At 41.4% G+C, this 288,358-nt stretch overlaps 4 protein-coding genes and 1 non-coding gene across 5 annotated transcripts; 1 reads left to right on the forward strand and 4 right to left on the reverse strand.

The window, feature by feature from the left end:
• Nucleotides 1–3,966: 3,966 nt before the first annotated feature.
• Nucleotides 3,967–90,188, reverse strand: TDP1 (tyrosyl-DNA phosphodiesterase 1). Its single transcript, XM_044918093.1, has 16 exons — nt 90,143–90,188; nt 86,989–87,551; nt 83,509–83,552; nt 82,314–82,369; nt 79,823–79,919; nt 75,847–75,881; nt 70,957–71,049; nt 67,375–67,542; nt 66,855–66,933; nt 64,609–64,788; nt 63,751–63,799; nt 61,662–61,728; nt 59,950–60,057; nt 25,658–25,760; nt 13,153–13,261; nt 3,967–4,182 (listed from the first exon to the last, which is right to left on the reverse strand). Exons 1-16 carry the CDS (start codon nt 90,163–90,165, stop codon nt 4,109–4,111), a joined length of 1,848 nt encoding a protein of 615 aa, XP_044774028.1. The 5' UTR covers nt 90,166–90,188; the 3' UTR covers nt 3,967–4,108.
• On the reverse strand, nt 9,895–9,998 carry LOC123325956. The gene has a single exon (XR_006540789.1). It is a non-coding gene; the product is annotated as a small nucleolar RNA U13 (small nucleolar RNA).
• A 2,821-nt stretch (nt 90,189–93,009) lies between the features above and the next one.
• On the forward strand, nt 93,010–240,450 carry EFCAB11 (EF-hand calcium binding domain 11). Its single transcript, XM_044918141.1, has 6 exons — nt 93,010–93,157; nt 93,686–93,781; nt 97,557–97,602; nt 112,384–112,485; nt 113,310–113,400; nt 240,354–240,450. The coding sequence occupies exons 1-6, from the start codon at nt 93,083–93,085 to the stop codon at nt 240,433–240,435; spliced, it is 492 nt and encodes a 163-aa protein (XP_044774076.1). The 5' UTR covers nt 93,010–93,082; the 3' UTR covers nt 240,436–240,450.
• Nucleotides 240,451–284,846: 44,396 nt separating this feature from the next.
• LOC123325691 (eukaryotic translation initiation factor 3 subunit E-like) lies at nt 284,847–285,573 on the reverse strand. Its single transcript, XM_044917997.1, has one exon. It carries the CDS (start codon nt 285,571–285,573, stop codon nt 284,905–284,907), a length of 669 nt encoding a protein of 222 aa, XP_044773932.1. The 3' UTR covers nt 284,847–284,904.
• On the reverse strand, nt 284,847–286,107 carry LOC110571506 (eukaryotic translation initiation factor 3 subunit E-like). Its single transcript, XM_044917998.1, has one exon. It carries the CDS (start codon nt 286,105–286,107, stop codon nt 285,712–285,714), a length of 396 nt encoding a protein of 131 aa, XP_044773933.1. The 3' UTR covers nt 284,847–285,711.
• Between the last annotated feature and the right edge of the window lie 2,251 nt (nt 286,108–288,358).

A 288,358-nucleotide genomic window follows, 5' to 3' on the forward strand; every position in this document is an offset into this window, starting at 1 on the left:
TTTCAGCATACCAAATCTGATACAGAAACCATATGTGTTGGAAGTCACATATGTAACTTCTATTAAGGAGAACTATTTAACTTCTACATAAGAATCCAGGAAAACAAAGCTGGGCTCCACCGTGGAACCTTATGGATATTATTTCACGGAAGGCTAATGTGAGGCTTCAATGTAAAGCATGTAAGCACAGGAGTCAAGACATAGAAAGAGCTCAGGAAACATTGGCTATTACAATATGTGGAAAAATACAGCCTCCCAAATCAGTGAATTTTAAGGACAATTTGTACCAACTATAGTTAAAACCAGGCAGCCTTTCTCAGGAATGTGATAAAAAATAATTTAGGGGTGCCTGGGTGGCGCAGTGGGTTAAGTGCCCAACTCTTGGTCTCAGCTCAGGTTGTGATCTCAGGCTTGTGAGACCAAGCCCCGCGCCGGGCTCTGAGCTCAGGGCAGATTCTGCTTGTTTCTCTCTCCCTCTCGCTCTCTAAAGTAAATGAATCTTAAAAAATTTTTTTTAAAAACCTCTCCCTCCTTCACCCCACAAAAGCAGCTGGTGGAAGACCCATTCCTCTCTTCATAAGAGTATGTGGGAGGTGGAGGGGACACGGAATCCTCCTGCCAAAACGGCAAGTGACTTAAGTTGCTACATGTAGGGACTGACAATTTTCTGCCTTAAAATGTTTTAGGACTCTTAAACTCTCATTCAGAATATTCTGCTGAAATTCATCTAGTATGAAGATCTCGTTCAGACTTTTGGCTACATGTCCATCTCTGTAAAAGAATGTTAGGTAAGCTTTCCAAAGATCAAGAGAAAACTCCCCAAAACGGCAGCAGTTCCTTTTGTCCGCATGCTGAGACGCTCCTTAATCAGCTAGTAAGTCTCCTATAATAGACCTTTATGAAGCGGCAGGAAGTTGAATTGTGATGTGGATGTTTACCCTCAGCATGTACACAGTCACTGGCTGGTGTTTCCAGATCTGAAGCAGGAAGAGGTGGTGGGGGAAAGAAGGATAAAAGGCAGCAGTGGGGTAGCTGGGTGATGGACACTGGGGAGGGTATGTGCTATGGTGAGCGCTGTGAATTGTGTAAGACTGATGAATCACAGACCTGTACCTCTGAAACAAATAATACATTATATGTTTAAAAAAAAAAGTAGGAAGGGAAAAATGAAGGGGGGGGAACTCGGAGGGGGAGACGAACCATGACAGACTGTGGACTCTGAGAAACAAACTGAGGGTTCTAGAGGGGAGGGGGTGGGGGGATGGTTTAGCCTGGTGATGGGTATTAAAGAGGGTATGTACTGAATGGAGCACTGAGTGTTATACACAATCATGGAACGCTACATAAAAAATAAATAAATAAAAAGATGGCAGGCAGCTACCTGCAGACACAAGGGTGAGGTGAGCGCTCGAGTCAGGGAGAAATAATTGTTAAACCCCAACCCAGAATAATGGAAGTAATTTCCTCAAGCATTAGCAGGCACGTTTGATGATGCTTTCTGTAGCACTCTGGGTAATTCAGTTCCATTTTAAAAAGGACCAGATGGGGCAGAACTGCTTGCTTTTTGGGTTCCCATGTTGATTATTCTTGGGGCGTTGTTTTCCATGTGTGCGATCAGCTATGCCCAGAAAGCTCATGTTATGACCCTATGCTGGCCTGCCTTCCCCCAGCCCATGCTGACCAGGGTAAGGGGCACAGAAGGCTGCTGTTAGCAGTTGGGCCTGGACACCCAGAGTGCATAACCCTTGGTCATGGGCTTCCCCTAATGTTACCTTGATGTACCTAGCCACCCATTCTACAGAACTTGTCTGTTTCCAGATGGGCCCCTTTGGGTCCCCACTGGGTGTAGAGGAATGTTACTTGGAAGTATGGCCCATGGACCAGAACTGGTCTGTGAGGAGTACAGAAAATAAGCATTTAGAAACTTCCATTGTAATCTGACGGTGCTGTAACATCCAAGCACCTGATTCTGTATTCTATAAAAGTGTCCATAATACACCAGAGGAGTAAAAACTGTCTCTCTGTCACATACCATGCTGCCTGGGAGCTTGGGCCACCTGGCAGAAAACAAACCGTGGATGCTGCCAGACCTGGGTTCAAATACTGGTGAGAGCACTTTCTGGAAGTATGACCTTGCATAATCACTTCACCTTTTTGAGTCCCGATTTCCTTATCAGGAAAATGAGGATAATCCTAATGGGTCAACTGTAGCAACAGCAAGCACAATCACTGGACGGTTCTCATGCTGTGCAGGCTTGGAGTATCTTCACGCATTCACTCACCACTCTCCATCATCCTCTGTGAGGAGTATTACCACCACCACCCACATTTTACAGTTGAGGGGACCAACACACAGAGAAGATAAATAACCTGGTCTAGTCACACAGCCGTTAAGTGGCAGAGCTGGGATTCAAACTTTGGCAGTCTGACTTCAGCTCTGAGCTCCAACCCACTCTGCAGTGATGTGGATCAGATGAACAACGTACCTCTGTGACCTACTCTGCCCAGGGACTGCTGTCGATCTGCCGCTGTCCTCTCGAGTGGCTGAACCCACCCTGCAGAGCCCAGGCTGAGTCCTGTTGCAGAGCAGGAAGACTGCTCACCGTCGTGGTGACACTGGTGAGACACTGCCTTGGTGCTGCCCCACCCCCACCCAGGATGGGACCACCATGCTGGGGAGAATCTCGGGTCCCCTGCCAGGCCTTTGGACACACAGACTGCCGGGCACGCACTCTGGGCCAGCCCCGGACGCCTTCCCACTGCCTTCCCAGCTCATGTGATAGAGGGTTTGCATGTTCTGGGAAGTAGAAGGCAGGGTCATGAAAGATCTAAGCCTTAGTTTAACCAGCTCACTACACAGGTAAGATGAATAATTCAGTGGCTTTTCAACTTTTAAAGCAGCGTGAGCATGCATACACACACACATAATCCCAGACAATACCCTTTATAGAATCCCAAAATATAGAATAGGTAAAGCGGAGTTTGTGACAGAAGGGTGGAGGGTCTGCAGCTGTCTTCCCAGACTTTTTTTTTACAACAGCACCCCCGCTCTGCCCTGCCAGGTCCTAAGGTGAAAATTGTAGGCCTGAAGAATAGTCCAAAAAGCTATCTTCAGAAATCTTTCAAAATTAGTATTCAACACTCTTCAAAGTTGTAAGATAAAGAGGCTGGAGACAAACTGGAAATCAGCCTCATGTAGAAAAGGAGGTCTAAATCCTCATAGGAGAACGTGATTCCTAAGTATGAAGGACATATGTACATAAAGCGAAGACATTCACAACTTTGACCCAAACCAGCTGTGATGTGGGGGACATCCTAAACCTTTCTGGGTCTCCGTTCCCTTGCTTGTGAACTGAAGGCACCAAATAAGGTTACCTTTTAGGGTTCCTTGCAAGTAAGATACTTGTGATTTTATATGGTTCTGTGAGCAGTCTTTTCTGGAAACTTGGGGGCAGGGGGATGAAAGACACCCATCTGTTCCAGGGAATGGGTGAGGAAATGGCAGGACACATCTGTAAGCAGAGGCAGCCAGCATGGCGCCAGGATGAAAAGCCTCGTGAAGCTGTAGGACGATGAGAGGCAGTAGGACTCGGTGCATCTGAAGGGTAGTCACACCGACCTCTGTGACAGAGGCCAGGAACATCTGCAGACTCAGGGCCAGCAACCCCAAGACAACACTCAGAAAGTGGAGGGCTGGGTGATAATCAAATGATCACATTCTTCCCCTGACAAGTTTTATTGAATGAAGAGCACCTTTCAGGATGGAAGGAATACAACACACATAGTCAATCTTCACTTCGGAAGCGCGAACACCATCATGAAATTCCATATATCACTTTGAGGATGACTTTGTCTATACTCAACATTGTCGAGTTTGATAGCTTTCATTCCAAAGCTTAAAAAAGTGAATTAAGAAAATAGATTTTTTAGTGACACTGTTAATGACCATTGAAAGTATAACCAGCATACATGTTCACAAGAGTGAGCTATGCAGAGTTTTGTTAGGGGTGTAGATAAAACTTTAAGGGTGAACATCCGGTACAAATTAGAACATCTATTATTTGGGGCTTGAGGTCTTAAACCTAAATTTCAGAGTGCTTTAAGATTCTCAGGAGGGAACCCACATATTCCCATGTGTATCTGGTGCTTTGGTATAAGGAATGTTCCAAATCCATGGCCGATCTGGGGAAAAAACAAACAAACCACATTATATATGTATAATACTTATTTGAACAGGATTACAAAAAATTCACTTACCTGATAGGATAAAACCACCCATGTGTTTACCCGATAGGATAAAACCACCACGTTTACACATTGTTAAGAACCCCTCTCCTCTTTTTAAAGATTTATGAGAGTGAGTGCCCGTGAGCACACATGGGGGTGGAGGGCAGAGGGAGAATGAATTTCAAGCTGACTCCGTGCTGAGCCCAGAGCCCAATGCGGGGCTCAATCTCCCGACCCTGAGATCACAACCCGAGCCAAAACCAAGAGTCAGACGCTTAACCAACTGCACCACTCAGCCACCCCCTTAAGAACCCTTTCTGAACCAACCCCAGACAACAGCCCATTTCAGACAGTGGCTACTGGCAAAAGTTCATGCTAAGAAACAGGCAAGTGAACATGGAAGCAGGCCAGCAGAAACCAGGGTGTACATCCTGGCTTGCTGCTTATATTGACCAGTCACTTCGCCTCTGTCAGCCTCAGTGTCCTTCTGTGTACCTGACTGTGGTGCGGTCAGGAGGGGAAGTGAGATAAACGCATGTAGTGTCCGAGAGCATCCCGCAGAGAGAGAACCTCACAAAGGGCAGCTATTATCTTTTACAATGCTGGAGAAACCAACAGTAACAGATGGCACACTGCTCTCAGCGGGTCATGGTCACATATAATCGAGAGGCCTGGGGCCACCTCCACGAAATGGTTCTGTTCTGTTCCTTAAGGCTAATAATTGATGAGGCATGAAGGTCTCTGTATAATGACTGTAGACCGATGGTGAAGCAAGCAACATGCCTTGGTAGGACACAAGGGAGAGAACACTAAAGACCTAGGTTCAGGTCCTGCCCTCATCCTTCTCTGCAAACTCGGGAAAACACTGAGATCTTGGCCTCGGGTTCCTCAGCTGTGAAATGGGAATTAGCTACATAAGCAACCTCTCAGGAGGACTGTGAAACATAACTGAGAAAACACCTGTGGAAGTTCCTGGCATGTTGCAGGTGCTCAATAACTATGAACTTTCCCCCCTTTTAACTGGGGTTTCAGAAATTGACAAAAATCAGAACAAATCACTTTTACCATGCATCACTACTGCTAGAATCAAACCAATTCTAAAGAACCATAATAGTAGGGGTAGGGTGTAAATAGGTTGCTAGGGTTAAGAATCAATCTCCACATAACTGGCCCAAAGAGGAGGAGAGCTACAACTCTGAAGGGGTGAATGCTTACAGTAAGGCGGCCACGCGGCACCATCGGCAGAAACAGCCGCCCAGCACCGCCAATGCGCTCTCGGGGAAGCTTTCTCCTCTTCCTGAATAGAGGCAGAGCGCAGCTCGGAGGACAGCCTGGCAAACAAAGGGAGGCTCTCCTCACACCTCATGGTGCTGAATAATGCCTGCACCAGCATGCAAACAGCAGGACCCAGCAGATGTGTGGGGAAAGAAGGCCGAAGATGGCAACAAGTCATCAGAACCCTGTTCTCTTGTCTTCGGCGTTGAGATGGTGTGAGAGCCTGAAGCAAGCTTGTTAAGCCTGAGAGAGAGCCATAATCCAGGGCCTGTGTGACACACTTCATCAAAGGCTGAAGGTTTGGCAGTGCTGGAGACCCCCCACAGCTCCCCACTGGCCTGAGCAAACCACTGGCTCTCTTCCACGGGGGACATGGTCTTCTGTGGCTGGACTTCTCCCATCTTTTCTTGCAGACTGCTCCATTGGGTAACATCAGCTCTACTTCATCCCCAAGGCAGAGGACACCCCGATCTTTGCTATGGCAGTAGCTATTAGACTCTTCACTGAGGCAGCATCTTCAAGACCACCACTGCATTTATTCCTCTCCCTCACAATTAGCCAACAATGACCAAGTAAGGTGATTATCCGCTGGCAAATCCCTGGACACACTGCTCCATAAATGAGCAAATGTCTCTGCCTGCGGGCTGACCATTTGCCATGCCGGCTGAAAGGTTCACCACTACCTGGGGAGAGAGACGCAAAAAGGCTAACAGGAAGGTAAGAGGTGGTTGTGACTCTGTTGTCTTTTGACCATTACCGAAGTCAGCATTCACACTTACTGGCTTAGATGAAAGCCTATTTCAAGCAATCCTCCTAAATTGTCCCATTAAAGAAAAACTTGCCTCATGAAATAGTCCTGCATATATCTGAAATATCTGTCGAGTGCTGGTTAGGTGCCAGGTACTCTGCTAGACAAAGCGGGGGTCCTCTCAGTTTATAGTCCAGGGGGACAGACAGACAAGCAAGCAGGCCGTGGTGCCAGAATTCTGAACTTGACCGCCGTCAGCGCAGTGGTTCCCGAACCTGGCTGATGTGAGAATTGCCGGAGCATTTCCCCAGAGCTCACCTCAAGGGAGTTTGTTTCCATCCATCTGGGCTGGGGCCTGGCATTACCCATTCTTACCAAGTTCTAAAGGTGATCTTAACACAATCAGAGTTTGAGATCAGAGGCTAAATGGGATGAGCTTTTTCCTGTGATATAATGGAAGGATTTAAAACAGGAGTGTGACAAGATGAGAGGTGCGTGGCAGCAGGGGAGAAGATGATGTCCACTGGGAGGGGACCAACACCAGGGAGATGAATAGGCAGTGCAGTCTAGGTGAGACACAGTGAGGTCAACATTAGGGCCATGGCAGGAAGGCTGGGGATGAGGGGACAACCAAGGGGTTTTCTCTCTATTCCATCTGTCCCTGTGGTCGGTCAGTTGAGGACTGCGTGCACCTGACATCTCTAACTCCAGAACTCAGCTCTCTGTGGGGAGGTGGCACAGTGCGACGGTAAAGGGGTCATGGACATGGCAGACATGGGGCCCTGACCAAGTTGACCCAAGTGCTTAGGTTCCTTGTCTATAAAGTAGGGGTTATATTAGTAGTGGTATCATGGGGGTAGTGAGGATTCAATAAACTCAGGTCAAGTGCTCATAGCAGTTCCTGGCACATAATAAGTACTTGATGAGTGCTAGCTGCTATAATATTATAATGACCACTACTCTCAACTCACAGTGGGTGAGGATTGTCATTATTCCATATGCTGTGTAGGTCCACCAGGTTTTTTAACAGCCAGACAAACCCAAGTACAATACCCCATTCTACTTATCCAGGAAATAAGCTCTTTGCTCTAATCCTCTAAGAAATGGCCCTTGTGTTAAACAGGCCTCGACCCCCATGTCCAAACACCCATACACACATTTCCCACTGTCTTCAGGGGAACTTGAATCCTACCTATAGAAACCACTGTCTGTCACCTGAGCAATCACCTTTAATTCTTTCCTTGTATCAGGCACAGACTGTTTGTATATGGCCTGTGTGTGATCCCAAAGAGAAGAACTAATGAGAAGATTTCTGATGCCACTTTACCTTAGCCTACTCTGAAATCAACGAAGGGATAAAGACTTGCCAGCTTGCAATACAAAGGAAAGCTCCGAAATATTTTACACTGGGTTACTGACCTAGTAGAGATGCAATCTTTGGTAATTGTGATTACAGTGTTATCTGAAACCCATTAACTCTCTTTTCTGTGACGATCTCCCATATTAATCCGTGACTAAAAAAAGCACAAGAGAACAATCTATCCAGTGGGAGGAAGTATAATTCAAATTGCTAAAAACCAAATACTGATTCCAATACCATCTGATAAAATTACTTTTTACTTTGATAATTTCAGATTTCCTTAACGTTTCTGTTTACAAAGTAATTTTAAAAGCTAAGCTGGAAGTTTGTGTCAGGCTTCTGTTTGTACTATGAAACAGAAAGATTTTATTAAAGGAGATGATCAAAATCATGTCTAAAAACCTTTCCTGGTTCTCTCATTAAAAAAAAAAATCCTCATTTCTAAAGATCTTTCAAAAACAGGTCCTTGAAAATTAAGCATATCAACAACGATTTTAAGTGACTTACTTATTTTGCATTTTCTTTGGATTAGAAAGTTAAATCAGCTTCGTTTCCCTTACATAAATACTTTATGAATCAGTCTCTACTATTTAGCAATAATTATGAGAGGTCTAGACTGAAGTTGTTTATTCCTGTACTATCTAAATTCAAGGAATTATTTCAAATGAATCAAGCAGTAGGGGGAATGGTTACATTATCTGGGAACCAATGGTTTAAAGCACTTTAGAGGATTATATACACTACATATATGCTAAATCTAGATCAGGTGTATCTCATGTGCCAAGTAGGTTTTAATGACCTCTCCTACTGAGCAATTACATATACAGCTAATTAGCTTAGTTCTAGACATTTAAAACTTAAATTCTAAAATATACTAAACCTGCAAAAGATACAACTTGGCAGATACCACCTGAACCAATTGATCAATACTGACTTCATCAGTAATCAGGCAGATTGTTATCATGTGACTCCTTCTATGATATGATGCACTAAGAAAAACAACATCTCTTCTGTGGTGTTCTTGGCAAAAGTGCACACTCTGGACCTACTTACAAAAAAACAATGGACAAACCAAACATACAATGTCCCTCACCTTCTATAAAATAACTGGCCTGTGCTCAGCAAAGTGTCAGTATCATGAAATGCACAAAAATCTTGTGGCACTATTCCAAATTAATGGAGACTAAAGAGAGTGATGAACAAATGTGACATGTAACCTGAAACTTCCCTTTTGCTATAAAGGACATTACTGGGGCAACAGATGAAATCTGAATAAATTCTATAGATGATAGTATTCAATCAGTGTTAATTCCTGATTTTGGTAACTGTACTGTGGCTATGTAAGATAATGTTTTTAAGAAATATATATTGAAGTATTTAAAAATTGCAAACATCATGTTTACAACTTTCAAATGGATCAGAAAAAAGTTAACATGAGAAAGAAGGATTATGTAAATATAAAATATTCACATTTGGAGAACCTGGGTGAAGAGAATATGGGAATTCTTTGTACTTAGAACTTTTTTCTAAATCTGAAATTATGACAAAAAATAAAAAAAATACTACAGTTGACTCTTGAACAACGTGAGTTTAACTGCACAGGTCCACTCACACGTGGGCTTTTTTCCCAATAAATATACATACATTACTTAAGTGTATTTTCTCTTCCTTATAATTTTCATTTTCTTTTCTCTAGCTTACTTTATTGTGGGAATACAGTGTAAAATACATATAACATACAAAATATGTGTTGACTGTTTATGTTATCAGTAAGGCTTCTGGTCAACAGTAGGCTATTAGTAGTTAAGTTTTTGGGGAGTCAAAGGTTATATGCAGATTTTCAACTGCACTGGGGGGTCAGTGTCTCTACTCCCGGCATTGTGCAAGGGCCAACTGTATACATATTACCATGTGTATTTAAAAAAAAGGAGACAAAAAACACCAAAAAACAACCCAGATCATTTAACATAACTGAAGTCTCTGAAGCTCTGTATGTTCAATTACTCTTAAATTTGACATGTAATTTATTCTTTAAGTCCAAATAAGATAGGCTTTACTTAACCTTACCTTGTTTACCCGCTTTATAGTGTATCAGAGAATACAAAGAATGTAAGCTAAAAAGGGAGTACGAAGCAGATGCCTCTGGCATATAATAGCTCAGGAGAGATCACATACTGGTCTATTTTATTCTTTTCCGGCTCAGGGTCACACAGCAAGTGGGACATATGGAAATAAGATTTAAAATGTTGGTGATTTTGCTTTATAAAAGATTTTTTTTCCTCAACGTCAGACGGGTAATGTGCCGAGGTCGTAACAAGGTTTGAGGGAGGCGCGTGTCACACACTGGCGTGAACACCCAATCATCACACTTATGAACTACAAAAGGACCTAAAGATTTCCTTTAAAACTACAACTCCTATTAGTCAAATGAGTTTGGTTAGGTATAACTTTTCAGGTGAAGAGTAATTTCAGCTCCGTAAGGCCAGGGATTTGTGTCTGTCTTGTTCACAGACATATTCCAAGTACCTAGACAGTGTCTGCATGCAGCAGGTTCTTAGTAATACATCTGTGGAGAGAACAGATAAGCAGCAAGTACTGTGTAAAGCAAGGTGTACCTGCAGCTCTGTCTGTTTTGCTTTATTATTTGATCAATTTCTTGGTTTCAGGGATGTCTGCTGGTATCTTTCAATAAACTAATTTGTTCATAGCAATGTATTTCTTTGCTAAGCTTTCTGTATAGTCCTCAGATTTTAAAAAATAACGAACAAGATCTTATACATGTTACAGTGATATGAAAACCATTTTCAAACAAAGTGCTTTTGAAATGTTCTTAATCACTCACTTTTCCAAATCTTAGACTTCTTTCTTCTAGTCCGTAGGATTCCCTTGAATGCCGGCTACATATGAACTGGTGATATCTGAGTGACTGGCATTATTCTGCATGTTACTGAAGCAGTGTGGAAGGTAAAACTCTTCTAATAAAAAATAAAATGCTCCAGTCTCTCTTGTATCTATCTTTCAAAGGAAATGTATAAACTCAGAAAACTTCGCTAAACAATGGAAAACATTCTGCTTACTGGCCAAAGATTCATTGTTACAGAGTCTAAGATACTACCCAGTTGGAAACTTTTAAATTCTTGAGAATGCTTTTTCTATCAAAACTGAAGGGACCTCAGGATATTTTTAAGGCTCCTCTCTCTCTTTCATTCTTGCTTTCAAAGTCCTTTGGAGATTAGGATAAGTGGAGGAGGTGGAATTCCAGCCAAGGTTCTGGGCTGGGGGTGGAAAGTACAGAGCCCAAGGCCAGACCACAGGAAGTCAAACTCAGTCAGTCCATGGTCCTCCGTCCCCACTTCTACTAAGCTTATTCAGAACTCAGGTTTAAGGAGGAAAGAAAAAAAGAAAAAGAAAGGAATACGAACAGACAGTAGGAGAAAAAACAAAGGTACAGCATAAAGCTGGAAGGTGGAAGGAGAGGTTTTCACCGTCAGGTCCTGTGACGCTGGGTGGGTTTAGGGACTGTCCTACATGGGCCTTAGGCTCTTTTCATCCTCCGCTCAGCAAGGGGAAGGGGAGAAAATGAACACTGGTCCATTATTACACGCCAGGAACTGAACTGGATATTCTAAGTAACAGAAACAACAGCTAATGTTTAGTGACTGCTAACTCTGCACTAGAGACTGTGTTAGGTACTTTACAGATAACATCTTGGTTACTTTTTTCAACAAACTCTATGAAGTAGGCACTCTTATTTTCCCACTTTACAAATAGAGACACTAAGGCCTAGAGAAAGCAAATAACTGCCCAAGGTCACTTAGGTTGCAAGGTTGGCACAAACACAGCCTAGTTCTAAAGCACTATTTTTCACTTGTGTGTGTGTGGGGGGGGGGGGGGGGGGGGGGGGGTTGGGAGGAGAGAGATTCCCTGAAATTCTGATAAAACTGATATAATCTTGCTAGTGAAAAATGAAGATGCATAAATATACAACAAATTTAGAGGACTCAATATACATAAATTGGAAAGAAGGAAAAAAAGAACACCTTCTGAAACTTGCTATCAATATGACTGATTATAGCTCTAGAAAGTCACCTACCAGAGGCAGCTGCACCCTAGACAGCATGAGACTATATGGACACATCTGACAAAGTTAACACCATCAAAGAAACAGGTCCACTGGAAGGGGAAGATCTGGTTTACCACCAAAACCAGAAAGGACAAGTGAGGGTGAGGAAGTACCTAGAACCCATCTAACACTGTCCAGGGAAGAAAGGGACCCAGTGGGCAGGGCTGACTCTGTTAGGGAATCAGAGATTTTAGAATATTAATGGAGTGATGTCATTAAAACTTCCCAAACAAAAACCAAATTTTCCCTGTTCAGATTCAGAATTTACTCAAAAATCATTGACTATAATCTGGCTATCTGTGTAGGCATCTACCTTCCAGGGGAAAATAATGCTGGTTGTAATAGGACCTTTTGCCATTTTAAATTAATAAGCATGTCCTGATTATACATCTGCTCCTGTGTGAGTCTGGTAAGTGTGAACTTGCTTTAAAGACAGATATTCTAGGGCTAAGACAAGTGCAGCCTGTGGGGCTGGGTCAGACCTGGGATGGAGCTGGTCCCACTCATGCTGGCCAGCTTTCTTCCAAAAACATGAACCTGAACCAATGTTCCAACGACTTTCTATTATGAAAAATACTTGGTCACTGCCTTTAAGAAAGTCATAGTCTAGGGCAGCCTGGTGATCTCCCCTTTAAGAGGATGGGAGGTATCTGTGAAGTCAAAATTATTTTCATCAAGATATTAAGCCATTATTTGTCATCTTCACTTCTTGCGAGTGTACAGAGGCTTTGTGACAGGATATTACAACAGAGCAGCTATGATAATTCAGCAGTCTTTTTTTTTTTTTTTAAAGATTTTATTTATTTTTTTTGACAGAGAGAGACATAGCGAGAGCAGGAACACAAGCAGGGGGAGTGGGAGAGGAGAAGCAGACTTCCCGCGGAGCAGGGAGCCCGATGCGGGGCTCGATCCCAGGACTCTGGGATCATGACCTGAGCCGAAGGCAGACGCTTAACGACTGAGCCACCCAGGCGCCCCCAGCAGTCTTTCATTAACCCAGATAGTAAAGAGGCCTGCCTGCAAAAATTGTAAATAACGCCACCTTCCTCACCTTTTTCTGGAAATAGTTAAAAAAAAAAAAAAATTATATATATATAATAGGTTTATTATTTTTAAAAACTAATATAAAAAATTCTTGGTTTTGAGTTCTAATATAGTACTCTCAACAGATATAAAAACCCATGTAAGTAAAAGCTCCTTGTGGTCCTTAATGATAAGAGTACAGAGGGTTTCCTGAACCAACCAGTTTGAGAACGATAGCTGTAGTGGCCCCAGACAGGGCAGCGAAGGGGCCTCTGCAAACCTGCATTTCCAAAGTATTCCCTGAGCCAATCTCCCACTGAGAGACTGACGCCTTCTTCTGGGCACTGTTTCTGTTTCATACATAACACCCATGATCTCCCTCCATGTGTGCCCTACCTTTACTTCCATACAGTTCTGGAGGCAGGTCGAATGGTACAGGAAAGGCGGCCGCTGGCTCCTTGCTCCCTGAGAAGAATTTCTGTTTTACTTTGAAGCTGTCCAGGCCCTGCAAACACAAAGAGGGCATCTATGATTGCACCCCATTTTCTGAAAAAGATCTCAAGAAGCAATTATATCTGTATGGTACTCAGAGCAAAACCGAAGTTATTTCAGAGCTATTTTCAATGTTTGATAGATCAGATATATTTACAACTCCCCTAATCTTTCCTAAAAATAAGAGGTTCAAATTTTAAAAATTATAACAAAGTTCACAGACGTTTAATAAAGGAAATAAGAGAGAAAACAATTTTGGATATCACAGCCCATTTCTCCTAACCGCTATGTACAGTTTGCAAGGAGTGTGTAGAAGACACTGTATATAAATAATTTCAATATTGCTATAGTAACAGGCTGCTCACTCTGGTGTAAGAATAAAAGCTGCCTTCATGTATAATGAAAGTGTTCCAATATAATGTGATAGGAATATAAAAACAAAAACTCTTCCAGACTCACCAAAGTGGAAGGTTTATTCCAAGAACTCCAGAATAGGGTATTATTTTTAGATCTTAACCAGGGTACAAGTTAAAGTTGTGTATCTCAGCTGATGTAGAGAACCACTACCGCCTTCTAGGACCTTTACATCAGTGCAGGTGCTTAATACGCAAGCCTCATTCTCCCCATGCCTCCACACATTGATCCCCCTCCTCTGATCTCCCTTGGTGGATCACCCCAGCACCTTGTTTGCAAGTCAGTCTGTCTCTTATCCCTTCTGTCCACCTATCTAAACACATACCCATCCTCCATATCCTAAATACCCACATATCAAACAGTGATAATGTCCTTGGAACCCATACAAAGAACTAGAACTATAGTTCTTAGTCTTGATGATCACATAACTGAGTAGGAAGGTTGCTTGTGGGCACACTGTAGGACATGGTAAGAGCCGGAGTTACGCTGATCTGGGCTCCAGGCCATCTGGTTCTAACACTGCTCTGGCATTCGCTGAGCTGTGAGAATGGCTGACACTTGCATTTGTTCCTTCAACACATTATTTCTTGAGTGCCTCTTTGGTGTCAGGCACTGACTGCTGAAGAGTTAAAGATGTCATCGTCCCTGTCCTCATGGGGTACACAGTCTAGTGGGGAGATAATGCATTTATAAAAGTGAAATAATTACATAATTGTGACGACCACTATGAAGAAAAACAGAAGTACTGGGAGAGAGAATAGCAGACCTATTTTAGATGGGGGGGGGTGGTGGTGGAATGGGGGGGGGATGGTCAATAGGAGCCTCCCTAAAATAAGTGACATTTTAAAGAGGAATAGGGTTAGGAGAGGCGAAAGTGGAAAGAATATTCCAGGCAGAAGGTGCAGAGGTAGCAAAGAGCATGCATGTTCCAGTAGCTAAAAACAATGGTTAGTGGGACACCTGGCCACTTATTTACTAGGCCTCAATTTCCTCATTTGTAAAATCAGAATAAAGCATCTGGATGTCACCACCTTAAAATGTCTTTCATGTCAACACCTAGCCTTGGTGCTCAGCTGGTGTTCAAGCAATGCTGAGCTGCAAAAATAGGATAAAGGCATCTTGCCTGCTTACTCTACAGGCTTTTCCATTAGATAATCAATGTGCAAATTCTCTGTGCACATGAAGACTTATAGAAAGGTATGGGCGATGAAGAAAGGGCCAGCACTGATGAAGATGGGGATGAGAAACAGTGAAAGGTAGTAAGTAATAACCGGCTGAATGCTATACAGAAAAGAAATAGCTTTTACCAATTTTGGGATAAGGAAAAGCTTTGTAGGAAACATTACAGCTAGGCCTTGAGAAACTGGGATAATTCTGATAAATAGAGATGGCAGGAAAGAACATCAAGGGAGACCAGCATAAGCCAAGGCAGAGTTGTTAAAGCATAGAGCAGGTAACATCAGGCAGATGGGAAGTGAATGACCTACACACAGGAGGAGGGCTGAGAACACTGGAGAGAACCAGATGGAGGAGGTTTGAACAGGAAGCAGTATGGGTATCTGTGGCTTGTACCTATTTAACTGGGCCCAATCCCAGGCCATAGTGACTCGGGATGAGCAGGTCGGCCACGTCAGAGGCGTCAGGGAAGAGACCATCTTTCTGCTCAGGAGTTCATTCGGTAAGATGTGAGCCCTGAGCTGCTGGGGGCTCTCACATACTTCAAAATGAACTCTGAAAATACACCCAAACCCATGGATTCAGCTCTGCCTGAAGCAAGGGACTCACCCTCCATGTCTGCCATATTTCTTACTTGTTTGAGTTGGTTATGTGTCACAACCCACAGCACCACAAGACCCCAGTTATTAAAGTGTGTGGCCCTTACTTTTATATACAGCGAGGAGTTGCAGGTTTTTGAACCAAGAAGTTCCACTATAAAGGCTGACTGGCACAGATGAAAATCGATCCAACAGGGAATTGTTAGAGCCAGAAGACCGAGAGCTACTACCACACCAATGGGAGATGGATGAGCGACTGGTAATGGGGAAACAAATATCAGCATCATAACAAAAGCTGAGATACAAACAGGTGAGTTCAGAGGAGAGTGGGGTCAGTGGAAAGGGAAGGAAATGGATTTGAAAGAAACTGATGGAAAAATTAAAAATCAGGGATATGTGAGGGCAGAGGAGGAAGGGGGTAGGGAGACCAAGGGCACTTGAAGGGGGACACTATAGCCTGCCCCGTCACCCCCACTTCCTCCTACCCTGGGGAGGGCTGCTGGGCCATCTCCAGAACAGTCAATACTGGTGCTCCTCCTCACAGCTCACCAAGTTCTGGATCGGAGGATAATCTTATGCTCTTCCTTGTGCATATCACTTACTTGCTGTGTGACTCGAGGTGAATTACCTAACTTTTCTCGGCCTGAATTTCCTCGTCTATTAAATGGTATGCTGACAGTAAGTTATTTAGAACAATGACTCGCACATGGATGTAAATTAGTACATCCAGGATGTTCTTGTGATGAAATTACTCCTATTTTACAAGGGAGGAAATAAAATGGAGGTTAAATAGTTGCCCAAGGCCATATGGCTATTAAGCGGTAAGGCTGGAAATCAAACCCAGCCTCTCTGATTCTTAATCTTCTGTTCCTTCAACTAAATGAAGAAATAGTCTCACATTCACCCACCAGGAGCCACAACAAAGGAAGAATTCCTTGAAAATTTAAGAGGTAATATTAAAGCAGACCAAATTAGGAGGAGCCAAATTCTGGAAACCGTGGTTCTTAACATTTGTGACAAGAGGCCAGAGGTTAGGAAGTGATGTCATTTAATGACTATTAAATACTTTATGTGGCATTTCAGATAAGAACAACTTCCCTCTTCTTTGGCTCCTAGTCCATTTCTGTTATTTTCGAACAAATCATCACAAAGGATGGAGAGTCTTTATGGCCTGGCCGAGATCTGATGCCCCAACATGCTTTGGCACATGGCTATTCTGTGGTGTCTTACTTGACATATAAGAAGCTCTGAGCCATCCACGTCTGACAGGAAGCAATACACTTTCCTGAATGCCATTTCTGATCTAAATTCTAGAGTATTATATGGAAAAAAAAAAAAAAAGTACCACTTTTCCCTTCAATCTGGATGTCAAGTAATTTGAAGCTGTCATCTAATTATCATTATTTATACATCACAGTGGTATCACTTGGCATTCTGTAAAACAGAGGAAGGCACCCTTACAGGCACAGATACTTAAAAAGACAGTTAAGACAATATATTTATAAAATACCAGGTGAGAGGGTGGACATCTATCACACTTGAGAAATTACTGGCTTCTCCCTTTATCAGCTCTGGGAGGAAAAGAGCTGTTATCACCATGACGGATTAAGTTTAGCGACTTAGCTCCATCATAGAGAACAAGAAACATGTCCAAATCTCAGAGATACTGTTTATTTTTTTAGTTGCATCCGATTAGCATCCTCAAGCAGTAAAGCCCTATACAAGGCATCAAGTTTTCCTGGATAAAATGGTAATGACAGTGAGCGTTCTAGAAGGAGCACACTTAATCAAAGATGGACTGACAAGGAAGTGAAGTACAGGGAGGTGGCTGTCTTGTCCTTCCTATAAGGCGCCCATATGATCAACTGTGTTTCCGGGTGGCGGCTTAGGAAAAGCTTCATGGAGGACAGTAAGCCCAAGAGGCCCAAGAAGGGTGGGTTTCTTATAAGCAAAGGGCTGTGTCAGTGGGGTGGAGTGCACTTCAGGAGAAAAAGGAATAGCATCCCATCACCATGGGTGTGAGGTCAAGATTTTGACCTCTGCCTTCCACCTTCTGTTGAACTGCTTGATCTACGAGTTGGTGCTGCTACTGTTCACTGCTCAGTACCTGCCAAGTGCTAGGCACTGTTTCAACCATTTATAGGCAAGAACTCTCAATTCTCAAGTGATGCCACAAAGTTATTAGTTACTGCACTGTCCCCACTTCACACTGGGATAAAGGAAGCCTATGGAAGTAACAGGTCCAAAGCTTAACAGCTTATAAGCAGGACCCCAACTCCATTGTCATTTTGGCTCCTCTAGCGCTGTGTGCTCCCAGAGAGTTCCTTTGCTTGGTCCCTGGTATCTCTCCAACACGTTCTTCTACGTTCTCTTTCCACATGATTTCACTTTCTAATGGAGGTGAAGGATCACACAACTAGTAAGTGGCAGTTGTGCCCCTGGTGCCCCAGCCCACCTCCCCCACCTGCTAACAAGCACTCACAGGTGACTGGAGCCCTGGCTGTGCAGGGGATGTGGGGGGAGGGGTGGGAACAGAGGCTGGGGGGCATGCTGGTCCAGGTTACGGCGGGCCCTGCTGTGTCACTCACAGGATTCTGGATATCATCTCATGGGCCAAGAGGAGATACTGCAGGTTCAAACTCAGGGGAATGCAGACCCTGGCAGACGGGCAAAAAGCGCTCCAGAAGTGTAGCAGTAGCCAAGATGGGGAGCGAGGGAGAGATGGAATCAGTTAGCCAGGCGAGGAGAAGACAATGACCTACAGCAGCAGGCAGCAAAACTCTTGCTAGGGCAGAGGACAGGATGTGGCAGCTGGATGTGGACAGGGAAGAGGAAGGAGTAGAATGCCAGACTGGGGCTGAGCGGGAGAACATGAAAGCTTAGAAGAAAACTCCATGTCAAACAGTACTGACCAGATGTAGCCCCGTGGGAAACCCTGAGTACCTTCAACAGATGGCCGGTGGTCAGAAGTGGTGTGGGGAGGGGAGGGAGGGTCAAGGCAGTGGCTCCTGTGAATTTTATTAGTTCTTCCAGCCACAGCCAGTCATGATGAGAGCAAACACTTATGGTATATATCAATTTTGGCAACAAAAGACAATAAAACTTTTTTTTTAAAGATTTTATTTATTTATTTGAGTGAGAGAGAATGAGAGATAGCACAAGGGGGAAGAGGGTCAGAGGGAGAAGCAGACTCCCTGCTGAGGAGGGAGCCCGATGTGGGACTCAATCCCAGGACTCCAGGATCATGACCTGAGCCAAAGGCAGTCGCTTAACCAACTGAGCCACCCAGGAGCCCGACAATAAAAGAATTTAATCAGAACAGAGAAAAGAGACTTTTTGAAGACAAAGTTCTTTTGGAGTTGATTGAAGCATTTTTGATTCTAATGACAGAAAAGAGAAGCTGCCATCTTAGGGGCAAACACACTAGGGCTCAAAAGGAGCTGAGGTGCCCCTCAACCCTAAGGCAAGCGCAGGAAAGCTCAGGCTACCCTTGTCTGGAGGAAACCATTTTGGACATTGACCTAGGATTCTCAGATGGTCATGCACATTAATTCCCAGAGGCAGGAGTAGCTGTAGCCCACAAAGTACTAGGCAGGCTCAAGTCCAGGACTAAGTCAGCACCTGACAAAGTATGTGCTCCATAAACACCAAAATGCATGAAGTTCAAATAGAAAACTTGCCTCTCCCTGATATACTCACAGATGCCTGAAGATTTGGAATGCAACTACCAATCTTTGAAATTGTTGGATCTTTCCTATATTCAAATTTTTCTGAACCTAAATGAATTAGAATCTAATCCAAAAGTTAAATACAGGGGCGCCTGGGTGGCTCAGTTGTTAAGCATCTGCCTTCAGCTCAGGCCATGGTCTCAGGGTCCTGGGATCGAGCCCCGCATCGGGCTCCCTTGCTTGACGGGAAGCCTGCTTCTCCCTCTCCTACTCCCTCTGCTCATGTTCCCTCTCTCACTGTGTCTCTCTCTGTCAAATAAATAAAATCTTTAAAAGAAAAAATAAAAGTTAAATACACTTAAAGGGACAAACCCAACAAAAACTATATACTTGATAAATTGATAATAGACCTCAAAAGAATAGTCTTTAAGGACCTGTGTAACAATAATAGCTAAGTGCTACATACACATTAATCCCCAAAGCTCCCGAAAGTGTTCCCAAAGGGAAAGCTATTGACTGCATGGCTCTAACAACAGCAAGTTAGATTCACCTTGAGATGGTATGTTTACTGATTCACTCATGTAAAAGCAGAAAAAAAAGTGAACAAATCAATGTTTGGTTACCAGAGACTTTGCTTCCAGACCAAGCCCAGAGGTTTCAAATGGCATCTTTATTATGAATGAAACGTGGTGGCTCCCCATCCACTATTTTCAGGCCATGGAGAATGTCCTTTCATGCAACCACAGGTTCCTGAGTGACAGGCCCTTATTATGGCTGTGGGAAAGTGCAGGAGCTGTGGGGCCTTCTAGGTGACTGCCTCAGCAGTGTCTGAGACTCTTCATTCTGGGCACAAAGCTCAACTGTTTGCAAATGCTAACCTCAAGTCAGTGTTCCGGAACACCAAGGATCAGGATGGCCTACTGGGGAAGGACAAAAGTGGCAACTCCAGTTGCTGATCACTCAGAAATGTGGGTGTTTTGGACATGGAGCTCTGCTAAGAAGTACAAAGGTGGGCTGATCTCAAGACACCGGATTCTGGATGATGTCCAGTTAGAGAAATGATTACAGAACTGGGTATTAAGTAAGTTGATTTGGCAAACTTGTAACCGAAAACATTAAAAGGCATGTCTTACTAGTACTGAAGAGGGAAACACAAGGCCTCATTTTATAACAGACCACGTTCTCATTAGTAACCTTTCTGAAATTAACAGATACAGAAATTTTAAGAACATCTACTAAACACACAGGGGTTGGCATTTCCAAGTATCGCCAAGAGACTAAGTGTATGCACATGTGCTTTAATTTCAACAAGACAGGTGAGCAATTCTATATTGCAATTGCTTACGAACATATTTGAACACCTACTACAAACAACATCCACTGGGCTAAATCCATGTGGTATCCACAAGCCACTGTTCTCCACGTTTGCTCTCCTCACAGAAAGGACAGTGTGGACTCTAGGAACTGAAAGGAAGCAACATCAACTAAGAGATGTGCCAAGCCCTAGGAGAAAGCAGCTCACAGTCAAGGAGACAGACAAGTAAATGATAATACAAGGGATATGTGATGAGCCTACGTTCTAGAAAGCAGTGGGATGCAGAGGAGGGGCACCTGGACTGGAGACAGGGGAGGCAGGTTGGCTTAGGGGCGTAGGGGTGCTGTTCCTGAGACAGATTAAGGCTGATGAATGAGGGCATGATGGTTATTAGGTACCCACTTCACTGGGCCATCAGTTACCAGATGACCGGTTAAACGTCACTCACTCTGGGGGGTCTCTGAGGGTGTTTCTGGATGAGATTAGCATTTGAGTCGGTGGACTGAACAGAGCAAACTGCCTCTGACCCTGCAATGTAGGTGGGCATCATCCAATCTGTTGAGGGCCTGACTAGAACTAAAGAGCCGAGGAAGGGTAAATTTGTTCTCTATTGGCTGGGACATGCTCCCAAACTTAGATCGGGATTGAAAACATCAACTCTCCTGATCCTCAGACCTTTAGACTCTACAACTGGTGAAACTACACCACCAGCTCTCCTGGGTCCCTTGCTGACAGAGGCTGGGACTTCCTAGTCCCCCAAAATCATGTGAGCCAATTCCTCACAAAAATCTCTCTCTGTATCTATATATCCTATTGGTTCTGTTTCTCTGGAGAACACAGATGGGCTTGACTCATAATAGGAACCAGTTCTGTATGGCTGAACAAAAAGGCCAGGAAAGAGAGAGAAGTGGTCAGGCCGAGGAGTCAGGAGTCAGGGCATGAAGAGAAAAGAAGGCCACGCTAAGGAGTCTGGCTTCTATCTTACAAGATTTGAAGGTGGGTGACGTGACCTGACATATAGTCTACAAAGACACTCTGGCAGCCGGGTGCAGGCTGCCTTGGGAAGCATGGTGGGAGGATACTATAGCAGGAGTTGATGTGCCCTGGACAGTGGCACCAGGAATGGCCATAAGTGACTATCAAGCAGCATTAGGCAGCAAAATTTGGGTGTAAAAGAGTCGCCAGAGATGACTTTGTACACTTCGAGCTAGGATGGTGGGGTGCTAGTAATAGTAATCATTAATCAAATTTTTATAATAGTATGGCTTAAGTGATGAAGATGATTTTGGTGAGATTTACAAGGCCCTCATCCTCAGGTACCTTCTGAATAATATAACTTAAATTATACTCATAATTGGAGAAGTCTCTTATAAGCTTCAAATTATTTGAAAATTGGCCCGATGACATCACTAATCCTGTTTAAAAAACTGATGGCTTTCTACTGTCCACATGGGACAAAGTACAATTCCAGTGGGTCCTGCTTGCCAGTCTCCTTCAGAACAGGAGTCCAACCTCAGAGCCTATGGCCTACATCCCAGCCCCTTCCCAGGCACATGGAATGGCCTGCTGTTCCTCAAATAGAACATGCACTGTTCTCTCTGGCTGGAAACCTCATCTCCCTTGATGGGGGGGGTTAAGCTCATAACTCATTTTTCAAGACCCAGGTCAAATGTCATCTCCTCATAGAACCCTTCCCAGGGCCCCCAGGCAGATTACATGCTCCTTTTCTAAGAGTCCTTATATTGTGAACCCCTTACACCACAATTCTCATCACATACTATAACCCGTTTCCTGAACTTATCCATGAGCTTCATGAGAATGAAGACTCCATCTCGTTCTTCCTCCTATTCCCAGGGCTACTGAACTAGAGGCATGGGGATCTGGTGGAGCTGAAGAGATTGACTGCGAGGTCATTCCAGGCAGGTTGGAATGTTCAGTGACAAGTCTGCGAGACATTCTGAGGAGGGAGCTGTGGAGTTGTGCTGGACAGTCTCTCCTTCATAAGCTAAGGGTCTCATTCTGTGTTCGAAATTACCTCAGCAAAATGACAAATCACCTCACGGCAAAGATCTTTGGGTTGCCCTCAGCATCAAAACTATAAATGTTAAGTCTATGAAGACCAAGCAAAGCTCTACTGGTTTTCCAGAAGCTTTACATACCAGTAAGTGACACAGTAGCTTAAGGACAAAGTCTCCTCTGTTGCAAATTTTCTTGACATGGTATTATGCAGACTGATAAAACACACATCAACTCACTTATGGGTGATACCCTCAGGCATGGCTTCCTAGCGCCCAACAATCTGCCCTTCTCTGGGAAACACACCATTACAGGACAGGGTCAGGGCAGTACAGAGGTGTGAAAAGCAGACATGAACTTGAGCAGTCCTTAAATGCACAATGGCTGGCAAATGAGGGGACAAGCCACTGCGGAGGTGTCACCAGTGACAGCCACCCAGACAGGCGGTGCGCTGAAGGCCCCAGGGCTGGCCCAGCTCCACCCCTCCCAAGTCTCTACTGTGCCACTGATTCCATGACATGCCTTCAGCAGCTCTTCAAAAAACTACCCCTTCTGCGGGCTTATATAAGCTTAAGTTAGTTTCTGTCAAGAGCAATGAAAAGGACCCGAATACCCACTTTCGGACCTTTGGGTTCTGCCCACTCAGGCCATTTACTTCTCTCCCAGGTCTTGGCACCTGGACATCTCTGAATGAAAGTGCCTTTTTAAAATGACTTTCTTGCTCAACGTGACTAGTAGGCTCCTTTGGGAGGGCGAGGTCAAACACTTTAAGATTTGAGAGGGGGGTGGGTGAGGAGGGGCAGAGGGAGAGGAAGAGAGAGAATCCCAAGCAGACACCCTGCGGAATGTGGAGCTCGACAGAAGGCTTGATCCCACGACCCTGAGATTATGACCGGAGCCCAAACCAAGAGTCAGACGCTCAACCGACTGAGCCTCCCAGGCGCCCCAGGTAAAACACTTCTATGTCTTGTCCACATGCCTCATTTTGGCACTGTGCTCAAATAACTTATGGTTCAGTGAAGGACACAGACAATCCACCCAGAAAAGAGAATGTCTGACAAGATAGTGACGGTTTTGGGTCCTGACTAGTGTTATGGAGGAAGCCTGCTTTAAAGCACTGTTGTAGGATTTGTATCTTAAGACATGCCAAGGAACCTGGATTGCTCGATAAAATGCTGTCTTTTTAGTCACTATGTTAATTACATGGTCACTGTGCTTGGAGCCTCACTCTTGAATCTATCAGCATAGCATAGGAGGGGGGAATCCATTTTTAATATTCTTGCCTGACAGTCTTTATAAATAACTGAATCTCTTATCTAGAATGTACTATAGTGGGGGCTCTTTCTTATTCTAACAGTATAGAAGAGTCTAATTTGGGGATTCTAAATGATTATGCCTATTTTTTCCTCTATTAGCTGCCTCTAAAGTACAGTCAGAAATAGAATCAGAAGTGAAAATTAGCAGGGTCTAGAGGACCTGAAGCACAATATACGTCTTTCCTATTACCATTTTCATGACAAGGAACTGAGTCAGAACAGTTAGAAAGGTCTAGAATTTTGCAAACATGGACAACAAAAGCCAAACAAGAGGGACATGGAATTTATTCCTTAGGTTACTATTGGGAAATAATCCTGGCCTTAGTTCAAAGCTACTGTCACTACAGTCACACCAAATTACTATTATTACCCTAGTGTTAGGAGTTTACTATTTCTCTGTGATAAAGCTGAAAGATCAAAGGAGGGATCAGTCAGAGATGGTGGCTTGAGGGCTGGAGCCCACTCAGCTGTGGAACCCTAGGGAAGTCACATCCTTGTCTATAGCAAAGGGGGAACCATCTGTCTCCAAGGAAATGGAGGGGGAAGAAGCTGTAAGCAGCATTAGGATCTGCTCTGACTCTGTAGGAAAGAAACAAAAAGTGCTAGAATTTCACAATTATTAACCTTAGGAGAAACTTATTTGACAGTTCTGTAGCAAAACCCTGAGTTGGAGAAGAAAAGGATGGATAAAGATTGATGAAGGGAGGAGAGAGAGGGAGGGAGAAAAGGACTTTTCACCAGACTGTGGAGGGGAGAGCTAGTGAGGAAGACCATCAGGCTTGGGAAGGGGGGGGGGGGGGGGGGGGGGGGGTCTGGCCCCTTTGGGGGGGGGGGGGGGGGGGGGGGGGGAGGTGCTCTCTGGCACCTTTCAGACTATGCCTACATGTCACATGGGTCTGGACTGAGGCCTGAGGACAAGTACACAGCACTCCCTTAAATATTCTGGTCTAGTCCAAGTGGTTTACAATGGAGCTGCATCATGTGTGTGTTTATCATATGTTCAACTATAGCAGGTGGCAAAAAAAAAAGAGAGAAAAGCATTAACCATCTTATTGTGTGGGCAGTTCTAACTGCATTCCACTGAATGTGTGAGTGAATGTGAGGGGCAAGATAGGTGGTCTTGGGGTCTATGTGCCCCTCAGAGTGGGAACGTCTCTCTGGGCCAAGAGTGGTTTTAGTGTTTAGAAATCAGAAGGCCTATAGAGCCAGTCCCTACATGAAAAGCAGCCATACTGTCTGGTGTTCAGCTGCAGAAACCGAGAGCTTTTCTAATCTAGAAGACAAGCTGGCTGGGCTAGACACCTCAAGAGCTACAGCTTCCACCTTGGCGTGTTTCTAGGGGGCTTACCAGTGAATCTGATCGCACAGATCCTCCGTGACCTTCTGAACTCCTTCTCAAGCAGATGTTGTGAGCTTCCTTGCCTCCTGACTTATGCTCATACCACTTCCAACATGATGCCCTTTCCTCTCCTCTCCACCTACCCTAAACTCTAAGCATCCTTTCCCCTCGCACTCCCAAATCTTCTAGCTTCCAAAGACCTCCTCCAAAGGAACATCTTGCTCTTGGCTGACACATCCCTTTGGTGACCTGTCACTACCATCTTGTAATGAATCTTAACAATATTTAAATCCTGTAAAACACGTGATTAACTTTACCCAATGCAATTATCTTCAATCTGTCATCAGGTATGCTCCCTGAGAGCAGCAATCTCATGGCACCCAGAAGACTGAGTGCTAAATGTATTTGGTAGCACAGGCCAGCAGTTGAGAGCACAGGCTCTAGGTTAGAACCCTGGCCCTGCTACCTCCTGGCCTTGGGCAGGTCATCATGATCAAAGGAAGAGAACATAAAAACCTAACTTGTTTCACGTGTGACCACTCAGGCAGTTTCAAACGTGAACTTACAAATGCCGATGGCAGGAAAAGGACCCCAAGCTCATAGGAACGGATCATCAGCTGGGTGCCGTTCTTCTCTAATGCTCCCCATGCGGCCTTGGACAGATTTGCGCTGCAGGGACAAGGACACAGGGAGGGCGGACTCAGTGAGGCATTTCAGCTCAGGTCAAACTTTCACAGCTGCAAGAGCATCGGTCAAAACCACAGATAGCTGCAATCACATTCATTCAGTTTTTGGCAGAGTTGTGCATTTTTCAGAAATGGAATACTAAATCCTGCTGTGCTATAATCCCCAGGATTTATCTAATTGTTAATTTGGGGCAGCTTCACCCTTACCTGCGTTTTCCCTGAGGACAGCTATTAAAATAATTATCCTTTTTAGATTTTTTTTTTCTGTCTAAAGTCCTTTCTTTCCATGACTCAGGTATAGCCTGGAGGTCTGATTTTATTATATGCCAAAGTAGCATTTAAGAAAAAATTATGTTAATATGATCTTAGGTAGTATCTTTTTTTTTTTTTTTTAAAGATTTTATTTATTTATTTGAGAGAGAGAGAATGAGAGAGCACATGAGAGGGGGGAGGGTCAGAGGGAGAAGCAGGCTCCCCACTGAGCAGGGAGCCTGATGCGGAACTCGATCCCGGGACTCCAGGATCATGACCTGAGCCGAAGGCGGTCGCTTAACCAACTGAGCCACCCAGGCGCCCTGATCATAGCAGTATCTTAAGCTTCACATTCTTTTGCCTTTGGTTTTGGGCCAGGAAGTGCTAAATTCTACTTTCAATCTAAGGAAAACAGAGGAGGGCAGTAGACTGGCATTTGTATCCAGAAAGAAACGGTGTGTTCAGAACCCTGTTTTACGTGGGCAGAGAGTCACGGGTATGCCTAAAAATCACAGGAAGCCCTGGACCTGACCGAATGGGAGGGACCTAGACGCTATCGGGACGCAGATGTGATCTGGACAGGAAACAGACCTAAGCTCTTGAGGCATCAGCTCTAGAAACATGCTCTCCTGCACCAAACCAGGCCAAGAACCCTCACCTACCAGTTAATTAACATAAAACCACCATAATGGTTTTTTCCCAATGAAGCTCACCCAAATTGCCTATTTTCAGAATAGGGAATATTCTCAGCTATTCAGACCCTTACAGTCCGACTTCAAGGACAATGGAATTATTTCAAAATTCGTTCACTGGGCATCAAGTATTCTTTCGAAGAAAGTGCTGACCTGGCGTTACAGGCATCACAGAATCAAAGAGAGCAGTAACCAAGAAAGGTGAAAAGTATGATCTCTGTTCAGGGTCCTATGAGAACAGACAAGTACTATGGAAATCAGAGCTTAAAAAGTGCTAAAAATAATTAAGCTAACTTAAAGCATACAGACAGACCTGCCTACCTTCTTTAACGGCAGACCATACTGAGAACAACAAACTCTACTTTGTTGCTCAAGGGCCACAATCATGAACACCGCCGTCTGTGATGGATCACAAAGATGGAAAATGCAGGGGAAGTGGGGAAGTTCACAATAAAGTGGTATTATGACTCTAGGAAAATTGTTTTCTTTAGAAGTCCAAGAGGACGCCCCTCACAAATGGACAGATCATCTAAGCAAAAGATCAACAAGGAAATAAAGGCTTTAAATGACACACTGGACAAGATGGACTTCACAGATATACTCAGAACATTCCATCCCAAAGCAACAGAATACACATTCTTCTCTAGGGCCCATGGAACATTCTCCAGAATAGATCACATCCTGTCACAAATCAGTTCTCAACCGGTATCAAAAGATTGGGATCATTCCCTGCATCTACTCAGACCACAATGCTTTGAAACTAGAACTCAGTCACAAGAGGAAAGTTGGAAAGAACTCAAATACATGGAGGCTAAAGAGCATCCTACTAAAGAATGAATGGGTCAACCAGGAAATTAAAGAAGAATTAAAAAAATTCATGGAAACAAATGAAAATGAAAACACAACTGTTCAAAATCTTTGGGATGCAGCAAAGGCAGTCCTAAGAGGAAAGTATATAGCAATACAAGCCTTTCTCAAGAAACAAGAAAGGTCTCAAATACACAACCTAACCCTACACCTAAAGGAGCTGGAGAAAGAATAGCAAATAAAGCCTAAACCCAACAGGAGAAGAGAAATAATAAAGATCAGAGCAGAAATCAATGAAACAGAAACCAAAAGAACAGTAGAACAGATCAATGAAACCAGGAGCTGGTTCTTTGAAAGAATTAACAAGATTGATAAACCCCTGGCCAGACTTATCAAAAAGAAAAGAAAAAGGACCCAAATCAACAAAATCATGAATGAAAGAGGAGAGATCACAACCAACACCAAAGAAATACAAACAATTATAAGAATGTATTATGAGCAACTATATGCCAGCAAATTAGATAATCTGGAAGAAATGGATGCAATCCTAGAGATGTATCAACTACCAAAACTGAACCAGGAAGAAATAGAAAACCTGAACAGACCTATAACCACTAAGGAAATTGAAGCAGTAATCAAGAATCTCCCAACAAACAAAAGCCGAGGGCCAGATGGCTTCCCAGGGGAATTCTACCAAACATTTAAAGAAGAATTAATGCTTATTCTTCTGAAGCTGTTCCAAAAAAACAGAAATGGAAGGAAAACTTCCAAACTCCTTTTATGAGGCCAGCATTACCTTGATCCCAAAACCAGACAAAGACCCTATCAAAAGGGAGAATTACAGACCAATATCCCTGATGAACATGGATGCAAAAATTCTCACCAAAATACTAGTCAATAGGATCCAACAGTACATTAAAAGGATTATTGACCACGACCAAGTGGGATTTGTTCCTAGGCTACCAGGTTGGTTCAACAGCCGCATATCAATCAATGTGATACATTAATGAAAGAAGGAACAAGAACCATATGATCCTCTCAATAGATGCAGAAAAAGCATTTGACAAAGTACAGCATCCTTTCTTGATTAAAACTCTTCACAGTGTAGGGACAGAGGGTATATACCTCAATATCATAAAAGCCATCTATGAAAAACCCACAGGGAATATCATACTCAATGGGGAAAAACTGAGAGCTTTCCCTCTAAGGTCAGGAACAAGGCAGGGATGTCCACTATCACCACTGCTGTTCAACAAAGTACTAGAAGTCCTAGCCTCAGCAATCAGACAACAAAAAGAAATAAAAGGCATCCAAATCGGCAAAGAAAAAGTCAAACTCTGACTTTCTGCAAATGATATGATACTTTATGTGGAAAACCCAAAAGACCCCACCCCAAAACTGCTAGAACTCATACAGGAATTCAGTAAAGTGGCAGGATATAAATTCAATGCACAGAAATCAGTGGCATTCCTATACACCAAGACAGAAGAAAGAGAAATTAAGGAGTCGATCCCATTTACAGTTGCACCCAAAACCATAAGATACCTAGGAATAAATCTAACCAACAAAAGGATCTATACTCAGAAAACTATAGAATACTCATGAAAGAAATTGAGGAAGACACAAAGAAATGGAAAAACGTTCCATACTCATGGATTGGAAGAACAAATATTGTGAAAATGTCTATGCTACCTAGAGCAATCTACACATTTAATGCAATCCCTATCAAAATAGCATCTACTTTTTTCAAAGAAATGGAACAAAAAGTCCTAAAATTTGTATGGAACCAGAAAAGACCCCGAATAGCCAGAGGAATGTCGAAAAAGCAAAGCAAAGCTGGTGGCATCACAATTCCGGACTTCAAGCTCTATTACAAAGCTGTAATCATCAAGAAAGTATGGTACTGGCACAAAAACAGACACATAGATCAACAGAACAGAACAGAGAGCCCAGAAATGGACCCTGAACTCTATGGTCAACTAACCTTCGACAAAGCAGGAAAGAAGGTCCAATGGAAAAAACTCTCTTCAACAAATGGTGTTGGGAAAATTGGGACAGCCACATGCAGAAAAATGAAACTGGACCATTTCCTTACACCACACACAAAAATAGACTCAAAATGGATGAAAGACCTAAATGTGAGACAAGAATCCATCAAAATCCTTGAGGAGAACACAGGCAGCAACTTCCTCCTAAAACATCGCCAAAGGCAAGGGAAGCAAGGGCAAAAATGAACTATTGGGACTTCATCAAGATAAAAAGCTTTTGCACAGCAAAGGAAACAATGCACAAAACCAAAAGACAACTGACAGAATGGGAGAAGATATTTGCAAATGACATATCAGATAAAGGGCTAGTACCCAAAATCTACAAAGAACTTATCAAACTCAACACCCAAAGAACAAAGAATCCAATCAAGAAATGGGCAGAAGACATGAACAGACATTTCTACAAAGAAGACATCTAAATGGCCAACAGACACATGAGAAAGTGCTCAACATCACTTGGCATCAGGGAAATACAAATCCAAACCTCAATGAGATACCACCTCACACCAGAGTGGCCAAAATTAACAAGTCAGGAAACAACAGATGTTGGCTAGGATGCGCAGAAAAGGGAACCCTCCTATACTGTTGGTGGGAATGCAAGCTGGTGCAGCCACTCTGGAAAAACAGTATGGAGGTTCCTCAAAAAGTTGAAAATAGAGCTACCCTACGACCCAGCAATTGCACTACTGGGTATTTACCCCAAAGATACAAATGTAGTGATCCAAAGGGGCACATGCACCCCAATGTTTATAGCAGCAACGTCCACAATAGCGAAACTATGGAAAGAGCCTAGATGTCCATCAACAGATGAATGGATAAAGAAGATGTGGGGTATATATACAATGGAATATTATGCAGACATCAAAAAAAAAAATGAAATCTTGCCATTTGCAACGATGTGGATGGAACTAGAGGGTATCATGCTAAGCGAAATAAGTCAACCAGAGAAAGACAAGTATATGATCTCACTGATAAGAGGAATAGGAGAAACAAGACAGAGGATCATAGGGGGAGGGAGGGAAAAATGAAACAAGACGAAACCGGAGAGGGAGACAAAGCATAAGAAACTCAATCTCAGGAAACAAACTGAGGGTTGCTGGAGTGGAGGGGCATGGGATGGATGGGGTGGCTGGGTGATGGACATTGGGGAGGAAAGGTACTATGGTGAGTGCTGTGAATTGTGTAAGACTGATGAATCACAGACCTGTACCCCTGAAACAATACATTATGTTAATAAAAAAAACAAAAATAAATAATAAAAAAGTCCAAGAGGATAGCTTGCTTGTAGATCTCTCACCCATCCATAAAACACGGTGACCTCCTGGGCAAAGCCACAGGTCTAATGGCACAACCAACCAGTGAGCGTGAGGTGGAAGCAGTCTCTCGTTGAATATTTTCCCCACTTTCTAGGTTACCGCCTGATCGCTCTCTTGACTTGTAACATCTAACCATCATAGGCCAGAGGTACTTTCTGGAAGGCCTGTTTTCATTCTTCACTAACTATTCATTTCAACAACTGGAGGGCTTAATCCAAGGTAAAGATCATTGGAGACAACGAAGATACCTGTTCAGGTAGTTTCCTCCAATCCCTTCTTTGTATTTAGCATCTAATAAAGTCCTAAGCATCTGGAACCTTAAACTATATTCTGAATAATTATACTGAAAGTCACTTGTAAGCTGTCTAGGTGATAAATCAGTATTCCTTGAAAAAGCATCTTTGATGATTTTTTTTATATCTGCACACACTTTGTTCAGATATAAAAAGGTACCTAGGGCAGGCAGGACAAAGGGATATTTTTCCCAAACTCCAGCCCTGCCTGCAGTGTGTGTGGTGTAGACGGGCACCTACAAGTGTCTAGCAGAAACCCAGTGTCTTGTGAGGTACAGTGACACCACAGGGCAGCTCAGGACAAGCTCTTTCACTACCAAAACTTCAAAGGAGTTCTAGCTGTGGCCATTGCTGTTACTCAGGGTCACTTCTACCCTGTTCCCTGTCCTTGTTCTTTGTTTTCTGTTGCCTCCTGCTGGATGGAGCTGCTCTCTCCTCTGCCAGCGCTCGGGTCTATTTTGTTGTTGTTGCTGGGTGTCAAATGATGCTTCATCAAAGTGGGTTGAGGTTTTTATTTTCTGTTCTTTAGGGGTATGGAAGGATTCTGAAAATTGGACAATTCCAGAGGGTGGGATCCTGGATGTCCAAAGTTGTACTATCCCACAGAAACTCTGTCCAAGCTGTTAAGTGAGGTGAATGAAACAGTGGCTTCTTGGGAACAGGTGTGTGGCAGTCACGGTTCAGCCAGAGAGGCAGAACCACTAGAGGAGTGTATATGAAACAGAATACGTATTAATTTACAGGAATTTAACTTATGTGATTGCAGGAGCTTCTAAGGCAGTCTCTAAGGGCCATCTTTGCCCTGAAGCTGGAGTTTGAAGTCTACAGGGTTAGCAGAAGCCAGGAAAGATAGATATACAGCTAGAGCCACAAGCTAGAACCATAGGCAACAAGGTGAAGCCACAGGTAGAGACTAAAACCATGTCTGCTTGTGTTACCTCTGGCATGGGGGTGGTGGTGGGTGGGTGGGTGTACACACACCAAGCGAGGCCAGGGGTTGGAGGAGCTAAAGCAGGAAACTGGAGTGGGTGCAGAAGTTGCCGGTCCCGCTGCTGCCTCTTGCCAACAATGTGAGCTGGCTCAAAAGGACAACGTTTAGGTTATAAAAGGGCTGCTACTTCACATATGCCCTCCAAATCTCCAACAAGAATCTCCTTTGGGGCCCACCCCAACCAGAAACATACAAGAAAGGGAATTCTGGAAAACGTGGTTCAGCCTATGCATACTGACACATTACAAAGCCACCACAGGGTAGAATGTTTTTTCTCGAGCCCCCAGCTAAGTGGACCAATGGTCAGTTGTTGAACTAGGCAATTTACAGGCCCCTTAATAACAAAGAGCTCAACTGGTGGTAGACTACCCTGCCATAGCTTGTAAAGCATGCCTGCTAATTAGAGACCTGAACTCAGTCCAGAATATGGAAATTTTGTCCAAAGTTGAAACCCTTTAAGAGTAAATTTAAACTGATAATGTGTAACAGAGTTCAAGGAAAGCTCAGGAAAGCATAAGAATGCCACCTTTAAGTAAGGTACACGGAGACGGCAGATGTTGAGAAAAGATCCCTGACCCCCAATTGGGAGAGAAGATTTCTGTCCTGGCTGCCCCACTACGAGCAACATGCTAAGGCACTCTTCTTCCCGGGCATGAATGGGTTTTGGTCAATGAGGCCATAATCCCTTTCTGGACACCAGTCTACAATGACTAGAGACATCCACAATCTAACTAGATAGCCGCCCTCCACCTATATATTCCAACCAGAAAGATTAAATCCATGATATTCACTGGGAGCTCACTGCTGAGGAGTGTTTACCTGAATGTTCAGGGTAACGTGTTGGGGAAACAGCCATGCAAGAAAGATGGGAGGAAGGAAGAGGACCTGTGGGCCCATCTGGCTTCATGCATTTTTAAAAGTTTAAAGTTTGATAACATCATCTGCCACCTCCAACCCTGGCCTGAGCACCTATTTGAGCAGCTCATTGAGTTTACTTTTAAGATTTAAAAAATTTTCGTTTATATAAATTTTTACTTGAAGTATAGTTGACATAGTAGTTTTGAGTTTACAACAGTGATTTGACAATTACATCCATTACAAAATGCTCACCACCATTAAGTACTTGTTTCAAGACTGTTAGAAGGTGTACAAAACCAAAAGGATGACTGTTACGGGAACATGTGTCCATGAAAAACATTTCTTTCATCATGAGTACTTAATCTAGGCAGCAGCTGCACAATGAGTGCAGACATGGCTAACAGACTGAGCTTTTAGCCACATCTCTTAGAGGACCGGGGGCGGGGTGTACGGATACTTTCACAGACAGATGCAATAAACAGAACGTTGGCAGTAAATGTGAGAGAAGATGTAGACAGAGCAGCTGTGTGGTGAGGAGGGAAAATTATTAACTCCAGCTAATGTTGCTGTCACCCCATCCTAAAATCCAGCAGGCAGTACGTCTGTCTCTCTCCCTCTACCCCCCAATCTCTTCCCCGCCCCCCCCACCGCCCCATGTAGTTATCTTCCGTTTTGCATTTGCTGCTTTTCTTGTATTGACCTTGGACTTGGTTTCTTTATACATTGAAAAATAGTTTCACAAGTGATATGGAAAGATACTCCCTGTGAAAGATTCACGTTGTATACAGGTATACACAAGGAAATAATCTTTAATTTTGATGGATTTTCCCTCTAAAACAGCTTTCCTATTTAGACTATCACCAACAATGTATAAAGACACTCTTCTTGGATCCTTGAGAAGACTGCATGGATAATATCTATGAAAATTTTGCTCATCTAATAGGCACACTAGATCTCATTTAAATTTGAGTTCTCTGATTACTAGTGGTATTCAGTGTTTTTAACCGTATTTATTGGACATCTAGGTTTAATTTTGTGAGTTAACCATCTTAAAATTACATTACTTGTCTTTTTTACTGATAACCAGTATGCACAGTTTCCTATTGCTGCTCTAACTGCCATAAATTTAGTGGCTTAAAACAGCACGAATTCATTATCTTATACTTCTGGAGATCAGAAGTCTAAAATGGGACTTGCTGGACTAAAATCAAGGTGTTGGCAGGATTGTATTTCTTCTGGAAGCTCTAGGGAAGAATTCGTTTCCTTGCCTTTTCCAGTTTTCAGAGGCCACCTGCATTCCTCGTGTCTCCATTCCTCCACCTTCAAAGGCCAGCAAGGTCAGTGGAGTTCTCTTCCTATCGCCATCACTCTGGATTCCTCCCTCTTCACTTCTAAGTGCCTTTGTGATTACGCTGGGCTCTCTCCGATAATCTCCCACATTATAATTCCATCTGCTACCTTCACGGGCTCTGGAAATTAGGACATCTTTGAGGAGCCATTATTTTATCTCACGGTGCTTTTCATATATTGTAATTATGCAGCAAATGTTCTCCCAGTTTGTTGAAGCTGTTAATGAGAACCTTTATATTTCAGGTCTTTCTTGCTTGCTTTCTTCCCTTTTTGGGGAGAGGAGATAATTTATCCAAGTTGCAATTTTTTCCTTTACCATCTTCTGAGTTTGAGGTCTTGTTTAGAAAGGCCTTCTTTACCCATCTTCAAATGGTGTCTTTTGATGAACTGAATTTCTAAAATATTTTTGAAGTCCAAAAATACATCAATTTTTTTATGATCAAGTGCATTTTTGTGCCATCTACTAAACCTCTGCCTACTTCAATGTCATGAGAATATTCTTCAGTTTTCACATCATAGTTCTAGATTTCTTACCTAGGACTTTCAACCATCTGAGACTAATTTTGTTTATGGCTTGAGACAGACCAAGGTTTGTTTATTCTGCATGGATATCCAACTGCCTTAACCACCATTTACTGAAAACCTGGTGCCTTTGTCAAAAGTGTTTGATTTCATCTATTTCTGGACTCTATTCCATTGATTAGAATATCTATTCTTAAACTATACCATAGTCTTACTCTCATTTTATGCCAAGTCTCAAATCAGGTACTGTAAATACCTTAAGACCATCTTGGCTATTTTAGATATTCTGTATATACACATGTAAATTTTGCTATCAGCTTGCTCTCTAAAGTTGTCTTGCCTATTCTTAATACCTTGCATTTTCAAATTTTAGACTCAGCTTGATTTTTTACAACAAACTCTCCTGGGATTTTGATCAGGATTGTAATGAAATCAAAGAAGCTGGGAGCAACTGATGTCAATATTGAATCTTCTAATCCATGAACATGTTATATATATCTCCATGTATTTCTCTCAGCAGTGTTTTATATATAGTTTTCAGTGTAGATGTCTTACACAACTTCTGTTAAAATTATTTCTAGCTATTTGGTGCTTTTGATATTTTTTTAACTTAGAACTTTATTATTTACAATCATGTCACCTGTAGTACAGATAGTTCTACTTCTTCCTCTATGATCTTCATGCCTTCAATTTCTTCTTATTGCACTAGGTATACTACAAAAAATCTCAAGTCTTCAATCTCTTATTTCATAAGGCTTCTCCCCATACCACTATACTGCAATCACTCAAAAGTCACAGAAATCCTCCACATCTTACTTCATCTCTTAGCAGCATATAACTTTCATAACTCACCCAGATCCGTCCTTTAAAAATGAGGTATTTTCCCTTGATTTCTGTCAAACTTTGGTTTTCTACTTTCAATCTCTCTGGTCACTTTTATCTGATCTCTAAATACTGTAGTGCCAGGAATGTGTCATACCCCATCCCAAGCTATTAACAGACATTGGTTTCAGGCTCTTGAAGAGATTGGCAGAAACAAAAACTAGAGATATAGAGGTCCACACTCAGACGAAAGAAGATTCTTACAGTTAAAGCCTCAATGAAGAGACACTTTTATAACCCAAAATTTCAAATCAATAGGAAAATCATCCCAATCCATCATGAGAAAAAGTCAACAGAAAATAGGATTAGACTTCAGATAACTGATTAGATGGTAATTTAAAATTAAATGTATTTAAAATGATGTGTGAAATAAAAAGTAAAACAAAAATGCAAATGTGACAATGGCAGTTAAAACACAGCACTTACACACACCACACTATCTAATCCCTTTATTATTATTCTGTTAATTCTCATTCTAAACTATTAGATTCTATACCTATAGTATATCTATACTATTATCCTAATTTAATGGATGAGAAAAATCACAGTTAAGTAATTTGCTGGTGGTTTCACAGGTAGTAAGTGGTAAAGCAAGAATTTGAACCCCACAACGTGACTCTGCTCTAAGTTCTAAACTACAAAGCCTCAGACTGAAAAATACAGTCACTGAAATTAGAAACTCAACTGATGAATAAAATAACACAGTGGTTGCAGCTAAAAAAATTAATAAACTATAAGACAGATCTTGAAGAAATTACATAGGAAGCAACTCAGGCAGGGCAATGAAAAATAAAAGGCTGAAGACTGAAAGGGTCTCAAATGTATTTAGTACGAGTTATAAAAGGGAGGTAAAAATGGTTAAGTTGAGGGGCACCTGGATGGCTCAGTAGGTTAAGCATCTGCCTTAGGCTCAGGTCACGATCTCGGGGTCCTGGGATCGAGCCCCAGATCGGGTTCCCTGCTCAGCAGGGAGCTTGCTTCTCCCTCTCCCTCTGCCTGCCACTCCCTGCTGCTTGTGCTCATACTCTCTCTCTCAATAAGTAAAATCTTAAAAACAAAACAAAACAAAAAAAATGGGTAAATTAATATGCTCAGAGATGAAAGCCAGTAATCTTAGAGAACTGTTTAAAAAGTAGATCTTCAGACTGAAGTACAACAAATGCCACTAAGACTAAATAAAAATAAATCCACATCTATTGATCTGTTGTAGTAAAACTATAGAACACCAAAGATAAAGAAAAATCTTAAAAGCAGGCTGAGACAAAAGGTAGATTTCCCATAAAGGAACAGTAATTAGATGGCAATTTCCTAATAGCAACAAATGAATTCAAAGCCAATGAAAAAAATTCTTCAAAGAAATGGAGAAAATAAGGGCCAACTTAGAATTTTAAATCCAGTTAAATTACTCAAAAATGAGGGCAAAAGTAAAGGCAGTTTTACAAAAACAGCTCCAAGAGCTTATTATCAGTGAAGAGGTTTCAAGGAACTAAACAAGGATATAGTTTAGGAAAGAAAACTAGATTCACTTGAAAGGACAGGTATACGAGGAAGAAAAACAAGCAAAGAAATTAGTAAACCTGTGGGTAACTCCACAAGAATGATTCATTTCCAAGGCTTCTTCAATATAATACTGGAGCAATAATCCTGGAGAACATATAAGAAACAGGACAATCAGAATTGGAGTTCCACATTTTTCTAGCTGTTTAGGAAGAGGAAAACCCTGAATGATTTTAGATTCAAGATTAGAAATGGATTACACTTTTTAAATTAATAGAAGAAAAATAAAGCAAACCTGATGAATCTGATAGAAGTGAGAAAAAGGAGGCAAAGAAAGAAAAACATGGAAATAAGAACGCATAAAGTAAAATCATAGAAAATTAAAATATATCAGTATGAACACTGAATGCAAAAGCATTAAAGTTACCTACTAAAGTGGAGATGATCAGATTAGATTTATAAGGTACATGCCTAAAAATGAAGAAACAAACATTAAAAGAGAAGGGACTTTTTAGATCCAACATCAAAAGCACAATCCCCGAAAGAAAAAATTGGTAAGTTGGACTTAACTTTTGCTCTGCAAACAGAACTATTAAGAGGATGAAAATAAAAGCCAGGGACTGGGAGAACATACATGCAAAACACATACCTGATAAAAGACCCATAGCCAAAATAAAGAGCTCTTAAAACTCACGAAGAAAACAGTCACTATTTACAGATGACATGATACTATATATAGAAAACCCTAAAGGCTTCACTAAAAAGATCTCAGAATAAATGAATTTAGTAAAGTTGCACGCTAAAAAAAAAAAAAAAAAAAAAAAATCAATATACAGAATTCTGTTGCGTTTCTAGACACAAATAACTCTGCAGCAAGAGAAATTAAGAAGACAATACCGTTTATAATTACATCAAAAAGAGTAAGATACCGGGCGCCTGGGTGGCTCAGTCGGTTAAGCATCTGCCTTCGGTTCAGGTCATGATCCCAGGGTCCTGGGATCGAGTCCCGCATCGGGCTCCCTGCTCTGCAGGGAGTCTGCTTCTCCCTCCGCCCCTCCTCCTGCTCGTTTTCTCAATCTCTCTCTCTCTCTCTCAAATAAATAAATAAAATCTTAAAAAAAAAAAAAAAAGTAAAATACCTAGGAATAAGTTTAACCAAGAAGACCAAAGACCTTTAACTCTGAAAACTGTAACACACTAATGACAGTAACTGAAGACAATACAAATAAATGGAAAGATATAGGATACTCATGGATTGGAAGAATATTAACATGTCCATACTACCCAAAGCAATCAACGGATTCAACACAATTCCTATCAAGACACCAATGGCATTTTTCAGAGAACTAGAACAAATACTACTAACATTTGTATGGAACTACAAAAGACCTGGAATAGCCAATACAACCTTGAGAACAACAAAGCTGGAGATATCACAATCCTATAATAATCTAAACAGTATGGTACTGGCACAAAAACAGACATAGATAGATGGAACAAAATAAAGAGCCCAGAAGTAAACCCACATTTATATGGCCAATCTATGATAAAGTAGGCAGGAACATACAATGGGGAAAAAGATAATCTTTTCAATAAATAGTGCTGGGAAAACTGTACATGCAAAACGTGAAAGAATGAAACTAGACCACTTTCTTACAGCAAATAAACTCAAAATGGATTTAAGACCTAAACTGAGACCTGAAACCATAAAACTCCGAGAAGAAAACATGAGCAGTAATCTCTTGGACATTCACCTTAATATTCTTCTGGATCTGTCTCCTCAGGCAAGGAAAACAAAAGCAAAAACACTTGAGACCACAACAAATTAAACTTTTGCACAGTGAAAGAAATCAACAAAAAGGCAATATACTGAAAGAAAATATTTGCAAATAACATATCCAATAAGGGGTTAATATCCAAAATATATAAAGAACTCCTACACTCAACACCAAAAAACAAACAAACAAACAAACCCAAAACAAAAAACAAAAACAAACTCCTACAAATAATCTGATTAAAAACGGGAAGATGACCTGGATATTTTTCCAAAGACAATATACAGATGGCCAACAGATTTATGAAAAGATGCTCGGACATTACTAATCATCAGAGAAATGCAAATCAAAACCACAATGAGATATCACCTCACGTCTGTCAGAATGGCTAGTATCCAAAAGAAATAATGTCTTAGCAAGGATGTGGAGAAAAGGAAACCCTTGTGCACTGTTGGTGGGAATGTAAACTGGTGCGGCCACTGTAGAAGACAGTAGGGAGGTTCCTAAAAAAATTAGAAATAGAAATACCGTATGATCCATTAATTCCACTTCTGGTTATTTACCCAATAAAAACACTAATTGAAAAAATAAGTGCACCACTATGTTTACTGCAACATTGTTTATAATAGCCAAGATATGGAAGCAACCTAAGTGTCCATCACTAGATGAATGAGGAAAATATGGTATATATACACATGTTATATTACTCAGGCATAGAAATAAGATCTTGCCATTTACATGGATTGACCTAGAGGAATTATGCTAAGCAAAATAAGTCAGACGGAAAGACAAATACTATAGGATTTATTTCACTTATATGTGTAATCTAAGAAACAAACACAAATGAACAAACAGAAATAGACTAACAGAACTGGTGGGTGCCAGAGGAGAGGGTTATAGGGGGATGGGTAAAATAGGTGAGGAAATTAAGAGGAACAAACTTCCAGTTATAAAATAGCTAAGTCACGGGGATGAAAAGTACAGCATAAGGAATATCATCAATATTTAATAACTGTATGGTGACATTTGGTAACTATACTTACGGTGAGCATCTTGCAATGTATATAACTGCCCAATCACTAAGTTTGTACACCTGAAAATACTGTATTTCAACTATGCTTCAATAAATAAAATTCAACGCAAATTCTGGGTGTGGTGAAATAAAAACTAAAAACAACTTGATTAAAAAATTGGCAAAGGGTCTGAACAGACACCTCACCAAAAGATATACAGATGGCAAATAAGCTTAAGATGCTCCACGTTATTTGTTATTAGAAAATTGCAACTTAAAACGAGATACCACTACACACCTGTTAGAATGGCCAAAAATGGAAAAACAAACAAACAAAGAAACAAACCAAAACACCAAATACTGGCATCAAGAACTATCATTCTTTGCTGGTGAGTATGCAAAATGATAGAGCCATTCTGGAAAACAGTTTGGCAGTTTCTTTTGCAACTAAATATATTCACACTATGCAACCCAGAAATCATGCTCCTTAATTATTACCTAAATGATATGAAAGCTTATTTCCACACAAAACCTGTACATGGGTGTTTATAGTAGCTTTATTCTTCACTGCCAAAACTTGGAAGCCACCAAGATGTCCTTAAGTTGGTGAACAGACAGTAGGCTGTGATGCGTACTCAGACAATGGACTATTATATAGCATTAAAAAGAAATTAGCTATCAAAGCCACGAAGGAACCTTAAATGCACGTAGCTAAGTGAAAGGAAGCAATCTGAAAAGACTACATACACTATGATTCCAACTACACAACATTCTGGAAAAGGCAAAACTAGACAGACAGTAAAATGATCAGCAGCTGCCAGGGCATGGGTGCAGGGATGGTAGTAAGGAGGGATGAACAGGTGAAGTACAGAGGATTTTTGGACAGTGAACTACTCTTTATGACAATGTAATGGTGGATACATGTCCTTATACTTCTGTTAAACTCCATAGAATGTACATGAACCCTAATGTAAACTACAGACTTAAGTAGTGGCTCGTCAAGTTTAACAAAGGTCTCACAGTAATGCAACATGTTAACAATAAAGGAAAGGGAGATGAAGGGTACTTTCTGCTCCATTTTTTGTTAAACTGCTTAAAAAAGATGGTCTATTAATTTTGAAAAGTAATGAACTATTTATACGCATGAAGAGACATGGGACTAAATTATTTGTACTTTTAATTTAATCCTAGTAAAAATACCATTACTTTATTTCCCCAGAGCAAGACAAGATTATTGAGTTTACATGTAAGGATCAGAGAAAGATAATTACCATATGATCTCACTGATATATATGTGTAATTTAAGAAACAAGGCAGAGGATCATAGGGGAAGAGAGGAAAAAAATGAAACAAAACCAGAGAGAGAGACAAACCATAAGAGACTCTTAATCTCAAGAAACAATCTGAGGGCTGCTGGAGGGGAGGGTGGGGGAGGGATGAGGTGGCTGGGTGATGGACACTGGGGAGGGTATGTGTTGTGGTGAGCGCTGTGAATTGTGTAGACTGATGAACCACAGACCTGTACCCCTGAAACAAATAATACATTATATGTTAAAAAAAAAAAAAAAAAAAAGAATGAATAGCCAGGACAACCTATCAAAAGAGAACAGTGGACAAACACGGCTCTACCCCACAAAAACCTGCCAAGTTCGGAGCTCAAGTGTCTGCTTCTTATGTCTTCTCTGACGTACTAAGTGAGTGGTCTTCATCTTCAGTTTCCTTTCCTTCCCTTTTTCCCTCTTCAATTCTCTGTAGTCTGACTTCCACTCACTCAATATTCACAACTGCCAAATCCAGTGCTTTTTTCCTAGTCCTTATTCTTCTAGATAGATCAGCAGTTCTCAACTGGGAGCAGTTTTGCCCCTAAGGGGACATGGAGCAAGGTCTGGAGCCATTTATGTTGTCTCAGACTGTGGCATGCTACTGGCAGCTAGTGAGTAAAGGCCAGGGGTGCTAACCTCCAACAATGCAGAAGGCAACCCCCATAACGAAAGTCATCTGGCCCCAGATGTCGACCATGCCATGGTAGAGAAACCGTTTTAGACTTCTCTGCCGCGTGGATATAATTTTCTCCACCTACTTTCCATTTCTCCTCCTTGGCTTTCTCTTCCCTCGACTGTTCAGCTTCTCTCTCATTTGCTGCCCTTCCCACCATGAACCCTCTAAATTCATGCTCTGCCCTTGGCTCATTCTATTGTCCTCTCTTTCTTGGAGACTGTCCCCCTCACCAACAGCAAACATTATGCTGACAAGTATGACTCCCAGACTTCACCAGTTTTGAGCTCTCACCATATTCAACTGACATCTCCAACCATAAGCTGGATTTCTCTATTGGAATGTCACATTATCACCCCAAACCCAATACTCCAAAAACAGAACCTATCAGCATGCCTTTCCCCTCTGAAAACCAGCTCTCTCCCACTTTCCCCTCTATCCACAGTCTCATTCAGTCAGGCTCAGAAATATGCATTCTGGACTTCCCTGCTCCACAGGCAACTAAGTAGAGCCAGTCACCAAGCTATTTTACCCTCTAACATCCTCTATTTCCAATGAGATCTCCCTAGTTCTGCCCCTTTCACCCTAGACTCTGGATCCAAATGGATTGCCCTGTCTCTGGTTTCTCATTTACACCTTCCTCCAGGCTCTCAAAGTATCCGTGTGTCCTTTCTACTTAAGCATGAGGTAAATATACAGCCTGGCATTTAGGACCCTCCTCAGTCTGACCAGATTTATGCTTTTCAATCTTATACCCCATTATGCCTTTTCCTGACTCTGCTACTCTTAAATGAACTGATTTACTGACTGCCCCCACAACTATGCAAACATTTCCTAGCCCATGAGGTCTTCTACCTACGCGCTCCCCCGCTTTGTGGCCATCTGAGCCCTTTCCTCCCCCACAAACCCCATCGCTTTCAGAAAGTTGTCTGTCTATGGCTACTGCAGCTCACATATGTCTCCCAGCTGAATCCTGCAGATGTTACATAGGTAAGAAACATTTAATTCAAGAAGAGAGACTAATATACAAGAGCCTAGAAGATACAATTTATCAAGACTATTTTGTTCATTATTGTTATAAAATAAAACTTTAAAATCTAAATTAAAAGTCTTACTGTTGAAAATTAAGCACAAAAGGCAGAGTAGGGTAGTAAGAGCAGAATCTGAGCTTGCATGCATTTCTATTAGTGCCAACACTGCTGATCTTCAAGTTCTGTACCTGTAAAACATGGTAACGTACTTGCCTTATAAAGGTAATGTGTGGATTGTATCAGATAAGGTGTGTAAAGTGTCCCTGGCACATAAATGACAATTAGATGTTAGCTATTACCAACATCAATAACCTTGCTAAATTTCTGGAAAGAGGACTCTGGTCTTCCTCTGTTGTGACTCACTAAAAAAATGGAATTTTCCAGAAGGCAGATCCATCCAGGCCTCCTAATCCTAGGAAATTTCAGTGATAGATAGGTCTAAAGTTTCTTCAATGGATTGCTTCACTGATTTCATAATTCTAGCACAAGTCCCCAGGGCAGAAATATAGTGAGAAAAATAGTCCTATTTCATTCTGTCAAGGAAATCAAGAGAATTTTGGTCTCCTTGATACAGATATATGTTTGTTTGTTTGTTTGTTTGTTTTTTAAGTAGGCTCCACACCACAGGGCCCAGCACGGGGCTTGAACTCACAACCCTGAGACCAAGACCTGAGCTAAGATCAAGAGTCTGACACCTCACTGAATGAGCCACCCAGGTAGTCCTCCCCAATTTTTAATATAGTGACTAGGAGTTTAATAGCATGGTTAAAATTAAACCAATTCTGCAAATGTCCAACAATCTTTTGAAATTAAGTACCAAAGGCGACACAATAGGTCAGCCACAATGGGTCAGTTGTGTTTTGGGGCTATGTTGTTTTATAGATATAAGGCAGTCACAAGGAAATTCCAGCAGGAAAAGAAAAAAGTGATTATGACCCATGTTTTCCCACAAATAAGAGCAGAGCACTAAAGGAGATCAGCTACTTGGGTGTGGGCTTTTACAAGTCACAATTCTGACAACTCACCAAATAGGTTGAAAAATCTATTTGCAACCTCATTTTGTTCCTCAGCCACAGGCATCTTATATCCCCAAGCAAATGCTTTCATATCCACACTGAATTTGGAGGGCTAGCTTTAGTACCATGGCATAATTCAGCCCAGCTGTGAACCTAGTCTTTAAAAGGATCCATCTACCCATGGGGCACCTGGGTGGCTCAGTCGGTTGGGCGTCTCAATTTTGGCTCAGGTCATGATCTCAGAGTCATGAGATCAAGCCCCATATCGGGCTCTGTGCTGGGCATCGAGCCTGCTTAAGATTCTCTCTCTCCTTCTGCCCCTCTCTTTCTCTAAAAAAAACCAAAACAAAACAAAAATTAAAAATAAAAGGATCCATCTATCCTTGATCCCACAGATGGAATTACATGGGCTTTAGAAGCCATCATATCAGTATCCAGAATCCAAAAGGACAAAACATACTGTCAAGCAGGATCAAAAGTTGCTTTGCCAATTTCAGGTCAAAACTGGTATCTGGAACATCCTATCAAGGAATTTCAGTGTGTTTAGTAGTAACCACCACGATAACCAAAAACTGCTTACTATCTTGCTTTCTACTGACATATTCCATTATTCTGGTCCACTTCCTATAGTGGAAAGGCAACACAAAGACTTGAAAAGAGCAAGTGACTCATAAGATTTGAGTTTTGGTTTTGGCCAGTTACTACCTTGGGGTTATGTCCTTTGGGTGCCACCTTTTCATCTAAAATATGGGTTTAACATCATTTGTTCACTTCCTTGGTTAATAATGAGGAATGAATGAAATAATCTAGGTGAAAGTTCTTAGTATACTGAAAAAACAACATAAAGATAATGTTTGGGAAGTACTAATACTTAAACTTGTAAAATGTGAGATGGGCTCAGGAGATTATCATAATGGCTTTTCAGTTTTTAAAAAAAGAAAAATCCAGAGTCTTTTGTTCAAAGGAAACATTTCAAGCAGATAAAAGTGTCTCTAGATGAACCAGGAATTACCTGAATTCCTCTTCCCCTACCCACTGTGGTAGCGGGCTCTGAAAGGAGTTTCCAGAACCCTTAGGGCTCCAAGGAACATGGCGTGAAATCCCTGCTTCAGCCCAATCTCTGGTTTTAGACATGGAGAAACAGCCCAGAGAGCTGAAGCAATGGCCTAGAAGCAAGACAGCTTGCAGACAGTGGACTGTTTATGGACGGGTAACACCACAGTCCAATGTACAGCCAGCACTTGTTCAATTTACCTTACAGACCCTGGAAAGCCATCTGAGTAACAAATAGTCTTCCCCTGGTCCCCTGACAAAGTGTCCCTGCCTTTATTTGCCTGGGCCCCATAGTGGTGCAGCCTGCTGGGAGCTCTTCTCATCCCTTGGGAGCCTCAGAGTGAACAGCACAAAGTACTGGTGCTGCAGAGCAAATGGATGGTTTCTACCAGGACCTTCTGAGACAGCTTGAGGAGTAGCCTCCTCGGGGTTAGTGACCAGCACCTTATAGTGCCTCTCTCCCCTAGAGAGCTATGCTCACAACCCTATTTCTCCTGCCCTCTCAACCTGTTCTGAGTCTTTCCGATTCTTCTGTAATCGTTTCTCTATGTGAACACCCAGGTTTTTCTATTCCACTGCACCTTTAGAGTTCCATATTTGGAATTTCGTATCAGTTGCTCAGTAGGTTTTTCTGCCTCCATGCTTTACTTCCTTTAACCCACCCCATAAGCTAATTCCAGAAAGAGTAGGACTTAGAGGAAACAAAAGATCTGGGTTCAAGTTCCAGTTCAACCACTTACTAGCCTTGACACTTGTACCTGTTTCTACTTTCATAAAATAGCTATGACAATACCTGCTCCATTTAGATCTCAGAGCACACGACAACATTATCATGAGAACGGTACGTCAATCATAAAGTTGTGAAGAACAGCCTTTATCAGTAATATTATCACAACACTGCTGGTCATCTCACTGTCTCATCAAAAACATTCAGTGATCCTTATCGGAAAAGTCTGAAATCCTATACCTGTTGTACAAGCTCCACAAGCCTGGCCCCAACCACTGTTAGGCTTCTTCCCCATCCTTCCCCCACAAGGCTTCATGCCAGCCCAGATGATCTCTCTACCTCCCCCAGCACAACTTGTCTCATGACTCTAAGACAGGATTTCTTCTACCTAAAGTGCCCACCTTGACCTATCAAAAAAGTACCACTGTCTGAAGCTTCATCTAGTTACTTAATGCAGAAGAGCTCTCTTTCCTCTGAAAGGCACCCCACCTTATTAGTACCACCCTGGATGCATTTAATTGCTAGTGCAAAAAATTCCCCTGAACATTTGCATGCATACACACACAACCTACCTACCCCTCATTAGATACTGATCAAGCTCTCAATGGATCAGTAGATCTAGCTACCAATATGCCAAGCTGAGGGACATCTGCAGGCCCACAGGCCCAGCAAGGTTAACAGAAAGAGGTACTGAATGTGTATTTGCAAATGGCAAAAGAGGAGTAAAAGAGTGAATGATTTAACCCATTCCCTACCCATCTCCCCTCTGGTAACCATCAGTTTGTTCTCTACAGTTAAGAATCTGTTTCTTGGTTTGTCTCCCCCCGCCTTTGTTCATTTCTTAAATTCCATGTATGAGTAAAATCATATGGTATCTTTCTCTGACTTATTCCACTTAGCATAATATTCTCTAGCTCCATCCAAATCACTGAGGAGTACACTTGTTGTGATGAGCCCCCGGTGCTATATGGAAGTGTTGGATCATTATATTGTACACCTGAAACTAATATTTAATCAAATTCCAATTAACATAAATGTAAAACTAAGAATATGTGAGGGTAGAGTTGAAACAATGCAGATTTAGCAGATGGCCATCTAGAAGAGAAACCAACCCTGCTGACACCTTGATCTCAAATTTCTAGCCTCCCAAAGTGTGAAAAAAAATAAGTGTTTATACACACACAATGATCAGCGATAAGAGACAAGAGAAACATCTATTAGACAGAGGCTATGGGTGGCATTAACCACTATACAACATGGCTGAGTCTGGTATAAACAGACTGGATAAGCAGAGGCCAGAGGATTAGGTACTTAAGACCTCTGTCAGCTGCCCAGATCTTGACCAATAAATGGAAACTGGATGCCCAGGATGAAGAAGTGTTTTAAGAGAGCACTGAAGCTTATTGATTAAGCATCCGTCTCTTGATTTTGGCTCAAGTCATGATCTCAGGGTCATGAGATGGAGCTCCATGTCAGGCTCTGCACTGAGCATTGGAGCCTGCTTAAGATTCTCTCTCCCACCGCTCCCACATGCGAGCGCGCTCTCTCTTAAAAAAAAAAAAGGGGGGGGGGCAAAAAAGCACTGAAGCTTTAAAGTGCTATACCCCAACAACCCAACAAAGCCTGGCACAGAATGGATGCTCTGTGAACACTTGATCAGTGAACCAAGAGGCAGGACACCTAGAGGCTGAGAAAAAGCAGCACCACAGCACTCACTGGCAGCCCACAGCTGTCAGAGCTTGCTCAGCAAGGGCCACAAATGATTGCTATGGCAGAACTAAAACCTATACAGGTTGGGAGAGCTATGGCAATGCAATGGGTAGGAAGACACAGTATTCCGAAGGGCAGGGAAAGAGGAGCCAGGGGAAGGCCCGGCACAACAGCGCTAAAGGATGTCAGTGGGGAAGAGGGAAGACTTGGCAAGTACTTAAGGAAATGGGGGCTGCAGTAAGTTTCTGAGCTTTGTGTTTTTCTCACAACCTTAGGATGAGGTGGGTAAGAGAAATGAAGGTTAAGATTTAGTGTCTAAGGGGCACCTGGGTGGCTCAGTCGGCTGCTGATCCCAAAGCAGAAGGACAAGAGGGCTACACCAACTAGAATACAAGTTCCTTGTGGGCAGGAATCATGCCTGCCTTGTTCGCCATCCATAACCGAAGCCTAGAGCAGTGCCTAGCACACACGTATGAAATACTCCCGCTAGACTATGTGGGTGGCAATCCTAGCTCTACCGCCTTACCAACTGGGCCACTTTCACATCTCTAAAATGGGAACATTACTATGTAGCTCCTAATTAAGAGGATCAAATAAGTTAGAATAAAAAAAGCACTTGGTGAACACAGCAGAACGCATAAACTTGTTGAATCACTGTTGTACACTTGAAACTAATTTAACATTGTGTATCTACTAAAAAAAAAAATCAAAAACAAAAACAAAAACCACTTGGTCAGCATACAGTAAGCATCATGAAAAGTATCTGGTATTATAATGGGTTGTCTCTGGGGGCTAGAACCTGGTGAAGGACTCCCAAATAGAACCTCATCTCAAGCCACAGGTATACTTCATGACTAGCACTACAAGTGTACAAAGGGTCTAGAGGCCCTAGGTGAGGGGGGCTCAGGGTTTTTTCCCCATCAGGGATAATGCTCCATCAGACAAGCTCCCATGAGCATGAAAAGGGGCTTGGTCTACTTGTAGCAGAATGCAAGAAAGTAAGGGTGGGAATAGGACCTCCATCTCTAATGCATAAAGGAAGTCACCTGTAGACTTTGGTACTGATACCATTATTTTTGAGAAAGTACATGAGGCAAACCAACTAACCCCAATACCTTAGAGCCACAGTGCCAGGCAACCAAGTCTACCCAGTGATATCTACCAATATTTTTTTGTGTGACCCAATTTGATTTTCACTGCAGGGAAAAAAAAAAATCAGACAGAGGAAAAAAGACTGTTTCAGAGCCAAAGGAACAGACATTAGAGAAGTATGTGCACGGCAATGCTGAAAATCAGAGCAGAGTACCAGGTCATATGTTTCCTCAAAAAGCCATGGTGGTTTTAATAGTTAAGCATTTGTCTCGTTTTCCCCTGAAGTGGCAGTACCAACATTTCTGCTTCTCCCCAACTATCCGGCAATGCCTGTCAGTTGCTAGGCAACTGTAACTGCCAATGCTTTCTGCCCACCCACAATGCACAGCTTTCCTAATTGTGCTCACTGGGTTTGCCAGTTACTCCTTGGAATTATCTTTATAGTCAAAGCTGCTTCTTCAAGTTCGTCTTCTTGCCTGCTTGGTCCTATGGTAAAAGTCAAACACTGTATTTGTCATCATGTCCCAGTAATTTCAAGAACAGGCTGCCCATCAAATACAGGATGATTTCATGGTAGGATCAAAAACTATAAATAGCTTGAAATAAAAGCAACCAGACAAAAGAGAAAATTGCCAGCCAACATAACATCTTAAGTTCAAGCGTAAGTGCAAGTTTTAAGTTTCTTTGAATAATATACTTCTGGCTGAATGTACTCGTCTTGATTTCATAGAATTTTGACCAATTTGTCAATTAATCACATATTGAACTTAGAAAAGGCTTTAACTATGGACAAATCTTTAGGTCACATATCTTATGAACAAAACAAAGGCTTTTCAAGCTGCTTTCTTGAATCCTAAAAGGACTAGTGAACATAAGCTTAACACATGGTTGTTAACAGCCACTAAAATCAAGCAGTTAAATGTTCAATACATCACACAGTGGGGTAGGTAACTTCTACATGTCACGTATTTTCCATCATCCTCACAACATTCCACAAAAGAGATAAAACCCAGATTATAAAGGGCATTCCCAAAATTTACGTGGCAGGCTAGTAAGTGGCAATTGCAAATTAGAATGTGGATCTTTGGACTCCATCTCCGTGTTATTTCTTCCATAGTCCACCACCTGATGGGGTAATATCACCCACCCTCTGAGGTACCTTGGTTTGATGGGTCATGGGGTTAAAAGCTATTCAACCCAAGCAACCCATTAGTAGTAGTAGTTTGAGGTTGAGGAGCAGGATAGCTGGAGAATGGGAAGACAAACTTTTTCCATCTACCCTTTTCCTGTTATGTTTATATATTATTACCTATTGGAACATTTTGTGAAGGGCTCTCATTCAAGTATGTTTAGGTCACTAACGATATGCTGTGCAGAGTTAGATGCGGAGGATCTAAAGATGAGTAAAACCTGGCACCTGTTCTCAAGCAGTTCATATTGTACTGAGGCAAAGGAACCCAGAAATAACCAAGAAGGAACATGTAAAAAAAATCAAGCAAAAAGTGCTACAAAAACACAATGGGGAAAACAATGAATTATGTCTGAGCTAGAAAAATTTTCAAAGGGGAACACTTGAAATAGACCTTAAGGATAAGCATAATCATTCCGGACAGTACAAAAAGAAAAATAAACTTAGAATCTGAGAAACAGTGAGCAAATGAATGGTAGCTGCATTATAGGGAATATCCTTCACCCATTTCAAAAATTTCTGGGCCGCTATAGACCAGGCACTGTGCTAGACACGGTATTTGCTGGTCTGAAAACACAAGACATTATACAAAAGTTACCAACAGGATGAACAGGATGAATCTTTTAGAGGAAAGTGTAGGAATTACAAACTCATTTTTTCTTAAAGTAGAATACTTCTAAAGCATACAGTCCAATAAAGTAGAGACTTCATTAAAAATGGTTTCAGTGCAGATATTAGAATCCTCGGTGATATGACAACTATATAGTAAAACCTAACCCAGGATCTATGCAAAAGACTTCCAGTCAGAACCCCAATCACAACACATAATGAAAGAGGGTATTAAAACTTTGTGATTCACGTATATTTAGAAGGATAAATCATGGAAGATGAAAACTAGTAAAGCTAGCATTTTTATAAGATTTCAATCCCTGATCTTCAGTAGACACAGTTATCAAATGTCAGTGGAGTAAAATAAAGTCCCCATGACCAGAACGCCAATGTTCTCTACTTATAACGGTGGAGAAACGACAGGTAGTAAGATATTATGGATACGCAGGGAGCAACACGTGAAGGACACTTCTAAGGTGATAAGGGTTTTTTTCAGATTAGGAAATTAAATCTTTTAGGATTCTACTTATCTTTCACAAGATTTACTTTTAACAACTCTACATATGCTGGTCAATGTGGTTCTCCAAAGTAATCACACTGCAGGGTTACTCTTTCAATCCAATAAAGCAGCCTGTGGCTCAAGATAATTACAGAATTTCCCTTCTCAAATAGCCTTTGGTTGCTAAGGTTCAGTCTTTTGAGTATGTTCAAGGGTAGTTTTGCCTAACTATGAAAAATAAACCTCAATTTGAGAACAGTAAGAAATTATTTCAAGTCAAAGCTGGGGAGGGATCTAACTGGGTAATAAATACCAATGAATCCTATGGAAGGCAGAATTGGAAGATGGCCCCCAGGATTAACGCCCTTGCTTCCGATGTAGACATCTGGTATAAACCTCTTTCTTTGAGCATGGGCAAAATTGTGAATATGATGGGATTTTGTTCCTGTGATCAGGTTATCAATAAAATGAGTTTATCAAAAAGTTTAGGATGACCATGGGTGAGCCTGACTTTATCAGGTGAAGCCTTAGAAGAGGAAGGGGGAGGTCCTTCCTGAGAATAGATTTGCACTCAACGTGACCATTCTCCCTGTGAAACCAGTTCCCTTTCCTGATTTCTGCGTGGATGGCAATTACCAATCCCATCTCCCACCACACCCCAAATGCAGGAGTCACATGTGAAGCATCTCCCACATTCAGTTCTGCACAAGGTCTAGACAGTACTTGCATGACCACAGCCCCAATCCTGGACATTACTAGCTTCCTTGTTAACAAATCCTTACTGAGCGCCCCTACATGCCAGGTGCGGAGGCGTGTCAGCCAAAACATGGACTTCACTCCAAGTCTGGAGGGGAAGCCAATGGTTACACAGGCAACCACACCAAAAGGGAAAGAAAACGGACCCAGCAGGAGGCGCAGGACATGATGGAAGGCACTAGGCTAAGCAAGCAAGGAGAGGCTCCATCATGTTGGGTTGAGAACTGAAAGACAGTTAAGGCCTTGCTAGGTGAAAATCTACGTATGTAGAATACTCAAAATTGTTACAACTGCAATTAAATAATCTGTACATGTTGTTTGATAAAACCACTTTTGTTCTAACATAAACACCTGGAGAGCAAGAACTGCACTTCTGCTTATCCTTCTATCCCTGTGCCTGGGGTTCGCAGCTTTGCCCACAGTGGGCAGATACTTGCTGGGGGAATGGATGGAGTCCTCAGTTCTGCAGTCCTATTCCTCGCCTGTGGAAAGGACACAACTACCTCAGAGACTCCTGCGATGGCTGAACGAAACAACACAGGTAAAGTGCTAGAACTTTCTGCCACATGAAAGTGGCTGCTCAATGAAGGTCAAGTCTCTCTCTTGCTCCTTTCTTATCCCAAGGCAGAAATGACTTTTTAAAAGTCTCCTACCCAGGAACTGACATTTCACTGAAGATTCTCCAAGATGACTAAAAGTCTCAGGACAACCATTCAATTCCTTCAAGTGCCTGATGATGGATTCTGAGGTTTCCATACAAATTTACAGGTTGAGCTGCTACTGTGAAGTATTATTACCCTATACTTGTTATAGTCGTTTCATGTACTTAGGATGAAATATTACAAACATCATTACTTAGAATATTCAAAATTAAGCTTAAATAGGGAAGATAAGTGTCATCTGTTGAACATGTACCAGTTCCTGATGACAGCTGCTCTATGTAACTTGTTTCAAGCTTCTGAACAAAACTAACAGTTAAAGGTCATATCCTACTTTCAGAGAGAAGGAAACTGGTGCTTGGTGAGGTTTATTAATTCACAAATGTTAAGTGGGTCTTTGGATTTGGGTCTGTGTAACTCCAAACCCATGCTCTTCCCACCATCCTGACTGCCTTTCCTCAAGAGAGATTTGGGGGCATGTTCTATACAGACAGTACCCCGCCCCCCTTCACGTAGCCCGTATCCACCTGCTCTTTCCCCATGAACACTCACTTCTAAGAATTATGTCTGTCATAATCTCTCCATGCTTCCCAGCTGGCCCATGCACATCTACTCATTTCCAATGACCCACTCTCCATTCGGCAGCCCAGGTTATCTTTAAAAGACACATATCAGGGCGCCTGGGTGGCTCAGTTGGGTGAGCGACTGCCTTCGGCTCAGGTCATGATCCTGGAGTCCCTGGATCGAGTCCCGCATCGGGCTCCCTGCTCGGCGGGGAGTCTGCTTCTCCCCCTGACCCTCCCCCCTCTCATGTGCTCTCTCTCATTCTCTCTCAAATAAATAAAATCTTTAAAATAAATAAACAAAAGACACATATCAGATGTCATTCCACTGTTTAACTCTCATATGGTTTTCACAGCACTTAGAATAAAACTCTTATTCTGGCCTTCAAGGCCCTGTATGATCTGGCATGGCCTGTGCATGGCCACACTGGGCCACTCCAATGTTCCACCTACTCTACCAACTGAGGGCCTACCCCCTACCCCCACCTTTAGATCAACTCAGCCCAAATGTTACTTCCTAAAGCAGGCCTTCTCTGACCCCTCCAGACATGCTCCAACATCACCCCATTTTGTTGTTTCTAGCCCTCATCTGATACTTCATGCTGACTCATTTGTATACGGTCTGCCTCTCCCCACCCCGCTCTAGCTAAAATAAAAGCTGTTAGGATAGGTTCTCTGTCACTCTTGTTCCTCACAGTGTAAGCAATGCCTGACACAGAGCAGCAACATGAAGTCTTGCTGGGCACATTGTTCATATTCTCAAGCATTTAGTGAAAATATAGCGTCTTGAGCTCCCTATGGCTTTACTAGTGTCCTTGAGTGCAACGATTGTGTCCCATTTAATTCTTGCTACCCAGAACTCCGACTTCTTGAAGAAATGGAAGCCATACTGTATCACCTTGTGTTCTTTCTGCCCGGCATACCACTGGCATTCAAGAAATGCACTTTGAATATTATGGGGTACTTAAGAGAATGACTTGGTCCCAGATCTGCATGAGCTGATTACTGGGAAAGAGTAAAGTCAAGTAAACACTGGCACACAAACTGAACAGGGAGGCTATTTCAAAGGCACTCCAAAGCAAGGGTACTACTGTTACAAACAGCACCAGGCATCCCTTAATGGCTGTACATTTTGAAGATTTGAGAGAGAGCATGTGAGTGCGTGCGTGAGCAGGGGAGGGGCAGAGGGAGAGAGGGACTCTCCGGCAGACTCCCCACTGAGAGAGAAGCCCCACTTGGGGCCCAATCTCATGACCCTGAGATCATGACCTGAGCCAAAAATCAAAAGTCAGATGCTCAACTGACTGAGCCACCCAGGTGCCCCTGCTGTAAATTTTAAACTGGGCCTTTGAGGAAACAGAATTAGGACTCTTGGGGGGGGGGGGGGCAGCATGTTAGGCAAATGAGTATCATAAGCAGAGGCACTGCAGTGGAGTGAGCAAACATGATGCGGGAGCAGAGTAGAGACAGCCCTGCCTGGAACACAGTGTTTCAAAGGCTCAATGGATACATGTGCACAAGGAGTGGTTTTATAAAAACGCTTTCATTCTAATGGCTGAGAAGGTAATACACAGTGGTCGTCCTAGACTGTCACTAGTAACTCTTGCACCTGTATTACAATTTTACTTCCACTTCTAGTTCTTTCATTGTACTTTATCAATTTATCGCAGTGAACTTGTTAACTGTGGACTTCTTTCAGCCTGTGGGTCATGTCACTTAGCGTGGCACCTCATCCTTACAGCTGCTGTGCAGATAAGGGATCTCTTCTCTGCCAGAAGAGAGAAGACAATGACGTAGGAGCTACAAGCTCCAACGGTGGTACCTGCGTAAGTGCTCAGAGGATCTGGAGGAGAGAGAAGTCAGGAGGCTGGCAGAGTCTCCAAGGGCGGACACCAGACCGGAGACAACTCTTATGAGGTGGGCAGCACTTGGAACGGCAGTGAGAGAAGACAAAGGCACCAGGAGAGGGCTGCTGGCAGGGTGATTACTGGGGCATAACTGGGGCATAGGAAGCTGCTTCTGGCAGTTCGTGTTGGAGAACACAGCACAGGAAAGGTGAAAATGGTATGGTTAGGGTCACAATGCCAAGGAGCGCTCTGGATTTTAGCATATAGGAAGTGGGGGGAAACTGAACATGGGACAGGGAGAAAAATTCATGTTTCTGAAAGATGGTCTTCGACAACTAGGAAAAGGAAAGGTGGCCTGGGAAGTGGACCACGTGTGTGATGGCCCGCAGAGAGGCAATCACTTGACAAGTCCAGGTACAATCTGACTCGGTAATTTCAGAGATCAGAAAAGTAAAGTCTGAGACATTGTAAGAATGAACAGCTTTGGGGCGCCTGGGTGGCTCAGTCGTTAAGCGTCTGCCTTCGGCTCAGGTCATGGTCCCAGGGTCCTGGGATCGAGCCCCGCATCGAGCTCCCTGCTCCGCGGGAAGCCTGCTTCTCCCTCTCCCACTCCCCCTGCTTGTATTCCTGCTCTCGCTGTGTCTCTCTGTCAAATGAATAAATAAAATCTTTAAAAAAAAAAAAAGAATGAACAGCTTTGATTATCCTATCCAAAGCATCCACATGCCCACCTCAAGCACGGAATCGATCTCTTCTTATTTTAATTACTTCTGTATCTGGCTTCTGACATCAGAGATAAGATTTAGGTAGTGCCTTTAAGATTCTTAGGTTTTGTTTTTTTCAGATTTTATTTGTCAGAGACAGAGATAACACGGGCAAGCACCCACGCACAAGCAGGGAAAAGTGGCAGGCAGAGGGAGAAGCAGGCTCCCTGTTGAGCTAGGAGCCCGATGCGGGGCTCTATCCCAGGACCCTGGGATTATGACCTGAGCCGAAGGCAGATGCTTAACCGGCTGAGCCACCCAGGTGTCCTGATGTTTGTTTTTTATCCCAAGTGCCCTGCATTCACAAGAGGAAGGACCTCAGTAAATGCTGCAGAATGCTCAAAGGAAGGAATAGCAAGAGGACAGCTGGGCTGTAAGCCTGAGGATAAAAGAGTGGGCAGGTGCCACCAGGGCCAAAATGGATGTTGGGAAGGAAATATCCTTCTAGGTAAGAGCTCAGTTTGGGATGTTCTAACTTTGAGAGAAGGTGGCAAACCAAGAAACAAAAAAAAAAAAAAAGGGAGTTCCTGGTAGATGTCACTTATATTTCAGAACTACATTTTTCCTTATTGTAGAAGGGCTGAGAGTGGGCTCTAAGTATTTTCTAAACTACTACTTCAGTTATGTCAGATATTCTTTAATACTGGGATGCTATGTTTTTTTTTTTTCCATACCACAATCAAAGTAAAGTGATGCAGTTTCTTTTGACCCGTCTTCACAGAAAATAGGTACACTATCGGCTGTTAAGAGTGGCATCAGAAAGTTGAGGTGAAGAGTGCCAGCTGTGGAGCCAAATTCCGTGGGTTCAAATCCTGCTTCCACAACTCACTACTGTGTCACTGTGGGCAGCCTACTTAACCATTCTCCAAGTCCCCATGGGGCAGTTGTGAAAATTAAATGAACACAAAGTGCTTAGAACAGTGTCTGTTACGTTGAAATCACCGAGTAATTGTTGTACCTTTTTATATATCTGATAAGTTGATAGTTTTTAGCCTAGGTATTCCAGAATAAAATTAGAAGCCACAAATCCATGACAAGTTTCAAATTCTTAACAAATTAACTTCCAAGTCAGAATTTAGTAATAGCCAGTCAATATGAAAGCAGTCATTCACATAACACAAAACCAACAAATATTAAATGAATAAACAGTGAATGCTTTCTGCACTTAACATAATGGTGCCCTAGCTTAAGAAAATCCATTCTGAAGGTGTAGGAATCTCTTTTCTTTCATCTAACTGCAGATTCACTCAGATGTTCCCTGAAAACCCCATGTACTTTTCCAGCTCTGCGGCCTCTGCGTCCCCTTCCTCTGCTTAGAGTCACCTTCCAGTCATCTGGTTTATTTACTCTTAGGCATGCTTCCGGGCCTACCTGAGATACCATTGCCCTAGCTTTAGTGCATCTCTGACCCACCCTGACCCCACCCCAACCAGATAATACATTTGTAAAGGTGCATTCACCAGATCCTTACACAGGTAAACAACTAGTATACAGTGTCCCATTTCTTCTTGCAGCCTCTGCGTGGCATGGGTCATGTCTTGCTTTGTATTCCCAGAGCTCAACGAATGCCATCATTATACTCGACTACAAAAACTTTGCCTTTAGACAAGGATTATTGTTAATCTCAACCTCCCTTCATACCCCTAAAACAGGATCAGTAAATACCCAACTTGAGTGAAGTACATCCATCTTTTCACTCTACTGAGGAAAACAATTCCCAAATAAACAGTAAATTCAACTTGTCCAATGATGTAGAAAGAGACTCAAGGCTACATTTCTCTAGGCAACAGTTTTCCCAGCAGGATAACATAATGCTAGACAAGACCACTTTTACCAAATAACTGACATATTTCTTTATATGGCTTTTCCTACATTGGTTAAAATCCTATCTGATTTTTCTCGAAGTTGGAAGGATAGCCTTCAAGTTCAATTCAACCTTCATGCAAAGTGGCATGATTGCAGGAAGAACCTCGACTACTCCCCCAAAAAATGAATATATACTGGGTAGAGCCCTAGAACATGACCCATACTGTTAGAGAATTCTGTCACACCAGATTGAGAAAAATGTCTAATTTAAGGTATTAGACACAAAACAAAATAACATTCATGTAAATAAACACAAAACATTCAGTCCTTGGGACGAATGATGGCCCACTACTCAAGTATATCCAAAAGTAGCATTTTAGAATTGCAAGCAGGTAGGTAATTCACCTAGTCTTACGGACTCATCATCAGGGTATGCAGGAAGTGACTGTCACACAGCCTCACGATGGGGCAGAAGCAATATAAAAAGCCAGGCTTTTAATACTGCAACTTAGCAACATGGTTTCCTTTTTTACTACTTGCAACTTAATAATGTGGCTTAACAGACAATTATTGAACAGATGAGCTGACGCTGAAATGTAGTTTCTGAAAATCCAATTCCTTTGGATTATGTTCAAGGGTCCGTAATATATCCAAATTTATGTTCTTGTTGGTTAGCTTTGATTTCTCATCACTAAGCCAGGAATATTTAAATAATTTAGCTTAGGGAACGTGGGTGGCTCAGTTGGTTAAGAGTCTGCCTTCGGGTCAGTCATGCTCCCAGGGTCCTGGGATCGAGCCCTGCATTGGGTTCCCTGCTCGGCTGGGAGCCTGCTTCTCCCTCTGCCTGCTGCTCCCCCTGCTTGTGCTCTCTCTCTGACAAATAAATAATATCTGAAAAAAAAAAAAAATTTTTAGCTTAAAGTGTGAAAATTGGGAGAGGGATTAACAACAATCCCACACTTACCAAGGCAACTAGGGATTGAACTTGCCCGAGGATGAGGCCACATACATTTTAGAGGTTTCTCTTCTCCCTGGCACTACCTGTCTCAGGCAATGACTTCTCTACCCAGGCAATCTCTAATTCAGGTCTTCACACCCAGGAAACCTACTTCAGAAGCCAAAGTTTCTCTTCTTTAAAGACACACAGCAAAGAAATGTGTACCAATTCCCCTGGCCATCCTTCAGTCTTGACAGTGAAGCCTGAACTAGCATAATCACAGCTGTCGTGTCCTGCGGTCTGTTATGTCAGATGCACGGAGCCTCGAGCAGCTCATTTAACTCTAACAAACCCAAAAGGCAGCCATTGCTTTTCCCTTTTTTTTTTTTAAGATTTTATTTATTTATTTTTTAGAGAGCGAGCGAGAGAGAAACAGCATGAGAGGGGAGAGGGTCAGAGGGAGAAGCAGGCTCCCCGCTGAGCCGGGAGCCCGATGTGGGACTCGATCCCAGGACCCTGGGATCATGACCTGAGCCGAAGGCAGACGCTTAACGACTGAGCCACCCAGGCGCCCGCTTTTCCCATTTTAAAGAATAGGAAACAGACTCAGATTAAATACATTTCACAAGTTCACAGAGCTAGTAAATGACAGAAGAGCATCTTAAATCTTCAGTACTCAAATGTATGTTTTTCTATTATACTATGGTGCCTCAAAAACTTTGCAGAAGCCCACTGTTGCATCTGATGTATACCACTAACACTATTCAGCTCACAGTTCCTTACCCTGAGCCAGGTAAAAAGTGTTACCACTAATTTCCATAAGCTAGGGAAGGGACTTGGTTTTGCTTCTAATTGGCTTTTTTAAAAGTTGCTTCATGAGTTTAAATTTTTGTTTCAAAGTTTTTTCATTAAATTACTCTGTCATACCTTAATTATTACTAACGACATTAATTGTCTTATTAAATCATTAAGAGATGCCTAATGGCCTTTGGACAGACTAGGAGTTAGAACTAAAGTTCTAGTCCAGTTCTCTTTTTCCAAGAGCACAGCAATCTACCTTGCTATAAAAATAGACACAAGGATGCTTAGTAGGTAAGGCATTTCCTTTAAGGGGTAATGAAAATTCTGAAATTATAGTGATTGTTGCACAATTCTGTGAGTATACTAAATCATTGAATTGCAGACTAAATAGGTGAATCTTAAAGTGTTAATTATTTAATAAAGATGTTAAAAAAAACACTTAAGAGACTTGATCAGTCAAATGTTAATTACCTAAGAGAAAGTAATTAAGGAATACTAATTTTACCATATCATTTTTGTTCTGTATTTACCCCAAATGTTAACTTGCCTAATTCCTACTATTGAAGTATTAAGTTTAACAAGAGTAAATGCAGACTTTATGAAGACCTCATAAATATCAAGACTCATAGAATCAGGCAATGATAACAGGCACTAGAAAGGGGTAAGTAATAAGCCTCTTAAATAAGGATCAGAAGACATACACACTCTGAAAACTAAATGACAATTTACAAAACCATTTTTTGGAAACCCATTTGGTATTCAGAGCAGGAGTTACAAACACATTTTAAAAGTTCTTCCCACCAAGACTATAAGGACTACTTACCTTGTGACAAGGAACCAAGCAATCTGACTGAAGTCTGGAGAGGGTCTCATATATGTTTTAATATGTGGCATAGCATTGCTGCGGCCAGATGTGTCAGCCGACCATTTGCTAGTGACAGGAAAGACCCATTACCAGTAAGAAAATATAAACCTGTCATAATCCTAGTATTAGGAAACTTCATGAAAAGCAAAATCCTATAATCTAAACAGTGGGTACACAGTTCTCTGATGGGACCTCTAATATTTTATTAAACTCTGTTTGAGAGCAGTATAATAAAACACTGTAACCCTTTGGTATCTAGCCTTACCGTTTTTTTTTTTGTTTGTTTTGCCAGTAAGACATGTATATATTCATGTCTATTACTTCTGTTGTGTTTTCAACTGCATATGTGCATGTCTTGTCTCCTACGTGGACTATGAGTTCCTTAAAAGGAGGAATCATGCTCCCACAGTGCATTACCAAGTACGGGCTCAGGAAGTTTGTTGAAAAAAAGTACAAAATGGGGGAAAATGCCAACAGGATGAATATTAAAACAATGTTAAAAAGCAGGAGGATGGGGCACCTGGGTGGCTCAGTGGGTTAAGTGTCTGCCTTCAGCTCAAGTCATGATCTCAGGGTCCTGGGATCGAGTCCTGCATTGGGATCCCTGCTCAGCAGGGAGCCTGCTTCTCCCTCTCCCTCTGCTGCTCCCCCTGCTTTTGTGTTTTCTGTGTCAAATAAAATCTTAAAAAAAAAAAAAAAAAAAAAAAAGAGGATAATTTGGAAACACTTCAGTCCAAGGCTAACATTTACCTGTCAGTATTGCAGGACTGAGGTTCTGTAGGAAGAGAGGGCCTACCATCATGAGGCAACAATCCTTTCTTGCAAAAAGGCTAAGACCAGAATTAGGATTATGTAGATTGTTCCTTCAATCATTAAATTCACTTGAATGACTCGTGAAAGGAGCTCATCAATATAAAGAAATGTTCTCTGTAAGGAATAACCTCCCAACGGGGGCCCACAGGGACACACGGACGGGCCCACAAGGACACAGTGAATTAGCCTGCAAGCTACTGAGATGCAATCTGCCTGTTTCCAGCCGCCAAGTGTAACACATGCCTGAAGCAAGCAGGAAACTGCACTGGCCTAGAACAGTCAGAGTGTGCCCACTGGAACAAGAGGAGGATGAAAGACAATCCCTTCACCTGCCCATTCAACCATTTACTGAGCCCTTACAACAAACCAAATACGATCCCATGTCCTGGACAAAGAGTGGTGTGGACTCCACCCACGGCAAGCTTGCAGTCATACAGTACGTGCATGTACATGTGCAGACAGAAGAATTATAATCTGGAAATATGAGCTAAAATGTTGCTGAATCACTATGTCGTACACCTGAAACTAATGTAAGACGGTGTGTCAATTATACTCAAATAACATTTTTTAAAAATGCTACTTACATAAATTCTAAATTACCCATCATCATCTTTATTTTTTTTCTTTGAGGGCCAATATTTAAATACAAACCTCACAGATCAGTTTTATCCTTTGGTATTAAAAACCTATTTCAAATAATGTTCAAAACCTTGTTTTAAGTTATTTCTATCACTAACATATGCAGATGAAAAAATACAGCTGTATTATGTAAGGTTCTTTTTTAAAAGAACACACTGACATAAATAACATTCATATTTCTGAAGAAGCAATAGCAGCATTCTAAACCAATTACTTACTGAAAATAGGAATGGAGCCAGTTCTGTTTTTCAGCTGTCTGGATGCTATAGGGAAGAGAACCCCCAGCTTTTAAAAGAAGAAAACAAGTATTACAGAAAATAATTTTAGGATCCTTCATTAAGAATCTACAGTAAACACTGAAAAAACAAAACCACTTCCTATTTCATCTTATGGAAAGAAAGAAAAGGTCTACACTTGTATTAGGTATGTTCCCTCAGTGGGGTTTCCTTTCTGAGGGATACATGTTAAATGATAAATGTTTACAATCTGAAAAGAGGTATTAATCACTTGGGGGTGGTAATTTAAACATTAATAACAGCACAGATTCGAAGTATCTGAAAAACTACCTGAAGAACTCTGGCCTATCCTGCAGTCCTCATGCAGGCGAGAAATCCTTACCCCATTTTGGTCTGGAGCATCTCCATTTCTGCCCAAGAGCAGGACACTTGGGAAGGTAGACTTAGATGAAAACTCAGTTCCTGCTTCCTTTACCCTTTACATTCTGCTATTTCCAAGCAGAGTTTGTATTAGCTAAACATTCTTACAAATGGAATAGAGTCATCACTAAAATTAAAATATTCAGGGGCACCTGGGTAGTACAGTTGGTTAAGTGTCTAACTCGGTTTCGGCTCCAGTCACGATCTCAGGGTCATGAGATCGGGGCCTGCATTGGGCTCCCTGCTCAATGGGGAGTGTGCTTGAGAGCTCTCTCTCTCTCTCTCTCTCCCCCTCTGCTCCTCCTGCTCATGTTGTCTCTCTCAAACATACAAATCTTAAAAAAGTTCAGTAAACAGTTGCTTTTAAAAAGCAATGCTAAAATCCATATTCCCGCATCAAAAGTAGAGATACAGTTCCAAGTGGAAACACAATTAGTAACCAGTTTTTGTTCATCTTAGGAGGAAAGTTCTATTGTAGATTCACCACTGACTTTCCAAACACATGTTGGAACTTCTCCATAAATAATCTATATCCCAAAAAGGGCTTTAAATTTCTGAGTCATCACAAGGCATGTTGTATCCTCTACTACAAATAACTAAAAAACGTATTTAGGGCCAGTTACAAAATAGTTTTATGGAAAACACCGTGTTCTTCCCCATTAAAAAGCACATTTTGAATGAATCTAGTGTATCAGAACTGGAGAAAGGAGAAGACAAAAACTAACCAAAACCTCACCATGTCTGAGTCTCAGTGAAATGATTTTGGCTTTGCCATTAGGTAGCAGCAAATGGGCTGATACACTACACTCCAAACCTTACTAAGATTTTTCTGGCAGGGTCACATCTAGTTTGACAAGCAATAAATGGACTAAATTAGTCTAATTCAGAGCATTCTGCTTCCAGCCACAAGCAAATGCCAATCAGATTTCTTTTTTCCAGTGACAAACCCTACTTGGGTTTTTGGTTATTGCCTCCTGAATGTGTTATCTGGAGGGCTGCTGGATTCCAAATAAAAGTTCAGTGTCTAGCACTGTATAAGGAAAATAGCAAAGTTGAAAGTCGCCTACAAAATCATCCTAGGCATTTACAGATGAAGTGCTTTAGAAAGGACAAGTATCAACTAGGTAACACCAAAGGTTCATCCCAAAACTAAACAGAAGTTCTGTACCTTAAATATACCTGTGATTCAAAATTGGAAGAACCACACAGAGCCACAGACACAAGCAGGGAGAATATGGAGAGAGAGAGATCAGAGAAAGGCATGTCAGAATTTCTCTGGAAAGGCAGTACACAGCAGGGAAAGGTGGTTTTATTCGGACAGCCAACCAACCTGTTGGACAACCAACCTGTTGCTGGCAGAAGGGACCACCTTACTTGTGGAAATGAGAACAAGTCCTCACAGTGTTACTGTGAGGATTCAGTAACACACTAAAATTGCCCAAAAGCATGGAACCATCTTTGGGACATAGTACTACTCGATATTACCTATTTCCATGATTCTTAGCCAATTAAGGGAAAATATTCTCCAAATTTCTAACCAGTTCTTTTCTCAAGGAGAATGGCATTTTTATTACTTGTTTTAAAAAGTTTACCAGGGCATTTATGAAAGATACACCAAAAAAATGCAACTGAGACAGTCTCCAACAATTACCTGGATATCCTTCTAAGCTGGTTCGCACATTTTCCACAGAAGGATAGATCTAAAAATAAAGGAAAAAAAATTTTTAAAAAAAGGAAAAATACAAAATAACACTCAAAATGTACCATGTTAAAGAAACTTTCTTAAAAAGAATGTTTTTAAGATGAAAATCTCAATTAGAAAGATTTCATTTAGGGACGCCTGGGTGGCTCAGTTGGTTAAGTGTCTGCTTTCGGCTCAGGTCATGATCCCAGGGTCCTGGGATCGAGTCCCACATCAGGCTCCTTGCTCAGCAGGGAGCCTGCTTCTCCCTCACCCTCTGCCGCTACCCCCCAGCTCATGCTCTGACAATTAATAAAATCTTAAAAAAAAAAATTTCATTTAAAAACTTAGAAAATGCACTTTAAATTTTAAGAATTTCCATCTTATGAAAAAAATGTAACTTCTAGCAACTACAGGAAGCATATATATTCAATGAAAAAACTTCCATTTCAGTTTTTCTCTTAAAAATGCCAAATTAACACTGAGTTCAATGCAAAATTAATTATTAATTCAAAAGTCTCTAATTAATAATGCTCATAATTCTGCTGGCAAGGCTTATCAAATATTTTTTTCTTTGGCTTGAGAACCTGAAGGAAGGAATGGAAAAATCACAGGCTAGTATGTAGCTGAAATGGAGCTCTGCAGAGAGCAGCACCTTCCCAGCACCAGAGGATTCAAGGGCCACTTGATCACACACGATGGTGCTAATGTACTGTTGTTTCCATGCAAGAATCACTGATTAAAACCTCTATGGGGGGAGGATGGATTCTCATGCTTCTCTGGGACTAGAGAATAAACACGATCAAGTGAGGTAGGACAGGCACTCACCAGATGAAGAGGAACGGAACTTCTCCCTGGGGTCCAGCTTTCCTTCCCCAGTGTCACCAAGCTTTCTTTAAACTCAGAACACAACCATTTCGAGTCATCAGCTCCCATAGACCCAATGCTTGAAAACTGACCTACGATTGGCCAAGACTCTCCTTTAGGACAGGCATGCTCTTTCAGAAGCTGTGAACAGAAAAATTTTTAACAATTCAGAATATGATTTTCTGTCCTTAGAACCCCTAATCAACAGAAAAATGCTGAAAATATTACATATCAATTTCATACTTTTTTCTTTGGAAAATATTCTTTAAATACTAAAAACAGGGCGCCTGGGTGGCTCAGTTGGTTAAGCGACTGCCTTCAGCTCAGGTCATGATCCTGGAGTCCCTGGATCGAGTCCCGCATCGGGCTTCCTGCTCGGCAGGGAGTCTGCTTCATCCTCTGACCCTATCCCCTCCCAGGTGTTCTCTCTCTCTCATTCTCTCTCTCAAATAAATAAAAATAAAAAATTTAAAAAAATAAAATTAAAAAAAATACTAAAAACATTTTAATGGAGTAGGTGGACAGAAGTATTCTTCTAAAATTCTTTGATCTGTATTAAAGCAAAACCAATTTTCTTAAAAGATCCCTTTTAGTAGGAATGTCAGATAAACCACTGACCTGCCATATGAAATGAGATTTTTGCCTTGAAATAATACCTAAAAAAATACAAACTACTGTATATTTTGACTTCCATCATTTGAAAGAGATTTAACACTTGGGCTCCACGTAGTGATGCTCTAAAAAATAAATAAATAAATAAAACAGTGTATTTATGTATATATACAGAGCACCCTAAGCACTACAGGGAGCCTCATCTGCATTTCCCGCTTTGATACTTAACACAAAGCTGCAGAAACAACTCAAAAATATTTGGAGATTTTATCTACTTAAACATGTACTGTGTGTTTACTACCAAGAGGCTGAAGAAAAATAAGCCACAGTTCCTGTCCCAATGGAGCGCATTGTTTAATTTCATATGTATTATTTTTCTTAACACAGCTTTAGTATTATAAAAGCCTAGTTCTCAGTTTCTGCCCTCCTGCAGCATGGTGTAAGAAATAGGACTGAACTGACAGCTACAAGACCCAGTTTCTGTTCTGGTGCTCAGCCCCTGATCGGCTACCTGGCCCTGGACATGTCCCTGGGCTTCCATTTATAGGTCAGTGAAACACAAGTCTGACCACTCGCATCTTCCCTGGAAGGCAGCTGTGTTGCAACAGGAGCTTGTGAGAGGTGGTCTGGAAACCAAGATGCTCTTTATCCTCCAGGAAGACTGATTCTACACACCATGTGCTAGCATCTAGCCTGTCTCAACCATCCCGTCACAAACTGAGAGCCACCAACCAGCACACTGAAGGCTCAACATGTGCCTTGCCTTCTCTAAGTTCGTCTAATCCTTACGCAATTTTCTGAGTGAAGTACGGTTGTTATGCCATTTTATAGAGGAGAGGCAGGTCATATGACTTGTTAACAGGTGAGGATTTGAACCCAGGTCTGGGAATCTACCTCCAAGCTATCCACTCAGCCAGTGTGCTCTAATGCCTTCTCTAGGCCAAGAAATGAGGATGTTGGCTTCCAGATCTTATGTTTTCAGCTGTGGTCTCATTTCAAAAAAGCAAATTAAGATAAAGTTTCATTAACCAAGGGTTAATTCTTACATGACAAATACTTCACAGAAAAAGGTAAAGCTTTTACGAGAGCCACATAGGGAATTTATTAGTGTCATTAATGTATCTCCTAAACAGATGAAGAAAATCATCATCTTTAACTTGTTTGCTGTTTTAATTTGTTAGAGACTTTTCTTCATCATTTTCATACCACCAGCAAAGGCCTCTTCTGTAATAACTCTTAAAGGCCCTGGTTTAGTAAACAAAATACATTATAGTACTATTTACTCAATTGTACTTTTCTGTTCTTTGTTGAATTTGTATGTTAAAAACCCTTCAGATCCTGAAATCAAAAGCTACAAGAGCTGCATGAATGAGAAATCTATAATAACTAAAAAAGTCCTTATACTTTTGCCATTTAGAGCAGTCTACACCTCTAAAAGACAAAACATTAAAAAGTAATTACTGAAAACTATAACCAGACAATTTATCAAGAGCCTGTTCACCCAGAATTGTGCTAGTTATAATGAAGCTGCCATCAAAATATACAATTATAAATGAACAATATATATTAATTTAAAAAATAGTAAAAATTGTTACCTTTCTAAGCCTAAAATGTCCCCAATTATCTTTCTGACTTCCTTGAAAGCGCCCTGGGGTTGATCCAATAAGATAAACACTAAAAGGATATAAAATACAAGTTATAGAACAGAGTGATGTAATTTGTGGACCCCCAAATCACAAAATACACACAAAAACTAATGTTACCATGAGATGTTCTAAGAGACCACCTATTTTTTGAGGTGACTCCTCAGAACAGTAATCGTTACTCAAACTAATTTTCAAGCACATCAACTCATGGTGGAACATTCACGAGGTATAAGGTGCCGGCAATGAAATCAGTCACTTTAGGAGTACTCCAGAGGGAGGCTTATGGTGAGCAAGACAATTACTGGCCTCCACTTTAGCACCTCAGACCTAGGAGATGCAGAGAGTGAGAGAATCTGCTCTCATGTTACGAAGGACAGCCAAATATTCTACCTCTTTCCACTGCAGATACTGTGTGGCTCTCAAGGTATTCACCCACTTTAAGAATCCCGAAATGCTAAACACCACATACTTGGTTTCAGAGAGATCATGCTTGTGGATGGTATCTATCCACTCCTTGAGTGAAGGAGCATTATAAGCCATCAAGTAGCTGATGAGATCAGCTTTAAAATGTGTTGTTGATTCTCCTGATGTGTGGGTTCCATTGGTAATTCGTGGGTATAAAGGGCTCAACCATATTCTGGAACAGAAAAAAAATAACTGAACAGTCAGGAAAAGAACGGATTACAATGATACCTGTGTTGACTACATTTTCACCCTAAGGAAGAGGCGAATCACATTTCCTGTGTCCACATGGTAAGTAGAGGATCCTTAGGGAACATGAAGCATAAATCCCATCACACCACTCCAACGGCTTCCATGATATTCAGAATGATTTTTCAATACTTCACCATGAATTTAGGACCCAGTAAAATCGGGCCTTTGCCCACCTCTCAACTCAATGCTCTTTGCTCCCTCTTTGACCACACCTTCCTTATTCTTTACCCCCGTCCCCTACCTTCATACTGCTAAGACCCTGTGACAACGGTTAATAGCTGCACTAATTGTCACAGCAAATCCATACCACCTGTAGTAACCCCAGCAAGCTACACCCATGTAGCTCTTCAACCAAATGGAAAAAAGTTACCTACACTAAGAAAAATGTATATACAAATCTATTTACAATAAATAAACCCATTTTCATGATATATATGCTATAGCCGTTTGAGATATTTGCATATCCTGTACTTTTCTGGCATCTGCAATGAGTAGATACCACATTTAATGCTATTACATTTATACTAACCTCAGACTTTCAAATAACTTAGTAAACAACATATTAAAGACATCTTTCATTTCGCCAATTCTCCTCAAAGGAGGACAATTCCGTTCACCCAAACTTCTATACACCCACAAGTGGCAAAAGCATATCTAAACCCAATCCTTCTATGATGCGCTCCATGAGAGATCACAAACAAGTATGGCTTCAAACCTCGTGCTCAGTTTCAACTGCAAACTGATTTTGCAGTTGAAACTGCAAAAATAACTAACCGGGTTAGTAGTCCTGCATCACAGGTCATGTGTGCCTCACACGTGAGATAATGAACAACGTCCAGGCTTAAACAAGCACTAAGGATATATTTGCTGTTACTACCTTTCCGCTTCTGTGGCTATCCCACTGCAGTTCTACCCATTAAGCCCAAAGAGAAACTGTCCAACTCCTTTCACCTGGCAACCCTCAAAGGAGACTGGCGAGATGCAGGCCACCAGGGCAGGAAGCATCCAGAATCATAAGGGTCCTGCACGTACAGCTTCTGAAACGCATACGTTTCTAGCAGGGTGGCATGTCATACCTTCCCTTCCCACCTTGAGGAGACCCCTTGTACAAGGGGTAACATGTGCGACAAGGACTACAGCCCAAGTTCTGGGGCCAGATCTGCTTCTAACTGGCTGTGTCATTTGGCACCAGCCCAACCACCTCTGTGAGCACCTGCCTCTCTACGTGTAAAATGAGCACACTGGGCTGGATGGATGTGTCAGTCTCTCCCTCACAAATAGCAATTCAGAGCCCACAGGCTGCTGGACTCCTCCTAGATTACAGGCTCACTCACAACCATGTCTGGATGAGGAACAAGAAAGATGACGACTTTCTAAACCAGGATTCGGAGATGTGAGGTGTTTTAGCACTTGACAAAGTAAAATGTGAAATTATCGTGGGCCAAATAATTTTAAAAGTGAGAAATTAAAAGGCAGACCAAGCAGCAGCTGAAAAGGATGGCTGAAACACTTGTATAGCAGAAGAGGACCAGAGCATAACTAGCAGACCAATCATGAGAATTACACAAAAGGACTACTTTTAAACATTTAAAAATTATAACCCACAACACAAAAATGCAAATTTGAGATTAGAATCTAGACTCACTGTGGGATAATAGTATCCTACTTGAAGGTGGCTGGCAGAGAGAAATTGGAGATTTCATACCCTTGATACTTTAAGTTTGAAACCATGTGAAGCTAGAAACTAGTTAATATAAAGAATTAAAAAAGAAAAAAAATTTTCCCATAATGGAAAAAAAACCTGAACACCTGAATCATTATCCTTAATCCCTTCCCCACAGCAGCCATCTTGGAAAGACCTAAAGAAGCATGGCTCAAGCTTCTGACTCCAAAAAGAGTTGGGGGCCATGGGTGGGATTCTTTCTTTGAGCCACATAAGACTCATTGCCAACTTGATAAACTCCATTATGACTCATGAGTTTCAAAACCCAACCCAGCAGCTAAGCAGCTGCAGGAGTAGCAAAGGTGTAGTTAACTCTAAATTCAGTTGATCAAGAGTCCTCCTGTGGCTGAGGCTTTTAGACAGTGGTGATCCCCTCCACCCTGAACCAGCTGGAATTAACTGCATTTTGAGAAGCAGATTTTAAGTGGGACACTTGAAAACTGGAACATGTTTACAGAAAAACTATCAGCACTGGGGGTGGGGCTCTAAGCCACTTGCTAGGGGAGTGAAGAGAGAGCTAGAGATGTTGGGCTCAGGGAAGAGCTGCTTTCCAAACTAGAAGGACTGTCTGAAAGGGGAGAGGGTACTCTTGTTCTACACAGCAGTGGAGTCGAACCAAGCCCACAGGACGGAGTCTAGAAGGTCCTGCATTTCAGTTCAACCTAAGATGTGGCTTGGGCTCTGCCAGAGCTAGCATGTCCTGAAATTAAAGAGTTCTACCCAGCCTGGGCAGTGACAGGGAGCATAAGGCTGGGGAGGAGAGTGGAGAATATGGGAACTATGAAAGGTGCTAGATGAATGCTTGAGTTTCTTCTAACCCTGGAGAATGCAGAGATGTACAAAATGGCTTAAAAAAATGGAAATGAAAGCCAACCAGAAGGAAGAGCTTACCAAGTGGGAGAACAATGCTTAAAACTTGATTTGAGCAAATCCCCAAAACAAAACAAAACAACCAACCCCCTCTTCTAAAAAGGATTCAAAGACTAGATCTAGCATAAGTATACCAAGGACAAAGGATTAATAATAACAAAAAAAGCACGAAAAAATTTCAAATTCAATTTTTCTCTTGGTGATTCATGACCATATGACCATATTAAAGGCTTAGACACCAGATTTCTTTCATGGAAAAATAAACTGAGGATGACAGGAAGTTTTAGCATATGATTAACCACTAAGTTTCCCTTCACTACCATTTGGGAAATGGCAAGCAAGAGTATAGTGGGTTCCGGGGCAAGTTACTGATGGGTCTCACCAAAAAATGGGTTCAGACCTTACATTTCATACCATCTTTCCTGCCTCAGATCCTCTGCATATGCTGTTCCCTGTGCCTGGCTGCAGTGTGTATAATCCCATTTTTGTAAAAGCTAGGGAAAAAAAAAGTATTTCTGTTTACACATGTAATAGCCATGGATATGTATGTACTAAACTGTTAGCGCTCGTTCAGAGTCGGCCTGGGGCAGGGGCAGTAGTAAAATACTATTTCCATGTAGGTCTCTTTTCTATGCCACATGTGAGGGTGTTTTTTTTTTTTTTTTTTTTTTTTTTTTAAAGAGTATAAGAAAAAGGGAATGCCACCCACAGCCACTGCTGTGAAGTAACTAGAAGCCTACAAACCCCTGAGTCTTCTGGTGCCAGTCAGCATGGATAAGGTTGGAGGTGTGGATGACAAGCCGGAGGCCTTCTTCGTACAGCAGTAACATCATTTTCCTTTAAGAACAGAGAAGAGACCAAAAGCATTAACACTACTTTTAAAATATGTACTATTTTTCTAGGGCAAATATCACAGCTAAAGGATTTCTTAGACCCTTCTAATACTCAAACTTAACATTTATAATCTTCATTTATTCTACACATTATTAAAATCAAAGTCTATTTAAGAGATAGGTAGAAAACCACCTTCCAAAATGCTCTGAGTATCGGTAAATGAACTTTTGCCTCATCCTGCCCACATGGCCAAGCCTGACACTCCAAGCCCTTACCCTTATCTATTATCTGCTACTATTCGGGATGATGGAAAGCTTCTTGTCCAGTGTTTTTCAAAGTATGGTCACAACCTTCTGCTACATCATGGCTAGCATTTTTTTAGGAAGTTGCAATAAAGGGGCGCCTGGGTGGCTTAGTCAGTTAAGCATCTGACTCGATTTTGGCTTAGGTCATGATCTCAGGGTCGTTAGGATCAAGCCCCACGCTGGGCTCTGTGCTCAACAGAGAGTCTGCTTAAGATTCTCTCTCCTTCTGCCCCTCCTGCTTACGCTCTCTAAAATACATATTTTTTAAAAAAATTGCAATGAAGTTAGAAACTGAAAAATATATTGTAGATACTTAAATAACTGGTTTTAGCACATGAGTATGGACACGTGTAACAGACTAAAATGTACGCTGTATTTTTTAATGTGAGCTGCGGCTTAGAAAAGTTTGAAAATGCTTCACTATCCTAAGACTGATCTTTTCTCATACTCCACAAATGCCATACTCATCACCAATGCATTTCTGGCCTTGAAATAAATCTTTCCTTTTCTTCATTTACTCAAATCAGACCCAGTTGAATCCTCCCTTTGCCACGGGCCTTCCTTCCCCAGGCCTCCAGTCATCAGAGTTCTCATATTTTAATTCTAGCGAGAGAAGGAATAGGATACAAATAAGAGCTTTCTACTTGAAGCTGAAAGACCTGTTCCAATCATCAGTTGGAGGCCATAGGACCCTAAGGAAGTCACTCTGTCCCCTCAGTTTCTCATTTACAAAAAAAAGGGTAAACCCCTTCCCTGCTGCATAGGGTTGCAAGAAGGAAATGTAACATGCGTTCGTGAAACAAACTCTCACACGTGTGCATTTCCAGGACTCCTTCAGTGTCTTGCTTCATTTTTTCATCTACTGCTGGAGGGCTTTTGGCCTCCCAATTGTTTCCTAATTATTTCAGGAATCTAAGTTCTCTCCCTGTAACTAGAAATTCACTCCTCAAGACAGTCACTCTGCCTTATTTCCACTGGGGCCAAAATGCTACTTAATACCTACTGATGTCAGTTCACGCATGGGGGGTGAAATGAACCACTGGTTCTCTCCAAACCAACAATACCGTGAACAGTATTTGGACAGGATGAGGTTAACATAAAAAGATAATGCAAAGAATAGAGAATGAGATATTTAGCTCTTGCCAAAATGAGAAGTTAATCGAAGCTGGCAAACAGTAAGTTAATGCAAAGCTGGAGAAGTGACAGCTGCTGAACCCATTTTTTCTCCATTTATGAAACGTGCTCCCTGAAATCTGGGCAGATTTACACACACAGTTGCCAAATTAGCAGCTGACTGTAATTAAGAATAAGGCCAGTTATGAATTCAAGATGTAAGTTTCACAAATATTTCCATTAATCAAGGCATCAATTATCAGGAAAATCATGTACTGCTGTCAGTGAATCCTACCCAACGGAATTGGGAACTATTCTAAGGAGAGCCATCATCTCGGACAAAATGGCATGAGCTAATAAAAATCACAATTAAAAATGGATAAAGGATAAGAAAGGAGGTCTCCCTTGAAGAAACGCTGCCCTCCCTATCACCTGTTGTGGGGGCAGCAAAAGGGATTATTTCCCAATCTGGAGCTACTCGTGTAAAGCGGGGAGAACACAAAGGTCTGCAGAGCACCTACGTGCCAGGCCCGCCAGCAGCTCTCCAGAACAGCAACACACCAAATCCCCACAGCAATCCAGGAGGTGTTAACAGTCGCCTTCTACAACTGCAGAATCTACGGCTGGGTAGGCAATGGGAATGATCAAGGTTCCCGACTGAGCCAGAAGAACTTGTCTGGACCACATGGGCTGGGATCTTTCTCTCACTGTGCACAGTTTCCACAGGGAAGAACGGGGCCGAGGACACTTCACACAACTGGTGAGTGGGTGGACGGGCAGACAATGTGGGCTAGGGGAGATGAAGGACTAAGTCATGTGTGCTGGGTGGCCGGCTACAGAAGCAAGCAGAAAGGGGTGCCTTGACCACCCTGCAGTCTGCCACTGGCTCCCAGTTAGACATTCCCATTTGGCAGCTTTGGCTTCCTTCCTTCCCCGCTATTGATTCTCAGGGCCAGAAGTACTTTCGCTCCCAGCTCTGGGGGACACTGAAAAGCTTCCGAATTCTAAAGCACTGGGTGACAGGCCCTGGGACTGCATGGCATCCTACAGAGACATGGATAAAGCACGTTTATTGTACCTAACAGGGATGATGATGATGGGGGCTACATCTTGGTGGTCTTCGGATGCTCTGTGCACAGTACATGGTCAATACATGCTTGCTAAAGTGAACGTCAAAGACTACTCCCTATTTACTGCAGTAGCTACACTCTCAAGTTGGGGAGGCACGTGACACCCCAGCACCAGGAGCTAGAAGGTTTCCTCCTCTTTCTAACTCCTATAATTTCGCCTCTCTCACCCCAACACTAAGAGCTAGAAGAACTCTTAAGTCTCAAAACACTAGAACTGTGTCTCAATATTTAATGAATTCTTTAAAAAAATTTTTTAAATGAGCAACTGAGTAACTTCAAGACATGAGTTTAATCTCCTACAAGATACTGGCATTTTAACAATATGTAAACTACACAGACTATGTGGCTGGGAAGGACTCTGTTGTAACTGCTTCCCTAGGCATTTACAACTCCAAGTGAGTAACTCTGCTGGGTTCAACCCGCTAAGTGTGTGTGTGTAACAGGGGTGAGGTGGAAGAGTAGACCAAAGGAAACTAGCTGTTTTAGCTGTAAACAAACGAGAATAAAAACTTAAATGAGTTCTAGTCCTGTCTTCAACAATAGCTAGAAGGTAACTGCTTATCTACTCAGGACCTCTATATAATGAAAAGGACGGACCAAATAATTTGTTAAATAGCATAAAAAAAAGGATAGCCCCTCTAGGATCAATCAAATGTCACTGTGCTAGATCCTGGCCAGGCCCAACACGCTCAGTCCCTCACAAGACTTACAGTGTAACTGAAATGAAGATGGAAGACACAGGCTCTCCTATGTGCCAGCACGTAACTGCAGCATGATTACACCCAATGTGGACTGCTGGCTCAGAATGTGTGGCTAGTGCAGGAAGCTGGCACTAAGGATCTAGCAAATCATGTCCAGGGCCCAAATGGGGGGCAGTAGTTTAGAATCAGTAAGGTATTTATGCTAGGGGTCCAGCTAAGGGCAGTGGGCTAGGATCCATTCAGTGCTATCCACTGCTGGCAGAATGTCTACTTAGGACAGGTTGACTATTGCCATCCACCACCAGGCTCTCCTGTGATGCAGGGAGGGGAGTCTAAGATACCTATTCAGTCTATTCAAGGCTATTTTGTATCCTTTGCTGAAGTTAGCATCCTGTGACCTCAGTGCTACATAAAGAGTTTATACCTGAGCTAAATGCTTAAAGTTTACAACAATCCTCAAACCCTATCCTGTTAGAGGCTACTAATTAGGGATGGCTGGTAAACACCGCAACATTTACTCAAGGGGATCTAAGACCAGATAATGTAGGGTTGAAAGGCATCCTTTTATGAAATGGCTCAACTCTTCCCGCTCTGGTTCCTTTTTAAAACAGGCTGTATGCTTCAAACTGTATTTTGCTAAAGAAAGATGAACACATTTCCTTATTTCAAGTCACCATAACATCAAGAAAACAATGGCCACAGCAAGACTCAGGACTAACATTCCTCCTATGAGATCCCTTGTTGCCCTAGAGATGGACACCTGAAGGAATCTGCTTGCAATACCAACCCATTTCCACCACTGGTCTCAAAGATGAGGCTTTGTCACATTCTTTTGACAAATCCTTTCTAGAGAAATGTGATTTATAAAAATATTGAAAGAGGGACAACCATATCTTATTCTTTCTCATTTATAGAACAATTATGTAAAAAGGCTCAAAGAGCTGTAAGACTCATGGCAGCAGAACAGGAGTCAAACTGATCATTAGGTACGTGTCAGGTAGGAAGTAATAGTTTTTCCTGTCTGGTTTACAACATCTCAAAATTATTCTAAAAGGAACTTCTCAGAAGTCTTGAGCAGGGATAGGCAGCAGCCTCTCAAGTTAACAACTTTGTAAAATAACTTTTCTTTCTATCACAGCATGAGGCTGACCTAACAATATTCTATTTAATGCAACTCAGCATCTGAAGAGATCACCAGACTTTTTTTTTAAGGTAGTAGAATCCACAGACTCATGACTGACACATACAGTCATCCATAACCATGGACCATACAACCACCAAATATTCCCCCCAAGCTGGCTATAAGAAATGTCCTGAATAGAAAGAAAGCAGAAACCACATCACAGATTCAGATTTTCATGTTGATAGCCAGAATCCCAGGACTTTGTCTTAAGGCCATTAGTAAACAGTTCCACTGCCTCTACTTTTTACTGACAGATTCTTTTCCCTGGCAAAACTGTCACCTGTGAGTTCCTTCAAAAGCACTTTTGGAGTCGCCTCCTTGGCTCTCCTAAAAATCATACCCTCCCCCATCTCAAAAAATTTGCTTACGTGTGGTGTGTTCCAAATGCAATATCCAACTTTGCCTAGGATGAAAAAGAAGTTGAGTCACTTATTTTTAACAAACCGAATGAATATCCCTATCTATTGGAAATTAAGTTAGAAAAGGTTCAGGTCCACTTTGTTTTGAATTGTTTTTACTGCCCTCTAGTGGACAAGCCCTGGACTGACACTACAACTTTTATAATCCTACCCAGTGAGGCTCATTAAGACTTTGTTAGCCAGAATGATTTGATACATAATCCATTTTTAATTACAGTAATCAGAAGCAAGAAGCCAGATATTAGTTGCCAAAAAAAACCAAATGAGACCCTATGCAAAATTTTAAGATATTTGGCTTATACAGAAATTAACATATCAGAAAGTTTCTAGACCATATATTTAAAAAAATGTGGTAGCAGCATACATTGATGTTAAAACAGAAGTTCTCTTATATTGACAACCTAGCAAGTGCTGAAAAGAGATAATGTATTCAATCTATTTCCTATTACAAAATGATACCTTTACAAACAAACAGGAGTGGGTGGAGAATTAAAACATTTTTATCTAACATCCAATATAGCAAGACCTTGGTTAAGCAGAATATGCCTGAAGATGTAGGCTATGAAAGAGTTAAACAGAAATGCCAAACCAGCTCAACAGTGAGGAATGCGGGTGTAGGGACACAAATCCCATCCTTACAACTCTGGGCCACTTTGAAAAATACTTAAGTCTCTATGCCTCGTCTTTCTCCTCTTTACAATGAGGGTGCTGTTAGGGGATTCAGAGTTTTAGGAGCAAAGGAGACAATTACATGAACTGTCTAGAAAATAGGGCCTGCATGGGGTAAGCACTCTACAAATGGAACCAAGTGCTACTATAATCAAGCTCCCTGCCCCAACAGGGCAGAGGGATGGACCTGTATGCTGGAGGCAGAAAGAGGCAATTGGAACACAGGGGAGTATGACACAGCCCATCTTGGGGATGCTCAGATAGGTGGCCCCGCTCACTACATTCTTAAGCTCAGTGTTTGGGGACACTCACAGACCAGATTCATTTGTATGTTCTGGCTACACAAATGAAGAGAGATCAGGGAATAGTAGGTCTTTAAAATTACACAATTAGAATGAAAACTGCCTCTCTGTAAACTGATACTTAGCTCAAAAAATGCAATGGTCAAGAGACTTGGCTTCCGAGTTTAGTTTTGCTATAAGCTGTTTGCTCTTGGGCAAGTCTAAGCACAAGGATATTAACTTGAATAGGTAATAGTTAATGGATGCTTTTTGGGCAAATGCACCAAAAATCCTTGGCACAAAAACCCAGTGAAAAAGACTATTAGCAACCCATCTTAAAGATAAACAAATTAGGCTTACAGAAGTGATGGGCCCAGAAGGACATAGTGGGTAGAGAACTGCAGAACCCAAGCAGTTTGAACCTTGACCACCACAAGGCCTCAATCTCTAGCCTCAGGTCCCATATGTGCAAAATGGGAGCATCTGCTGCTTCTTTGACTAGTATGCCTCAGCTTCATCAAGTAACACTATGCTGCCCCCCCCCCCAAAAAAAACCCAAGAATTCATTTTACAGACAAGATGTAACAATATTTCAACAGGTCAGGATGGGGCCACAAATCTATACTTCAGACTAGAAATGGGACCATCTGAAAAGCTCCTCACTCGTGGGAAAGACGACCACGCCCTCTAGTGGCGGGCCTGGAGCACACCACACACATGCCACACACTAGCCCTACTTTTCAGTACAAGGAGCTAGTATCTGAAAAAGACTATTTCCATTGATTTAATGACTGGTTTTTAGGATTCCTGTGTTATCTTCCACCCACAATTAGTCTTATGAGTATTATCCTACTGCAGTTAAACCTCCTCTTTTGGAAGCAAAAGCAAACTATGGGATTTTAGGCAACCACCAAGCAGAGGCTTACCTAGGTGTAGAAGGTGAGCCACAAATATGTTGGATAAGAGTGACTTTTAAAACTCCAACTATATAGGGCGCCTGGGTGGCTCAGTTGGTTAAGCGACTGCCTTCAGCTCAGGTCATGATCCTGGATCCTGGGATCGAGTCCCGCATCGGGCTCCCCGCTCAGCGGGGAGTCTGCTTCTCCCTCTGACCCTCCCCTCTCTCATGCTCTATCTCATTCTCTCTCTTAAATAAATAAATAAAATCTTAAAAAAAAAAAGATTAAAACTCCAACTATATAAAGTACTGTGGGTTAAATCATAGGAAAAATTTAAGACCAGTTTAAGGTTGATCCGACTGAGGTTTCTCCCTTTGAATCTTTAAAAATAACCACATATACACAGATAACGTTTTATAGTTGAAAGAAAATCAAAATGAGTTGGAATTTTTACATCTTATATGGACAGGGAGAAAAAAACACAAGAAAATGGAGAAAAATCATCTAGGTTCTGTGTAGTTCACTCTTGTCAATGCACTCCAAGGGCAGAAATCTGGAGGCCATCTCCCTCTGGCAAGGAGAGAAAGGGGCTATGGAAGTATCTTACTGTGGCTGCTTGGAAATGGACTTCCCAGTGCTAAAACAGAAGGTCAGTACGACACTAGTCACTTCACAGCCACCATTTCCACAGGAAGGAAATCCTTGCTTTTCTCTCCCCAGTGTGCCAGTTTCTTGCACGAAATGCCACACACAATACTCTCTTCAAGGTGGAATCAAAAGCAACCAGTGATGATAACGGAAGTCCAAGACTTCAAGTGTATTTCCATGTATGGACCGAAGAGCATTAGGACAGAATTCCAGGACTATAACAAAAACCTGGGCAACAACTTTCTGGCCTTTTCTGCTCTGCTTTGGTCCCAGCAAACCAAGCAGATACACCTGTTACAAGACCATTTAACATCTCCCCATCAGGCGTGGATCATTTGCAGCTCGATTCACACAGGCAGTTTCCTAACAGGTTTGCTTTTAATTTGTCCATCTCCCCAGTATAGACCTTGGCCGCAATTCACATGAAAAAGATCAGAGGACTACGGGTCAAGGGTCAACATCCTGTCAAGGATCTGACAGCTACTACCAGTCAGATAAGTTGTCAAAATAAGAAGTTTTAAGCTGCACTCAGAAAGCAGCAGCCACTGAATTCCATCCAGAAAACCTGGTTAGGTTCGAGAAGGACACTGACAAACTAGATGCAAACAGAGGAATACTGGCAGGTTGGGGGAAGATAGGGATTCTTGTTACAAGTACAACTTAAGAAACCATGCTCGAACCTGAAAGAAAACTAAGGAGGTACAATAGAGGACTTCACATACAAGCATCAGTCACATCTGAGATGAGATTTACTCTATGTGGCTCCAGAGAAGGGAAATCAGGACCCAAACGTGAAAGGTAAAAGGAGATGGTGAGGATTTATTTTTTGTGTCGAGTTGGCTAGGTCACAGAACCCAGATACCTGGTCAGATATTGCCATGAAGGTTATTTTTAGATGAGGTTGACATTTAAATTAGTAGATGGAGTAAAACCGATTACCCTTTGTTTGTGGACCTCATCCAGTCAGTTGAAGGCCTAAGAAAAAAAGACCAACTCCGTCAAGGAAGAGGGAACTCAGTCTTCAGACTATCTTTGGACCTGAGCTACAGACCTACTCTCTTCTGGGTCTCCAGTCCGCAGGCCTATCCTACAAAGTTTGGCCTTGCCAGTCCCCACAATCATGTGAGCCAATTCTTTTCAAAGAAGTCTTTCTACACACATACACATACCCTATCAGTTCTGTTTCTCTGGAGAACCCTGACAAATACAGAGACATCAGGTCAACATAAAGAAAAATCCTTCCAACCACAAGGGCTACCCACACACAGATGGGCTCTCTCAGGAAACATTTAAGTTAAGGCTAGACAAGTATCCATTGGTGATACTAAAGAAAGGATTCTTGCTCTAGGTGGGTGGATAGACTAAATGTCTAAATTTCTTTCCAACTCTCAGACTAAGCAGGATCTCAAACAGCAATAAGCAGCCTACCTGGCAAAGGGAAATGTTTTCATACGGCTTGGCCTGGGCATGTAAGTGAGCCTTAGCTTCTCGTTTATCTCCATGCACAAGCAGGATTGGTTTCTTCCTGAAAACAGATCAGAAGTATTTAGAATACATCTTTTATAAAGCTGGACTCTTGACTAGTTAAAGAATGCTAGGTGTTTCCTTACCACCAGACAAGTGTTTCTGGCCTCTGTGGTCACAGAGTACAGAGCTAACACATAGCACTATTCAGTTAATCTCCACTAGCCAGTTAACTTTACAACAGGGTCATGTGGCCTGATCCCAAAGCTCTGTTGTGACCCGAGGAAGTCCCTGAGTAATTAACTTCTTTGATCCAAAAGAACATATAGTTAGCTCTGTGTTCATGTTTTCAGGTTCAGATTACAAGATAAACATTTATTGTTATCTAGTATGATGCTCTTTTCTTTCCCTTTCTTTAGACCAAGCAAAGAGCATTTCCTCATTAGACCTATATTCACTAAACTCCTACTGTGTGCTAGGTATGGCAGTCCCCCAAGATCCAAGAGTGAACAAGCCCAGGCCCACGGCATGATGCAGACTAACAGGTTGTTATATTTCAATGAAACAAGGCATTTTGTGGCTGAGTCCTGCTCAATGAAATACAAGCAGGTGTTGTGTAGGACTTCCAGGAGACTACTCAGAGGAAGCACAGCTGGGATGTGGCCCTTTTGTCCTTTCTCCCTCCTGCCATCTGGACCACAGACCAGAGACCTGGAGCCCCAGGTGCCATCCTGAACCATGAAGGGACTTTGAAGATATGCACCAAGATGGTGGGACAGAAAGACAGAATGGGTGAATAAGTTCCTGAGAACCATAGTAGCCCCCAATCCAGACCACAAATATCTACCATCTGGACTTCTTAGGTTGGAGAAATCATTTTCTTTCATTTAAGCCACGGTTATTTTTGCTTTTCTGTTACATATTGTGAAAACTAATCCTATGTGTTACAGGTCAAATACAAGCCTTTGTGTGTCAAAGCCACTTGGGAAATTTCAATAGCATTTTACCTACTATTAATAAAGTTTCTAGAATCTGAGATCCTAAATGCACCAAGGACTTTGACAATCATTCTGTGGGTATATTCCTTTACCTTACTTGCTGTTAGGGGTTTTGCTAGGTGAATGTTAAAAACAGGACAGGTGGGGGCGCCTGGGTGGCTCAGTCGTTAAGCGTCTGCCTTCGGCTCAGGTCATGATCCCGGGGTACTGGGATCGAGTCCCACATCGGGCTCCCTGCTCGGCGGGAGGCCTGCTTCTCCCTCTCCCACTCCCCCTGCTTGTGTTCCTGCTCTCGCTGTCTCTCTCTGTCAAATAAAATCTTTAAAAAAAAAAAAAAAAACAGGACAGGTGGCAGGGCACTGTACAATGCTATCTTTATCTGGTCTACACTGCCTAACACCAGGCTGAGGAACTGTAGAAGACAAGCTGAAAAATCCATCACCTCCATAATCTGGATAAGGGAAGCTCTAAGACCCCCTTCACTAGCTCCTAAACCACAGGAAGAATCATTTGCAAAGCAAAGATTCTTTGAACATGGGCACCTAGGTAGCTCAGTCAGCTAAGCATCTGCCTTTGGCTCAGGTCGTGATGCTGGCGTCCTGGGATCGAGTCCTGCATCAGGCTCCCTGCTCAGTGGGGAGTCTACTTCTTCTCTCCCTCTACCTGCTGCTCTCCCGCTTATGCACTCGTGCGCAAATAAAACCTTAAAAAAAATTCTTTGAACAGCACTGTTGTATTAAGCGTGGCATGCTTACACATCTAGAAAGCAGGTAGCAATGATCTTTTCCTTCACATTAATATCAAAGTTGTCTTGGGGCGCCTGAGTGGCTCAGTCATTAAGCATCTGCCTTCGGCTCAGGTCATGGTCCCAGGGTCCTGGGATTGAGCCCCATGTCGGGCTCCCTGCTCTGCGGGAGGCCTGCTTCTCCCTCTCCCACTCCCCCTGCTTGTGTTCCCTCTCTATGTCTCTGTCAAGTAAATAAAATCTTAAAAAAAGATATCAAAGTTGTCTATTTTTTTTTTAAAAGATTTATTTATTTGAGAGAGCGAGAATGAGAGAGAGAGAGAGTACATGAGAGGCGGGAGGGTCAGTGGGAGAAGCAGACTCCCCGTTGAGCAGGGAGCCCGATGCGGGACTCGATCCCGCGACTCCAGGATCATGACCTGAGCTGAAGGCACTCGCTTAACCATCAAAGTTGTCTTTAGATTGCTTTGTCCTTATCTACTTCTGAAAACAGCAAAAGAGGCAAATGCTAAAACCCGTATCAGGAATGCATGTGACTACTTAGACTAGATCAACAAATGCTGTTTTCCCTATATAACTAAGTTTGTAGGATTTCAATAGTTTCAAAAGAAATACTCGAGAAAGATGAACAGCAGTTGCTTGAGAAACACTAATCTTGCATTTTAAATCCCCATTACAGTTAGGATGTTATCAGTTATCCTGTGGTACTCACCTGAACTCTGGTGGATACTGTTTTATGAGCCAGTCCACGTCAAAGCAGTAGTTAAACTAGATGGGGAAAGAAAAGGATGGAGTTATGGGTAACTTAGGCAAGCAATCTGTAAGAACAGTTTGGTTATTGAATTGAAAGAAACTCTAGAGTAATGACAAACTCCAAATATTTATAAACCTGGACAATTGTGCTACAATACTCAAGCCTTGACGGGAATTCCCCATTCAAGGAATCTAAATCACTGGAGTAGTGCATGAGAAAACAGGTTCTAAAGAAAGGATCCCACAGGCTTCGGCAGTATTTGTATTTCTAAATAGTCTTACTACATATTTCTAGAACCCTCTGATTAATTTAAATAAAAGGACTTACAATTTTATCCCTTTTCCCCTAGGTGATTATAAAAAAGACTTTTAGAAAAGAACATTTCCTTTCAGCCTAACTTATGAGCTAGCTTTGTGAACAGGCCTCTGGGACTGGACATTCACTAGGCTTAGAACAATTACATCTTGACTACAAGTTCTGCACTGAACTAACCCATGGGGGCTCCTCCTCATGCCCGGGTAATCCCTGACCCTCCCCCTCCAATCTAGCTAAAAGAACACAAATTCACCCCATGTTCCATCTGGAGACTAGGATTCTGGAGGCCAAGTTGGACATAAAGCACACAGACAGCTTTGCTTTCTTCGTGGATGTGACCTGTTTTCTCACTATTTCCTCAAGAGCCTGAAGCATTAACATGATTCATCAACACAAGGGGACCAGCTCTATAAAGCAGGAGCAACCAAACACAAAGAATTACACATAACTTTTATTCATTTCTTTTTGGTAGGTGTAGGAAACCGTTTTCTAAATCGAATCAAACAACTTGGCCTTCACCTGCCTACCCATACCTTCCCAGGAGTTGTACTAGAATCCCATGAGATTAACTGGGTCCCAAAAAGAAGTCCCTCAGGTTGGAATTCCCAACGTGACTTCCTGGCCAGTCCCTGTAACCCAATCCAGAGCCAGAAGCTCCACTGATCATGGCATCCTTATTCCATGCTAATGGCTGGATACCACAACTGTGGCTCCTGGTGCCAGCCTCCTGGTATGGGCCATCTTGGGGACCCTGTACAGGACTGAGATAGGTCCTCATGCCTATTTTCTTATGGGGTTGTCCCTTTTCCCCCAAAGAAAAAAACCACCATATACTCACCTGAGCTGAAGACACAAGTGTCCCAAATAGAGGAGACAGAATATCTGAGAAGACAAAAAAACCATTTATATCTAATTCATTTTTTGATAAAAATCATCTGGTAATAATCACAATTGACTTAGTCATTGACAATCAAAATTTGGCTGAGAAAACTGAAGGGACTACAAAGCTAGACTTTAATGTTCCATAAAATTCAAGAGAAAATTTGAGCTATTTAATATTTATTACGTTTTAACAAAATACAATGTAAAACTAAAACCTCAATTTCAGAATTTGATGACTGGTCAATTTTAAAAACTTCCAGTAAGGACAATAAAGACATATTGGTTTTTTTTTTTTTTATTAAAAATTTAACAGAGCACACAAGCAGGGGGAGCAGTAGAGGGAGATGGAGAAGCAGACTCCCTGCCGAGCAAGAAGCCCGACGCAGGACCCCAGGATCATGACCCAAGCCAAAGGCAGACGCTTAACCGACTGAGCCACCCAGGCGCCCCAACATATTGTTCTTTCCAGATCTTAATTTTTATCTCCTTCAAATCCCTCTCCAAGAAACCTCCCTAACCCAAGACTAACAAGATAGTCTTCTGGAGCCTGAGAGCACCTGCTTCCTGTGAAGGAGGGTCGAAGCACCCACAACCCCAAGCTCACATTTCTAGCATTCTAGGTCATCTTGAAGGGAGTTGCAACTCGCATCCATTCCAACTTGATTTCAAGTAAGATCAGAAAGCTCACTTCTCATAAATTGTACCAGGAGAGGAATTACATGGTTACCACCACTGATCGTTTAACTGCTGTACTCGTATCTCTTGGATGCCAGGCACTATTCTTATCACTGTCCCTGTATTCACTCTTCTTCACAGCCATTTTCTGAGCTGGAGTTGCTCATTCCCACTTTGTGGATGAGGGGTTTCCCCTTAGGAGGCTGTCCATGGCCACAAAGGGCTAGTCAGGATCTGAAGCCAGGTTATCTGGCTTCAGCACTTGTGCTCTTAACCATCAAACTGCCTGAGGATTAAGAGTAGGCTCCTTTGAGGCGCCTGGGGGGGGGGGGGTTCAGTCGGTTAAGCGCCTGCCTTCAGCTCCGGTCGTGATCCTGGGGTCCTGGGATTGAGTCCTGCATCGGGCTCCCTGCTCAGTGGGGAGGTTGTTTCTCCCTCTCCCCCTGCTTGTACATGGACACGCATGCGCGCTCTCCATCAAAAAAAAAAAAAAAAAAGAGTAGGCTCCTTTATTTGACCCATGCTTACTGAGTGCTTCTTCCAAATATTGAGCTACATGCTGGGGTACAAAAATTTTAAAAGAGGTTGCCTTAAGGAAGCTCCTATATATATATTTATAAATTTGACAGCGCTCAGGCACACGTGCACACAAACAAGCAGGGGGGAGGAGCAAGGAGAGAGCAAGAAGCACGCTCCCCATGAGCAGGGAGCCCCAAGCAGGACTTAATCCCAGGACGCTGGGATCATGAACTGAGCCAAAGACAGATGCCCAACCAACTAAGCCACCCAGGTGCCCAAGTTCCTACCTTTATGAGAGGTACACAAAAGGAATGTATTGCAGTTTCTTGACGGTATCCCCTATTTGGCCCGTTTGGCTAGAATGCCTCACGGAACTCAGGAAAGCACTTTACTTACTAGATTACCAGTTTATTAGAAGAGGATACAACTCAGGAACAGCCAGATGGGAGAGATGCAAAGAACAAGGTATGAGGGAAGGGGTGTGCACCTCCGTGTGTTCATCAACCTGGAAGCTCTCCAAACCCCTACACAGTTAGGGTTTTTTAAATGAGGCTTCATTACAAAGGCAATTAATGATTAACAACCTCCAGCCCCTTTCCCCCTCCTTGGAAGTGTGGGAATGGGAATGAAAGTTCCAGCTTTAATGACACAATTGGGTCTCCCTGGCAATCAGTTCTCCATTCTCAAGGGCTTTCCAAAAGCCACTTTATTAACAAACCAGGTATGACTGAAAGGGGCTTGTTATGAACAGAATTTTTTAAAGATTTTATTCATTTGACAGAGAGAGAGAACAAGCAGGGAGAGTGGCAGGAAGAAGGATAGGGAGAAGCAAGCTCCCTGATGAGCAGGGAGCACGCATGACATAGGGCTTGATCCCAGGACCCTTGGATCATGACCTGAGCCCAAGGCAGACGCTTAACCAACAGAGCCACCCAGGAGCCCCAGAAAATATTCTTTTGACCTTCATTACTTTAGGGCTCTTACAGGAGCCTGGGACAAAAACCAACCAGGAATGAAGACCAAATACATATACATCATAATATCACACAGATGCACCCTGAGGAATAAGCAAAGCAACCGAAGACTATCTTTTGATTCAGAACTGAAATACCTATTTGCATGCTGGTTTTTTGCTTCTTCACCAGGAACAAAAACCTGGCTTCCAAGCAGTGGTTCTCAAACCTGATTGGGCTTTAGTGATGGGGTTTTGGAATACAGGTGAAGTTAGGTGGGGTGAAGTTTGGAGCCAACGGCCAAGAAGGAATTCTTGAGATGTCTCGGGTACAAAAAGGTGGTTTTATTAAAGCACAAGGACAGGACCAGTGGGCAGAAAAAGCTGCCCCTCGTTTGTGAGGTATTGCTGATTATACACTTGAGAGTTGGGGAAGGTAAGGAAAAGGGAGATTTCAAAAGGATTTCTGTCTGTTAAAGAAGCCTCACAGGACACTGGAGGCCTTGCCATTGTCAAGTTAAGCTTGGTTTTCCTTCTAGTAAGGCATTAACAGTAAGATAATTGGGAGCTTCCTGGAGGAACATTACACTTTGCCCACTTCAAGTATCTGTCAATGGGCTGCTGGTCATAAGGACATTTAATTGTATCTACATTTCCTTCTGGAAGCTAGGCCATTGATAGAAATGCTTTGTTCTTGTGAATTTCTAAGACTTTTGTAAACTGAGACTCATGTTTCGTAGGATTTTAATCTCTATAAATTAACTGTTTTTCCTTTAGGGCAGCCAGGAGTGTCTGAGGAATGTCACATATATCCCATGGGGGCCAGGGGGGGATTGTGGGGTGTCAGCTTCTGCCTGTCCTCAGCTGGTCTTCTGCTCCCTCATTAGAATCCCCGGAAAAGCTTCTTAAAACAGACTGCAGGGCCCTGCTCCCAGAGTTTGATTCAGTGAACCTGGGTGGAGCCCCAAATTTGCATCAACAAGTTTTAGGTGATGGTACTGCTGTCAGATATCGCTATTTCATTGAAGTTTAAGCTTTAAAAGTTAGCACGATGTTTAAAATTGTCTAAGTATTCCAACTGGTAGATCTACAGGACTGAGAAACACCCTATAATTCCCTAAGTAAACAGCTTGCTGTCAAACACACATTTGTTTGTCAAACTGGTAGTTTTCCTGAGGGTAGTTAAGACTGTGAAGGGTTCTTGGAGATCGTTCTAGGTTACCCTCGTTTTGCCAAGGGGACCTTCTCAAGTGCTGTTTGACAGCTACCAGACATGCAGCATCCACTTACCCTTGATGTGGAGGGCTCCGGAGTTATACTTTGGCTTAATTCCGGAGACTCTAGTGAGGTAAAATTGGAAGGGGTTCCCTTTTTCCAGCATGTCCCAAATATCTTGGCCTTCCCCTGAGGTCTCATACTCCTCTTCCTCCTCTTTTAGTCCATGGTGGGCAGGAGAGTCATGATTTCCAGTTCTTTGGGCGGCACTGTCTTTGGGAGAAGAGATGCCGCTCTCCTCTTTGACCACCATGTTCTTAGCCTGCTTCTCCTGTGTTCCTGGTTGCAGTTCATCATCACTGCTAGAGAGACACCAACCCAGGTCTTCCTGGGAACCACTCTTCTGCTTTTTGGGAGGTGAAGCTTGTGAATCTGTGCTGAACTTTACAGGTGATAATTTCCTTTTATGGGCAGCTTTCCTAGCCTCAGAACAGGTGTATCTTGGTTCATTTGCTGCTCCCTGCCCAGCATGAGGGAGGGAAGAAGTAGATGGCTTGTCTAAGTTTGGCTTTTCCTCCTCACTTTCATCACTACTGGATATTGTCCACTTCCCATAATCACCTTCCTGAGACATACTTCTGGAAATGAAAGACAAATATTGTTATTTCCATTCACTAGGAAATTGGCAAACTGTTGCTCTCAAATTCCGTATTAGTTTCTGCAACACATACAGCACACCTGACGCTTACCAGATGCTGAGCCACGTAATGAACGTCAGCTGTTTTGCAGGTGTTCAGAGGCACAGTCCCAGAATCTGCTACAGGAATTTGGCAAATAAAGTGACAGCAAAAATCCTAGTTACTTTCTCCTCTCTTTCAACCCAGACCTTGTTCTTAGAGGCCTAAGAGTTGGGGGCCAAACTCCAAAATAAAAATATTTGCTCTTGATGCTGAATCTTCTAACAGGTGCTTGGACTTAAGATAATTTAAGGAATTTCAAGAACTATACTCAAATTTTTGAGGTCAAATTGGAGTTTACAAATCTACCCTTCACCCAAGCATGAGAGCCCACAGGACTTTAGCGATTCTTTCTTACTTCACCAAAGATAAGCTACTTACCGTAAAGCTTAACAAAATCCTCAAGACAGTGTCAAACGCTCAATTCTGTATATACATTATCTAGATTTGCTGCCATGAGGACCCAACTACCTTAATGGCCTGTCCTAAATCAAACTACTAAAACCTGCAGAGAACTTGCACAGAAGCAAAACACTTGTTTTCTAAAACAGTCGAGTTTCTATTTAAGAAACTAGATGAAGTACTTTCGGTTTTGTTATCTACAAAATTCCCACCAATTCAAGTGCAAAGGCCAAGTACATTTTTCAGATAGCTAAGGAACAGTTTCTCACTGTGATTAAAAAAAAAAAATTTTCAATCGCATCGGGCTCCCTGCTCAGCAGGAAGCCTGTATCTCCCTCTCCCATTTCCCCTGCTTGTGTTCCTTCTCTCGCTGAGTCTGTCAAATAAATCTTAAAAACTTATTTATAAAAATAAAATTTTCATACAAGACCCAGAGAAAAATTTAACCTAAGAGTCTGTGCTCAAATTATTGTCAAAGTTTTGTTCTTTTAAAGAAACTGAGGACACAAGTTTGGTATACCAAGATGGACTGTAGAACTCTGTTCACAGGACCCCCTCCCCCTGCAAAAGGCTTGATTCCACACCAAAAGATTTGCAAATGAATACACTTTTAAGTTTCAAGCTAGAAAGGTTTTGTTTTAAGTAGGCTGATCAAATGTTGCATGCTCTACTAAATGAGCCAGCCAGTTGCTGGCCAAGTTAAAAAAGACTTAAGGTATCTATCACGTTTCACAATTTCTCACTTTTTCAATTCATGACCAGTCAAGTAAGATCAAGTTTCTCCTGTAAGTTACCTATTTCAAGATTTTTTTTTAAACTGAGTGCATTTAGACAATAATTTGACCTGTTCTTCTCGGCTCAGGATCCCTATTAACCTCACCTGGCATGGATACTGTTTTACGAAGCTTTAGGGACTACAGAGATGGATGGGACCGCTTTCTCCTGTACTAGTCGCCCTAGACTTTGTGTAGCTCTTTTTCTAAGTGTTCTGTCCAGTCCACTTCTAAGAGTTGTTAGAACTCAGTAGGCTTGGACGCCTGGGTGGCTCAGTTGGTTAAGCGACTGCCTTCGGCTCAGGTCATGATCCTGGAGTCCCAGGATCAAGTCCCGCCTCGGGCTCCCTGCTCAGCAGGGAGTCTGCTTCTCCCTCTGACCCTTCCCCCTCTCATGTGCTCTCTTTCATTCTCTCTCTCAAATAAATAAATAAAATCTTAAAAAAAAAAAAAAAAAAGAACTCAGTAGGCTTTTCCCCCAAGTTGTTTCTAATCTGCTAAGGGTTAATAAAGAAGCTTGTTAGAACTGTATTACCGTTAACAGGATACAAGGGCTAGATTTTCATGAAATATTTAGACTTAGTACTTAACATTTGAACTGTTCGGGTTTTTTAAGTTTTCTAAACTTACATTCCTCTTGTGTTCTAGACTCTTGGAGGCTGCTGGCAAGAGGTATTTAAGCCATCACAATTCGCTGTGAATTAAAGGAACTCTGAAGGAATGATTTTGATGGCTAGAGTTTTGTGACTTCAAAAAGTTATTTCAGAATAGGAACACCTTAGGAAAAAAACTGTTAGCTCTAGCTTTCAAAGAATTCTCAAATAGCAGTAAAGCCAGGCACTTAAGTAAAAGAATCAATTAAGAGTTCCCAGGCTGTTCTTTATAGATTCCTTCCCCATTCTAAAGCAGAATTTTTAGGTGGAAAGGGTTCAGCTTCCAGCATAAGAAAAGCTGTATGCAGACACCTTACAGGCTACCACCATTCCTCTCCCAGATGAATTACAACTCAATAAAACGGAATTTAAAAGTCCTGAAAACTCTAAGGAAGATATTCATCTTTAGCGACTCAGCTATTTAGAGTAATTCTAAGGTTTCCAAGTTTTATTACCTACATTTTCTAGAACCACACATGCATGGGAAGGAGAAAGACCATTCATTCCCTCCAAAGTAGGACAAGTTGGTTAAAAAAAAAAAAAAAAGGTTTTGAAAAAGACATTTCCTCGAGGGAAAAAATGCTTTTGTCTGCTGTAGACGTAGCTTAAGTTTTGGAACTGCTCACACTTAAATATGCTGGGTTATTTACTAAAGGCAAAATACCTTTGAAAGAAAAAAATCGTCATTACATTCAGCAGGTTACCAAGCTCTTTACGGTGTCAGGGCTGTTAGCCTGAAGAAGGAGTGGTTGAAAGGCCAAGATCAGGAACTGACTTCCTGTGGAGAACTCCCTGGTTCCAGTATTCGAATTTTACTTCTCTGCCACACAGGCATTTGCAGGGTGCTTTTGTAATCAAGTCACAAGTCACAGTGTTAAAGATGGAACTCAATAGCGTTCCCTTCAATTGTTTGTCTTTCCTGGGCTGCATCTGGCACATCACAGGTCCAACATCCCATTTTGAGTTAAGTGGTGACGCTGGGGGAATTCTACAATCACAATACAGATGGACCAATTCTGAGCAGGTCTGCACAGAGCAGTGTTTTCCGAAGTGGAGGTGACTGGGACCAAACGTTAGTATCACAGTATGGAAGTACCATCCTTTTCCCTTCCAATCCGTTTAAATTAAGGAGACAGTCGTAGTGTTGCAGAAAGGCCTCAAGAAACTTTGGGCTCTTCTGCAGGCACCAGTAACACTTTTTTAAAATCAAAGTATCTTATGGCTCCATTTTATTTCCAGCAAAATAAAGTCTTAAAGACCATATTTATGTAAAAGTGGGTTCAAATAAAAACACCAAGTAAACAATGGTATAGATATTAAAAGTGAGACAAAAACCAAGAAACAGAAAGGCAAATGACTGAAATTTGGCAAACCGCATGAAGCTGTATTGCTAAGGAGGATGGAAATCTGAAGAAATTCTCCCCCCCTCGCATCAAGTCTATACTGAGCCCCGCGAATGACTGGCTCCGCGTACAAGGCAACCTGGCTCAGAAAGGTTCAGTGTCTGGCACAGGGTAGGCGCCCCACGCGCGGCAGCATCACTGCCTGCCGATACCGCCCACCTGCCGCGCCGAGAAGCCGGAGTAAAAACCCCAGCGCGGGGACCCCTCGCACCCACGCCCCCGGCCGCCGCGACGCCTGCCGCTCGCGCCGGACAGATTCTATGAGGCCCACAAGGGGACCTTCCCCAGCGTTTTTACCAGATACCCCGCTTCCCTCAGATTCCACCTCCAGTCTCACTGGGCCTCAGAATTCGCGGGACCCGAGAGGCCTAGGCCGGAAGAAGCAGGGTCTCCCCGGCCAGGGTCCTGCAGCCGCCAGACACGAACCTGAAACTTCCACAGCCGGCAACAGCCGAACTCGGCCCTGAACTACCCACAACCCGCGGGATCGCGCTCTCTCTTCCGCCGCCCGCGCCTGCGCGCAATTTAAACCCTCCCGGCCGGGGCTCGCACCTGGTGGCCCAGCCCCTTCCCTTTCCGGGACGCCCACCGCTGGGTCCTAAAGACCTCCGGATCCTGAGGGGCTGCAGGGCGCTCCCCCAGGAATGGGTGCAAGGGAGGTCCCGGCAGCCTCCAGCTCTCGGTTCACCCCCTGACCGCTTCTCCTAAAAGGGGGAGAAGGAAAATTAAGTGTTCTCTCTCTCCTCCCTTAGTTAATGGGCGAAACTCATCCACTTTGCAGGGAGTGTCATAGACAGGTTCAGTTTCCCGGAGCTCGAGGCAGGGGGTATTTACTTTTAGGCAGAGAGAGGATTAGCTTAGGTTCGAGGCCGCTGTGGTTTGAGACCTGTATCCCGGAGGAGCGGGCTCGCTGGGGACGCAAATTTGTAGAACCTGCTGTAAAATAAAAGGGAAATGAGCTCCCGTCACACTCAAACGCGAATGCCTGTTTCTTCTTTGAAACGTGTGTTTTTAACCTTACTCGTTTGCCAGAAGAGAGTGGGGTCTAAAACTCTTTTGCAAAACGCAACCCCCCCCCCCCATATTCCTTGGCTTTAATAATGTTTATAACATTTATTCTCAGTTTCTTTCAAGCTAGGCACTTCTCCTAAAGGGCTTAGTGGAACAGCTTGGTGTAAACTGACGTGATTTTTTTGGAGTAGTGTTGTTGGGGTCTGGAACTGACGGCCCAGGAAGAATTCTTAGATGCCTTCAGTGCAAAAAGGGTGGTTTTACTAAGGCACGACGATAGGACCCAGGGGCAGAACTGCTGTCGGGGGATTGTGAGGAGCAACTGATTATATACGTTGGAGTTGGGGGAGGTAAAGACTAGGGAAGTTTCCAAAAGGACTTTCATTTGCTTAAAAGTACTCGCGGGATAAAGGAGGCCTTGCTATTGTCAAGCTAAGGTGGTTTTTCCCTCTAGCAAGGCATTAACATTAAGACAGTTGGGAGCTTCCTGGAGGACGTACGCTGCGGCATCAAGTAATTGTCAATGGGCTGCAGGTTATAAGAATATTTAATTTTATTTACATTTCCTTCTGGCTTTGTTTCCCACATCATAAAAGTCCTAAGGACTTGGTTCGTTTACTGAACATCTTCCTTCAGGGATATCGGGAGGACAAAACAGACCGTAGTAACTGCCCTGGAGGGATGGACCCCAATAACTTGACTTGCAGATATGCACATGAATCCTGGACTTGGCTCTTCGGTTCTTTTAATGCTTTGTTCACACTTTTTGTGTTTCCTATGCTCAGCACAGTGTCATAGATAAAAATGACCAAAGTAACTTATTGCAAGGTGTGGGGGCAGAAAAATGGGAGGAACCTTGCTAGAGACCTTGAAGCAGGACCTAGGTGAGCGGGATCCCAGCGGTGCGCAAGGAGTTAAGGGACGAGCATGACGGTAGCAAGGCTGGGGGCGGGCCCAGGAGCCTCGCCGCCACGGGCCGTTCCAAGGAAACGGGCCTAAAGCTCTGGCCAATAGAACCGCGGGATCAACGCCAGTAGCTAGCAGGCCGTCCAATGGGAAAAGACGTTGGAGTTGCCCGGCCAAGTTCAGCTTCTTTAGCTGCGGTGAGCGTAGCCAGAGGACTGCAGCAACCGGGTTCTTGGCGGTGGAGGTCTCGGGTTCTCCGGTGCCTTTCGCTTGTGGTGGTCGCGATGTTTTTCTCCGAGGCCGGAGCCCGGCCACGGACGTGGGAAGCCAGTCCCTCAGAACACAGGAAGTGGGTGGAAGTAGGTGTCCGGAGGGCTGATTCTCCGACTTTTGACCAAGGGCTCCCATTTCATTCACCCGCCTGGGTCTCGCTAATCTCTGTTGCACTGACAAGGACTGCACTGTCCTTCCAAAGGCCCGTGCTTAATGACTGAGCCGAGGGCTGCAAGGCTTCTCGCTCTCTGTCCAGTGTTCTGGCTACTTCCAAGCTCCTTTTCCCATATCCAGTTCATTAATAAGAACCTCTAACCTTATATCTGTCTCACCTTCCTAATTCTAGGACTGAATTTTGGATAGAATTTATCCCAGTGGTTTAAAGGAATTAATTTGCGTCAGTCTAGCGATTAAGTCGTTTGCACATTTCGGGGGGTAAATTTTAGCACGTTAATAATTCTTGAGAAGTAAAATTAAGATAATGCAACTCCCATCTCCGAACCCTCCTGCTCAGCTAAGTTTTAGATTTTAGAGGTCTAAATTTAATATAAACTAGTAATAAAGTAATAGAACAAACCGTTTCGGTCTAACTGAAGCTATTTAATGTTCTTTAGGTATTTAAAGCATGCGATGAAGATAACAAAGGCTATCTAAGCAGAGAGGACTTTAAAGTTGCTGTTGTAATGCTGTTTGGGTACAAGCCCTCCAAGGTAGAGCTTTCTTCATCTATTTGGGAATGGGGCAGACAATACAAGGGTGGGTAGGTTCTAAGTCAAGTGCAGTGGCTAGTTTCGGATGTTTAAAATGACTGCCTCTCAGAGCGATTTCAGAGATGTGTCCAGTGCTGAATTTTACTCTTCTTAAGAACCTAACTCAGGGATGAATTAGAGTTCATGAAGCCTTTCTCACCACCAGGCTTATAATAAATGCAAGATGCTAGGGAGATGTCAAGAGGGAAGGCTGGGAGGCGGGTATTGGTAACAGGAATTCGTTTAAATTATAAAACTAATACGTTTCCATAGACAAAAAATTCAGACAGTCTGGAAAAAGTATAAAGTTGAATGTGAAATTCCCTCCTTTGCTACCAAACAGTCCCACTCCTCAGGGGTTACCATAATTAACAATTGTTTGTGTGTCATTCCAAAATTTCCTATGTATAACAAACATGCCTAGCATTCTATTAAAAGCATAAGTGGGATGGGGTGGCTGGGTGATGGACATTGGGGAAGATATGTACTATGGTGAGCGCTGTGAATTGTTAAGACTGATGAATCACAGACCTGTACCACTGAAACAAATAGTATGTTAATAAAAATATTTTAAAAAAATAAAGGGTTAAATAAAAACATAAGTGGGTACATAGTATACCTATTTTATTTTGCTTTTTTCACTTAACAATGAACATAAAAGCACACACCACCACGTTTAAAAAAGTAGTTGTGTAATATTATCTTTAGCCAGTTTCCTGTCTTTGGTCATTTGGATTGCCTCCATTATTTTTCATTCCTACAAACGTTTTGTTGAGCATCCTTTTATATGTATATCTATACTTGTGGATGTATATCTATGGAATAAATTCCTGGGAGTACAATTGCTAGGTACATTTGAAATTTTGTTGGATATTATTCTTCAGGAAAGTTTGCACTAATTCACTAATAAGGAGAGTTGAGCTGAGTTTCAAGGAGCGTCCTGCTTTAGGAGGACAGATTTCCTGCTCCCCTTGTTACATTGATTCTAGAGATGGATCCCTCTTATTAAGATGCTGAACTGGAATTAACCAGACAAGATCTTGTGCAGCTTTAAGAAATTCAGTTGCAGCCATCAAACAGAGGGCTCTGCCTGTAATGTCCCCCCCCCCCCCCGCCGCCCCGTGCCCTCCTTAAACCAGTTTGGCCTGGCTGTTCCTCAAGAGTGAGCTCTGCCTATCAGATTGCAAGCCCAGCAAAGCCAGGAACCAGGTGATGTATCGTGTCTCCATCTCTCATTATGCTTAAACGTATCACAACTTCACAGTAAATAAGTTCTGTTGACACCAATCTGTCCCATGAACAGACCAGGTGGGCTCAAAGTGGTTCACCTCCTAGCAAATGTTTGGTTACTGAGATGCTGATTGTGGAGCTCAGAGAAATAGTCAGGGCTGACTCCCAGAAATTGCAGCTCTTCTCTTCACCTGCAGTCATTTCAGCTAGAATTCCAAAGCAAGTCAGCTAAATGGATCCAGCCTTTGAAGCATTGTATTTAACCTGTGTTCAGCTGGAAAGATAGCTGGTTTCATTCTGCTTTTATCATCCCTGAATCTCCTTAATTGGCTTTAATTTTAGAATATAAGTGAGGAAATGAATGACAAGTACAGTGATGTGGTAAGACAGATATGTACAGTCCATGAAATTTAACAGATTTTTACTTTTATTCTCATACCTTGCCGAGGTAGCGGATTTCATTTTTTAATCAAATATCTGACTGCAGATCACTAAACAGTAAAGTGATAGCAAATCATCTGTACACCTGTCAGTCATTTGTTATGAACTTGTGTTAAATAAATGACAATGCATACCCTCTGGGAAATGTAACAGATTTTTACTTTTATACTAGCTTGAGGTTTGGGGTGTTGTTTAATTAATTAATTTTAAAAGATTTTATTTTTAAGTAATCTCCTACATTCAATGTGGGGCTTGAACTCACAACCCCAAGATCAAGAGCTGCATGCTCCACCAACTGAACCAGCCAGGAGCCCCTGGGGTTTTATTTTTGAATATTGCTTTTGAGCAAATGAAATATTTACTGAAATGCACGACATGTAATAAATCATTTATACACATGCAATTGTTTACACAATGAAATTTATGAAGTGTTCCTATTTAAAAAAATGAACACTTGCTAGTTGCTAGTGATATAAAAATGAATAAAACATAGCCCCTACTGTGAAGCAGATCGCAAGTTAGTGTAGAGAGACTTATAAAACTCTGTGATAAATACTAACATGAGAAGAACAGAAAGAACCCAAAGTGAAGGGGACAAGGAAGAGGGTCTTCTAATTCTAGTGAAAAGTAGGAGTTTAGGCATCACTTAGACTAGAAGAGCTAGCTAGCCTCCTCTGATATGAAGTATCCAGAAGCACTTTGTTGTGTTGGGACGTGTTATGCCCTGATGATTAGATGTGGTTGGCTGTAAGAGAGGGGTGTGAAACCAGGCCTGAAGCAATAGTAAATGCCACCAAGTAGGAAAACTGAGGAGTAGGCCTGGGAGAAAGTCATTGAGTTCAGTTTGGGGCACATTAAGTTTGAGGAGGCTGTGGACTCCCAAGTGAATTCACGTATTAAATACTGTGCTGGTGTTAAGGTTTTGGTGGTAAAGATCTGCCCTCAGATTTTGCCGCCCCTTGTAAATGCAGGAATCTGGAACCAGGTGAGGAATTGGGAGGGAAGGGCTGGAGACAGATTCAGGACTCCTCAGTTTACAGGTGATAGCTCAGAGCATGAGACTGGGTGGTGTTGCCCAAGAACAGTATGCAGAGGGCGAGAGATATACCACTGGGGGGTACCAATATTTAAGGGTAAGCAGGGGCTCCATGAAGATGCAACAGAAACCACCTGGCAGGGGCAAGAGGAACCAGGAAAGTATAGAATCCAAGGTAGAGAAACTATGTGAGGTGTTGCCAAGGTTCCAATTCCATCATGTTTATAAGGCCCTTGTAACCATACAGGAAAATGCTTATATTTTTAATGTATGGTGAAAGCAGTTTCCTGAACCGTATATAGGGTGTGTTCTGAAATATGTTTAAAAAGCCATAGGGGAAAAATGCAGACTAGGCCAAAATGTTAATAGCGGTTCTCCTTGGATGGCTGTTTTTAAAAACGTTCTTCATGATTTTTTTATATTTTTCATGATTTCTACATCATGTTACTTTTATAATCAGGAAAAAAAGTTCAAAAATAAAGCCATCGAGCTCATTGCAATAATCGCTTGTATTTGTCTAAAATAGAAAGGTTACCTTTTAGGTTATGCTGCATATGTGACAGCCAAGTTGATTATATATGCTTAAACTGTTTTGGTCAATGGAACAGTTTTGGGGCCATTAGAGTCTGTAGCGGATTAGCATATTGTATCTTATAGATATAGGGATATTTTTTGCTTTAATACCACTTTATTTTTTATTTTATTTTTTTAAGTTTTTATTTAGATCCCAGTTAACACAGTGTAATATTAGTTTCAGGAGTATGATATAGTGATTCAACAGCTCCAACACCCGGTGCTCATCACAACCCTCCTTAATCCCCATCACCAATTTCACCCATCCCCCCACCCTAGATATAGATGGAAGAATAAAATGACTCTTATAGCTGTCCTGTGATAGCACTTGTCAGCTGAACTCAAGACATTTGGTTTCTCATAAAATACAATCCTTCCCCACACCTCAGGAATTAAGAACTTGCACTGTGAAAACATTTGATGAAATTGTATGTGCTATTCTTTCTTCTTTTCTAGATAGAAGCTGATTCCATGATGTCTTCAGTAAATCCAAACACTTCCGGTAATATGAAACTTAATATTAATTTTTAGACATTCATAAAGCGAAAATTAAGAACAAAAATAGAGATTATAAAGCACATCTTTGTTTTGTTCTGTTTCAAAGAAAGAGGTTTTGGTTCTTTAATGTCTTCATAAGTATGTATGTTTATTGTAGGGAAGTTTTAAACCATTGAAAAGCATAACGAAAAAACGTTGCTTGTAATGTCAACATCCAACTGATGGTGGGGATTTTCTGACTTAGATGAATGGAAGTAGCACTCGATGAAATGGAAAGACTAGGGGGAAAAGGTATGGGGTTGGGGGAGACCCAGAGTTCACTTTTGCGTATGTTAAGTTTGAGACCTTTCAGTCAGCGATGTCAGGGCACTCAGGCTGTGTGAATACGGAATTCAGAGGAAAGCTGTGGGCTGGAGAAGTAAATTGGGAGTCATTGGCACGTAGATGGTTTTTGAAGCCACGGGGATGGATGAGACCGCCTAGCAAGACAGAGTGGACTGAAAATCTTAGGAACTTCAATCACGAGAAGTCTGGGAGAGAGTTTGGGAGAGAGTTAGGAAATGGCAGAAGATTTAGAGGGGGCAGAAGGGCAGGAGGAAAATGACAGGTGTCTGATCAAAAGTGAGGAGAAGCAGATTCTTTCAAGGAAAAGGTTGTCAACACTGGAAAGGTCAGGTAGGTAGTAACTGAATATTTATCTGTTGGAGTTGGCGACCTGGGTGTGTTTACTGACTTTAGCAAGAGCAGTGAAGCAGAGGCCAGGCTGGAGTGGTAGATAAGTCTTTTAGTAGGTCTGGAGTGGCTGGGGGTCTAGAGCAGTTCTATTTTGTTTTGTTTTTTGCACTTAAAGATGTGTCTGAGTTTAGCAGATTGCTCTAGTGAAGAGGGAAAAGGAAGATGAGAGAGACAGGGAAATACCTGTTGTTTTTGGAGATAGGGTCCAGAACATGCTGGACTGGATTTTTAAAAATTAACTTAAAAAAAAAATAATTTAGAGCTTACAGAAAGTTGCAAAATAAAAATAGTACCGAGAAGAACTGTTATACTCTTTACCCAGGTGCACTTACTGTTAACTTCTTTTTTTTTTTTTTTAAAGATTTTATTTATTTATTTGACAGAGACAGAGACAGCGAGAGCAGGAACACAAGCAGGGGGAGTGGGAGAGGGAGAAGCAGGCTTCCTGCCGAGCCGGGAGCCCGATGTGGGACTCGATCCCAGGACCCTGGGATCATGACCTGAGCCGAAGGCAGTTGCTTAACCAACTGAGCCACCCAGGCTCCCCTTACTGTTAACTTCTTAGCCCTTTGGCCCCTCCTACCACTTCCCCCCTCCTCTCACTGCACTGAACCTAAAACCACAGCACACTTAGCAACTTCATAAACTAATATTCATACTATATTTTTATCTAATTTACTGTTTATATTCCAGTGTCATCACTTGATCTGATAATGTCCTTAATAACACCATTCCTCATTTAATACAGGAATTAGTCTTTGATGCCATGTCTCTTTAGCCTCCTTTAAACTTGCCTTTTTATAACATTGATATTTGTGAGGAAATAGCCCAGCCCTCACTATTTGTTTTTTAAGAATGGTCCTTGTTTTGTGTTTGCCTGATGTTTCTCTGTAATTAGGTTGAAGTTAAACATTCTGAGCCAGAATACTGTTTAGGTGATCTGTCCCTCTCTAGGTGCCACGTCTGGAGGAACATAATACCCATCTCTCTCTCATAGATGATATTAATTTTTATCACTGATCAAGATGTCGTCCAGTTTCTCCATTGTATTCTGTTTATCTTTTCTTCCTTTAGCAACTAACAAGCAGTCTGTGGAGATATACTGAAGACATTGCAAATATTTTGCTTCTCATCAAAATTTCCCCCTAGATTTGGTAACCATGATTCTTGTCTGACCCAGTTTTTGCCATAATGGTTGGAAAGTAATGATTTTCTAATCCCAGTGCTGCTTCTTTTTTTTTTTTTTAAGATTTATTTTTGTATTTATTTGAGAGAGAGAGAGCATGAGTGGGAGGTGCAGAGGAAGAGAGAATCTCACGCAGACTCTCCACTGAGCATGGAGCCTGACTTGGGGCTCTGTCCCAGGACCCTGAAATCATGACCCCAGCCAAAATCAAGAGTCAGATGCCAGCTGCGCTACCCAGCCCACCCTGCCCAGTACTTCTTCCAGTTAGCTCTTGGCTATGGGCAAGAGACTTCCCTTCTTTTTTTTTTTTTTTAAAGATTTTATTTATTTATTTGACAGAGACAGAGATAGCGAGAGCAGGAACACAAGCAGCGGGAGTGGGAGAGGGAGAAGCAGGCTCCCCGCCGAGGAGGGAGCCCAATGTGGGACTCGATCCCAGGACCCTGGGATCATGACCTGAGCCAAAGGCAGACGCTTAATGACTGAGCTACCCAGGCGCCCGAGACCTCCCTTGTTGATCAATCTATTTATTATCGGCATGGACCCATGAATTATATGTTTTTAATAATTTACATTCTATTAATTTAATTATTTTAGTCTTCACTTTGTCACAGACTTGGCCATTGAGTGCTTCCTCAAGCTGGCTCCTGTGTCTTTCTGACTGGTGTGGCTTTTTCTTTCTTTTTTTCTTTTTAATCTTTTATTTTTAAAGTTTTATTTATTTAAGTAATCTCTACACCCCACATGGGGCTTGAACTTATGACTTTGAGATTGAGTCGCATGCTTTTCTGAATGAGCCAGCCAGGTGCCCCTAAAAATCTTTTTATTTATAAATGTTAGATTTATGAAGGAGTTTACTGATTGCTTTTTTTGTATACAAGATCTGGAATCACATATGAACCATGACTCCTAGAGCAAATGATTGGCAGGAGAATGTGTTTTGTTTTTTTTTTTTAAAGATTTTTATTTATTTATTTGACAGAGAGACCGCGAGAGAGGGAACACAAGCAAGGGGAGTGTGAGAGGGAGAAGCAGGCTTCCTGCGGAGCGAGGAGCCTGATGCGGGGCTCGATCCCAGGACCCTGGGATCATGACCTGAGCCAAAGGCAGATGCTTAACGACTGAGCCACCCAGGCGCCCCGAGAATGTGTTTTTAACACCCTCTAACTTGATGGAATTTCCCCAGGTCTTTAATTTCTTATAAAAATGTTTGTGCTTTGAGGATATTCAAATATTATTTCTGTAACGTTCAGTTAGTTGTAACTTCTTGATGATGCCTTACCTACCTTTTTTTCTGTGGGTTTCTATGTGAATCTTCTAATCTAAAAGATTTCTGTCTTCTGGCAGAAGGATTTCCCACATTTTTTGCGTTGATAGGGTTTCTCTCCATAACAGTCCCCTGACAGTAAGTGATTCTGTCTGGGTGAAGGTCTTCCCCACACATTACTCACCCAGTGCTGCTTCATTTTGCGACTTTTCTGATACAGCAGGTGTGACTGCTGCTGGAGGCACTCTCCGTTCATTCATTATTTTCATAGATCTTCTCTTAATGTGTGTTCTCTGATTCTGAATTGAGGGTTTGCCTTCGCACAGAAGGTTTTCTTTCCTCAGCCCGTTCTTTGATATCCAAAGAGGTGTTCTTCTGGAAGAAAGGTTTCCCATGTTCTTTACAGGTATAGTGAATTCTCTGATGTAGAGTCAAGATGGGCTCTGACAGGGGCGCCTGGGTGGCTCAGTCGTTAAGCGTCTGCCTTCGACTCAGGTCATGATCCCAGGGTCCTGGGATCGAGCCCCACATCGGGCTCCCTGCTCAGCGGGGAGCCTGCTTCTCCCTCTCCTGCTCCCCCTGCTTGTGTTCCCTCTCTCGCTGTGTCTCTCTCTGTCAAATAAATAAATAAAATCTTAAAAAAAAAAAAAAAAAAAGATGGGCTCTGACAGAACTTTTCCTACATTCAATATCATAAGATCCCCCCACCCCCACCATGTATTATCTCATGTTTTATAAGACTTCATAAAAAGATTTCCCTGCCTGTGTTACATTCATGTGATTTCTCTCCTGTATGGGTAATTTGAAGGGTAAATTCTGGCAGAAGGTTTTCTACCTTCATTACCTTCTAAAGGTTTCTCTTGTGTGTGTGGGTGCTCAGAAAGTGAGAACTGATTTGTGGCAAAAGACTGCTCCAAGTATGCCATTGTTAGTTTCCTCCCATAAATAAATACATATGTATGTATATGTGTATATATATGTGTGTGTGTGTGTTTGTATATATATATATATATTTTTTTTTCCTGGTGTTTGAGAGACTCAGTTTGACGATGACTTGTGGCTAAAGATATGTTCGTGAAAGTTACAAAATTTCCTTTATGAATTCTCTAATTCTTGAGTTTTGACTTCACGCAGAAATATTTCTCACATTTGTTGGAGTCATAGAGCTTCCTTTTCATACTAGTGCTCATGTCCACTGGAGCTTTATGTTTTGGATAAGAGTTTCTCTACATTCACTGCATTTACTGGTCTCTCCCAGCCTGAGTTCTCTCGTATATAATGAAAACTGCCTTATTATCGAAATTTTCTCAATCTCTTATGGCGTAAAAATTGCTTCAAAACTGGAATTTTTTGATAGTGAAAATAGTCTTCCTTATGAGGCTTTTCTGACTTTGATGATATGCTCCTGGACCGGCTCCCATATGCATTTTCCTGCATTTAATATGGAGGATATTACATCTACTCTCACATCCACTTCTCAGTGAGATCATGAAGATGCTTCTTTTCACAGCATCTTTTCCTAATAATTAATTTTAAGATATATTTCAAAAGGTTACAAAATAACTTAGTCCTCTGAGAAATTCAGGGGAAGATAGGGGAGGAATGAGATCACAGTGGAGGTGCTTAGCACCTTGCTCTGAAATTTGTTCAAAGGACTCTCCTCAGTCTACAGGTTTCCAGTCTTTTCCCTTCCTCTTCTTTTTTTTTTTTTTCCTTTTTTTCTTTCTTCTTTTTTTCCTCTCCTTCCTCTTCTGGTCTTGATCTCAATGGCAAATTAACCTTCTCAGAGAATCACTACCATCAAGATTAAAGGAATAGACTTAAAGTCAGGGTACTACCTTTCCACCTAGCTTTAATTTGTATTCCCTTGAGAGGGAGACTCAAGACTACAAATACTCAAAAGAAAGAGTAAAAAAGTCATCCTAGCAAGAAATCACTGCCAAACTGTGATCGCTGCTAACCTAATTTTTTTCTGTTAGAACTCTTCACTCCTGAACCAATTTCAGACCATCAACTCCTTCTTTTCACCCTTTCCATACATGAGTCACCTTTTACATGTTATTTTTCATGCAGGAAGAGGGTTTATGCACAGCTTAAATGTTTTGTCAAATATATGATCTCTCTCCTTAATGTTTTGATCTTGAAGAAGAACTGAAATGTTGGCCTTGGCTTTCTGGAAGCTGTTTATTCAGGTAATCCCATTTTCCAAAGGTGTTCTTGGTAGCCATGACCCGGGAGTTCTCCAGCTAGCTGTGGCTCTTTCTACATCCAGACAAGGCCACGCCATGTCTCAGGCATGCCTCCCTAATCTCTGTGCAGGCCCAGTTGCTGCCTAGCTTCCTGGGTGAGATCCAGACTCACATCTGGATTGATCCTGACTTGGCAGAGTCTTAACCAGGCACACACTTCACACAGTACCTAAACCTGGGTGCCCAGGTCCTACTTCCCAGGAGCTTCCGGTCTCTAAAAGGCGGTCGTTTCTGTAGGTTCTTCTTGTGAAAATTAAGAGGAATGAAAAGTGAAGTCAAAGCCATTAGAAGCAAGAGTAGAGTGTCTCTAAGAAACTCACACTGGGAGAATTTGAGGGTAGCCAGAAGAAGTAGCAAGAAGGCATTTTAATGTCTAACAAGCAGGTATCAGCAAAAACTGTTTAGGCATTGGGAACAAGGAATTTATATTAGTGGGAGACAAAAAAAAATCAAGCCTCTTGTTTAAGAAACAACAGATCACTGTTGGGGTGGTTCTAATATGTGCTGTTGCGACCCCTTTTAGAGGGTGGTATTTCCTAATAACCCTTGTTCTCTGTGATGCAGTTCATACCTTCTCTAAGTATAGAGAACAAAAGAAGGTTGCAACCAGAAGAGACCTAGAAAACTTATTTGTTCCCTTCTTTTAAATGAGGAAATTAGGCTCTAGAGAGGAATAATAAAATATCTCGATCCTGGCATTTGATGGTTCTTTATTTATTTACAAAATCTACATGTGTTACAATATTTATTATAGGTAATAATTACAGCTATGACTTTCTGAAAACTTACCATGTGCAGACTCATGACGAGCACTGTGCATGAATTGTTCAATTTAATACGACTCTATGCTATCAAGATTATCCTCATTTTATAAGTTTATAACATCCTGAAACTCAGGTTAAGTTAGGGTGGCCCAGGTAGCTAAGTAGCAGACCACAGTGGTCTGATCTCCAAGCTCACCCTCTCAACCATTTGATAAACACTTCCCTTGATTTTAATAGTGCCATGGGTCATATTAGTCATTGTGACAGAGTTGAGGCCAGTGTTCACTCCCCTAGGAACTTCCATCACAGGTGGATCAGTACACAGAAAGTTCTCCACTGTTGTTAGAGGTTGATGTCAGATTTGGTTCTGAGCTACCTAATCTCCAGAACAAATAGGGAATGGCAATCCAATGATCAGCGTCCATGCAACAGAAACTTCTTATCTAGAGAAACTGTTTTCCCTGATATGGGATATTTCTTTCACAAAGTCACATGGAGGAGAAACTGATGCATGGCCACTGATGTTCACAAACTGTTGAGTAAATACACTAGTGAATTTTGTAAGGCTCTTCCTTAAACTTTCTTCATTGTAGGCCAGTGGTTTAATGCCAAACGTGTCTCAGCGGTTCCACGAAGGGCAAAGAAAGACCACATGTGATATCCAATGATTTGACTTCATTGTGTGGTAAATTGTTGAGCGTTTTATATGAATAACAACAAGTAAGATTTATGGGACTTTTGCTTAGTATGTTGAGTGCTGCGAGTAAGAACTGCATGAATATTGCCCCACTGAATCCTCACACAGCTGTCAGTGTGTTTTCATCCCAGATCCACATAAAATATGCCAAGGGAAAAAAAAAAAAAAAAAGTACTTCAGAATTTTCTTTTCACTAGGTAATTAGATCCAGCTTTTTTTTCTTCCTGCTTTCATATTACCCTTTGAAAACAATGAACATACTTCCCTTGCATACTTAAAGAAGGAAAAGCTTTCCAAGAATTTACTTATAACCTTCAACTTAAACAATGGAAAAATCAAAGAGATTGACTCATCATAATGGTGGTTATGGACTGTTTGACTCAGTCATGCTCTCCAGTGTTAGTTCAATTGGAAAATAATTTGTGGAAGAGCTTAATGGCCAATTGGCTTATATACTTTTATTTATTACTCTCTCATCTGAGTTGTTTTGAGCCCAATAGTTGATTGTGAAATGTATTGTTTTCCCAAATTTAAATTTTAATGTCCATTTTCTAGTGTTTTAAGTTCTACCGTGAACACCCTTCTTAGTTGTGTACGTTTTCTTGTTTGGGGCTCCTACCTAAGGAACTAAGGTCCCGGTATAGCAGGTGTAGCAAGGTTTTATTTGTTTGACTTCAGATTTCAGGTGACCTCTTAGTTCTTTTCTGTGATCAGGAAATGCATACACCTTATGCTTACCTTATCTTGCAATCATAATCATAGGACCATTTTGTTGGTGTTGGCCGTAGATGTTCACCCCTAAATTAATTTATTTCATTACCCATTTAGAGGATGCTGAGTAAGTGTCACTGTAGGGTAGAAAAGAATTAGGAGACACAGACACTGACTGAAGATAGGGAAGATAAAAGGGTATTGTCACTTCATTTATGGCCAGATGTCAAATAATTACTGTGGGCAAGAAAACCTCTAAGAGATGAGAGGAGGGAGACAGGAGGTGTGGACCAGAGCTGGATGGGAAAGGACGTTTTGCAAAGTTGGAGAAGCAAAGAAGAGGACTTTGTGAAATGAATGAATGTAGATGCCATCTGCGTGCTTGTCCCCCAGCCCCTGGTGCTCTCTGTGCTTTGCTGTGCCAGTGTGGAGGCAGAGCTCAGCACGGATTGGTTACCGGGCACACTCTGTGTTCATATAAACGTTGGGTGTCATGTCAAATGCTGAGGCATTTGCTAACAGTACAGAGAAGGGCTTTATCCCTCCCTCTCCACAGCTAGCAATGGGAAAGGCCTGGTTAGCGCTGTCTGCAGTCCACCCCTGTGTGCTTTCTCTCTCAGACCTTCTTCCCCCAGTGCCCACCCTCAGAGGCTGAGACTTTTCCCAGAACCCCCTCTTCCCTGCCCAGCCACCCCCAGATTTCATATCCAAAGCTATCAGCTGTCATACTGTTAGTAATGAATCCTACCGTAAACGGAATCCACCCTCCTTGGAATGTTTTTACCTCTCGCAGCAGCAAGGAGTGTAGTTCCTACCTATAAATGAATTGTGTTCAGCAGAGTAAGCTGCCCTGATGGAAGCTGAGCGGTAAGAAGGAGGATTGAGGACCTCTTTGCCGAGAAGGAATAATGAAGCTTTAAATTCCAGAATAAGGTATCGGGACTTTGCACTATGAAGGGAAGGAGGACCTCTGATGGTTTATGAGCAGGAGATGTATACAATAAAAAAAAGTAATGATTCCTGTCCATGTTTGATAGAAGTAAGATTTTATTGGTTCAGATTTCTCTATTATAACCTGTTTTTACTCTTTCTTTTCATTTTCCTCCCAATGATATAGTAAAACTTGATTTCTTCCATTAAGGTAGATTCTTTTCTCTTTATTCCCCTACTTTCATTTAGGAAGCCGGAAGAAAAATGTTAATCCTCTGAATTTACTTATCCATTTTACTGTGACACCTCACCTTTGTTTTTGTTTGTTTCAAGTTTTTATGTAAATTCTAGTTAACATACAATGTGGGGTGCCTAGGTGGCTCAGTGGGTTGAGGGTCTGCCTTCGGCTCACGTCATGATCCCCGGGTCCTGGGATCGAGTCCCAAGTCATGCTCTCTGCTCAGCGGGGAGCCTGCTTCTCCCTCTCCCACTCCCCTTGCTTGTGTTCCCTCTCTCGCTGTGTCTCTTTGTCAAATAAATAAAATCTTTAAAAAAAAAAAAAAAAACATACAGTGTAGTATTAGTTTCAGGAGTAGAATTTAGTGATTCATCACTTACATACAAACTCCCAGTGCTCATAAACAAGTGCCCTCCTTAATCCCCATCACCCATCTAGCCTATGTGTTTATAAAACAAGTCTGACGTGCAGAGGAAATGAAAGCAGATTTATTTTGTTTGGAGCAAGGGGGCTTCCCCTCCATTCCCTGTCCAGCAATGCCCCTGGAAGTGTCCCCACAGGACCTGGGATTGAGGACCATACCTCCCCACCCCACCTACCTCCCCTCCATCATCCCTCAGTGTGTTCTCTATAGTTAAGGGTCTGTTGTATGGTTTGTCTCTCTCTCTTTTTTTACCCTAAGAAACAAAACAGATGGGGGCAGCTGGGTGGCTCAGTCGGTTAAGTGTCCCACTCTTGATTTTGGCTCAGGTTGATGGATCAGCTCAGGTCATGATCTCAGGGTTGTGGTATCAAGCCCGGGGTGGGGGTTCCATGCTCAGCAGGGAGCCTGCTTAAGATTCTCTCCCTCTGTCCTCCCCCCTCTTCCGGGTACATGTGCTCGCTCGCATGCTGACTCTCTCTCTCTCTCTAAAAAAAAAAGAAAAGAGATGAACATAGGGGACATCTCACCATTGTTGACACCACTTTTGCCTTCTGTCCTTGCAATCTTTTTATGGGAACACATTTTATCTCTTTTTTCCCCTCATGGCCTCTAGAAGTCATAATCTGAATTTTATTTCTCATACTAGAGAAGGCTTGCATTATACCTTTTAAAAAGCCACTTAATCCTTTTAAAACCTCATTTTTAGGCATTTTCGGGCCCTGGAAAAATTATTATATGGCACAATGAATGTGAACCCTCCCTTTTCCCCTAAGTCTAGGACCAAACTTAGTCTAAATAACTTGGCATTTTTATTGTTTTCTCCTACACTCTCCCCAGGTTTATTGCAGTTTCTAATTTAAGCTCACTGTGATAGCCAGAAACTAGACAACTTCATTTTCAAGAGGATTTCTCTGTGTGCACTGGCCCTGAAGCTTAGGGTCAGTGGTTTTGTGAACCACAAAAAATATATATATAATGCAACTTTCAAGCAAAAAATTTATATAGTTTTATTGGACTTTTTGAATATATCCACCCCTGTGGTAAAAGATGATTATTCTCCTAGGCAACTACTTAAAAACAAAAAAATACAAACGATAACATTCCTAGTCTTTCTCTGTACATGACATATCTATATCATATATATTAAGTGGTTTGCAAGGTAAAATATATATATTTGTTATAGAACATGGAAGGAGTCCATTTTGCTAAGAGTAGTTTATAAAATGGAAGGAAGTGTTTTCCAGTGGTATGGAAAATGCATAGACTTACGGAGTCTGGAAGGATTTGTAAAAACCACTGGTCCCAGTGGTTTTAAGGTACGGTCCTCAATCCTAGGTCCTGTGGGGGCGCTTCCAGGGGCATTGCTGGACAGGGGAAGCCCCCTTGCTCCAAACAAAATAAATCTGCTTTTATTTCCTCTGCACGTCAGACTTGTTTTATAAAGAACCACCTTTCCTACAGCTAAAACTACCCAGTGATTTCTGAACACCTTTTGTAGATAGATTAATAATAAACTCGGATAAACACATAGGTCTATGTGGTTCCTGATGTTGTTACGATCCTAATGTGTAAGTACAGTAAAGTGTATTTAGGTAATTGTTATTGGTGGAACAATGTACATAGGAGACCCGATGTTGTATTTGAAATTAGAATTTTCTGAACGTATTCTTTCACTCCAGGGGCAGACACAGGGAATGCATTTGTCATTGAGTATTAAGTCTGATGGCAATAGAATTATTGAAAGTCTTTGTAAAGAGATAATTTTAGGTTTGAATATTGTGACAGCAGGTGGAGCTAGTAGTAGAAACTGTATTTCTAGTCCACTTAAAGAGCAGCAAGGTGTATAAAACTTAGCAAACCATTATGCGTTGGCTTTGGAAAGTGGTTGTACTACTGGAGGGTGAGAGCCAAGCTAAATGAAACTTTACCCTTTGTAGAAAAGGGGCTTGCACCTGGATATGTGTTGCCATGCAAGATAAGACAAGTTAAGGGCATGGGGGTGGAGGGAGCAGTGGGGATACGTTTTCATGGCTTAATATTACTTGATGACCCTTGGAATATTGACTTTAAAAAATAACGCATATGATCCTGTGGGAAAATAGTGTACAAGAACTTGATTACATATATGAAGTTATTGTGTTATTAGATTGTGGTCCTTTTTAAGTGGTTGTAAACATTCTGTTGAAATCCACATTTTCTCCTAGGAAAAACTAAAGAACATTTGCTTTTTATCCCACGGGCTTCTGAAATAAAGACCTAACTGCTTTATAGCTCCAAATACCAATAAGTTTTCTGAATATGTAATTTAGAAGATATTACTACTCATGTACTTCTGTGTGTGTGTGTGTGTGTGTGTGAATCACACATTGAACCATGGAATTGTCCTGGTTTTTTTTTTTTTTTTTATCATTTCCCTAAATCAGATGCAATGATAAGAGCAAATATTATGCATGCATTTCCTTTCTCTCTGAATTTCGTTTGTTTTTTTACTATGTCATATGTATTAAGAAACTGGGGTTTCTAAAATGATGGTTTATTTTGCTGGCTAGGTGAATAGAAAGTAACCTCCTTTTGGCATTAGTTTTACAGAGTTATGAGATCATTTAAAACACACATTTTAATGCTTTTTGCTGACAACTAGAAATAAACATTTTCCTATTTATTTACTTACTCAACAAACATGTACTGCATGCCTACTATGTGTACTAGTATTATGCCAGACACTGGGGATACAATTTTAAACCACATACAGTGCTTCCCCTCAGTGCTTCTCAGGCAGACGTGTGATCAGATAATTTCCATAGGACCTAATAGATTCAAAAAGAAAATCACTTGTGTTATGCACAGAGGGCTGTTGGGTCACAGAAAAGGGACTCAACTGGGAGAAATCAGGGAGACTTGCACTGGTTGCATAGGGAAGGAGAGGTAAACTTTCAGTAGAAGAAAAAGGAGAAGCGCATTCCAGGCATTGTGCCCAAAGGTATGAAAGGGTCTGTTGCCTTGGGGAAGCCTCAGGAAGTTTGCTCGGGAGGCCAGAAAAGTAGACGGGGCAAGATGGTAAAGGGTCTCGTAGGGCATGCCGAGATCAGTGAATATATTATTCAGGGATTTCAACTAATCTAGATGCTATCTAGTTGATGAGCTTTTGGTGTTCATGAAAGTAAACAGATTTGAACCTGTAGGAACGTGGCATGACTAGACTTAAATTTTATCCTCAGCAAGAAGTCTCGATATGTCCTCTGGTCTCAAAAGTGCCGAGATGAGAACAGAGCTGCATCCCTGCATATCTTTAGCTGTGATGGGGGAAAGGCTGCATGCACTAATTCCATACAACACACATTTACCGAGCACGTGCCAGGCACTCTGGGAAGCACTGGGAGGTGTGCCCTCTTGCTCAGGGTAGATGCAGCTGCCTTCTTGACTTTTTTTCCACTTCCTGGAACGTTCTTCTTCCTCACCTTTAGCCAGTTGGTACCTTCTTGTCATAGGTCTTATCTTAAATATTCCCTCTACTTAGAGAGCACTCCATCAGAATCTACTCTGCAGGAGGATTCCTGTGATCCTTTTATAACCTCCCGTTTTCTCCCTCATCCACGTGCCGTGATTTATAATTACGTGTCCATGTGCAGTTGAAACTGTGCAATCACTGTCTCCCCCACTAGACCAGTAACTCCCTTGGGACTGGAATTATGTGTGTTCTTTTTTCCCCTCTATTTCCAGGGCTCAATACTATGTGGTACACAGTGGGTCCTAAAGAGTCATAAAAGGAGCATTTAAACATAAAGATAGATTGACTTTTAAAGTTTCTAAACCTTTAACTACAAATAAGAAAACCTTAGGAAATAAAACTATTTTTAGTAAACTATGATTGATATATGACTTTATATTAGTTTAAGGTGTTTAACAAAATGATTCCTTATGTGTGTGTATTGCAAAATGATCACCACAATAAGTCTAGTTACCAACTGTGGTCATACGGATGTTACAAAACTGTTTTTTCTTATGATGAGAATTTTCAAGATCTATTCGCTTAGTAACTTTAAAATATACAATACATTATTATTGACTATTGACTATAGTCACCATGCTGTATGTTATATTCCCATGACCTATTTATTTTATAACTGGAAGTTTATACCTCTTGATCCCCTTCACTCATTTTGCCCACTCCCTCCCCCTCCCGTAGTTACTGATCTGTTCTCTGTATCTCTCAAGTTTTGTTTTGTTTATTCATTTGTTTTGTTTTTTATATGTGGTATCATATGTTATTTTTCTCTGACTTATTTCACTTAGCATAATACCCTCCAGGTCCATCCATGTTGTGGAGAATTGCAAGATCTCATTCCTTTTTATGGCTGAGTAGTATTCCATTGTGTGTGTGTGTGTGTGTGTGTGTGTGTGTGTGTGTGTGTGTGTATCACATCTTCTTTAGCCACTCATCCATCAATGGACACTTAGGTTGCTTCCATATCTTGGCTAGTATAAATAATGCTGCAGTGAACATGAGGGTGCAGATATCTTTTCAGATTACTGTTTTTGTTTTCTTTGCGTAAATACCTAGATGGGAATTGCTGGATCAGATGGTAGTTCTGTTAATTCTGTTTTCCATAGTGGCTGCACCGGTTTACATTCCTACCAACATTGCACGAAGTTCCCTTAAGAAAACTATTTTCTATGTTATTTTTTAAAACCCGTTGCAACTATTTTCGGAAAGGTATACAGCTCAGTATTACCTCACCAAAAGTGCAAGTTCTTAAAAATTAGCACGTGGTTATTGTATGACTTGGGGCTATTTTTAAAAATAGTGATCCATTTAGTAATGGAAATTCTGAGTTACTAAAATGAACTGCTCTTTTTATATTCTGGGGGCTCAGTTCACTAAAATGTTTAAATTCTTGACTCTACTCTTTAAACCTACTACAAAGATCACATTAGAATTCATTTTAATAGACATTGTAAGCACAGTATCCAACCTCATATGATTACGCTGGGCTTTTTTATTATGAGAATCACAGGAAGCAGAGCCCGAGGCTGCAGAGTAGTGGCGGGGCGTACCCAAGGCTGGGGACGATGCCAGCTCTATTGTTTATGGAATATTCTCTCCACCTTTATCTCTGGTGTGCAATTGGTATTGACTTTTGAGAAACTACTTCTTCGTCCCGATCTCCCGGTTGGAAAAAAAAAACCCACCATAATGACATCTGGCTAGGAAAAAAAGAATCAAAGAACCATAAGGAAAGAAAAATTAGGACACTTTGTTTAATAAGTAGTTTCGGGCCTGTCTGTTACATCTTTTAGAGGGAAGAGTGTTACACTTTTTTGAGGTCACCATTCCTTTATCCCCTGGAAAAGCTCAGTGAACTCCAACAGTGCCTATTGTTTCTGCTATTGATTGCTAGGGTTGGGTCTATTTAGCATTTTGCAAAATGTCTTTTCAACTTTATAGATCTTTAAGAATATGCACTGTTCATCAAAACTAAGATAAAATTTGTTAATGATATGTATCACTTTTCATTTATATTTTTGTTTTTTTCTTAAAGAGGAAGATGGTCACTTTTGGCAAATTGTTTTTTCTAACTTTTAGGTATATTGCTTGAGGAGTTTTTAAATATTGTTAGAAAAAAGAAGGAAGTTCAACTCCATCGGAATGAAATAAGACACATCTTCACAGCTTTTGACAGGCACTGTAAGTATCTTTAAATTGTTTTGATATAAAAAAATTGCTATTAAGAAAATTTGCTATGTACTCTCAGGAAATAAAATAATCAATATACTTGGAAGATTATTTTACTGTATTCATTAGCTATTACCTAGATGTTGGTGTGAATTTTTTTTCTCTATCACAGTCTTGAACTCTTGACATTTACCATGGATAAAATAATATTTAGAGTTATGTAATTGTACTTAGGATTTGCCTACACTGTAATGGGAATAGCAAAAGGGCTGGCCACATGGGGTTATAAGTCATGAGCCACCTACAAAGGTGTGGGGAACCATAAGGCCTTTTCCTTTGACTCCTACTTTGACCCACACTTTCTCACACTGGATATAGCCGAGAGAAGTGGCTTTGAACTCCCTGTGCTGCATAGATCACATACAGGATGGAAAGACTCATGGAGTCCAGGGTCAGCATCTTTGCTGCTGTGATGTTTTCCCTCTAAATATTCATATATTATAATTCTAATGCCAAGCAAGAAAAAAAGTGAATTTTGAAGCATAAATTATTTTGGCAATTCACATAGACTTGAAGCCTAATGCCATTATGGCAGTGTGTGTCTGCAGTCCATTCCCTGGCACTCAGAGAATCAGCTAATGACCTGTGAGATCATCTGGGCCTGCACTGAGGGAGAGTGGTGGTTGATTCTTAAATTCTTCTGATGAGACAATCTCAGATTACCTTATATTTACTGCTTTTCTTCGAGTAAGAAAGTTTCACACAAATATGGCTGAGATAGCAGTTCATAGGGTTTATAGAAGTAAGTGAATGTTTTATATTTTCATGTCAAATAGATCGTGGGTATTTAACTTTGGAAGATTTCAAGAAAGCATTTAGGCAGGTGGCTCCCAAGTTATCAGAAAGGACTGTTCTGGACGTATTCAGGTAAGGCACCAAAATCTTTATATACACCCACCCCTCGATTTACCATTTGCTTTTACAAGTTTTCAGCCTTATGGAGAACACTTATGTATGCAGATTTTTCCATCTGTACCCTTGATAGTGGAGTGCTTGCACACCAGGGAGGTGTGTATAGATATTTGTTGGTAAGGGTGGGAGAGGAGCAGGGGGAAAAGTAGAACTTCTTTGTGTACGTATATATTGACCAAGAAAAAAAAAATGAAGCTTTATTAATGTTTCATCAGACACAGGTTACACATGGGTCTTGAGTTGTCTGAAGAGAAGAGTGGAGGTTGCTTGATGGTGGCCCCCTCGTTCATTTGCTTTCAGAGTTGTTGATAAATGTTGCAGTTCATGCATCCCTGATAGAGGAGACATAATGGTTATATTATGTCCATTATTAGATGACTCCTGACAATATGGGCAAGTGGCTTAAACGTAGTTTCTGTTAGGAAGCTGCAGAGTGAAGGTCATATGAATGGCGCAAGCACGTGCTGACGTGATAAGACAGCAGAGCTGAGTCTTCTCTGAATGTGTGAGCTCTTCCTCAGCTGTTCCCAGGTGTATCCATTAGTGGTCCCTGTTGCGATAAGAACCAGAAAACCCAGAATCACAAAACTCAAAAATGACAGCACTGTATTTCTCCCACATGAACACAGGCAGTCTGGGGCTGACTTGAGGGCAACATGGTCATGAAGGACCCAGATTCCTTTCCTCTTTCTATTCTGGCTGCCTCAACACCAGGCATCTCCCTCTTGCTGCAAGGTGGCTGCTTAGATTTCAGCGATCACATCTGGATTCCATCTAGGTCAGAGGAAAGGGAGCAGAAGAGATTCCCTTCCTCTTAAGGCTATTCATTGTTTCTACTTACATCCTAGTGATCCAAACTTAGTTTTAAGGTGCTGGGTAGCTGTAAGGGGGAAGAGACTGGAAAATGTCCTCTTTGCTCTGGGTAGTCATGTGTCCTCTGAGTTTCTGATAGAGAGGAAGGAGAGAGTGGATACTAGGAACGTAGGGAAGATGTTCCCATTGGGATAAAAATAACTTCATGAAATCTGACCGGAAGCCATCCCTGCTCCATAGAAATTATAAAGCAGGTTATTTGAAATAAGGATGTGCTCTGTCACTGACAATGACCTTTATGAAGTTCTTTTCCTGCAACATTCATAAGCAAGTTATCGAGCGCGCTGTTGAAGAAGAGCAAAGGAGTTAAAGCCAGAAGTAGACAGAATGCCATAGGATGCTGTTACTTAGTTGATTCTAGAACAGCAAGACCTTTGAAATATGGTAGTATCTTTGTATACACTTGGTGATGAGATGAGTAATGAGCGTCAATGTATTTCTTCCTCATGGAAGGAAAGAATAGGGAATTGTTACTGCATTTTTCTTTTAACAAAAGACAAGTGTCCATGTTTGCTGACCTTTATGTGTTAAACAGTTTCAGTAGGTGTAACCTCATAGTTCAAGTGTATTTTTGAAAAATACACTTAACTACAGCCCTTCCCTATAGAAGCAGTGTTTTAAGAATGTGTGAGAAACTACTTCTCAAAAGAAATCTGTGCTTCCAGGAGAGCATTTTTGAAAATGAATGTTTGGAAATGTGATTCTATTTTATTTATTTTTTTATTTTTATTTTTTTAAAGATTTTATTTATTTATTAGAGAGAGAATGAGAGACAGAGAGCAGGAGAGGGAGGAGGGTCAGAGGGAGAAGCAGACTCCCTGCCGAGCAGGGAGCACGATGCGGGACTCAATCCCAGGACTCCAGGATCATGACCTGAGCCGAAGGCAGTCGCTTAACCAACTGAGCCACCCAGGCGCCCCTGTGATTCTATTTTAAAAAGTGATATATGACACTTATTAAAAACCTTCACATCTGCATGTTCAATAAGTTGAAAGTGGAATGTCCTAACCCAGTGGAAAAAAATCTAATAAAGTTTCAGTGGTTTTAGAACACAATTCCTAAAGATATAAAAATTCTTTAATAAGATAATTAAATAATAATATATAAATAATTATATATTTAAATAATAAATAATTAAAATAACTTTAATAAGCTTTCAAGAGCAACTAATATCAGGATAGATAAACATATACTAGCTGAATTTCAGTTAGCAATAACAATAAAATAATAATTTTTAAAAACCCTTAAAACACCCCTGAACCTTTTCCTTATTGGAGGATGGAATATAAATCAAGATACTCAGTATCATGAGGCCCTTTTCCCACTTAGGTCCACATATCTTCATGAGGTATCTTTGACAGCCATTAAAACCAAGTATTAAAACAAATTGCTCAATCACAAAGGATTAAATTGAGATGTTTGGAAATTATAAAGTATATTAAATCACATTATTTTATTAGTATTATTAATAATTTCTAGTGATAGCGAAAATCATTTGCCATTAAATAAATAAAATATTTTTATCTTTAATTCTTTAGAATTTCTATATTATGCCTTATAATGTATATACTATATTAATATAGCAGCATGTGTGCATATAACCTGTAAATAAACATATGAAAGGCCCACAAATCTTATACTCCCTAGGATTTCTCTACTTCCTGCCTGCCCAGATTAGACCTACCTTTCAAAGTCCTGCATGATAAAATTTTCTTTTTCTTTACATTGAACAGTCTTGTCTCCTTTTGCTTAAGTTTGATAGTATGTACGGTTGTATTTTTTTTCACTTCATAAACAAAAATGCAGTGTTTAGGATTATCTTCATAAGATACACAACACAAGCTCTTTGAGTTTATGAGCTTATTCACAACTTCCAGTGTCCCCAGCTTGGTGCCTCATGCATTGTACTTACTTAATAAATAATTGTTGGTTCATTGTTACTTACTCTGAATGTCCAGTGACAGTGAAATTCTCACTTTCAGTGTTTTTTTATGGTTTAATTTATTTCTTCTAAACTAGGAAAAAGTACTTTAAAATGCAATCAGGAGCTTTATAACCACATGTGGCTTTGCCTTCCATTTTTCTCTTTTTGCATGTGGTTTTCATGAATCAATCTCTGATGGCCTCTCTCTGCTTTATTTTGGGGTTGCTTGTGATTCACAATTTAGCATCAGCTGTTATCAAGGAGCTGGCTTCATGTTCTTTCCTGACTTTGCCCACCATTAGCACCCTGTGGTATTTCTGGCAGGCCTTTTTCTCTGTGTGGGTATATTTACTTCTGCATGCCTAGGAGCTTTCTCCATCTCATTGTAAGCACTAAGAGTTGCACTTTCCCACCACCTGTCAATTGGCAAAAAGCTCTGGGAAGCTTCTGCTTTCCAGCCATTAAATGAAATGTGGATGTGCATAAGGCCCACTCCCTGGTCGACCCACTGTCTGAGGTTCTGAATACGCAGGCAGATTGCCAGATACTAATGTAATGTGGAAATATCGAGGCACCAAAACGCTCTCTAATAAGGACTGGAGACATTTAAAGTTATATCTGATATTTTTGGTGTAAGAATCTCACTCTTCATATTACGTGGGGAAGGTCAAAAAACAAAGAGCCTCTAACTCTCCTCTTCTGGATATTAAAAATTGGTTGACAATAAGAGAATCATGACTTGTTGATGAATATGTCTTCAATGTCAGAGTTTCAGTGGGGGTAGGGGTTTAGGGAGTGATGGATATTTTCTTGGCAGAAAGATCATATATGTCTCATGTCACGGCCATTATAGAGGGAAGGGTTGTCATTATCTTGGGTAGAATGAACTAACAGACTCTTCTGTTATGCTGATTGGAAGAGAATCTTACAGAGCCAAGGGGCCTAAAGGAAAGTGATTTAAAATAGCATTTACTTTTCAGGGCGCCTGGGTGGCTCAGTTGGTTAGTAAGCATCCAACTCTTGGTTTCGGCTCAGGTCATGATCTCAGGGTTGTGAGATTGAGCCCCATGTTGAGCTCCACGCTCAGTGTGGAGTCTGCTCGGGATTCTCTCTCCTTCTTCCTCTGCCCCTCCTCCCTCTTTCTCTCTCAAATAAATAAATAGAATCTGTTTTTTTAAAAAAGATAGCACTTATTTTTCAATTTGTTCTCATCTCTTTTGAAGTAATATTGCTCACTGTGTTCTTTGGCTTTCTGTAATTCCTTTCTGCCGGTAGCACACTTGTTGCACATCATTTTCTCAGACAAGAAAAGATTTCCCAGTCATTATTTTGTGCATCAGAATGGTTCTCTTATAAATGTAGTCATGTGACCTCAAGAAGAGCACAGCTATTATAGTGAGTACCTACTGTGATGAATATGATTATTGATCCAGAATTATCTACATGCTTGTGTGTATAGAAAAGTATTTTTTTTAAAAAGCCTAGAAATCATATCTCATTCTTTGTAATCATACACAGATAGCTGTTACAAGCTATACCTGGTTGTGTAAGTATGAAGGCCAAAGAAAAAGACTTCTTGAATTTTCAATTTTCATCTTACAAATTTTTGTATCTTCTTCGCTATGGTAATGCCTTAGTTTTTATTTCACTTTTTTGTTTCCAAAATTGTATTGTCAGAGATTTCCTTTTCTGATTATCCTCTTGCATGTGGTTCCTGAATGGGCAGTATCAATGTGTGTAAGTGTCCAAGCTGACCTCAGAATTTTATTTCTTTGGGGATTTCACATATAACATGTTGAATAAAACTGTACTTTAAAAATCCAGCTATAGAAATATATGCTAATCATTTTAAGAAAATGGCAGTTTTTCAGAGGGTTTTTAATTGATTTTGTACTGTGGACAAAAATTATACCTTGCATTTGAAGATTGTCCTTTTACCAATATAAACTTTAGAATTGGTGACATAGGAATTGAAGCTCAGCAACTGGACGGAAAACAAGTAAAGAAGAGTGATGACCTCATTATGTAGATTTTCAAACAGAATGTGTTATTTTGGTTTCTTCAGTTCAGCTCACTTGTTAATATTATCAAGGATATATTATTTGATTGGAAGGAACATTTCATCTCTTTTACATTTAGGATGCTCATATTTTGTAGTCCTGTTTTATGTAAAACCCATCCAGATGCAAATTCTATTCACCTTCAAGGCCCAGCTGTTAAGACCTTTCTTATCCCGACAGCTGGCCCTACCCTACACCCTACCTACCACCTTGCTACCCTCAAAAGGAAATTGTCTTCACCTTCTGCTTTAAACTCCTAATCTGTCATAAGTATCTTTCTTCTTTATACTTATTCATAGTTACGTGTATACACATAATCCAGTATGAGAGCAGGCACAACAAAGTATTCAACATCATACTCGCGACAGCACAGCACAGTTTTGTACGTGTTGAATAGATGACTCCATTTTATGTAAGTGAATGGCTTTGTAGCGAACGGGCTTTCTATTATGTATGTTTTGTTTTACTCTCTAAATGCCTCCCGGTGCCCTGTGCAGGTCACGTGGAGCAGTAAGCCCCAGGGCTGGGAAGCAGGAGACCTGAGTTCCAGTCCCAGCTCCGCCACTTACCCCTGTCTTCCCACAAATCAGTGAGCCTCTGTGGCCTGCACTCTCCTCATCTCAGAAATGAGGCTGTTGTGTTATATGAGCTGGCAGGCTTCTTCTTGTTCCAGAACTCGCTGGTGGGGTTATCTATCATGGAGAGTGGCATGGCGGGCTTTATTTTTGCTGTGTATCACAGATATTATTCAGAACCCAGCACCACATGAATACAGATGTGGTCTGTCAGTGTGACAAAGACTGCTCTCAAGAGGAAATTACTGGCTTTGACAGCTATCCAACCCTGGGTTTAGTTTTTGAGATGTCAGTATAACAAGTGTTATGGCCAACGTATCCAATTCCTCATCTACATATATGGTTGACTATGCTGTTCTTGCTGTAATAACATGAGGGCTATTTTTCTTTTAATCCAACTGTCACATAAGATACTGCTGCCACGGTTTCTTTCTTATGACCAAATGTTGCTAACCCTTTCAGTCATCCCCGAAGTTATTAATAGCCACACATCATGAATGTATTCATGCCATTTTCCTTTATAGAAAAAGGAATCAATTTCTTACATTTTTCTTTTGTCGTAGATAGCTAACTCCTGGGTAAAATAATCTTGGTAATATTGTCTATTGTATTCATAAAATAAGAAAAGCTTGTACTTAACAAAATAAATTTACATTTTATATGAGATTTAAATTAACATTATTTTAAGATGTGGAAAAAAATAGGCTCAGAATTAGGAGTTACACTTAGGAGTTTTGGTTGTCCTCCTTACATAGGTCCTAAAAATCAGAATCAAAAATTTCCAGTACTGTGTTTTTATCTCAGTGACATAATGACCCATAATGAGTTTGCTAGCTCATGTCTAGCCATCTTGTCTACCTATCTCCTACCCAGTCGTTCTCCTCCATCAGGCTACCTTGAATACATATACACTTGCCATTTAAAGAGTATTCCAGGGCGCCTGGGTGGCTCAGATGGTTAAGCGTCTGCTTTCGGCTCAGGTCATGATCCCAGGGTCCTGGGATCGAGTCCCGCATCGGGCTCCCGGCTCAGCGGGGAGCCTACTTCTCCCTCTGACCCTCTCCCATCTCATGCTGTTTCTCTCTCGCTCACTCTCTAAAAAATAAATAAAACCTTTAAAAAAATAAAAATAAAAAATAAATAAAGAGTATTCCAATGACCAACAGCATCAGCACCAGGGAGCTTATTAACAATGCCTAATCTCAGGCCCCCCTCCAAACGTACGGAGTCAAACGTGTTCACTTTAGTATGATCCCTGGATGGTAGATATGCACATTAAAGTTTGAAAATCACTAGCCTACCCTTCCGGTTACATTTTGGATGAGGGAAATTAGCATTGCTTTTTTTTTTTAGCATTACTTTTTAATTGTCTTTCTTGACTTTAATAGTTTTTCATTGCCTACCAGATAGCCCCTACGTTCCTTGGTCTGACATGCAAGACCCCTACACACAGAGAGACCTCGTGTGCCTTTTTAGCATGTCTCTCAGCATTTCCCATGTCAGAAATTCTACTCCACCATTCTCAGCTGCCTGCCATATACTGATCCTGTCATTTCTAGCATTTTTGCTCATGCCAGGTTCATTGCCCTCTCTTCTCCAACTCCCCCATCCACATACCGAAATGGCATTGAGCTTAGCTGAACTCTCCTTAGAGCTTAGTTGAACTCTCTCTTCTATGTAGCCTTCCCTGATCTCTCTAGCCCAGAAAATTTCTTTCCTCTTCCTTAGAACTCCTATAGCACTTGCCACATTAAGGCATCTAATAAGAGTAAGCACGAGAACACTGGCAACTAACATTTACTGAGTATTTACTGTGTACCAGGCACCGTGTTGAATGAATCCTCACAGGATCCTCATGGGTTAGGCCCTGTCTATCCACATTTTACAGAGGAGGAAAAAGTTTGGAGAGGTCCCTGGCTGGTGAGTAATGGGTCCAAGACTCAAACTCAGGCAGGTTGACTCCCAAGCTCATGCTCTTAATCACTGTTCTATTCCCTTCTCACTTCTTTTAGCAGTATAAGCATCCTGAGGGCAGGAACCATGCCTTTTATCCCCACAATACTGAGTGTAAATGTGAGGAAGCAAGGCACATTCGCTCTGCCCCGAAATGTTCTTGGGAAACCAGTTGCGTAATTAAATAGTTTTTCTCTGTTCCTATGAATTGGTTTGGTTTAGATTGTTATACTTGAGATTTCGTTTGGTTATCTGTACATATACAAAAGGAACTGTTTACAAAAATGTACGAAAGGAAGCTGATGTGGCGTTTTATCACACGACACTATAGCAGACATCCCAGTTCAGGTGGTTTTGATAAGAACCCAGGTGTTATGCATCTTGCCTTTGGCCTTTGGAATTATATCATAATTCCTTGCCAGTCTGTGACCTAGAGCAGGCTTTTGCCACCTTTCTGCAATGCGTCTGCCTACTTCCCAAAACACACATACCACAAAAATGTCCCTCTCCCACCAAGTGTAATGTCTGAGAGATCTGTGAACTCTGTGTCCACCTTCTTGGATCCCATTGCTTAGATCCCCTGCCGCCTGCTTTGATCCTCTGACGGTCTGTCCCAGAATGGGACCACATTCTCCATTCAGGCAGAAACTGCTGTCTACTTGACCAAAGTGTTTGGACTACCTGAATCCATCTTCTGTACATTTCCCCAGCCCTGGTCCTGTGTAATTCCAGAAGGCTTTCCTTTCCTTGCTCAGGTTTGGGATAGCTGTCACTCAAGTCACGTCATACCGTTATTGCCATCCAGGAGAACTTTATCTCTTCTATCTTTGATTTCCTATTTCAGGGATAGCAAATTGTTGGCATGAGTGCCATCAGCATCTCCTCCTGTACCCATGGCCTGCATGCCTCTGAGGGGCGTCAGAAGTCTCGGCATCACACCCCAAGCCAGTTCTTTAGCATTGTCACACATGATCAGATCGACTTGCTCTCTGTCATCATTGTACCAAACCTTTCCCTCTATTCTGCACTGCAGGTGAGCTTGCCTTCCGCTTCATGGATGCGGTCCTGGCCTCTTCCTGGGTTTTCTTTACTGCCTCCTCCTCACCCCCAGTTCTTAATTTTCTTTCAATTCTAGTTGTAAGGAACAGGATCTCTTTTTTTTCTGATTCCTCTCCTTTGTTCTCATCTCATCCCCTCCCTGTTTTCTAATGTAAGACCTTTCTCCATCAGCCATTTCCTCTCCTGTTTATAACTTAAACCACTGTCTACAGACATACTCTAATCCCCCAGCCTAGAAAGCTGCTTCCCTGACCTAAGTCCCTCCAGGTAGCCCCCCATTCTTTTTCTCAGGTTTCATTCTTGTCCCCTTTTCTGGGTGTTGAGCACCCCACCAGGGAACCCTGTCCTTGATGCTCACTCCCCCCCCCACTCCAGCTTTCCTGGCACTGTATCATTCCAGTGCCAGTGAGGGCAGCTCCCATTCATGAAGCACCTGCTAGTGTAATCTTACTGAATCCGTGCAGTGATCCTACACATCAGCTGTTACTCATACCCATTCTACAGGTAAAGCTGAGCTCTTTTATCGCTAATTTCAAGCCACAGTGGACCTAATTCTCAATTATTTTATCCTTTGGTTAAAGAAGAATACGGACATAGGAAATCAACAAACAATAAAAATATTTTATTTGATGACAGTCACATTGCTGGTACTTGTTAATGGTCATGTGTCTTTCTTATACTTCAAAATTGTATCTTTTGATTTAAGAATACCACTGCCTAATAATGGTAGAGTAGACTGAATTTACAGTTAAAATAAACCATCTGAACACATTTAGCATTAAGTATCATTCCACCTGTGTGGAAACAAAAAAGTTACAAAATGCATTTCTCAACCCAAGTCAATATTATTTTTAAGGTTTCTTGTAATCCATTCATGACTTCAAAGAGAAATATCTGCCTTGGAGATGGCATATCCGAGGATCAACCCAAGGAGAGGAGAGGGCAGTAGAAGAGGCACACTCTTACTCCCTTTTTGCAGAAACCTAATTGTGTTTGATGGAGAGAGTGTTCAATCAATATATGAATGAATGAATGAATGAGTAAACAAAAGCAAAGGAATAGAATGAAGTTGATTAAAGTTTGCATCTTCAAATTATGGGTTAAATTGGGTAGAGCATCTGCTGGTCCTTAATTTTATCTGGAATTATCACAGATTGTCTTCCTTACAGGGCTTTCAAGTGCAGATTTAGATGAAAAGGGCTTAAAAAATACGAACTTGACCACACATTCATATAGAGATTTAAACTGCTATCATCAGAAAATTATTACAGGAGTTTTAAACTCTTATCAGAAAGCTTTTAATGGAACTCTGCCATCAGAGTCCAATTCATTTAATTGAATGGAACCTTCTTTTTCTTTCTCTCTTGTACATTGCCTAGTAGAGTAGTAGAAAAGTTTCTGCAGTGACCAAATTTGTTAAAATGTTGGTGCCATTCATTCTGTAGGTTACAAGTTGGTCATGACAATAAGTGGCTGGATATTCTTTTCATGGACAACTTATATTCACAAATTGGTTGTTTGGGGGAAATCATCAGACTTAGTTCTTCAGGCATATTTCTTTTCACTGATTCATTGTACAGAGATCAGATCTGAACTGTCAGGGCCCAGTTGTGCTGTGTATATATACCGGCACCCATTGCTGGATGGGGTTCAGTTAAACAGGAAGGAAAGATAAATGGTGGAATATATTTACTTGTCAGATGGCAGCATCCATCTGTGAGTCAAGAATCTTGGTGGAAAACTCCAAAGTTTTTAAAAGTGAAATTACCTCCTCAATCATTTTTATTCCCAATTAAATTAATGTTTGATATAAACACTATAGGTTAGTATAGTATTCAGTACCATTTAGTTTCCTCTCTATTTTAGTTTCTAATTTTCATTGTAGTTCTTAGTCTTTGTTTTTTGAGGGCGAGCTTATGGTATAATAAATCAAATTAATTTTAGTGGGTAGATTTAGTTTTCTCTAATGACTTACTACCCAAAATATACGTTCTTCTTATGTGAACAAGCCAAAGTGGATTACTATTTATTTGACTGACAAGGAAAGGCATTTCTAATTTTATTTAGTAGCTGAAGTAAATTCCTTTACCACAAATTAAATGTGAAATAAATGTATGATCCTCTCTTAATGAATAAAGCAGGTTGAGAGCCAAACAAACTTGTAGTAGATCTCTTTAACCAGTTGGTGGTGCTAAAAACTCTAATAAGAAACTAATTGGAAAGAGGAGGTTAAGCTGGAGCCTTCCTTAATAAGTGTTATTTTATTAGGTTTTGAAAAATTAGTATCAAAAATATATGCCCAAATTATTACATCTTCTCGGTTTAAGAACCAAACCAAATCCCTTTGCTAGGCAGCAGAATACATTTCTAGTAAACTCCTGTAAAGATGTCATTGACTCTCATAGTGTTCACATATTGGAAATTACATGGTTGTGTGACATCTGGCTCCATCCTGGAAATAGCCTTTAGCCTGTGTTGAAGTATGGGTGATAATGTATGCTGGAGTGGTATACCTGGTTCTATTTATGATCTGAATTTAGATTTAAGAAATACTGATTACTACTATTTTTTTTTTAATTTTATTTATTTATTTGACCGAGAGATAGAGAGCACAAGCAGGTGGAGCAGCAGGCAGAGGGAGAAGGAGAAGCAGGCTCCCCGCGGAGCAGGGAGCCCGACGCGGGGCTCCATCCCAGGACCCTGGGATCATGACCTGAGCCGAAGGCAGACGCTTAACCAACTGAGCCATCCAGGTGCCCCTATTTTTTTTTTTTTAAGATTTTATTTATTTAAGAGAGAGAGTGTGTGAGTGGCGTGGGGGTGGGGTGGGGGGGGAGAAGCAGAGGGAGAGGGACAAGCAGACTCTGCACTGAGCATGGAGCTTGACCCGGGGTTTGATCCCAGGACCCTGAGGTCATGACCTAAGCCGAAGCCAAGAGTCAGATGCTTAACTAGCTGAGCCACCCAGGCACCCCTGGTTACTACTATTTTTTACTAATAGTGTGCTTTTTAGGGCTAGGTTTGTTTGTTTAACTCTTTTTAACCCCCTGTTTTTTTAGCGCCAAAGAAGTCCAGTAGAGCAATAATCTGTTGCCCGAATGTGTCCTGAGATGCATCAGAAGCACAGAGAGGCCTTGGGATCAGGGAGAGCAGGTTTTGCATTTTGCTACACATTTCATAACCATCACCCTGTAGTCACTTACATAAATCCTTTACAGCTCAGCTTTCCCAACTTGTAAAACAGGGATAATAACCTCTTTTCCCCAGAGTTGGCATAAGCATTAAATGAGACAATGAGTGCCACTTGCGTGTTGTTTCCCTGCTCTGCCCTCATTGGAGGCAAAGGCTGGGACTCAACCCTTTGGAGGCCCTGCTCTGCTGCTGGACTTACCCAGGCCTGAGGATGGGAGGTCCTCTTTGTGTCTGGTGATACTTCAGGCTCCACTGGTGAGAAGGTAATTCTAGATTGTGAACCTCCACAGGTATTTTGTAGACTCACAGACTTAGAGAAGAGACATTCAGATAGTTTACCTGGCTTTCAGGTATTTGCCTCTCTACCCTGGTGATATTTGTCTGCTGGTCGAAATCTGCCTAAACACTGAAGACTGGGGAAGACAATACAAGATTGCTAAAAGATGTAGCAAAGGTGTTTCTCGGGGTTGGTTTATCCACTCATTTATTTGTTTCACAAACTCTTACTGAGCATTACTGTTCCAAAGAAGAACCCCAGAAGAGCCTCAAACCTTCACGGAGAGCTGCAGACTCCAAGGAGCAGGGTGCTTCCTGCTTGGCAGGAACTTATCCATGTAACAGGAAGATTATGGAAATTTAAGTGTTCTTTATAATGTTATAAAAATCAGGTATAAGGTTGTGCATTTTTTTTAACTTTTTAAGACTCTGATAATGAAATTTGTTAACATTTTCCACAGCGTGTTCTGTATTTAGAAGATTGACACAGGTTGGCAGAGGCTTCACTGTGATGGTAAAATCATAAAACAGTGTTAATAGTATGGCTAGTCTGGTAAGATACGTATTTTTTAGGAATGGCACAGCTAACATGTTTGGTTAGATCTCATTGATTTGGAACCTTGAGATTCAGAGATTACAGAATCGTGGCCTCCGATGGTGGTAGAGACTTCAGAAATCACATACACCATTTCTCTCCTAGCTAAAAAAATGGAGGTCAATGAACTTAATAGCTTCCCCAAGGTTACACAGATCTGGATCAAAACTCAGGTCTCCTGACTCCCAATTCAACGCCAGCCCATTATTTTTCTGCCCTAACTTCTACAACGAGGACCCATTTTCAATGTAAATAAAAACAAATGTGTCGGGGGCGCCTGGGTGGTTCAGTTGGTTAGGCAACTGCCTTTGGCTCAGGTCATGATCCCGGAGTCCTGGGACCGAGTCCCACATTGGGCTCCTGGCTCAGTGGGGAGCCTGCTTCTCCCTCTGACCCTCTCCCTTCTCATGCTGTTTCTCTCTCCCTCGCTCTCTAATAAATAAATAAAATCTTTAAAAACAAAACAAAACAAAACAAAACAAATGTGTCTTTGTTCAGCCTCCCTAAACATTCATACTAAACCCAGAGCATCGTTTCTGCCCAGTTATCAGAGTGAAAACTTTGTATCCAAGACAGTTACTGAAGATGCTCCCACATACGGTTCAGAGCCGAGCTAAGGGGAGGGACAGGGAGGCACGCAGCTCGCACACGAGTGCCTGTGTCTGTTACCCCTACTGAAGCAGGCAGGGTTTTCATTCCCCCCACTGCCTCGCCTGCCTCTCTTCTCTTGCTAGAGGAATGACATCCTATGCCGCAGGTGTATTAGTAATTTCGGAGTTTGTTCCCCGCTAAAAATGACCTCGTTGTTTTATGCTTCTTTTCCATACTTATACAGTAACAGGAAAATAAACCAGCTCTGAGTACAGCCCACAGCAGAAATCTTGTGCTCTTTATGCAAGTTTGATTTATAGACGTGTACTGCAGAGCGGAGTGACTATGAAACATTCATCTTCCCATTGCTAGTTGCCATGGAAATCAAGTACACAGAGCAGTGTCATTCCAGTCCTGGTGATGCCTGCAGTAGTTTATCCCTTTGTTGTTCTTGTTTCTTAAGCAACTGCCTCGCATTCTTTCATCATTACAATTAATCATGCACACAAGTTTTTATCTTTCATCTCAAATAGAAAGTACTAAAAATGTATGACAAAAATAGGGAGAATTTAAATATTCTTGTGGCTTTAAATATGCATTTGCGATTTTCCCCCTCAGTCCCATTGGAAAATAGGTCATGTAGGGAAAAAAAGCACATATTAATGTACAGAAATTTCAATCAAGAGAGCAATAGAGAAATCTGAGCAAAAAAGCAATGCTACGGTCAGGAAATCTTAAGGAGCTTCAGACTCTCAGGCCTCCCAGTGCTTGGAACTAAATAAGTCTGCATTTTGGGTAATGCCAACCAAAAACTGCCCCTGAGCTATTTATTATCAACTCTCCTTTTGTTTTGTTTTGTTATGTTTTGTTAGTCTCCTTACAGATTTGAATAACCTGAATATTTGCTGGATAGATTACAGTAAATTTTAAAGAGTAGGGAGACTTCTTTCTTTAAAGACTAATAAAGTTCAAGATTTTTTTTTTTACAGAGTAAGTAAAAGGAATTCTGCTTTGTCTTCCTTGTTTTTTGTCCCAGTTTCACCTCGCATAGTTCATAGTACATACCATGCCAACAATTAATAAGTGTTTGCTGATTATCTGCCTTCTTTTATTGCATTTCTGGCCAAGTCTGTTGGTTAAGAGAGCGTGTTTGGAATAACTGCTCCTTTGCTTATTGGCTGGAAGGCCATTGAGAAATAGCTCAGTTTACCTTGGTTCCTTTATCTATAAAGTGAGCAGCTATCAAATTGGGATAATAAGGGGTTGTGGAGAGGGTTAATTCATGCAAAGCATCTAGCTCTGTGCCTGGCACAATATGAATGCTCAGGCAGAGGGACTGTGGTAGTGGTGGTGATGGTTGTTACTCCTAGGATGACTGCTGACTACGCCAGGCCAGAGCTGAGCTCCAACCCAGGGAGTGAGACTTCCTTGATCTACCTTGATTTCAGCCCCAAAGTCCAGGACTCTGTCTTTAGGGTCCAAGGTCACAGGTGATTGCCAGTGCCTTCACTTGGGCTGCATGGGCTTGCTTCATCTCAACACTTTGGATCCTACGATTTGGGCCGAGAAATATTGACGGTGGCCCTTTCATCTACTAATTGGGAAGAGAAGGCCATCCTCAAAGTTGCAAATTTCTATGACCTGAATTGTTTCTGGCCAAGGGCTATGTTGGGGTGCGTGGGGAGGGAGTGGGCTGCCTGCTCCTGTCTTGCTAGGGGAAGGGTCTAGTGTTTGTCTGCAGAGCCCGAAATACTGTCTGATCTGCGCCTCTCCACCCCAGTGCTCCCGTGTTGCTCTGCGGTGGCTTCGGCCCTCCTTCAGACCTTCTGGAATTGAAGTTTTCCAAACTGGTGGCAGACGCATTCTTTGTTGAAATTCACTCTCCTTGGCAGTCCTCCAGGGCACACGGCAATGCCTATTTATTTGATTTAGCTCTTGTTTGGTTAGCCTTGTATTTGGTCTGTTTTGCTTTGTGCAGTTCTTTTTCTCTTCAAATTTTCGTGTTTCGATTCCTTGGACCTCATTTCTATTTAGTTTGCTAGCTGGCTTCATAACATTGTTAAAAGTTGTTTGCTTGAAGCAATCACTAAATGAGTAGCCTTAGATTAATTTGTCTTTTTCTCCCCCAAGCCCGATCCATAGCATGTGAAGTAGGTGCACTTTCGTTAATGACTAAAACAAAATAGCCTTTATGGTTTCCCCTTTGCCACATCCTAATACTATGCCATAGTGTCCCCAGTTCTCCTTATTTAGCTCTTGGTTGTTTCCTGTCCCCCAGTCGGTAGACTTATGTCAATTCTAAAGAAGAGACTGTAGTTTAACTTTTCCAAATCCTTGTGTTCTTCCTTCCCGGGTGTTCTTCCTGCTTCTCTCCACAAGCTAAAAACTCTAAAAGTCAGAATCTCATGCCTTCCAAGTGAAGCTCTCAACACTCAAAGTGACATGGGTACTCAGTAGACACCTGTATTGTTGTGACTGCATTGGGCACAGGAGTGTATAGCTTTCAAGTCAGTGACTAAAATTCTGACCCTCTGTGGATTCTTGGTAACGTTTCCAAATCCTCCCTAGATGCCCGATCAGATGTGTGGTCCTCACCTTATACTTAATGAATGTGCACGTGCACTCCTGTCTTCACCTTGCCCCAAGTCCCTTTAGGAGGTGTCTCTGCTCTGTGCACTTTTGTCCTCAGGTTTATATCTTTTTCTGTTTTGGAAATAAGTGTTAGCATCTTCTGCATTGCAGACACTGAGAATATATGAAAGTAAACAAGACAAACACTGCCCTGCCCTCCAGGAACTTATAGTCCAGTTGGGAAGATAGGTAGTTAGTATCCAAGATGGTTAATCCTGAAAGATAACTGCAAAGCACTGTGGGAATATACAGGATGCTTAATGGAGGCTGGGGAGCGGGCATGAGGCTGACTTCAGAGAAAGCGATAGCCAGTGTGAGACCTGACGGATGGAAATAGGCAGGCAAAGAGAGAGTGTGTCTCACGTAGAGTGCATCTGCAGAGGTCGGAGTCCATTGCTTTGCCCACCAGCTTGGATCCCCTAGGACTCAGAGGCCAGCTTGGATCTAACCTGAGCTCCTTTGACTCCTGAAACCCATTGCAGTTCACACACTTGGCCCTTCCTGCCCAGCCAGACCAGATCAGACTTAACCTGAGAGAATTCCTCTAGCCCCGTGTTTCACTAGCAGCTGAGTATCCCAAATATTCTACACTGATTCCCATTGCACTGCCATATAGGACATTATATGTAGGAAGAGGGATTGAAATAAGATGAACTGAACTAGCCAGTTGGCTTTGAGAAAGTTGCTTAACTTCTCTGTGCCTCAGTCAGCTCATCTATAAAATATGGATATTAGAGAACCTACATCACAGAGTTGTTTGGGGGATTACATGAGTGAATACATATGAGAACACTATGCCTGGCCCCTGATAGGCACTCACTGTTTATTAATGTTTTAATGGAGGTGTCTAGACTATCCTAGAGAGAGAGACAGGAGAGCATAAAAGGTTTTTAACTTCAGGAATAATTTGCCAAAGCCAAATGAGTATTAATCTTGAAAGGTCTACTCCTCCTCTTCACTATGGATAATGGAGAGATGACAGGAACACCACACCCTGCCAAGTCAGGCGTACTGACCAAGTTGGCTTCGTTTCAAATCTGAGATTTTATTCTGTATTGACTTTGTTCCAGAGATTCTCTAAGTTTTCATGAAATTAAATTATCTTTGCATTTCATAAAATGTGCTTTAGTCCAAAAGGCGGTCATGATGTTTGCCTCAACTTTATAGTTTGAGCCTCCCAGGACCAGCCTTTCCTCCTTCATGACAGTGATAATAACAGCTACTAGTTGATCAGGCAGTAGATGACAACTCTCTCTCTCTCTCTCTCTCTCTCTCGATTTATTCCACAAACGCTAGCTGAGTGAGTGCCATGTGCAAGGCACTAAGAAGGGTACCTTCAGGGCTGCAAGAGCAAATCAGACAGGGACAGTCTTTCATGGAGTGACTGTAAGATAAGGCAGAAGATGGTACCTACTATAGAAACGTAAAGAGGTGAGGGGATTTGATTCCAGCCAGGGCAATCCCGGAGTTTATTTAGCAACTGAGTTAGGATTTGAAAAACTCTGGGAGGAAAGGCATCTGGAGAGAGAGAAAGCACAGACCGGGAGTGGATGAAGGAGCAAGAGTGGGGGATGGAGAAAAGAGGGTCAGGGGGCGCCTGGGTGGCTCAGTTGTTAAGCGTCTGCCTTCAGCTCGGGTCGTGATCCCAGGGTCCTGGGATCAAGCCCCACATCGGGCTCCCTGCTCCATGGGAAGCCTGCTTCTCTCTCTCCCACTCCCCCTGCTTGGGTTCCCTCTCTCGCTGAGTCTCTCTCTGTCAAATAAATAAATAAAATCTTTAAAAAAAAAAAAAAAAAAGAAAAGGGAGTCAGTGGTCAGGAGGGAGTGGTAACAATAGTGAGCACACAGGGGGTGCTTACAGCCTGCCAAGCCCTCTTCCAAATGCTTTGCTTCTCTTGAATTCCTTTGATCCTCACAACAGCCCTGTGAAGTGGTGACTGTTGTTACCCCCATTTTACAGATGAGGAAACTAAAGGGCAGAGCAGCTGAGTGACTTGGCAAAGATCACATGAACTGATAGAAATTGGCTCTGCCCCAGACAGTCTGACCCCAGGTTGGAAGCACAAATAAGCACTTCCATCATGCAAGGGAGAACCTTTATCTTTCCCTTTTATAGCTCTCCCCATGTGCACCCTTGAAAGGGATTTTGAATCTCTTTATCAATCAGGTCTACTACAGTTTACAGATTTTGAAGGAATCATTTCATTTAAGGGCCCTTTCCAGTTCAATTTCAATAGAATAAAGATCTGGACAGCATACAAATTTTCACGGTCAAAAATAGAGCTATATAATCTATGGCTATAACCCTTTTCATAGACCTAAGGCTGTGGATATATGAAAACACTTTAGCTGAATTGTACACCCTTTTTATAAAATTCCCTGATTTCTGACAATTTGGTCATAAAACCTTTTGATAAAAATATCAAAAACCTCATACTGCCAAACTGTAAAATGTGACTCTGTTAATGGCCAAAAAAAAAAAAAATCTGTATTTTAGATGGTCATGGCTGCTTAAATATCATAATGGGAAACATTTATGGCTTAAATAATTGAAGTCCACATTTCTCAACCTTTTGTTAGACCTTCAGACAAATCACAAAATTGACTGGCTGGATTTTCTCCATTACTGTGTCTTCTCCATGCTGGGGTGGTGGGGTGTACACAGGGCTGTTGGTCAGTGGTTTGGGCTCAGCTCCCGTGTTGTGGGAAACTGATTCAGGCATGTCTGCTAACCTCCCTGGACTTCAGTTTCCTCTCCTTCTAGCTTTAAATACCTTGATTGTCTGTTTCCATACCTTTGTTTACTTATTCTTTATTTTATTTTATTCTTTTAAAGATTTTATTTATTTGACACAGAGAGAGTGAGAGAGAGAGAGCACAAACGGGGAGTGGCAGGCAGAGGGAGAGGGGGAAGCAGGCTCCCCACTGAGCAAGGAGCCCAATGCAGGGCTCCATCCCCCGACCCTGGGATCATGACCTGAGCTGGAAGGCAGCCGCTTAACCGACTGAACCACCCAGGTGCCCCCTGTTTACTTACTCTTTAAAGAAAACTATGAGTAATAATACAGTGTCTAATGGCAAGAAATAAAGAATAAAAGCAAATAATTCACTCATCATTGTCCTCAAACATCATCAATTTCAGCATCATTTAACAAATGTTTATTAAGCACTTACTATGTACATGATAAATATGTGTTTCGCTGCCCAGGATTACCAATAATTCCAATGTCAAATTCTCAGATTTACTTGGGATTTGCCTTCTCTGTTTCCCCACTGCTCGTATCTGCCTTATTACTATAGGATATTATAGTCTTTGTTTAATCTTATTTTCTTATATCCCAAACAAACAGAGCCAAACAGACAACCTCTCATCTCAAAGGGATCCTTAGCATGTTGGAAATTATTATTAAATCATGTTCTTTTGGGTTTTTTCAGTGTAAAGAAGTCCCATTTAAACCTACTGGGTTATGCTTCTTAGAAAGAACCATAGCTGTCAAATGTTCACATCTAATCCAGATGGGTCAGCTGACATCCTAGTTTTAATGGTTTGCAGTGATGAATTTGTCATAGAATTGGAGCCTTCTCTGGGTTATAAATTGCTCAGACTCAAATGCGACGGAAAATTTACAAGGACTGCCATTAGAATAGAATGTTTTAAATTACCTCAGTTGTACTAGAGGGAAAAAAAAACCCTAATAAGAGGTGTATCAGATAATCCTAAGTTCACGTGACCAAAAAACCCAGTTACTGGGCTGTTTGTTAAGTAATAAACTGGATAATGATGATGGCACACATGCCTGTCATTTTTTTTTTTTTTAAAGATTTTGTTTATTTATTTGACAGAGAGAGAGACAGTGAGAGAGGGAACACAAGCAGGGGGAGGGGAGAGGGAGAAGCAGGCTCTCCGCTGAGCAGGGAGCCCGATGCGGGGCTCGATCCCAGGACCCTGGGACCATGACCTGAGCCGAAGGCAGACGCTCAACGACTGAGCCACCCAGGTGCCCCCCTGTCATTTTTTGAGTGCCCAGCATTGCCATGATTTCGTTCAACACACACAATAACAATGAGTTGTACACCATTATGCTTCCTATTTTACAGATAAGAAAACTGAGCTTAGAAAGGTTAGATAATGTTCCCAAAGTCACACAGTTAATAAAGAGCTGGCAATGTTCTAAGTTGCTTGTTGTCACCTTCCGTTCATCATATTTAAAGAGAGAGTCATTATCCTAGTCCTCAAGTTGGCTCTTTCCTTCTGTTTCTGTCAGTGATTCCATGATTTTCCCAGCTTCATGCTCACAGTCGTCATTGATTTTTCCTTTTCTGCCCTTGCTCTAAACTCATTCAGTCACCGGTCCCTTTTCTGGTGCAGTGTCTTTCTGCTATCAGCCCTCTTCCCGCCACCTCGGTGCATGTGTCTGGGCCCCAGGCCTAAGTGTACGTGCTAAAGGCCGGACCTTAACTCCACGTTCACGGCTTGCTACCCTCTGCCCCCTCTCCTTAGAAGTTCTTCCAGCTTCCCTCCTGATGAGCTGTTACCTTCATGCACTGTGCACACGGTGACTCCTTTCTGGGATGTCCCCTCCTTTGCACTCTGGTCTGTGCGCCCGGCCCCTTCCTTGGGATGAGGTCGGGTCCCCTCCTCTGTTGCGTGTTCTGATCCATCCGTTCCTCAGTGACTGTCCCCTCTTCTCAGCGCCTTCGCAGCAAGAGTTTCTGCACCTCATTGTGCACTGAGCCCGTGCCACCTGCCTTGCACTGCTGTACAGCTCTTCCTGCGCATGACCCGCCTCTCTGTCAGTGGTGTTTGGGGGTGGGGACCAGACCCCTCACGGGCCTCTGGAACACTGCTGTATGCCCGCAAGCGCAAGCTTCCATGCCCCATGTGCATGTATGAGGATAGCAATCTTTATGGTCACTGTAGTCGATCTCTTACATTGAACTCATTGAGTTACAAGCTCTCCTGTTCATCCCCCAAACCTTATGATTCAGACACCCGCTGCACGGGAGAAGGACCACATGCATTCAGTCATGTGCTGGTTGGTTATTTACAAAGATGGCCATAACTCCCCCTGCCACCCCTGTTGGCACACCCCTTTGCAGAGTGCCTTGTCTCTCCTCCCATCAAGAGGTGGAGTTTTTCTCCACTGTCTGAATCTGAGCTGACCTTGTGACTTAATTTGACCAAAGGATATAGCAAAAAGTAGCAAATCACCAAACCTGAGGGTGATCCTGGGAATCACCCCCGCAAAGGATCCCAGCTGAAGCCATGCCTTTTGCCCCATCAGCCACTGAGTTTTTGTCCCATTGCGCACACACAGATACGATTTGAGATGCTTCTTTAATGAGAGTGCATTTCAAAGTTCTGTATTTCTGTAGAAATGGTCTTAAAAGTAGAGAATAAATTGTGATTATTTACATGCCCTGGTACTATAATTGTGTGTTGTCTCTTTATAATTTCCTAAACGTGATTCAATGCTAACATTGATTTTTTTTGAAAGCTAATATTTTCCAAGGCCAAGTTAAAAAAAACCAAACCAAAAAAAACCCTTGTGTTCTTGGTTTGCAAACACCTGGAATTTCCTGTTCCCTCTCTCCTACCCATTATATAGAAACAAGCTCTGTATTTGCCAAATAGCAAAACAGCCTTTATTTGACAGTGTGTGTTTTACTTGTGCTACTGTTGAATCCCACTCACATTTTCTTTCATGGAAAATGACCATTTCTTCCAAGAGTATATGATTGTTTTCTTTCCAAATGCATAAAGTTTTAAACATGAAACTTCATTTCAGACAGAATGATCTTTGGTTTTATGAAAGTGAAATATTTTTTATGGTTCTGTGGCTGTTCATCATTTTAAAGCCTATTAGTTGTTAACAGGTCAGCTTGAAAAATGAGGAGTTATGAATTTAACTTAGACAAAATACCTCATGATAGATTCTGAAACTATGCCAGTAGAACTGTGTTTAAATGATTCTTGAATTTGTTTTTTAAGGGATAGTATTCTCCTTTAAATGTGTATTCAGTAAAACACAGTTTTTCAAATTCCAGTAGGCATGTAGGAGCGCCAGATTCACGCCTAACGCAGACGTGGCATCGTTCGTGGGGCTTTCACTCCTAATGACTGACCTAATATGTTGTGTCTCCTTTTTCTGGCTGAAAGAAGGAATCCCATTTTATAAGCATTTTATTCAGTAATCTGTTCATATTGCACTTTACCTCATACTATTTCTCAAACTACAAGAATACCTGCGACATATTGAGATAGCTCATATCATTGCTAGAAAAGTACAAGGTAATTTGGATAGAAAATACATAATGTAATAGCTTTAGTCACAGAATATAATTAAATTAGCGCCTAGTGTAAAAATAGTGAAAAGATTTATTTTTAGTTTTTAATGGATCAGATGAATGTGATTAAAATATGTAAATTAAATAACAGCATTCATTTCCATGCTCTTCTCTGTGGCATCAGCTCTAATATTGTAAGGAGTCCATTTCCTTCTCCCCTCCCCCCTTTTCAGTAAACCCGGTATTCAAGACAGTGAGTTTGATAAAATAGGGAATGCATTTGTTACATGCTTCGAAGCCTTAGAGCAGAGGGGTTTTAAATTGGGTAGGCATGTATTCATTCGTCCATCCAGTAAATGGTTATTCGGTACCTACTGTGCATCTTGGTGCTTTTGGGGTGCTTGGGGGTAGAGCCATGAGCAAGATCCCTGCTCTCAAGGAATTCACAGTTCAGTTGTAAGAAGACAGACAACTGAGTAAACAAGTTAACTTCAGACAGGGATAACATGCTGTAAGGAAGGTAAAACTCTACAAGAGAGAATGAGTGATGTGCACTGTTCATGGATGCCCCTCCATAGTATGTTATATCATTGTATTATTGTATTTCATTATATCATAGCATATTCTTTTATTATATCTCATATCGTATTGTGTATATTGTATTCATATTAATTACTTTTGTAACCTTCTGTAAGGTTATAACCTTGTAAGCAGAGAGATGAAAGGATAAAGAAAGATGTTCAGAGTCCTCAAGACATGTCGGTTTTCTGAGCATTCCCAATATACAAAGAAAGTCACGCTAGTGGGCTGTAGTATCCTTTTTCAGTATCCCCACCATCTTCCCATATTTGTTTCTAATTATCAGTAAAGTTCAGTTCAGCAGATATCCTGAGTCCATGCTGGGCACAAGAAACTGATGAGTCCACTGGGCTGTTACAGACAAATGTGGCAGCAAATGGGATAGACTTGGACTGGAGAGCAACTTTCCTGGATGGTATCTATCACTTCAATCCGTGGTCAGCTACCTTTTCTAACATTTATCCTTAGGTTACAAATTGTAAAATGATATGAAGGACCAAATATCTAATCTAAATGTCAGTGATTTGTAATGTGAACGTAGTCTTCATCTGTTCCTCTTCATTGGAGACACAAGACATGAACAAATGATCTTGAGACCTGCACATGCGTCAGTCCCAAAAGGGTGAATCACTTGAGTACCTCTCTTCTTGAGGAAAGGACTTATTAAAAATTAACAATTTAATAAAATACATGAAAGCTTAAAAGCACTTTTAAATGAAGCAGCAAAGATCTGTAGACTCTGTTCTATCATGGTTATGATTCAGGGTGTCTGATTTAGACTTGGGAATCAGGAAACAACAGAGACGATCTCCTTTCTTTGTGTCTTCAGACCATATTAGTCATAATATCCTGACTTCAGGTTTCCACTGAATTAAACTTTCTAGTGATTTATAAGGCATTGAAATGCATTGCTGAGAATACTTATTGAGTCTTCCTTCAGAGATAATTAACAAAAAGATTTTGTTATTAAAACATAACATTTGAGGTTTCATTCTGGCAAAAGTAAGTTCTAGAAGCCTTTCCATGGTTTACTGCTACTAATTTCACTCCTTGGATGTTTGCTTGGCTTAATTCTTTCTAACTCTCCCTGATTCTGTGGTTTAATAGATTTTCCTCCTGTTTAGAATAAAGCTGTAGAAGCCAGTGCTACATTTAGTGTCTATCTACAGGCATGGCCAATGCCTCTTCCCACTGGCTTTGTTCCAGGGATTCTGGAAAAGAGCTGACAGAGCCTCACTGTGACAGGGTAGAGCTTTTTCAGCTTGGAGATGTACATGTGGTGCATCAGTGTGTATTATGTGCATGTAAAATAATTGAGGCAGAAAAATAGCGCATATACGTTCCTCCCAAGTTAAGAAACAAAGCATTCCGTTCCAAACATGATTGAAGCCCTGTGGATAGCCCTGCCTGCTTGCCTTTCCCTTCCTCTGCCCCAGAGATAATCACTGTACTGAATTTTTAAACTCATTCATGTGTGCCTTTATATTTTATGATGTAGATTTATGTATTTGAATTAATATATGGTACTGTGTTACTTATTTTTAAACCTTCCATAAATGCAGATTGCTTTTTCTCTAATCATTATATTTTTGAGACATATTTACGTTAATACATGTGTCTTTCATTTACTTTCCCTGCTGCATACTATTCTATTGGGGCCTGAGGAGGTACAGTAACTTAGCACCCTCTTTCACCACCTAGAATAAATTGAGAAATAGATACCAGTGTTACAGAATAGTAGATTAAAATGTCAACTCTATTTGTGAAATAGCTCTGCTGGGGGGATGGGCATGCTAGATTGCAGCCAGAATTAAATAGATTTCCCTTCCAATCACAGGCACCCCACATGGAGGCCTGCCCCTGGGCACTGGGGAGCAGAGCACTGCTCTGGAGTAATTACTGGGGTAATATTCCCTCCAAAAGAGGTTCCTCTGCATGGAATTATAGATAGGAGAATCTCTGCAAGATTTATCTTACTTATCAAATTCTTTCCATTATAGAATTTAATGCTTAATGTTTAAATCATAATGCCTAAATTATTATTTTTTGCCTCAGTGTAGTTACATGGAAAGGCTATATGATGAAATACTTCTGATCTACCAAAAAGCAAATTCACAGACCACTTGGAAACTGTCTATGCATAACATACCTTTTCCATCTTAGCTAATCTGATGTTAATGCTGTATTAATGCTTTATTCTCTCCTCAGAGCTTGTGGACATTGTTGTCATCCATCCAAAGGCACTTGAGCACTAAATTATATATCATTCTACTTACATAAAGAAATTGCATCATGATTTTGTTAATTCTTGGTAAGAATAGTTTCTTACAGCTTCCACCAAAAAAAAAAGATTTTTTTTTTAAATTTATTTGAGACAGAGAGAACGAGAGAGAGAGAGCACATGAGAGGGGGGAGGGTCAGAGGGAGAAGCAGGTTCCCTGCTGAGCAGGGAGCCCGATGCGGGACTCGATCCAGGGACTCCAGGATCATGACCTGAGCCGAAGGCAGTCGCTCAACCAACTGAGCCACCCAGGCGCCCCCCCCCAAAAAAGATTTTTAAAACTTGGTACAGTCTCTTATTTGACGCATGTGAAGTTAAATGACCCACCCAAGGTCACACACCTAAGCAGGCATAGATCAAAGTTAGGATCCAAGTCTGTCAGCCCTCCCACAGTGTGCTCCCCATTGCAATGGTGTCTCAGTCCATTCAGGCTGCTAGAGCAGAAGACTATATACTGGGGGCTTAAGCAACAGACATTTATTTCTCACAGTTCTGGAGGCTGGGAAGTCTAAGATCTAGGTGCCGACAGATCTGGTGTCTGGTAAGAACTTGCTTCCTGGTTCATAGACAGTCATCTTCTTGATGTGTCCTCACATGGCGAAAGAGGCAAAGCAGTTCTCTGGTGTCCCTTCGGTGAGGGCACCGATCCCAGAATGAAGGCTTCTCCCTCATGACCTAACCACCTCCCAGGGGCCCCACCTCCAAATACTGTCACCTTGGAGGTTAGGTTTCTTTTTTTATTTTTTTTAAAGATGTTATTGATTTATTTGTCAGAGAGAGAGAGAGAGAGAGCAAGCGTGCAGAAGCAGGGGAGAGGCAGAGGGAGAAGCAAGCTCCCCACAGAGCAAGGAGCCCAATATGGGACTCGATCTCAGGACCCTGGGATCATGACCTGAGCCGAAGGCAGACAGTCCACCGACTAAGCCACCCAGGTGTCCCTGCAGGTTAGGTTTCAATATATGAATTTTGGGGAGACATGAAACATTCAGTCTATGCAAATGGATTATAGAATTGTAGCTTTATTCTCTATTTTTATAATGGTGATGTGTATTTTTACAGCTAAATTTCCTTGACTGATAGGTTTCAGTGCATTTTGCTTTTTGTTGCTGGCATCTTTTTTGTTTCTTAACACTGCAGGAACTGTTTATCATACCTCCTTAGATTAGTTTTATGGAAGCAATTTTTACCATTTTCCTTCCTTATTTTCAACTGGTGTTTACTTGCTAGCCTTTCCAACAGGTTGTATAAATAAGTTAAATGTTATGATAAATTATTCCAAAATGGTGTATTAACAGTTTGCGTACCTTAAAACTATGGTGTAATAGTTTGAATCAGATTGTAACGAGGTGTAAATTTGTGTGTAGTTTATTTTTTAAATATAATTTTTCCATGCATAGTTATCTTTTATTTAAATTAGTGTGTTTAATAATACAATGAGTACATTCAATCTAAGAATTAAAATACTACCATTAACTCATATATACCCATGTACTCCTCTATTCTGTCTTCCTGCTTTCCTCCATTAAGAACTACTATCCAGAGTTAAGTGTTTATTATTCCTTTGCTTTAAACACACACACACAAATACATATGTATATACATGTACACACCCCTATGTGTTTCCCTAACATTTAATCTCTCTCATTTTAAAACTATATAAAAAAAGAGTGTCAAGATGTATATAGTCTTTTGGTGACTTGCTTTTTCACTCAGTAATATGTTTCTAGTATTTATCCCTGTTTCACATATAATTAGAATTCATTCATTTTAAATGTGTATAACATTCCACTGTATGAATTTACCAAAATTTATCCATTTTCCTATTGATGGGCATTTTGTTTCTCCCCCTAGTTTTGTTTGTTTTGCTATAACTAATAATACTGTAGGGACAGTCTTATAACTTCTTGTGCCCATGTGCAAATGATTCTCTTAGGAGTAGAATCCCTGGGTTATAAAGTATACAAATGTTTACTTTGATAGTGCCAACATTTTAAAATGCCAAATGATATTTCTGAATCGTTTGTATTAATTTGCACCGATCGGAGTGAGTATGAGAGAGTCTGATGATCTGCATCTTCTCCAACACTTGGTATTAGACTTCCTAATCTTTTCCAGTGGAATGGGTATAGTTTCTCATTGTGGGCTTAATTTATATTCCCTGATTGATAATGAATCATCTATCATATATCTTCATGTTTATTGGTCTCTTCTGTGAAATATCTTTTCATGGTTTATATTCATTTTTCTGTTGTATTTTCTATTGATTTGACCATGCTCTTTATAGATGTTCTTAGTACAAATATTTTGTCATTTTAACAAATATCTTCTCCCAGTTTGTGGCTTGTCTTTTCACTGTCTTCAGATATCTTTTGAAACATAAATTTAATTTGGTTGAATTTATGAATCTTTTCTGTAGTAGAGTGATTGTGTCTTATTTAAGAAACTCTTATTTCAAGGTTAGAGAGGTGCCCATATTTTCTTCATGAAATTTAAAGTTTTGCTCTTGAAAATTAAGTTCTTAATTCTTTTAGAGTTGATTTTTGAGTACTGCATGGTGTGTGAGAACTTTTTCCATATAGATAACTGTTATTTTCAGCCTTTTTTTTTTTTTTTTACCGTGCCCTCTTTTCTCTACAGCTCTGCCATGCTGCCTCTGTTCCTACATTTTGTATTCTGTTCCATTGTTCACCCTGAACCAATTCCACAATGTCTTCATAAAATTTTAATATTAGTAGGGCAAGTCTCCCTCTTTACTTTTATTCTTTAGCAGTGTATTGGTTATATCCAGTTCTCTGCTTTTCCATATAAATTCTAGAACTGGCTTGTTAAGAGCCAAAAACCCTGTTCACATTTTAATTAACATTTCTTGAGTCTACAGATCAATTTCTGGAGAATTAATATCTTAATTTTATTGTTTTCCTGTCCATGGATATGGTATATTTTCCATTTAATTAAGTATTTTTAAAGCCTTTCAGAAAATTCTTGGGGTGCCTGGGTGGCTGAGTCAGGTAAGTGGCTGACTCTTGATTTTTGCTTAGGTCATGATCTCTAGGTTGTGAGATCAAGACCCATGTTGGGCTCCACGCTGGGTGTGGAGCCTGCTTAAGATCCTCTCTCTCCCTCTCCTTCTGCCCCTTCCCCACTTCTCCCTCTCTTAAAAAAAAAAAAAATTAAAAAGGCCTTTCAGAAAATTGCTGTAATTCTCTGCACTATCATACCCCTGTGATCACCATTATAATCATAATGGTTTTCACTTTTATATGGTTTCCTATATACAAAGACTCATTCTATTACTTTGTATTCAGTATTCACAACAACCTTATGAGGTAGATTCTTATAATAGGAGATACTTTACACAGGAAACTGAGGCACATAATGGTTAATTGACTCACCTATGATCACACAGCTAGTAAATGTCAGAGACAGGATCTAAGCCAAGGTGCCTAGATACAGAATTTGTGTTTTTAATCACTATTCTATATTGCAGATTGATTTTTTTTCTCATGTTGAATTTATTCCTCCATATTTTTATTGAGATATAATTGAAATAGAACACTGCATAAATTTAAGTTATACAGTGTGCTGATTTGATACATTTGTGTATTGCAATATGGTTACCACAGTAGCATTAGCTTACACCTATATCATGTCATGTAATGGTCATTTCCATTTTGTGGTGAGAACAATTAGAGTCTAGTCTCTTAGCAGTTTTGAAGTATACAATACAGTATTTTATAGTTTTTGTTGCTATTAAAATGGTAGCTTTTGAAAATGTTTTTTGGGATGCCTGGATGGCTCAGTTGGTTAAGCGTGTGTCTTCAGCTCAGGTCATGATCCCAGGATCCTGGGATCGAGTCCCACATCGGGCTCCCTGCTCAGCATAGAGCCTGCTTCTCCCTCTCCCTCTAACTGCCGCTCTACTTGTGTGCTCTCTCTATCTCTGTTAAATAAATAAATAAAATCTTTAAAAAAATGGTTTTTAAATTTTATATTACACTTAAATAGAAATGTTATTGATTTTTGTATATTGATCTAATATCTAGCAACCTTGTTAAATTTGTAGATTTTTATGGATATTTTTATGAAGATAATACTATCAGTGGAAGATAGTAACTATTTCCTTTCTTCCTTTCCAATTCTTATGTCTTTAATTTCTTTTCATTGACTTATGCACTAAGACGGGTACTTCAAGTGGTGACAATGTCTTATTCCCAAACTCAGGGGGAAGACTTCAGCATCTTATCACTTAATTTTATCACAGCTATAGGGTTTTATAATTAGATCTTGTGTCAGATTAAAGAGGTTCCCACCTAGTCTACTACATTGAGTTTTTATCAAGAATGGGCATTAAATTGTATTACATGCTTTTTCTGTATCTATTGAGATAAAGATAATTGGTTTTTATTTTTAATGTGGTGAATGACATATATGTATTTTAGTATAAACCCTATTTGGTCATGATGTTATCTTTTTTATATACAGTTGCATTCACTTTGCTAATATTTTACTTAAGATGTGTGTGTGTGTGTGTACACTATTAGTATAGGACCATGTTAAAACAAGTTCTCAAGTTGAAATTTCTGTACCCACTCAAGGTATGCTTAGATCCAAGGTGCCAGTCTAGATGAGGGTCAGTCAGCATCCATAACCTCTCAGACATGGGTTATCATTTTTTTTTTTTAAGATTTTATTTATTTATTTGACAGAGAGAGACTCAGCGAGAGAGGGAACAGAGCAGGGGGAGAGGGAGAGGGAGAAGCAGGCTTCCCGCTGAGCAGAGAGCCCGATGCAGGGCTGGATCCCAGGACCCTGGGATCATGACCGGAGCCGAAGGCAGACGCTTAACGACTGAGCCACCCAGGCGCCCCTGGGTTATCATTTTTCCTTTCACTTTTGTCTTGCTACTTTGTTCAGGGCAACTTTCATGTAGCTCTTTGGGTATCAAGCCTAATACGGGGAAGTTATCCTCTGAGATAATCCATGGTGGGTAAGCCCTGGGTCTTTACTTCTGAGCTCTTCTCATGTGAAGCCACTAAACCAAAGATAAAGTGCAGATATGGACCCTCACCCTCAGGATAAAAGTGATTTGGGGATGCCACATTTCCACTAACCACTTTGGGTTTGAGCTAGCCCAAGAATATGGCCTGGCCCCACCATCTTTTTTACTCAGTGCTTTTTTTTTTTTTTTTTTTTAAGATTTTATTTATTTATTTGACAGAGAGCGAGATAGTGAGAGCAGGAGCACAAGCAGGGGGAGTGGGAGAGAGAGAAGCAGGCTTCCCACCGAGCAGGGAGCCCAATGTGGGGCTAACTCAGTGCTTTTAAGGTTGTTTTGTTTTAGTTCTTAAGCAGCATTTTTGTTTTTTTCAGTGAGGGAACTGATCTGACTATCCAGAAACAGAAAGTCACATGAATTATTTGAGTACTTTTTCTCTCAAACTTTTCTTTCTAAATTCTTGTTTCCAGATATTGATTTATTGGGCAGAGCATTGGATTTACTAAGTGTTGGAAAAGACTAAGCTTATTTGTAAGAGATGTAGAAAATATATGAAATTAGTGATACGTTTCTAGTTTGGGGATTCTGGCATTTCAGTTGTGCTCTATCTTCTGTTGCTGTCTGAAGGATATGCCTAAGTATTTGTGACCACTATTGTTCTTCTCTTGAATATCATTTAGAAGGTGTAAGCTAAATATTTATTTTCATGTGATGTCAAATTGTCAGGAAATAGTGGTAAAATTTAATGAACATGCCACTGAATCTCAACTTTTTTATTTCATCTATTATTTATGAGAAGAAACAATACAGTGTTTTCTGTTTTCATCAAGGTATTATATCTAAAAATCACTTTTCTTGAACTTGACTTCAAGATTTATTAAAATGCATTTTTACTATACTTGTACCTGCTATATAATAATTTAACTATGTTTGAGTGTTGATAGATCTCCAAGGAAGGCCACCACCAGGTTTGGAGTCTGCATGTAATTTACTTATTTAGGGCTACAGTTTGTTACAGAGAAAGGATATGAAGCAAAATTAGCAAAGGGAAAGGCACATGGGGTATAGTCCAGGGGAAACCAGGTGCAAGCTTCTGAGGGTCCCCGCTCAGTGAAGCCACGCAGGACATGCTAATTCTTCCAACAGCAAGCTGTGGCAACCTGGGAAACTCATTCAAGGCTCAGCACCCAGAATTTTTATTGTGGGATGATTATGTAGGTAGTCTCTACCTGGCATGTACCAAAATTCCAGACTCCCAGAAGGAAAGCAGGTGTTCAACATAAACCATGTTGTTTCACAAAAAGTTTTAGGCACAGCAATCCACTCATATGAGTTAATGTCGGAGAGAAACTTCTGAAAATCTAAGTTTCCAAGGGCCATCCTCATAAGCGGGATAGCAATCAGCTCTGCTGTGTTAACTCTTTTCTGTGCATGCAGTTATGGCTAAAGCTTTTAAAGCACTTACTATGTGGCAAGCACTGTTCTTTACTCATTTCATCCTCATAACCATTTCCTGGATAAGGAACTGAGACACAGAAAGGTTAAGAAACTTGTCCAAAGTTGCACAGTTAATAAGTAGTAAATCACGATTCAAACTCGGGTTTCAGATTCTGTGATTTATCAAACGCTTTATTGTATTTTTTAAAAGATTTTTATTTATTTATTTGACAGAGAGCACAAGCAGGGGGAGCAGGAGGGAGGGAGAGCAAAAAGCAGGCTCCCCGCTGAGCAGGGAGCCCAATTCAATTAGGGGCTCCATCCCAGGACCTCAGGGATCATGACCTGAGCCTAAGGCAGACACTTAACCAATTGAGCCACCCAGGTGCCCCTATTGTGTGTGGTTTTTTTTTAATTTTATTTTGTCTCACCTCATGGTTAAGATGTTTCATAAAATTGTGATTAAAAGAAATGGTCTTCATCTAACCTCTTTTAATCTTCAGTGTTTCATGGCTCTTAATTTTCAGGTTTGGAAAATCATTCTAATTATCATATGCAAAACTTCCCTGATCTCATAAGCTTTTCTCAGCCTTTGTGTTTCCGGATTAGAGGATCTGAATAATTTTTTCCCCCTATATCCCTACTGACTGCTTGTTTGGTCCTTGACCACTAATTTAGTTCCACTATTTTTTTTAGACCTCCTTTTGGTATTTTCTGAGCTGTAGCAATCAGAACTGCAAACAGAGAAGGTTATCACTGCACCATGGTTTATGAACAAAGACAGGGCAGCATTTTCAGCATTTGATTTCCTTCCTTGTAATTCTCATCATCATGCTAGCTGTATTGTCTACTCAGTAGACTGGACAGTGACTTAGGGAATGGTCTTTAAATGCCCCTAGGTGGCCATCTGGGATATAGCTGAAAACTGGCATGACTGATGGAGCTTGCCTCTCTTTAAGTGTATTTTAGATTATTTCTTTTCTGATTGAAATGAAGAGATCCACTATTTACTATATCCATTCCCAAGAAAATACATTATAACTTCAAGAAAAGTCTGAGTGTTAACACATGTGCTGAAATATGATACAGATGTTTAACGTCCTACTGTAATACTACTTCACTGTTCAGAGTCACCTGCTTTTTTGATCCCTGCCTAAGCCTGCTTGCTTTATTCCGTAACACCTGTTCCCAAGAATATATTTACAGCCTGTTGTCTTTTCTAAATGGTTAGTACATACGTTAGAAAAAGGTTGATTTTTACCAGTGTCATTTAGTGACTACCGTAAGGACTTCCTATTATTTATTTTCAGTGTTATTTTATTTCAGTATAATACCATATAGTTGTTTTTATGTAAACACCATATAAGAAGTCTTGATATATGACTGAGGTATGATATTTATTTAAATATTCATGGATAGGAAACAAGTTATTTATAGGTTTAACTTTTCTAAAAGAATTGTAAAACTTTCAACTGCGTGATGATAAATGTCCTTGTACTTCTATAGGCTTAGAAAGCTTACGTCTGTTTTGTTATGCTTATGTGGTCTTGGGTATCTAGTTTTTTGAGACATTTGCTATCTTCTATTCCGGGTCTTTGCATTTGTGGTTCCCTGTTTAAACATTGCATCAACAGAAAGGCTTTCCCTATCCAAAGTGACTTCACCCTCCTCCTGACGCCCCCCTCCCAGAATAAATCTCTACTACTGGTTTTGTATCATTCACAGCACTTACCAATCTCTGAGACTATCTTTTGTCTTTGTTTGCATATTGTTTGTTTCTCACACTTGACTATAATCGCTCCATGAGAGTAGTGATGTTATCTGTTCTGTTTTGATTACCTCTGGATGTTCAGGTTAGCACAAAGCATGTGGTCATTTAGTTCTTGTTGAATGAATCTATGAATTAATTTATTAAAGACTACAGAAAAATAACTTATTTATGTTAGATACGATATGTGATCTTTATTATTCAAACATACTAGATTTTCTTTGGGCTTCTTAGAACTCGGAAGAGGGTATCCAGACTGACCTTGGGTTTAGGTTCCAATAAATAGCTAACTAAAAAGTTAATAATGTTTATATTTAGTCTCTAGGTTTGGTTAAGATTTCTGATGCTTTGGGCTCTGAGGATTGTGTATTTGCATAAATCATCAAATCTACACTTAACCGGGACTCCTCCCAAATTTCGAGATACTAAATGCATACTTTTTCATTTTTTGTGTGTTCATTGGGAGTATTTTAAACACAGAAAGGTATAGATAGTAATTTAATGTAACTCTTGTGCTTTAGCTACCTAGCTTTATGTAGTCTTAACATTTGCCATATTTACTCCAGATTTTTAAAGAAATAAAATTGTACATGTAAAGTTGAAAACCCCTATATGTTCTTTCCTAATTCCTTACCCTCTCTCTAGAGAGAACTGTGATAATCTATATTTTGGTATTTATCAGTCTTGTGCATGTTTACTACAACTGCATAGATATTTATCCATAAACAGTATGTTACCTTGTTTTGCATGTTTTCCAGTGTTATATACATTGTATTGTATTGTTCATAGCCAAGATCTTGAGTCTTTCATTCTACATTAAGTTTTTGAGATTCATCAATAATACATGTAGTTCTTGCAGTTCATTTGTTTTCATTGCTGTATAAAATCTCATTGAAAGATAATTCTACATTTTATTTATCCACTTGCCTGTGGGTGAACATTAACGTTGTTTTTAGTGATTCACTATTTCAGCTAACACTGCAGTAAGCTTTCTTGTACCTTTCCATGTGTATACACATGCAAGAATTTCTCAAGGGCAGTGCTTTACAGTCTTCTTCCCCTTATTGCGTTCATAGACTATAAGTATTTATAAAGCACATCTAGGTAAACAGACACGTTGCTTTTGACTGTCTGTCTGCCCGAGAGGCTTTGGGGCTCAATATCTTGCCGCACCTATAGACCATTTGTGGCAGAGTTTTGGGAAGCTGCGTTCTAGGTCAGTGGCCTTTGTATTTCTCTAAAAGGATTCTTAAAAACAATGTACTTCCTTGAGCATTTTTAGACTGATCAGCTAATCCTTTTCAAATGGTTGCAAAGTGTATGATTTCCAGTGTGTTGTAAATATTGACATTAAAAATAAAACTATTCCTTTGCTCTTAAATGTATCCAGTGGAATCTAAATATCATTGTGATTTAATACTCATTTTCCTTTCAAAACTGTGTGAGTAAGCATTTAAAATGATGTGAACAAATTCTTCCTTAACAATTTAAAGATTTAGATTCTTTTTGAAATCATATTTCTATTTATTTTCTCCCAGTAAATTTTATCCTAATTATAATATTTTTTTCATCATCTTAGTTTTCTTTCACTTCTAATTTTTAAAAATCAGATTTATTAAGGTATAATTTATATATCATAGAATTCTCCATTAATAGGTGTATAGTCATGTGAGTTTGGGTAGATTATATAGCCGTGTAACCAGCACCAAATCAACATGCAAAATATTTCTATTCCTTTCAGTTCCCTCCCTCTACTCCTGATCTCTGAAACCACTGATCTTATTTCTATCCCTATGTTATTGCCTTTTCCAGATTGTCATATAAATGGAATCACACAATATGTAATCTTTTGTATTGGTTTCTCTCACTTGACACAATGCATTTGAAATTCATCCATGTTGTTGCATGTGTCGATGGTTAGTTCCTGATCATTGCTGAGTCGTATGTTATTTTATGAATTCTATTACAGTTTATTTATTTATTTATTTATTTACTGACAGACATTGGGTTGTTTCCAGTTTGGGGCAATTATGAATAATACCGCTGTAAACATTTGTGTTCCAGTTTTTGTTTGGATATTTGTCTTCATTTCTTTTGGGTTAATAAATACAATTTCTGAGTCACATGGTAGGTTTATGTTTTAATTTTATAGGAAACTGGCAAACTGCTTTGTATTTTCACTGGCAAGATGTAAGACATCAATGTAAAATAACAGAATGTAAGCAAGATGTAAGGTTGCTGCTCATTCTTGCTGGTACTTGGTATTGTTAACTTGTTGTTTTTGTTTTTAGCCATTTCTAATAGGTGTATAGTGGTATCTCCTTCTACTCTTAATTTACACATTACTTAAGCAATTTTTCTTGTCCTTGTTTGCCATCCATATCTTGTAATGAAGAATGTGTTCAAATCTTTTGCCCATATTTAAAAAAACATTTTTTGGGGGCGCCTGAGTGGCTCAGTCGTTAAGCGTCTGCCTTCGGCTCAGGTCATGATCCCGGGGTCCTGGGATCGAGCCCCGCATCGGACTCCCTGCTCTGCGGGAAGCCTGCTTCTCCCTCTCCCACTCCCCTTGCTTGTGTTCCCTCTCTCGCTGTCTCTCTCTCTGTCAAATAAATAAATAAAATCTTTAAAAAAAAAAAACAAAAAAAAACACATTTTTTTAAGTACTGGGTTTGTAAGAGATTTTTATATATGCTAGATACAGGTTCAGTCTATAACTTTTGTTTTTATTTTCTTAACATTTTTTAAAAGACAAAAGTCTTTTATTTTGAAGCCCAAGTTATTAATTTTTAAATACTCATTTTTTTTTTTGGTGTTATCTTAGACATCTTTGCCTAATGCCAAGTGTGATGGTTAGTTTTATGTTTGAACTTGACTAGGCCATGGTACCCAGTTTCTGATTAAACAGCAGTCCAGATGTTGCTGCAAAGATATTTTTAAGATGTGATTAACATTTAAATCAGTAGACTTTGAGTAAAGCAGATTACCCTTCATAATGTGGGTGGGTCTTCTCTAATCAGTTGAAGGACACAAGAAAAAAAACCCCGAGGTCCTCCAAGAAAGAAGGGTTTCTGCCTCTCGACTGCCTTTGGACTTGAGAGACTATGACATCAACCCTTCCGTGGACTTTCTGTTATTTTACATTGATGTCTTTGTCTGTCCTTGTGCCAATACCACACTTCCAATTATATGGCTTCTTAATAAGTCTTGATAATCCAGTGGTATAAGTCTTGTGGCTTTGTAATTCTTTCAGAATTGTCTTGACTGTTCTTAACTCATCGCATAGATTTCCACACTGACATTCTTTTTTTTTTTTAAAGATTTGATTTATTTATTCATGAGAGACAGAGAGAGAGAGAGGCAGAAGGAGAAGCAGGCTTCCCGCTGAGCAGGGGGCCCGATGCGGGGCTCGATCCCAGGACCCCGGGATCATGACCTGAGCCGAAGGCAGACGCTCAACCATCTGAGCCACCCAGGCGCCCTCCACACTGGCATTCTTAACTGCTCTGGTCTACTGCCTCATAAGTGATACTAGTTTTCGTTTTAGTGAAATAGCCAAGATAACCAAGCCAACTAACCCCAAAGCCTGTTCTCATATTAAGGACACTGACTGCCCCTCAGTAAGCCATAGAGTTTATAATAGACACAATCGGCATGTTTTTATCATTCCTTTTCTTTAAGTAGTTAACATTTTTTTTGCATTTTACTGTTTACTTTTTATTATCATTTTTCAACTTATCCTAAACCACCTTCAAAAGAAGAGAAATATGGAAGCAAATTCTCAGTTTAGGATCAGTTTGAAATATGGTAAGAACCTTTGATTATGAGGTCAATTAATCTGAGTCCTTTCACTTGACTATGCAATCCAGCATTCAAGAGAAAGGAGTCCTGCAATAAGTATTAAGAAAGGTATACTTGTAAAATTTAGAATAAACAGAAATCAAAAAAATTATTAATAGGCCAGATGTGGAGGAGAATATCCTGGTAGTAACATGGACACCACCCATACACATGTCTTACATTTCTGATAGAATAGGTTTGTTCCAGAGAGTTTATACATACTGAATTTTATTTGAAGTTCTGTAATTCTGTGACTTCCCTGTGTTGTAATAGGGGGAGAAGAATCACTTGGCTCTCTTTAGAATTAGAATACCAAGACCTTATAAAGTTATGGCCAGATTGAGTCAAGCTGAGTATCAGGGGATTCTGAATCATAAACCCATCCACACCTGCTTAGAAATCATTGTCTCCAACAATAATAGTAGGAACAAGAGTCCATATGAGCCCAACAGTACAAATTAGCTTGTTTGGTGAAGATAAAGCGTGTTCTTTGCATTCTTCAAAACTATTGATTCAGACATGTATATAAAAGAAAATTATGATACATGTTTATAAGTAATTGAGGTGTTTGGTTTTTTGTTTAGTTGCTTGGTTTGTGTGTGGAGGAGCTTTTTCCTTTTTTTGGCAGCTTACCATAGCTAAGTAAATTAAATACATTCTAGGTCATTGAAAAATAGAACAAATTTACTTTGAGTAAGTGATGTGGTTTTATAGGATTATACCGTAGTTGATATAATCACTAAAGTAAATAGGTGATACTGGGAAGAGAGCTGTGGTCCTGAGATGAACCAATATCTGGAACAACAAAAGTGATAAAAGGAAAATAATAAGAAATGACCTAAATTTCATCAAAGAAGAGGTGTCTTTCTAATGTCTTTAAATACAAATGAAAGAAGTAAGACAAAGAGAATAGATTAAAAAGAAAAATAGTCATGTGAAATGAGTCTGTCCACCAGAGCTTAACAAAAACAATGGGGCATAGAAAAAATGGGGATAAATATTGAATACAGTAGCTACTGAGTCACTATCAAAGGACAGGAAGATGGGTGTGTTGGCGAAAAGAAAGGTCAGAAGAAAGCAGAAAGTGCAGTTGAGGTCAATTCCAATGACGTAAAGGAGTAGAGGAAAATAATACCATGTGGGCCATGTTCAAAGGTAATGAATGTATATCGTACCATTGTGCACATTGCTTAGCAACATGCAATTTAAAAAAAGAATGAAAAAGGAACTACAAAAGGCAATTGAAGGAAGAAAGAGGCATATGCCTTTAAAGTGATCAGGTACGAGGTGAAAATGAGAAAAGCCAAGATGAAAAGTGAATTTAGACTTCGAAGAAGGTTAAGATAAAGATGCATTTGTTAATTGTCTCTTAGGTCAATTAAAAAAATAATTAAGACCCTGGATGATAATAACTGCCCAAAGTAGACGTATTAATTGCCACCAAAAACACTAAAAATAAATAGATTTAGATATTCATATGGTTTAATACTTTAAGAAAGTGTATTTTAATTTAGTATGACAAAAGCTGATCTGTGAAAATGATTATTTTAAAAATATTATGTAGGGGTGCCTGGGTGGCTCAGTCGTTAAGCGTCTGCCTTCGGCTCAGGTCATGATCTCAGGGTCCTGGGATCGAGTCCCACATCGGGCTCCCTGCTCGGCAAGAAGCCTGCTTCTCCCTCTCCCATTCCCCCTGCTTGTGTTCCTGCTCTCGCTATCTCTCTCTCTGTCAAATAAATAAATAAAATCTTTAAAAAAAAATATTATGTAGGAAGGCATTTGGCAATGATTTCCACCTGTCATTTTCTTATTTCAGATATGGATTGTTGCTTTGTACATATCTAATACCTTATTTAAAATATTTAGGCAGCGGGTAGCATCCAACATGTTTGTAAAGTTCAAAAGTACCTTTATGTAAATAAAATAATAGCTTCTAAAGGCCAGTAGACGCATTTAAAAATAAGCAAATAAATCGATTCACCCCATACTCAGCAGTGAAAATAGAACGCATTCCCAATATATGAATTTAGATTTGACCTTGTAAACACTGAAAGCAATACAAACCCCAAATACCACAGTTAGCACAGGGTTCACCTGGTGAAAGATGTTTTCTCAAAGTATTTTTTAGAACCATCTTTTAGTATGTCCCAACTGCAAGCTAGAATTTGTCTTCTGACTTTTGAAAGAACAGAGTCTCCAGTCTTTTTCTTCCCTACCCATGAAGTAAGTGATCAGCATTCCACAGTGTTGGAGAGAAGGCACAGAGTTAATTACAGACATACAAACGATTGAACAAAAAAATGGTAATAATCAGGCTCTTTTTACTATTGAGTTTTGGGACCTGAATGTCATCACTCATGCTATAGCATAACAGCACTTTCTGCCAATTAGAGTCCTTACTGCTCAATGTTTGGAGAGTAGTAAATTAAAGTGCACAGTTGGCTCTCAAAATAGTTACTCTGTGTCTTAATATATGAAGGGGTGCCTTTTGAGACACTCTGTTTTTGAGATAGTACTCAAAATTTACCCATTGCTAAAGCTGAGTACTTCTAATTAAAGCAGCAGATCAAAACAACTGCTGTACCCTTTCACAGAGTAAAATACTGTATCATTAAGTCTGAAACACATTGCTTCTCAGGCACTATCATAATATGTACCACTAATGAAAGAAAAAATTCTGCCCATTAAACTATGACACAATGCTAAAATACCAATGATTGTAAAATGCATTACAGTTTTAGAGATTTTTAAATTGTGGAAAAAGTGTCCTTGAGAATCAATGAAATAAGATAATATGTGACCTAAACCCAAACAAACATTTCATAGCCACACTGTTCTGAATTTTTTTCAGATTTTATGTATTTAATACTATCTCCAACCAGTTTATTCTGCCTTTTAAAACCCTCTTCTTGGCTTCATTACCCTATTTCTCTGGATGTTAACTCTGACTTCACTCAAAAATAGTTTGGGCCATCTACCTGGAGATTTGGGCCTCTGACCCTCTCAGTTACACATCCTTCCCTCCCTATCCTAGCCTCCTGAGAGAGTATAGACATGCTCTGGAATGCTCACCGGGCTCTTTCTTGCCTTGTGAGCAGAACCTGGGCATCAGGGCCTGAAGACCCATGGCCATGATCTCTACACAGCTGTGGTAGAGGTTCCATTCAGTATTGGTTGGGCTCGAAGTGCCTGGCGTTGCATGGATGCTCTAGGTTACAATACTGGCTTGTCACTGCAGGCATTGAATTTGTCTGGTGGGAGAGTAAATGCAGAGAAAGCGACTTGAATTCAACTAATTTTAGCCATGGCAGGCAGCACCATTAGGGGATAAAGTTCCTCTTCACCTCTTTCGTGATTTACTCGTTCACCCCTCTTTTTTTTCCCCGGCCCAATGTACCCCTTCTTAACATCAAATGGGTGTGATCTCCCTCACATCGCAGAGAAGCCTATGAGGAATTATCCACAAGTGGGCTACCTGCAGCCATGAGCACACTTTGAACAGGAAGTTGCTGTAATTCACATCAGCCATCCCAAACAGGAGCAGGGACAACCCCTCGTAAGGATGATGTTTGAAGTCTTGGAGCGAGAACCCGTCAGAGAGGCCCAGTACCCTCTGACCTCAGGAGATGGCCCCTGCAGCCCCTATGCAGTAGTTCTGTACCCTCCCTTCCTCCAGCCCCAGCACCACTGCTACTGGGAATAATAATAGAAGCCACTCTGGACCCTGCATCGCCTCTAGCTCCAACTCAGCCACGCTTCCTGCAAGAGTGATCTGTGCTTGCCTCGTTTCTCAACTCAGTACTGCATGGCTTTCACCTCCGACAGCTCTGCTGAATGATTTCGCTGAGTTCACCAGTAATCTCCTAATTGTCAATTCATTGGACACTCCCTAGTCTCTGACCTCTTTTCAACATTCAGTCCTGGTGACCACCCCCTCCTTGGAGCACCTTTTTCCATGGGTGTCCGTGACAGTACTCATTCCTGGGCCTGGGCCTGCCTTTAACAATCGTTCCTTTCCGTATCCTTCAGTGGTTGGCCCTCTGCCTGCATGGTTCTTCCAGCTTTCTCCCCTTTATCAATATCGTTCCTCTGGGAGATTTCATTCAGAGCCTCCCCTTCCATGTGGAAGACTCCCAGTCCCATGTCTTTATCTCAGTCCTGTTTTCAGAATTCCAGACCCATAGCTTGTCCTGCTAAACATCTCTCTCTGGGTGTCTCCATCTACTCCCCAAATCCCACATGTTCTAAATGCTTTATATTGTCTCTCAGACCTGCTGATCTTTTCTTGTATTACTTTTCTTGGTTCATGATATCACCGTCTACCCAGTTACCCACACCAGAATCCTTTAAATCAATTTCTTTCCTTGACCTCTTATAACCAACTGGTCGATTCGGTTTATCCTTCCACCCACATCTGTCTCAGGATTTTTTCCTCCTCACTATCGTTGATCCATGCTGTGTTCATTTGCTATAGCGAATGAATGGGTGGCTTCAACAACAGAAATTTCTTACAGTTCTGGAGGTTGGAAGTCTGAGATCAAGTCGTCAGCAGGGTTGGTTTTTTCCTGAGGCCCGTGTGCTTGGCTTACAAATAGCTGGTCTTCTTTCTGTGTGTCTGTGTCCTGTTTCCCTCTTCTTAGGAAACCAGTCCTAGCAGATTAGGGCCCATCCTAATGACATCATTTTAAGCTAATTAACTCTTTAAAGACCCTATCTCCACACAGAGTCACATTCTGAGGTACTGACATAAATGTCCATCACATTCCTTGCATTACTAATGGACTGACCTCCCCTTTATATTATCCTGCAATTTACAACTCTTCCCCCTGACTCCATCAGATTTCCTGAGTCACTAAAATTCAACATGAATTTTAGGGGACACAATTCAGCTCATAACACATGCCCTCATCGTGTCCTTCCTAGCTAATGTGTGCTCTCTTAATTAGTTTCCCTGTTTCCAGTATTATCTCCCTTCTAATGTATCTTCCATACCACCATCTGAGAGATTAATCTGATTTCAGAGATAAGCACATTACTCTCAATGCTTCAAACTCTTTAATGGCTCCCAATTACATAGAGTATAACGTCTAGATTCCTTCAAAGGGCATTCTTCCATGATCTGCCTCAGCCACCGTCCTATTCATACTTTACTTTAACCACTCTGAAATATTAAAATTCCCTAAGGTTCTGGACCTGCATCTCTGTGCCTTTGCACATGCAGCATTCTGTATCTGGAATATTCTTCACCTTCCCTGCCTGTGTCTGGCCCTCTCTAACTCATTTGAGACTCCACGTAGGTAGCACATTCTGGAGGAAGTCTTACCATAGAGTAACCAGGAGGAGATGTGGCAAATGGCAATAGTACTAACCAAGGGAAATTGTTAATATATGAAAAGGCGTCTCTTTCATATGAATATAATAAGAAAAAAAGAGTATCTTAAATGTAAATTAAGCTAGTTGTTATAGACTTTTCTCGTTCTGTGGAGTCCCTGGAACTTTCCTAAAGGACAGATTAGGAAACTTTCATCTTCCTTTTCACCATTTACTTAGCCATCAGCTAAGGACCCTCATCCAACTTAATCACTTCCTGACGCTTCCTGAGTCGGGAGCCCCGTCCACAGGGCTGTGGGGATGTTCAGAGCACTACCTCTCATCAGTCTCTGTTCTTTTGCTCTAAGACACACAGGAACAATGCAGCTCCCCCCCCCCCCCGCCCGCCCCACCCCAGCTTTTCTGAAAATAGGAGCACAAATGGCAAGAAATGCAGTACAAATTGGGAGATGTCAGTCCATTAGGAGTGACTCAGGAAATCTGATGGAGTCAGGGGGAAGAGGTGTAAATTGCAGGATAATATAAAAGGGAGGTCAGTCCGTTAGTAATGCAAGGAATGTGATGGACTTCAAGAAAAGGTATAAATTACAGGGTAATGTAAAGAAGAGGTCAGTACATTAGTAACATGGGAAAACTGGCAGATTTGGGAGGAAAAGGTGCAAATTGTAAGATAATGTGAGGTAGGGGCTTCACTGTAACGACAAGCTTCCATCATAACCAAGGACACTTGCTGACCACATAGCCACTGGCTAGAATTTTCAGTATTTTTATGGTTCCATCTCATAACAGATCTTTCTGTCTTTTAGAATTCTTGATTAAATTCCAAGTTAATAATATAGAACAAAATTATTATTCTTGCCCAACAGAGGAAAAAACTGAGTCAGAAAGATTCCCTCAAAACTTCTGAATGCCTGAATCTATAAACCTCCTATTTGTCAATCCTAGCAAAAACACACCTTTTTGGGAACACTTTGCTGCACACAAACGTACATTCCTCCAAGAGGCTCTGTAAACAGGACTGTCATTTCTGGGTTCAAGATACAATTTAAAACAGTCAGACAATAAAATTTTTAAACAATTTTAAAGTATAACAGATAATGAGAGACTTTTCTCAGTGCACCTCTCTTATTTCTAAACATCTTGTGAGTGAGGCATTGACTTCCCTTTGTTCCAGAATGTCTTTTCAAGGATGTTTGGATGGTGAGCAGGCTTAGAAGATAGAGTTAGGGTTCCCTTCCAGAACAAAAGGCAGGCGTGCTTACCAACCATTTTAAAAGACTCAGGCTCCCTAAACTCAGGCTCCCCCTTCTGTAATGCAACCCTCTGCATGTGTCGCCATCCATCTGGGCTCATTTGCATCATCCCATAGGATTTGGGTAAAGGGAACCGATGCGCATGTGCTGACCCTCATGCTGCTTGCTCTGCTGTGAGCAATGGAATTCTTTTGTCTGTGAGCCAGTAATCCTGGGTCTTCTGCCAGTGTCCGTGAATCCATGGCAGGCTACCTTGGTCGCTTGCAGAGAGGCTGAGTTCCCAGATTCTTCACAGTTCTTAACAGTTTTATCAACAAGGATGGGATGCTGACAGTGACATGGCTTTCTGGAAGAAGGATGAGGAACTCATGGTCCCTAACAGGATTTGAAGAAAGTCCATGGGGCTTAGTAGCAAATGTGTTGTCCAAATTAGATGGTCAACCAGGCAGTAATGGTCATCTGCTTTGTCACTTGTTAATGAAGAGACACTGAGAAGGTGGTTGTAGTATAGTCATGGAGAGCTGCCCAGACAGTGTCTGCGTTGTTGCTAACCCTCCTCCAGGCAAGAGCACTTCCTCACCAATATGGCAGTCAGCCTCAGGTCTGTTCTGTAGTAACAGCTCAACCAAAGACTCATATTCGGTGGGCAGAAAGTTCTACCTCTTTTTCAGACAACATCTATATAGAGGGACACCTATGTTGAGTGAGAATGAAGGGAAATTAGTGACTGCTATGGGCAGAGCCCAAGAGTAGCCTTAAAACTTTGGCTGATTCTCTTGGGAGATGAGGAGCAGGGCACAGAATGCCTATTAAGGAAGAAGGGCAACAGCCAAGCCACCTGATAGCTCAGCTCCTCCTACATTCTATGGTGCAAACCGTAGATGCAGTTTGAGATAAGGTCTCAAAGTTTTTGTATTGTTTAGCCAACTAATTAATATACATTTAAAGGTCCATATTTGGAAAATCATTATTTTGAAAAGCAAGGGAATGATAAATTCAAAATTCAAGAGAGTGATTACTTCTGAAAGTGAGGCATGGGGCTGAGATCAGGAAGGACCACATAGGTAGCTACAATAATGCTGGTACTTTTCTAGTTAAGTTGGGGGTGAGTATGCAAGTTTTGGTTTTATTATCGTGCTTCATAATGCAACTATTGTTATGTATATTCACTATATGCATCAACTATTACATAATAAATTTTTGCAACAAGCTTAGGGAAATTTAGTTTGTAATTAGAATTACTGGATTGCTATGAATTACATAACATCTGTTAGATTTCTGTGTGGGTTTTAGTAGAGTGAAGGATAATGTCTTCCTTTAAGAATCCTATAGCATCCAACAGGAAAATGGTATATCTACATGCCTTTGTGGGAGAAATCCTGGAGAGGTTCAGTGATTTGCCTTTTTAGGTGGTGGTTCTCTTACCCGCATTTTCGCTGTCTGTGGTTTTGGTTACCGGCACTCCACTGCAGTCCAGAAGCAGAGGATCCTCCTTCTGATGTATCTTCAGAAGGTCAATAGAAGCCTGATGCTACATCACAGCACCTACGTCATTCACCTCACCTCATCTCATCACATAGGCGTTCTGTTATCTTACATCATCACAAGAAGATCTATTACAGCACAATAAGATATTTTGAGAGAGACCACATTTACCTAACTTTTATTAAAACATACTGTTATAATTTTCTATTTCATTAGTTATTGCCGGTACTGGCATACTTTGTTGTTTTTGTTTTTTGTTTTTTGTTTTTAAGATTTTATTCATTTCTTCATGAGAGACAGAGAGAGAGATCGAGATCCAGGACCCTGGGATCACGACCTGAGCTGAAGGCAGCCGCTTAGCCGACTGAGCCACCCAGGTGCCCTGGCACACCTCTTTTTATTGCACTTTGCAGGTATTGCATTTTTTACCAATTGAAGGTCTTGCATCAAGCAAGTCTACTGGTGCCATTTTTCCAATAGAATTTGTTCACTTCGTGGTTCTCTGTCACATTTTGGTAATTCTTGTACTATTTCAAATTTTTCATTATTATTGTCATGGTGATCTGTAATCAGTGATTACAACTTCCTGAAAGCTCAGTTGATGGTTAGCATTTTTAGCAATAAGGTATTTTAAAATTAAGATGTGCACATTGGGGGCGCCTGGGTGGCTCAGTTGGTTAAGCGACTGCCTTCGGCTCAGGTCATGATCCCGGAGTCCCGGGATTGAGTCCCGCATCGGGCTCCCTGCTCGGCGGGGAGTCTGCTTCGTCCTCTGACCCTATCCCCTCTCATGTGTTCTCTCTCTCTCATTCTCTCTCTCTCAAATAAATAAATAAAATCTTTAAAAAAAAAAAAAAAGATGTGCACATTGGGGCTTTTTTTAGACATAATGCTATTGCACACTTAATAGACTACAAATAGAGTACAAATGTAACTTTTATGTGCACCAGGAAACCACAAATTCATTTCAGTTTCTTTATTGTAATATTTGCTTTATTTTGGTGGTAGGGAACCAACCCACAATATCTCCGAGGTGTGCCTGTAATCTCTTACTGTGCCTAATTTATAAACTAAACTTTATGTATGTATAGGAAGAAATAGTATGTATAAGGTTGGGTACTATCTGCTGATTTAGACACCCCCTGGGGTCTTGGAACATATCCCCCATGGATAAGGAGGGACTGTTGCACTGCAAATTAAGTGCTCTCATATTTGCTCTAGCTAAGACTAATTATTTTAGTTTGAGGTCTAATTCTAGATAGTTCATTTTCATCATTCCTAAAAACAGCTTGTGAACGCTTTCTATATTTATAATGCTGAGGGGACATTACCCAGGCATTTGAGAAATTGGGAAAATATTATGTATACTCTACCAACTTCACTGTCCTTGGGGATTGGGGAAGCCCATCTTATTTCCCTTCCAAATTCTATCTTCTCTACAGTCAAGAGAGGGAAGAGTTCTTCAGGCCTTTCTCAGGAGGCAAAACTCTAAGGAGAATTTTGTGCTTCTTGTGTCCCCCGAGAATGAGTGCAGCTCCTTGCTGACAGCTTAGCCTAAAACAAGGCTTCTGGGAGCTCCATCCCTTATCACCTGTGGGAGGATAGCACACTTCTTGGTCTTGCTGACCTTGAGAGTTAAGACACTAGATTCCTTGTGAGGTTACCCTTAGAATGTTGTCATCATACTACTAGCTAAATAATTTTATCACCTACTTTGGACCAAATGCTGTTGGTACTTTGTTTTGTTTATTCTTTTTTTTTTTTTTAAGATTTTATTTATTTGAGAGAGAGAGAGCATGCATGCATGAGCAGGGGGAGGGGCAGAGGGAGAAACAGACTCCCCGCTGAGCAGGGAGCCCCATGCGGGGCTTGATCCCAGGACCCCAAGATCATGACCTGAGCCAAAGGCAGATGCTTAACTGACTGAGCCACCCAGGCATCCTCCATTTCCATTTAATATTTACAGCAACTGGTGGTGGCTGTTGGCATCCCCCACCATTTTATACTGAAGCAGAGCTTTGAGATGGGTGAAGTGACTTTTCATGTTCTCCTAACCAGAACGCAAACTAGGTCTTATGGATTCTAAAACTCATGCTTTTAACAGTACCAGAGCCTTGTCATTTAATCCACTAATTCTAATAATATCATGGGAGCATATAGAATTTTTTTTACCTGATGGAAGTCAGAATGCCACAAGGTTTGGTGATAGGAAGTGGTGTGGAAAGGACGTGGCCTCTGGGCAGGAGGGAGGCTCCCCTGGGGGTTGCTGAGATCCTATCACCCCTCTATTTTTAACGAATTCCATACTTTTTTCTTTTTTAAAGATTTTAGATTTATTTATTTGACAGAGAGAGAGCGAGAGAGGGAACACAAGCAGGGGGGGTGGGGGAAGGAGAAGCAGGCTCCCTGCTCAGCAGGGAGCCCCATGTGGGACTCGATCCCAGGACACTGGGATCATGACCTGAGCTGAATGCAGACGCTTAACCGACTGAGCCACCCAGGCGTCCCACGAATTCCATACTTTCTCTTTTCGTCAAAACAGTGTCCTCAGTATCTGGGTGGTTAATGTTTTTGGATAAGCTGGATTAAACATTCCTAAAGTGTGAGGGGTGGAGGGAACAAGCGCATGAGAGAGATTTTTATTTGGCTAAGCACGATTATATTTCTTTACCACGGGAATGAGACCGAGTGTCCACACATTTGCTTCTATAAGAAAGCAGGCAGGGTTTGAACAGTGCTTGGTCTCTGGCATTCTCGTGAGTGGTGTGGATGTCATTCCACCTTTCCACTACTCCAGTGTTTTCCTCCTGGTCCTAATGAGGGAAGTCAAGAACTTAGTGTGAAATAGGTATCACAGGCAGAGTCTGAAGTGTCTTTATCCTTGGCTTGCAGATTTGTCTTTATTTGGCCACAGAAAAAATAAATAAAGACTTTAATCTGATTTAGAGAATGCTTAAAACAAGGAACTACAGTGTAGAGATAGCAGGAGTGAGCCTCCCCCAGGCGGGACCTTGGGCTGGCAGCATGGTCGAAGATGAGTGCTCGGTGCTTGAGAACGAGGGAAGAGAACCCCCCAGTTGTAGTGTCTTCAGGAGAGCATTATACAGAAGACAGTCCCCTACCTAATTCTATGGAATAATTTTCTCTTGCTACATGCTCATACGTGCCTCATTTTGGTAGGGTTCGGTACAAAATCAAAATATCTTTCCTTGTAGTAAGAAGATTTCATATCACAAATTCTTCCTGAGGACCACACAATCTCGTACACAGTAATGGTTGAAGAATAATGCATAATTTGAAGTCCACTCCATCCTACAAGCTACATGAAGGCCTTGGAAGCTGATCAAAAAGAAATTTTTATTTTTGTTCAGTCCTTCTGGGCTTCTTCTCAGGGCTGGTTCTTCGATTCAGTGACCAGATCACACACTATTGATCCACCAGCTAAACCAGTGTTTACTGCACACTTATAATGGGCATAGTTCAGACTTTTCCCCTTTGGAAGAAACAAAGAAAGTATAGTTCCCAGCTAAGAATGGATTGGTTTCCAAAGTTTGGGGAAGTTGAATCTGGAACCTGGAATGTAATGCCCAGAAGTGTAATAAAAGTAATAAGTGTAATAAAATAATGCTTAATTTCCCAGGCTAGCCCACCAGGCATCTTTAATTCCTTGTGTGGTTGACCCATACCCTAAAGCCTATGTGTCCTGTTAGTGTTAAAATACAGGAAGAAAAGGAGGGGCAGTCTCTTCTCTGCCTTTCTGGGCTCTAGGCTCAGACTCTCTTCGTTGTCTTCGTACCTCAGAGGTCCCCAGTGTCCATGCATCATGCTATTACAAAATTACTCGCTGCTCGTCCCCCACTCTGCACCTCTAATTTCCTCATTGTAGCTGGCCTTAGCTGGATGATAGTAGGAAATACTTTGATTCAACTAATTCACACTAAAGTGTGCATGACTGATACCCCTTAATCTGCCCAGAGGCATTTGCATTATTAAAAGAAAATGCTTATTAAACAAGTATAGATTATTTAGGACCTAAAATAAAGTGAAATAAAAAATGAAGGCAGAGCAGAGGAAGTTATGTTGGGATATAATAGAGAAGAACAGCTCAACGTGGAGTTTGCTTCCCAGGGCTAGCTTCCCTAAGCCAGTCCTGCTTTTTATCACTTCTTTCTTTGCATTGCTTCTGAACTTATTAGTTCCAGAAAAGGTCGAGTGTTAATATGGTAAGGCAACAGTAGAAGCTCCATTGCTGGGGATGAGGTTTGGGGAGTGGGCTGGGGAGGGCCGGAGTTATTGGCTGAGGACATAAATGACCAATTGATTATAAGTGTGAGTTATGTGTAAGGCATGGACACTGGCCTAAGGAAAGAGACACAGGTATCACACTAAATAGAGACCAGATCATGAGATCATTCAGCAAATTCAGGCCCTATCAACTGGCGATGAGCAAGTAGCCCTATTCCTGCCTTCATGCTTAGGTACAGTCAAATCAGGAAAGTAGACCTTGGGTAAATAATTACACTAAAACTAGAGCATCATAAATCTCTGTCCCTGCTGTATTAGATAAAGCAAAGACTATGGTGACTGCCTGTAAGCGGGGCCCTGATTGACATGGGGGTTGCGGTGGCTTTTCTGAGTGGGGGTTGCAGGAAAGACTTGGGATCGAGTCAGGTCAGCCCAATAAAGAGGGTGGGGATGGCCAGGCCATGTAGAGAGCATCTCAGGCAAATGCACAGTGTGTGCAAAACCCAGTGGAGGAAAACCCTGTGGTGCCTTCGAGGAACTGCCGGCGAGGCTTGAAGAGGGGGGACCCGTGGGCGCAGGAGCCCCGAGAGAGACACAGCACTGGTCGCCCAGTGTTGTAGCCACATCAGAGGCTTGGAACCTCGAAGGTCTGGGGTTTGACTTGAAGCTTTTAAGCGAAAGAGTGACAACCCAAGCTGTGTGGCCCTGACTCTACATATAACTGAGGTTTACAGAAGGGGAAACCTACTCGTGAATTAAAATTAAAACCTAAAGGGGGCACAGGACACACTGTTGTTGCCTCCTCTGTGTGGTTTGTAATTTGAGAGGTGCCCATCAAGGCCCCGCTCCAAATATCTTTCCAGTCACTCCTGACACAGTGTCTAAACTCCTATAATTGAAAAATCCATCTCTTTTAAAACTCAGGTCCCCTAACAATGAAGGCTTAGGCAAAAGGCGACATTTAAAAAAAAAAATTGTTCAGACCTCCAGTCATCTTTTTCTAAAGTGCCTTTTCCTTCTCCCTGTGACATCTCTTCCTCCTTCAGACGCCCAGGGCTCACCTGTCAGTCTCTAAATCAACACCCGATTTCAAGAAAGGACCTATCTGAGAGGACGTACATGAACTTTATTTTTTTTTAAGATTTTATTTATTTGACAGAGAGACACACAGCAGGAGAGGAACACAAGCAGGGGGAGGGGGAGAGGGAGAAGCAGGCTTCCCGCTGAGTAGGGAGCCCGATGCGGGGCTCGATCCCAGCCCCCCGGGATCACGACCTGAGCCAAAGGCAGACCCTTAACGACTGAGCCACCGAGGTGCCCCGTATCTGAACTTTATGATGCAATTTTGAATCAGTCTGTTGCCTTCTCCTAGGATGTAGATGTGTGACCGATTGTAACTCAAATTGCCTTACGTGATAAGTGAAATCTGTTGGTTCTCACAGTTGAACCCAGGAGAGGTGGGATGCGCTTGGGTGTAATTTGACTGGGGCTGGGGCTCGGCTGTGCATCTCTGGTATTCTTCAGCCTTGCCCTTGGCCAAGTCCACTGTGATTGGCCTGATACCCCTTATGGTTGCAAAACTGACTGCAGCTATCTCCAGACCTCACAGCCTGAGCTGAGAGCTGCTCTCCTCAGAGGGAGGGTCAGAAGCCCTGGGCTTCTCCCGAAGGTTGTGGGACCCCCCCAACCCCGAACCAATTATGAGGACCAGGAGTGTCTGCTAATCTGAAAACCAGTCACTGTGGGCAAGGGGGTGGCATCCTGCTGATTGGCAGCACACCGCTGGGACTGTGGGCGGGATCCTCCCCCCCAGATCACAGTGATGCTGGATACCTGCAGTGGGGGCAGGGTCGAGTAGGTTCTAAGAAAGTGCCAGACAATGCTGATGGCCTAGGGGTATTTATATTTTAAACTTTTTATCCACTTGTAGAATGTTAAAGAAATGTGGGCATCGGCAAGCAGATGGGAAGGGAATTGTTTTTAGAGTAGACAGTGGGACCATCCTGAGGGTCCCTATGCCAGCCTTCCTCCTGACATTCAGTGACCAATCTGCTAGTATGGCTCAGGTTATCCAGTGATTGTTGTCTCTGACATTCCCAGTGCTGTAGGCATTTGAACTTGGGTGTCTCTGATCTTCAAAGAGGCTAAGTGTGTGGCTGGGGTGGGTGGAAATAAAAAAAGATGTAGATCCTGTTTGTTTAGGATAATTATGCAGGATAGGATAAAATAATTATGCATTATTTAAAACTATTATTTAAAAAAATTATAGTGTTCCTCATTGGATGTGTTAGAATAACTTTATAAATTGGAGTTTGGCAGGAGGGGAGGAAGGTGCGAATAAGGGTTATTGGTTAATGAAAGGTTTGACGATCTTTGTATTCTATCTACCTTATCTAAGTTTAAAGACATTTTTAAATTCAGGATAAATGAATTTTCAGGTTTTTTTAATGGACATGGTTTCATTTCTTAGAATATTTACTTGCCTAAATGTTAGAATATTTACTTGCCTAAATGATACAAGGCTATATTGAATTCTTCAGAAATATTTCCAAATAAGGCAAATATATATATAGCATTTAAAAATTTTAATCCCAGTTCTTTTCTTCCCAATCAACTATGTTTTGTTAGTTGTAAAATGATAGTTAGTAAAATGAAAAGGAGAGGGGCACCTGGGTGGCTCAGTCGGTTAAGCGTCTGCCTTCGGCTTAGGTCATGATCTTCAGGTCCTGGAATTGGAGCCCTGTGGTCAAGCTCCCTGCTCAGCAGGGAGTCTGCTTCTCCCTCGCCCTCTGCTGTCCCCCCTACCCCCGTTCGTGTGCTCTCTTTCTCTTTCTTTCAAATAAATAAATAAAATCTTTAAAAAATAAAAAAATAAAAAGGAGCATACACACCCTCATCAGCAAGGATAATGTGCAGGATGCTTCCTAGTTGCTGGGGATACAGAGAAATGAAAGGCACGTTTCCTGTCCTCAGGGAACATCATATGATATATTTGGGAAGAAAGGCAAAAACATGGAAAATAAATAGTAGCAGGTTGTTCACAGCCTCATCCCACCGAGTGAGATGAAATGAGGAACAGTTGCCGGGATGAGAGGGTAGGCCTGCAGAGGGTGGGAGAGGTGTGGATATTGGCAAGGAAGGGAAGAACATTTCAGGCCAAGTAAGTTTACGTTTGTAGTTGCATTTTATTCTGTTTTCCCTAAACTTATTATTAGAGCATTGCTCAATTCCAAGATTTTCTTTGCTGTATTGATATTTTCTGCAAAATTGTTAGATTTGGTCATATGGATCCCTTCCAATCGTTTGTGTATTTTCTAACATTTCTGTAATGATTCCCTATGATTCTTTCAGAATTGTTTTGTAATGATATAATAATATAATTCTAAATTTCTTTTACAGTGATGAAGAAAGTATTGCCAAAAGCAAACTAGAAAATAAAAGTATCAACTGTTCTATCTCTTATGGAATAAATATAGGGACAAATACTTATCTATAGGCCCTAAAAACTGTCCCATCTACACAGTCACTATTTTATAGCATCTTAAACATTCAGGGCTGTTCCTCATGGATGTCTTGGCCTGACACATTCATGTGAATTTCAAAAGACATGAGAATTTCGGGAAGCTGAATCTGACTATAATCAAGGTGGCCAAGTTCTTAGCTGGCTTTACGTAACGCTTGAGTTGTTGGGTTATTCTTCAATTAATAAATCTAGAAGTAAAGCTAACATTTTCCATTTAGTGTTATGTGTTTCCTTTATTTCCTGACCTTTCCTGTTCATTTCCTCCCACCAGGCCTGCGATTTCCCCTGTTTGGCTGTGAATTCCTTTTGTCCTGGGATGATTGAATCCCTGGAGCTTTGGACAGTGCTTAGTGAGTGCTCCATGAATGGATGAAAACAGTATTTCACACCAGAATAGAAAGAAATAATGCTGAGGAAATTAAGTACATCTTATGATTTTAGGTTTCACACATGAGTTTGAACTATCTGTATTGTCATAGCAAATTCCTGCCTTTTTTTTTTTTTTTAAGATTTTATTTATTTATTTGACAGAGAGGGAGCACAAGCTGGGGGAGCAGCATAGGGAGAGGGGGAAGCAGGCTCTCCACTGTGCGGGGAGCCTGATATGGGGCTCGATTCCAGGACCCTGGGATTATGACCTGAGCTGAAGATGGATGTTTAACCAAGCCAAGCCACCCAGGTGCCCTCCTGCTAGTTTTACCTAACCAGAAGCTACCCTAGATATGAAGGCAGGTGAGATTTATAAGCCTAGCAGAACATGCTTGAACATCAGTTATCAGGTCTGCCTGCAGACCTGTTATCCGTGACGTATTAACACATGGATGATATGGATGCTCAAATTTTTAAAAGATCTTTGGATTCCTCATCTGCATAATTAAGTTCTTTTCAGAACAACTTATGTATTGTAGATTTCACATGTGTGTTTCAGACTAGTCAATACAACTAAAATTTGATCGTGATTACTAGCTTTTCAAAGCCTTCCTTCATTTCCCAGCAGGCAGCTTCCTGTCAGAATTCATTTCCCATTTGGAAAATCTCTCTCTGACCCATGGTTTTTTGGACACAATTCATCCTTCACATAGTTGAGTCTACCCATTGCCATCAATCCTTAGCTCCTCAGATGCCAAAAGACCCCTTTATATTCAGAGTGATAGAATCTATCTAAAACATCAGAGGAGAGAAAACTAAGGAAAATATTTAAAGACTTTGTCTCTGTGATTTTTCTAATTTAAAAAAAAATGCTTTTAGTGTGTATCTGTTTCTGTTATTATACTTTAAGAAATTAAAGTAATAACCGTTACAACTGAAGCAAGATGTGCTTTCTGTTCTCCCTCAATCTTTACATGATTAAAATTAAGCTTTGGCGTAGCTGCAATATAATTCAGTTCAATTTAGCAAATATATATGGAAACCCTTTTGCTGCCCCCCCCCCTCCCATTACCGTGGCATCTACAAGAACTGCTTTTTCGTTACAGTATTGAGTGTGAGATGTGAGCATTCCAGATGTGACTGTGGGGGAAAATAAAATTCACTATGGAAGGGGGTTAGGTTGTGAAGGCATCATCCAAGGTGGTGGATCTTAACAATGTATTAGTTTGGGCTTGCAAAGGGGAAAGTCTCGGGTTAGGGGTGCTGAGGTTGGATTCAGCAGGGCATGTACTGACTCTTGGACAAGGAAGGGACATGATGAGAAAGGTCTTCATCTGGCTGCAGTCTGTACCATAGAATAAAGAGGTGGTTGGTCCGCTGGAAGCCATTATCACTGACTAGGGCCTAATTGATGAGGTCCTGCTTCAAGGGTAAAGGAGATAGATATGTGAAAAGAAGGTCAAGTCTTAGAAATGTAATCCAGAAAGAAGCTGATAGCCTCCAATGCTGATTGGCTATTGGGAAGCAATGCAAAGAGAACTGCCCAGGTTAGCTTCAAGGGCTGGGAGCCTAGGCAAGTAGGAGAATCATGGTGTTATGTTATCATAAATGGAGGATTGGAAAGAGAAGTGCCAGGTGGAATCTGGAGAGGATACCCATGGTTAGGAGGGAAGCCAGACAAGAGATGGTCAGAGGAGATCCAGGAAAACACAGTTTCATGGAAACAAAGGGAAGACAGTATTTCAGGAAGACAGAGTGAACAGAGAAGTCAAGAAGTAAGGGTCTGAGTTTGATTTTGTACAGGAGAAGGACAAAAGGTTAACCTTTCAGTAACTTCAGAAAAGTAGTAGAAGTGGATGCCAGATGGCAAAGACCCTGAAAAGGTTTGTGTGATTGGTGAGACTGTAATACAAGATCCTTCAGTTATTTCCAGTAAGAATCCCCTTTGAAGGAAATCCACTCCTTCCCCGACTAGGAACAAAATGCCAGCCTGTCATTAATACCTGTAGATTTAAAATGTACCTATTTTCACATTGTATCTCAAAAACATTATTTTTACAAACCATTTGGAAATAATGTTTTTATTTTCTTTGATTCTTCTCTTTCAAAATTTTGCTTATCCCTCTCTGAGATTTATTTCTAGGTCATGATTCAGATTCCAAAACTAGTATTTTCTATAAGCTTATTTTATACCTACTAGAGTTTAAATTCAAACATTTTCTGACAGTAGCAACCGAAATAGCTTCAAAGACGTTTTTTACATCCACCTTGCTTTTTCTTGTTGATTATATCTTTTCAAAAATGCCCCAGATTGATAGCTCCTGAGATAGTATGCTATAGTAACAACACATGCTTTTTAGAATTGAGAAATGTACTTTGGCCTCATTCTGGTTCTTGAAGATGCCTTTTACTCCTAAGAGGAGCCAGTCGAGAAAAAAGTACATTAGAACTGGAGTCACAGGAACTAGGCTCTGTGCCTGTCCTTGTTGTATGACCTTGCGTCAATGTCTGGAGTTTTTCTTCTATGAAGTGAGAGAATTGTAGTAGAGGGTCAATTACATCTCTTTCCAGTGGAAAATCTCAGAATGTATGAATATACTACTTTATTCTTTAACTTAGTCATCAAGCCTACCATGTGGTCTGATTCCACACTGGAAGGTGTGGTTGGGTTCCTCATGTGCTCTCCCTTCCCTGTTCCCTAACGGTACTGCATCCTCTGCCTATGATGGACCATCATCTCCCCCTTCATGTGGTCAACTCTTATCCTTCTAATCTCAAGGTGCATTTTCTGGTATACAGTGGTATCCCCAGCTCCAAGCACCTCCAGTGCAGATTAGGTACTCAGTAAATATCTGATGATCAAATAAATGGGTTGTATTCTATTTTTTTAATTGAAATATAGTTGACACACAATGTTACATTAGTTTTAGGTGTACGATATAGTGATTCAACAACTGTATACATTATGTTATGCTCACCACAAATATAGCTACCATCTGTCACCATATAACACTATTACAATATCATTGACTCTGTTCCCTATGCTGTACCTTTCATCCCTGTGACTTGGGTTGTACTGTATTATTGTCCACCCTTATGGTGGAGAACCACCAGCCTAAGCTTTGGCATCAGTTACGAGTTTAGAAACATGGAGATCTCCAGGTTCCCCCCCACCCCCACCCCTTTGGTATGTGATTTTTTGGAAATGGGCCCATTGGTCTTGTTCCTGTGAGAAGCACTTATCTACCTTCTGTGAGTTCCTGGATGTCACAGACTATAGTTTCTATCAGTTCATTCCCAAGCCCTAGGGTAATTTCTGGCAGAAATCAGGTGTACAATAAATGATTGTGAATAAATGAACCCCAATTTTGAGATAAATAATAAAATGTCCTTTTCTTTTGGTTGCAGATATGACACCTTGAAACTTTAAATACTAATTCACACTCCCCGTAAGAAATTATATTTTTAAATAAATGAAGTTACTTGAATACCCAAATCACTAGTTCTGATAACATTCAAAACTCATGCTTTGATATCTAGGATCACTTTGCTCCATTTGCCTTTCTTACAACTTAATAATGAGTCATTTGCTTTCATTATGACTTGCCTTGCCATGTACTTTGTTTTCAAAAAAAAATTATTTTTAAGAAGTCACAACCCACCACTGTCTTTTAGTTCTATAGTTCCAGTATTTTAAACCATAGTTTCTTTTTTGGGGGTGGGGGACATGAAGCAGGGAAGGAGCAGAACCAGCATTAACTGTGTGTTGTCTTACCACTCACTGTATTGTATAGATTATATTTCTGTGCTCCAGAGAAAAGAAATTGAGGAAATGGTTTTTTAACTAAGGAAATTATGCTATCCTGATTTACAAAAACCGTTATCACTAATACCCTATTGACCCCAGTCTCGGTTATCTATTTTTGCCCTACAAATGACCCTGACGCTCAGCAGTTTAAAGCAATAAACATTTAGTATCTCACCCAATACCTGTGGGTCAGGAATCTGGGAGTGGCTTAGCTGGTGGTTCTGGCTCATATCCTCTCATGAGGTTACATTCAAGATGTTGGCCAGAGTCACAGTCATTTGAAGGCTTGATTGGGGCTGGAGAATTCACGTACAGGGGTGCTCACTCAGACACCTGGTGATTTAGTGCCTCTTGTTTACAAGAGGCTCTCTTGTTAGGACTGCTCGAGTATCTTCACAACATGGCATTTGGCTTTGTCCAGAGCAAGTGATCCAGGAGAGCGGGAGAGCATGGAGGAAGCCCCAGGCCCACACTCACTGAGAGGGCTAGGGCCTCAAGGTATTTGTGGATGCATCTTAAAACCACCACAGCTTATAACATAAAACACCACTGTTTGCTGCCTTTGATACTGTCCAGGTTGTGAAAGCAACTGTGATCCAAGTTATTTATTTCACTTCTTATCCATGAACAGAAGTTGGATATCAGAATTTCCTAGTTTCCACTTTATTATTTCCGGTGTCTACTTCCTTTTTATTCTCTTGTAGAAGATAACATAATGTAAGATAATGAGATACGGTGGTAAAAATCATGAAGTGTTAGAATCAAAAGTTGTCATTTTCTCTCTGTGTTCCAGACTATAAGCTTTTCCTGTCTAGAAATCAATTCAGAACGTATCTGCCCTGAGAAACCTTCTTAATGGAGGTGGGAAAAAGTTTAAGAAACCTGTTTCTAGGTGAACCAGTGAGTACCAATTACATAGCATTCATGGATGATCGTAAGAACAGGTGCCAAAAATAACAAGCCTTCAGAGAGGAACACGTTACAGTGAAATGAGAGCTTCTCCAAAAACGGAGCCAGTGACCATCAGGTATCTTGGTGGTGGTTTTATATGTGAACTTTCAGAAAGATAAGAGAAAAGTTAGGTCGGTAACAGCTATAAGCCCTAGTGGGGGAGGAGGGGTTAAAAATCAACCAAAAGGCATTTATTAAGTGAGCCAGGTATCAGGCATTGGGTTTTTACCTAATTACTTCATTTTGAATATGCTCTCTCTTTTTTTTTTAAGATTTTACTTATTTATTTGACAGAGAGAGAGACACAGCGAGAGAGGGAACACAAGCAGGGGGAGTGGGAGAGGGAGAAGCAGGCTTCCCGCGGAGCAGGGAGCCCGATGCAGGGCTCGATCCCAGGACTCCAGGATCACGACCCGAGCCAAAGGCAGACGCCTAACGACTGAGCCACCCAGGCACCCTTGAATATGCTCTCTTTTAATTCTTCTCCATCATCCCCAGTCAATCTTCCCTTCTTTGTGTCCTTTCTCTGCCCCACTAGACTGAAACTCAAGGGCAGAGCTGAGACTTTCATCGTTGGATCCCAGGTGCTGGAGGCAGTGCCTGGCCCTTTGCTGACGTTTATTGTTGTTAAACTTAAGCCATCTTTATAAGTAAATACCATTATCTTCTTTTTCTCCCTAAGATTGTATAACTTGACTGAAGGCAAAGTAAGTGGCAGAGTTTGGGGTCCAAAGCCAGGTCTACAGTTTGTGCTTTAGCACAGATGCTCTTGGGAAGATTCCAGGAGGCCACTTGTGTTGGGAGGCCCAAGGAGCATCCTTACTGGTCTTCCCTGAGAGAAATTACTTAGGAGGTATTTCTGTGTTTATCCAGAATGAGTCACTGTGGTTTAAGAGAGTCTTCCTGGAGACAGTTTGTTGACTGACTAAAAGGATCTTGAGAATATGCTGCCCCACTGTGTCTGGGCTACAAGTGAATTTTTGGTGTTACCTGATGTTTTTCTGTCTCTAAGTAGGATGCTAAAAATTTCTCATTAATGCTAAGGGAAACTCCCCTATCTCTTTTCCCATTTTTTTCCAGAGTCTACCCTGACTGATGAAGAAATTAGAACATGGTATTTAGATAAAAAGTTGGAGCTCAGTAAATAAGGAGATTATGTATCAAACCCCTTGGCCAAACCCATCACTACTAAGAAGGGGCCTTCTTGCAAGAGTCCAGGCCCTAAACTACGGGAACGGTGGAAGAACAGATGCATTCAAATGGGGTTTTGCATCTAAATCCATAGGACCTTGGTGACAGGATGTGTAGTGGAGGGTAGTAGAGGCCCCTAGGCTTCTGTCCTGGTAGTCTGAGTGAATAGTGGCTCCGTTTGGTGTGACAGGAGACAGACATAAGAGGAGAGCAAGGGTAGGGTTGATGAGGACATCCATTTGGGATGTGTCTGTGGGACAACCGAGGAAGGTGTTCCATCGAAAAATGGGCATCGAGGTCAGATGGTTCCATGAAAGAGAAGTTGTCCCAGGATATCTGGGAGAGCACCTGGGTCTTAGATGTGTGTCTGTTGATGTTCTGTTCATGGATTGTTGGTACAGGAAAGAGCCGAATGGCACAAGCAGCCTTTCTTGGCTGTGCTGTACTATTGGTAATCTCCGCCGCTGTCTTTATATCTCAATGTCCTGGACACATTGGGGAGCAATGAGTGACCTCCTGCTTGGGTTGTAGAAGGGAGCGGCCACCTGCCCCTGGAGGACGAGGGCCCTTCTCTCTGCCAGGTCTCTCATCGGCTCTCACACAGAGCTTGCTTCTACCCCGTATGATTTGGTAATCTTAAATGCCTCCTTTTTTTTTTCTTTCTGGTTTGCTTGCAACGTTGTCTATGTCTGTTTTGAAATGTCATTCATTTTTCTTTTTAAAAGACAACCACAAATTCATGCTTTATTTTCTTGGGAAAATACTTCTAAATAAAAAACTGTGGCTTGGTTTTTCTATGTGGGTGTTGATGCAGTTGGTTGTAATGAGACCTCTTCAATTAGTCACTTACTAGCTGACTCTTACAAATTATTTTAGATGTGCTGGCTGAATGGTTTTTGTTTTGATTTTTGTGTTTTTTTTTTAAATTCAAAGTGTTATCTTGAGATGTAACACACTTAGCTTTTATTATATTCTATAAATTTTCTAGCTTATTCTTTATTGTGTGTTAATCTGATAGCATGATTAACATGTCTGACTTCGGTTCTTTCCTTACAAATGCTGAACACTTCCGTCTTTCATTAACTGAAATCATTCCTCTGTAAACCAATAACAATTGCAGATCGTACTACCTTCACTCCTTTCTCGTGAGGATTTAAGTGCATCCCTCGTTTGTTAAATTATAGTCTTTAAAAAAAAACTAGATATGACATATTTTGTCATTTGGTACAGTGCCAGGAGGAAACAAAGGATCACTTGTTACATTTTTAATCTTGTTACCCCTTTTATTTAATATTCATTCGGGGAGCCAGTGGAGTGAGGACAGGCTTTAGTTCACGCCAGCTTGAAAATGTCAGCCCTGCTACTTCTCAGTGGTATGACTTTGGATAAACTGCTTGAGTTCTCTGTGCCTTGGTTTCCTGTATGTAAAATGAAGACAATACTGTTTGCCTTATGGGTGATGAGATTAAGCGACGTAATACAAGTTACATAGTGCCTGTCCCATAATAGGTGCTCAGTAAATGCTAGCAATATCTGTTTTTATACAGTAGAAGCTCTCTTACCCAGTTCGCCAGCTTAAAAGAAGCTTCCAGTCCCTATGCAAAGCAGTCCTGTGGATGCCCACAGCATGTTGAATGCTGATAATTGGGAGGCTTGTGTCTAGTGTACTCATGTGCTTCTGCTCCAGCTAACTGAGTTGTATTTGTTCCCAAACCTGTTTGTGTTGTTTGTTCTCAAACTTCTCTCTGCCAGTTGAACTTGTTATTGTAATTAGGTGATTTAATTAAATACTAGGCAAACAGTATATAAGTACAAAAGAACTGCTTTTTCTATAAAAATGAAGTTTGGAAAGACTTAATAAAAGCCACTAAATTAAGAAAGAAGATCTGAGATTCCCTAGAGTAGTTATTTTCATAGAGACAGAAAGTAGAATGGTGGTTACCAGGGGCTGATGGAAGGAGGGAATGAGGAGTTAGTGTCTAATGGGGACAGGGTTTCTGCTTACAGCATGTGTATCCACGTGCTATGTGTTTCCTCCTTCTTAACGGACTTCAAAATTCACCGATGGACTCTTGGTCTAGATAAGAGCATCTTCACTGATTATGAGCCATATTCTGAAGGTCTCATCGTGTTTGATCCTCTTTACATACACCAGTTGTCCCATTTGAGATCTACAAGACTGTATGGCTTAAGGACAACTGACAAACGTGTGTGATGTGTTTGAAGCTGAACTGATGTTTGGACTCTGGACTTTTAAATACTTTCCAGCATATATTTTGAGATTCGTGAAACCTCAGATTTTTGCCTCTTAAGTTACCAGATGTTTCTGGCATTTGATGATTTTGGGGGATCAGACTCTCCATTTTTATGCTAAAGGTCATCTTCTCATGCCCTATGACCTATAGGTCTTTAATCTGCATATTCCTCTGTTACTCCTCCATCTGCCACAAGTAACTATCCACCCTCTTCCTTTTACTTATTTTCCCTTTAGACTTGCATCTCTTGATCTTGATCCCTAGGCTCTCAGTGTGAATGATGGCCCAGGATGATCCATTGATCCCCAGGATGCCAAAATGCCATTTCTAGATGTACTCTTCCAGTCATTAGAACAGTTTATGTAGCTGTTTTTGTTTGTTAACCATCTTAACCATTTTTAAATGTACAGCGCAATGGTGTGAACTGTATTCACATTGTTATGTGACCGACCTCTAGAACTTTTTTATCTTACAAAACCAAAACTCTGTACATATTAAACAACTCTCGTTTTTCCCTTCTCCCAGTTCTTGGCAACCCCCATTCTACTTTCTGTTCCTACAGGTTAGACTATTTGAGGTCCTTTGTATAAGTAAATCCTACAGTATTTATCTTTTTTTTTTTTTTTAGATTTTATTTATGTATTTGACAGAGAGCTAGCGAGAGCAGGAACACAAGCAGGGAGAGTGGGAGAGGGAGAAGCAGGCTTCCCACCTAGCAGGGAGTCCCAACGTGGGGCTCGATCCCAGGACCCTGGAATCATGACCTGAGCTGAAGGCAGACGCTTAACAACTGAGTCACCCAGGTGCCCCAGTATTTATCTTTTTGACTGGCTTATTTAACTTGATGTCCTGTCCTCGAGGTTCATCCACATTGTGTCAGAACGTCCTTCCTTTTAAAGGCTGAATAATATTCCCTTGTACGGGTGGACCTCATTTGTTCGCTCACCTATCGAAGGACAGTTGGGTTGCTTCCACCTTTTGAATTACGTGGCTATGAACATGGCTGTACAGGTTTTTGTTTATTTTTAAATACAAAGTTTTTTTGTTTCCGTCAGCTTGCATTGTCTCAAATTGTAAATGCTAAAGAGCAAGTCTGAGTCCCCTTGCAAGTGTGACCATAAATGGAGCACAAAGACATTCCGATTACCCCACAGTGTCTATTTTCCTTTTGCGTTTTGGCGTGTGCTGACATTTTAGTAGGAATACTATTCAGTCTCATTTATACTTAGCCCTTCATTTAGTCATGTTTTGTTGTTTCCTTGGTTTTAAATTTTATCTCTTAGGTGAATTGGGAACTGAAGCCTTTCATTTGACTTGTGATCTTGTACATTCTGGAAGCTCATACATGTAATCGTGGAACAAATAAAGCAGCTGGAGGAAATCTTTCCTGAACAAAACCCAAGTGGGGCATTTGGGTGTGAGCCAAGATTCCAGCAGCTACAGAGGGAGATGTGAAAAGGCTGCCTATATTACAGCACCAACAAATCACTTCTGGCCCGACTGGAATGTCCTTTAGGTAATGATCAGATAGAGGGTAGGGACCTTTACACATTTAACGGCCTGGCCACAAGGTGAGGTGTTTACTGTAACCTTCCAAGGTCTCTGCACCAAGTTAATCACTGTGATATACCTGAAGGAAGAGCAGCAGCATGAGTGACTCAGTGGGCTCAGCATAAATGGAGATTCTGAGTCTGCTTAGTCTGAACCCAGCCTCACACTAAAGTACCGTGGGGTCCTAGGCAAGACACTGTGTTGGTAACTTCCTGGGGTTCCATTCCTCCAACCAAAATTCAGATCTGTAATGCAAATTTAGCTACCAAACAATAGCTAATAATAAATGAAGCCTTGTGTTAACTGCCTCTTTTTAGAGGTGAAAGCTTATTGTCCAAAGTGATCTAATAATTAAGTAAAATTTCACTGGACATTTTGAAAAGATTGGTTATTTTATATATATATATATATGCACACACACACACACACGTCCGGATTGACACATACAAAAGCAGACGCTTGTAATGGAGGTAGGTTTTTTTTTTTTTTTTTTAAAGATTTTATTTATTTATTTGACAGAGAGAGACACAGCGAGAGAGGGAACACGAGCAGGGGGAGTGGGAGAGGGAGAAGCAGGCTTCCCGCCGAGCAGGGAGCCCGATGTGGGACTCGATCCCAGGACCCTGGGATCATGACCTGAGCCGAAGGCAGTCGCTCAACCGACTGAGCCACCCAGGCGCCCCGGAGGTAGGTTTTTTAAAAATGTAAAGGAGTGCTCCAAGTTCTTAGCCATTCAGCCAACATTACCGATTACCTAGGGCAGTACTTCTCAAACATTAGATGCATAAGAGACACCTGGAGGGCTTTTTAAACATCCTTTCTGGGTGCCTGGGTAGCCCAGTCAGTTAACTGTTGACTCTTGGTTTTGGCTTGGGTCATGGTTGGGATTATGAAATCAAGCCCTGCATTGGGCTCCCCTCTCAGTGTGGAGTCTGCTTGGGGATTCTCTCCCTCTTCCCCTCCTCCCCTCAAATGAACAAATAAATCTTTAAAAGAAAAAAATTCTTTCTGGGGCCCATCTTCAGAGTTTCTGATTCAGTAGATAGTGTGGTGAGACCTGAAAAATGTGCATATGTAACAAGCTCCCCAAGTAATTAATATTAATACTGCCAGGATGCAAACCCATACTTTGGGTACGAGAGATCTGAAGACACTCAGAATGCCAAAGTGAAGAAAACAATCATGTCCATAGGGCAGCTAGGATTCATGTGAATACTCTACAATGTGATTAAGCACATCGTATCACTGTGTGTGCATGCACATGTGTGTTGTAAAGACATTTCAGAGAACGCAGCACATGCAAAGGTATAGAGAACTGAAACCATGTGACGTATTCAGGGACATAGCATTTGCATTTCTGGAGCCAAGAGCTCATAGCTGGCCAGTGTGTGATTTGGGGTGGGGGGTCATGGAGGTGAAGGGGAATGTGGAGTAGGAGAGATACCAAGAACTAGGTAAAGCTCTGATCATAGTGGGTCTGTGTACGCTAAGGAATTTGGTTGTTTCCTTAACCTGGTAACAAAGGGAATGAAAAAGAGAAAATGTGAAGATTCATAAGGGATCTCAAGGATGTAGAGTTAACAATAGCATAGAATTTGGCCAAATATAATTTAGTCAACCAATAATCTTGCTGAAATCACACTGCCATTGAAAGCCTCTCTGGAGTCTGGTTTCTTCAGTTCTGGTAGTTTTTTTGTACACCATATGGTGATTTACAAGTTCTTTTTTTTTTTAATTTTAATTTTTTTTTTAAAGATTTTATTTATTTATTTGACAGTGAGAGAGACAGCGAGAGAGGGAATACAAGTAGAGGGAGTGGGAGAGGGAGAAGCAGGCTTCCCGCTGAGCAGGGATCCCAATGCGGGGCTCGATCCCACGATCCTGGGATCATGACCCGAACCGAAGGCAGACGCTTAACGAGTGAGCCACCCAGGCGCCCCGGTGATTTACATGTTCTTTAAAATTACCTGTTCTCCATTATTTTTGAGGTCTTTTTCTGTCCAATGAATAGTCAGCCAGTCGTCTTGCCCAAAATTGTTTATAGTAGTAAACAATTGGACTACAAAGATAGTAACAATAAAAGTATCTTACAAAAATAGGCTTTTTTCTTACAGAAGCAATGCATGCTTACTATAAAAACTATAGACCAAAAAAAAAAAATCCTCCCATAATCACATCTATTATTTAGAAAATCACTGTTAAAACCCCTGGAGACTAACCTCCCAGATCCTTTTCTATATCCGTGTGCACTCTTCCCTATTTGAAATAGGGTCATACCATATGTTCTGAAAACTAGCAGTCTGCCAGTTGTTGGACATGTGCACAATTCCAACTTAATTCCCATTGCTTGACATTTGGCTTGTTGAGTATCCCCTGTGGCGGATGACTACACAGAAAGTTGAGGAAGGGGAGTCAAGGAAGCAGAGACAGTGGGGTGGAGAGAAGAACATTCCAGGCCCGAGCAGAGACCTAGAGGTGAGGAGACCTTGGCACCTGAGTAATGGGAAGTCTTCTGTGGGGCCCACAGGACTGCAGGTTGCAGAGGTTGAAGCCTTGCCGCCAACAGCCTGTACTTGGACATCCCGGGCAATAACTGGCCAGAATTAAGTCACTCCAGAAAAGAGTAAAAAGAGGGAAAAAAACCTGTAGCCTATCACTGAACAGTATTCATTTCTGACCAGATTGTTCTAACACATTGTTGTTTTCACCAACTTGATTTCGACAAAGTTGTTTTTGGCAAATTGCTTTCAGTCAAACTATCCAGATCCAAATTAACGGGATCTGGGGGCTTCCCGGATCCCAGCAGTCTGCTGGGGCTGCCTCATGCAGGCTCCCAAGCCAGTTCTGCCCACCTTTGCCCACCTCACATTCAGTGATGTTGCCTTGGCAGCTTGAAATCAGCAAAATGTACAAATTAGGGAATTTTCCTTTTTTCCCCCCCCGTGAAAATCAGTTCCCCAGCACACCACTAGATGTAGTTGAGTGAGATGGAAGAAGTCCAAAATCAGTGTCCTGGGTTTTGGCTCGGGACTCAAGCACTGGAGTGGTTGACCAGTGCTAGGCAGCATTAACTTTGAAGTCAGCAGGGCCAGAGTTTGAATCCTCACTCTCATTTTCCTCCCACTTCCAGCAGAGTAATTAACTTCTCTAAGCCTCAGTTTTTTTATGTGTGAAATAGGGTCACTAATATTTAACTCACAGATTAGTTATAAAAATGGATCCTTGAGAGATAGAAGCTATTATGATGATTACTGTAATGAAGGAGGAGCATGAGGGCGTTAAGTTGATTTTGTAATTTGAGTTGAAGTTTGAGTTGCTTCGGGAGTTTAAAGTAGAGAATCCTATAATAACAATAGCTACCATTATGGAGTGTTAATTACATGCTTTTCTGTGCATTATTTAATTTAATCCACAAGAGAACTTTAAGAGGTAAATACCAGTGATAAAATTACCCTCATCTTATGTTTGAGGAGCCTGAAGTTTAAGTGAAGTAACTTAGCTGGTCAGTGCAGAGACAGGAGTTGGAATGCAGGTTTATCTGAGCTCAGCATCTATGTTCTTAACCACTGTGCCTATGAGGTCTCCACTCAGTAGAGACATCTAAGCTCCAGGATATCAGTTTATGAATCCTATGAGTTGTTGAAGTCTTAGGTGTGCATACAGTCACAGTGGAAGGGTCTATAGAGTAAAAGGAGCATGACGCAATCCTGGTATTTAAAAGGCAAGATGAGAATTTAGAAGAGGAAGCAATATGGGGCTCCTGGGTGGCTCAGTCAGATAGGTGTCCAGCTCTTGATTTCGGCTCAGGTCGTGATCTCAGGGTTGTGGGATCGAGCCCCACATCAGACTCTATGCTCAGTGGAGAGTCTGCTTGAGATTCTCTCTCCCTCTGCCCCCACCCCACATGCTCATTGCTCTCCCTCTCTCTCTCTCAAAAATAAATAAATCTTTAAAAAAAAGAAAAGGAGAGGAAGCTGTGTCAACAGCTGGACATGACACAGGGAAATCAGAAGATGTAAGAATTAAAAAGGATTCCTTGGATTTGGCGATATGAAAAGCATTGATAAATCTCAACAAAAGCAGTTTGGATAAGATCGTGGAAACAGACCAGCTTGCTTTGGGTTAAGGAGCGAATTGATGATGAGGAAGTAGAGGAAACTGGTGTAAACTACTTTTGAAGAATAAGATTCTAGAGAAGTAATTTGGAATCTAGGGAGATATTTCACAACATATATATATTGGGAAGAAATAATGAGTAGAAGGGAAGCATAGGAACATGATTGGAGGAGCCAAGTCCCTTGGGAGGCAAGAGGAATGTGATCCAAAGCCTGGTTGAAGAACTATGACTGGATCAGTACTGGGATTGGGTTTTATAGTTTGCGTGGAATAGAAGAAGGAAGCAAAGCATTGAAGATAATGGTCCATATAACTAAAGGCATGGCACCATGCGCTCTAGGCCAGGTAGAGAATAAGTAAAACCAGACAGGCACCTGTAGACTGAGAAAATGTAGAGTGGTCAGGGTCCTAGGAGTCTCAGAAGATATTGAAATGAAATTGGGAATCAAAGAACAATAGAGCTGCAAGAGTGGAGAGCTATGTACAGTGAATGGGATCTTGATACTGGATAATTCATATGCAGAGAAGTTCTGTGTAGTTGACAAGGCCCCTGATCTAGCATGGAAGATCAGTCTTTGAAGCAGAGTGGAGGTGAAGTTCATCAAAATTGAGGAGATCAAGGGACTCTAGGCCTAGAGTTATGATTGAGACCTGACATTGGTATCCTCTTGAGTCTTCACCCAACAAGATTGCATTTTTTCTTAATTCTTTGTTATTAATCCAAATGTTTATGTCTAAAGATGTCCCTCCCAGTTAGGGTGTAAGCACTCCTGATGAAGAGTGACATATTCTTTAATTGGTGCCTGAGAGATCTGATAGAATTTTCTACCATCTCTCAGGATCCTCTCCTAGGATTGGTAGGGAGTGAATATAAAAGTCCTAGGTTCATTTCTTCTCCCTCTAGGGGATGTACAGCTTACACTTTCAGAGGAATAATATGAATAATAATCGCTGTCATTTGTTAAGCATCTGCTACATGCCAGCTACTGTGCCAAGTACCTTATGTAGATCATATCTTTACGGCCTTATAACAACTCAATAAGATGGGTAGACAATAGAAAACTCCCTTGCCCAGGGTCACTCAGCCTATAAGTGATGGAGCCAGTATTCAAACTCAGGCAGTCTGCCTCCAGAACTCAGGATCCTCACTATGAAAAACTACTTCTCAATGCCTGGGAGACCCAGGTCAGCCTCATGTTGGACATCAGTGTATTCCCGTTTATGAAGGAAAAGGAAAGTAGCCACCCTGGAGATTCCTTGTCCTGGTCGCACAGACACACCATTAGGACTAGGGCTCCTGACTGGCCTCTATCTCTCAGTCTTCAGCCTGCTTCCCTCTGGAACATAACTCACATGCTTTGAGCCACCATCACCCCATATAGCTCTGCTTTCCTGCAGTAGTGCCCCTCACTGCCAGGGGCAACATGAGATGTCTTCCCAAAGCCCCCTTGAAGTTAAACCTCTGGGCTCTTCTTGCAAGAAGGCTGAGAAATGACACGAAAGGCATTTCATTCTGTCACTGACTCTTGGAAATACTGGAAGGTTGTTTCATACAGATACATTACTGTGATAGAGCTTGGCTATTCAAGTACAAGGAAGCCTTAATGGAAGAATGCTCAGAAAAGTTATATAAGATGTATACAAGGAGAAGAAAGCATTTCTTTTGTAATGATAAAACTGATTTGTTCAATGGGAAGGACCTCCTTGAAAATCATATTAATTTTCTTCTAAATTAATTTGCTATTTTTTGAAAGCTAGTTTCAGCAAATGATATCTTGTCCTGTAGATGCCCAACTCCAACTTTTGTATTTAAAAGATGCATTTACCAGTCTCATACTTGGATGAACTTCTGATGCATAATCAGAAAATACTGATGAAAGAGAAATGGATGAGCATACATTTTTAAAACTGTTCTATGTTGGGCATTTCTTTTAGTGTACATTCACTGATGAGATGAAGACTTTTTATTTGACCCATATCTTCAAGAGTAAAAGAATATTTCACCTTATCTTTCAAGAAGAAAACAGTTTTGTTTTACTTTCAAAGTCAGGTATCTTCCTAAGTAATATCAATTTTGTACCAAATCCCTAATCCCTCTAAACCCCCTGCCGCACTGCCTCCTCCAGTGCACACATAGTGCAAGACACAGGGCTAGCGAGAAGTAAACCTGGAGAGTCCACCCCAGAAGGGTCCAGAAAAAATACCAAGGAGGGCTTACCTTACTCCTTATTATGGGGCCAAAGGCCAGAGGGCTGATATCCAAAGCCGGGTCCCAGAAATCATAACAAAAATGAAGCTGGGAAATTGAGTTGCAACCAGGACTTTATGAAGTCCCAGGTGTCAGCACCCAGGGGTTGAGGCAAAACCTAATGTGGGGTGGGAGGAAGCAACCAAGAAGCCCCAGAGTAAATAGCAGAATTAGCTATGCAGAAGGTGCTCAGGATGGAGTTCAGGTGTGGAGGGCCAGTGCCCCAGGCAGTTGTCACAGGCACCCAGGCTGGCTTATAGCTCCTGCCTTGTGTCATTCATCTAGCCCAGAGGTTCTCTATGAGAGATCCATGGCCCAAAGCAGTCTGTGAGGTCAGAACGATTTTCCTGATGCTAAGGCACTATATACCTTGTTTTACTCTGCTGACATTTGCATTGATACTACAAAAACTGGGGGAGGTAAAACTGCATGAATTTTTTTACCTGTTTTTAGCATGAATCAAGACAGTAGCACCCAATTGTACCTAGTAATCATCGTATTCTTCCTCACCTTGCCCTCAGAGTTAAAAAAAAAAAAAAAAAAAAGTCAGTTTCACTTAAGAATATCCTGGTGAAGCAATAAGAATTACTATATTAAATCTCAATCCTCAAATGCATGTCTTTTTAATATGGTAGGAAGTATTCATACAGCATTCCTGTTACATGCCGAAGCACGATGGTTGTCTCCAGGAAAAGCTCTTTGCACGATTAAGTTGAGATCTGAACTGGCCACTGTCTTAATGGAACACTATTTTTATTTGAAAGAATGACTGACAAACTATCATTATTCAGACTTGAGTATTTGGTCAGCATTATCTTTAAAATGAACAAAGTGAGCCTGTCATTTCAAGAAAAACAACTGACAGAGTTTGTTGCCAATGAGAAAATTCGAGCTTTCAAGTGAAAATTAGAATTTGGGAAACTTGTATCCACCACTGTGAGCTTGACAGTTTCTCAATACTTAAAGACTTTTCTGGTGAATTCAATGGTGATATTAACAAATGTGATTTTTTATATTGTATAATGAAATGTTTTAACACTTAGAAGATCTGTGTAACTCAGTGAATTAATATTTTTCAGACTACCAATGCATGATGTTACAAAATCATGCTTGGGTAAAAGATCTATTGAAAGTACAAGATATGCCACTGGGTTTTAATGTAACAAAGTATGAAAAGTTAATTGATATGGTTTCAAATTCTATATTGCAGCCAGCCTTTAAGAAACTATCACTTAGGGGCGCCTGGGTGGCTCGGTCGTTAAGCGACTGCCTTCGGCTCAGGTCATGATCCCAGGGTCCTCGGATCAAGCCCCGCATTGGGCTCCCTGCTCAGTGGGGGGCCTGCTTCTCCCTCTCTCGCTGTGTCTCTCTCTGTCAAATAAATAAATAAAATCTTAAAAAAAAAAAAAGAAACTATCACTTAATTGAGTTACAGTATAGTATCAGAAAAGAGTATCTGCAATTATCTGAAAAGACTACCTACCCTTTCAGCTACGTGTCTGTATGAAGCTGTATTTTTCTTTACATACTACAGTCATACCACCACAAAGGGAATTCAGAAGCAGATATGAGAATCTAGCTGTAATTTATTAAACAATACATTGAAAAGACTTGTACAAATGTAAAATCTCTTGTCACTGTTTTTGTTTTGTTTTGGAAAATTTACTTAGTTTTCATAAAAACATGCAATTTATGTTAAAATACAATGAAATTATTGTCAATTTTTAATGAAGTAAGATTTTGAAATTTTCCCAGCTATAATTCTAGTGGGACAAATATTGACAGATAAAGCCCATGTAAACAGAAGCTCTTCAGGATTCTCAATTTTTTTTTTTAATTTTAAAAGCTTTTTTTTTTAAAAGATTTATTTATTTTGACAGAGAGAGACAGTGAGAGAGGGAACACAACAGGGGCAGTTGGAGAGGGAGAAGAAGGCTTCCTGCGGAGCAGGGAGCCCGATGCGGGGCTCGATCCCAGGACCCTGGGATCATGACCTGAGCCGAAGGCAGATGCTTAACGACTGAGCCACCTAGGCACCCCAGGATTCTCAATTTTTAAGAGTGGAAGGGAATCCTAAAGCTACAAAGTTGTGAGAACCACTGATGTAGTACCCATTATGACCTGGGCCTGGGCTCCTGCAGGGATAGTGTGGTGTACTGGACAGATGTGGACCTTGCTCCCAGAGCTAATAGTTACCTAAAATGAAACAGATAATTCCCATCGAGTATGGTAAGCGCGGTGATGGGAGAAGCAGCAGGTGATATGGGAGCACACTGCGGGGCACCTGGCCCTATGTCGGGGAGACCTTCAGCAGGAAGTAATGTCTCTGCTGATTCCTGAAGGATGAATAATAGTTAACTAGGCAAAGAAGAGAGGTTGATTGCTCTGGGTATATGGAAAAGTATGTACAAAGGTCCCCATGCAAGAGGTCATGGCTTCACTGCAGAAATAAAAGAAGTCGAGTGTCATTGGATCACAGAGTGGAGGGGATGGCAAGATATGAAGCCAGGCCAAAGGGCAGCAGCCAGATTCTGAGGGATTTTTGTGAAATCAGGAGTGAGGAGGACCTCCTCCTAGGAGAAATGGAGCATCCTGGAGGGTTTTAAGAAAGAAGGGTGACATCAGATTGCATTCTAGACAGATCTCTCTTGACTATAGAGAATGGCTATCTAGAGGTGGGGGGACTGGTTAAAGGTCATTGTGGCAATCACAGAGAGTTGCTGGAATCTGGGCTATGGTATGGCTGAGGTGTTGGAGAAATGTGGATGGATTTTAGAGCTATTTTCATGGAGAAGTTTATGTAGGTAAATGGATTGGTTGTGGTTAGAGAAGAGTGGGGTAGGCATCAAGATCGAATCTAGGTTTCAGGTTTAGCACCTGGGAGTAATGATAATGTTCATTGACAGAGGGAATGTAAGAAGTACAGGTTTAAAAAGGAGAAGGAGGGATTCCATTTGGACCACCAGGCTGTCCCAGAGGAGATGCCCACTCAGCATTTGGATCTGCAGTTCTGAAGTTTGGGGGGAGGCAGATCTGTACTAGAGACATAGATTTTGAATCATCAGCATATGAATTGTAACTGAAGCCAGGGGCTAAGTGAGATCTCTCAGAGAGAGGATTTAAACAAGAAGGGAAGACTGCCCAAGAGAGAACCATAGGGAGTACCAACAATAAGGGGATAAAAAGGTGCCCAAAGCATTAAGGGAATCCAGAGACAGATGTGGTCATTGAGACCGAGGGAGTAGAGTTTCAAGAAGGAAGGAAGGATCAGTCATGACCAGTGCTGTCAAGAGGTCAGTAAGATGAGTATTGAGAGTATCTTTTTGATTTAGCAACAAGGAAGTAGTTACTGAGTTATTGACTATATCCAGAACAATGTCAGTGGAGTGTGGGGCTCTCAAGAGCTTGAAAGGTAAGGAACAAGAGGGGGGAGGGGTTGGTGGAGGAGAGAGGGGAAGAGACTGTAGAGAGTGTGGGAAGCAAGAAAACAGAGACAGAGAGATTGATTTGAGATTATAATTCTGTGGGGAGAAGCCCATTAGAGAGAGAAGGTTGAAGATACAAGAGAGAAGGGGAGGGAAATCAGTAGAGCCCGTTCCAGAAGAGTCAGAAGGGGAGGAAATTTGGAGAGCAGGTATTGGGAAGCCAGGTCTCCAACAGTGAACCAAGTTCCAATCAGGGCATGATGTGGGGAGGGCATTAGCTGAGGAAATTGAGGGCATAGAATAGTTTAATTAGAAATTGAAGTTCCAGGGTGCTTGTGTGTCTTAGTCGGTTAAGTGTCCGATTCTTGGTTTCAGCTCAGATCATGATCTCACGGTTGTGAGATAGAGCCTCAGGTCAGGTTCCATGCTGAGTGTGGAGCCTGCTTGGGATTCTCTCTCTCCCTCTTCCTCTGCCCCTCCTCGCACTCTCCCTCTCTTAAAAAAAAAAGAAAGAAAGAAATGGAAGTTCCATGATGCTCAATGGAAAGGTTTAGAAGGAGGAGAACAGAGGGAGTTTGGATCAAAGGAGAAAAGGCACAGAGCAGTGTGAGGAAGAAGACAGGACAGACTGGAAGGCCAGAGGGGCTCACCAGAGTGACCAAGCTTCACAGTTATGAGGAGACAGGCAGGATGTACAGAGAGCTGTATCTTTAAATTTTAGATATTGGTAATTTAATTACAGCAGTCTTATCTTTTTACACAATGATGCATTTTTATATCACAACCTAAAAATTACTCAACAACAGTGATTTTTTTTTACTGAAACATTATTTTCTGGCCAATTCAAATTATTCTTATGTGTTTCTGTTGTTTACTTTTATGTTCACCAGGTTAAATCTTCAGTTATGCTACTGCCATTAAGAGTTTCCTATGTAGAAAAATCTATTCATTATGAACACATTTATTGCTTCGTTGAGTTGCCTATTTAAAATGCAGAGAACCACAAATTAAATGTAGTGCTTTTCCATTTTGAAAAAAAGCAGATGAATGGGTACTATTTTCTTGAATACATCATGTTTTTCTTACATAATTAACAGTCCAGATTCATAGGCTAACAGATGCTAATCCTTGCTTGTTTTGATATTTGTTCCTTATTGAAAAGGATGCTTCCTAAGACTTGCATGTGCCTTGTTCTGCATCAGAGGGAATGATAAGGCAGATGTAATAGAGACAGTTGCTTGTGGGGGGGCAGCTAAGTGGTCAACAGAGAGGTTATTTCTCTGAGGTTAATTATGCGTATAAAACAATTTCTTCATTGAAATTATAAAATTAAAACATCTCAAGCAGCTTCCATGTAAGATTAACCCGTTAAATACTTCCAGATTCCAAGTCTACAGCCTTCTACTAAATATGCATTGTATATAAGACTTTGGTGTTTGTTCCAGATACATTCTTTAATGACCTATCCTAATGCCTCTCAGTATACACCTGTGCTGAATATGTGTAAGTGTGGACTATAGTATGGTACAAAGGCACCATTAAATGAGAAATCTGCCACTAATGCTTAGTGTATCTGATCTGGAGGTCAGTTTATTTTTTTTATTTCTTTCTGTTATAACCCCAAAGAGGCCTTATGTTCCATTTCTAAACCCATATAATGGATTCTCCTGTCATTGAAGCTGTAGCAGGCTAATGGAGAGAGCTTTGTCTTTGATGCCACGGGATGCCACCTAATCCCAGAAGGCTCACAGCCCTACTAGCTCTGTTAGAAACAGAAGCCCCTCTAGTCCCTCTGGTTATCTCATTCCCTTCCACTCTGATCTTCATTTGTTCTGATCAACCTCCACGTTCCCCCTCCTTCAGACTTTCAAAGGACATCCCTGGAATTCTTTTCCCATCGTAAATGAACTTTCCCACATCCTTAACTGGCAGGTAAAACATTGCATCTGCCTTCTTGCTTTAGCTGACATTTGGCTCTTTCCTGAGAGCTTTGCCCAGTTAGTCTTTTGAGCGAACACTGCTCCAGAAGCACGATGCTGTTTGGAGACCGTCACTTCCCAGCCCATGATAAACCCTGCTCTTCTGCTCATTCTGCCCTCTGGCTGATCTTCCCTCCATGAGCATGGCACTGTCACCCACCAACGTCCAGGTCACGTGCATCACATAGAGCCTCCCCCAGACCCAAAGTCCTGGCATCATCGGGGGTTCTCCCAGCGCTGTAGCTTTTCGGTTCCTCCATTCTGCCGGTTCCAGTGACCTTCATCTCGATCACGTCCGCTCCCTTAGCTGTGCCCTGGATCACTGTTAGGAAAATGCAGCATCTCTAAAATCTCACATCTAGATAGCTGTTTTCCACAAGTCAGGACCTCTGATACAATACTGGGTAATAGGGAGCATTAGTGGCATCTGCATCCCTGTTGTGTTTCTGGCTTTTCATAGAAACATTTCTACAGTCTCACCATCTAGTGTGATGTTGCTATAGGGTTTGGCTGGAAGGAAAAATCTCTTATATTCTAAATCCACTCAGTTTTTTCTATTGTAAATAGGCATTGGGCTACTTGAATGTTTTTTTCCTATACATGTGAGATGTTCATGTTGTTTTTCTCCCTTAATCTGATACTTGCAGCACTAAATATTTTCTCCTCCACTTTTTCTTTCCTGAAATTTCTTTTAATGTCTGTGCTTTCCCTTACATCATCTGTGTCTCCTTAATTTTCCTTTCAGTTTTCCCCCCTCCTTTTTTTGATCTCCGTACTGCATTCTGGGAGATTTCCTCAGTGTTGTCTTCCAGTTCATTAAATCTCCCTTAAGCTGTGTCAAACTTGCCAGTTATATTTGCTCATTCCAGGATTTTCAGCTCGTTCTTTATTTCTCTCTCTTCTTATTTCATAGCCTTTAAAAAAATGTTTTTAATTGAGGTGTAATTGATAAATAACATTAAATTAGTTTTGGGTCTACAACATAATGATTAGATATTTGTATACATTGCAAAATAATCACTGCAATGTTTCGTTAATATCCATTACCTTCCATAGTTATAAAAAAATTATTTTCTTCTTGTGATAAGGACTTTTAAGATCCCCTTTCTTAACAACTTTCAAATATGCAATATGGCATTATTAACTAGTCACCACGATGTGTTATTACATCCCCATGGCTTTATTTTATTTTATACACAATCTTCTATATATTGCAATCTCATTTGATAGCTATTATTTTTCCATTATGACTGAGGATTTTGAAAGTCTTCTTCAGAGTGTTCTGTACTGTTCTATTTTCTCAGATGTGAATTGTCTCATTCATTGGACTGTCTTTAATCATGCTGCACATCCTTGTATATTTTGTAATTTTCTTTTCTTTTTTGGAGAGCATAACTTCCCTATGGATTTGCTTTACAAGGGTTCCTCTGAGGGCTGGTTTTGAGATCCTTAGCTCTGAAACAAGTCATAAATTAAGCATGGCTTGGGATTCCCACTGCAGAGAAATAACAATGTCTAGTTTACGGGCAGTGCAGACTCAGATGCTAGTCAAGTATAGGCATCTTCATTTCTAGTCACAGGTAATTTGGGGTCTTGACCCTATCTGAAATAATAGAACTACTCTCATCCCACCCTACCCCACCCCCTGATATCTGTGGGGCATATTCAGCCCCTTTCCCTTTGCAGATATAAAAACGTAAGCCCCCTGCCCAGTCTTCCTAGCACCTGCCCCCGCCCCAATTTCACCGTGGTCATAGAGTCTTAGTTGTTACTTACCACTGGGGGTCATTATCTCTCCTGTTTACAGAGACATGATTTTCTTGTTTTTGAAAATAGTTTTACTCAGTCAAGTCCCCAGCAAAAAAGAGAATATCATTCAGATACTTAAATTCAAGGGATTTTTTTTTTTAAAGATTTTATTTATTTATTTGACAGAGAGACACAGCGAGAGCAGGAACACAAGCAGGGGGAGTGGGAGAGGGAGAAGCAGGCTCCCTGCAGAGCAGGGAGCCCGATGTGGGACTCGATCCCAGGACCCTGGGATCATGACCTGAGCCGAAGGCAGTCGCTCAACCGACTGAGCCACCCAGGCGCCCAAATTCAAGGGATTTTAATGAAGAAACTGTTTATAGAAGTATGGGCAGGAGTGAAGACTCCAGCAAGGTCATTTGAGGTACCCAGAGACTAGGAACAGCAGCAGGCTGTCACCACACCGAGTCCTGAAGAGGCAAAGGAGGAGGTGTCATTAGCGGAGTTCAGGGAAAGCTGGCACTGCCATGAGGGGCCTCCTGGTGGAAGCTGAGTTTGAAGGGAAGTAGCCACCATTAGAAGGCAGGCCTGAAGTAGGGAAGGAGCAAGAAAAGAGATATCCTATCCTCCTATCTCTTGCTGGTACCTTCTGTTGGCCAAACCCAACTGGAAGACCAGCCAACAAGGGAGCCCAAGTAATGTGGTCCAGAAGGGTACAGAGCAAAGCAGAGAATGCAAATAGAAAATAAACAGAACAGGCTTATGTAGTTTTAAAAAATATTTTATCTGTTATTTCTGTATGTTGTAGCAGACTGAGAATTTTCAGCATTTTATATGTTATTTCTGTATGTTGTAGCAGACTGAGAATTTTCAGCAAGTGTTTACTCTGCCATGTTGATGCAGAAGTCTAAGAATTCCTACTTCAACCTCTTACCCAGCTGATTCCCTCATTCAGGCACACCCCTGACGTTTGCATGCCTGGGACAAGAGTACACATGGAATCCCACATGCTCTGTGTGTGTGTGTTTGTGTGTCTATATATAATATATCTCTCTATATATTATAAAGCAAGGTAAACTATTATATATATATATATATATTTAAGATTTTATTTATTTATTTGACAGAGAGAGACACAGCAAGAGAGGGAACACAAGCAGGGGGAGTGGGAGAGGGAGAAGCAGGCTTCCCACGGAACAGAGAGCCTGATGCAGGGCTTGATCCCAGGACCCTGGGATCATGACCTGAGCCGAAGGCAGACACTTAACAACTGAGCCACCCAGGCACCCCTAAATATATTTTCTCTTCCCACCTTGACAAATATACTTTAATAACAAGCTAGAAGGCAAAGGTTTGATTAGAAACCATGAGTTCCTTGGAGGTCCACATGAGACATCTATGGCGAGGGGGAGTACTGGCCCCTGGTCCCTCACTGTACTCCCTGTGGCAAGGCGCTTCACGCACTTGTGTGGACACCAGCCCTCGCTCTGAGCTTAATCCACATCTCCTACACATCTCCTACAAACAGCCACCCTTTGAGCGAGCCCACAGTCACTGAAAAGTGGGCTTGGAGCTGTTTGAGTAGGGGATCAATCCTAGGGTCCCGGGTACCTGCAATGCCCTCTAAAAGGTGGAGTGTGTAGGCTTGGGTGGGCACATCCCCTTGGTCCTGCACAATCCTTGTTCTGTGGAGAGGGGTGCAGCCAGATAAGGGCCAGAGCAGAGCCCTCCAGAACATGGGATGCATGGCAGGTCCCCTCCAGCCCGGGTCTAGTGCTGGTCCCATTACACCTGATCTTCGACTTAAACAGGCCCTCCATTCCCTTCCCCCCTCTAGGTTTTTCTCAGATGTTGGGGTCTTGTGAGGCTGCCTTGCTTCCCTGTCTAGTCTAGAGTCTGGGTCCATTACACTCTTGGCAGTGCCCTCAACTTCCCAGCCCTCGTTCTTCCATCACTCTTGCCTGGCAAAACCGCAGCCCAGGGTCCACCTGACTCTGCTTTCTGCCTTGTGCTGAGGCTCCTGAGCACCCGCAGCACAAACAGTATATGGGTGCAGGCACTCAGCAAATGGCCTTGCTCCCTATTTCTTAAGAAAATTGAAGTCCTCAAAGCAACAGTGTCTTTTCCTCCCTGCTCCCCTCTACAATTTGCGCACTGTTGATGAGGACTGGGGGGTTGAGGAAGATGGCAGTCCCATCACTCACCGTTGACTTGCCACTATGCCTCCTTCCCTCCTGTCACAGTGGCGAAGGCACTGTTCTCTCAGCCCCACCATCTCCCACAGATCCTTCTACTGTAGCTTAGGATTCTGCCCCCGTCTGCTTCCTGTGGACATGAGTGCATCAGTTAGCCTCTCTGTCTGAAGCTACGCATTTAAGCTGCACTCCCCTCTCTATTCTCACATCCAAATCCCTTCCAGTCCACTGTGACCTCATTTCTGCCCCAGGAACTCTGCTGCTGCAACCGCTCTGACCAGGTTCAACAATGACCTCTTTGCTGCTAAAACCAGTGGGTGCTTTAGTTGTTCTCCGTAGCATTTGACACTGACAAGCTCACCTCCTAAACATGCTCTTTGCCCTTGACACTCACGCTCTTCCTGCTTTCCTGGCTGACTTTCCCAGTCTCCTTCCCTTAAATGTCACCTTCCTCAGAGTTCCGCCTTCACCTACTTCTCTGCTTATTCGTGATACTCCCGGCGCCTGACCGGTACAAGATGCTCCATCAGTATCAAATTATGTGTGCAAATCAAGCTGCTGGTTTCAAATTCAAGCTATCTACTCAAAAGTCTTTCAAAGTTGAAGCAAGAAGGAGCAAACTTTTTTTTCGTAAGGATACACATTTCCAATTTTAAATGATGTATTACTTACTGCAACTGGAGTCCGCTGAGGGGAAAAAACCATAATAACTTATTTCAGAACTAATATGGCTATACGTTAGCAACAGAAATGATGTAGCTATCTTATTAGAAATACAACAAAGAGATTACTTAGCAGCTGTCTCCCCACACTGTCATTTCATTTTGCTCTGTGGTTCTTGGCAGAGAATCTAGAAAAGAAAAAAAATAATTAAGCCACTCTGTGTTCTCTCAGACTAAATGATCTCTGCTGTTCTGAGAAACAAATCTTAAAAGGCAATGTGTATTCCATGATTATTGGAAATAGAACATTTTCGGAGGTTTTTTCCCGAGAGACGTGTGGTTAAACATGATAGCCTCTTCCCTTCCAGGTCTGGTTGTAAAGTTTCTCTTAGCTTTATGTTCCACATGCAGAACTCGAGGTCCACACGCTGGCCTGGGGGCCATCATTAGATCTTGAAACCCACTTCGACAAAACAATTCCACAGAGGTCTATTTAGGGATCTCTTTTCATTGAGATAAAGAGATACCACATGTAGAGCATTCAGTTGTTTATTCATTCATTCAACAAATAATTATGTTAATAGCCACTTACACCACTTATAGTCATCTTAGAATGGGTATTATTTAATGTGTGGAAAGCTACTTGGCAAAAGATGCTGAGGTTATTTGTAACTTTATTTGGTCTTTACCTGCCAAGGTTTCTTTCCCCCACCTTTACCCTGTTAGCAAGATCTACTATGCGTAGGCCCATGTGTCATATTATGATTCCATCTGTCCCTGCCATAGTCGTCATAACAATGACCTGGGTCATGGTATCTTTGTGCCACTCTCTACTTAAGCAGAAGGGAAACTCTATCAGTCCAGGCAAAGAAGGAATTGTCAAAATTAAATCGGAAGTCAGGACTCCATTGCCTGCTGATTTGTACAGTTCACACTTTGCAGCCTAAGTATGAACTCAGAAAGGGATCTTGTGACCACTTCCATTTTTAGGGACATTTTTATGGCTCACAGGGAGATAGATGAGACGTGCAGATTTCATGGGGGAGGTTATTCATGCTCTTAATCTTCTGGCATTACCCACATGCCCAAGACAGCACGAGACAGAACTGAATGCAGTGCGTAGCCCAGGCAAAGAGCTCAAAGCGTGTCAGTGTAGGAGTGTAAAAGTCACTGCCTACAGTGATCTAAAGGTATGACTTAGGCTGCATGTGAGGTCATGGGGAGTGGTGGGGCTTGTAGCAAACTGGAGAGCTCCCAAGTTACCTAAAGGCATGCATGGTTTTTTTTTTATTTTTTTTATTTTTTTTTATTCTTATGTTAATCTCCATACATTACATCATTAGTTTTAGATGAAGTTTCCATGATTCATTGTTTGTGCATAACACCCAGTGCTCCATGCAGAATGTGCCCTCCTCAATACCCACCACCAGGCTAACCCATCCTCCCACCCCCCTCCCCTCTAGAACCCTGTTTGTTTTTCAGAGTCCATCGTCTCTCATGGTTCGTCTACCCCTCCGATTTCCCCCGCTTCATTCTTCCCCTCCCGCTACCTTCTTCTTCTTCTTTTTTTTTTTTCCTTAACATATACTGCATTATTTGTTTCAGAGGTACAGATCTGAGATTCAACAGTCTTGCACAATTCACAGTGCTTACCAGAGCACATACCCTCCCCAGTGTCTATCACCCAGTCACCCCATCCCTCCCACCCCACCCCCCACTCCAGCAACCCTCAGTTTGTTTCCTGCAATTAAGAATTCCTCATATCAGTGAGATCATATGATACATGTCTTTCTCTGTTTGACTTATTTCACTCAACATAATACCCTCCAGTTCCATCCACGTCGTTGCAAATGGCAAGATCTCATTCCTTTTGATGGCTGCATAATATTCCATTGTATATATATACCACAACTTCTTTATCCATTCATCTGTCGATGGACATCTTGGCTCTTTCCACAGTTTGGCTATTGTGGACATTGCTGCTATAAACATGGGGGTGCACGTACCCCTTCAGATCCCTACTTTTGTATCTTTGGGGTAAATACCCAGTAGTGCAATTGCTGGATCATATGGTAGCTCTATTTTCAACTTTTTGAGGAACCTCCATACAGTTTTCCAGAGTGGCTGCACCAGCTTGCATTCCCACAAACAGTGTAGGAGGGTTCCCCTTTCTCCGCATCCCTGCCAACATCTGTCGTTTCCTGACTTGTTAATTTTAGCCATTCTGACTGGTGTGAGGTGGTATCTCATTGAGGTTTTGATTTGGATTTCCCTGATGCCGAGTGATATTGAGCACTTTTTCATGTGTCTGTTGGCCATTTGGATGTCTTCTTTGGAAAAATGTCTGTTCATGTCTTCTGCCCATTTCTTGATTGGATTATTTGTTCTTTGGGTGTTGAGTTTGATGAGTTCTTCATAGATTTTGGATACTAGCCCTTTATCTGATATGTCATTTGCAAATATCTTCTCCCATTCTGTTGGTTGTCTTTTGGTTTTGTTGACTGTTTCCTTTGCTTTGCAAAAGCTTTTTATCTTGATGAAGTCCCAATAGTTCATTTTTGCCCTTGCTTCCCTTGCCTTTGGCGATGTTTCTAGGAAGAAGTTGCTTCGGCTGAGGTTGAAGAGGTTGCTGCCCGTGTTCTCCTTTAGGATTTTGATGGACTCCTGTCTCACATTGAGGTCTTTCAACCATTTTGAGTCTATTTTTGTGTGTGGTGTAAGGAAATGGTCCAGTTTCATTCTTCTGCATGTGGCTATCCAATTTTCCCAACACCATTTGTTGAAGAGACTGTCTTTATTCCATTGGACATTCTTTCCTGCTTTGTCAAAGATGAGTTGACCATAGAGTTGAGGGTCCATTTCTGGGCTCTCTATTCTGTTCCATTGATCTATGTGTCTGTTTTTGTGCCAGTACCATGCTGTCTTGATGATGACAGCTTTGTAATAGAGCTGGAAGTCTGGAATTGTGATGCCGCCGGCTTTGCTTTTCTTTTTCAACATTCCTCTGGCTATGCGGGGTCTTTTCTGGTTCCATACAAATTTTAGGATTATTTGTTCCATTTCTTTGAAAAAAGTGGATGGTATTTTGATGGGGATTGCATTGAATGTGTAGATTGCTCTAGGTAGCATTGACATCTTCACAATATTTGTTCTTCCAATCCATGAGCATGGAACGTTTTTCCATTTCTTTGTGTCTTCCTCAATTTCTTTCATGAGTATTTTATAGTTTTCTGAGTACAGATCCTTTGCCTCTTTGGTTAGATTTATTCCTAGGTATCTTATGGTTTTGGGTGCAATTGTAAATGGGATCGACTCCTTAATTTCTCTTTCTTCTGTCTTGTTGTTGGTGTATAGGAATGCCACTGACTTCTGTGCATTGATTTTATATCCTGCCACTTTACTGAATTCCTGTATGAGTTCTAGCAGTTTTGGGGTGGAGTCTTTTGGGTTTTCCACATAAAGTATCATATCATCTGCAAAGAGTGAGAGTTTGACTTCTTCTTTGCCAATTTGGATGCCTTTGATTTCTTTTTGTTGTCTGATTGCTGTGGCTAGGACTTCCAATACTATGTTGAATAGCAGTGGTGATAGTGGACATCCCTGCCGCGTTCCTGACCTTAGGGGGAAAGCTCTCAGTTTTTCCCCATTGAGAATGATATTCGCTGTAGGTTTTTCATAGATGGCTTTTATGATATTGAGGTATGTACCCTCTATCCCTATACTCTGAAGAGTTTTGATCAAGAAAGGATGCTGTACTTTGTCAAATGCTTTTTCTGCATCTATTGAGAGGATCATATGATTCTTGTTCTTTCTTTTGTTAATGTATTGTATCACATTGATTGATTTGTGGATGTTGAACCAACCTTGCAGCCCAGGGATAAATCCCACTTGGTCATGGTGAATAATCCTTTTAATGTACTGTTGGATCCTATTGGCTGGTATTTTGGTGAGAATTTTTGCATCCATGTTCATCAGGGATATTGGTCTGTAATTCTCCTTTTTGATGGGGTCTTTGTCTGGTTTTGGGATCAAGGTAATGCTGGCCTCATAAAAGGAGTTTGGAAGTGTTCCTTCCATTTCTATTTTTTGGAACAGTTTCAGAAGAATAGGTATTAATTCTTCTTTAAATGTTTGGTAGAATTCCCCTGGGAAGCCATCTGGCCCTGGGCTTTTGTTTTTTGGGAGATTTTTGATGACTGCTTCAATTTCCCTAGTGGTTATAGGTCTGTTCAGGTTTTCTATTTCATCCTGGTTCAGTTTTGGTAGTTGATACATCTCTAGGAATGCATCCATTTCTTCCAGGTTATCTAATTTGCTGGCATAGAGTTGCTCATAATATGTTCTTATAATTGTTTGTATTTCTTTGGTGTTGGTTGTGATCTCTCCTCTTTCATTCATGATTTTGTTGATTAGGGTCATTTCTCTTCTCTTTTTGATAAGTCTGGCCAGGGGTTTATCAATCTTGTTAATTCTTTCAAAGAACCAGCTCCTAGTTTCGTTGATCTGTTCTACTGTTCTTTTAGTTTCTATTTCATTGATTTCTGCTCTGATCTTTTTTTTTTTTTTTAAAGATTTTATTCATTTATTTGAGACAGAGAGAATGAGAGACAGAGAGCAGGAGAGGGAGGAGGGTCAGAGGGAGAAGCAGACTCCCTGCCGAGCAGGGAGCCTGATGCGGGACTCGATCCCGGGACTCCAGGATCATGACCTGAGCCGAAGGCAGTCGCTTAACCAACTGAGCCACCCAGGCGCCCCTCTGCTCTGATCTTTATTATTTCTCTTCTCCTGCTGGGTTTAGGCTTTATTTGCTGTTCTTTCTCCAGCTCCTTTAGGTGTAGGGTTAGGTTGTGTACTTGAGACCTTTCTTGCTTCTTGAGAAAGGCTTGTATTGCTATATACTTTCCTCTTAGGACTGCCTTTGCTGCATCCCAAAGATTTTGAATAGTTGTGTTTTCATTTTCATTGGTTTCCATGTATTTTTTTAATTCTTCTTTAATTTCCTGGTTGACCCATTCATTCTTCAGTAGGATGCTCTTTAGCCTCCATGTATTTGAGTTCTTTCCGACTTTCCTCTTGTGATTGAGTTCTAGTTTCAAAGCATTGTGGTCTGAAAATAGGCAGGGAATGATTCCAATCTTTTGGTACTGGTTGAGACCTGATTTATGACCTAGGATGTGATCTATTCTGGAGAATGTTCCATGGGCACTAGAGAAGAATGTGTATTCCGTTGCTTTGGGGTGGAATGTTCTGAATATGTCTGTAAAGTCCATTTGGTCCAGTGTGTCATTTAAAGTCTTTATTTCCTTGTTGATCTTTTGCTTAGACGATCTGTCCATTTCAGTGAGGGGGGTGTTAAAGTCCCCCACTATTATTGTATTGTTGTCGATGTGTTTCTTTGCTTTTGTTATTAATTGCCTTATATAATTGGCTGCTCCCCTGTTAGGGGCATAGATATTTACAATTGTTAGATCTTCTTGTTGGATAGATCCTTTAAGTATGATATAGTGTCCTTCCTCATCTCTTATTACAGTCTTTGGTTTAAAATCTAATTTGTCTGATATAAGGATTGCCACCCCAGCTTTCTTTTGGTGTCCATTAGCATGATAAATGGTTTTCCATCCCCTCACTTTCAATCTGGGGGTGTCTTTGGTTCTAAAATGAGTCTCTTGCAGACAGCATATCGATGGGTCTTGTTTTTTAATCCAGTCTGATAGCCTGTGTCTTTTGATTGGGGCATTTAGCCCATTTACATTCAGGGTAACTATTGAAAGATAGGAATTTAGTGCCATTGTATTGCCTGTAAGGTGACTGTTACCGTATATTGTCTGTGTTCCTTTCTGGTCTATATTGGTTTTAGGCTCTCTCTTTGCTTAGAGGACCCCTTTCAAGATTTCCTGTAGGGCTGGTTTTGTGTTTGCAAATTCCTTTAGTTTTTGTTTGTCCTGGAAGCTTTTTATCTCTCCTTCAATTTTCAATGACAGCCTAGCTGGGTAGAGTATTCTTGGCTGCATATTTTTCTCATTTAGTGCTCTGAATATATCCTGCCAGTCCTTTCTGGCCTGCCAGGTCTCTGTGGATAGGTCTGTTGCCAATCTAATGTTTCTACCCTTGTAGGTTACAGATCTCTTCTCCCGAGCTGCTTTCAGGATTTTCTCTTTGTCTATGAGACTCGTAAGTTTTACTATTAGATGTCGGGGTGTTGACCTATTTTTATTGATTTTGAGAGGGGTTCTCTGTGCTTCCTGGATTTTCATGCCTGTTTCCTTCCCCAAATTAGGGAAGTTCTCTGCTATAATTTGCTCCATTATACCTTCTGCCCCTCTCTCTCTTTCTTCTTCTTCTGGGATCCCAATTAGTCTAATGTTGTTTCGTCTTATGGTATCGCTTATCTCTCGAATTCTGCCCTCGTGATCCAGTAGTTGTTTATCTCTCTTTTTCTCAGCTTCTTTATTTTCCATCATTTCATCTTCTATATTACTGATTCTCTCTTCTGCCTCATTTATTCTAGCAGTTAGCGCCCCCATTTTTGATTGCACCTCATTAATAGCCTTTTTGATTTCTACTTGGTTGGATTTTAGTTCTTTTACTTCTCCAGAAAGGGTTTCTCTAATAACTTCCATATTTTTTTCAAGCCCAGCTAGTATCTTTAAAGTGATGATTCTGAACTCTAGATCTGACATCGTACTAATGTCCGTATTGAGTAGGTCCCTGGCGGTCGGTACTACCTCTTGTTCTTTTTGTTGAGGTGATTTTTTCCGTCTTGTCATTTTGTGCAGAGGAGAATAGATTAATGAGAGAACAAAATGCTAGCAGAGTAACAACGTCCCCAGAAAATATACTCTAAACAAATCAGAAAAGACTTGAAGCAGTGTGAAAAGAAAGGGAAAGAGAGAAAAAAGAAAAAGATAAAGATAAAAACAAAAACAAACAAAACAAAACAACAACAACAACAAAAAAAAAACCAGAATGTGATCAAATATGATCAGGCTGGTATATAGATCAGTGCCACACACTAGATTTGGGGTGTATTTTGGTCTTTTAGAAGAAAGTGCCTCCCAAAATTTTAAAGAAAGAAAAACTTATATTTGTACAAAAATAAGGGTTGATATGATGAAGGGATGGAATATGACTGTAAAGATGGAAATTATAAAAAATTTTATAAAAGGAATTGATAAAAAGTTGTTTGAAAAAAGAAAGAAGAGGATTTAAAAAAAGAAAAAAAAAAGGGAGAGGATGTGATCAGGCAGGGGAATAGAAAACACCATATACTAGAGATTTAGGGTACATTTTAATCTGTTAGAAGAAACTATCTCAAAATTTTAAAGAGAGAACAACTTATATATATAAGCCAAAAATACGGGTAACTACTATGAAGGGATAGAATATGACTCTAAAAATGAAAAATAAAAATTTTTTTTTAAAAAAAGGGATTGATAAGATGTTGGTTGAAAAAGGGAAAAAGAAAAATTCAAAAAGAAAAAAAAAGACAGTTAAAAAAAAATTAACTTTGAAAGACTAAAGAATCATGGTAAAAAAGCCATGAATTCTATGTGCAGTAGTCCCCTAGCGCTGGAATTCTGCTGTTCTCATTGATCGGTAAACTTGGTCTTGGCTGGCTGTTCTCGCTGATCTTCTGGGGAGGGGCCTGTTGCCGTGGTTTCCAAATGTCTCTGCTGGAGGCGGAATTGGCCCGCCCTTGCCCCCTCCCGGCTAAGTAATCTGCCCGGGTTTGCTCTCCGGGGCTTTTGTTCCCTGCGAGCTTTCTGTACAGCTTTGGAGGCGGAGAGTGAAAATGGCGGCCTCCCAATCTCCGCCCCGGAGGAGCCGAGAACTTGGGGCCCCGCTTCTCAGTGAGCCCCCAGAGAAAAGCCGCCAGTCACTCCCGTCTACCCGGTCTCCAGCCGCACTCCGTGCTCACCCGGCCTGTGACCGCGCGTTTCTATCTCTGGCACCCGACCCCGGGTGGAGTCTCCAAACCCAGCAGATCCCTGCGGTGCACTCCCGCGCGGCTCCTCCCGGGGGAGGAAGGTGAGTCCCCCCGGATCTGCCGCTTGTTGGGTCCCTGCTGGAGGAGCAGGGGCCCGACTGTGCCGCGGATCACGGTCTATGGCCACCCCGAGCTGAGAGCCCGCACCTGGGCTCCGCCTCTGCAGCCGGCTTCCCTGCTCCGATACCTGGGAGCTCCGCCACACTCAGGCACCCGCGGTCTTTCTGTGACCCCGAGGGTCCTGAGACCACACTGTCCCGGAGGGTTCCACCCCCCGCTTAGCCACCAGAGTGACGTCCCTCAGTGGAGCAGACTTTTAAAAGTTCCGATTTTGTGCTCCGCGGCTCTATCACTTGCCAGAAGCGGCCGCCGGAGGCCCCTCCCCCGCCGTCTATCCTCCCGAATATCGCCTCAGATTCACTTCTCCGCACGTCCTACCTTCCAGAAAGTGGTCGCTTTTCTGATGAGAGAGTTGTTGCTCTTCTTTTCTTCGATCTCCTGTTGAGTTTGTAGGTGTTCAGAATGGTTTGATCCCTATCCAGCCGAATTCCTGAGAGGAGACGAAATCCAGGTCTCCTACTCCTCCGCCATCTTGCTCCGCCCCCTAAAGGCATGCATGTTTAAAAAATTGGAAAACCAGGACACCTGGGTGGCTCAGTGGTTAAGCGTCTGCCTTTGGCTCAGGTCAGGATCCCAGGGTCCTAGGATCGAGTCCCACATTGGGCTCCTTGCTCAGCGGGGAGCCTCCTTCTCCCTCTGCTTGCCACTCCCCTTGCTTGTGCTCTCTCTCTCTCTCTGACAAATAAATAAATAAAATATTTTTTAAAAAAAATTGAAAAACCCTGAGCTGGCCACACAAACACATGCCTAGCAACTCACTATTGCCCCAGCTTGAGTATTAGATCTCTATATCATGCCTGTCCCTTGACTCATTTGCTCTCTTCCTCTTGCAGTGGCCTTAGCTCACTCTTCCTCTTCCCAGTGCCCACCACCCCAGATCTCCAACTGCTTGCCTCACATGAAAGCTGCAATCAGAAAATTTCTACCTGTTTTAAAGAACAACATAAACAAAATGTACCTGTGTTTGAGAGTGGTTGCTTATATAGGAACCAAGCAGCACTTAAAGCACTTTAAAAAACTTTTCAATCTTTGTTAGTTTTTATATTACTCATAAGATACACGTTCTTCATTTAAAACTCCTAATAATATAGAAGTAAAGTGTTCATTCCATTCTCCCCTCTGCCAGTCCCATTCCACAGATAGATACTAATAATTGTCTGCAGTGTATCTATCCATATAAACTGATGTATACATGCACATACTTATATATATAGATTATATATAAATGTAATCTTATTAAAATGCTACTGTATCATTCTGCAACTCACTTTTTCATATAATATAGACAAATTTTCATAATCATATAATTATATCACATTCTGCTCTTCCTTCAGCAGTTTATCAGTACACAGTAATTTACTTCAACAGTCCCTATTAGTGACATTTAAATTGCTTCCAGGTTTTCTGCTATTTTTCTGTTCTTATTCAGCAATTATAGACATCTCCATGGTCAAAGCCTAACTCCTGATCTTTTCCCCCAAAACTGCTCTCTTACAGTTTTTCCATTTTAATGAATTTAATATAATGAATGGTATCTCCATCCTTTGTGTTGCTTGTGCCAAAAACCTCAGCATCACCCCCAGCTCGCTTCTTCTTCTTCCCTCCCACATCTGTCATGTCAGCACCTCCCCTACTGAACCCTGTCCAAGCCGCCACCACCAGCCCCAGCCTCCCAGCCCAGCTCCCTGCTTCTGCCTCCTTCTGCCCCCAGTCTGTCCTCAATTCTGTCCGCAACCAAAAGGACCATTTTTAAATGTGCATCAAGTCAGGCCACTCCTCTGCTCCCAACCCTCCAGTGGCTTCTCATCTCACTTCATAAAAGCCAGCGTCCTTACAGTGGTCACCAAGGCCTGAAATCATCTGCCCTCCCTCTCCCCCATGATCTCCCCCCACCACCAGCCCCATCTTCATCTGTAGCTCTCCTGCTTGTTCATGCTACTCCAGGCACACTTGCCTTCTCGCTTTTCCTCAGATACCCGGAAGCACTCCTGTCTCAGGGCCTTTGCACATACTCTGCTTTCTGTCAGCAGTGCTCTTCCCCTAGATATGCACAAGGCTTCCTTCCTAGCTCACATATACGGTATTGTTCTCAAGGGAAATTATTAGAGCAGAATTTCTGAGTCAAAAGGGCATGCATAGGGGCACCTGGGCGGCTCTGTCAGGTAAGCATCTAAGCATATTGATTTTGGCTCAGGTCATGATCTCAGGGTTGTGAGATCAAGCCCCACATCTGGCTCTGCACTGAGCATGGAGCCTGCTTAAGATTCTCTCTCTCCCTCTGCCTCCCTCCCACCTCGAGCATGTGCACATGCTCTCTCACTCTCTAAAAAAAAAAAGAAAAGGGGGGCATGCAAGCATATTTTAAATTTGCCAAATTGCTTTACCAAAAGGCTGTACTATTTGGTATATATGATTATTTTTTTGGTATATATGATATGTAAAAAGAATATGTTTATAGTATAAATTTAATATACAAACATATCTTTTTATATTTAAATATAAATATATACATATATTTACTTATTTTTTTCTCAGAAGAGAGCATAACCTGGATGTGGGGTGAGGGTACAAGTGAAAGGGACCTTTTAATTTAGGGATTCTTCATCTGGAATCCATGAATGTGGACCTCTAATAGATACTTAGCAACTTTTTTCAGAGAAGTTGGCAACAAAGCACAGTCATTTTAGCAGTATCTGTGACTTTTTCACCAGCAGAAATCACAGCTGTTTCTGCATTATAATGCAGATGTTGTGGCTACCTTGAATTTGGTCCTCCTCTTCACAGCTTTGCAATTACAGTGAATCCTCCCCTCTGCCCCCCCCCCCAACTGAATCCTCCTTTCCTTTTCCCACCACTCATTATTTGTTATGCCCCCAGATCTTGGTATTTAATATGCTAATAAAGAAGCACCTATAATCCATTACTGCTGATTTGTTTTTTTAAATACTCTGATGTCTATTTCAATGCAACTGGTTTCATTTTGTACATTTAGAATCAGTCTTTATCTAACTACCACAAGGATCCATGGTGCTAAACACTTTGGAACTCTCTTCATCCCAGGTACCATGAATCCTTTGGAAGGAGTGAGTTACTCTTAGAGATAATCATATGGTATTTTGTAAAATGAAAGTGCCACAAAATTTCAGTACCAGAATAACAAGTATGGCAATATTCGTATCTGTCACGTCTATCATTCATTCATCCAATGCATATTTATTAAGTGCTTCCTTATACAGTGCACTTTGTAACAGGTTCCAGGAATCAAAGGTGAACATCTAGCCATTGCTTTAGCTTACTGTGGAACATTTATAGTGGCTCTAATCCAAGATTTTGCATCAGGGGTGCTCATCAGAACCGACTACGCAGAGCCTTTTCCTTCCTTCACTTGCTCCCCTCCTCTGCTCACCTCTGCGTGTTGGAGGGCTCAGACCTTGCTTCTGGCTTTCTTCTCCATGTTTTCTCCTCTAGGTGTTCTCATGCTGAGTTGTATCATCTAAATGCTGGTGATTGCCAAAGTTAAAACTTCAGACTCCATCTCTACCTAAGTTCCAGACTCATATTTACTATCTCCACTTGGGTGATTCCTAGCACCCCAAACTTAATGTATCCAAACATATTTCTCCCTATTTCAGCAAATGGCTTCACCATCCACCCATTGACTCCAGCTAAAAATTGCCCAAATGTCTTCTTGGAATCATACCTTTCCTTTATCTGCCTCCCTTATCCCACATCCTGGATGTAGTTCATCAGCAAATACCATTGGTTCTCTGTCCACAATACCTGTAGCAGTGCTACTGAAAGTGTGGTCTGCAGGTTGGTGCTGGTCCATGAACTGTTACTGATCCATGACAAGTTAGGTATAGAAATTGAGAGGAGGCATTAGAAGCTTCTGTAACAGTTTAAAATTGTTATGATGGCCAAGTTCACAATGGCTAACTCATCTCACTGAACAGGGTATAGACCGCTTCAGTATTGGCAAGCTCAAATGGTGAGTCATAAAGTACAAGTTTGTGTAATAAATAATCATGTGCAGGACCATACTGTAAAATGTAGTATTTTAATGGATTTGTCAACTTGTAACCTAAAAGTGTATAAAAATCTGTGAGCACTTATTTTTATAACTTATATTTATAAGTTTTGGTTTTTGACAATTTTCCTTTTATGATTTAACATTATTAATTAGGGAAATAAAATTTATATTAGTGATTTTTCACCCTCAAGTTATTGAAGGTAAAACAGCCCCACTGGAGGCTATTTTTGAAATATTTTAAGATTTTATTTATTTATTTGAGAGAGAGAGAGATCGAGAGAGAGCGAGAGAGAGCATGAGTGGGGTGAGGGGCAGAGAGAGAAGCAGACTCCCCGCTGAGCAGGGAGCCCGCTGAGCAAGAAGCCCAATACGGGGCTCAATCCCAGGACTCCAGGATCATGACCTGAATCAAAGGCAGACGCTTAACCGACTGAACCATCCAGGTGCCCCAGGGAGGTTATTTTTGTTTTGTTTTTTGTTTTGAAAATGCCAAGGCTAAAATCCATATAGTTGCCAAGACATTGGTGAAGATGGTTTCAAAGGTATTTGTTTGGAAATGTTGGGTGAATCCACAGCGAAGAAGGTAGCTCAAGTACTACTTCCATAGCTCTGCATATTCAGGAACTGGCTAATAATGTGGAAGACTAACTCATAGAGCAATTAGAACTAGCAACATATTTTTCATTGCAGTGTGATAATCTCACTCATATTCCTGTTTACAATGATGATAGGAAGGAAGATTTCTTTTTTTCAACTTTGTTGCTGACAAATAACTAAGTCTGAACCAAGTAATACTATGAAGTATTGTCAACAAATATGGTTTGGAGTTTGCATTTTGTGTAGGAGCATGTTCTGATGGTGCAGAAAACATCCTGGCGTCGTTATCCTGATTAAGAGGCTCACACCAGAATGTAAATCAATGTACTGTTTCTCCTGTGAGAAAGTCCTGGGCTATGAAGAATGGTGGAGCTAAACAACGGCCTACTGTCATACTAAAAATGATGAATTAGATAAAAGCTGGTGTGTTAAATTCTGGGTTATTCTCTTGTGTTGTTTGATAGTTTGGAAGCAGATCCTAAACAGCTCTTATGGCATGCTTAGGTATGATGATAATCGAGAGGACAAATGTTTGAGAATGTTTGATCTACAGAACTCAACATTTCTGCAAAACCAGAAAACAGTTTGGTCCCGGCTTGTTGAAAATATGAATTGGATAAGCAGCATTGCTAAAGCTCTTCAGTACTTTTAATGATCTCAGTACTTCCATGCAAAGAAGAAATGCAACATGTTTTTCAAGATAAGATCAAAGGGCAAAAATGAAAGTTGGAATCTTGGAAGAACAGTTTCTACAGATGATTATGACACATATTCCATAATTTAACAATTATCAATGATGTAGGTGATGATCTTGATATTGCACATCTGTGAAAAGCTATCACAAAACGCCTTAAAGTTTGATAAAGCATTTTGAATTTTATTTTCCATCAAAAGATCTATGCCTAAAAAATTCATGGATCCAGAATCCATTTCTTTCATCAAAAGATGATTTAAATTTAACTGTATCTTACAGGATACATTGCTGGAAGTGACTTCTATTTAAGTATTTAAAGGACTCTAAAAAAAATAGTACTTCATTTTTAGATAAAATTTAAAAGTGAATAAACTGAATTTACTGAAATTGCTATAAAATCTCCTATTCCATTCAGTGAGACTAGTTTCTCCTCCTCCTCCTGCTCCCCCTCCTTGTTCCTTTTCTTATTCCTCTTCTTCTTAGTTATTATCAAAATAAAACATAGAACAGTTTAGATATACATTATCCCCTGCAAGTAGTCTTGGCAATCTTAGATAAATTATTAATCAAGAAGAAAGTCTATTTGCCACACTAAACACTTTAAATATTTCTATACACTGTTCATTCAAACTGTACCTATAACTATTTAATATGGGGATTCATTTTTCCCTCAAGATGGAAAAAAGCTACAAGGGTAATAGTGAACCTATATATCAGTTGCCCATATGCATACTTTCAGCAAATAAGCAAGTGTACAATTTTCGTACTTCTTTCTTTTTCCCTATATTATGTTTACCCTGGTAATATTTATTGCAATGTAATTTCCTGTTTGTTAAACTAATAATACAAAATTGTAGCTTTTATCTTGTCTTTTTTTTTTTATTTTGTTTTTCTAGTAATTCATTTTTATTAATTTTTACAAAGTATCAGTTTGCAACAGACTGGAAAAATTTTAAAAGGGTCCTTCACCACAGAGAATTTAAGTAGCACTGCCTTATGGGACTGAATATAAAATGAGAATTAATTCTTACAAAGAGAATTAATTCTCCTACAAAGTCTCTCAGACTACTGGACATGTTCTCAGTGACTTTATTTTGAAAAGAAAATAGTAGTTGAGCCTGAAGCAGCCTCAGGCAGTGTGAGTTTCTTGATACTTACAAGGGTCACTGGATGAAATTGGCAAATAGAGGAGGAAAGAAAGTTAACACAGATCTAATTTTTATGCCAGTGTTATAAACTCATAATTGCAAATATTGGCTATTATTGTAAACAAGCCTTTAAAAATCTTTTTTTCTATTTCTTTTTTTTGTAGCTTATTTTATTTAATAACATATAGTGTATCATTAGTTTCAGATGGAGAGTTTAGTGATTCATCCGTTGCATGTAACACCCAGTGCTCATTACCTCACGTGCCCTCCTTAATGCCCATCACCCAGTTACCCCATCCCCCCACCCACCTCCCATCCAGCAACTTAAGTTTGTTTCCTATGGTTAAGAGTCTCTTACGGTTTGTCTCCCTCTCTGACTTCATCTTATTTTATTTTTCCCTCCCTTCCCGTATGATCTTCCATTTTGTTTCTTAAATTCCACATATCAGTGAAACCATATGATATTTGTCTTTCTCTGAATGACTTATTTTGCCTAGCATAATACTCTCTAGTTCCATCCACGTCTTTGCAAGTGTAAGATTGCATCCTTTTTGATGGCTGAGTAATATTCCAGTATATATAAATACCACATCTTTATCCATTCATGTGCTGATGGTCATCTTAAAAATCATTTTAAAAGCAATACAGTAAGTGGTTACATACTGGAGATCACAGATATACATCTCAGGATATATATATACGCACACACCCAAAACACACTTTCTGTAATGTGATGCAAATAGCTACTAAGTGGCTTTAGGTAAAAATGTAGAATGTCAGTACCAGGCATGGAATTACAAAGTCCTGTACCCCAGACAGCTTTCACAGATGTGAAGGTGACAACATGCCCTGGAAAACAGAGTTCATGTCTCAAAAGTGGCCCTGGTGCTAATGGAAACATTTCTGTGATGCACACATGAAGAATGAACAAATTGTTTCATGAGACAGGATTGCGGAAAAAGCACTGTGTGTTAGTTGTTAAGCTGTATGTGGTCTCTCAGCCCCAAACCCTCCCTTCCATGCTCTGCATGGTGAGGTCACAACCAAGGCTCTGGAAACCACCTTTCTCTGTTAGCAACTGCGTCTGGTCCCGTTGGGTCTCCTGGGGCTGCAGAGACTACCAGATGGCTGGAGGGGAAGCAGTGGTTCCTTCTTGGCTCCTTTCCTTCTACTCTCCATTCTGTGGGGGTCGCCCGGGGGCAACCAGTCTTCACTCCGGTGCTCCTGGGTTCCCAGCCTGCAGCCTCAGGCATACCAGCGGTAGCCCCCGGCACCCTCCACAGAGGGCAGGGCTCCGGCTTCCTAGGACCTTCCAGCAGCCTTCTAGGTCCATCTCTTCTCTATGGTTCTTTAGCCCTGATGATGGGGGAGGCTTCATGGATTCATAGGTACTACCATTTCTTTTTACAACCTTTTTTTTTTTTAACTGTTTCTGTTTCACCTCTTTAGCCCTCCAATACCTGTCTAACCTATTTCTTCTATTAAATTCTCTCGTTTAAAATAACTGTTGTGTTTCTGATTTCCTGACTGGATCCTGACTGATCCCGACTTGGTCCCAGGAGTGTGCCCCGGTGGTCTGGGGATGGAGTACTTGCATCTATGGCCCCAAGCCTGGAGCTGAGCCACTTGCCAGTGCAAAGTGGAATGTGAGTAATCTGGGTCATGTGCTGGCATCGGGATTCGTCAGCCCATCCCTTGAGATGGAGCAAGTAACTTGAGGCCACTACAACCAACTGTTGTAGTAGTGATGGTGCTAAGAGTAGAGAATGGGATGGCTCTTTCTGTCTGGACATTGTGTTCTTAGAAAAAAAATGACGAACTTGAGTCTTTAAACACCCAGCTCTGGTCATAAATGGCAAACCTCAAAAGATTCTACTTGTCTCCTCTCCGTGGCGACCAGCTCCTCTGCTTCAAACCTCCCCCCAGTGACATCCTATTACATTTAAAATAAAATCCAACTTCTTCAACCTCATCTCAAACTGCTTTTTACCCTGGATGTTCTAGAATTTCTGGCTCTTTCCAAACCCCAGGGCTCCCATATTTATGTACTTCCCTCTTGTTGGGATTCACTTCCCTGGCTCTCTGGACGTGTGACTGCTTCTCATCATGTATGTCTCACATTCCCTAATTTCCTGAGCTTCCCTATATAGAGCAAACCTTCCACCCTTTCCCCTACTAAGTGTGTCTTCATGGAGTCGTTTCTTTAATAGCACCTACCACAGCCTGTACACATCTGTTGTATGTACTTGATCGTGTGCCCCACCCAACTGCGTTCCATCAGGGAGAGACCTGTCTGGCCTGTTGGCTAATGTATTCTTAGGACCCCGCTCCAATATCTATCATATAGGAGATGATCAATAAATATTTGTTGATTGAATGATCCTGGGAAATAATTTTCCATTGATTAATTTAAAATTTTAGTTCCAGAGCATTTCAAGCATGCAGAAAATACCCAGGTACTTGCCAACCAAATTTAACAGATTTTGACATTTGGCCATATTTACTTCAGATTATACTTTCTTCTCTCTCTCTTTCATTTTTTCAAGAACCATTAAACATAAATGAAACTTGTCCATTTCATCTGTATTCAAAATTATTAGCACAAGCTATACTGAATGGTCTCATAATATCTTTTTTTTTAAAGATATCCTTTATTTATTTGGGGGAGAGAGAGAGCACGAGTGGGGGATGGGGGCAGAGGGAGAGGGAGAAGCAGATTCCCCGCTGAGCAGGGAGCCCGACACAGGGCTCGATCCCAGGACTCTGAGATCATGACCTGAGCCAAAGGCAGATGCTTACCCAACTGAGCCACCCTGGCGCCCCTCATAATATCTTTGATGACTGTAGGATCTGCCTCACTGTCAATCCTAATAGAGGTAATTTGTGGGTTGTTTTTTTTCCCCTTCTGATCAATCTAGCTAGAGGTTTAGCAATTTTATTGCTTTTTTAAAAAACCTTCTTTGGTTTCATTCATTTTCTGTATTATTTTTCCATTTTCTAGGTCATTGATTTTTGCTTTTCTATTTATTTGTTTTGGTTTACTTGCTTCTATTTATTTCCTTCTACTTATTTTGGTTTACTTGCTCTTTTTATAGCTTCTTAAGATAGATATTTCAATCATTGATTTTGGTCTTCTGATGTAAGATTTAAACCCTTATATTTCTACCTAAGCACTGTTTTAAGTGCATGCCACAATTTTTTTTTTTTTTAAATTACCATTCAGTTCAAAACAGTTTCTAATTCTCCTTGTGTTTTCTTCTTTGACCCACAGGTTACTAAGAAGTGTGTTGTTTAATACCCAAATATTTAGAGATTTTCCAGATTTTTTGTTACTGATTTTTAATTTAATGCTGTTATTTCATTTCAGTCCTTTTAATTTTATTGTAACTTCCTATTCAGTGTCTCAGCATCTGTCTTGGTGAATGTTTCATGAGCTTTGGAATGGAGTGAAAGTCTTTTAGATGTTGAGAGTGGGGCTCTTTAGATGTCAGGTCAAGTTGGTTAATGGTGTTATTTAGTCTTATTACTGATTTTCTCTCTCTGTGTTCTAAAGTTTACTGAGAGAGGAGTATTAAAATAATCAGCTATAATAATAGATTTGTCTGTTTCTCCTTTTAGTTCTCTCAGTTTTTGCTCTGTGTATTTTTTAAGCTCTTATTAGGTACATATATATTTAGGATTGTTATATCTTCTTGATTAATTGGTTGGCCCTCTTATCATTATGAATTATCTCTTTATCCCAGGCAGTATTCCTTATTCTGAAGTGATATTGATATAGTCACTCCTTTTTTGTTATGATTATGTTTTTTATTCTTTTACTATTAACTAATTTATGTCTTTCAAAGTGGATTTCCCAAAGATAGGGTAAAGTTGAGTCTGCTTTTTTATTCAGCCTGGCAATCTCTGCTTTTCAGTTAGAATGTTTAACATATTTACATTTAATGTAATTATCCATATGTTTGGATTTAAGCCTACCATTTTCATATTTTCTGTTTCTTCTATTTGTCCTGAGTTTTCTTTTTTCCTCCTTTCTTACCTTTATTTACAGCTCTCTTCTTTTGTGTGCATAGATCCAATTTTCCATTTTGTATTATTTTCATAAGCCTAAAGAGCTTCCTTAAAATTTCTAGTAGTTCATGTCTACTGGTGACAAATTTTTTCAGCTTCTGTTTGAAAAATTTTTTTAAGATCTATTTTATTTATTTGACAGAGAGAGCATAAGCAGGGGGAGAGGCAGGCACAGGGAGAGGGATAAGCAGGCTCCCCGAGGACCAGGGAGCCTGATGTGGGGCTCGATCCCAAGACCTTGGGATCATGACCTGAGCCAAAAGTGGATGCTTACCCCACTGAACCACCCAGGTACCCCTCTTTGAAATTTTTTAAATTGTACTTTAATTTTTGAAGGATATTTTCTCTCAGCACTTTAAAGTTGTCATTCTAACTGGTTTCCATTGTTTGGGATGAGAAGTCAGTGGTAATTTTTATATATATTTTCTCTGAACATATATGTCTTTTTCTCTGACTGCTCTTTAGATTTTGTTTGTTTTAAACATTTTGGTTATGGTATTCCTTTCTATAGTATTCTTTTTTTTTTTTTTTAAGATTTTATTTATTTATTTGATAGAGAGAGACACAGCAAGAGAGGGAACACAAGCAGGGGGAGTGAGAGAGGGAGAAGCAGACTTCCTGAGGAGCAGGGAGCCCAATGCGGGGCTCAGTCCCAGGACCCTGGGATCATGACCTGAGCCCAAGGCAGACGCTTAACTGACTGAGCCACCCAGGCACCCCTATAGTATTCTTTATTTATCCTGCTTAGGGTTTGCTTAGCTTCTTGGATCTGTGGGATTTTAGTTTTCAAATTTGGCCATCATTCTTTAAAAATTTTTTCTTCTATTTTGTGGTACTCCCAATTACACGTGTTAGGCCACTCCATATTGCCCCACAAGCCACTGATGTCCTTTCCATTTCCCTTTCAGCCTTTTTTTCCAGACTCGGTTTGGAAAGTTTCTATTTGTATATTTAAGCTCACAGAAGTATCTTCTTGCAAGATCTAATATGATGTTGCTCCCATCCCATGAATTATTTACTTCAGGTATTTCACTTTTCATCTGCAGAAGTTCCATTTTGGCTCATTTTTATATCTTCCATTTTTCTCTTCATTATGTTCATGCTTTTAAAAAAAAGTCATGGGGCGCCTGGGTGGCTCAGTTGGTTAAGCGACTGCCTTCGGCTCAGGTCATGATCCTGGAGTCCCGGGATCGAGTCCCGCATCGGGCTCCCTGCTCGGCAGGGAGTCTGCTTCTCCCTCTGGCCCTCCTCCCTCTCATGCTCTCTGTCTCTCATTCTCTCTCTCTCAAATAAATAAATAAATAAATAATCTTTTAAAAAAAAAAAAAGTCATGGAGGGGTGCCTGGGTGGCTCAGACGGTTAAGCATCTGCCTTCGGCTCAGGTCATGATCCCAGGGTCCTGGGATCGAGCCCCACATCCGGCTCCCTGCTCAACGGGAGCCTGCTTCTCCCTCTTCCTCTGTCTGTCCCCCTGCTTATGCTCTCTCTCTCTCTGTATCTCTCTGTCTCAAATGAATAAATAAAATCTTAAAAAAAAAAAAAGTCATGGAGCATACTTATAATTAAATGTTTGTGTCTACTGATTCTATGATCTTTGTTGTTTCTGGTTCTGTTTCTATTGACTGACTTTTCTCCTTCTTATGGGTCACATTTTCCTGTTTCTTAGCATGTATAGTGATGTTTTGAATTTATTCCAGCATTATTTTATTAGTTTTCTATTGCTGTATGGCAACTTACACAAACTTAAACAGCTTAAAACAACGCCTAAGTTTTTATCCATGGTTCCATAGGTCATAAGTCTGGTGTGCTCCATTGGGTTCTCTGCCTAGGGTCTCAGAAGGCAAAATCAAGGTGTTGGCTCGGTTGGACTCTTACCTGGAAGTTCATGGGAAGAATCTGATTCCAAGCTCATTCAGGTTGTTGGCAGAATCCACTTCCTTGTGGCTGTAGGGTGGAGGTCCCCATTTTCTTGCTGGCTGGCAGCCAGGGCCTGCTCCTAGAGGACACCTACATTCCTTTTCACGTGGTCCTCTCCACCTTCAAAGCAGCGTGATGTGTTAGATCCTTCTTGTGCTTTGGGTCTGTCTGACCTTGTCTTTGCTTCCAGCTGGAGAAAGTTCTCTGCTTTTAAGAGCTCATGTGATTAGAGTAAGTCAAACTGGATTATCTCACCTGGATAATATAACAATCACAAGAGTGTTATCACATCCCATTACCTCACATCCATAGGTTCTGGGGACTAGGGAATATGGAATCTTGGGGTGCCATTCCTAGAAATTCTGTCTGCCACAGTATGAATGTTATGATGTTAAGAATCAACATTTTGATGTCTTCTTTTAAAGAGCATTGAAATTTGTTCTGGCAGGTTCTAAATTTACTTGCAAATCAGTTTGCTTTTCAAGGGGCCTCTTTATAAGCTTTGCTACTAATTTAGCCCTGATCCTGAGGTATGGCCTTTCTGGTGTGTGCTCAATAACCAAGGTGTCCAATGAGATCTCGCTACTCTCACTAGTGGGAACCTCAACATGTACAGGCCCTGTGTGAGGTCTGGAGGTGTTTCAGCTGTCTCACCCATGCAAATTCCTTTCCCGAGTCATTGGCTTCTCACCTTCTTCATGTCCACAGGCTATTCAGCTAGACCCAAGGGAAACCCATGCAGATTTCTGGAGCTCTTTCTCTGCATAGCTCCTTCCCTGCAGTACTCTACCCCACAAATTTCAGACCTTTGGACACCCCCAACCAGTGGTGCACCAAAGGTGGGGTGGAGGGAGCAATCCAACCTAGGTGCTGGAAATTTGAAGGAATGCTGTCTGGAGATAACTTTAAAACAATTATAAAATTGTTTTATAAAAAATTATTATAAAAATGACTAAAAGTCTATCTTTTAATTATCACCATGTCTCTGCAATTCTGATTAATCAGCGATAAAATACTCCTGGGGTAGGGTGGAGGGTGGAAGGTAGGACTTTTGTTGGCTTATGTTCTAAACAACTGCTGAGGTTCCTTTTGAGTTTTAAGGATACATATGTAAACTTTAAATTGCACATTGTTACTTCTTCATTCTTTTTTTTTTTTTTTTAAGATTTTATTTATTTATTTGAGAGAGAGAGACTGAGAGAGAGAGCACATGAGAGGGGGGAGGGTCGGGAGGGTCAGCCGAGCAGGGAGCCTGATGCAGGACTCGATCCAGGGACTCCAGGATCATGACCTGAGCCGAAGGCAGTCACTTAACCAACTGAGCCACCCAGGCGCCCTATTTCTTCATTCTATTGAACAGCTACATGTGTTCATTTTGAGAGTACACTTAGCTTAGTGCAGTTCAGAATCATTTGAACTGGCTTCAACTACAGTTTGTGTTTCCATCATCCTGTGTACAAGAAACTCCCATGTTTAAAAATGGATTTGGTGTAAGCAATGATAGCACATGGCTGTAAAGATACAGAAACAGTTTGAGTTATTAAAATCTGTCATTTTATGTGGCTACTTAAGAGTGGAAATTTGTGTATAAAATGTGGAATAGTGAAACAGAGTGGGAAATGTGAGGCATCATATTTATGTTTGTTAAGCATAGACTTTAATTTATACCTGAACTATTTTACTAAATTTGAATAATATTTTGTAAAGTGATATTTATTCTTTTTTTTGCATTGTTAACGGTTTGTTTTAAAACCAGAGAATAAATCAAGAAAATAATGACTATTACTGATTATTACATGATTATTGCTGGAAGTAGTTTTGTCATATAGAGGAAAGAGTGTCAAAAAATGATATGCTTCTCGTCCCAGCTCAGCTAGACCACCCTCCCTGCTTGAGTTTCCCTTCCTTGCACCTCAGTCCAGATAGTACCTCTAGACAGAAAGCCAGGGTCATCATGGGGTGCTCTTCACTTGTTTTTCTTCTCAGAGATCATGGGTCTTGCTGTCTGTTCCATCTCTGAAAGCCATTTTTTTTTTTTAAGATTTCATTTATTTGAGAGAGAGAGAGAGAACACAAACTGAGGGAGGGGCAGGGGAGAAGAAGATTCCCTGATACTCGGCTCAATCCCAGGACCCTGAGACCATGACCTAAGCCAAAGGCAGATGCTTAACCCACTGAGCCACCCAGGCACCCCTGTCATTTAAAAAAAATTTTTTTTCATCGTTTATGGTGGGAGGGCTAGTCTGGTAACCTCCAAGTTGGATTTAATTATTTGGTTATATTCCTATTCCCTGGGTTAGCCTATGAGTTCCATAAGTGTAGGAGACATATGGTATTAGAGTTCTCCAGAAAAAACAGAAACAGCAGGGTATATACACGTAGAGGGAGATTTATTTTAAGGAACTGGCTCACACAACTGTGGGGCTGGCAAGTCCAAAGTCCATAGGGCAGGCTGCAGGTTGGAAACTCAGCCAAGGTTTCTGTGTTATAGTCTTGAAGCAGAACTGCTTCTTCTTCAGGAAACTTCACTCTTTGCTCTTAAGTAAGGCCTTTAACTGATTGGATGAGACCCATCCACATTATAGAGGGCAATCTGCCTTTCTCAAAGTCTCCCGATTTAAGGATTAATCACATCTACGAATTTTCTTCTCAGCAACATCTAGACTGGTGTTTGACCAAACAACTGGGCCTCATAGCCAAGTGGACACATAAAATTAACCACCACACAAATGTTACTTATTTTTACACCCTCAGGACCTAGGGTGGTGCATAGGAATTAAGAACTAACAAATAAGAGGCTGGGGTTTGGGAATAAGGAAATAATATTGGAAATAGAGGTTGCAGTAGACTTACGTGAGGGAGTTAACTGTGTTATGTGGGCAGAGGAGGAGTCTTCTCAAAGCTTTTCTGAGGGAAATACATGATGTTGTCTGTCTTGACGGCAGCATGGAGAGGGAGGTTGAGTGTGCAGAATCACTATGGCAGCTAGGGGGAGAATGGCAAGGACCCAAATAATGCAGTGTCCTGGGGATGGAAAGATCAGCACAGTGGTGGTAGGACCTGTGGGAACGTGCAGGGAGCCTGTGGGGAGAGTGTAAAGAGAAGGGAAAGAGGCATGTAAATGATATTTTGCTGGAAACTTCCGCATTTACATTTCCTTTAGCTTCTTTGTCTCCTTAGTGCCCGGACTTCCCAAATGGTTTGGAGAAAGCTTTAGAAAGATGTTAATACAACCCCAAAAAACAAGCCAGCATGAAATTTATTCCAACATCTCCATGTTTATACCTATAATCCCTTACTTTAAACTGTTAAGGTTTCTCTGTGACCTATTCCATCCTTTAGCCACATGTAATCATAGGATTTTGTATAGTTATAATATACTGTGTATATCATTTCATGTTCTCCTCCGAGGAAGTTTATATCCACATGACCTTCACATATATTATGCTTAACAACAGAAAAGCTTCGTGGTTAGTCAATGAGCCATAATTTACTGAGCTATATTCCTTTTGGTAGACATATGGATTTCCTGCTGGGTTTTTGCCATTATAAAAGATGATGGTATAAATGGTTTTCTACCTAAAGTATTTTTTTTTAAGATTTTATTTATTTATTTGACAGAGAGACACAGCGAGAGAGGGAACACAAGCAGGGGGAGTGGGAGAGGGAGAAGCAGGCTTCCCGCCGAGCAGGGAGCCCGATGCGGGGCTCGATCCCAGGACCCTGGGATCATGACCTGAGCTGAAGGCAGACGCTTAACGACTGAGCCACCGAGGCGCCCCACTACCTAAAGTATTTTCAACATCTTTATTGCAATATAATTGACATGCAATAAACTACACATATTGAAAGTGTGCATTTTAATAATTTTTGACACCTGTACACTAATGAAATATCACCACAGTCAGGATAATGAAGATGTCCATCCCCATCAAAAGTTTCCTTGTATCCCTTTGCAGTTATCCCCATCTTCCTGCCCCTTCCCACCTCCCTGCTCCCCCTTCACAGGCAGCCACCAAACTGCTTTCTGTCAATGCAAATTAGTTCCCATTTTCTAGAATATTATGTAAATGGAACCACACAATATGTACTCTACTTTCATCTAGCTTCTTTGACCCAGCATAATTATTTGAGATTTATCCATGTTATAGTGTGTATCAGTGGTTCATTCCCTTTTAGTTACTGAGTAGTATTCCACTGTATTAATATACCACAGGTTATTTATCCATAAATAATGGACATTTGGATTGTTTCGGTTTTTGACTGTTGTAAACAAAGCTGCTATGAACATCCAGGTACAAGTCTTTGGGTAGGAGCTTTCTTTTCTCTTGGGTAAATACCTAGGAATAGAATGGCTAGATTATATGGTAGGTGTATACTGAACTTTTTAAAATCAAAGTAGAGTTAACATACAGTGTTATATTAGTTTTGTGTGTACAGCATAATGATTCAACAATTCTGTACATTCCTTAGTACAATAAGTGTAGTCACCATCTGTCACCAAATAACATTGTTACTATCTTATTGGCTATATTCCCTATGCTGTACTTTTCATCTCCGAGACTTATTTTAGAACTGGATGTTTGTACCTTTTAATCCCCTTTATCTATCTCCCCCACCCACCTCCCCTCTAGCAACCACCAGTTTGTTCTCTGTATTTAAGAGTCTGTTTGTCCCTTTTTTCTTTGTTTTGTTTCTTAAATTCCACATGAGTGAAATCATATGGTATTTGTCTTTCTCTGACTTATTTCACTTAGTATTATACCCTCTAGCTCCATCCATATTGTCACAAATGGCAAGATCTCATTCTTTTTTATGGCTGAATAATATTCCTCTGTGTGTGTGTGTGTGTGTGTGTGTGTGTGTGTGTGTGTGTATACACGTACGTATGTACGTACATACATATCACATCTTCTTTATCCATTCCTCTATCGATGGACACTTGGGCTGTTTCCATATCTTGGCTATTGTAAATAATGCTGCAATAAACATAGGGGTGCATATATCTTTTCAAATTAGTGTTTTCATTTTCTTTGAGTAAATATCCAGTAGTGGAATTACTGGATCATATGGTAGTTCTATTCTTAACGTTTTGAGGAAACTCCACACTATTTTCCATAGTGGTTGCACCAATTCTCATTCCCACCAGCAGTGCATGAGGGTTGTTTTTTTTTTTCCTCCACATCTTCATAAACACTTGTTATTTCTTGCGTTTTTGATTTTAGTCATTCTGACAGGTGTGAGGTGATACCTAATTGTGATTTTGATTTGCATTTTTCTGATTAGTGATGTTGAACATCTTTTCATGTGTCTGTTGGCCATCTGTAGGGCTTTGTTGGAAAATTGTCTATTCAGGTACTCTGCCCATTTTTTACTTGTATTATTTGGTTTTTGGTTGTTGAGTTATATAAGTTCTTCATATATTTTGGATATTAACCCCTCATTAGATAGATCATTTGCAGATTTTTTTCTCCAGTTCAGTAGGGTTGCCTTTTCATTTGTTGATGGTTTCCTTCACTGTGCAAAAGCTTTTCATTTTGGTGTAGTCCCACTAGTGTATTTTTGCTATTGTTTTGAGAAGACATATCTAAAAAAATGTTTCTACAGCTGATGTCAAAAAAATTACTGCCTGTTTTCCTCTAGGAGTTTTATGGTTTCAGGTCTCACATTTAGGTTTTTAATCTATTTATATGTTGAATTTTTTAAGCAACTGCCAAACTTTTCCGAAGTGTTTTCATTTCCTCCAGCAGTGAATGAGACTTCCAGGTGCTCTACATCTTCATCCACAATGATCTTTGTAAATTTAGCCATTTTTGTAGGTTTGCAGTGTTTATCTCATTGTGGTTTCCAGTCATATTTTCCTAATGACTAATGATTTTGAAAACTTTTTCATGTGCTTATTTTCCATCCATATATCTTCTTTAGTGAAGTGTCTTTTCAAGTCTTTTGCCCATTTATTATTGTGTTGTTTGCTTTCTCATTATTGCATTTTGAGAATTCTTTATATATTACCTTATCAGATACATAATTTGCAAAGATTTTCTTCTAGTCTGGTGGCTTGTCTTTTCACTCTCTTAACAATATCTTTTGAAGAGCAGAAGTTTTTAAAGTGTGTTTTCTTTGGATACATATTCAGAAATAGGATTAAAGGGTCAAAGACTATCATCTTTTGTGTGTGCCTGGTTACAGTTACCTCTTGTTGGACTGCCTTTGGAGTTTGAAACACTGTACTTGGGCAATAGTAATATGTTCCCTGGGGGCTTGCCAACTCTGGACTTTATCACTTGTCTTTGGGTTTGCTATTTTGGTGAGCGTAAAGTGTTACATTACAGTTTTATTTCATTCCGCTCATGTGGCAAGTTGAACAGTTAGCTACTTAAATTTGGTATATTTAAATTTTTTATTCTTTTGGCCATTTATCATCTGGAATTTTGACTCATTCATACAGATTTGTAGGAGCTTTTTATATAATTTAGATGTCAAAATTTATATACAATATTTATCACAAAATATTTTCATATCAATATTTACCTTTTATCTTAGTTTTATCCCCCACCCCCACCACCACTTATTTGTAATTTCTCTTGTTTTTTAAGTAGTAAATCTAAGTAGCCACTTGGGACAAATATATTATTCTGTTTTTTCTAAATTTGGGAAATTGTATGTTAAATTTTTCTTCACTATAATTTTATTATGGTTTTATAATTTTATTTGGTGTAAAGGTCTAAGTTTCTATTTCTTAATATTATTAAAGAATAATCTGAGCAGCTCTCCTTTCTGCTACACTAAGATTGTCCTATATTAAATTCTGATATAACTTATGTCCTATTTTGAAATTCTGTACTTGGTTCCCTGGATTTCTGAAGTCAGCAATGTAGTTTTAATGTGGGTTGCTTTATAACATAATTTGATACTTCCTAAGGCAAGCCCCATCCTTATTATCAAAATTAATCTCTGATATGATTTTCAGAATTTTGTATGTAACAAATTATCCTTTTGTTATTGGAAAAAATGTATTTAAAAAATAAATTGAAGTATTGCCATTTTTACTTTTACTTATTTTTTCTTTTATAAGATATTTGTAGTTTTATTTATATTGGGCTGATATATCCCACCTTAGGTTAGTTACCAAGTAAGTACTCAATAAATGTGTGTTAAGTACAGATATGTTTTATCCTTGTTATAAGGGAAATTTATGTTTTTTAAAGATTTATTTATTTATTTGAGAGAGAGAGAGTGAGTACATGCTCAGATGAGCCTGGGAAGTGGGAGAGGAGAGAGAGAAAGAATCCTCAAGCAGACTCCCCACTGAGCTTGGATCCCAATGCAGGGCCTCAACCTCAGGAACCCAAGGACATGACCTGAGCCGAAGTGACCTAAACCAGCAGGTTAACCGACTGAGCCACCCAGGTGCCCCAGGAAATAGATTATTGAAACAAAAATTTAATAGCTGTTATTGCTAAAAAGGAATGCTACTGTTATTTTGGAGTAGGTTTTATATGATAAATATTCTTGAATTATTTTGTTTCTAAAATTCTTAGATTTCTTTCAGGCTCCTGAGTTTATATAGTCATGACTTCAGCAATTAGTAATGTTCCTTTTTTTTTTTTTTTTTTTTTAGAGGGGAAAGGGTAGAGGGAGAGGGAGAGAATCCCAGGCAGGCTCCAGGCCCACTGCAGAGTCTGATGCAGGGCTTGACGCAGGGCTTGATCCCAAGACCCTGAGATCATGACTGAGCCAAAATCAAGTCAGACACTTAACCGACTGAGCCACCCAGTGATGTTCCTTTCTTATGAATTTTTCTTACTTGTTTTCCTGCCTTATCAGTATGACAAGACTCTCTAATAATTTATTAAATAGCCTGTCTGAGAAAGAGTATCTTTGTTTTGACTTTGCTTTTGGGAAACATGACACTAATATGTTTCTCCATTAAGAACAATAATGGCTTTTTATTTTAAAGTCTTTGTTTTGCTTAGTTTTCTGAAATTAAAAATCAAGAATGTACATTATATTTTATAAAATCCCCGTTTAAGCCTTCTAATATACAAATACAGTTGACCCCATAACAACATGGAGGTTAGGGGCACCAACTCCCTTGCAGCTGAAAATCTGGATATAACTTTTGACTCCCAAAAACTTAGCTACAATAGCATACTGTTGACCAGAAGGCTTACCCCTGACACAAAGAGTCGATTAACACATGATTTGTATATGTATTATATACTGTATCCTTACAACTAAGTAAGCTAGAAAAAAGAAAATGTCGTTAAGAAAATCAGAAGGAAGAGAAAATACTTTTACAGTACTGTCTCTCTATTTATTGAAGAAAATCTGTGTCCAGTCAGGCTAGGCTGGGCCAGGGGCAGTGACAGCAGTGGCCCTGGCCGGGGGGACGGTAATGTTCTGCAGCCTGGTGGGCCCTGACTCAGCAGAGGCAACAGTACAGCTGCCTCATCTGCTTGGAGGTGTGCCGTGGCTTGTAGCCATCAGCAGCTGTGTGCACACTCGAGTGCCCGGCCTCCAGGAGGCGCCTGGGCAGAGGGTGCCCCCACAGGGAGGGGTCTGTTCCTCCCCGGAGCGGCCCAAGGCCCGCAGCCACCCAAATGCAACTGGGATGGCCAGCACGCAGAGGACTCCAGGGGTGGAGATGCCTGGGGCCCAGGGCTTCCCGCACTCTGGGACCTCTCCTCTGGTTCAGCCTGGCCTCCTGCCTGCCAGTCCTGGGTGCTGGATCTAACCACCCTGTGCACACATGGGGCAACCTGCAACCCTGCTCATTCTTAGGGCCCCCAGTGGGCTGCTGATGGCCTCCATGGGCCTCCCCAGATACTCAGAGGGCAGCAAGGGAGAACTCTGTACCAGTCACCTTCAGCTGGGTTCCATGGAGATTGGGGTGGGCATTCATAAATATATGCCTTGTGCCTTTTGCTGTCAACTCTGAAAACAACAACAACAACAACAACAAAACGACTGCATATAAATAGACTCTCATAGTTCAAACCCATGTTGTTTCAAGGGTCAACTATAATTATGAATGCCCGCAAAGTATGCGAGGGGTGAATTTACTATATTATAAAAGAACACATTTCTTTCTTGGTTCACAAATTTTTCATCATTTGCTCTGAATTTTCCAAAATTGTCTTTTCACAGAGACTTGAGCACTCATTTTTCTTGTTGCTAAGGCCCCTATAGACTTCATGTTCTCTCCTTGTCTCGGCAGCGTCTCCAGTCTGCTCCTTCGACTTTCCTCTTTATGCTCATTGATTTTTATTTTTTCAGTTAGGTGCTCTATCAAATCAGTCAAAACTCTAATCTTCAGGATGTTCAGGGGGTACTCACTCTCCTCTAATAGTTTATTTCTTCGCCATTGCTCAAAACCCAAGTTTACAGCTATCCATGTAGTATTAATTAAAAAGGATTTCGTAATGAAATTCCTCTAATTTTCATACCAGTGCTTCTACTAAACTCAAGTTTTGCTAAGGGCTCTTTTCTTAAGCACAGCCCAGCATCTGTGGGAGAAAAACCTAATTAAGAACTTTAATGGAAAATTTTCAAACGTACACTTACTGCCTAATTTTTAAGCACTAATATTTTGAAACATTTCTCTGTTCTCTTTTCCCACCCCCAAATTATTGGAATGATCTCCGTGCTATTATTCTGCAGAGATCCGGGGAGCAGATCTGGCTGGGAAGTCATGATTAGGGCATTCCAGTTCCGGGGCTTACCCAGCCCGGAATTCTGCATGGCTGTGAAAAGCTTTGGACTGATGGCACAGCACAGTGATCCTGGTCCCAGAGTTCATCCCACATCCCCACAGAAACCCAGAACGAGTTGGAAAGGAGCAGTCCTGAGGTCTTGTTCCTAGTACTACATGCATTGTGTCCACAACTCTTGAGCTGGTGGTATTCTGCAACTTGGCTTTTCTTTCCACGTAAAATCGGACCTCTGTGGATTTTTTACAAAGGTGCTCATGATCCGCGAAAGCCCAGAATTATTATTAGCTGGGTGTAGAACCCTGCTGTCCATCAAGAGACCGACCTGGTGGTCTATCCTGGTTTTGGCGCCAGCTGGATATATAACTTTAGGAAAGTTGCTTTATGCTTCTCAGCCTTAATTTTCTCATCTGTAAAAAGAAAAAAGGAGGTTGGGGGATTTCCAAGGTCCATTAAAAGGGAAAAAATGACTACATGCTGTTGCTCAGGGCAGAGGGTGAGAATCTGGAAGCTTGGTGGGCAAGTGAGAGTGGCCGTTTTTCCCGTGTTCCAGAGTATGTGAGACTCAAGGGTGGCAGCCCCGAAGCCCTCAAGACAGCTCACTTCAGGGGCGCGGCAAGGGGTGGGGGAGGGGGGGCGCAGAGAAGCCACAGCGGCGAAGGAAAGTTCCCATCTCAGGGTGTTTGTTCAGGCCCGCGCTCCGGAGATTTTAACACCAAGCACGAAGTTGAGTGGTTTTATCCCTGCGGTTTGGATCGAACTAAGAAAAGGGTTCTGTTTTGTTTTCTCTTACCCCTGGGAGCTGTGTTCAGTAAAACTTCCATACGGGGATATATTTATTATTAAAGAGTGTCAAGTGAGCCGAATAGCCGGACCGTGCAGTCCCAGAAAGAACACGGAGGAATGTGCACGCAGCCGGCGCCGCAGATGCGGCCACACGCGCTCCTTTCGCGGTGCTGTCCGTAGCGTCTCTCCTTTCATTCCTTTCTTATAAACTCATATTATGGAAGCCCTCGAAGTGCTAAATGTTTTTGCCTTTGTTGGCCATCGCCCTCGGGATGATTTTGTCAAACATGAATTTTCCCTTAGCTATCAACTCAATGCCACGGCAGCTGGCAGAACAGGAAAGAAGCCGTGGCGCGTGGGCCGAGGGCGCAGGCGTTTTGCTCTGTGCGCGCACGCGCGTGTGCCAGGGTGTGCGGGCCTGGGCTTCGCGGGGCACGCGGGTGCAAAAGGAACACAGGCGGCTCATGGACTGTTTGGGAACTAGAGAACGAAGATCATCATTGTTAACACTTTGGTATTTATTCTTTCCTGTTGCTCTCCGGGGTTTTGTTGTTCAAGTGAGAGTTTGTTTTTGTTTTTACATCTTTGCTTTTCGATCATTTTGCTATTTTCACTTTTTAAAGACGTCTACAGGGGACACCTGGGTGGCTCAGTCATTAAGTGTCTGCCTTCGGCTCAGGTCATGATCCCAGGGTCCTGGGATCGAGCCCCCCATCGGGCTCCCTGCTGGGTGGGAAGCCTGCTTCTCCCTCTCCCACTCCCCCTGCTTGTGTTCCCTCTCTCACTGTCTCTCTCTGTCAAATAAATAATAAATAAAATCTTTAAAAATTAAAAAAATAAAGACATCTACAATGACTGTATTTGTCTGCACTTTTGTTATTTCCTTAGGCGAGGTTCCTGAATGTGGGGCATACCATAATAGGGTGTATGAGCTTATTTTGTCATTTTTACAACTCTTGATTCTTCTTACCGCATTGCCTAATTAACAAATGACAGTCCCTCCAGCAGCATATGCCCCTCTCGCCATATGCTCAGCAATGACCAAATGTTACTTACTTTTCACATCTTTGCTGGTCTAACAGGTGACAATAGTATCTCATTTTTTGTGGGGTTTTTTTTTCACTGATTGTAGTATTAAACATTTTCACACGTTTATCCATTCTTTCTATTCCTTCTTTTGTGAATTATCTATCAATATGTCATTTGCTCATTTTTTCTTCTTTAGTGAAAACATTTATGTTTCTATTTTTATTACAACTATTTTTCCAGTTTTATTTTTATGATTTTTGAAGTACAGAAATTTTAAGTTTTCATATATTTAAATCTGTGATCTTTTCCTTCACAATTTCTTCCATTTACTTTTATACTAAGAAAGTTTTCCTCATCTTGAGACCAGGTTAATATTCACTTCCATTTTCGTCGTTGGTTTGAATCTGTGGTTTGAATTTTCAGACTATCTGCCACTTTCATGTATTTAGAATTTACGTGATGATCTAAACATTTTTGTTTCCAAATATCCAGTTTTTCCATTATCTTTTATTAAATAGTCCCTATTTATATATGGTGCCTTTATTATCTTATTCTGTACTGAGTTTTTTTTACACACATACACAGACCTCTCCAGGCTGTGAGCTGTTCTATTCCCTGGTCTCCTTACACAGAAGACACACCTTTTTCCCCCCCCAATTCTTATAATATGTTCTTAGACTTAGTATTTCTTGTTTTCAAAGTGTTCTCAGCTCTTCCTGCCTGTTTATTTTCCAGATGAATGGTAGAATTATTTTTGTGGAGTTCCAAAAACCTCCCTTTGGGGTTTTGATGAAAATTGCATTCAACCTATAAATTAATTGGGACGAATTTGGCATCTTTACAACATTTAGTCTTTCCAACCAGGAATACACATATGGCATGCCCCTCCACATTTTCAAATATCCTTTTGTATGTCTCAGTGGAATTTTGTATTTTTCTTTATACAAATTCAACACATTTCTTATTAAGGTATTTCCAGATTATTTTATATTTCGGGTACTTTTTAAAAAGTGGAATCTTATCCCCCTTCAGTTTAGGTCCACTCTTTTTGATATCGCTTTTCCCCAGTGATTGCCAAGTACTGACAGGAATCTTAAGTGAAAAGCGTATTTGTTTCTTTCCACACTTATAAACTCCGAGATTTAGAACTGGAACCAACCTTAAATATGTTTTCTTTTCATAGATGATAAAAGTGAGGTCATGAATGGTATATTAATTTATTTAAAGATCATACAGCTTGTTAGGTGAGTGGCTAAACAGGCGAATACTTCCAAACATCTGTATTCTTCACATCATGGACATGCAAAACTTAAATATCCAAAACCAAACTCAACGCCTTCCCCTCCTGTGTTAATTTCCCGTGGCCACTGTCACGATGTACTGCTGACTTAGTGACTTAACACACACGTATATTGCCTTTTAGTTCTGGAGGTTGGAAGTCCAAAGTGGCCCTTGCTGGCTGGAAATCAAGGTGTCAGCAGGGCTGCCTTACTTCTGGAGGCTCTAGGGGCAAATCTATTTCCTCGCCCTTCCAGAGCTTCAGGAGGCTGCCTACATTCCTTGGCTCATAGCACCTTCCTCCATTTTCATAGCCAGTAGCTTAGCATCTTCCAAGCTCTCTCTGACTCTTACTGAGTCTTCTACTTCCCTCCTTCCACTTTTTTTAAACATTTTTTTATTTTGTTATGTTAATCCCCATACATTACATCATTAGTTTTAGATGAAGTGTTCCATGATTCATTGTTTGCGTATAACACCCAGTGCTCCATGCAGAACATGCCCTCTTTAATACCCATCACCAGGGTAACCCGTTCCCCCACCCCTCTCCCCTCTAGAACCCTCAGTTTGTTTCTGAGAGTCCATAGTCTCTCCTGGTTCGACTGTTGAGTCACAGACTTGTACCTCTGAAACAAATAATACATTATATGTTAAAAAAAATAAAGTAGGAAGGGAAAAATGAAGGGGGGGAATCAGAGGGGGAGATGAACCCTCCTTCCACTTTTAAGGACCCTCCAGATTACACAGGGCCCCTACCTGGATTATCTGGAATAATCTGCCCATTTTAAGGTCAAGAATCTTAACTCCATCAGCAGCCCTACTTTCCTTTCTCATGTGACATCACCACATGTTCTGGGGATTGGACATCTTTCCGCGGGGGGGGCATTATTCTGCCTACTACAGTAAGGATGAACTTTCAAAGTTTCTATCTAAGCACGTTAGCCCTCTCCTTGAAGCACATCAGGGCTTCTCATGCTCCTTGGATTATGACCAAAACCCTTACATGGCTTTCCAGCTCCAGAATAGTCTTATCCCCCTCACCCTCCAGCTTCATTGGGCGCCATGCTCATCCTCCCTCTATGCTCTGGCCATGGTGGCTCTTCCCATTCCTTGAAAGTACCTTGCTCTCTCTTGCCATGAGGCTGTCACACATGCTGTTTCCTCTGCCTGGAAAGCCCTTCTGCACCTCCCAACTATCTCTCATCCCTCAGATCTCAGCCCCGTTCTGCATCCTCAGGGTCGATGCTCGGACCTTCCCGCTCAGTCCTCTACCCCACCATCTCGTAGCACCTTCTTTCTTTCCTTCAGAGCATTTAGCACACTGGTGGTTTTACTTTACACAGAATTACTTCATTCTCTCTGGCTAGACTAAAAGGAACTCTGTTTCTTTCTTCCCCACATCTTTGGAACCTGGTGCACCTGGTCCACAGTGGGCTCTTAGTGTGTGTCCCATGAATGACTAAATGAACTCAGTAACCTATTTCTAAGAAAAAGCATTTGTTTGAATGTGTTCATTGACACATTTACAAAAGCAAAAAGGCGTTTGAAAATTCAACAAATAAGTAAATCATTATAAATCCATTTGATTAAAAACATACATAGCCATTAAAAATGAAAAAGCCTATAGCAATGGGGGGAAATGTTTGTATTATGTTTAAAATAGCAGGATACAAAATGTTCTTATGCTATTCATAAGGAAAAGTGCCAAAATGATCATAGCAATTGGTCCAAGATCATGGAATGGTGAGTGATACTTTTCTCCCATCGCCAAACTCTCCTGTTCACATGTTCGTATATTCAGCACACATTCCTTGCAGCCAGTGTGTGCTAGGGACTGTGTCAGGTGTAAGAACAGCACAGTGAACAAGATGTATTGGTCTCTGCCCACTGCAAGGTTATAGCCAAGGAGGAGGAAAGCTAATAATAATCATGACACAGATGATCTAGTATTCACGGACTGTTGCTGTATTTGAGAAAACTTGGCCATAGTGTGCACCATAGGCTGAAGAAAATATTTTTTAGATCACGTCCATTATTGTTATGGCATTAAAATTTTTAATTGTGTGTGGGGGGGGATGTAGGAGAAATATACCCATTTTCTTTAGTCTTTAGGCTTTGAAGAAGATTTCCTAGATTGTCTCTCCAATCCCTAATTGCTGCTTTTTGAACATTCCAGAAGGAAAACATCTGGAATCAGGGTGAACATCTGGTTACCTTAGTTCAACTACATTAAAAAGATTTGTGCAGGTGGTCATCAGGAGGCCATTGATGCCTGCCCAATTCAGACTCATTCCCAAGCACTTGGTGGGTCCTCAGCCCCCACTTCTAGGAAACTGAAAAAGCAGAGTTTTGCCACCATAAATTCTCTTGGTTTCATCTTCTCACACTTCCGCGCTCAGTGACTGTGCCTCTGTGCTTGAGCATAATGTAAATACTTAATTTGTTTAATAAATATCCTGAAATAGCCTCTTTGAGTTGTTACTAGAAGGGCACGAACCTTTTAACTCACTTAGTCAGCGCAGATCAACACTTAATGTCTTTAATGATGATCAGGATCTTTTTTAGTGGCTGAAAATCTCCGTAATCAATGATGTGGTCCTGCCTGGAGGCAGGAGAGACTAGATAATGGGCAGAAAATGTCACACTGGATGGGGCTAGTAATCTGAATCCCTGAAATCAGTATTAGTGTGGCCATTTATGGGAGATGCCAGTTTCTTCCCAATGCTAGGAAGAGCCCCGCCAGTACCCCAGGGCCCCTTAGTGATTTACACATTGTTGAAACCCTTCATGAGGGTGCCTGGGTGGCTCAGTTGGTTGGGCGACTGCCTTCAGCTCAGGTCATGATCCTGGAGTCCCGGGATCGAGTCCCGCATCGGGCTCCCTCCTCGGCGGGGAGTCTGCTTCTCCCTCTGACCCTCCTCCCTCTCATGCTCTCTGTCTCTCATTATCTCTCTCTCTCAAATAAATAAAATCTTTAAAAAAAAAAAAAAAAATTTACAAAGAAACCCTTCATGATGTGCCAGTTCCTGTCCTCAGCCTGAAACATCTGAAAGCTCTTCCCTGCCCACCTACCCATCAAGGCCAATGCCATGCCAGCTTGCAGCACAGTGTTCACCCACCTGAAAATAATTCTCAGTGCTGGGCAGGAGGAGAGAGGATTGGGGCGAGGGGGTATCATGAGATTTGTGAGACCTCATTAAGGAGGGTACATCCCCTTTTCTTTCCCCGTCCCCATACCGACCTTGAGAATTTTATTTTTATTTCAGGGATAGAAAACAAGTCCTGTTTTCTAGCTGTTATATGAAGAAGCACTTCCAGGTTTCGGTCCTAAAATATCCCCTCTGAACTTGCACTTGGAGTCCCTTCGTCTTAGCCCAGGATTTGATTAAGTTAGCCATGTTCACATTCTCTGCATTTCATAATTTTGTAAACACTTGTCATATGCCCGGTGAACCTTCTTTATCTCTTTTGATTGAAATTCTCATATTAAAAGCCCTCATGGTCATTCCATTTGGTGTGACTTTGTGATTATAGGTGGGCTTTATTAATAGAGAGCTTCTGATAATATGAGGGAATTGTTTCATTATGAAATGTTATTCATTTTTTATGTTGTTTATTATTGTCCACAGAACCCAGAGGTTTCAAATGGTGGGAGCATGTTGTAAATGAAAGCATAAGTAATGTATTATAATTATTCTGAACTAAGGCCAGATTTCCCACCCGCTCCGTGATGCACATCAATTGGAAATGGGCTGAGATGTAAAATCTTATTTTCTTAAATGGATTATTTAAAACTAAAGTGTAAGCAATTAAAAATATTAATTTTTATAAATTCCTGCATCCTCATTTAATGGAAAAAAACAAACACCCGACCTGACAAAATTTTAAAATAATGTTTCTATAAGCTATATAGAGCAAGTCCCTTGGATTTCTGGTGAAGCTCCACTAACACAGTATCTTTTGGCCATGTCACAGTCCCTAGGGTGACTATCAGGTCCTGTACTCTCCTTTGAAATGTGAGTGCTTTTAATTAGATGGAGCATTGGCTAGTTTTTGTTTCTCTATTATTATATTATTATCATTCCATTGCCAGAACTGCCAGTTTCATCTAATTGTAAGGCAGGCTGGAAAACGTGGTTTAGTTATGTTTTCGGGAAGAGAAGGAAATAAGTTTTGTGGAACATATAGCAAGCTCTGCCACAGAATCAAACCTCACCCATGTCAGAATGGATAACCCATTATCCCAGCTCCTTTTCCTACCAACCTGTTTCATAGCCACCGATTTGAAATGCCTCTTTTGACCTTTGGTGAATTCCTATGTACATGTTCTGGATGTTGTTCTCACTCATTGATTGCTGGGTCTTAATCACACTGTTTTACTTACTGACACTCTATATTATGTTTTGATACCACATGTATTTTCCAAAACATATTCTGAATCTCTGGCACATTTACTTTTCCAGATAAACTTTAGCTTCAGATTCCTAAGAAAGGAAAAAAAATAAGCAAACAAAAAACTCTCCAGTTTCCCTATCATGTATTATTAAATATATGTTCTACTTGAAAACATGATACTATTAGAGAAGATAAGCATTACTTGACAACCGGTATCTTCTGACTCCGAGGAAGTATGATTTTAAAAAGCAAGCTTCCTATCACACGGTGGCTAACAATGTTATTAGCAGGGACTTATAAACGGGTTGAATGTTTATGGTTCATATTTCAACTTCAAGTCTGTTTGTTGCATTAGCAAAACGAAGCTCATTAAGCCTTTTCTTTTGGACCATCTCTTCAAGCCTCTGAGTCCACTAATACTCAGCTTTCTTGTCTGAGCGTGTATAATCTTTCCCACATTACACTTGAAAGTTCAGCTCATTCCTAAACCTCCAGTCAAGGATATGAACTTGTTGCTTTCAGAGAGGCCGCATCTGTGCGCTGAGCCATCACGCCATCTGTTAAAGTGGTCAGAGTTCATTTTATTGCCTCCTTTGTGGAAGGACTTGTACTGTAAAAGCGTGTGTTATTGAAAACATAATTTTCCTCATCATTATGCTTTCTTTCTGGCCGGATCATAACCTGCGAGAAATCTATTGAGCAGAGAGTGAAAAGCTCTTCAGAATAGCTGTTCTTAAGAGATTAAATGATTGCCATCTCTGTCCCATTTCTTTTATCTCATAATCAAGTTCAAGATGATACTAGATATCTCAGCTGAAGTGATTATATATTTGAAATAGAAATGGCCTTATCTCCATTCATATTTCATACTGTTGAAGGCAGGATCATTTTCCCCCCATTTACATTTATATATGTATGGTTCTTTACAACTGTCTGCAGGGTTAAAGATTCAAAGTACTTTTTGAAGGCAAAAATAGCCAACAGGAGTTCGGTTGTATTTTTAAATGTTCTGTGCACAAAGACACTAAGTTGTATATTAAGATCCAGCTTAGATTCATCAAAATTTAGAACCGTATCAAATCTTGGCAAGTCATAGCCCAGCCATTCTTGACAAGTGAAGAGCTTGGCCCTCAGAGCAGCTAAGACACTTGCCCAGGGTCACACAGCCTAGCTGAGACAAAAGCTTCCTCCTGGGCCATTTCTGCTAGACCACGCTGCCTTCCCCCCTGCCATATTCAGAGCAAACCTGTCACACACAGCAGCTGTGGGGCAAGAATGGAAGGGCTAGTGACCCAAAAGCATAGGAACCAGGTTTTTTCTGTAATTGGTTCAAAGACGTTCACTTTGGCTTCTGTTCTTTATCCTTAAAGCTGCCGGATCTGTGCTGTTTTCTTACATCACAATTTCTCTTCCAGGGATTCAAACTGAGAAAAAAGATCATGTCACTATTTATTGGTAGCTCTGCTAAAACACTTGCTAGAGAAGGAATATGACACTATTTGCCGGAAGTGAGACATCGGGCTGTAAGTTGATTGCATTTATCCACATGCCCACAAGTAGTCAATAATCAAGCATACTGAAATTACATTCTTTCCTCCTTTTAAAATATTTCTAGCTTTAAATAAGACTCCCCATTTTTAAAATCTAGTAAATAGGAAAAAGTGAGTCATTATTTATAGTTAATCACTTTTGCCAGCTGTGACTGCATTTCATATCCATTTTTCTTTTTTGTCTTGGACTGGAGAATCTATCCTGTCGCTCTGTAAGGAAAAAACCATATTGGTCCCATCAATAGCCTCTTTCAGCACATAATCACAGTTAAGGCGCTGCAAATAGAGATTTTTGTTGGATGCAGCAAGAAAAGTAACTTCGTTAGAATGCAGAACTGTGGAGAATAATCCCGAATCTTGAGATAGCACCTAACAAGAAAATCTGAATTATTTTAGGGTTCATTTCAAAATGGAATAATCATTTCAAAAATATTGTGTTTATGAGTGTCTATTCTAAGTCTGCCAAGTTCCAGATACTGCAAGGTTTAGAAAAGATTTCAGATGGGATCCCTGGTATGTCAGGATACTTTTATTTGAAAGTATCAGGAATCCATTTCCAACCACCTTGAACACCCCAGGGACTTTACTGGGTCAGGTGACTAAGAATTTTGACCTCAGGCATGCTTCAGGCCTGGTTTGATTAGGCTCTAGCTCACTCTGCTAGTCTTCTGACTCTTCCTCTCACTGTGGATAGCCCCATTCTTGGGCTGATAATTGACATTTACGAGCATGTACAGAAAATTTTTGGATCAACGCACCATTGGTTCACAGAACTGTGGAGATTGCATCCTTGTGGTAGGAAGAGGACAGTTGTAACACCAAGCCTCACCTCTGCATCCCAGCTACCCAAGGAAAGGGCTTCTCCTTAACTCACAAACAGAATTCCTAGGCTTCATTATGGTCGAACCAACTCTCTACCAGTCAGCAGCGGCCAAGGAAGAAATGGCCAGTCGATCCTCGAACCCAATCACTGTGGTGAGGAGGGAGAGAATTATAGTGCTTGCCTTCAGCCAGTTAGCTCCCGCTCCTGGAACTTGGAGCGGCAAGCCATCCACCCAAATCACACAGCTGCCAAGTAGCTCAGGGGGTGTAGGATGGATGCTGGGGAAGGACCCAACAAAATCCACTGCGTCTTTCATTTAGAAAGCTGAACCTGGTCTTAAGTTTTGCCTGGCTTGTGTCATTCTTCATTCCTGACCTGGTCTGGCCAGCCTTTTATCCTTCACGGTTCATCCAACATGCCCAATTCCACCACCTTCTCGTGGCCAGTCCACGGCTGCACCTCTGTATCCACAAGGCCAGAGTCCTCTCTTCTCCCTAGGAGAGGGAATGCTAAAGGAATAAGTAATTGCGGACAGACTAAATATTATTAAATAAGACATGTGTTTGAGACAGAGAAGACTGCTCCTATCATTTTCTGGTGACCCCTGACATTTCAGTTGTCTTGAGCTTCAAACTTCAGAGCTCTTCTCTTTTTTTTTTAAAGATTTTATTTATTTATTTGACAGAGAAAGACACAGCGAGAGAGGGAACACAAACGGGGAGTGGGAGAGGGAGAAGCAGACTCCCTGCTGAGCAGGGAGCCCGATGCGGGACTTGATCCCGGGACTCCAGGATCATGACCTGAGCCGAAGCAGTCGCTTAACCAACTGAGCCACCCAGGCGCCCTTCAGAGCTCTTCTTAAAGGCAATATTTCATTTGCTCTAAAAATGTTTCCAGAGGAACACTCTGATCTATTTCAAGTAGTGAGATACCCCTCACCTGAATTGAGAATCTGATGTGACAGGTTATTGCTGATGGCAACTGGAATGCCCTGGGAGAACTTTATCTCTCAAAATAAACTTTCCACTGTGTCTCAGCCTGGGTTCTTCCTGAAAGTGGGGCTTTAGGTGAGGAATCGCATGCAGATTGTTTGTTTGGGAAATGACCTCCGTGAGCAAGCGCAGGACAGAGACTGAGGGCAAGCCAGTACAAGGATCTGTGAACCAAGTTTGTGACTTCTGGAAGCGACTAGAGCTTGATCCCACCAGAACCTCCAGGGAGCTGAGCGTACGACTTCACAGTTGTCTGCCTGCCTGAGGGACAGGAGAGAGCCGACATCCACTGACGCCTTCTCCCTCCCTGGGCAGGGGTTGGCCCATGGGGTGTCAACTCCTTATTTTTTCACACTTCCAGGCAGTATCCGTGCGAGGGCCACCCCCAGGTGTTAGCAGTCCCAGGAAGACAGTGAGAGCTACTTGGTGTGGGGTGCACCGAGGGGTGGTACTCCAGCCATGACTGGGCTAAAAGATGGGGGTGAGAACACGAGGTGGGTGTGCGGGGAGTCCACCGCTCACTGAACAGCCAGAGTCCCACAGGAACCTAGAAAAGACCAGAAACCATCTACACATCTCTTATCTTTCCTGCATGTCTGAATGGCTTTTCTTAACACGTGTCTTTAAGGAGGTAAAATTAATAAACACATTACCAACTGGATTGCCATAGAGCCCGGCAGGACTCTCATCAACAAAGAGGCAAGCTCGCCGGTGGAAAGAACCAGCGGGCTCCTCAGAAGAGAAGGCTGTCATCATCACATCTTCAATTGGCGGGTCCTCTCATCCCCAGCAGGAGCTCCTTGCTTGGAGGGTAATTTCTATTCTCACTGCTCAGTCAGGATGACAGCTTTGTCCCTAATGTGATGGCAGTTTTGACTTTAGCTTAAATTATTCCATAAAGAATCAAAGAGAAAGAGATTCTCTCTCCTTTTTTCCCCCACCCCAAAAATTCCACCAAGAAAACTTTTCTAATTTAAATCTTTGCCTCCACATTAAATTTCTCATTCACATTGCAGGTGAATCAAATACAGCGCCAACTTTCAAAACCCTGTGTGACGATCACAGTGACTCAAAATAATTGCTGTCTGTCAGTGTATTTGCTGGGAACACAGATGTGCCTGTCACTGGCTCTGTTATCACACCAAGAGCTTGCCTCTCAAGTGCGGTCTTCTCTGGGCTCCATTCAGAACCTTGGTGTCAGCAAGACAGAGCGTTGGGGCAGTTATCTGCATAATCCATCCAAGAAACATGTGTGCCTCAGCTGCTCCTGAAATCACCTGTTTAACAAAAAAAAAGTCCTTAGAGCAATTATTGTAGTAAGTGTAGATTTAGCTGGAATGTTCCAAAGAATTGCCTCCAACTGTGGTTCCTCTAGCTTAGTACTTTTGAAACAGGGACGATTTTGTCCCTCAAGGGACACTCGGCAATATCCGGAGACATTTTGGGCTGTCATAGCTGGGGAGCGAGGAGGGAGGGTACCACGGACATCGTGAGGATAGAGCCCAGGGATGCTGCAGCGCCCAGGACAGACCCCCACAGTAAAGGATTATCCAGCCCAATGCTGCTCTAGCTGTTGAGGGTTTACACATTGTAAAATAAGGCCAGCTTTTTAGAAAATTTGGACTGAAGGAAAATATTCCTTCAGTTGAAAAATATCAATAATATTAAAAAATACTCTAAGACAAAATAACCCAAAAGAGAAGTTTCTGCTTACCGTTTCACATTCAAGTTCTGCCCAAATGAATTAGACATTTATAAGATTGTAATTATAATACATACTAGTTTGTGTTCTTGTTTCCACTCAAAAATGTCACGTTGATAGTCTCTGTATCATTTTGATAGAGAATATTCCTTTGTTTCAATGTAATGAAATTAAAGCATTCCCTCTTTGTTTCTTTCCTTCATTTTTAATTTAAAAAAATTATTTATTTAAAATTTTTTTAAGTAACTTGGGCAAAAGCATGTACTCCAGTCTGAAATCCGGCTTGGGAGACCTGGCCATGCGGCAATCTTGAATTATTTTACAAAAACTATTTTCCAAAAAATAGCTACTTTCTCAAGATTACAAGAAATACTGGGCGCCTGGGTGGCTCAGTTGGTTAAGCGACTGCCTTCGGCTCAGGTCATGATCCTGGAGTCCCAGGATCGAGTCCCGCATCGGGCTCCCTGCTCGGCAGGGAGTCTGCTTCTCCCTCTGACCCTCCTCCCTCTCATGCTCTCTGTATCTCATTCTCTCTGTCTCAAATAAATAAATAAAATCTTAAAAAAAAAAAAAAAAAAAAGAAATACTTACTGTGTAAATATTTTCGTACGAGAAACACTACTTGTGAAAAACAGTCACTATTTATATATTTTTAAAATTAGAAAACCCCCTGTGTTTCTCTTCAGAACATATTAAAGCAACACTCTGGTCTCCCTTAGTAAAAGAATTGCAGTGTGAAACCCTGGCTCCTTCAGGGTGGGGCCCACTTAGCCTCTGGGTCACAGCCCATCTAGTCCTGGCTGTTGGAGTCCACACAGCATCACAAAAAGGAGAGAACAGAATCTTGCTTAACAAGTCAGGATGTAACAGACAAATGCTAAAGCTCATGCTGATGAAAGTAATTATAACCACTTACAGGATGAGTCAGAAAATGTTTATATTTTAACAGAAAACTGTCAGAACCTAGCTAAGTGGACACAGTCTGGTCTTGCCTGAAATTCTCAATGTGTCCCAGTGTCAGCCTGGGTGTTCCTGTGCATCACAATTAAAACAGTGTTGCCTGGAAGCCCCATTGCACACCCTGCAGGATTTTAAAGCACTTCTGGAGCTTTTTTACAATTTCTGGGAGGCCCATGACTCTGAGTTCGCATTTCTCTGCATTAATTCGGCTGATGGATCGTCGAACCCTTCCCCACCGTTCTTACTGGCTCGTGCACCTGCTCAGGTGGAACTCCTCTCCTAACCCAGACTTAAGCTTCGAAGTCAACACAGAACCACCCCCCCAACACACACACATACACACACACCATCCGCAGTGGAGTGTGTGCCTGTTGCACCCCTTGGTGAAGATACGGGAGGTTATGACGAGTAACACAGACACCTTTGAAACACAAGGTAAACATAACAGTTAATTAAAGGACTTCTGATCACCACACCCCTGCAGACTTTCTCAGGGGCCACTTCCCTTCATGGAGCATCCCCACCTCCTGCTTCTCTGTGGCCCCTTCTTCCTCTTGTCTCTCTTATCTGGCTTGTCATCCCCTTCCACCCGAGGATCCTAAATTGTTCGTGCTGAGTTACACAGAGCAGCTCAGCTCTGCTGAGTCTCTGCTCCACAAATCAGTCCCACGTCTGCCTTTTGCATATCAAAAACAAGCAAACCAGGAAGGCTTCAATTTAGCTGGACCTACATTTCTAGACAGGGGTTACTGTTGTTAACGGCATTTATTTTCCTCTCATTACATCTATATGAGCTTTGTTAACTCCTTTGAAAAGCCGGTTCTGAAATAGATGCCTTTATACTTGTCTGTATCTATACCCACGTGTCTGGCGGAAGAGCTGCTACTTAGCTGGGTCGGAGTGCTCGGGCTTCGGCTACAAGGCAGGTTAGACTCAGATGTGTCTAGCGTCTGCCTCAGTTTCCAATTTCCTGCTCTGTATTTATCTCTGTGTTTTTCAGCCCGACACTCAAGTGGTTCCTTCCATCTGTGTTCTGCTCTGTAGCCTCATTTGCCAGAGCTCACCTCTCTCTCACTTGGTCTCTCTTGCACCTAGTCTGTGTTTGCAAAATGCGATTGGGTGTGGAGACCATAATTGACTATTCCTTATGGGTCCCCGGGCGATGGTTCCTAGGGGCCTTCTTCAGTGCATATTATTTCTCTGGCTGGTTTCCAGACTCCGTAAAAGCAGTGATGATATACTCTCCTTCTTCGACCCCCAACCCTTCCTGGGAGTTGGTAGATATTCCATAATGTTGTCAGCTGTTTCTCCGATTCGTTGATTCCACAAATTCATGCACTCTGCAAACATTTGTCGTCTGCTATGGGCTGAGAGGTGGGGACACAGCCAGAAACAGGAGAAAGTTCTCACCCTCCTTGAATTCATTTCTAGTTGGGGTGAGAGGCGGTGGAGTATTTTGTGCTCAGTGTGTGTTGGTCACACCAGAACAGCATGCCCTCCTTTCAGAACCGGAGCGAACTCCTGTTGACGTGGAATGCGGTAAACGGGAACAATGAGACTTGGTCCCTAAAGACGTGTCTTCATCTCCGCGCAGACTGCGTCTAGCCACCAGCCGCATCTGCTCTTCTACCACTCTGCTGTTCAAGTGTGGGTGCTGTGAAACCTTCCTTCTTCAAGGCAACTCCGCCCGCAATGAAAAACAATATATTTCAGCTTTTAAAATTATAGCTCTGAAATGTGAATTTCCTCTTCACCCTCCTTGAGACGACCAGACCACGCTCTCTCTCTCTCACTCTCTCTCTCACACACACACACAATAATGAGGAGGAAAAGTCAGAAGATAGAAGGTATTTTACCCCGTCTCATTCTAAATATAAACACGATGTTCCTCCATTCACTATATGAATAAAATGCCACTACAAACCTTATGAATAAATGTTTCCATTTTAACGATTCTTGGTTATACCGTGCCCATTTTATGATGGGAAGTTTTGGCAAAGACAGCAAGAAAAGTAAGTGAATGCAATTACAATGAAGGTTATTTACTGAGAAAAAGGGATTCCCTTTTCCGCAAACATTCAGCATCTCAGTAAGTGAACAAACACATTGAGAAAATATTCTCGGAAGCAGTTTATTCTAAACATTACTTTTCTAGTTATCCTCTTTAAAACCCACCCTCTGGGATTTGTAGTTCAACCATACCAGTTCAGAGTGGAAAGAAAAAAAGGCCACTTATCTAATCCATTTCCTTCAGAAAAAACACGTAGGCAATATTAAGAATCTTCAATTATCTAATTTAATAAAAGGGAAGGTTTATATTCTGTAGTCAGTAACATGTGATACTGATTATTTCTAATCCCTTAGAAGAGATCTGACATTCTGCTTTTGGTCCTGTATAGCATGAAATCATCATGTATATTTTACCAAAAGAAGTAGCAAGAATAATGGCCTCTGTAGTCTACAGTCATTTTCTACGAACACACTGCAACATGGTTTCGCCCTGGGGCAGAGAAGTAGGGATTTTCTCTACTTCAAAAGAATGAAAAATTACCATCACTATCCAGAACCATTATAGACTTCGGAGACTTTGGCATGAAATATTCAGAAAGTTTATTTTAGAATTCAATATTTTAAAAGCCTGCTTTAAAACTATTACAGTGATTAGTGGCTCTGTTACTTGGGCCAGTCTTTGCTTTCAAAAGCCCTGTGTCATGGTTGATACCATTTGTTGTTTCAACAAAATGTAATTTGCATCAACCACAAGAGCTCTACATAAGGAATGTAATGCATTGTTTTAGAAGGCCCCCCAAAGAGGAATTGTGACCACTGCTCATCAGTTACCCTTTCAAACACACTTCTGAAATAAACGTTACCTTTCCCGGTCATGGTTGAAATGTGTTTCTAATGCTGTGATTTTTGTCCTTCTGACATGTGTTATCTTACCCATGTGGAGGGGGCGCGATTTCTCTGTCCCTGTTGAGGGAGCAATGCTCCTGTCTCATTGGTTCTCAGGACACACACGGCCAACCCAACTGAGGCCACCCACAGCCTCAGCCAACCAGCCAGAGGCTCCCATCTTCACTGCTCTTCCTAGGAGTCCGAAAAGCTGATCGGATGTTTGTGAGGATTTAACACAACTTCCGAGGCCAGTGAAGACTTCTGGAGCTAGAGTTAGCCACGTGAAATTGCAATACAACCCCTTCTCCTTGGACTAGTCTATTTACGTAGGGAGGCAACGTGCAGTAGAGTACTTAGAGAGCGTTGGTTTGGGAATATCATGGTCTCGATTTGCGTTCCAAGTCTGCCCACTTACCAGCAGTGTGATCTTGTGAAGTTGGTGGACTGCTTTCAGCTCAGTGTCTCTGTCTGTAAAGTGGACCCATCCCAGCACCATGCTGAGATTCGATGAGACAAGGAATGCCAAGGCAGCTCGGTGCAGGTGTCAATCATTGTTCCCATCATTGCTATTTATTCCCCAAACATTTTTCTTATCTCTCGTTGGTTTATTACACATTTCTGTTGTGTATTGCATATATATTTGTTGATACATCACAGAAAGAATGTGCAGGATGACAAGAAAAACCGTCATTTCTGCTTTTTTAAAAAAAAAAAACCTGTGCATTTGGCTTCATCCCTTTAAATGTATTGAATATATTATTTTTGTAGGTTTTAATAAATACCTTTTCCTTTCCTTCCCACCATAGGCATTATCAGTATAAGAAGAAAATAGGCATCAAATTTGCCTTCAAGTAGGTGCCTCTCACTCATAGACATGCAAAGAAATAAAGATTGTGGAGTGCTCTTGATGCAGAAGTGTGACAAAAATAACCTGTAAATAACTAAATTTTTTGTTTCACTTTCCAGGGAAGTAGATCAAGACTCAGACGGTCTTGTCAGCTTTAAAGACTTTGAATATGCCATGAACTATGGACAAAATGAAGCCTAACTATTGTGAACTGCTTTTGGCAACTTCTGGGGAGAGAAATAGATTGTAATGTATATTTAAATGTCAAACTCTGCTCCGTTAGTGATGTAATTATGCTGCATACTTGTGATTAAACTCTCCATTGTGGTTTTCAGATGCTGATATTACTTGCATCGCAGAATCCTAGAGGTAGGTGGTCATTACAGGTAGTCTTCCATGGGCCTAGCAGCCCTGAGCGAGGCTGCTGCTGGCTCGGCCACTAGGGCAGGTCCCCACCCCTCCTCTTCACTCTCAACCCACCACACCCACCCACACTGTGGGCTGGGGCGCTCCACTCACTAGTCCTCACCACCCCACCTACTCGCTCCCTGATTCTCGTTGGTTCCTAATGCCTGGAGAGAAGTCACTTTTTCCTGCCAATGGTACCAATTTCCTTCTTGCATTCAACTTGTTTTGAACAAATAATAGCACCTGTGTGTACTGAGTGCTTAACGATGTTCCAAGCAATGATCAAAAAAGCATTGGAAAAACAAGGACTTAAGATTTCTCTAATATAATGGACCCAGTGTCAAAATCATCATTGAAAAATGGCCCTAGGGCACTCGCTGTACGCGATTAAAAAAAAACCAGATTGGGCTGACACAAGTAAGTCTTCTCCAGCTGTATACACAGGAAGAACAGCGTGCAGTAAGGAAGGATACTGGGGGCAAAAGACTTATTTGCGGAGCCCTTTCAGATGGCTTGGGCCTGGGGTTCGTGTGGCTACTCTGCTGTGTCCTCTGCTGCACGCTTCCTGGCTGTGGGGAGCCCCGCCTGCACCAAGAGCCTGAGCCGTCTGCGTTCACATTCTCCGTCTTTTGCCCGTCGGTCCGGGGGATCTGGTAATTGCTGTGCCGGAACAGAAACTGTGACACGGGACCCTCAGCACGCATTTTACATAAATGCTAGTATCAGTGCCAATATTTTAACTCTAAGTGTTCAGAAATCGTAACGTTAACACTAGGAAAACATCTAATTCAAATTTTAAAAGTAGTAAACATTTAAAGATCAAGTAAAAATAGACATTTGTACAATAGAAACATTAAACAAGCATCACTTGAACACAAATTATTGGCAGATAAAAACAAGGTCTTAAACTTATTATAAACCAAAGGAGCCTCAGGAGACAAAACAATATAATTTGATGTTCTTGGAATAGAAAAAAGAACATGAGGTAAGGACTAATAAAGAATGGACTTTAGTTAACAATAAGTAGTAGTATCTTCACAATTTTTCTGCAAATCTAAAGCTATTCCAAAATAAAAAGACTGTTTTAAAAATCTTATTCAAAGATCAGCAAACTAAACATTATCAAAAATGAAGAAAACTTTGAAAATCATTGAGAAGTACAAATGAATATTGTTTCAAAAGCAAAGTGGATCCAAGGTATCCTTGAGTATCATGTGTGTTTTAGTACAAATTGTTCCAGCTGATGGAAAGCCCTTTCTGACTTTGGGTAGAGTTTTGTTCAGGAAGTGTTTTCATCAGAACTTAAATAGTTGAGTCATTGGTCTTCATCTCATTATATAAGTGATACTGATTTTAGATTTTTTTAAATATCGAAATCAGAGTAAGCCACCAAGAAAGTGCCAGTATTTCAGAAATTGCCAGAATGCCAAAACCTTGAACTGCAGTCACCATTTGGACGTTATTTCTCCCGGGAAACATGACAAGAGAAAGAGAGGATTCACTTTCTCCAGTTGATGTGGGAGGCAAGAGGCCAGGCTGGGAATAGCTATCGGGCAACTCCCTTGACCCTGGATTAGTCCAGGCTTTTTTCGGTCTCAATGACAGAAATCTACCCAAACGAGCTTAGATGCAAAGGGAACTTACTAGAAAATACTGGGCTAGCTTACGGAATCTAACATAAGGAGGGCAGTGGCGCAGCTGAGTTTCAAGATAACTAGCAGTGCAAGTACCTCCAGACTCCGCCTCTGTGCCGTATGAACCATCAGCCTCACTTGGTTCCAAAAAGGAGTTGGCCCATGATCTGTCCAGTTCCAAGTCCAAAGACCCCAGAAAGAGGCTCTGGTTGGCCTCTGGATCAGTCAACCTTGGTTCATCTAGAGGGTATAGACATGGCCACTGGACACTCCAAGTGTACTGAGGGCTGGTCACAGGGAGTGGAAGTTGATAAAAGCCAGGCAGCCATTCCACTTTCTTGGAAGAAATTGCACCTAGTTTGGATGGAGAGCACGCCTAGGATTTGCTGCTTAGGAGGGTCCACGCTCTCAGAGCAAAGATCAAAAAGAAAGGGGAGGTGAGAAGCTGCTCATGCCACTCTCTCCTCATCGCTTCCCCTAGGCCCAATCCAGATCCTCATCCTGTAAGTTTTCCCTTCAGCTTCTCACTTCCAGGTCCCAGTCCCTACCCTCATCCCCAAACCACATGATGCTGTCTGTATAGTGTGACCTTGTTGTTCTACCCTCAGTTGAATGGCCCAAGGGTGGGCATCCATGCAAGTTGATCAACTCCATCCCTTCCCTTGGGAGACATCAAGAAGAAGAGTGAGTGAGACATAGCAGTCCTCCTCTGAGTGGCTGAGTGGGTGATTATGACTCAGGAGCAAATGCAGACATGTTTTCCACCACATGGCCTGGAAAACCGAGGCAGCTGGTTTGCAATGAGAGCAGAAAGTGAAATAGCTAGAGGAGAACAAGAATGAAGCTGGAGAAACCCTATGGTACTTGCTTTCTGGTTAAAGCTGTGTGCAAAGCCCAGTCATAACACTTTGGGTCCTATGAGGTAACCCTGTATCCTTCCAATAAATCTTTCTGCTCAAGCCAGCTGGAGTTGTTTTCTGTTATTTGAAACCAAGAGAACCCTAACTGTTATAAGCATAGAGCCAAGGACAGAGTCCTAGGTAACATCAGCATTTACTGGGGCAGCAGAGAGAAGAGTCTTCTAAAGAGACTAACAAGAGATAGTTGAAGATAAAAGAGGAAGCACTTTTGTCTCCAACAGCCCAGCCTCTACTTGACCTATCACTATAATCAGCTCCAGTGTTCCCCAGTGGCAACGGCTCTCAAAGAGCTCACAGGTGATCTCCTCCAGGCAAACCTACCAGTGCCTTCCAGACTTCATTGTACTTGTCCCTTCTCCTGGGCCCTTCTCTTTTTAGGCTCCATGACATTGCCCTCTCGTGGTATATCTGTGCCCATTTTTCCTACTACCTTTTTGTGATTCCTGTCCTACAGCCATCCGGTAATGTTAGTATTCTCCATGCTCCTATAACTGGCCAGTCTTGATCAACATTCTCCAAGGATCATTTCATCTGCCCCCAAGACTTCAGCTAACACCTTTATGGATATGACTCCACAAACAAATCTTTGTCATTAGTTTTGACCTCTGCTCAACCCAGACCTGTGTTTTCATTTGCCTGTTGGACATTTCCACCTCAATTCCAAATTCACTGAACTAAAATCAGACTTGTTGTTTCCTCTAATTTTCAAAACTGGTTTCTCACTCTGTGTTTTCTATTTCTGTTAATGGCAACCACCCGGCCACCCACCCTGAGCTGTCATCCAAGCCAGCTGCCTCAGGGTTCTTTTCAAGTCTCCCCCATCTTCCTCCGCTCTGACACTCAGCCAGTCACTGTGTCTGTAGTAACTCTGTGACATTTTCTTCCAGCGCATCATGGTCTCCCCGCTGTGTTCTGATTCCCACTCCCATCCTCCCATCCAGCCATTTCTTTTTCTTTTCATTGGTATAAAGAAGAGTAAAGGATGTGCTGATAAGTAAGAAACAGACCCCGCTGTCAGGAAATTTTGTCTAGCATGTCAATTATCTTCCCAAAGCAGAGACAAAACTTATTTTTTCTCTGCTCCAAAGCTCTTAGTAGCCACCTTTTCTATTGGATAATGTCTCAACCTTTAATATGTCATTCAAAGCCCTCTATAATCTGGTCTCAACTTATATGTTCAGCTTCATCTTTCACAACCCCCTCTATCATCCCATCCCACAACTAGGTGACTCACACATGCACACAGTCCCTTAGCCCCAAAACACCGAAATGGCAAGCAGATTTTTGCCCCATGTAGAAAAGTAACAAATAACCTTGGAATTAATATCTGATGAGAAAATAGGAAAATGCAACCATAAAATAATAAAATTCAATGAAAAAGAATGCTGGGCCACCTTCATCCTAATGAGTATTTCCCCCTCACAGTTGTCACCTTCAGAAGAGGGAAGGGGGCCTAATTATGCTAAGTATTTTGTATTTTTAAAGATTTTATTCTTGAAAATTTATTGAGATAGGTTTAGTCAGCTTCTTTTGCAAATGAGGAAGCAAGTCTCAGAGTCTAAGTGCCTTGACTCAGGCCAAGTGATGAGGGTGGGTGGAGAGTGTTAGGATGATAATTCAAACCTGTCGGCCTTACTAAATACAGATACTTTCCTACCATGCTGCATTGCCTCCAGTGGGAAAATCATCCATGACATTGGTCCATATTCTATAGTTACACTTCGTTTTTGGACCCAAAATGAGTTTCTCCGGATTCATTGGCCACCCCAAGTCAAGCATCTAACACGTAATAAGTATTAAATATTAATTCCCATCTTAACATGTCACTAGCCTTAACCCAAACTCCTTTGGGTAATTAATCAGACCCACATTCCATTGGGTTATTAATCAAATTAAAGATTTGCCACCAGACACAATCTCTTTTAAAGTGTGCTGTGGGTGTTGTGAAAAGAAGGGACACCTGCACCCCAATGTTCATAGCAGCAATGTCCACAACAGCCAACCTGTGGAAGGAGCTGCGATGTCCTTCAATAGATGAATGGGTAAAGAAGATGTGGTTCATATATACAATGGAATATTAGTCGTCAGAAAGGATGAATACCTACTATTACATCAACATAGATGGAACTGGAGGGTATTATGCTAGGTGAAATAAGTCAATCAGAGAAAGACAATTATCATATGGCTTCACTCATATGTGGAATATAAGAAATAGTGCAGAGGACCATAGGGGGAGGGAGGGAAAACTGAATGGGAAGAAATCAGAGAGGGAGACAAACCATGAGAGACTCGTGACTCTGGGAAACAAACTGAGGGTTGTGGAAGGGGAGGTGGGTGGGGAGATGCGGTAACTGGGTGATGCACATTAAGGAGGGCATGTGATGTGATGAGCACTGGGTGTTATACGCAACCAATGAATCATTGAACGCTACATCAAAAAATGATGTACTATATGTTGGCTAATTGAATTTAAACAAAAAAATAAAGTGTGCTGCAGGCTCTTAAGACAATTGTCAAAGAAGAGTTCTAGAAATGCTCTAAAAAAATGGAAGCATTTTAGGGCGCCTGGGTGGCTCAGTTGGTTAAGCGACTGCCTTTGGCTCAGGTTATGATCCCGGAGTTCCAGGATCGAGTCCCGCATCGGGCTACCTGCTCAGCAGGGAGTCTGCTTCTCCCTCTCCCGCTCCCCCCTCTTGTGCTCTTTCTCTCTCTCACTCTGTCTCTCAAATAAATAAATAAAATCTTAAAAAAAAAAAAAAAAATGGAAGCATTTTAAAAATAGATGTGCATTTTCACAATACTTATCTGTGTGTTGCACAAATTCTGAACAGTGTGTTTCACCAATCACACTATTTGGTGTTCACACTTCACTTACGGAAGTATAATTTAGGATTAATGAAAACAAACCATTGGTTACTTTCCTTTTTCTTATAACTTTTGAGGAATCTGTTTGGAACTGCAGAATTAGTTAAAATAACACACAAATTGAAATTTAATGGCATTGGAGTAGCTGCTCACAAAGTGACCTTTCATACACAACAGATTTAAATCGGCTTGGCCCCATGGATTGAAAAGTGGCTTAAAGCAATTTAGCATAAAACAGTTGAACATAATAAAATATTAAATGCTCAATCTAAATTTCTTAGGTTACTAAATTGGTAAAATACTCAGAAATGTGAATCAAAAAGAACGTTATTGTAACTTCACAGAAAATGCAGATAAATTTACATGAAAACATAAACTGAAATCCAAATATACTCCCTATTTTATGGTTTACTGATCCTTGAAAAAAAAAAAGGAGCAAAACAGTTAGGTTTGTTATAGTATGTGACTTTAGGAAGAACAATTTCAATAAATTTTGAATTTATGGGAAAAAATTGACCAAGGATCTAGAAATATATCACAAGTACTATCATAATAACAGTCATTATAAAGTAGAAGCCAGGTTTGGTCATCTTCCTCATTTTAAAGAAAGATGCCGACCTTGCTTTTAAATGATGTTTCTAAGGCCAAACATGGCAGCAATAGTGCTTGAGTACATTATTTTTTTAAGACTTTATTTATTTATTTGAGAGAGAGAGCAAGAGAGAGGGCATGAGCAGGGGAGGGGCAGAGGGAGAGAGAGGAGCAGACTCCCCGCTGAGCAGAGAGCCTAACGTGGGACTCGATTCAGTCTTGAGACTCAACCCTGGGACTCTGGGATCATGACCTGAGCCAAAGGCAGGTGCTTAACCAACTGAGCCACCCAGGTGTCCCTTAAGTCCATTTCTTTATCAAGCTTTCCCTATTGCTATCTGTATTAGACTGCTTGTGGGATGAAGCTTGTTTATTTCTTTTCCCCCCTTTTTCCTTCCCTTCCTTCTTTTCTTCTTTCTTTTGTTTTTACTATCCCTCTCACATTCACAAATAGAATTAAATACATTGGGCCATCCAAGATTCAATTGGACCTGCTTTTTTTGGCTGATGTACAAACTTATATCAACATTTTTCCCCCCTCCTACAAATAAAAACCAAAATTGCAGGATACTTTATGTCTTCCATTAAATACGGAAACTTCTTGGCCATTATCTCTTCAAATACATCTTTTGCTACATTCTTGAAGAGAATGTCCTGTCGGACTCCAATTATACGTATGTTATACTGAGGATGTTATCTGAAATGTCTCTCATTCTCTGTTCTCTCCCCCATCTCCTCCTCCTTCCTCGTCTTCCTCCTCTTCCCACCTCTCTTATTTTCAGTTTAGTAATGTTTACTCTCATTTATTGCTAGTGGGAATGCAAAACGGTATAGCCACTTTGGAAGGCAGTTTGACAGTTTCTTACAAAGCTAAGTATAGTCTTACCATATGATCCAGCAATCATACTCCTACATATTTACTCAACTGACTTGAAAACTTCTCTCCACATAAAAACTTGCACATGAGTGTTTATAGCAGCTTCCTTCATAATCACCAAAAACTAGAAGCTACCAAGATGTCCTTCAGGAAGTGAATGGATAAACAAAATGTGGTATAGTCACGCAATGGAATTATTACCCGGCGATAAAAAGAAATAAGCTATCAAGCCACAAAAAGACATGGGTGAGTCTTAAAATGTATATTAAGTAATGAAGCCAGTGTGAAAAAGTGTAAAAAATTATACCAATGTGACATTCTGGAAAAGGCAAAACTATAGTGGTGACTAAGATTAGTGATTATCAGGTTTTTTGCAGGGTGTGGGTTAAATAGGTAGAGCACTGGGAATTTTTTTTAATGTGGCAAAAAACACAAGATAAGCCTGGAGCATCTTGTAGTGCTGGAAAGTAAGGTAGTGCTCAAAAAGCAAACAAAAAACAAAAATAAGACCCCCTTTGTTGACAGGGGGTATGACAAAGGGACATAGGAACCAACAGAAAGAGTGCCCAGTGACCAAAATTGGAACAATCTGAGCAACAAAATTGATAAAGTAGTATTGGGTTGTAACCCAAAGTAAAATAAATATCCATGAGTCCGTACTGATTCAAATAAATTGATCGAATAAAGAAATAAAGGGAAGTAGAGACAAATGTCCTTTGCAGAAGAATTCCAAGTAATTTATGCAAGTTCTCTGCCCTCAAAGAGAAGGAGTACAACTCTCCATTTCTTAAGTGTGGACTGAATAGAATGACTCTCTCCCAAAGAGTACGGTACAGAAGCAGGGAGTGGGGTGGGGCACAGAGGAACAGTGGAGAAACCTGACAATCACTACCTCAGCCAGGTGATCAAGGTCAATATTAACAATAATAAATCATGTTGATACTATCAACCGTTACGTAGGTGATGAAAATGACACTTTACCTCTCTGGATTTTCTCCCCAAAACCCACAACCCCAGTCTAATCATGAGGAAAATATCAGACACCTGTCAGTTCAGAGACATTCTACATGATGCCTAATACTCCTCAAAAATGTCAAGGTCATCAAAAACAAGGAATGCCTGAGAAACTGTCACAGCCAAGAGGAGCCTAAGGAGACATGACAACCAAATGTAATGTGATAGCCAGGATGGCATCCTGGCATAGGAAAAGGACATTAGGTAAAAACTCAGGAAATATAAAGTAAGGACTTTAGTTAATAATATTATACCAATATTGTTTCCTTCACTATAGCAAAGGTACCATACTAATATAAGATGTTAACATTAGGATACACTGGGTTTGAGATATATGGGAACTTTTTACTATTTCACAATTTTTCTGTAAATCTAGAACTGTTCTAAAATTAAAAGTTTTTTTAAAAATTTTCCTATTACAGGGCAACCCCCTGGGGCCCCCTCCCTCCTCGGGAGTTTTGTAGATCACTTTGCTATTGCTCAATAAACTTTGCTTTGCTGTCCAAAAAAAAAAAATTTCCTATTACAATTTTACTATGGTGAAAATTATATCCCATGCTACTATTTAAATTTCTAACTAAAGTGTAGAGGTCAATTAAAAATATGCAAGATACATAGCTTTTCAATATAATGTTATGGGATACTTTAGCAAAAAACTTTGAAGACCACCACTTTATGGCACCTTTATAGGACTCTTTCAACTCTCAAGGGTCAAGCCTTTGCCATGGGGAAGTATATTAACAGCCTCTTATATGATTTGGGTTGGTTTCTGACAAAGAAGAGACCTCATATAGTTTAAAGTACCTGCTTTTGAATTGCATTTGGAGAACCTTCAAAAAACTAAGAAAAAAGTCCCCAGCTGTCCTATTATATTACTTTCAATATACATTTCAAGGAAAGAAATCCCTTAGCTTTGGACCTATTGAAAAGAAAACCCTTTATACTTCTTTTGAATTTCATAATTCCTCACAACACTGAGAAATCTGTAAGGTACCATCTACCCACAAGGTATGGCTCCTAGATTCTCCCTGTGTCCAGTCTCGAAAGACCTGTTAATATAGCCAGCACATAGAAACTTCAGTGCCCATTGATGGAATAATGGGTAAAGAAGGTGTAGTGGTTGTGTGTGTGTGTGTGTGTGTGTGTAATTCCATTATGGAATAATGGAATACTATTCAGCGATAAAAAAAGAAATCCTGCCATTTGCAAAACAAGGATGGACCTTGAGGGCATTATGTTAAGTAAAATAAGTTCGAGAAGACAAATACAGTGTGATTTCAATTACCCATGGAATCTAAAAAAACCAAATTCACAGAAACAGAAAATAGAATAGTGGTTGCAGGACTGGGGGAAATGGGGAGGTATTGGTCCAAGGGTACAAATTTCCAGTTATAAGAGGAATTAGTTCTGGAGATCTAATGTACAGCATGGTGACTATAGATAACAGGACTGCATTATATGCTTGAAAGTTGCTAAGAAAATAGATTTCAAGTGTTCCTATCACAACTTTTTTTAAAAAAGGTAATTATGTCAGGGGATGGAGATACTGACCAACCTTATTGTGGTGGTAATCATTTCATAATATATAAGGGTATCAAGTCATCACATTGTACACCTTAACCTTCCATAATGTTGTATGTCAATTGTATCTCAGTAAAGCTGGGGGAAACAGCCTGTTCATGGTTGGAGCACACTAGCACGTTGTGACTAACTTTCCTTTGTGTTCCCTGCACTCCTGGCAGCTTGGCCTCAGCTTGGTCCTGCATCATAGCCGTGGAAGCCAGCATGGTCGTTGTGAGATTACTCAGAGACAAGTTTGGTTTTATAAGGTTAATATTTTACTCATTAAAATTATAATGGTGTCCTAGTCTGTTCGAGCTGCTATAACAAGAATACCATAGGCTGGGTGGTTAATGAACAAAAATCTTTTATTTCTCAGTTCTGGAAGCTGAAAGTCTGAGATCAAGGTGCTGGCAGATACTGAACCTGCAAGAGCCTACTTCCTTACAGACGCTCATTTTCTCACTGTAGCCCTACCTGAGCATTAATCCCATTCCTGAAGGCTCTGCTCTCATGACCTAATCGCCTCCCAAAGGTCCCACCTCTTAACACCTGGGAGTTAGGATTTTAACATCTGAATTTGGCGGGGTGGGTAGCAAATGTTCAGACCAGAGCAAATGGTAAAAAGCCTAGTTCTTCCTTAAGCCTCATCTCATATACAGATCATACTGTTCTGTTTATAAGTATCCAAAAATTTATTTATCACCTTCAGGTGATTCTTATAATTCTCTTACATTTCCTTAAGTTTTAACTGCACCTATAAAAATAATACATTGTTATCTTTTCTTGATTGGTCTTTGTAGGTATTCATTACTTTTATTAATCTTATCAAAACATCAACTTTTGGCTTGTTGCTTTTCTTTATTTTCTGTTTCATTATTTCTGCCCTTCTTATTTTTTCTTCTTCTTTCTATTCTGCTTTTTTCCCCTAGCTACTTGAGAAGCTAAGGTCATTGATTTTCAGCTTTTTTTCTTTTCTTATACTTACATTTAAAGCTATGAAGGTCCTGGGGCACCTGGGTGGCTATCAGTTAAGTGTCTGACTTCAGCTCAGGTCATGATCTCAGGGTCCTGGGATCAAGCTCCGTATCAGGCTCCGTGCTCAGCGGGGAGTCTGCTTGTCCCTCTGCCCCTCACTCCACTTGTTCTCTCTCTCTCTCTCTCAAATAAATAAATAAAGTCTTATAAAAAATAATGAAGTAAAGCTATGAATGTCCTAAACCGCTGCTTTGGCCGCATCTCCCAAGTTTTAATATGTCTTATCTTCATTATTGTTATCTTCTTGCTCATTGTTGTAATTTCTTCTTTGGTGCACACTCTATTCAGAAATGAATTATTACATTTTCAAAAATATTTTTGGTTTTCCAGTTTTCCTTATTGCTTTCTAGCTAATTCTATCGTGGGCAGAGGACTTATTTTGAATATTTTCAATCTTTGAATCAATTCTCTTTTAAGTCCTTTAACTTTTCAGTGAACAAAGACATCTTCCCATGCATTTAAATAAATTAATTATTTAATAATTATAAATCAATTAATTATTGAACTCTATAATCTGATAAATCTTAATTCTCATGATGTTCCAACACTACTTGTGAACTTGGATTTCAACATAAAATTATAAATCTAAACCAACTTGTATTTTATGTGTTTTTTTAAGTTCATTTACTTTTTAGTAATCTCTACATTCAGTGTGGGCCTTGAGCCCATCAAGGGTTGAATGCTCTTCTGACTGAGCCAGCCAGGCACCCCCCAACTTGTATTTTATTTTATTTATTTTTTTTTAGAGAGAGAACATGTGCAAGCAGTGATGGGGTGGGGTGTGCAGAGAGAAAGAGGGAGAGAGAGAATCCTAAGCAGGCTCCACACTCAATGCAGAGTTCCACTCAGGGCTCAATCTCACAACCCTGCGATCATGACCTGAGTGGAGATCAAGAGTCAGACCCTTAACCGACTGAGCCACCCAGGTGCCCCTAAATTGGAATCACAAAGTGAATTTATCAGTCTAAAACTGCTGTCTAACATGGTAGTCACCAGCACACGTGGCAACTTAAATTTAATTGTTAATCAAAATTAGAGAAAATTTAAAATTCAGTTCCTCATTGAATAGCCATATTCAGTAGCCATATTACAAGTGTGCAATGACTGCATGTGATTGTCGGCTACCATATTGAACAGTGGCAAATAGAATATTTCTATCATTGCATGGAGTTCGATTGGGCAGCACTCCCTAGACACTCTTAGGGTACTGCCCAGTCATTAGATTGGCTGCTCTGGGCCCTGGTCCTGGTCCAATCAGGTGACAGAGTCATGTGGCTCCAGCATGGTAATTTATGCAAACATCTCCCCACATAAGAGAGCTATTGTGAGAACTTAGAAAGTAATTGAGGGAGAGAAAAACATTCTGAGCCTAAGTCCTATCACCCTTCAAGGCCCCATGCCAACAACACCTCCTGCATGACACCTCTCCTTACTCCATTAGAGACTTTCATACTTTCTTCTCGACATCCATAGTAGCCTCTTCAGAGTACTTCCTGTGTTGTGGTGTGACTGGTACATTTCCATATCTGTCTCCAACTTTGGATTATGAGCTTCCTGAAGCCAGGATCATGTGTTTTTTGTTTTTTGTTTTTTTGTCTTCATGTCTCTAGTGGCTGGCACCATGCCTAGTGTATGATGGGATTGGGTACACTGATGAAGGAGAGGGATATTTCTCTGAGAGGCAGTGTGATTTGGAGCTAAGTAATGGAGGATCTGAATTCTACTCTCCACTCAGTGTGTGTGCTCTTTGGCAAGTCAACTACTTTTCCTGGGTCTCAGTTTTCTCTTTCTTATCCATTTCAATGGCAAGGTTGACTTAGATAAAATGCCTCATTGCCCATTTATACATAAATAAGTGTTATATGAAAAAAAAAGAGCACCATGGCCAAACTTGGGAGCTTGGGAATACTTGGTCGAAGATGATAAATGGGTATTCTTATTACTGTAGGAGTCCCCCAAACTTTAAAAATACTAACATCCCATTATGGCACTGCAAGAAACAGGTAGAATGTACAAAGTTTCTCAGACTTATTTAATGGGCCATAGAACTGTGTATGTGTGTGTGTGTGTATCTCTAAGGAATTGTCCAGTTCCATGTTTTTATGACTTTTATGAAGATGCTGCCCAGTTTTACTGTCCCTGGTGCCCAGCTTGGATAATGGTGTGACTGTGAACTCATGGAACCATACACTTAACCTCTCACTCCCTCAGCTCCAGCTTCCTCATCTCCCGTTGTACCCCCTGACCTACCCAGAGAAGAAATTGGAACAACTGTACTTGAAATGCCTGTCAGGAAGGAAGGGACTGAGGTGCATGCATTTAACTTTGGACCTCTGATAGTGAGGTAATGTCAGTACTAATCTAGAAGAGCAGCTGCTTTGAAAATTGAAGCATAAGACAGAGAGAATGATTTTATTTTAATTTAAAATTGATGTTCTCAGTTCTACCACATTTTTTTTTCATGATATCACGGGTGTCAGTGTTTAATATATCTAATTTGAGCCATAACTTAATATACCAGGCTCTCATGCCCATGAATTCTTAAAGCAGCAACAGATTATTCAGGTTATGTTAATAAGAAAGCAATAATGAAATATTATACAGAGTTCCTACTCCATATATTATTAATGAAGACCTTTGTGTTTTGGTGGGTTTGATACTTTACGATGTGGTCACCGAACAGATTAGAAAATGTTTTTGCTTTCTCAGCAAAAAGGCACCAAATCAGGTTACGTGACTAGAAAGTATTAGCGACAGGTAGCAAAAGTGGCCATGAGGCATTGTGGGACGGGAGGCAATGAACTTATTTCAATCTGAGGTGCCAGGAATAGGAACATTCTTGTTACTCAAGAGTGAAATGAACAGTTCTATCAGCTGCCTTGGAAATAAAAAATAGAAAAAAACAGGCCTACTGCAAAGCTTAGTCCTGTGCCATGCTAAATTGCCACATGCACTGAAACTTACTAACATCAATTGTAAAAACCAAGGTCCACTGTATGCCTGCTGTGGGCCGACACTGTTCTAAGCACTTGGCATGCGTTGTCACATTTAAATCTTGTGGTGACTTTAAGAGGGAGGCATTATCTTTATTCTCACGAGGGGGAATAAGAGCAGAGACATGAAGGGCCTTCAGTAGTAAGTGGCAGACACGGGATTTGAACCTTATCAAGCTGCCTGAGCCCATCCTCTTCACCTCAACACTGAGAATGGAGATTTGTCCTGTCAGGTCTGAGCTCTGGGGAAGCACCCAGGCCTCTGGCCCATCCAGAGGAGCTTCAAGTGTGTCCAGGAATGGACTCATTTGTCTGGATCTCAAAGGTCATCACAGGGGGCACCTGGGTAGCTCAGTCGGTTAAGCGTCTGCCTTCGGCTCAGGCCATGATCTCAGGGTCCTGAGATCGAGTCCCGCATCAGGCTCCCTGCTCAGCGGGGAGTCTGCTTCTCCCTCTGACCCTCCCCTCTCGTGCTCTCTCATTTTCTCTCTCAAATAAATAAATAAAATCTTTAAAAAAAAAAAAAAAGGTCACCATGGGTCTCACAGTGACCAGCCCCCTCAGGCCAGCTGTTATGTTAGAATGGGAGTAGAAGTCCAGAGAGATCTTCCAGTTACACTGTGACTCTCTATTAGAGGTGTCCACGGTCACGTGCTCACCTAAAAGGCCATTTTGTTCTTCATGAGACCAACATCACCAGAGGATTGGTAATCTATCAAAAATTACACACATGAACCCCCACCTCCCCTTCTCCTCCCCCTACACACCCACCCACATCCTCCATCCCAGCTGTAAGCCCTGTCCTGCCCTTGGCTGGTGTGGTTTTGTCTGTATCCCCCAGCCACTTCTCACATGAGATTGGCCTCCTCTCCCCTTGGCAGGTGACCTGTGCTGTGTTGGATTTTGTTCAAAGAGCACGGGCTCCATGTTCACCTGCTCAGTGTGACAGTCATCACCCCACTCAGATCGTGAGGAGGAAGAGATTGTGTAATCCACAGTTTCCAAGATCCCAACAATCCTGTCACCATCTCGGATTCTCCCACCACCCTCCCTGGGCTTTGCCAGACACATGGAAATTCTAAAAAGCAAAGTGCCATTTTCTTCAATCATTTGATTTTGAAAAAGGGGGGGGGGCGGGAATGACACAAAGTTGACTTAGCCCTTGCCCTTTCTGTGCAGATACGAAGCCCATTGTAGCTATGATTTAAATACTAATTATATGCCAGTTTTCGTTTTAAGGTTTTTTTGTTTGTTTGTTCCTTTACAGAAGCAGTCAGGGGAGTGACTAAAAGCTTATTCATTGGCAGGATTTTTCTTTTGGAAACGAACATGCTGGCACAATTTTAATTGGGTTTTAGTTGTTGTTGTTTTAATTCTCACAGTGATGGCTTGGCTATGTCTTTTGGGACTGCAGAGGGAAACTGGCATCTGGTGTTTGAGGATTCTGGGGATTTGCACCATATTTATGTGTAATAACTATACAGTAAATAAACAGAATGAATAATTAAGTGAATAATGAGTTTCTCGGAAAAGAGGATTCTTCGGAAGACTTCGACAGAAATTCTCACGTGTGTTGCGTGCCCTCCCTCCTGCTCTCATGGTGCCTTTGCCCCCGTGGAAACCAGCAAGGGCACCTTCCAAGCTGAAATCCAGCATGCCATTCATCAACGTGGTTTGATAGAAACAAGATACTTTCTTCCCATTGCAAGGAGGTTGGATTTATGTCTCTTAGAATTATTTTTTTACTCTAGAGGGAGAGATATTTGCCTCTTTAAAAATAAAATCCACGAGATTAAATTTCATTGAACAGTTTCTCTCTAAGGGACTAAAAACCTGAAATTCCAGGAATTCACCGTAGCTGGTGAAATTACATTAATGCATGTTAATACCCATATTAGCCAATCCAAGGTGCCCTTGCTTCTGGATGCACCCTGGGCCCAAAGCGAATCTTCCCGGAGGTAAAACCACTGTGTACTTACTGTTATTTCGTGTGTGTGTGTTCATGCATTCACTCATAAGTTTTTACATTCATTGATTCATTCGGCAAGTTATTGAGCACCTACTGCATGCCCAGCACAGTGCCAGGCTCTGGTGTTACAAGGTAATGAGCAAAACCAGACCCAGTTCCAGTCCTTCTGGAGCCCACGTCCCTGTCAGGGAGACAGCCATCACGTAAAGCAACGAAAGGTAAGTTGCAAAGATGACAGGTGCTATGAAGGAGGCCATGTTAGTGTGCTCAGGCCGCCATAACAAAATACCACAGACCAGTGGCCTCAGCAACAGATATTTATTTTCTCACAGTTCTGGAAGCTGGAAGTCAACCACAGAATCAGCAGATTTGGTCTCAACAGAGGCAGCTCTCCTTGGCTTGCAAATGGCCACCTTCTCTGCATGTCTTCACCTTATCTTCCTTCTGTATGCGTGTGTGTGTCTGTGTGTGTGTGTTTGTCCAAATTTCCTCTTCTTACAGATAGATACCAGTCTGATTGGATTAGGGCCCACCTTAATGGCCTCATTTTAACTGAATTATTTTTTTAAAGGCCCTATCTCCAAATACAGCCACAATCTGAGGTATTGGGGGTTAGGGCTTCAACATAGGAATTTTGGGGGACACGATTCAGCCATAACAGAAAGGTATCTGGTACATAAGGAGATAGTAACAGGGACAGGTCAGATACCCAAGCAGGGACATAGGGTGGGCTTGCTGAGGATTAGGTGGGGATCTCAGGGATGACCAGGAGCTAACTACAAGAAGAGGAGAAGGAAATTCCAGGAAAAGGGAGGATCACGTGGCAAAGCCCTCCAAAGAGAGAGCATGGCCGGTAGCAGAGACCAAAGGGAGGCAGACTATGGTGGCTAAGGAACGGTGAGGTAAGGCATGGCACCTGGGATGGTGCTGACATTATAGAGGGGAGCCAGGCCATGCAGGGACTTTTGTCTTTTTCCCAAGAGCAGTGGGAGATCATCAAAGGTTTTTAACTGAGGACAGAAGTGGCATGACTATATTTGCCCTTTGGAAATATCAGTCTGGCTGCAGTGTGGAGAACAGACTTGTGGGGTTCTGGAGTGCCTTTAGACAGGCACTGGATACAGGAGAATGCTGTGGGTATCCAAGCAAGAGAGGAAAGTGGCGGGATTCAGGAACTAGGGTAGGAGCAGAAAGAAATGAGTCAGTTTGCAAGAGGAATGAGGGACAATGGATTAAATATGGCGAAGCACTGGGTGACAGGAATTGGTGACAGGTTAGATCCGTTGGGCACCGGGTGAGGGAGAAGATGACAGGTTGTCTCCTGCATTTCTGACTCCTGTAACTGGGTAAACAAAGTACAAGTCAATGGGATCAAGAACACCTGGAGAAGGGCCTATGTTCAAGTTGAGTTTTGATCATATTGACATCATAGACACCAAAGACCCCTTGGCCACTTTCTGTGCCTCAACACAGATACCTCTCTCCCCTGTACATGCTGTTCTGCTTGGAACACTTGCCCGCTTATACTTCACCACCCAAGCCCTTCACATCTCGGCCCAAGGGCCAACTTCCTCAGCACTGAGGCCTTTCCCAATTGCTCAGACTAGGCCACGTGTCCCTTTCACACACTCTTATAACACCTGTGTTTACCTTCAGAACAATCATTACAGTTGAAATTACAGCTACCTGTTTAAATTCTATTTCTACCACTAGAATGGAAAGACTATGAAGGCCAAGGCGATATCTGTCTAATTAGTACAGCAGACTGGTGGTTCTAGTCTGACTAGAACTGACTCTTTGGGTTGGAATCTTGTCTTCCCTACTTCCTAGTGGTGGGAATTTGGGCAAGGTCTTTAATCTTGCTGCACCTCAGCTGGCTTTGTATATAAAGTATGGATTATGACAGCACATCCTTCATAGAACTGTTGGGATGATTAAATGAGTTCATTAGCAAGAAGTGTTTATAACAATGCTTGACATATAATAAGCACTCAGTAAACGTTAGCTATGATTATTTTTCATCACTGTATCCCTAAGTATTTGATGGACAGATGATCAGATAAATGGATGGACCACTGAATAGGTGGATTGAGGAATAAGTAAGGTGAGAAGAAATAAGACACAATCCTTATTAAGCTATGTTGAATGAGCACAGTGGAAAAGCAAGGAAACCCAAGTGGGTATTGTGAAAAGAGGGGCTGGCTCATTCTTCAAGACTTAGCTAACTTCCAAGATATTGGGCCCCATGAAGGTAAACTTCTCCTGTATGCTCACTTTCAGGCAGGGCCTTAAGGAATCTCCACCAGCTTTCTTTAAGAGTAAATCACATTATTTGTTTCTGGACCCCAATAGAAGGGAAAACAAATTACCACAACCCAACCGTCCCCTTCCTAATTAAGCTGACTGCACATTTCCCAACTTCCCTGTGAATTTTTTTAAAAGATAAAATAAAAAACTAAGTTTAATCTGACTTAAACAATAAACTGAATCATTAATCCATTCTTGTGTCCCTCCTCCAAACATTTATGGGATTCCTCATCTATGTCAGGCACTGGGATGGGTATGAGGTGGTTACCAAGTTAAATAAGATACCGTCCCCGTCCTTGAGAAGCTTGAGTCCTAATAAACTTTACAAAGAGATTTTAAATAGATATTCTTGATAGATAGACCTGATCAAAATAAAGCAAGAAGCAAAAGCTGTTTTCTGGACAGAGGGCAGCAGACTATTACAGATCATCCTCACTGTAACTCTTGCTTACCCCCGCCCTGCTGGGTCTTCAATGGTGAAGCCACCACATAGAAAAGCTGAGGCTGCTTGGTCCCAGCTGGAAGGTATTTTCATCGCTGTCACTCTATTTATGAAAGCAACTCGTGTCTCGTATCTTCTTTTTTGCCCAAAGGATTCTCTTTCTGTAATTTATTACAAAATTCAAGGCCATTCCATTAGGGGGAAATGCGCCATATCATTATTATAACAACTCCCCCTATTTTTTTCAATTTTGAAACTGACAATCCAAAGACTATTTTTAGCTCAGTCATGTGAGATTATTTGTTTCCTTCTGAGAAGTTTTTTCTTCGGACTAGTTAACATGAATTTTATGCTCACTTATTATGTCACATGCTCCAATTCAATTTATTTTAAAGCAGATTCTTTGGGGAAAACTGTAAAGCTAATTTGAATTGATTCTTTAGAGATTCCATTTTAAATGACGTGCTATAAAATTGGCAGACAAAGTGAAAAAATGGAATTGAATTTTCTTCTTCAGCTACTCATTGGATTCAGAAATCTTGCTTTTCGACACTGCCAAGGGTTTTGATATAATGTTTTATGCAATTTTCATAACATTTATCTTAAACTCCATCGCCTTTAGTTTGGTTGTTCAACTCAAAATGGTTTCCTGGTATTTCCGCGGGGAAAAAAAAAAAGCAGAGTCCCTGCTACAGGAAGAATTGGGTGCGTTCATACAAACCTCCTGCCATCCACAGGGGTGCCTGTCTGTGAAACATCTGGTGTAATGCAGGTGCTTTAATTCCAGAATGAATATTGTACGTCTGTGGACAAACGTGCTGAGGGAGGTGTGGAATAAAACAGCATCTCCCACTTTCTTCCGCTCTGCACAATTTCTATTCCTCCCTCTCACATTTGATGGATTTGCAGCTTGAGAAAAGAGTGGGAATAATAGGCAAGACGCCAGACGGCTTACTTTCCCGTCCTACACAGCGCCCCCGAGAGGCGCCCATTGTTCGTCAGGGCAGTGGGCTCCAAGCTAATCAGAAACAGCCGTCTCCAGGTGGGGACGAGGACCCCGGGTTTGGTACATCTGATTGCACTCGATGATTTATATCCTATTATTATCAATCGAATGGAAAATACATGGAAAACACATGTCTGCAATTTCCCCTTGAGACACACTTGTTTTCTTGGCTATGTTTTTAAAAGGGAGTTTTATTTCACACTCATCTTTCCCTGGAATGCCCTCAATTGCAACTATCATTCCCATTGACCCAGCTAGTCGGCTCACAGTCACACTCACCAAGGGTCTTCCCCCCGTGTGCTCAGCCACCACTGAGTGCCACATCAAGTACTTGGGGTTACTTTCGTAAACCCAGGTTGGTCCCAAAAGAAGCCAATCATTGCCTCCCGTGGTTTTGCTCTGATTACAAAGAAGGTAACTGTGTGAAGGGAGTGCACCTGTCAGTCAGGTTCAAAGGAAAGAGCAGACCTCGGGCTCCCTTCTCCCTTAGACACACAAGGCCTAGGGCTCATGATTGGTATGTGTAGGGGCCCACAAAAGCTTTCATTGTAATTAAAATGAATGTAACCATGAATATATAATAATGAATGCAGCCTAGATATTTGTTTTTCTACCAAAAGAGCCTTAAAATATCAATTTTATTATTATTATTTTTTTTTTACTGGAGGAAGGGGTCCACGAAGGCCAAGTGTCTCAGGCCCACGAGTCATCATGCAGCCCTGAGCAGACCAGCTATGAGGAACATGGGACAAGGGATTGATTATAGGGTCAGACCTTCTGTGACTATGGGAGCTGGGGGAGAGGGCTAAGCAAGCCTATTGGACCTCTGCGTGTGAAGGCGTAGGTCAAGAAGGCCAGCAATTGGAAAGAAGAGCTGGCTGGGAAGACCGGGGCGGGGGGGGGGAAGGTCTCAACCAGGGATGATTCCCCACCCCCCGTTCAGAAGACTTTGGCAATGTCTGGAGACAGTTTGCCTCGTCACAACCAGGGTAAAAGTTGCTACTGGTATCCAGGGACCCTGCTAAACATCCTACAATGCACAGGACAGCTCCACACAACAAAGAATTATCCAGAATCATCAAAAGAGCAATAGTGCTGAGGTTGAGCAACCCCAAGGTTAAAGTTGAGAAAGGCCGGTAACTGCAAGGCCAGTCGGAGCCCAGGTCTGTCTCCCACGGCCACCAACTTCGGTGGAGGAGGTGACCTGCAGAAGGAGCAGGCCCTTCACCATGGAGCTATGCTTGCAGACTGGCTCAGGACTTGGGGAAGCTGCAGCAGGAGACTGGGGGGCTGTAGGCCTGGCGAGCCAGCAGATGAGCAGCAATACCCGCGAGCTACAGCAGTGCCTGGTGCCCTGGGTCCGCCTTCTGAGCTGAACCAGAGAGCATTGCTAGAATCCCACGCTAACTACCCCCACAGCCAGCCCTAACTCGGGGCCACACAGGGAAGGGAACTCGAGAGAAGGTAGCCCCCGCTTAGCTAGGTTGACACTGTGCACAGCCTCCCCGGGAGCCCACGTGGAGTTCTGTTCACTAGCACTCTTCACCAACAGAGCGGCTTGTCCCTCACCACACTCGCCACCTTGCACGCCCTTAAATCGGAGGTGGTGGAAAGCTGTCTCAATCTCCAGACGCCTGGTGTGCCTTAGACCCATGGTCGCGCATCAGCATCTGTTCTTCCTTTCAGAAATAGAGACATGGCTGGACACGCAGCTGCCCAGACTACACGCCTCAGCTTCCCCGGAAGTGAGATGTGGCCGTGTCGCATGACTTTGAGGGCAAGCCGTGGTGCCAGCTCCAGAGGGGGACCTCCAGACACCAGCTGTACCCTCCTGCATGTGTTTTTGCCCCCTTCCCACTAGCTGGGACTCAGGCATGGAGGCGATCCAGCTTCAACCACACAAGGACAAAAGCAGAACACAGATGGAAGGACTCTGTGATCCGGAGAATCCTTAACCTTAGGCACCTTTTTTTTTTTTCCTTAAGGAGTTCTGAGGGAGCATGTTAGTTACTCAGGTTGTAGATGATTAAAGCCAACTCAGATTCACTGAAGACAGGGAATGTATTTGCTCACATCATTGGGAAGTCTGGGGTAAGAGTTTCAGGCATAGCTGGATCTAGGGGTTCAAAAGATGTCACGAGACTCTCCATCTCTCAGCACTGGCTTTCTGCTAAAGTCCAGAGAAGATGGCATTGAGAAAGCCCAAGCTTCTAATTTCCTTAGAGATCATGACCCAGGAGAAGACAGCAGATCCTCTCTCTCAATGTGTATTTTTAATTATGCAGAACAAATGCTGAACAGTCCTGCTGGGGTCACAGGCTCCCCTCTGAACCAAGTGCTATGAGTCCCAGAAGGAGGGAGATTGGAATAAATCTGTAAAATCAGCCGCTGCTACAGTCCACTCGGGAACTTAGCCAACATCACCAGGAGGGAAGACAGTGCCGATGAGGGTGTAGGGTCAGGGAATATCCACTGGGGTTCAAGGGAGGGAAAATCATGCTCCCCTGAGGTAGGAAAGGCTTCACGGCAGAGGTGGGATTGGAGCTGGGTGTTGAAAGATTAAGAGTTGAAAAATGGATACAGAAAATACGGTACTTTCATTCCTGACCATTTTCAAAAGCTCAAGCAAACTCAGTAGCCTTATGGGATGAAAGGGATCGTGTTGTTTTTCTTCCCTTTGCTGTTGGTTCAGAATGAGAAGTGTTTCCCTTTGAGCACCGAGTCCTTCCAGAGACTGACCAAAGCCGGGGGGAAGAGTCTGGGTCTCGGGACACAAATCTCCAACACGGGCACTCACACGTAAAGCAGGAAGAAAGGTTTGCTTCTCTGTAACCTGAAGAAAGGTTGGTAAGTGGAACTGGCAGCTCCCTAATCACTCCAGAAAGCCTCGTGATATAAATAAATGATTCAAATATGAAGTGACTTACCTTAGGAAACATGCATTGCTTTTTTGTTCGTTTTTCATGTTCCTAGCATGGTTTCCTTCAGTTTGGAGTGGAATAAGCTGGTAATTTTCATACGCATGTATTAATTCCAAAACTCTCTGGTGTTGGGATTTTAGGAAGACGTTTTTATTGAGGTTGCAAGTAGCTTAGTGATGTCCCAAGCAGTCCGGCCCCCGGAGCCTGTGGCTCATTTCTGCAGTACAGGGGTCAGTCTTTTGAGATGGAAATGCCTCTGTGGCCAACCAGGGTGCTACTGGCTGGATCAAGCCAGGTAACTGAAAAGGTGGTGGTGATGATGATGTTGATGATGAAGATAGCAACTGTTGATCTTACAGGTGATGCAGCCAGGATATAAACCCTATTCTCCCCTGTTCTGACTGTTGTACTGTCTTTCCTAAAGAACTGAGGTACCTTTCATTGGTTCAAGGGCTGTAAGGGCATCCGGGGATTTATTGTTTCCTGGTTATTTGATGATGAAATGATTTCTTGGGATGCAAAGCTCTTTTCGTTGGCAAGTCTGCACCTTCATGCAGGGCGTGGGAGATGTACTCCTATGTGCCTTAAGCTGACTCTCTCTGGACCAGTTTGTCCTTAGAGCGCATTGAATGCAGGTCAGCAGCCCAGCTTCTGTCCTCTGTTTCCTTCGGGGGCCGAGCTATAAGACTCCCGGAAGGACAAGAGTCCTATAGGGGGTTCCTGACTTCAGGTGGCTAGAGCCACATAAACCAGTTTAACTTAATTGGATTGATTTGACTGGTGGCGTAGATCATATTATTGTTCTCAATCATTGGCTCCCCATGTCAATTCCCACTCACTGCCATGTGACTTGCAGTGTCTCTTATGGTGGGAGCATACTTCTCCACCCCCTTGATATTGAGTGTGGTGCCATGACTTGCGTTCTCATGAACAAATGGAGATGTGAGCGGAAGAGACTAGGTGCCAGGTAGGAGCAGAGGCTTTAGGAGACTCTGCTCTTACTCCCTTGCTCATCTGCCTCCCTTCTTTTCCGTCTGCCATGAGAGTGGCTTGTCCGTGTTAGGTATTGCTCTGTCAGCCTAGGCTTTCACATGTATTGTCATATTGGTTGTTGTAAGCTACTGAGATTTAGGCTTGTTACAATGACATAACTATGGGAAAGTTGACAGGTACAGAGGGTCACTTATTGTCCTAAACCCTCCCGTGAAGAATGTTCCAACTCTCTATGTAGATATAGACTGAGGTTGTGACAAATCAGGAAAAATTAATCCTAAGCATAAGAAAACTAAGGAACGCCAGTCAGATTAAACCAACAATAACAAGAAGCCAATTTTGCCTGTGAAAGGCTATAAAAAGAAGCGTATTGGAGAGAGTGTGCTAGAAACAGGCATTCTTAGACATTGTTAATAGGGGCATAAATTAAAATAATGGTGCTGAAGATTCATTCAGAAATAATGCTAATGCTAATAATAATAGATGCCATTTGTAGAGTACCTTTATGTGCCAGACACGACTATTTGAAGTTTTATTAACCTCACTTGAATTAATAAAATTGGTTCACGTGTACTAGTTCACTTAATCCTCATAACAACCTTGTAAGGGAGATACTATTATTAAACAACATATTTCAATAGCCTTCAAAATTTATGTATGCTCTTTGATTCACATCTGGGAATTTATCCTAAAGAAACTATTAAAGATGGGGTGTAAACTTTTAATATAAGAATGTGGACGGCAGTCTTGTTTATAATTGTGAAATTTGGAAGCAATATAAATATTCAGAAAATGGGGATCTTTTCAATAAACTGATCCATTTAAAAGTGATATAAAAATATGTAGTGGGCATGAAATACGTTAAGTATATTGTATAGCTTACAATAGTCCTGCCTTGTCCAGCACAATAGCCACTAGTCACGTGAGCACCTGAAATACGGCTAGTCTTTTCTTTTTAAATGTAGCGAGTCTGAAATGAGGTGTGCAATAAGTGAAGAATTAGTATGGAAAGAGAAGAATGTAAACTATCTCCTTGATAATTTATATTTATTTTTATATTTATATTTATATAATTTTATATTGATTGCAATGTTGAACTGATAATATTTTGGACATATTCAAATTAATTTCACTTTCTCCTTTGTATTTATAAAATTTTTACTTTTATTTTTTAGTAACAACTATGTTTAAAGTGTACAACATAACGTGGTCTACACAATAATGTTTTGATGTACATATACATAGCAAAATGATTACTACAGTCAAAGTCATTCACATACCCGTCTCCTTACATCGTTCATTTATTGCGTGATGAGGCTGCCTGGAAATGGACTCTTTTAGCAGATTTCTAGTACACAATGCAGTATTATTAACTATAGTCACTGTGCTGTGCACTAGATTTCTATACTCCTTCATTCTACACAACTGCAGCTTCTCTCCCCAGTATCTCCTCTTCCTCTCAGCTCCCAGCCGTTGGTAACCACCATTCTACTCTCGGCTTCCATGTATTCAACTTTTTTATGTTCCACATATAAGTGAGATCATGAAGTATTTTTCTTTTGGGGTCTGGCTTATTTCACGTAGTAAAATGTCTTCCAGGTTTATCCAGATTGTTGCGATTGGCAAGACCTCCTTTTTAAAGGCTGGATAATATTCCAGGGGCTCTACGTACCACAATTTCTTTATCCGTTCATCTGTTGATGGACATTTGGGTTGTTTCCATATTTGGGTGTTGCGAATAATGCTGCCATGAACGTGAGCATACAGATATTCTCTGAGGTGCTGATTTCAGTTCCTCTGGGAAGATACCGGAAGTGGGATTGCTGAACCATATGGTGGTTCTCTTTTTCATTTTTTTGAGGAACCTCCATTCTGCTCTCCATGACAGCTGCACCAGTTTGCTTGCCCAACAGTGTACAAGGCTTCCCTTTTCTTCACATCCTCGCCAGCACTAACCTTTTGTCTTTTTGATACTAGCCGTCCTAACAGGTGTGAGGTGATGTCTCACGGTGGTTTTGATTTGCATTTCCCTAATGATGAGTGATGTTGAGCATCTTTTCAGGTACCTGTTGGCCACTTCTATGCTTCCAAGTTGTGTTTGTACTTCTAAAAGAATGTGGCTACTAGAAAAACTTAAAATTTCATATGTGACTCACATTTATTTCAGGCTTTGCAAGCCACATGCTCTCTGTTACAATTATTCAACTGCTATTGTAAGCACCATGATGGATGAGGAGTGCTGGGTGGGAAACTGAGTCAGAAGTCCAGTTCTCTGGCACAGAAATGCCAGGCAGAAACCCTGGGCAGTGACTGCAGAGACAGTGCCACTCACTCCTGGGTCTGGGTGTTGGTCAGTACCACTCTGGGGCTGGTGAGCAGAGAGAGGGCATGAGTGGTCCAGGTGTCAGGGATGGGGGAAGGCAGGTATGGCAGAGGCTGTGGATGGCCCCTAATGCCGTTCTTCCCTTCTGCCTGGGTACTAGAACTCCCAAGCTTTCACTGGACACATGGTCACCAAACCAGACTCCCTTACAGATCAGTGTGGCCATGCCCTTCCTCTCCTGCTCTCCTTCCTGTGGTGCAAATGCAAGGGCTGGAGCTCAAGCAGCCATCTAAGACCATGAGGTGGACCCATTTTTGAGATTGGTGGAACAAGAATACAGGTAGAGACGGTGTCCCTGATAGTTGCAAAACTCTGATCTGCTCACTTCCAGACTTGGTTTCTCTTAGACATTTCAATACATACATGCAATATCAATACATATATGCAATATCTCAATACATTTCTATCTTGGCTAATTTATTATTATTTGGGGTTTGCTATCATTCTGAATTAAGCTGAAATTAATTTTAACTAATTTAACAAGGACTGGTGTATCAATAATGCTGGCCTCAGAAAGCCGGCTCCCCCCCCTAATCCTCTCTCTATAGCGTAGATTCTATATAGACCAATTCTAATTTTAAATAATAGGTACTTAATTAAATCACTTTAAGCAAATGGCAGCAAACCCACTCGCTGGTGTGATTGCTCCCTAACTGCTGTGATTCCTGCTGTGCTTTCAGTTCAGAGCCACGCCCACCCCCATCCTCCCTACCCCCCACCCCTGCCAGCATCTCTGGTAAAGGCACAATAGAAGGAAAAGCTGAACTTAGAAATAGAATGCTCTTGATCCGCAAGCAAATTCAGAGGCACAACCATCCTTACCGCTTTCTCAGCCTCCTCTCCCATTCCAGTTCCCATGGTCATCAACTGCACCTCACTGTTCTCCGTTCTTCCTGTCTCTGACCAAGCTCAGTTCCTGCTTCTGTCCCTTGATGTCCTGGATCCCAGCCCCTCCTGCCCAGAAAACAACCCCCTCCCACAATAATCCACTATCCCCTATAAGAAATTAACCTTTTCGTTTGTTACAGTTCTGGGTATGAGAGAAAAGTAGGGTTGTAGGTACGGTTCCTCAGGAAACAGACTTTAAGACATATTTATTCAGGAGTATGGGAATAATACCTGTCAGACGGTGAAGGAAACACAGGACAGAGAACAAAGTGGAAGTTAAAGCAGTTGCCAAAAGAAGCCTCGCCCATCCCATGGGGCACTCTGAAGATGAGATGGCCCTTCAGAGATGTTTCCAATTGAGGCAAGGGGTTGAGTGCCTTCCTCCTTCGGGGGTCTTGGCAACACATTACAGTATCCACTCCAGGTGCACTGAAGGATTCTGGCTGACCATGGTGAGACTCTTGGGGTGGTTGACTGAGACCCAGACCCTGAACATTCTTTATATGTCCTTAGATAATTAGTGTCTCCATGACAAAGTCACACCAACTAAATTCAGACAAGACTAATGAAAACATGGCCACTGGGTTTGTTTACACTGAGAGCGTCCTTTTGCTGTGATTAAAATGTATTCTTTACCTCTCACGCCCCTTCCTCTGGGTCCAAGTTAAAACAGGAAGTGAGTGGGCTCCAAGAAATCTGTAAGAAGAAAACACGAAGGCATTTTGCATTAGATGAAATGACTAAGAAGCTGGGAATGTTTGGTGAAGACAAAATATGTTTCTTCTCTCAACAACAAAAAAGAGAAGCCTTAGGAGAAACCGAAAAAGGTGCAAGAAAATCATGGTCCAAATAGAGGCGAACTAAAATGACCCATGATTTTGAATAATTAATAGAGTGTAATAAAAGAGAACCAGTCTGACCATGCCACAGAGTATTTCCTGTGGAATACTCCTTTGAATCACTCAAGAGTTGAGATGTTGGACCCAGGAGGAAGAAATGTGGTCCTAACACAATCCTTGGCTCTCCAGGAAGCAAAAGCTATTTACTCAAAAGAACTCAAATGCAGTTTATTGGTTTTCAACTCTTGGACTTAAGCAGTAGACCAAGCAGAGAGGACTTCTGGCCGAAGACCAGAAGCTACTGCTGTCGGACAGAACAACGGAAAAGCACAGGTCAAGCTGACAAGAGTTGAAGGGGTCCGTGGGAAGCTGATATCTTCATCTCACTCTGTGTGGAGTTAGGAAATACTGTCTCGAGTTCGTGGAATGAGACACAGAATTTCAATCCATTAGTTGAAGTAATGAACGTAACCACCAGAAGAATGAAAAATAATACTGTGACTACCAAACTTTGGAAGGAAGAAGGGGAAGTGAAGGCAGAGTAAATAAACCTTCATCTTCCAATATTGACCAACAATGATAATGATAAATGATGAAAGCGACGAGTAAGTGTATTATCTATGGTGACAGGATAACCACCAGAAGACACAAAAATAGAAACAAGCAGTTGCGTTTGGGATGTGAGATGTGCAGGTGGAGGTGGTTTGAGGGTGACAGTGTTGCTTCTGTAGTATTTACACTTTTTTTATCCTCTATATGATTCCTTCCAAATTTTGAAAAATATGTAAAATTTGAAAATCACCAGGCAAAGTTTAATTATTAATCAGAAGGATATTTGGCAAGTATAGACTCCGTGTGATTTGTGAGACAAGTCTCTTACGTTGTGGGAAAGCCCAGTGAAATTCCCCTCCCCAGCAATGGAGAACACATCCTTGGTGTTCCCCCAATTTCCAGGCCTGTCACCACCAAAAGGAACTGGCTCCACATGGATACATTTTGATTTGCTGGTCTTCATTTTCTGTACTTACCACTCCTCTGTGTCCTGATGACATGGACTGACATGAGAGTCATCAGACTTCTCCTAGAAGTAACACATTTCAATCTTGTGTTGCTCAAAATAGGGAATAATGTAACTGGAACAGTGGTTCCCAACTGTGGCCACATGTGAGACTCTCTCTTGGACATTTAAAAACATACCCCTGCCCAGGCCCCACTCCAGACCGATGACATGGATGGCCTAGGCTTTGATATTAACAACAACCACCACCAAAGTTCCCCAGGTGTTTCTATCCTGCAGGTAAAGTTGAGAATCTCTGGCCCAGTCTCCCGTGTTTTGTTCATCAGAGGATTGAAGCAGGTCCACCTCAAGGTAGTGCATGCTTCCTTCATCATCATAGTCCTTGCAAGCAGTCAAAATTCTGCTTCTCAGCGCAGAATCTGAACCTCTTGACAGCTCCTCCTACCCTGAAATTCTCTCCCTCAGTTTCTTTGATCCCCTCTCTTCCTGATGCTCTTCCTCTTAGTCTGTTTATGGGGTACCCGTCCCCTGTCTTCTTGGGACTCTTCTTCCTGGTCACATTCCATGGAATTTCAACTACCTTCTTGACCACCACTGTCATCATACTGAGGATGGCTTCCAAATCTTCATCTCCACCCCAGATCTCTCTCCAGAGGTCCAATTGTCTACTGGACATTTCCACTTTGATATCTCACAGGTTCTTCATCCAAAACTTGCCCCCAAATGGCACTCCTCCTCTATTGCCCCAAATCCTTTCTCCCATCTTCCCTGCTGTGTCAAATGGCACCAGTTATCCAATCTCCTTCAACCAAACAAACCCAAACTCCAGGAATCCCCTCGACACTTCTTTTCCCTCCTCTAACCAGCATTCAATTCATTCTGTCTTAGTTAATCCCCTTCTGCTTCATCTCTATGGCCTGGCAATAGTCAGTCTATCATCATCTCTTTTTTGGATGTCTGCAACAATTTCCTATCCAGTCTCCCTGACTTAATCACGTCCCCTTCTGATGTCCACTTTGGCCAGAGTGATCGTTCCAAAGCACAAATATGACTGTGTCAATCTCCTGCTTAAAACCCTTCTACCACTTCCTCGTGGTCTTCCAAGTCCAAACTTAGAAAGGTCCACAAGGCACGCAGTAACTCACTCCTCCCTGCATCTCCAGTTTCAGCACCTGCTGCCGCTAACAGATGCCCCATGCATCTCACCACACTGAGCACCCCCACCCCACCCGCAGGCCCCCTAATCTGCCAGCCGGCTTCCTCCATGCTTTCCCCTGTGGATTCTGGGCCTGGACCGGCCTTCTTGACTTTCAGCTATCTCCTACTTGTGCTTGAAAACTTTGCTCAGACCTCACCATCTCCAAGCCCCCTCCTCCTCCCTGATGCCTATCCCAGGGCCTGGAAAACATTTAAGAAGTGTTTACAGAATGAGTGAATACATATGTTCTTAATTTCAGAGAAGGAATGGAATTAGTGCATGAAGAAAGTGAAAAAGATAATTATAATTTATCTCTACCTCTCAAATGCATTGATTTTTAAAATAAAGTTATCAATGTATTCTAAAGAGTCCTGGGGGTCCCACAGAGCCCCCTCAAAGGCTCCCAGGGGAGCTCTCCATTTTAAATAAAACTACTTTCATTTCATCTATTTTTATATGTTGGTCTTCCGAGAAAGGTCCAGTTTGAACAGTGTTTTGTGGCCAAGAAATATTTGAAAACCAATGGTCTAAATTATTCAAATAATTAAAATGAAGTGCAATTTCTGTTGAATTATGCCCCCCCCAAAAGTTCTCATCTCTCTGTTTCTTTTTAAAGCAGCATAACACAAGGATGTTTTCTCCTGGTTTAATTTCGTGTCCTAGTGACATATTGCCTTTTTTTTTTTTTGCTTTAAAAAGAAATTGTTATTTTGAATTGATAGTATAATGCATATGGTCACAAAAAGGAATTCAGTGAAAAATCAGCCTCCCACAAATACTCATCCTCCATCTTTGAGAGACAAACTGTAGCCAACTTCAGCACATCATTCCAGAGACTTCCGTGCATGGATCACTGCTCTGGTGGACAGGGGGCCCATCCCCTTGCTAGGGACAATGGAAGAACAAGCCTTCTACACACCACTGATGGTTTAATCATTAAGAACTTGGAGTGGCCTTGGAAAGACACCTGGCCTCACTATCCAATGACTGTCAGGAAGAAGGCCTTAACATCAACTCTCCCAATATCAAAACCCCTTTTTGACAGACAACCTCTAGCATTTGCTTGGCTCATATCCAAATACCCATTTCAGTCAGCTTATTAACTTACCTAGGGATACATTTTCTCCTAATATATTTTGGAAGTGTTACCAGGAAATTACACTTCTTAAAATGAGACGGTCTGTGGGTGCTTTACTGAGTTTTTTTTTTTAACTGATTAGAGTATTTGACATTTCAATAGATAGTGTTGGGACATTTGATTCTCACATGGGAAAGAAAAGGAAAAAAAAATTCCTACTTCATGCCCATCACAGAAATGAATTAAAGATCTGCTGCAGATCAGGGCGCCTGGCTGGCTCAGTTTGCGGAGCGTGCGACTCTGGATCTTGGGGTTGTGAGTTTGAGTCCCATGTTGGGTGTAGAGATGACTCAAAAATAAAATCTTTAAAAAGATGTACTGAAGATCTAAGCATGGGGGAAAATACTCTAAAACTATTAGAAGAAAATAGAACACCTCTCAAAATTTTGGAGAAGGAAAGTTGCAGGGTTTTTTTAAGATGACACACAAAAAAGCAAACTATGACTAGAGCATCTGATTACACCTAAGTAAAAACCTTTTGTCAAAATAACACCATGAACAAGATTAAGAGTTCAGAACAGCTAGCAGACATCTATCATTCTCTACAGGGTATATGATTCCCACCAATAAGGCAGAACAAGACATACAATGAATGGAAAAGCAGGCAAAGGATAGGAACTGAGAATGTAGAGATGAGGAAATAAGAATGGATGATGCATGGGGAGCCTGGGTGGCTCATGAGATCAGGCCCCGCATCAGGCTCCACACTCAGCAGGGAGTCTGCTTGAGGATTCTCCCTCTCCCTCTCCCCCTGCTCATGCTCTCTCTCTCTCTCAAATAAATAAATAAATTTTAAAAGAAAAGAATGGAAAATGCATGTATGAAAAGATATCCAACTTCATATATAATGAGGGAAGTGCAAATGAAACAATGAGATCTTTTTTTGCCAATCATATTGGCACACATCTTAAAGTTGGAGAATATGAAATGTTGGCTAGGATGTGGGGAACTGGCACTCTCATTCGCTATTGTCGAGAGTATAGACAGATAAAGACGCGTTAGAAGGCCATTTGGCAGCATCTTGCAAATTTGAAAATGCGCCTCCCCTGTAATGCAGCGATTCCATTTTCTAGGTATTGCCCTAGAGACACTCCCACACATGTGCATGAGGAGCCACGTGCTTAGTTTCCATCTAAATGGCCACCAGTAGGGGAACAGCTGAAAATACTGTGGCATTTGTGTTCCAGGCTGCCCATATCCATCTGCCAGGACTGCCAGAGCAAAGTGCCAGAGACCAGGTGGCTTAAACAACAGAAATTTGTTATCTCACAGATCTGGAGCCTTGAAGTCCGAGATCATTGGCTTCCTCTGAGGCCTCTCTCCTTGGCTTAAAGATGACCACCTTCTCTCTATGTCTTCTCATGGTCTTCCCTCTGTTACGTGCCTGTGTCCTAATCTCTTCTGATAAGTACAGCAGTTATATTGGATTCGGGCCCATACTAATGACCTCATTTTCACCTAATTGTCTATTCAAATAGATAGTCTCCAACTATAGTCACATTCCGAGGCCCTGGGGTGAGGACGTCTACATACAGATTTTAGGGGGACAAAATTCATCCCATACCACCGTCCCTACAAGGAACTAGCAAGATGCACGTGTGACAACGCAGCTTCATCTCAGAAAACAATGTCAAGTTGAAAGAGTGTGATGCATAACGGTGCCTACCATATGATAGCACTCCCCACTTACAAAACACACATATGAGCCTAAACAAATATCTAATGCATGTATATCAGCATTTAATGTTCTGGAAGGATCATTCAGATGCATTAGAAGTTGCTTCTCTGTTGGTAAGTCAGACATGACTTTAGTCATAGTATTTTATTTCCTTAAAAAATATTGCAAACAAATACAGTGAAATGTGAATGCTTTCTAATTCTGAGTAGCAGAATATGAGAACTTGGATACAATATTCTTTGTAATTTTCTGTATCTCTTATATATTTTTTAAAGATCTATTTATTTGAGAGTTGGGGGAGGGGCAGAGGGAGAGAGAGAATCCCAAGCAGGCTTCCCACTGAGCACAGAGCCCAACACAGGGATAAATCTCATGACCTTGAGATCAGGACCTGGGCCAAAACCAAGAGTCAGACGCTTAACTGACTGCACCACCCAGGCGCCCCTGTATCTCTTGTATTTTTAAAGAAGTTTAAAAAGGCCAAAAGGATGACCAACTCATCCATTCCTCAAGATACTTTAAATGTATTTTTGCGTGAAGTCAGAAACCATGAAGGAGCTACACACTAGGACTTCATTTCACCTCTGCCTCTCTAGAAAAACATTGCTCTCTCTTACTGCATTTTGAGGCCATGCAAGTGCAGGATGCCTTAGGGATCAGCCCTGTGAGCTTCCTTTTGAATTTGTTATAGGAAGGTGGTCGATGATCTTGTCTACTACTTTCCACTATCCCTTATGAGGACTAATTTATTCTGGAGATATTTTTATGAGCTGACTAACATCCTTTTAGATTGAAGAGGGGCATAAATAAATAAATAAATGAGTATAATATCAAAGGCAATAAATTCAATAAACATTTCTCTGCTGGTGAATAACAGGCTCGTGTCTTCAGAAGGATGAAAGCAACCTTTCCTGAACTCCTACCATGTGCCAAGCACTCTGCTAGAGGCTCTAAATAATTGTCATTTAAATATTAATTGTTACGACATAAGGAAGCAGGTTATGAGGGACAGTGAGTTTAAATAACTTGTCCAAAGTCACAGTGAGTGACTAACCCAGACTAACTTCAAACCATAATAGAATATTTGGGAAGTCGTAGCGTTTCCTGATTATAGAGGGGGTGGAAGAGGCAAAGGAGAGAAGTTCATGTTAACTTATTCAGAATCTATGTCCAGTGCAGCAGTCCTGTGAACCAAAGATTTTTCATTCCAATTGTGAAATGAGGAGACTAAAACTCAGAGAAGTTTTATATATATATATATATATCTCAAGATGCTCAAGATGAGGGTGCCTGGGTGGCTCAGTCAGTTAAGCGTCTGCCTTCGGCTCAGGTCATGATCCCACGGTCCTGGGACCAAGCCCCGCATTGGGCTTCCTGCTCAGTAGGAAGCCTGCTTCTCCCTCTGCCCTTCACCCCGCTCTTGTGCTCTCTCTCTCTCAAATAAATAGAATCTTAAAAAAAAAAAAAAAAGATGTTCAAGATGACATAACAAATCAATCTATGAGGTAGGTCTATTTCTAGAATAACAGGGAAGGTTCAAGATGAGGATCTTCCATGGAAAATGCATATGCTGGCCTTACTTCCTTTGTCCCCTTGATCTGCCATAGCAAAGTGTCACGGGCTGGGGGCCTTCAGCAGCAGCAATTTATTGTCTCACAGATCTGGACAGTAGAAGTCTGAAGTCAAAGCATTGGCAGGATAGGTTTCTTCCTCTCTCCTTGACTTGTAGATGGCCGGCCTCTCCCTGTGTCTTCACATGCTCTTCCCTCTGTGTGTGCCTATGTCCTAATCTCTTCTTCTTATAAGGGCACCGATTATATAGGGGTAGGGCCCATACTTATGACCCCTTTCTAACGTAATTACCTCTTTGAAGACCCTATCTCCATTATGTGAGGGTGATCTGGCTAAGACATTTGTCACCCCGTTGATTGCCAAGCTTTATTCAGTGGATCTGGCTGGCTAGACAGGCGTCCCCTTCCTCTCTCACCACTCCATGTGCGTCCCTCCCGAAGCTAAGCACTCGGTTGAAGAGGACGACCTTCCCTGATGGAAGAGGACCATTCTTTGGTCAAGGGTATATAAGTAACTGCACTCCCCTGCTAGAACTTCCAAACAAGCTCTCAAGGCCCACTTGTAGGAGAATGTAGGATAGTCAAGCTTCCAAGACTCCTGACACATCCAAATGAGGTGCTGCACATGGCAACCTGCTTTTCTAAAAAACAATAAACAAAAACAAAAACAAACAAACAAACAAAAACCAGACCCTGTCTCCAAACACAGTCACATTCTTAAGCACTGGGGTTTAGGACTTCAGTATATGAGTGCAAGGGGGACACAATTCAGCTCATAACACCTATCATTCGTGGTTAGGCTCACTCCATGTTACTAAAGAACAGGATGCAGGATGTTTTTAGGAAGCTTCTATGGTCTGGAGAGCTGGTAGTCAAAAAAAAAAAAAGGAAAGAAAAAAAAAAGAGCCCTAAGTTTAGATCTCTAGAGGGATGATTAGGGCAAAAGCTGCCCTTTGGTAATGAATAATTCCTTATGAACCAGTCTAATTTCATTTGATTCACGGTGCATCTTGCTTTAGTTATGCTTCTGTTAAAGTGTTCAAACACAGCTAAGAAGAGAGAAACTATTTCTTCTCTGCGTGAACAAAGTCCTCGGACACCCAGATGAAAGTACCTTGTGTTTCCCACCCAAATTTATCACCAGACTTGAAAAGGACAACAAATGTCAGCTCTGGTGGGTGATTCTCTTTGTCATGATTTCCTAAATGGTCTGTTTGGGGAGGGGGAGTGGTCTTCCCAGACCCCATGAACTGACTTATTTTCCTTGGAATAGAAATCTTCCAGGAAATCTCCTCTACTTTGCCCAACCGTCAAGTGATTCAGTTATTATCTGCAGAGGGTAAGGGTTTTTCTGACGAGTGATCTGTATCTGTTTTGAGATCATTCAGGAGGAAAGGAAATCTTGCCCCCACCCATTTTATTTTTAAAAAATCTCCATTTCCGAGGTGCCATGTGGCTCGGGACACTGTTGTTCCTCATTTTTATTGACTTTCTCTCTTGGTGCGTATTGAGCCTCACAGCTTTAATTATCACTTATATACAGATGATATTCAAATTTACACTTCATTTCCAGCCCTTTCAGATGATGTCACCCTTCGCCTCGCCCCAGACTTGGCTCACGTCTTGTCTTGGATGAGCCACAATTTTCTCTGATTGAATATGGATGAGACAGAGGCTTTGCAGTTTAGTTGTAAATAAACTCTACATGCATTGACATTAATTTACCTCATTGATATCCCGGTCTTCCAGTGAAGAGCAAGGGTGTTCAGTGACTGACTCCGAATTATCCTCCTTCATTCATCAGAGAACTACCTGGCCAAGGGACTAATCTCCACCAAATATCCCAAAGACATGTGACAGTTTCCATCACTCCTAATTTTGGCCAAAATTCTGGTTATCTCACAGCTGAAATTCTGCCATGATCTTTGGAAAGGCCTCCGCTAAAACCTCCTGTTTACGGTCTACTTGGAATATGGCTGCCCTTTGGCCTTGCTCTGTGTACACAATCCCAGGATACATTTTCCTTCAGGCAGCTGCGTTAGTTTCTTGTGCACTGAATAAAATGTAATTTGTCAAGATCTTGGCCAGATTGTCTGCCTTCACATAAACTAGCTTTTGAAATGACTTAAAATTACGGGCTCGTTTTTCCAAGAGTCGCCTGCTGTTTTGTTTCATCGTGTGGTTGGAGATGTACCAAGCATAGCACCTCAACACGCTATAGAACATGCCATCTTGAACAAAAATGTGTATTTGAAAATACCAGGAGTAAGTATTAGCCTATGAGAGCCTGGCACGTAATAAGCAATAAGCACTCAATAAATACTCAGTGGAATAAAGACTGGGTAAATGAATTTGTAATCCTTTGAACCATTTGTGGTTGTTGCTGCTGTAGTTATTTATAATATATTTTTATCTACCTCTTAGATTATGATGTAACTGCGACGGTGTAATTATTAATTCAACTAGAACATATTAGAAATCTCCATTAACATAAGCGAAGGGTATAAAATAGAATGTTTGGAGTTGTCAATTAGCTGATTTGTCTTGTGTTGTTTTTCTTCATTATTTCAGTGCAGCTAACGGTTCATTCAGCACATTTTAATTAAAAACAAACATATGTGGGTCTGCTAAGAATGCGAGTGTCTAGTAGTGCAGTTAGACAGGGATGGCCAATATTTCTAGCAGTGACCATATGATATCTTCCATTCATCTCGGCAATAATCCTCCAAATCTAATTATTGGGAGGACGGCAGCTGGACTCGGTTAGGCTTTTCTTTATTTTTACAGAGATGTGTGTTTTTTTTCAGCCCGTTGTGTTGTAGAAAATCAGCTGCTGCCTGAGTCCCTTCCAAGGCTGAAATCCCCCCATCCACAAGCTTTCCTCCAGTTGCTTCCATTGAGACACCACCCATTTGTTCCTGTCCATGTGCCTTCTGGCCTGAAGATGTTCCAAGGAAACATATAGCATTCTGACAAGATCTCTTTCTCTGTTTGTACAAATATGTTAGGTATATTATTGTGACCTGAAAGTATAACCATGGAGCATGTGTCTCCAGGGGAAGCCTCAGTAACAGATGTGGGATCACCTGCATGAAGCCGCCATGTTCCTCGGTCCCGTCTTTAGCCTTGCAGACTCAGACAGGATTCTATCAGCTTCGTCTCATACTGAGGATGCAGAGGAGAATGTACTCATTTAAAGGGAGAATTATAGCAATTAAAAAAATATTCACTCATATGGAGTGTCCCTCTGGTGTAATAATTGAGAACAAGGACTCTGGAGTCAGACTGCTTGGGGACCAATCCTGTTTGTGCTGCTCACTAGCTATGTGACCTGCACTTCACAGACTTTAGGGTGGCCCCCACGATCTCTGCTCCTAAGAGTCATAACCCTGTGTCATTCCCTGCCCTACACGTGGGGGTAAGACCTGTGATATGCTTCTAACCAATGGAAGCTGGCAAAGGTAATGGGATGTACATGATTATGAATGCACGATTATGTAAGAGCACAGCACCCATCCTGCTAGAGTTTCTCTCTCTCTCCCTCTCTCCCTCTCTCTCTCTGTCCTTGGACTTGTGCTATTGGAGCGCTGAGCTGCCTTATAAAAAGTCCAGCTACATTGAAGCCACCGTACAGGAACGACCGCGTAGAGAGACCAAATATAAATAGAAAGATTGCCCAAGGAGCTACCTGTCTTCCAGCCCTAGCTTCCAGCTCTTTGGGTGTTTCCAGGCCCTAAACGAGTGTGTGAAGAGGACTTTGAGATGATTCCAGCCCCACCCCCATGCTGATGGCAACGGTGAAGAGGTCCCCAGGAGGACTACCCAGCTGAGCTCAGTCAACTTCTAGAACTGTGGGAGAGAAGAAGAAATGAGGGTTATTGTTTTCAGCCACTGTTTTAAGGTTGCTGGTTGCCGAACAATGGAGAACTTGAAAAGATGCACATACCGAAACTCCCGTGTGTGGGTGTGTGTGTGTGTGTGTGTGATGCAGACACATACTCTGTTTGATATACGTGTGTCACACAGCTTGGTAACCGGTGCTAGCAATCCCTATTGTCACAGTCACTGTTCTATCACAGACACTTGCCATCCTAGGGTCAGCACCCATGGTTTTGGTGATTTTGCAAATCCCAGATCCGTGATGTGTGGTCATTTGTAATTTGCTGAGCCATGAATTTGCATCCCAGGCTTGTGGGCGAGAGCGACTTTCTCACTGGTGAATGATCCTAGCTGACTACCAGCACAAACAGGGTTTTGTTTTCTGCTAGTCGTGCCTCATGCAATTAATTTTATGATGTAAGTTTTAAAAAAATGCTTTGCTCCCTTGTTAAAACAAAAGGCTCTAAAAAAGTATCTTAGTGATAAAAATGAGAAAATAAAGAGGCCTGAGAGATCCTCCCCCCACCCCAGTAACAGGAATTTGAAAGCCTGGAGTGTCAAACGCTTGGCTTATATGACAGCAGTTGGGGGGGGGGCAGTCCCCAAACCAGGGAGTGCAAGTGACTGAGCCATTTTGGTGAGAACTCTGATCAGAACAGAGTAGTTTACAAAGTCTTTAGAAACCTCAAGGCGTCATACATATTTTTCAATTAAAATAGACTGCATTTGGGGAGGAAATTATATGCTATTTCTATTCACCAATTTGTGGGATATTTGAAGGTATAGGGACATATATGTCTTGAATTTCAGCAGAATGTAGTCCCCAAACTTCATATGTGAGAGGCTTGTGCAGCCTTAAGAAAAGTTTAAGTCATGGTCCTTGCCCTTGAGATGCATACACTTTATCCAGGTGATGGATGTGGAGACAAGAGGGGAAAAAAGAAGCCAACAAATGACAAGTTAAAGATTATCACTTTCATGCATGGTGGTGAATGTCACCTGTGATAAGGTGGTATAGAGAATAAGGGCTGTTAGTTCAGAGGAGAAAGACCAAGAACTTGAGATCTCTCATAGGATAAAGTCTAAGGTCCTTAGCCTGGCATTCAAAGCCTTCCATAATCTCTCCCCAACCTTATCTCCAACCTTCTCTCTTAATATCCACCACATAAAACAGCGCTTCCAGTCAAGTTGGCTGATTCATTAAGAAATACACCTGCCTCTAATTTACATCTTCTTAAAGAGTTTGAAATAAAATGAAAGAGAAATGAGCAGCACACACATACACATAAAATAATTTCAGAATAGCAGGGATTTATGTTGCTTGTCAAGATTTTTTAAACAGAAAACTCCTTAGCAATAGGGGTGAGAAACCTCTCATTCATGATCTACCCTGCCCCTTCCCCTTGTGGCTGGCTGGCTGGAGCAGAGTCAAGCCCCAAGGTCACCTTGGAAGCTACACATTGAAGATGACAGAGCCTCTAGCAGCTGGGTCCTGAATGAGTGTGTGGAGGAAGGTCACCTAGCAACCAGGAAGGCCCCTGTCAACTCACACGTAAGTAAGAAGTACACCTATTGTGGTTGGCCTTCGAAATTTTGGGCTTGTTTATTACAGCAGCTAACTTCTTGGGCAGTTTGCATCATCTTAACTAATATGGTCAGGTAATATGAAGAAGTAGGAAAAAGCTATCACTACCAGCATCAAAATAGAGGTTACCCACTGCACTGATAAAGGCTAACAGTTCCCATCAAGAGTATGGATTCTGGCACCAGACTGCAGGACTGGAAGCCATTTCTACCATTTACTGGGTATATAACCTTAGGCAAGTGCATTAGGTGGGGACGTGGGGTTCTCCAGAGAAACAGAACCAATAGGGTGTGATATAGAGAAAGAGATTTATTTTAAGCAATCGGCTTATGTGATTGTGGAGGTCTGGCAAGTCCAAAATCTGATGGTGGAGGCTGGCAGGCTGCAGACACAGGAAAGAATTGCAGTTCAAGTTCAAAAGCAGTCTGTTAGTGAATTAGGAAGAGCTAATGCTGCAGATGGAGTCCAAAGGCGGGCTGCTGGCAGAATTTCTTCTTGCTCATGGCGAGGTCAGCCTTTTGTTCTCTTCAGTCTTTCAACTGATTGGATGAGGCCTCCCCAACAGTATGGAGGGCAATCTGCTTTACTCAAAGTCCACTGATTTAAATACGAATCTCATCCAGAAACACCCTCAAAGAAACATCCGGAATAGTGTTTGACCAACTATCTGGGCCCTCTGGCCCAGCCAAGTTGACACATAAAGGTAGCCATCACAGGAAGCTATTCACTCCCTCAGTGCCTCAGTTAACCTCCTCTGTGAAATGGAGATAATAAAAGAATCTATCCTATTGGACGAATCTGAAGACTGAATGAATAAGTGCATGTGTTTAGAATAGTGCCTGCCCATAGTGCTCTTGACTATTATTATTAATAATAATAATCATTATTATTAATTACTATTTTCACGGGCTTCAGCTGTATGCTTCACTCTGACAAAAGAGCTAAGAAAATGGTTAAGCAGGGCCACCAAGTGTAATGGGTGTTCAGTTGGGAACACCACTAACATGAAGAGAGTCTTCATACATGAGAATTCTTCTAGTGTAGAAGCTGAAGACTTGCCTACCGGCCTCTGCAGACTATACTGGCCAGTGCTCCCTTATTAAGGAGCTATCTTCTTTCTTGTTGTTATCCATGAATAAATTTTAATATATTCAAGTTTCCCCATGAACTGTTTATTTACAGTTCATATTAATGCAATCTGATGAAAACATTTACATGACTGGAATCCTTTGCAATCTACGGGAGCATCTCTCCTGCTTTGCTTTTCCTTCACTTCTGGTGAGAAACTTCATTTTTGCTTTACATGTTTTTGAATTAACTGTTTTTGAATGAACTTCTCAGGAATGCAACATCAGCATAAATCAAAAGGCTGAGGTAGAGTAGAATGATTAAGAATCTGGCTCAGAGTTAGCCAGAATTGGGTGTAAAGAAACCCCACCTTCTTCACAAAGGATTATCGTGGGGATCGAGTGGGGAGTCTCAACACTGTACCTGGCACAAGAAACATTCGGCAAATGGGAACTAGGAGGACTCCTTCCATTAGTAATTCTCTACATTGTTGTTACACTGTTCCTCCTCGTGCTGGGAGATGTAGCATCCTGGGACCTGAATGACTGTGTGGAAGAAGTCACCTAGCAGCCAGGATTAGCCCCGTCCATCTATTACATATGCAGAGTAAACTCCTGTTTTCATTAATCTTTTAAATTTGGGGTTTCCTTATTATTGCACCTAGCTTGTTAGGTGCTATGCATCACCCTAACCACTATGGTCAATTAATATTGCAAGAAGGCTACCAGTCATTCATGATGCTCTCTTCACCTCTACGGGCTGCAGAGGCCTTGAACTTCTGTAGAAAGTGGCTGCAATACAACAGCTTATTTACTCCTCCTATCCACTACCCAGTGACAATACCTCTCTTTTTATGGAAATGTCCTGCTTCCCCAGTTAGACAATATTGTAGATATTGATTTCAGGGTGCAAGAAATGTGACTTTTAAAATTTAATTTTGGGGGGCCTGGGTGGTTCAGTTGGTTAAGTGTCTGGCTCTTGATTTTGGCTCAGGTCATGATCTTGGGGTTGTAGGATTGAGCCCCGAATTGGGCTGAGCATGGAGTCTGCTTGAGATGTCCTTTCTGTTTACCTCTGCCCCTCCCCCCGTTTGTGCTCTCTCTCAAGTAAATAAATATATCTTTAATAAAATAAAATAAAATTTCTTTCTTGAGTTTCCATGCTACTGGCACAGCCCAATAGGAATTCTAGTTAATTTGAGGTTTTCCTGATTTCTTTTGGAGTTGCATCTAAGTTCTGGGCTGTGGAGCTGGGCATCTGGTCTTCAATATCATCATCTGTGCAGACATCCTCATTTCTGCTGGGTATTTCATTGTCAGTTAGTGTGCAGTTTTCTCTCATTCTTGACTGTAAGGCTGCCCACCATTGGTCCCCAGTCTCAGCATTTTCATGCTGCTTATACATATGTGAGAATAAAGAGGCTTGTGTGAGTGTCCAAGGTGTATAGAAATCTGTCTGTGGGGCAATGGGTAGAAGAAGGGACTATGGACCAAAAAAAATCAGTTAATATTTTAAAGATTGATTTATTTATTTATTTGAGAGACAGAGATAGGGTGGGGATATGGGGGGAGGGGCAGAGGGAGTAGGTGAGAAAGAATCTCAAGCAGACTCCCCCTTGAGCACAGAGCCCATCACAGGGCTCCATCTCATGACTCTGAGATCATGACCTGAGCCTAAACTAAGAGTCAGACGCTTAACTGACTGAACCACCCAGGTGCTCCAGTTAATATTTTAATATCAAAAATATATAATTCCACCACAAAAAGAAAGGCCCTTGAGGATAGGAACTGTATCCTGACCATATCCTGGCACACTATCCAGCAAATCAAATTTACCTCATTACATTTTTTGCTGCCGCCATTCAAAGATAAAGAATGGCCAATGGGCCATAGAAACAGAGGGAGAAAAGATCCCAATCTTTTTTGAAACAGTAACTTAAATAAGGAAAAGCACTGGTATGAGCTGAATTCTGTGTCCCCACCCGTCCCCCATGTCTAGTCCTGGTGGAATAACCAATACTACTTGTTTTCTTCCTGCCATAAACAACTAGACAACCTCACGAAATATATGATACAATTACTTCAGACATTGGACAGCAGGACTATAATCCCTGAGAGAAAGGGAACATAGCAAGGTGAAAGAACTCCCAGGGAGCTATAAACTGAAAGTTTCTCAGCATCCACAGCTCTCTGGGAGACAACTGAGTGCCACCTAGTCAATGTGGAGAAACCTTGTTTTCTATGGCTACTGTAACAAATTGTTATAAATGTAGTGATTTAAAACACCTAAGTTTATTATCTTACAATTCTGTAAGTCAGAAATCTGATACAGATCTCACTGGCTAAAATCAAAGTGTTGGCATGGTGCATTCCTTTCTAGCAGACCTAGGGAAGAATTCACATCTTTGTGTCTTTCACCTTGGTGCGGCCCCCCACTTTCCTTGATTCACAGCCCCCTTTTTCCATCTCCAAAGTCAACAACACTGAGCTGAATCCTCACCCTCTATCTCTCTGGTTCTCTCTTCTGCTTCCCTCTTTAGTTTTTAAAAACTGTTGGATAAGCCAGTATAATCTTCCTACTTCAAAGTCAGCTGATCAGTAAATTTAATTCCAGCTGCTACTTCAATTCCCCTTTGGCATGTATCCTAACATATTTCCAGGTTCCAGGGATTAAGATGTAGGCATTTCAGGAGGCCTTTATTCAGCATACTACAACCACTGAGGCATTTACTAGAGACCTCAGAAATTGTGCCATAGTTGTGGAGATAAACTAGCTCTAAGGTAATGGATACTCTACATCCAACCTAACAAAGCTTTAAAATAAGCTCAAAAGAATTAAGCTAATCCACAAGTACATTAATACTTGCCAAAACAAATTTCAAAATTCTTTAAAGAAAGACAACACAATCCAGAAACAAAACAGTGTGATGTTCATAATTGCAACCAAAAGTTACTAGACATTCAAAGAAGCAGGAAGACAGGAGTCACAACCAAAAGAAAAATTAATCAATAGGAACAGACCCAGAAATGACAGCAATAATAGAATTATCAAACCAGGACTTTTTTTTTTTTAAAGATTTTATTTATTTATTTGACAGAGACAGAGACAGCGAGAGCAGGAACACAAGCAGGGGGAGTGGGAGAGGGAGAAGCAGGCTTCCTGCTGAGCAGGGAGCCCAATGTGGGACTCGATCCCAGGACCCTGGGATCATGACCTGAGCCGAAGGCAGTCCCTTAACCAACTGAGCCACCCAGGCGCCCTCAAACAAGGACTTTAAAATAGTTCTTATAAATATGTTCAAGAGGAAATGACATGAGGAAAGAAATGCAAACTATTATAAAGAAATGAATAAAATTTCAATGGAACCAAAGGAAATTAAAAAAAGTCAATGGGTAGGCGTAACAAGAGATTGGACACTGCAGAAGAAAAGATCAGTGAACTTGAAGAAATAACAAAAGAAATATATGGAGAAAAAAAAGTCTGAAAAAAATGAAAGAACTTGAGTGACCTACGGGACAAGATCAAGTAGTCGAATATATATGAAAGGGGAGCCCTAGAAAAGGGAGAACAGAAAATCTATTAGAAGAAATAATGGCCAAAGTGACCCCAAATTTAATAACTAAAAATATAGGTCCAAGACACTCAATGAAGACCAAGCAGAAAAAACACAAATAAAAGCACATCACAATACATATAACCAAAATTGCTGAAAACCAGTGATGAAAAAGTTTTTTTTTTTAAATGAAACACAGCCAATTTTATTCAAATTCCCCAAAATTTATACTCAAACTGTTAATTGTTCCTAAAATGTAGGTCACCCTTTATATAATGGTTTTATTATTTCATCTTTATTTTATAGTTTTTTCATCTTGTCTTTATACAGTTCTTCAGTAGAAGCCAGAGTCCTGAGTTGCCCAGTTAGGAGCTAATTTGGAATCAATCTTGGCATCCAGCCTTGCATTTCTAATCAAATTTACAATCCACCTTTCAGCTTCTTCTGGAGTCATGTTCAGTTTGTCTGCCAACATATTAATTCTGATACACTGGTGGATGCGACAAAAAGTCTCAAATATGAGGAGACGAGCGTTTTCAATGAAATCCTCAAGACAAGCCACCAAGAAGAAGTCATTCACAAGTACTGATTCACATTCCCTCAGCTTTTTCTGAGCCCCATCAAAGTCAAAGTTAACATATAAGCATTCAACAAATTCTGTAATTGGGTCTTTATATGTGTAAGACTCCTGTTGAATAACTTTAACAAGATCTTTTAGCACCTGTCGGCGTTTCCGAACATCTTTGTTTGTTATGACGGCTGTAGTCAAATAGCACAGAATATGTGGACACATTGTCTGAATTGCATTAAGATACTGTGGCTGGTAAAGGAAGAGATCAATTATGTTATCACGCCCTTTGGGGTGGTTGAAGAAAACGAACAGAGACCAATGGATGAGCCATGTTCGTTGCTGAAGAGACTGAAGTGGAGAACTCACAGAATTAGTATCTATGGTCTCTTTTAACCTTGTAAGGTCTTCCATAGCTGCATCCCAATTCTGCATTAAGATTTCAGAGGCCAATTTTCCCCAGAGTGAACTCAAAGCATTTCTATCTGTTGCTGGAACCAACACTCTAAAGAAGTAAAGATATTCTGCGGCTCCAGAGTAATTCCCACATTCATATTGAAATTTCACATACCTTTAGAGTGTATCTAAATATTCCTGCCTAAAACCATGCTTGTCCGCCAGGTAGTCAAACAGCATCCGACCATCTCTGGTTGACTGCATCTGCCTTGTAGTTTCTGGATCTTCAAACATCTTCACAATTGGTTCTGTTTCTGCCTGAAGCTGTTTCAGTTGTGCAACAACTGTGGTTCTTTTTTCTCTCAAAGCATGCGGAATATCATCAGAATAAAGGTTTTTGTATACATCCATAGTAAAGTCTACCATGTTGGTATCACTAAGGAGATCCAATTTCCTTTGTAATAATTCTTTTTCATTATGTATCTCTTTTATGGAGAGAAGCTCAAGCAACGGAAAGACTAGATGCTGATCCAAAAAGTGCGTGATGCAAGTAGTCAAGTCGTACTCCACCATCTTGCCAAGTAAAAAGGGCTGAAAAAGTTCTTAGAAGAAGCCAGAGAAAAAAAGACCCTTTATAAACAGGGGACACAGACAAGGATATTCAGACTTCTTGTCAGGGACAATGCAAGTCAGAAGAAAAGGAGAATGCATTGTTACAGTGCTGGAAGGGAAAAAAAACGTCAAAGTAGAATTCTATATCTAGAAAAAATATCCTTCAAAAATGAAAGCAAAATAAGACTTTTCATCTAGGAGACCTATACCATAAGGAATGTTTAAGTAAGCTTTTCAGGTGGAGGCAAATGATACCAGTTGGAAACCTGGATCTACGTAGAAGGGAAGAACATTGACATGGTGACTGTGTGTGTAAAGATAAAATATATGTTTCCCTAACTTAAAATCTTCTTTTAAAGAGAATGGAATGTTTAAGGCAAAAATAATAACAATGTATTATGGGGTTTATTATGCATGTAGAAGTAAGATGTATGGCACAAAGTGCATTAAGGACCCAAAGGGAGAAATGGAAGCATACTATTATAAGGTTCTTAGGTTATACATTATAAGATATATCATGATTTGAAAGTAGACTGTGATGTTAAAGATGCATATTGTGAACTCTATACCCCACTCCACCAAAAAAAACAAAGCAGTAGGTATTGATAATAAGCTAATACAGAGAAAATAGAATGTAAAAATACTAAATCCAAAAGAAAGCCAGGAAAGAGGGGGAAAATAGCAGATAACCCAGTAAAAAAAAAAAATAGTTAAGATAGTAGACTTAAATCCAACCATATCAGCAACTACATTAAATAAAAACACTTTAATTAAAAGTCAGAGATTGTCAGACAGGATAAGAAAGCAAGACCCCAATTAAACATTGCCTCAAAGAGATCTAATTTAAATATTAAAAAGGTTAAAATAAAGGAATGGAAAAAGATATACTATACAATATTAATAATAGGAAATCTGAAGTGGCTCTATTAATATCAGACAAGGGGAACTTCAGGATAAAGAATATAACCAAAGAAAAAGAGGGACGCTTCACAACGATGCAAGATCAATTCATTAAGACATCACAGTTGTGTATTCAACTAAATGTGTATTCACAAAGCTTCAAAATACACAGAGCAAACACTGAAAGAACTGAGAAAGATTTCAAAATCTACAGTTATGTGTGATTTTGAAACTAAACATGGTGGGGTGTTTTTTGTTTGTTTGTTTTTTGTCAACAGATGGTGATAGGAAAACTGGATAGCCACATGCAAAAGAATGGAGTTGGACCTGACACCACATACAAAAATTAACTCGAAATGGATCAAAGACCTAAATATGAGTTGAAGTTATAGAACTTTAAAGGACAGAGAAAAAACTTCACGACACTGGATTTGCATTGGTTTTATGGATATGACACCTAGAGCACAGGTAACCAAAGAAAATTAGATAAAGTGGTCTACATCAAAATGTAAAACTTCTGTGGGCGCCTGGGTGGCTCAGTTGGTTAGGCAACTGCCTTCGGCTCAGGTCATGATCCCGGAGTCCCTGGATCGAGTCCCGCATTGGGCTCCCTGCTCGGCAGGGGGTCTGCTTCTCCCATTGACCCTCCCCCCTCTCATGTGCTCTCTCGCTCTCATTCTCTCTGTCTCAAATAAATAAATAAAATCTTTAAAAAAAAATGTAAAACTTCTGTGCATGAAAGGATACTATCAACAGAGCAAAAAGGCAACCTACAAAATGGGAGAAAATACTTGTAAATTATACATCTGATCAGGGACTGATAACCAGAATATAGAAGTCTTACAACTCAACAGTAAAAAAACAAACAACTCGATTAAAAATGAGCCAAGAACTTAGACAAACATTCCTCCAAAGAACATATACAAATGGTCAATAATCCATGAAAAGATGCTCAACATCACTAATTACCAGGGAAACCCAAGTCAAAACCACAACGAGATACCACTTCACACCCATTAGCATGGCCATTTAAACAACAACAACAACAAAAACAGAAAATAACAGATATTGGTGAAGATGTGGAGAAACTGGAACCACCACGCATTGCCAGAGGGAACATAAAATGGTATAGCTGCTGTGGAAAACATATGATGATTCCTCCAGTAATTAAACACAGAATTACCCTGTGATCCAGCAATTCCACCAGAGAATGGAAAGCAGGGACTTGCACAGATATTTGTACACCATGTTCATAGAGTGTTATTCACGAAAGCCGAAAGGTGGAAGGAACCTCAGCATCCATCGCTAGATA

Source organism: Neomonachus schauinslandi, chromosome 9, assembly GCF_002201575.2.
Source record: "Neomonachus schauinslandi chromosome 9, ASM220157v2, whole genome shotgun sequence".
In the NCBI taxonomy this organism is placed as follows: domain Eukaryota; kingdom Metazoa; phylum Chordata; class Mammalia; order Carnivora; family Phocidae; genus Neomonachus; species Neomonachus schauinslandi.

Excerpts from the sequence above, each read along its gene's own strand:
- TDP1 (XM_044918093.1), bottom strand. The coding sequence starts at position 90,165 with ATGACGATTTTTTTCTTTCAAAG. Across the intron at positions 67,543-70,956 it reads TGGCACCAGAAGACTCAGGG|AATATGGTTGAGCCCTTTAT; the intron begins GTTTGTAGGCTT and ends TTTCTGTTCCAG. Across the intron at positions 60,058-61,661 it reads TGGCTCCATTCCTATTTTCA|CAAATGGTCGGCTGACACAT; the intron begins GTAAGTAATTGG and ends TCCTGTCACTAG.
- LOC110571506 (XM_044917998.1), bottom strand. The coding sequence starts at position 286,107 with ATGGTGGAGTACGACTTGACTACTTGCATCACGCACTTTTTGGATCAG.
- EFCAB11 (XM_044918141.1), top strand. The coding sequence starts at position 93,083 with ATGTTTTTCTCCGAGGCCGGAGCCCGGCCACGGACGTGGGAAGCCAGT. Across the intron at positions 93,158-93,685 it reads AACACAGGAAGTGGGTGGAA|GTATTTAAAGCATGCGATGA; the intron begins GTAGGTGTCCGG and ends AATGTTCTTTAG. Across the intron at positions 93,782-97,556 it reads TTGGGTACAAGCCCTCCAAG|ATAGAAGCTGATTCCATGAT; the intron begins GTAGAGCTTTCT and ends CTTCTTTTCTAG.
- LOC123325691 (XM_044917997.1), bottom strand. The coding sequence starts at position 285,573 with ATGCAGAATTGGGATGCAGCTATGGAAGACCTTACAAGGTTAAAAGAG.